The sequence below is a fragment of the Oryx dammah genome, unplaced genomic scaffold (genome assembly GCF_014754425.2).
Source record: "Oryx dammah isolate SB20612 unplaced genomic scaffold, SCBI_Odam_1.1 HiC_scaffold_4, whole genome shotgun sequence".
Taxonomy (NCBI): domain Eukaryota; kingdom Metazoa; phylum Chordata; class Mammalia; order Artiodactyla; family Bovidae; genus Oryx; species Oryx dammah.
This window is the reverse complement of record NW_024070188.1, coordinates 42,464,641-42,752,998: the sequence shown is the minus strand read 5'-3', so window position 1 is coordinate 42,752,998 and position 288,358 is coordinate 42,464,641. Positions and strand designations below refer to the sequence as shown.

At 36.2% G+C, this 288,358-nt stretch overlaps 1 non-coding gene and 1 pseudogene across 1 annotated transcript; both read right to left on the bottom strand.

The window, feature by feature from the left end:
* Positions 1-163,674: 163,674 nt before the first annotated feature.
* LOC120863127 lies at positions 163,675-163,781 on the bottom strand. The gene has a single exon (XR_005720930.1). It is a non-coding gene; the product is annotated as a U6 spliceosomal RNA (small nuclear RNA).
* Positions 163,782-164,457: 676 nt separating this feature from the next.
* On the bottom strand, positions 164,458-164,825 carry LOC120862978 (annotated as a pseudogene).
* Positions 164,826-288,358: the final 123,533 nt, after the last annotated feature.

Genomic DNA, 288,358 nt, shown 5'->3' with positions numbered 1-288,358 from the left:
CAGTAAAATTTCAAAACAAACCAGTCTGTTAAGTATGCTTTTTTCTCAATTTACTCTACCCCAGTTCTATTCTCCACCCTTTTCTATAATATTCTCAGTCCAGGATGCTGATCCCTGGACGTTGTATTTCTAAGATTCCTTTGAGGTGACACCTCATTGCAGATTTAATTTGCACTATTCTAATAATTAGTGATGTTGAACAACTTTTCATGTGATTTTTAGCCATCTGTATGTCTTTGGAGTCAGCCCAGTTTTTGACTGGGTTGTTTGTTTTTTGAGCTGCATGAGCTGTTTGTATATATATAACTTATATGTGGAATCTAAAAAAAGGTACAAATTAATTATTTACAAAACAGAAACAGAGTTATAGATGTAGAAATAGTCATATGGTTATCAGGGGGAAATGGGAGATTGGGATTGACATATACACACTGCTGCTGCTGCTGCTGCTGCTGCTAAGTCGCTTCAGTCATGTCCGGCTCTGTATGATCCCATAGACGGCAGCCCACCAGGCTCCCCTGTCCCTGGGATTCTCCAGGCAAGAACATTGGAGTGGGTTGCCATTTCCTTCTCCAATGCATGAAAGTGAAAAGTAAAAGTGAAGTCGCTCAGTCGTGTCCGACTCAGCACCCCATGGACTGCAGCCCACCAGGCTCCCCCATCCATGGGATTTTCCAGGCAAGAATATTGGAGTGGGGTCCCATTGCCTTCTCTGGACATATATACACTACTCTATATAAAATAGCCCCAGTGCTGATCAAGAATTTCCAGCTCCCTCCTTACTAACTGTAAGGTAAGGCTACATTTCTCTATGTTACTGAAGTTAGATCTAGTCACATGACTCTCTTTACTCAAAGAAATGTGCAGAAGCTGTTTCTTTCTGTTTTCCATTTTGTAATTGATGTTCTATAAGTGGCTTTCATAATTAAACACAATGATAGTTAGTGTTGGTCAGTCTCACATGTAATGATAAATAACATATATCATCACTTAGTCACAATGCCTCCTGAGTTCATTAGTTTAATAAAGTTTTTCTTTTATGCCTATCCTAAAATTTCAAGTTATTAAAAACAAAGTTAGTCTCTTGTCAATTCATCATTCATGATGAAGGTGTAAATAAAACACTGCATACAGTTATAAACATCTTAGATTAGATTTAATAGTATATTAATTCACAGGGAAATATATTTAATCACTTAAATGAAAAGCTAATATCTGTATCATGTAACTCTTAGTACTTTAAGAAGGGTAAACTATTTTGCAATTAATTCTCTCTAAAATAATAAAATAATCTTAATTCTTAGCTCATCTACTCTCAACTCGAGAATTATGGAAATTGAATATCTGCTGGCTGTAGCATATCTGAATTTTAAACTGATCTGTTAAATCCTCATCTAGTGATTTTTCTACTATACTCTTTTTTCCTTTCCTAAGCTATTACTTTCTAGATCATACGGTATGATAAACCAATGTGAAGTGCCACATAATATAATTCATTAATTTTTAGATCTCAATATTATCAGCAAATGTAGACCACAACATAATGTGTTCTGTGGCTGGTAGAAGTAATAAAAGCAACACACTAATATTTAAGTGTGTGTACAAGGCGCTGGCAGCTGTGAAGGGGGGCATTCCAAAGGCAAATTCATTTGATCTTCACAACTATGCTAGAAATGTCTATTGACATTGTTGTTTGTGTGATACTTAAAAGATAGATGAACAACTCAATTATATTACTTTATTTTTCAAATTACAAGTCTAGTGTGTAAGCAGCAGCTGCTCTTAAAGCAGCTTTTCCTCCATTGAAAGACTATTGAAGTAGCAAAAACCAGTCTCTTGAAATAGTTATCAGAATCTCAAAATTTAAGAAGCTGTTAGCTAGCAAAGAGGCTTCCCTCATGGCTCAAAGGTGAATAATTCACCTGCAATGCAGGAAGCACAGGAGACACAGGTTTGACCCCTGGGTCAGGAAGATCCCCTGGAGGAGGTCATGACTACTCACTCCTGTATTCTTTCCTGGAGAATCCCCGTTGACAGACGAGCCTGGCAGGCTACAGTCCATAGGATTGCACAGAGTCAGGCATAACTGAAATGACTTAGCATGCCTGCACTCAGAGACACATGGCTTACAGAAGTGTAGACAAGTCTTCCCTGGTGGCTCAGTGGTAAGGAATCTGCCTGCTAAGGGAGAAGAAACGGGATTGATCCCTAATCCGGGAAGGTTTCACGTCTTGCAGCAACTAAACCCATGCACCACCACCACAACTTGGCTAGCAAAAAGGAAAGATTAGGTTGTCTTTTGGCCATAGCTTTTCAAGATCAAGGACATTTATGTGTAATACCAATCAGTCTGGTTCTAGTTTAGTGAGTCTTCATTGTGTTTGCCTATCATTGGAAGGGAGAATGGTTGCATGCCTCACAAGGATATTTACAGTAGAATATAAGCTCTATGAAAGAAGTTTGCAGCTGTAGGATATGCTTGGATAAATTTGCATTTGTTTTGTTCAATGCTTCATCCCCAAAATATTGGCTGCAATTTAACATATAGTAGATACTTCACAAAATTTGCATTGTTGAAGACATCAATAAATAATCAGAGCATCATTTGGATAGTAAAATGAGGGTTTGAAACATAAAGTCAGAGGAAATATATTGAAAGATAAAGTTTTTATTATTATGAACTTACCTGAATAGTAGCCTATAGTTTTGTCTAGTAAACATTATTTTCATAGTGTTCCCATAAAGATGATAGCTTAAGGACTTAATGTACATTTAGTGAGAGAAACATGTACAGGTCTATTTTAGATTCTATTGTATCATAATACAGCTGTCTTTGTATAAAATGTACATTTTAATAATAACTATGATGCCAATTTTCATGCTAGCAGCAGTACAGAGGTCCTGTTGTGAATACAGCTAAGATTCAGCACACTAAAGCTCAGAATATTAGGTTTCTAGAGTGTGATTTGTGAATCTTACTTCTTTCCTCATTTGTGTATTGTGTGTGTGTGTGGTATGTATGTGTATAATTATACCAGATGCTAAAGTTTTTTAAACTTCAAAATGGATATTTGGCTTATTATTATTGATTCTCTTCTGAGCCTTACTATTTATACTCATCTGAATTGTTACATCACGTTACAAGTTTGAAAATTAGCCAGAATTGGAGAAGGATCTTGCTTATTTTTGAAAATTAATTAATATGTTTCACTTTCACTATTGTTTTTACTCTTCAACCTCCTTTACCCTTTTCCTCAATTGACTTCAGTCACAAACGAGTTTTTTTAAATACTCTGCAAAACTATAGGAAAATAGCCTGGTGGGTGGAGAGCCAGGAGCAGTACCAGAAAGCATTAAACCTTGTACAAATTATGCCAGTAAGGTTTACCACAGCAGCAGTGGTGAACTCAATTATAAATAATAACACAACTACAAGTGCATGGCCTGGGCTTTCAGCTGATTAAATATCATAACTACACAGGCCCTAGTAGAGGCATGAAAGAAAGATTCTTAGTTTTTACCTAGAAACTGAAACTCTATCACTTAAGTGTTAATTGGTGTTACATTGAATAACTGAAAAGGCAAGACAAGGGCTCCCTGCTGTAATGTTAAAATGGTATGCATCTATTCTCAGCTCCCTAAATTACCGGTAGTGTGCACACCACCTCATCTAGTTGAAATAATGCAACAGAACAGTAGGGGGTGAATGGGGCAAACCTGCCAATTGATAAATAGATTCAGTTCAGGGATATCTGAATTATATCTCACTCTCACACATCCTAAATCATATAAATGATTAAAAATGAAGCTACTTAAATGAGCTTTGGTCATGTATTTTAGAAGTAATACCATGTAGATGTATATGCATATTTAATATTTTGTACTATGCACATAAATAGACACATAAATGCAAACATTTAACATTGTTAATGTTTATATTCAGTTGTAATGTCAGAACCCTGGGATCTGTTCTGAGCAAAGCTACAAAAAGATTATAATCCTTGAAATATGTGTGGCTTCTCTGCACTGTCAACTGCACAAATATATATGTGCTTCCAATTTACATGGAAGGTAAATGACACTTAAAGCATTGATGCACAATCAATCAGCCAAGATGACCATTTCTAATTCCTAATTTTGATCTCTATTCTGGGCTATAAAGTTATTTATAGATTTGTTAAAATTTTGTGCTATGACAACAAAAAGTTTTTCCCTTTATTTCAAGTATCACATTTTGCTAAATTCATATAACAGAACAAGTCCCTTAAAACCCTAGGGAGTCCTGGGATCTCTTAATACAGGAATAATAAACTAAAATATTTGGTTTGAACTTTTATATAATCCATATTTCTTGAGAAATATATTTAATTTTTTGGTAGTTGTTAGTGCTTTTAGATATAGACATGGAAGATTGTAGTTCATGCTTGATAACTTCTTAGTTATGAATTAACTCTTCACATAATAGATGACTAAGGACTTTATATTATTTTCTTTATACGTATTTCAGTGTATACTGGAGCAATTTGTGGTAAATTAGATTCTTTAAATTGAAAATAGAAAGTCTATGCTTAGATTTGATAAAGTCTACAATTGTGCTGATATGGTAGCCTCTAGCTTGATGTGTCAACTCAAATTTAAGTAAAATGCAGTATAGTATAATATTCACTTCCTCAGTCACACTAGCCATATTTCACATGCTTTCTTGATATAAGTGGCTAGTATTCCAAAATCACTGCAGATGGTGATTGCAGCCATGAAATTAAAAGACGCTTACTACTTAGAAGGAAAGTTATGACCAACCTAGATAGTATATTGAAAAGCAGAGATATTACTTTGCCAACAAAGGTCCATCTAGTCAGGGCTATGATTTTTCCAGTGGTCAAGTACGGATGTGAGAGTTAGACTGTGAAGAAAGCTAAGCACTGAAGAATTAATGTTTTTGAAGTGTGGTGTTGGAGAAGACTCTTAAGAGTCCCTTGGACTGCAAGGAGATCCAACCAGTCCATCCTAAAGGAGATCAGTCCTGGGTTTTCATTGGAAGGACTGATGCTAAAGCTGAAACTCCAATACTTTGGCCACCTGATGTGAAGAGTTGACTCATTGGAAAAGACCCTGATGTTGGGAGGGGTTGGGGGCAGGAGGAGAAGGGGACGACAGAGGATAAGATGGCTGGATGGCATCACCAACTGGATGGATATGAGTTTGAGTGAACTCCAGGAGTTGGTGATGGACAGGGAGGCCTGGCGTGCTGTTATTCATGGGGTCGCAAAGAGTTGGACACAACTGAGCAGCTGAACTAAACTGAACTGAGCTACTAAACTAAGAACTTTCAATGCTGCAGAAATCCTGTTTGACATGGCATTTTAAAACAGAGTTGTATACATTTGAGTTTAGTTTTTCACGTCAATTATACAAGAAATTCTGAATATATCATAATATTCATTTAATATATATACTATGTGTGACACAAATGTTGAAGATATCATACAGGACCATTAAAATAAATATAGTTAACATTCTAAACAACTAAATGGTAAAAACAAAAAGCATTTAAGATGTACACAAGAAATTCCTTTGATAGGCTACTGGAAGTAAGAATGAAGCCGTGCAATGAAACTGAACGTACAGATAGGTCCTTATGTGTTATTCACACTGAAATAAAGGAGGAAAAAGGAGTGAAAATCAGCATCAGTCACTATCATGCAGCAGACAGAGGGCAATATCTAGCAGTCTAATATATGTATTTGGAATACCAGAAGGGGACTAGAATGAGTCAGCAGAAATATTTGAAGAAATAGCTGAGAACTTCCAAAAGTAATAAAAGACAACAATCCATAGTTCCAAAGATGTCTAGGAGGCAAACAAAATGAATGTACAAATAAATAAAGTAGGACACAGCTTTGCAAGAAAGAACTCTGGAGGTCTACAGAGGAAACTCGAGTATTTAGAAGAATACTGAACAATGTATGCATTTGTTTCCCAAGGCTAGGGAAACAATCATCTGCAAATTTAAAGACAAAAGAGCACAATATTTGCAAAGGGCTGGAAATAGTGCCTGTTCTCAGTACCGAAAAAAAATCTAATTCATGGGTAATGAGCAGAGCATATAGAAAGCTTTTCTGTCAGTAGTAGGATATATTCTATCTTAAACATTACATCAATTCTGATGAACCTTAAAAACAAGACATGAAAGGAATACTTACTTCAAAATAAATTAACTGCATTAGAGAATATTCAGCATCCAAAAGCATAAAATTCACAATATATGCTGACCAATCAAAAATTACCATGCACAGAAAGAAAGGAGTAAATAAAACCTAAGAATAGGAGAGAGAAAAATCAACCAAATCTACCCATGACTGATATAGATGTTAGGAAAAAAGACATTAAAACTATATTCCATATTTCAGAGAGACGGTGGCTGCAGCCACTAAATTAAAAGACTCCTTGGAAGAATAGCTATAACAAACCTAGACTGCATATTAAAAAGCAGAGACATCAATTTGCCAACAAAGGTCTGTATAGTCCAAGCTATGATTTTTCCAATAGTCATGTATGGATGTGAGAGTTGTAACATAAAGAAGGCTGAGTGCTGAAGAATTGATGCTTTTGAACTATGGTGTTGGAGAAGACTCTTGAGAGTCCCTTGGACTGCAAGGAGATCAAATCAGTCCATTCTGAAGGAAATCTACCCTGACTATTCATTGGAAGGGTTGATAATGAAGCTGAAGCTCCAATACTTTGGTCACTTGATCAAAGAACTGATTCATTGGAAAAGACCCTGATACAGGGAGAGAGTGACTGACAGAGAAGCCTGGCACGCTGCAGTTCATGGGGTCACAGAGTTGAACACAACTTAATGACTCAACAACAACAACAAACAACAGAAATGTGAAAAAGATATATATATCTTGTATGTATATATCTTTTATATATATATGTCTTTTTCACATTTCTGTTGTTTGTTGTTGTTTTATATATATATATATATATATATATATATAACTTCTAGAAATGACTGCAATATCTGAGATGAAACATAGACTAGTTAGACATTGCAGGAAGAAAAATAGAAAACCTGAATACTTAATTATAGAAATTCTTCAAAATAAAACATAGACACTATTAAAGTAAAACACAGAATAAAAATTAATGAAAAGTGAAACAGTGAGCTGAGACAACTTGAAGTTTGCTAATATATGTGTAACTGAACTTTGCAAAGTGGGAATGTGTAACTGAACTTTGCAAAGTGGGGAAGCCAGAAAAATATCTGAAAAATAATGACTGAAAATTTTCCAGTTATGAAGGTACCCAGATCCAAGATTTTCAATGATTTTCAAGTATTAGAATTGTGAAGAAAATGACATCAAAACACATTATAATATCCAACCATTCAAAACTGATAAAGGAAAAATCTCAAAAACTAGAAGAGAAAACAGACTACATACATAGGGGGGAAAGAAAAATGTAAGATTAACAGTAGATTGTCTGGTGAAAGAAAATGAGCAAAACCCTACTCAGAATTCCATATCAAATGAAAACACCTATAACAAATATGCAATGTAAAGACTTCTTCAGATATGTAAAGGCTGAAAAAAATTCTTCCCCAATAAAACAGTATTAAAAAATTTTTTTTAAATAAAATCTTCAGCAAGAACAGAAATGATAGTGGACAGAAACTTGGACCTACAGAAAGAAACAAAGTACACCAGAAAAGGTAACAATATGCAAAAATAAACCTTGCTCCATACTTTACACCACATAAGAAAAAAAAAAAAAACTTGATATGGATCAGTGATTTGAGTGAAGAGCAAAATGATAAGGCCTCGTAGAAGAAAATATTTATATCAAGAACTTTAACAAGGTAGTCCTGGATATGACATGGAATAAAACATAATTGCTTGAGGTCTATTAAAATTTTTCTAAAGCTCTGAAAAGAAGCTAAGAGGAGAATAATGATAATAATGTCTAATAAAATTTTTCAAATACCATATCTAATTAAAAAAATGTTTGTGTGTAGTGAGAAAATCTCTTACAACTCAAAAAAGACAAACTCGGTGGTGGAGGAGAAGGCAGTGGAGTAGGATTTCTAGTTTCAGTTCCAACATTAAAGACCTTTGAAGTTAGCACTCCCATACTTATGATAAGAAAATGAATGAATTTTCTTAGATGTTTTAGACAGCTAGTATTTCAGAAAAAATCACCAACCTGAAATCTGTAGAGATAACTGCAGCCTCAGAGTCACAGCTTAAAATCTGTTTCCCAGTAGAAGAAACCTCTGGCGCCATAAACTCATAACACTTAAAAGGTAATTTCAATGAATAGCTGGACACTGTCTGTGAAATAGTGTAAAAATGAGAGCCTCCTGAGGTTTAAATTCTCAGAGAGGCCACTCACTTTGGGGGTTTAGCTCCAGAAACCCCACCATGTTTCTAAGTTGAAGAGCTAAGTAAGAAAACATCATGGTTCTTCTCCACACACACAGATACACACATACACACATAGAGAACCTACTGCTGGTGCTGCTGCTGCTAAGTCGCTTCAGTCGTGTTCGACTCTGTGCGACCTCATAGACAGCAGCCCACCAGGCTCCCCTGTCCCTGGGATTCTCCAGGCAAGAACACTGGAGTGGGTTGCCATTTCCTTCTCAATGCATGAAAGTGAAAAGTGAAAGTGAAGTCACTCAGTCATATCCGACTCTTAGCGACCCCATGGACTGCAGCCCACCAGGCTGCTCTGTCCATGGGATTCTCCAGGCAAAAGTACTGGAGTGGAGTGCCATCACCTTCTCTGAGAGAACCTACTACTCCCCTACTATTTTTGCCTGAAACTTATCTCAGCTGGGTTAAGATCATTCCTCCCACTTCATTCCAACCCTTCTGGAATTTTTGTCTTACTAAGAGGAAAAGAGTAAACATAATTAATAGGAATCAGGGTTTCAGTGAAATAGGTTGGGGGAATCCTCAAACAGGGAAGAGATGAAAGGGTGGAGGAAAAAGGTACATGACTAGACATACACAAGTGAAGAACATAACCTGAAGACACAGATGCATTAAAAGCTAAGATGTTGTCTTAAGATTATAGAACATTCTCAATCCTCTCCATTTCACAGCATGCCAACAGTGAAGTATAACAGTAGATTACAGCTGAAAATAACCTATAGGTACATTCTCTTTCTCTAGAAATACTCATAGTAGATCAAAGTCAAGAAAGATAACACAAATAAGAATACCAGAGGAACTTGAAAGTTCTGGAACATACTACAAAGAATAAATTGCAACTACAATCAACATCAAACACATCCCCAAAATACATATAGCCATATTATGTTCAAACTACAGAAAACCAAGGTAAGAAAAATCTTGAATCAAGAAGGAAGAAATACACCTTGCCCATAGATGAATATGGGCTTCCTATGTGGTGATCATGATAAAGAAACTGCCTACATATGCAGGCGATGTAAGAGTTCAATTCCGTTCAGTTCAATCACTCAGTCATGTCCGACTCTTTGCGACCCCGTAGACTGCAGCATGCCAGGCCTCCCTGTCCATCACCAAATCCCGGAGTTTACTCAAACTCATGTCCATTGAGTCAGTGATGCCATCCAGCCATCTCATCCTCTATTGTCCCCTTCTCCTCCCACCTGCAATATTTCCCAGCATCAGGGTCTTCTCCAATGAGTCAGTTCTTTGCATCAGGTGGCCGAAGTATTGGTGTTTCAGCTTCAGCATCAGTCTTTCCAATGAATATTCAGGACTGATTTCCTTTAGGATGGACTGGTTGGATCTCCCTGCAGTCCAAGGGACTCTCAAGAGTCTTCTCCAACACCACAGTTCAAAAGCATCAATTCTTGGGCACTCAGCTTTCTTTATAGTCCAACTCTGACATCCATACATGACTACTGAAAAATTATAGCCTTGACTTGACAGATCTTTGTCGGCAAAGTAATGTCTTTGCTTTTTAATATGCTGTCTAGGTTGGTCATAAATTTTCTTTGAAGGAGTAAGCATCTTTTAATTTCATGGCTGCAATCACCATCTACAGTGATTTTGGAGTCAAAAAAAATAAAGTCTGTCACTGTTTCCCCAGCTATTTGCCATGAAGTGATGGGACCAGATGCCATGATCTTAGTTTCCTGAATGTTGAGCCTTAAACCAACTTTTTCACTCTCCTCTTTCACTTTCATTAAGAGGTTCTTTAGTTCTTCTTCACTTTCTGCAATAAGGGTGGTGTCATCTGCATATCTGAGGCCATTGACATTTCTCCCGGCAATCTCGATTCCAGCTTATGCTTCATCCGGCCCAGCATTTCTCATGATGTACTCTGCATATAAGTTAAATAAGCAGGGTGACAATATACAGCCTTGACGTACTCCTTTTCCTATTTGGAACCAGTCTGTTCCATGTCCAGTTCTAACTGTTGCTTCCTGACCTGCATACAGGTTTCTCAAGAGGCAGGTCAGGTGGTCTGGTATTCCCATTTCTTGAAGAATTTTCCACAGTTTGTGGTGATCCACATGGTCAAAGGCTTTGGCATAGTCAATAAAGCAGAAAGAGATGTTTTTCTGGAACTCTCTTGCTTTTCAATAGTCCAACAGATGTTGGCCATTTGATCTCTGGTTCCCCTGCCTTTTCTAAAATATGACTAGAAATTCATGGTTCACATACTGTTGAATCCTGGTTTGGAGAATTTTGAGGATTACTTTGCTAGGGTGTGAGATGAGTGCAATTGTGTGGTAGTTTGAGCATTCTTTGGCATTGCCTTTCTTTGGGATTGAAATGGAAACTGACCTTTTCCAGTCCTGTGGCCACTGCTGAGTTTTCCAAATTTGGTGGCATATTGAGTGCAGCACTTTTATAGCATCATCTTTTAGGATCTGAAATAGTTCAACTAGAATTCCATAACCTCCACTGGTTTTGTTGGAAGTGATGCTTCCTAAGGCCACTTGACTTCACACTCCAGGATGTCTGGCTCTAGGTGAGTGATCATACCATTGTGGTTATTGTGAAGATCTTTTTTGTACAGTTCTTCTGTGTATTCTTGCCACCTCTTCTCAATATCTTCTGCATCTGTTAGGTCCATACCATTTCTGTCCTTTACTGACTCTAGACATGTGTAGAGAAAACTCTACACATGGACATCACCAGATGGTCAATACAAAAATCAAATTGATTGTATTTTTGTAGTCAAAGATGGAGAAGTCTATACATTCAGCAAAATAAGACTGAGAGCTGACTGTGGCTCAGATCATGAACTCCTTATTGCCAAATTCAGACTTTAATTGAAGAAAGTAGGCAAAACCACTAGACCATTCATTTATGACCTAAATTAAATCTTCTATGATTATACAGTGGAAGTGAGAAATAGATCCAATGGTCTAGATCTGATAGACAGAGTGCCTGATGAACTATGCATGGAGGTTTGTGACATTGTACAGGAGACAGGGATCAAGTCTATCCCCAAGAAAAAGAAATGCAAAAAAGCAAAATGACTGTCTGAGGAGGCCTTAAAAATAGCTGTGAAAAGAAGAGAAGTGAAAAGAAAAAAAGAAAAGGAAAGATACACCCATCTGAATGCAGAGGTAAGAGATGTGGCTTCAATTCCTGGGTCAGAAAGATCCTCTGGAGAAGAAAATGGCCACTCACTCCATTATTCTTACCTGGAGAATCCCATGGACAGACGAGTCTGGTGTGGCACATTTTCTGGAGTCACAAAGACTTGGACATAACTGAAGCAATTTAGAATGAATACATGTATGCATAGATGAATACAGATAAGAATTGGAATGGATTTATCAGAATCCAGATGAGCAGAAATAGAGTAGAATGAAATATTTAAAAGGATGGAAGAGGAGTGCCAACCTAGAACTTCATTCCCAGCAAAATCATACTTCAAAAATGAACAAATAGTTTTTCAAAGAGATAAAAACTGAGAGAAATTATCAACAGTATACCTACCTTACAAAAAAAATGTTAGAAGAAGTCTAGGCAAAAGAAATTTGAGTTTACATCATAATCTTTGTTCTACATAAAAAAGAAATGAAGCATTTGAAAACATACAAATGAGTAAATTAAAGTTTTTTTAATTTTTCTTGTATTTAATTAATCAAATGATAACATTTTGTTTAAAAATATTAACCTAATTATAGCATATGGATAAGTTAACTGAATAACAGCAATGACACAAGTGATATGAGAGACAATTGGGAATACACTTCATAGGTACTTATACTACATGTGATATTATATGTATTATTTGATGGCAGATGGAAAATGTATATAGGAAACTTTAAGGCAACCGCTAAAAACATTTTTAAGAGCCTTCATATATCTATGATTACAGTAAGATACAACTTAAAAAATAAAAAGGAATGCAAAGCATGCAAAGTTTATTCTCAGAACCACAGTGAAATTAAACTAGAAATCAATAGCAGAAGTATATCTAGAAACTCCCAAACATTTAGAAATTAAGCAACACACTTTTAAATAATTGGGTCATATTAGGAGTCTCAAGAGAATTTAAGGGATATTTTGAACTTAATAAAAATGAAATACATCTTTTGGAAATATGTAGGGTATAGTGAAAGCAGCATTTAGAGGGAGATTTTTAGCATTAAAAACTTGTGTTAGAGAGGAAGAAAATTTTAAATATGTAACATAAGCTTACACATTTATAAACTACCTTTAAAACTACCTTTAAAACATTTTAAGTCTCAGGCAAGCAAAAGAAAATAAATAATTAAAAATTACAGTGGAAATCAAGGAAATTTAAATCAGGTCAACAATAAGGGGAAAAATCAATGAAATCAAAAGGGGTTTCTTCTAGAAATTAATAAAATTTATAAATCTTTAGATCCACAAATGATATCATAAGTGAAACACACAAACTCATTGAAAGACATAAACATTATTATATAGAAAATGCATGGAATCTGCATAAGTACTAGAAATAATAAACAAATATAGCAAAGTGGCAAGGATACAAGGTCAATATGTAAAAGTCAAATGCATTCCTATATCCCAGTAATGGATAATTGGAATTTGAAATTTAAAACTCTACCAGTTATAATTATATTCCTTACCCACCCAAAAAATTTAGGTGCAAATCTAAAAGTAGTACGTATTGGGTCTATATGCAGATAACTACAAAAGCTGATGAAGACAATAGAAGATGATATAAATAAACAGAGAAATATTTCATGAACGTGGATTGGAAGATTCAATATGTTAAAGCTGTTAGTTATTCCTAACTTGATCTGTTGAGTCAATGAAATCCCAATCAAAACCTTAGGAAGCTATTTACCCAGTTATTTTGAACAATTCTGTAAGCAATTTGTGGAACCCACAAATAAATATATAAAAGTTTTAAAAATTCACAAGTGCCCCAAACTGGAGGCAATCAATATATCTTTCCATTAGTTAACTAGTTAGTTAGTTCAGTTGCTCAGGCATGTCCAACTCTTTGTTGACCCCATGGACTACAGCACGCCAGGCCTCCCTGTCCATTGCCACCTCCCGGAGTTTACTCAAACTCATGTCCATTGAGTCGGTGATGCCATCCAGCCATCTCATCCTCTGTCGTCCCTTCTCCTCCTGCCCTCAATACCTCCCAGCATCAGGGTCTTTTCCAACGAGTCAACTCTTCGCATGAGGTGGCCAAAGTATTGGAGTATTTCAGCTTCAGCATCAGTCTTTCCAATGAATATTCAGGACTGATTTCCTTTAGAATGGACTGGTTGCATCTCCTTGCAGTTCAAGATACTCTCAAGACTCTTCTCCAACACCACAGTTCAAAAGCATCAATTTTGGGGTGCTCAGCTTTCTTTATAGTCCAACTCTCACATCCATTCATGATGGTTGGAAAAACCATAGCCTTGACTAGATGGATGTCTCTGCTTTTTAATATGTTGTCTAGGTTGGTCATAGATGAATGATTAAACAAACTTAGTTACATCTATATAATAGAACATTCATTGATCAGCAACAATTAAGCCATGCAAAGGAATGTGAGAATTTTAAATGCTTATCAGAAAGTCAGAAAGGGCTGTGTTCCTTTTTTTTTTTTTGGAAAAGGCAAACCTGGAGACTGAATGGATATTTCAGGATATTTGTAAGAGTTGAATAGCTGATGCACAGGGAATATTTTGGGACAAACCAAGGTTTTCTTTAGATATATGAAGCATTTGTCAAAAACATAGACATTTATAACACAATGACATTAGCACAGGCAAATTTTAAAATAAGTCAGTTAGATTTGGAAAACTCAGCAGTGGTCACAGGACTGGAAAAGGTAAATTTTCATTCCAATCTCAAAGAGTAATGCCAAAGAATGTCCAAACTACCATACAATTGTGCTCATTTCTCATGCTAGTAAGGTTGCTTTAAGCTAAGCTTCAGCAGTATTTGAAGGGAGAATTTCCAGATGTAAAGTTTGGGTTTAGAAAAGGCAGAGGAAGGATATATCAAATTGCCCAACATTCGTTGAATCATAGAGAAAGCAAGGGAATACAGAAAAGAAAAAAATCTTCTTCTGTTTCATTGACTATACTTTAAAGCCTTTGTCTGTGTGGATCGAAACAAAATGTAGAAAATTCTTAAAAGAGATGGAAATTAAGAAATGTGTATGTGTATCAAGAAGCAACAATTAGAATGAACAATGGACTGGTTCACAATTGAGAAAGAAGTATTTTGTCACCTGTGCAGAGTATATCATGCAAAATGCCAGGATAGATGAATCACAAGCTGGAATCAAGAATGCTGGGAGAAATATCAACAACAATGATACTTCTTTAATGACAGAAAGTGAAGAAGAAAAGAGCCTCTGGAAGGTGAAAGAGGAGCATGAAAAATCTGGCTTAAGGCTCAACATTCAACTAAGATCATGGCATCTGGTCCCATGAGAAATGGGGAAAAATTGGAACAAGTATCAGAATTTATTTTGGGGGGCTCCAAAATCACTGTGGATGGTGACTGCAGCCATGAAATTAAAAGATGCTTGCCCCTGGAACAAAAGCTATGACAAAACTAGACTGCATATTAAAAAGCAGAGACATCACTCTGCCAACAAAAGTCCATATAGTCCATAAGGTCCGTAGAGTCAAAGCTGATTTTTCCAGTAGTCATATATGGTTTTGAGAGTTGGATCATAAAGAAGGATGAGTACCAAGACTTTCAATCCAGCAATTCTTCTTGGTATTTAATCAATATAAATAATAATATATGACCACACACCAAAAACTTTGTATAAATATACCCCTAAAGTCCATAATAGATTAATTCATAACTTCAAAATACTGGAAGTAAATAAACCGTTCATCTCATAATTAGATAATACTTGTTGCATCTATCCATATAATGGAATACTATTCAGAGATAAAAGGGAATGAATTAATGATGCATTTAACAACATGGATGAAATATAGTTGCATTATATTATGTGAAATATTGATAAATCAGACAGCTACATATTGAATGCTGTTTATATAGCTTTCTGTAGAATTATAATTATGGCAGAAAACAGATCAGTGATTTCCAGGGGCCTAGAGATGAGAGTGGGGACTTGTTGGAAGGGTATAGGAGGAAAATTTGGAGGTGAAGCAAACGTTCTGGAGCTTAACTGAAACGATGCTTGCAGGGCAATATACTGTTTTGTTTTGTTTTCAAATAAAACACTCTAAACAAAAATTTCTGTAAGGAACAATTGGGGTAATGTATATAAAAGGAACTTTTATACTTCTGACAGCACTCCTGACATCAAATGTGTGGGATTTTCTTTACATGAATCAATTATCTAGACACCAACTGGATGTCCTACAATTACCTTCAATTCTGACACTATCTGGAGTTAGTGCAGCTCCCACAGGTGAAAGGCTCAGTCTTAAAAAGCTGTCTTCACTTTAGATGCCAATTACATATCTAGGCTTCCCATTCATTTTACCAGCTGGTTGTAAATCAATGGTTCCCATGATCCCTTTCTCAAGTTCTATAATTTTCTAGAATGGCTCGCAGAATTTAGGAAGAGACTTTACTTACTATTGTTAGTTTTTTATAAAGGATACAACTCAGAAACAGCCAAGTTAAGCAATTCACAGGGCACAGTATAAGCAATGGGGTGTACTCACTTTGTTCATCAATTCCTAAGCTCTCTGGAGTCCTTCATTTAGCATTTTTTTATGATTGTTCCATGATGTGAGCATGATTAAATGAGTAAATCATTTGCCATTTGTGACTGAACTCAATTTCAGCCCCTGTCTCCTCTTTGAAGTTCTCGAATGGGGTGGGATAAAAGTCTGAGTGTTCTCTAATCACATGGTTGGTTCCTCTGGTAGTCAGCTCCCATGCTGAAATATCTAAGAGACCACCAAGGGTCATTTCTCTAACATAAGTTCAGATATGGTCTTGAATGGTTCATATATTGTTTCCACTTCCATGTTACATAAGTTTGTGTAACAATCAAAAGAGGTGATGCTTAAATGAAGAGAGTAGCATGGAAACATATACACTACCATATGTAAAATAAATAGCCAGTAGAAATTTGCTGTATCACTCAGGGTACTCAAACTGGGGCTCTATGACCACCTAGAAGGATGGGATGGGGTAGGAGGTGGGAGGGAGGTTCAAGAGGGAGAACATATGTATACCTATGGTTGATTCATGTTGATGTATGGCAGAAACCAACACAATATTGTAAAGGAATTATCCTTCAATTAAAAATAAATACATTAAAAAAAAAAAGAGAGAGAGATGATATTTGCATATAGTCAAGATGTACCTGGGAAACAGTGCTCCAATGTATGACACATACTGTAGCTTTCTTGAATGCTACCCCTAGTATTTTTGTTGCTGCAGTTAAGTCTGCCACTAACATTTGTAAAACATTATACATGATTAAACTTCATAGTAGACTCAAGGCTTAAAGACTTTTTAAACATAAAGAGTGAAAATATTAATATGTAAAATGCAAGCTAGTTTGAAGAATTTGGGAAAAAGTAGGTCAGGACGAGGTTATGTATTTGAACAAGACAAATGTCTTTGCTAATTTCCATGAGAGGCTTTAATATGTGCTTCTATGCCATTTTATATTTACCTCCTTTAAACCATTTAATACTCAGTTTGGGGATTTTCACTTCTGCATCTGAGTTTAGATTATCAATGATTTATAGAGAGAAAAAGTGTTTGGTTTTCTTTATTGTTTATATTCACAGAGTAAACTCAGATTCTACTACTTAGCTGGTTCTCAAGAAATACAAGTTGAGCAAATAAGAATCCATTTCTAAGGTGTTTTTTTTTTTTTTTACAGATATACAGCTGTTTAAATAAATTTTGACCATGTCACTAAGACACAACAATACTGTGTGTAGGTATCTAAAATTGTATTTGATCTTGCTAAGATATAATACTACAAATCACAACAGAAATTCAATGCACAAATTTATGGGCTAGAAAACCCCTATTTATTTTATTTCATGTTTATATTTGTATAAATATTCCTCTCCAATTTTGTTGATTTGTTAATGTTCATGTTTTTAAAATTTATTTTGCTATATACAAAATATTTATTAAGTTGTCCTAATATCTGATATAATTTTTAAATGTAGTAAATTTCTAATTTGTTATCTTCTAATTAACCTCTTGCCAGAAAATTAATTTTCTTGGCAACTGATCATAATAGACAGTCATTATATATATAATGGCAGTCATAATCAGTAAATCATAACCTAAAATAAAACTTTCACATTAGTAAAGGATGTATTAGTTGATAAATCAAAATTAATTACATGTTGAAGTTGAAAACAATTTAAAATGAACTACATATTGTAACAAAAGAAAGATACTTCAAAAATATTTAGGCTATTCAACCTATACATATTCCTGTTACCCTTAGAATATATCCTAAGTGTCTCTGTTTAAAAGCTATATTTCTATTAATCCACTTTATAGATAACAAATGAAATATGTTTACTGAAGAAATAATATTTATAAATAAAATTATGGGAGGGGAGATAGGCTGTAATTCCATGCCCCTTCCCCAACCACTGCTAACATATTATATTGCTTTCCAGTATAATATATGTATTTGTAAAAAGAAAAGTGGACTCTCCAAAAACACAGTAAGCAAGATACTATCATTAAATGAGGAAAATCAAATCTTTGTGCCTATTCACATTGGGAACTTCCCAAGCACCTGAGAACTTTACCTTCAGTTCACTACATATGAGCTTGTTGCCATATCTTAGCTGCTATTTTACATTATAATAGCATGGTAAAAAGAGACAAAACTGTTGTTTCCCTGCTGACGATGTAATCAACACACACCTGTTTTCTGCTGGGAAAACTGCAGCAGTAGATGTGGTGGCATTTTAACCTGTAAGACGGTGACAAAAGAGCATGCTGGAAACACATGAATTTGACAAAATTTCACATACTGTTTGCAAATTGAACACAAGCAGTGGGATGCTGGCATATGTTACTATTTCCATGATGACAGATTATGAAGCTTCAGGTAAAAAAGTTAGAATCATTCTTGAAAAAAAGAGGAAACCCAGTCATGAGCCAAAGCTATAAGGTGTATATATACTTCATATTTTCTAATATCTTCCAAATATATTTATTTTAATATGAAGTTTCTTCTAAAAGCAAAAAAAGTTGTCTTTTATAGTATCTTTTATAATATCTATAAAAATATCCATTAAAGTCTTTTATAATATCTATAAAAGTGGGGGGATGTAAAATACTTTTACCCGTGGTGGATTCATGTCAATGTATGGCAAAACCAATACAGAATTGTAAAGTAAAAATAAATTTAAAAAAAAATTAAAAGGTCTAAATATGATATTTTGAATAATTGTTTTAATTTTTTTATTTTTTAAATTAATTAATTAATTTTTTATTTTACTTTACAATTCTGTATTGGTTTTGCCATAGTTATTTAAGCAATGTGTATGTAAAGAGATGCCTCATCAGAATGTAATTACATCATCAGTTACTCTTCCTGCAAATTAGGATTATTATCTACATTATTAGTCTATTTCATACAAAATTGGACAAATTGGCCATGTGATCAAATAGTTTCTTATTTAGAACAAAAATAAATTATTATTGAGTTTTTGCTCAATTATTCCTCATCATTTGCTGAGGATGCTTTTAAAGAATGTTATCATTTTAATTTTATGATGAAGGGAAATCCAATAGCATTTTACAAGCTATTAAAACTATTATTTTATTGCCAATTTTTGTAAATATTCTTCTTCATTAATAATAACAAATAAAATTTCAAGTTTGTGTTTATTTATCAATACATTTATTGATTTATGTCAGTAACTTTTCTTCATATATTATCATACAAAAATAATGCCTCTTTGTTTTCTAGCTCTAATTAAGTTGATCCGAAGACAATGCTGCTACTGTTAAGTCACTTCAGTCGTGTCCGACTGTGTGCTACCCCATAGACAGCAGCCCACCAGGCTCCCCTGTCCCTAGGATTCTCCAGGCAAGAACACTGGAGTGGGTTGCCATCTCCTTCTCCAGTGCATGAAAGTGAAAACTGAAAGTGAAGTCGCTCAGTCGTGTCCGACTCTTAGCGACCCCATGGACTGCAGCCCACCAGGCTCCTCCATCCATGGAATTTTCCAGGCAAGAGTACTGGAGTAGGGTGCCATTGCCTACAATATCCAACCAAAACTATGGTATTTTGAAAGAATTACCTTGGTACTGGGAATCATATAAAATTATGACTAACCTTAATTTTTTCTGGGAAAAGAGCACAAATTTTATAGTTACTTTTTGTTATCTTGTAGGTTATATTACAATATTTAATTCAGTTTTTATTTATACAGCTTGTATAATGCCATTTTTATCCAGTACTAAATAATAAAGTGATTTAGAAAGTGAAGCTAAAAATTCTAATTGCTCATGATTCTGTTTACAGCAGGAAGTCATCAATGCTTCTGTAAGAAAAAAGAGAAGGAAAACATGAAATAACAAAAAGCATTTTTATCTTTCCCTTTTGCAAGTTTGTTTTGTATATCATAAAAACAACCAATCACCCAAGTGGAGATTACAGGAGATAGAGCCCCAAACATTTCTCTTATTCCAATTAGCCAATTGACTTGTCCATCATTTACAATTTATAATCTGCTATTTACAGAGAGGCTAAATAATAATGCTGTTGGGTTGCCACTTATATCTCATAAATCTAGCTCCTTGGATGATGGCTTCCCTGACTCATTCCTATTTTTCAAGCATTTTGCTCACATGAAATTGTTCTTGCTCATTTATTTGCCCTTGGTTTTGTTGTACTTGTTGTCTAACATCCTAAAATAGAATGTAAAAATTCTTAAAGTAAGTAGCGTTTTTGGTCTGTGCATGGGTGCTGCAGTCCATGGGGTCACAAAGAGTTGGATATGACTGAGCGACTGGACTGGACTGAACTGAATGTTAAAAATTTAAAACGTATTTTAGAACTTGACCCACATTGACTGTACTATGTAACTTTATTTTGACCAACCTGTGGTCATTTAATTCTTTGTCAATAAGAATACTATCAAAATCCAGGCTAAATCTCTAGGGCCACTAAGAGTTCTAGTCAGTCTTGTTGACAAGACTAATATGTATCTTCTCTATTATTTTTTCCCACTGTGCTTGTTTAGAGATGAATAATAAAGCCATAATTTTAGACTTAGATATTTACCTATTTGTATTTATGCTTACTTTCCTTGAATACCTTATAGTAAAATAATTTAGAGTAGAAATTCTAAATTCTTAATACTGTATGGAAAGAAAATATCATCTAAAGAAAATTATTCTTGAAACAACTTTAGGAATCCATGATTGCACTCTTACATATCATCCTACGACAAATCCAAACCAGCTAGTTTTCCTTCCAGTTTGAAAAAAACTACCATTTCCTGTTTCTTCAGTTAAGAGTTAGAAGATACAGTTGGTTTGTGTTTAAGGGTCATTTTGGTTAAAATATGAATATTAAACATAGGAATTGCACTTACTATTTTATCATATGCTACCAGAGGACATATTGGTATTCATTACAGTCTCAAGTCTTACTTCTAGGCACACATGTCAATTGAGTGGAAAAGTGGGAATAAATGCTTGTACAACCAAACTGATTGTCTCTCAAGAGTAGAATTTAACTTCACTCTAATATATCAGGGTCCTTTAAGACTTGATCAAAAAAAAAAGAGAAAATATACTTTTCTTGCCTTGAATCAGGTAATTATTATGAGATTGAACAAAGCAGTAATAGCAGCTTACACAGAACTACCCTTAGTGGCCCTCGTCTGTGTTCATTTTGATACATTCAGCTGGTCAGCTTATATCTGACTTGTGTTCAGTCCATCTCTACATTCTTAAATCCAACTGTCTTGGGATCTAACTCTGCCAAGGCTTGGTCTTCACCATCTGCTCTGACTGACTGCCAGGATTCCCGGCTGCCCCAACAAGCCTACAGAGACATTCTGGTCTTTGTGTCTTCTGAGAATATTTGAGGTTTCCAAGTAGATGACTCTCAGATAAGTGAAGTATTGCAGTGTTCCAATTATAGAACATAATGCTTCTCTTCCATTGATTATGAAGTGATACCTAACTATAAAAATCTCTGTCAGCTAAAGTATGTCACTTTGTTTATGTGACAAAATTGAAAATAAACATTGACAAACTGAAGCATATATAGAGTAGACCAGCAGAGCAATGATAATTCTTGTAACTATAAGAAACAGTATCTAAGGAAACTGACATGTGGGGCCTGGAAAACAGAATAGCAATGAGTAATAGCCTATAATAATAACAATAGAAGGTGACTTCATCTTCAAATGAAAAACACAGTTCAAAGAATGAGGGGATTCTTTTAAAGAGTCTACACTCTTACTGAGTGTTCATCAATGAAAAACTGTAACTGTTGTCAGTTCAGTTTAGCAAATATTTTCAAATCTTCAAACACTTGATGGTTTTATGGACTAGAGCTTCTTCTTGCTAAAACAAGTTTGGGAGAGGGGAAGTGAGAGACCCAAAGATAAAACTACAAAAAGGAAGCTCAAAAATATTAAGAATATTACAAGAATACTACCAAAATACAGTATTTATTAGAGCACATACAGCAAACTAGGTTTCATACTCTGCAGTGATTATGTAAAAGAGAAGTATTATGGTTAAAAAAAAGGGAAATATGATAGTTGAAATTCATAATGTACTAATCATTAATAACCAGTGAATTTCTGAGTATTTTTCTGCACCAAATAAAGGATGGTTTAATGCTTTTCATGTAAATATATATAGGACAAATTATAACTCTCAAAATAAAAGATTATTTTTAGTAACAATAATAAAGAACATTATATACCTTAAACATAACATAATTGATTTCAGTCTTTTGTCTCCTAACTTCTTTCATGAAAGATCTTATCTACATCATCAGAGAGATGTTCTATAGCTGAAAGTTTAAATCTAATTTATCCAGTTTCTAAAAGTGCTATAAATTATCACTTAATAATAAACATTTAATTAGAGAAGACTGCTATTTATTTTTAAAAACCTGATTGTTAGCCAGTATACAACCCAAAGATGGTATAATTTTACCTCCTGTCCCCCCAAAACCAAAAATCCCCAGTATATTTTTCTACTTAGATTATTTATTCTTCAAATATATATTAATTAAGCATGAATTTTGAGACAGATTCAATCATCTGTAAGTATGATATTCTGTGAATGCTTGCTTAATGGAAATCAAGTAAGGATCAATTCTATCCATTTCTGCAGAAGGAAGATTGATTATTGCTCAGAATTAGTGAATGCTAGGCACTTTCATTTTTCACTTTAATAACTCAGAGTTTTTTGAGGTTATTCTCATCTCCTATTATGGAATGAGTGTGTTACAAGGAGATAAATGGAACTTTAGTTTCTGGATTGCAAATATGAGGTGGCACATTTATATCTCATATCACGGTCTATCCAGCACCAGGTTTAAAGGACATTGTGCTTTATTGAGTAACAAGATATGACCTTGTACTTGTTCCACTTTGAGAGGGGTGAATACAACTAATATGACATGATTTTAGCAGTTAACAAATAATATTTTACATCTTCCTTTCCAGGGGAGATGAGTAAATGAATGGAAGGAAAACTGAGTGAACTAGCTATATAAGAGGGATTATCAAAGTTGAGAGATTATTTTTGCCTTTTACATACAATGCTTATTATTTTTCCTTTTATATACAATCCTTATTTTCCCTTAAAACATGTAATCTGATGCTGAAAATGGAAACCACTCACTAAGGAAGGCAGATAAGGGGTTGAAAAACAAACTAACAGCAAATAACAGGAAGATGCTGGATCCTGATATCACTGGAGCTTCCATTAACAGCCTCAGTTTTCAACCTCCAGAATCCTTTTAGCTAAAGAGAAACTAAATCTGTATCTTGAATTTTCACTATTATTTTGTATTTTAAAAAATATATATTCTAAATGATAGAGTATCAGAAGGACAGCAGGACTAAAGAAACAGTTTGTGTTAACATTTTTAAAGGAAAAATTAAGAATTTTTCCCTTAAAAATCTTAAGTGAATTTTTTTTATTTTTATTTTTTAAATTTAAATTTATTTATTTTAATTGGAGGCTAATTACTTTTAAACATTGTATTAGTTTTGCCATACATCAACATGAATCCACCACGGCTGTACACGTGTTCCCAATCCTGAAGCCCCCTCCCACCTCCCTCCCCATACAATCCCTCTGGGTCATCCCAGTGCACTAGCCCCAAGCATCCTGTATCCTGCATCGAACTTAGACTGGCAATTTGTTTCTTATATGATATTATACATGTTTCAATGCCGTTCTCCCAAATCATCCCACCCTCTCCCTCTCCCTCACCCACAGAGTCCAAAAGACTGTTCTATACATCTGTGTCTCTTTTGCTGTCTCACATACAAGATTATTGTTACCATCTTTCTAAATTCCATATACATGTGTTAGTATACTGTATTGGTGTTTTTCTTTCTGGCTTACTTCACTCTGTATAATTGGCTCCAGTTTCATCCACCTCATTAGAACTGATTCAAATGTATTCTTTTTAATGGCTGAGTAATACTCCATTGTGTGTATGTACCACAGCTTTCTTATTCATTCATCTGCTGATGGACATCTAGGCTGCTCCCATGTCCTGGCTATTATAAACAGTGCTGCAATGAACATTGGGGCCCACGTGTCTCTTTCAATTCTGGTTTCCTCGGTGTGTATGCCCAGCAGTGGGATTGCTGGGTCATAAGGCAGTTCTATTTGCAGTTTTTTTAAGGAATCTCCACACTGTTCTCCATAGTAGCTGTACTAGTTTGCATTCCCACCAACAGTGTAAGAGGGTTCCCTTTTCTCCACAGCCTCTCCAGCATTTATTGCTTGTAGACGTTTGGATTGCAGCCATTCTGACTGGCATGAAATAGTAGGTGAATTTTTAAACAAGGACAGATATTACCATCTCATTAACAATGATATACTTTTTTGGGAGTTAATTATTATAGAAAAATGATAAATAATCGGTGGATACACCTAGATAGCATATTCAAAAGCAGAGACATTACTTTGCTGACTAAGGTCCATCTAGTCAAGGCTATGGTTTTTCCTGTGGTCATGTATGGATGTGAGAGTTGGACTGTGAAGAAGGCTGAGCACCGAAAAATTGATGCTTTTGAACTGTGGTGTTGGAGAAGACTCTTGAGAGTCCCTTGGACTGCAAGAAGATCCAACCGGTCCATTCTGAAGGAGATCTACCCTGAGATTTCTTTGGAAGGAATGATGCTAAAGCTGAAGCTCCAGTACTTTGGCCACCTCATGTGAAGAATTGTCTCACTGGAAAAGACTCATGCTGGGAGGCATTGGGGTTGAGCTATTCTAAATAATAATAATAAAAAAAACCTATGCCTCTTGAGACATCTGTATGCAGGTCAGGAAGCAACAGTTAGAACTGGACATGGAACAACAGACTGGTTCCAAATAGGAAAAGGAGTACGTCAAGGCTGGATATTGTCACCCTGCTTATTGAACTTATATGCAGAGTACATCATGAGAAACGCTGGACTGGAAGAAACACAAGCTGGAATCAGGATTGCCGGGAAAAATATCCATAACCTCGGATATGCAGATGACACCACTTTTATGGCAGAAAGTGAAGAGGAGCTAAAAAGCCTTTTGATGAAAGTGAAAGAGGAGAGTGAAAAAGTTGGCTTAAAGCTCAACATTCAGAAAACGAAGATCATGGCATCTGGTCCCATCACTTCATGGGAAATAGATGGGGAAACAATGGAAACAGTGTCAGACTTTATTTTTTTGGGCTCCAAAATCACTGCAGATGGTGACTGCAACCATGAAATTAAAAGACGCTTACTCCTTGGAAGAAAAGTTATGACCAACCTAGATAGTATATTCAAAAGCAGAGACATTACTTTGCCGACTAAAGTCCGTCTAGTCAAGGCTATGGTTTTTCCTGTGGTCATGTATGAATGTGAGAGTTGGACTGTGAAGAAGGCTGAGCCCCGAAGAATTGATGCCTTTGAACTGTGGTGTTGGAGAAGACTCTTGAGAGTCCCTTGGACTGCAAGGAGATCCAATCAGTCCATTCTGAAGGAGATCAACCCTGGGATTTCTTTGGAAGGAATGATGCTAAAGCTGAAGCTCCAGTACTTTGGCCACCTCATGAGAAAAGTTGACTCATTGGAAAAGACCGACGCTGGGAGAGATTGGGGGCAGGAGGAGAAGGGGACGACCGAAGATGAGATGGCTGGATGGCATCACGGACTCGATGGACGTGAGTGTGAGTGAACTTCGGGAGTTGGTGATGGACAGGGAGGCCTGGCATGCTGCGATTCATGGGGTCATAAAGAGTCGGACACTAGTGAGCGACTGAACTGAACTGAACTGAAATGCTGTTGAAATGCTGTACTCAATATGCCGCAAATTTGGAAACTCAGCAGTGGCCCCAGGACTGGAAAAGATGTCCTTTCATTCCAATTGCCAAGAAGGGCAATGCCAAAGGATGTTCAAACTACCAGACAATTGCAGTCATTTCTCAAGCTAGTAAGGTAATGCTCAAAATCCTTCAAGCTAGACTTCAGCAGCCTATGAACCAAGAACTTCCAGATATTCAAGCTGGATTTAGAAAAGGCAGAGGAACCAGAGGCTAAATGGTCAACATCCATTGGATCACAGAAAAAGCAAGGGAATTAAAGAAAAAAAAAATCAACTTCTGCTTCACTGACTACACTAAAGCCTTTGACTGTGTGGATTACAACAAACTGTGAAAAATTCTTGAAGAGATGGGAATACTGGACCACCTTACCAGCCCCCTGAGAAACCTGTATCAGATCAAGAAGCAACAGTTAGAACTGGACATGAAACAACTGACTGGTTCAAAATTGGGAAAGCAGTATGTCAAGACTGTTTCTGGTTACCCTGCTTATTTAATTTATATGTAGAGTATATCATGTGAAATGCTGGGATGGATGAATCATAAGCTGAAATCAGGAATGTCAGGAAAAATATCAACAATCTCAGATATGCAGATGAAACTACCCTAATGGCAGAAAGTGAATAGAAAGTAAAGAGTCTCTTGATGAAGGTGAGAGAGTGAAAAAGCTGGCTTAAAACTCAACATTCAAAAAACTAAGATCATGACATCTGATTCCATCATTTCATGGCAAATAGATTGGGGGGGAAATGGAAACAGTGACAGACTTTATTTTCTTGGGCTCCACAATCACTGCAGATGGTGACTGCAGCCATGAAATTAAAAGATACTTGCTCATTGGAAGAAAAGCTATGACAAAAGTAGACAGAGTATTAAAAATAAGGGACATCACTTTGCTGACAAAGGTCCATGAAGTCAAAACTATGGTTTTTCCAGTAGTCATGTACAGATGTGAGAGATGGACAGAAAAGGCTGAGCACCAAGGAATTGATGCTTTTAAACTGTGGTGTGGACAAGATTCTTGGGGAGTACCTTGGACAGCAAGAGGATCAAACCAGTCGATGCTAATGGAAATCAACCTTGAATATCCATTGGAAGGACTGTTGCTGAGATTGTAGCTCTAATAATTTAGCTACTTGATGGAAAGAGTCAACTTATTGAAAAAGACTATGATGCTGGAAAAGATTAATGGCAGAAGGAGAAGGGGACCACAGAGGATGAGATGGTTGGATGGCATCATCAACTCAATGGACATGAGTTTGAGCAAACTCTGGGATATGATGAAGGACAAGAAATCCGTTCTTGCTTCAGTCCACAGGGTTGCAAAGAGTTGGACATGACTTAATGACTAAACAACAATCCAAGTCTACTTGAGTATTTAAATACCACAGTACTGGATATAAGATATGTATTATATCAAAAAAATAACAGCTTTTTTTCCCCCCTACATTAAGAAAATTCTTATAGCTTGCAGTTTAAAGTATAATAACTGCAAATTTTCTTTTGGGATAATTTCTCATTCTTTATAGGAAATGAAGTTTCACTGTGGCTCACACTAGTCTGTTCATTTTGACATCTAATTTAAAATAATAGTTACACAGTTATTATTGCTACTAACATGAGTAGTTAAAATCATTAGAATATACATGTTTCAATGCCATTCTCCCAAATCATCCCACCCTCTCCCTCTCCCACAGAGTCCAAAAGTCTGTTCTATACATCTGTGTCTCTTTTGCTATCTCGCATACAGGGTTATTGTTATCATCTTTCTAAATTCCATATATATGCGTTAGTATACTGTATTGGTGTTTTTCTTTCTGGCTTACTTCACTCTGGATAATAGGCTCCAGTTTCATCCACCTCATTAGAACTGATTCAAATGTATTGTTTTTAATGGCTGAGTAATACTCCATTGTGTATATGTACCACAGCTTTCTTATCCATTCATCTTCTGATGGACATCTAGGTTGCTTCCATGTCCTGGCTATTATAAACAGTGCTTCGATGAACATTGGGGTACACGTGTCTCTTTCAATTCTGGTTTCCTTAGTGTGTATGCCGAGCAGTGGTATTGCTGGGTCATAAGGCAGTTCTATTTGCAGTTTTTTAAAGGAATCTCCACACTGTTCCCCATAGTGGCTCTACTAGTTTGCATTCCCAAACATGTATAATATCATATAAGAAATGAATCACCAGTCTAGGTTCGATGCAGTATACAGCATGCTTGGGGCTGCTGCACTGGGATGATCCAGAGGGATGATATGGGGAGGGAGGTGGGAGGGGGGTTCAGGATTGGGAGCACATGTACAGCTGTGGCAGATTCATGTTGATGTATGGCAAAACCAATACAATATTGTAAAGTAAAAATAATAAATAAATAAATAAAATCATTAGAATAATTATAAAATAAGTTTTTTTATTTTATTTTTTTATTTTTTTAATTAATTAATTTTTTATTTTACTTTACAATTCTGTATTGGTTTTGCCATACATTGACATGAATCCACCATGGGTGTACATGCGCTCCCAAACCTGAATAAAGTTCCTGCTAGTTTCCAGGCATAAAAATTATTTTAATCTTAAAAAAAAATTTGATGATCGGCATTGAAAAGTGAAAGCTACTTAGTCATGCCTTGAGTCTTTGTGATCCCATATACTGATAGCCTTCTAGGTTCCTCTATCCGTGGATTCTCCAGGCAAGAATACTGGCATGGGTAGCCATTTCCTCCTCCAGCTATCTTCCCAACCCAGAGATCAAACTCAGGTCTTTTGCATTGTAGGCAGATTCTTTACCATCTGAGCCACCAGGGAAGCCCCAGAAATCTTAGTAACCTTTCATAAAGGTCAAAGACACACACAGAGGTGTCTCTTCCACCACAGTCAAGATAAGCAACAAGTCTACTACCCCTAGGAAATTTGCTTGTGTTGCAATTTTATAATCAATCCCTCTCACACTCCCAATCACAAGCAACTACTGTATTTATATAAATGGAATCATTCAATATTTAGCTTTTTGAATGAGGCCACTTTCATTAAAATGCCATGTAGATTCATCTATCCAATTATATGTATTAACAGTTTATTCCTTTTAACAGTTAAATAGTATTCTATTATATAGATATGCCACTGTTTTTTTATCCAATCACCAGTTAAACTAAAAAAAAAAAAGCAATTATAAAGAAAGCTACTATAAATATTTGTATAGAAGTTTTTGCATGAGCAAAAACTTTTTAAAATCATACAATAGACATCAGTTTAACCTTATAAGAAATTCCCAAATTGTTTTCCAAAGTGGCCAAAGTTTTGTAATCCCACAAAGAATGAAAGCTCTGAGAGCTAGGCATCTATGTCAGAACATTTTTTTCACCTAAGTTTCATTTTAACTCTGCTTTCTGTCATAAACCATTTTGTAGTGCAAGTAACACAATCAGGCATAGAGTTTTAATTTCCTCATTCAAAGACTATCTCAGCCACAAACTATGTGATCAGGTGCATGAAATTGATATTTTTTCTTATAAAATGTAATATTTACCCTTCATATCATTGACAATATCTGCAAACAAGGCAAACATTTTCTCAAAGTGTCTGTTATATACTCATATGACTTTTGAGGCTTTGAGAGGACTGTGTTTTTCTTTAATTTCAGTTATCATATAATCTTTCAAGAACTGCAGTCTGTTTATAATCAGTATAAACAGAATACCAATTGTTATATAAGCAAACTTGCATTTGATATTCACACGTAGTGATTCAAAGACAAGTCTAAAGATGGTTAAAATAAATGATTAAACATTTTACTAGATCAATCCTGGTTATCCAAATATATATACACACTCATGATTTGAGTTTACATGCATATATACATACGTACATCTTTAATACATGCATGTAAACACAGATTTATACATACATTTATTTTTTTATTTCTGTTTTAATGATGTCAACAATAAAAATTTTAATGTTTTCTTTTTACATTTAAATGCATTACTCATTAATTTCTATCTAATAATATTGAAAGAACATATTAAGTTGAAAAATAATAAAATGGCTGTAAACTATATTATTAAATTAAATACTATGTGTATAAGCATCTTAGATCATAATTTAATTACAGATATTGTCCTATTTGCAAATATTATAACTGGATTATATTCTACAAACAGTTCTCTAATATGGATATTTGAAGTACCTGCAAATTATGGGTTAGAAGACTGCATGTCAAAAGCTAATGACAAATACCCACTAAGTGGTGATTTTTTAAAAAAAATTCATCACATTAATTCTATCAATTAAAAATTAAATATAATAAAACCTATTAACTCTTAAAGATTTAAAAATCATTAATAATTTTACAGCAGTTAACTGCATATATACACAGTGTGAAAGTAAACAGTTGTATGTAAGCATAAAATTAAACAAAAAATTATGAGTATTGTTTAAAATGTGTGTCGTGGCTCAGCTGGTAAAGAATCTGTCTGCAATGCGGGAGACCTGGATTTGATCCCTGGGTTGGGAAGATCCCTTGGAGAAGGGAAAGGCTACCCATTCCAGTATTCTGGCCTGGAGAATTCCATGCACTCTGTAGTACGTGTATAGTAGACTACTGTAGTAGTCTATAGTACTCTACATACTTCACAGTACATGAACTGTGAACTTCCAGATGTTCAAGGTGGTTTCAAAAAGGCAGAGGAACCAGAGATCAAATTGCCAGCATCCTCTGGATCATGGAAAAAGCAGGAGAGTTCCAGAAAAACATCTATTTCTGCTTTATTGACTATGCCAAAGCCTTTGACTGTGTGGATCACAATAAACTGTGGAAAATTCTCAAAGAGATGGGAATACCAGACCACCTGACCTGCCTCTTGAGAAATCTGTATGCAGGTCAGGAAGCAACAGCTAGAACTGGACATGGAACAACAGACTGGTTCCAAAAGGGAAAGGAGTACGTCAAGGCTGTATATTGTCACCATGCTTATTTAACTTGTATGCAGAGTACATCATGAGAAATGCTGGGCTGGAGGAAGCACAAGATGGAATCAAGACTGCCAGGAGAAATATCAATAACCTCAGATATGCAGATGACATCACCCTTATTGCAGAAAGTGAAGAAGAACTAAAGAGCCTCTTGATGAAAGTGAAAGAGGAGAGTGAAAAACCTGGCTTAAAGCTCAACATTCAGAAAACTAAGATCATGGCATCCGTCCTATCACTTCATGGCAAATAGATGGGGAAACAGTGGAAACAGTGTCAGACTTTTTTTGGGCTCCAAAATCACTGCAGATGGTGACTGCAGCCATGAAATTAAAAGGCACTTACTCCTTGGAAGAAAAGTTGTGAGCCACCTAGACAGCATACTAAAAAGCAGAGACATTACTTTGCCAACAAAGTCCATCTAGTCAAGGCTATGGTTTTTCCAGTAGTCATGTATGGATGAGAGAGTTGGACTATAAAGAATGTTAAGTGCCAAAAAATTGATGCTTTTGAACTATGGTGTTGGAGAAGACTCTTGAGAGTCCCTTGGACTGAAAGGAGATCTAACCGGTCAATCCTAAAGGAAATCAGTCCAGAATATTCATTGGAAGGACTGATGCTGAAGTTGAAATTCCAATACTTTGGCCACCTGATGTGAAGAACAGACTCATTGGTAAAGACCCTGACGCCGAGAAAGATTGAAGGTGGAAGAAGAAGGGGACGACAGAGGATGAGATGGTGGCATGGCATCACCGACTCAATGGACCTGAGTTTGGGTAAACCCTGGGAGCTGGTGATGGACAGGGATGCCTGGTGTGCTACAGTCCATGGGGTCACAAAGAGTTGGTCACAACTGAGTGACTTTCACTTGATTAAAGTGCGAGTGAATAGTGAAGTCCTTCAGTCATGTCTGACTCTTTGCCACCGCATGGACTGTAGCGTACCATGCTCTTCCATCCATGGGAGTTTTCAGGCAAGAGTACTGGAGTGGGTTGCCATTTTCTTCTCCAGAGGATCTTCCTGACTCAGGGATTGAACCCGGCTCTCCCATATCATAGGCAGACGCTTTATCGTCTGAGCCACCAGGGAAGTCCTGGTAGCTATTCGGGTATGCCAAACTGCCAGTTTATTTTATAATTCACTTACATGTTTATAGTTATGCAAACTAGTGGGAAAGAATTCATATCTTATGCTTCAGCACTCAAAAATTATTGATGTAAAGTAAAATCATTAATTTTTTTGTTGTTGCTTTTATAGAATTATGTCCTCAGTTCAGTCGCTCAGTCGTGTCTGACTCTTTGCGACCCCATGAATCTCAGCATGCCAGGCCTCCCTGTCCATCACCAACTCCCAGAGTTCACCCAAACCCACATCCATCGAGTCAGTGATGCCATCCAGCCATCTCATCCTCTGTCGTCCCCTTCTCCTCCTGCCCTCAATCCCTCCCAGCATCAGAGTCTTTTCCAATGAGTCAATTCTTCTCATGAGGTGGCCAAAGTACTGGAGTTTCAGCTTTAGCATCATTCCTTCTAAAGAACACCCAGGACTGATCTCCTTCAGAATGGACTGGTTGGATCTCCTTGCAGTCCAAGGGACTCTCAAGAGTCTTCTCCAACACCACAGTTCAAAAGCATCAATTCTTCGGTGCTCAGCTTTCTTCACAGTCCAACTCTCACATCCATACATACTCACTGGAAAAAACATAGCCTTGACTAGACAGACTTTTGTTGACAAAGTAATGTCTCTGATTTTGAATATGCTATCTAGGTTGGTCACAACTTTCCTTCCAAGAGGTAAGCGCCCTTTAATTTCATGGCTGCAGTCACCTTCTGCAGTGATTTTGGAGCCCCCCAAAATAAAGTCTGACAGTGTTTCCACTGTTTCCCCATATGCATATGAAAAAAAAATTTAGTTTTAAATATTGATACAAGTAAAACAAGTCTTACAAAATTAGTTTAAAATATTTGTTTCAAGATATTGTTTCACAAAAGTAAATATATATTCATAAGTAAAGATAAATTACTTTGCATAACACTGTTTTCACCATAGATTTTTTATAATAAGCCCCATAGAATTGCTTAACCATATTATTTTGCTGAATACATTAGTTTAATGTAGTCAACTAATTATTAAACCTATCTCTGAACTTTAAATGAATTTTACTTCTCTCTCTATTTCTTCCTGAATTCATGTAAATATCCCAGGGAATGCAGCAATCCTGCATTAATTCTCAAAGTTGCTCTCAATCTTCCTTTTATACTCATCTACAATTCTCCTCTAAGTCACTTTACCTGGAAGGGTCTCTGTGTCACTGTTTCATTTTGATTGGCATATTACTTTATTAATGTTTTAAAATTGTTTAAATGTCATTTTTCAAATTCTACTTTTGTTCTCTTAGGGTTTTGTAATAGAGAAGTAAAAAATAAATGATTACTTACTTTTTAATGACACCTCCACAGTAATTCACATATTTCTGTTTGTCGAACTTTTGTAAACTTTTTGTTCTCTTTTAGTGCCATAGGGTAATGTTAATTCTTGCTTTTTTGAGTCTCTTGTCCAATAACACATAAGATTTAAAATGACTACAGCATTTTATACATTCTGTTTTTGACCTCATTACTTAAGGTAGACTTCTGTTAGATGCCAAATATATTGCTTACCAAATTTTTGCCCATTGTTTTTCCTTATATCCGTGTATTACAAGAAAACTTATTTTTATATATAATACTAAAGAACACAGCTGTGTTATAGATATTCAGACACACAAATGTAATGGAGGTCCCCTCTTGTTTCTGCTACCCAGGTATTAATAGCTGAATACTTGTGAGAAAAGATTAAGTTGTTGCATTTTTGAAGTTGACATAGATACACCTAAGTATCAGATCTGTAATGCAGGCAGTCACACATGCTTGAATACTAAAATACTTTCCACAAAAGCTTCCTTCTAAGCAAAAAATACTCCTAAGATCATTTTTATTTTCTTTTATGTTTTATGTCATATGTTTCTGATGTTTACATTTCAGTTCATTTCACTATCTCAGTCATGTCCGATTCTGCCACTCCATGAACCACAGCACGCCAGGACTCCCTGTCCATCACCAACTCCTGGAGTCCACCCAAACCTATGTCCATTGAGTCGGTGATGCCATCCAACCTCTGTCATCCCCTTCTCCTGCCCTCAATCTTTCCCAGCATTTACTCTTTTCCAACGAGTCAGCCCTTTGCATCAGGTGGCCAAAGTATTGGAGTTTCTGCTTCAATATTAGTAAGAATATAAAACAAAAATAAAAATTTTCATCATTTTTGATGTAAAACTATCTCACATGTCACCATTGGTAGTTTGGGAAACACTAGCTAAAGAACTTAATTGGAATGAATTTATGGAACGTCAATCAAAGCCTAACATCCTTTCTTCTTATTGAATTACATGAATACCAAATGTAGCTTAGGCATACATGTTTTGTTAAAACAATCCATAGAAGTTAAATACTATTAGTTTACTATTTTATGAATCATGTTTATTGTTTGACAAAAATAATCAATTTATTTCTCTATTATATTACTCTTTGCATTATGGGAATATAGCCTAGTACTTGGGTCATAATAGATATGCAAGGTATACTTGAACTGAATCTTAAAATTAATTCAAATTTTAAAAAGTTTTAAATAACAAAACTATTTATAATACTATAATATGATACTTTCTTAAATATATATGTATATATATTAATACACATATATATATATTCATTATGTACATTTACTATTGTAGTACTATCACTACTGTGCAAATTTCTCAGCCCATCTATTTTATCTTTCTCATTTTCACATCTATATTTCACATTTTTCTTTTCTTTTTATCTATCTATCTAGCTTTCTTTCTTTCCTCAAACATCAGTTCAGGGAGTTCTACAAATTTCTGAGTTGTATCTGAGATTCTGAAAGAGATTCTGATGTAGTGAGTATGGAGAGGTGCTCAAGGAAATGAGTTTTTAGCAAAGACTGCTGGTAATTCTAATGCAGATGGTCTTTTGATAACACTTTGTGATTCCCAATAGTTATAAAATGAAGATAATTTGGTCAATTTGTGAAAATAAAACAAAATGTTAATGAACCATTTTGGCAAACTGTAATGTTTCATAAATAAAATGACACATCATTAACACAAGAGATTAAGAAATAGAGAAATCAACATAGACTAGAAATACAGTAGTATCTTCCCAATTAGATGTTTAGCTTATGCTGTATAGTCAGTAGAAAACTTTTGATAATAAAAGCATGAGTGAACTAAAGAACTCACTTAAAAATTTACCATGAATAAACATACCAGCAATAACCTTAATAGCAGGAATGTAAATAAAAATATCAATAATATTTTACATATGTTAAATATATAATAGTGGATTATATTTTTCCTCTCTGTTAGACACAATTCATAGTCTATCTGAATGTGAATCTTGGATTTACTAAAATCCACTGTTCAAGATAACATGTGACGTAAGAGATCTAGAGAATGGGTTCAAACATTTTAAACCCACCCTACTTCATGTGTTTTGTGGAACCACAATTACAAAACTATTTTTATAACTCTATATTCATATATTCTCTTATAGTTACTGAAATATAACAAACTAATAAAGAAATTTATTATGATAAAGAGAGCCTTCAGATTGACCACGTTTTAGACAGCTTTTTCCCCCCATCTACCTCAGACCTCCCTTTCTCAGAGCATTTACTTTAGAAAACTTGCAATTGTAAAAATTTTCTTCACCCTTTGAGATGTACATTTTCTGCCAGCCTCTAGTCAGTTTCACAACCCAAGGGTACCTTTCTTAAGGGAGTCATCCCTTTGGAATATAGTAAAAAAGAAAGAAAGATTCCCAATTCCCCGTCTCCCTTAAGCAGAAAGGAGCCTAACTTTGATAAACTTGAGGTGGCAAACAGATGACCTTATCATACCCTCCAACCTCTACCCTAATGTCATCTAGAACTTTCCCACTAGGTCACTCTTCCTGCCTTGAGTTTTAGGGGATAGGGTTCAGTCTCTCTCCATTACTTCAACAGTCTTGAGTAAAGACTTACTTTCCTATCTAACAACATCCAGTGCAATTTTTTTTGACACCATTTCTCACTTCTTTTACTTTATATTGCATTAAAATCTCTTAAATTACCAAGAAAACTTTAAAAATTCAGAAACTTTTAACATGTAATATCAGAAATCTCTTCGGTCCCAGGATATATAGACAATCAATGGCTGCTTAATTAGATTTATAATTGCTAATGACTCTCTCATTTTATATAGCAGTCAATAATGATTTGTCATTTTAACTTATGTCTGTAGTCCCAGGTTGCCATTAGTATCCTCACCAATAATCTGTTTCTACAAGCTCCATATTTGTATCAGCCTTACTTCCTAATTCAAATAAAAATATGTAAGATGAAAATAATGGGACTTTTTTTGAAAAGGTGAACAGTTATTATTATTATTCTCTCCAAGTCTTAGTTTTCTGATCTGTAAATGCTGTCTCAAAATTTGCTAGATTGAAACAATTTACCTAGTAAATTCTTCATATGTTATCTTAAAAATATAATATGAATATCCAATTAAAAATCCTGATTATTCAAAAACAAAATTGATTCATTTTACCAAAGAGATATATATTCACCATGTCCTGATTTTAAGGCACCATCAATTAAATCATTTTTAATTTTCTCTAGACTTGATCATAATTTTCTTAAAAGAAAAAAAAATGGCCAGAATGAAAATTACTTAAAATAATTTCTTTCCTAAGTATAAATCCTAATAGTATTGTTAATGAATTTGAATAGCTTTCACATCACTACAAAGCAAAGGCAACCATAAGTTGACATTAAATCATAATACAATGACATTAACAATTTTATGGGGGGAGCAATTAAATTTCAATATGTAAGGGAATACTTTGGGAAATTGAAATATCTTTTATAACCTCATTGTATTAAAATTTAGCTCTCAATTGAAGCACATATTCACAGCTAGGACTTCCTTAAACTACATTAGAAAATTGTTTAATTTTGAAAATGGATTATATAGCCACACTTTTACAAATTTTTCTCATGAGACTGTTTTTTTTCTAACTTGAAAATAATTTATCTCAAATATGCAATAATGATTAAAACATGCACTAATTGCATGCAAACACAACAAAAAAGTAAAACAAGTACCTTATATCCTGCCTCTCATAACGCATACCACTTCCATCAGGCTTCCCAGGTGGTACAATGGTAAATAATACACCTGCCGATGCAGGAGACACGGGTTTGATCCCTGGGTTGGGAAGGTCCTCTGGAGGGGGAAATGGTAACATACTCCAGTATTCTTCCTGGAAAATTCCATGGACAAGAATCTGGCAGGCTACAGTCATGGAGTCTCAAAGAGTCGGACAAGACTGAGCAACTGAGCACGCATGCACCACTTCTATCAGTTGGTCTTAACTTCCTCTCATTTCTCACAATTTAGGCACAATATGTTCAACCAGTTTTTCTTAATATTCCTCATATCTTGGCTTTAGCTATTGGCAGATATGACTTAAAGTCACAGCTATCAGACACTGTGACCTGAATTCTCTGAGTTTGGAAATGCTAAATATCTGCCCAATAGACGATTTGTTCAAGTCCCTTTTAAGTAAAATCTTTAGTCACTAAATCTTAATCTGTTAAAATTAACTTTCAACTAAAACAGGTCTATCGGATTGTTCCTGGAACCTATAATTCTCTAACATTGGGGTATTGCCAGGAAAGAATCTAAAAAACCAAATAAAAATGTCAGTCTCTCTAGTAGGAAAAACAAGAGTGAACGTGACTATTGATTTTTTTTTAACAAAGCAAATATTTGTTCTAGTAAAACTGTAGTCTTTTCCCCCCTCAAACTATAACTTGCATTTTCAAAACAATTTAGAAGCAATGTTGCTGCTGTTTAGTTGCTAAGTCATGTCTGACTCTTTGTAACACTGAAACATTAATGAATAAAATAACATCAACTGTTAATAATGTCACACTTATTAATATTAAAAATTCACATTAAATTAAAATTTCATTCAAACTTATTATGCATCCTTAATATTTGCATTAAGGAATAATTTTTAACATTCAGCTCATTTAAATAGTAATAGTTTATTTCTCAGAAGTTTGCTTTCTATAAAAGTACATGGATGCTTAAAAAACATTCTCCTTTCCAAAATATTTATATTGAAATTGATATTTTATTATTTTTTATAATTAAAATAGCACAAAATATTGTAAAGTATAAATGTAAAATTTCTGCTTACTAAATTCATTCCCACAGCTCTTCAGTGTCAAATAAGTTTTAAAATTCAAAATTTAATATAAAATATTTGATTTTATAGCTGTGCTATCAATAATTTATTGGCTGCATAAATCATGTACAGAGATGAAATTGTAAATTAGTGAAAAGAATCCAGGTCATTAGTAGGAGACAAGAAGAATGTAGGATGTATAAAGAGTGTGGTGATGATGAGGCATAGACATATCTACAGGTTCAGTAATTTTTTCCTTTTAAATAAAATTACAAATGATTCAAGAGTAATAAAAATTTAACAAACTTCTTGTCCCATTGCTAATTCTATGCATAAACTGAGAAATGAAGTAGCCATATTACTAAAACTCATGGTCATACTTTAATTACATTAGACATACATTTTGATTTTCCTCCATCTAATACGGAAAATTGCTTTGGCTAAAACTGTCCTTTCTTTTTCCTGTTTTAAAAATATAGCTCCTGTATTTTAATCTATAATCTCCTAAGTTATTGAATTACGTGGTTTGACTTTATACTGCATGAAAATTGAGTATTTCTTTTTGGTCCTTTTAAATTAACCTTCCATTATTTTGAGTGGTCTCTCCTTGTATTATGAAATAGTGTATAAAAGAGGATCTTATCAATTTTTACTATACTCTTAAAAATCTTAAATAACTCAATTATATTCACTCCATCTCTTCACATTTCCAGGCTAAATAATCTTAGCTTCCATATTTTCCTTTTGTGTATGCATAAGTTTCATTCCACTTTAACCATTTTATGTGTCCTTTTAAGAACTCTTTCATCCTTATCTTCCCCCAGGGAATGTATCCTAACTTAAGACATTGCTTCACTTTGGAAGATTCTATATATAATTATAGCATACATTAGTGCTATTAATTTGCATTTATATACCATTTCATTTATGCAAAGTGCTTTTCAGTTTATCTTTATAATATTTCTGGGAAGTTATTAGCATATGTTTTTAGAAAGAGAAAGTACAAAGAGGTTGAAACTAACCCCAAATCACTAGAGGTACATCTAAATCATCTTTTTAAAACAACAAAAAATGATCCTTTGTATTTAAATAATCTATTTAACATGCTAATTTGATTGATAGGAACATACTAAAAATTCTTGTTAATTCTCTAGCAATAGAAAGAACAGTGAACAAAATGATAATCTGGTATATTCTTTTCAAACTAGTAAAGCACTTCTATAATGTGCATGAGTGACTTAAAATAGTATAACTTTGCCACGTATTTTGAATTTAAAATAATTTTGTTCAAAGAATAATTTATGACATTTTAAAAACTAAAAGTAATTGCAATCAAAATTAATTGAAGCGATTTAAATCAGGGAAATACACATCAGGGCTATATATTTCAGTTTGATATCAACAAATGCCTCCTTTCCATTTTTATCTATGTTAAAGATAACTGTACTAATATTTTTGAGTTATGCAACCCTGTTTTGGAGTCATAGATTGGTGGAAAAATGTCATCTTAATCCCTGGACTTTCTTTTACTCATATTAAGTGTAATGTCTGACATTGTTTCAGAACTATGTGCAGCCTTGATTGGTGAAATCAAGAAAGTCCCAAATGCCCTAACTAAAAGTTTAATGTTTTCTCTCTGTTTCTGCACATAAGGTCCCCTTAGCCAAACAAACCTCCTTATCAAATGGACCAGGTGAAATTACTGCTTATCATTAAGTAGCAAATTTCATTTTCAGGCTAGCCCACAAAGTGATTCAAACGAGCCCATCACATCCTCTGGGAAGTCACTGGGTTCCTTACTAACCCTTTTGTGCATTTGCCTTCCACAGTGCCTGGTTTTTCATTCTGTCCCAGACTGCAGACCTTGTGGGGTCCTGTGTCAAGTAGCGTCCTCCCCTGAACTGTGAGTATTCATGACTCATAAATTACTGTCTATCTTATCTGTCTGTCCCCAGGATCATGTGTCTGAAAAATGAAAGTGTTAGTCACTTAGTCATGCACAACTCTTTGCAACCCCATGGATATAGCCCACCAGGCTCCTCTCTCGGCCATCCTGTAATTCCAGGGTGAGCATCCCTGTGAAAACAATGACAATTCTTGCATAACTTGATACGTTGTCCACCAATGAGGACAAGCACAGAGAGCATTTCAGTTGTTAAAATGCTCATATTCCACACTGTTATTTTAAAAATTGTAAAGTGAAGTCGCTCAGTCATTTCTGACTCTTTGCGACCCCATGAACTGTAGCCCACCAGGCTCCTCCGTCCATGGGATTCTCCAGGCGAGAATACTGGAGTGGGTTGCCATTTCCTTCTCCAGGTGGTCTTCCCGACCCAGGGATCAAACCCAGGTCTCCCACATTGCGGGCAGACGCTTTAACCTCTGAGCCGCCAGGGAAGCCCTTAAAAATTGTAAGATATGGGCATTTAAAAATAAATATAAAGGTTTTAAAAGAGAAGATTTTTCACTCTAGTGTCCCCTAGCCAGTAGTGTTTGAAAATCATTTTTTTAAATGCTAAAGCCAAATTCTTAAGGTATCAACTGGTTTTTCTAGGGCAAGCACAATTCTGCTTTTTTAAGAACCTTAGTGAAATAAGATTAATTTTAGTTTGTCACGCAGAAGCATCACAAGGAGTTAGCAAAAAATGCATCAGAGTAGAAAAAAGAAAGGCCTATTAATAAATCCTAAATTTATTGAGAAGAATGTCTGTGACAGTGGAAATGCTAAGACATTATCTCACCTAATCTTCATGATATGTCTAAATGATAAATGCTATTTTCTCATTTAAAATATAAAGAATATGGTTGTGAGAAATAGAATACAACCTTTTCAAAATATATACAGCTGGTTAACATCAGTACAACAAAAGAAGAGAAAGAGAGAGAGACAAGAAGGAAAGAAGGAAGGAAAGAAGGAAAAACACAAACTGGGGGAAATTAGTTTCTTTACTTTTTTAAAAATCATAAATAATTAAAACTGTAGAAGAAAAGTAATTTTGTTACTCACTTTAAAAATTAATTCTGTATTGGTGTTTTTCTTTCTGGCTTACTTCACTCTGTATAATAGGCTCCAGTTTCATCCACCTCATTAGAACTCATTCAAATGTATTCTTTTTAATGGCTGAGTAATACTCCATTGGATGATTTGGGAGAATGGCATTGAAACATGTATATTATCATATGTCAAACGAATCGCCAGTCCAGGTTTGATGCATGATACAGGATATTCGGGGCTGGTAGGGATGACCCAGAGGGATGGTATGGGGAAGGAGGTGGGAAGGGGGTTCAGGATCCGGAACACGTTTACATCCATGGTGGACTCATGTCAATGTATGGCAAAACCAATACAATATTGTAAAGTAATTAGCCTCCAATTAAAATAAATAAATTTATATTAGAAAAAATAATTCTTAGTTTCCTTTTCAATTAAATTACTGTGGAGACTAGTGGTCCTCCTTACCTCTTACTGTTGAAAAGCATATGAAAAGTGCTACCAAAAAAAAAAGGTAGATTTAAAATTCAAAATGGGATTAACCACAATAAAGTGCCAGAACTATTAACTACAAAAGCCATTGAAAGTGTCTAAAAGTCTCCTTTAAAACTCTTCATCATGCTTCTCTTCCTGTTTTAGTTATAATTGCTTTTCCTTAAATATGAGCATCCAACATAAAAGTAAAAACCTAGTTTATAGTCAGATTTTCAGTTTTACTTGTTTCTTATTTAAAAATAGGTTTTTCTTCTCTTTTAATATTCAATATTTTACAGGTGATATGGGATCTGTAACCTTTTATGGAGTAGCCTAGAAAGGTTTAGAAACATTAATCTATGTAAAATTATTTACATGGAAAATACATTCCTAATTCTAAATAATGGACTGACAATATTATTACTACAAGCAAAGGGAGGCAGTGGTGCTTTATTTAGGAAAAAATAAATTCAAGTTTAACATTTTTTTTTTCTTTTTATAAGAGAAAAGCACAATGTTCTTTTCAAATCTTCACAATCCTTGAGTACTTCTCAGGTAATTATCTTGTGTGTTAAAATGTTCAATGGAGATAATATTACATATATCACTGGTCTTGAGTCATATTTACATATTATGTATAATTAATAGTGAATAAGTACATTGTGACTTAAGCAAGATTGGTCAGTCTCTTCACCCACCAACTTGCAAATTATTCATTCCCTTTGCTTGGCTACAGAGGGAATAAATATAACTTTGTTGTCAAAGTGGAGAATACAAGTAATTATTAATGCTTCCTGCTATTATTTACCTTAAAAATCTGAAGTTTAGAAAATCCCATGTATTTCAAATTTTATATGACTTTTAAGGAAAGTGAAGTGATTTTTTTTTTTTTTTGATATAGAAACTACCTACATAACAAGTATAGGACAGTGATGGGTCTTTTTGTAATTGTTACTATTGTCTGGTTTCTCCAGCTTCTCTGATAATAAAATCTTACCTGGAAACTTGTTAGATGGAAGAATCAGCCTCAGAAAGGAGTCCTGCTATGTGAGATCCAACCTTCTCTAGGCACATCACTGCATCATAGCGTGTCAAATCCTTAACTGCTAAAATAGTATACCATCTGTGTTACAGTTCCAGTCATCTACACATATAGTTCCTTCAGTTTGAAATCCCTTCCTCATATTCTCTGTCTAGTAAAGTTTCATTTATCAGTTAAATTTTTACAGGTATATGATCCTCATTCATGAAGTTATATTAATTCCATTTATAGAACTGTTCTTTTCTCTTTTGTTACTCAGTTGGCATCTCTCTGTATAAATGACCTCATAGTCAGTCATAATATTATATTATTTTTATACTAGCTATGATATCACAGCATCTTTAAGTACCAGATCTTTGCTATGCGCTTTGTTTTCAGTGCTTCACTTAATCCTCATACAATATTCTATCTTCAGGTTGTAAATATAAAAACTGAGATTAAGAATAAATTAAAAATTTTCTTAATACCATACAATAAATTATGACAGAAAAAATAATCAACACTTCTTAGTCTTTTGCCTTTAGTCACCTCTAGTTGAAAGAAAAAATACGCAAAATAGCTTAAATAAGAGAAAGGGAGGTATTATTTTAAGGGCATATGGCTTATAGAATTCATGGAAAATTTTGCACCTGTGTCATATAGAGACTGGGACAATTCTAGAGATTTTAGAGATAGGTGACTACAGACCTGTACCTTGATGCTCTAATCTTAAGGTAATTCCATGATCAATGGACAATTTCTGTACTTTTTGGAATGCTAATCAAGAATAATACCAATAATTCTAAACCACCTTAAAAAGTTGAACAAAAGTATATGAAAATATCTTTTAGTTAACTGTTCAATACCTTATTATTTAATTAAAAGGTTTAATATTTATTTGGTGTCAATTTTCTTGCAAGAAACCACTCATGTGTTTTAAGTAAAAAGGGAAGTGAGTTGAAAGTTGAGAAAGTCATCTCATGGAAGCCAGGCAGAAAGAGAATCTAAAACTCAAGGAACACATATTCACCTGGGATATCAGAGCAAATCACTTTACTTATAGCATGCTTTTGTTACTATTTGCCCTCAGATTCTCTATTTGGGTTTACTTTTTTTCTAACTCTCTAGTGATAGATTTTTTTTTGTACCTCAAACATAGTCTTACATAGCTTTCAGTTAAAATTTCTATCAGAGATGTCATTGCTTGAATATTTACTTTTTGATTGAAAGAAATTGATACATGCAGTTTGGATCAGTTGTTCACTTCCTGTCTAATCAGCTAGTGATGATGGCTTGATGACTCTCATTTCATAGAGAAGGCACTGTATGCCAGAAGTCTTCCCCAAAGTCATATTGCTATTTTCCTACTACAGGTAGTGCCAATAGCATTCATACTCACTCTGATTTATAATTATATTTATGATAAACATATTTAGTAATTTGGCTTTAATAGTTTAACTGGTAGGGCTATTGTAAAGTAAAATAAAAAATAAATAAATTAAAAAAAAGAATTTTATAGCTTATAAAAAGAAAACAAACATTTCTATCTTTTGATACATCTGTCCTAGTCTATTTTAAAATATGACAAACCAATGATTTGCATCAGAATTATACTGAAGGAAAATGAGTCGAAGTTCCATAATGCTATTCTTATGTGCCTATGTAAGCCTGAAAAATCATTCCAGCATCATGACTGATGAATTTGCTGCTGTCTCAGGTTCTAAAATTAATTGGAGAGAAATGAAAATTGTAATACAACTAGCTTTGACTGCACAGCATGTCTCCTATGTAAATCACTAAATGAACACCAGAGGGAATTAAATATTTTTGAAATTTGAAACAAATGCAAAACTTGGAATAAAATATATAAATGATTTTTTAAAAGCTTCTATGATATAATTATGAAATTTTAAAATAATTAGCTATATTGTCTATAAAGATAATAGGTTTGGAATATATATGGTTAATTAGGTCAGTTTGTGCTAATTTTGTCTTATACTTAAGAATAGTGGTTTTTATTTTAATTATGATATGATAGCATACATTTTCTCAAGTCATATCTTGTCAACATTTCCAGAGGCAAAAAATCATTCTATGTCATTTTTCAGAGTGATTAGCTCCCTTTACATAGTCAAGTAGTGAACTGGTCTCCACATTCTGGGAACAGACAACTCAACTAGATGTCCAGTTGATGATCTGTTTAACTGAATTTCTGAAGGTGGCACAGAGACTTCTCTTTTGAAAGGATTATCTGTTTTGTTTTAGATCACTGATGTCAGTATTTTACTTACCTGGATTATGCTAGGGATGCCATGACTTTACATTTTGGACTCCAGGTTTGTTATTTCCCCAACCTTGGCCTGTCCTACAATATTTGTAATAGTCCAATGACCAACATGTTATATTGATTTTACCTTGGGTACTTTTTTTTTTTTTCTGAAAAAGCAGTTAACCATGAAAAACAAAATATTTTAAAAATTCAGGAATATATTTTTCCAAAGCACGGTAGAATTCCTGGTTCATATTTAGTCATTCTATATAAAATAGTTCATAATGCTTCAGGAGGATTACCTGATAGTCCATGTACTTGACATATTCCTGATAATAAATAAATTAACATTTCAATGAATGTTTCTCTGTATTGTCAATACATATTATGAAACATGAGATTAATTTCCAGTCTAATTGTCTAATCATAAGGAGCATATCAAACAAATCCCAACTGATGGACATTTTACAAAATACCTAACCAGTATTTCTCAAAATCATCAAAGTAATGAAAAACAAGGGAAGTCTAAGAAAATGCTTCAACTGAAAGTAGTATTAAGTGATGTGGAAACTAAGTGAAATGTATTCTAAATGAAATTTTGGAACAGAAAAAGGATATTAGGTAAAAAATAAGGGAATCTGTATCAAGTATGTATTTCAGTTAATAATAATGTATCAATATTGATTCATTAATTTTGAAAAGTGTAAGATTTTAATAATGGGAAACTTTGTGCTGGCTATATATGAACTCTTGGTACTATCCTTGCAAGCTTCTAAAAATCTAAAACTACTCAAACATAAAAAAGTTTATTAGAGTTATTAGCTGGCATTATTTGAATTCATCTTTAATTATAACTAAAAATGTATTTCTATATTATAGAACTTAATATTGCTTACTTAAAAGTTATGTGAGTTTTCCAAAGTATATTGATATGTAAACTAATATAAAACTCTACTTTTATATTGTTAAGGAGTAGTATATAGTAAATAATAATGTATATAATATATATAAATATTATAATAGTTTTACATAGTATATATGGATAAAATAGAATATTGATTTATATTATATTTTATTCACCTGAGACATTATTATTATTATTAACATGCTAATATACTAATTTTATTAATATGTTAACATTATTTATTACTTGAAACATTATTCACTTGAAACAAATATGTATATAATATTTCTTTAAAGAAAGGAGAAAAGAAAGAAGAATAGGAAAGAGTCATTTTAAGCTTCATAGTTCACATACATTCATTATTAAGATTCTGTTGTAGATCTTACTGGAGAGCCTATTTTATATATATATATATTTAAATTAAGATAATCATAATCACACAATAGTCAGAGATTAATTAGGACACTAAAAATAATAATAAATCACATATATAAAAAACCAACTTTCTCAAATCATAATAATAGAAATATTATTTAGATATTAAAATTTTTTAATGTGATTAATTATAATAGGGACATAATTTTTCATTGAGAAAATTTCTCCTTGTTTACTTAGATAGTCACCTAATGTAGGACATTTAGTCAGACAGTTCAGTCTCTCAGCCATGGCCAACTCATTGCAATCCCATGGACTGCAGAACACCAAGCTTCCCTCTCCATCACCACCTCCCAGAGCTTACTCAAACTCATGTCCGTTGAGTCGGTGATGCCATCCAACCATCTCATCCTCTGTCGCTCCCTTCTCCTCCCACCTTCAATCTTTCCCAGCATCAGGGTCTTTTCAAATGAGTCAGTTCTTTATGTCAGGTGACCAAAGTACTGGAGTTTCAGCTTCAGCATCAGTCCTCCCAATGAACATTCAGGACTGATTTCCTTTAGGACTGACTGGTTGGATTTCCTTGCAGTCCAAGGGACTCTCAAGAGTATTCTCCAACACCACAGTTCAAAAGCATCAATTCTTCGGCACTCAGCTTTCTTTATAGTCCAACTCTCACATCAATCTAGAGGGAAATGGCAATCCACTCCAGTGTTCTTGCCTGGAGAATACTGCGGACAAAGAGCCTGGTAGGCTGCTGTCCATGGGGTCACACAGAGTCAGACATGACCGAAGCTACATAGCATGTATTCATGAATTGGAGAAGAAAATGGCAATCCACTCCAGTGTTCTTGCCTGGAGAATCACAGTGACAGATGAGCCTGGTGGGCTGCTGTCTATAGGGTAGCACAGAGTCTAACAAGACTGAAGTGACTTAGCAGCAGCAGCAGCACATCCATACATGACTACTGGAAAAACCATAGCCTTGAATAGACAGACCTTTGTTGGCAAAGTAATGTCTCTGATTTTTGATATGCTGTCTAGGATGGTCATAACTTTCTTTCCAAGGAGAAAGTGTCTTAATTTCATGGCTACAGCCACCATCTACAGTGATTTTGAAGCCCAAGAAAATAAAGTCTCTCACTGTTTCCCCATCTATTTGCCATGAGTGATGGGACCGGATGCCATGATCTTAGTTTTCTGAATGTTGAGTTTTAAGTCAACCTTATCACTGTCCTCTTTCCTCATGATGTACTCTGCATATAAGTTAAATAAGCAGGGTGAAAATATACAGCCTTGATGTACTCCTTTCCTGATTTGGAACCAATTTCTTGTTCCATGTCCTGTTCTAGTTGTTGCTTCTTGACCTGCATACAAATTTCTCAGGAGGCAGGTCAGGTGGTCTGGTATTCCCATCACTTTAAGAACTTTCCACAGTTTGTTGTGATCTACACAGTCAAAAGCTTAGGCATAGTCAATAAAGCAGAAATATATATATTTTTGGAATTCTCTTGCTTTTTTGATGATCCAATGGATGTTGGAAATTTGATCTATTTTTCCTCTGCCTTTTTAAAATCCAATTTATACATCTGGAAGTTCATGGTTCACATACTGTTGAAGCCTGATTTGGAGACTTTTGAGCATTACTTTGCTAGTGTGTGAGATGAGTGTAATTGTGCAGTAGTTTGAGCATTCTTTTCATTGTATTTATTTGGGATTGGAATGAAAATCGACCTTTTCCAGTCTTGTGGCTACTGCTGAGTTTTCCAAATTTGCTGGCATATTGAGTTCAGGACTTTCACAGCATCATCTTTCAGGATTTGAAATAGCTCAACAGGAATTCCATCACCTCCACTAGCTTTGTTTGTAGTGATGCTTCCTAAAGACCACTTGCCTTTGCATTCAAGGATACCTGGTTCTAGGTGAGTGATCACACCATCATGATTATCTGATCATGAAGATATTTTTTTGTGTGTACTCTTGCCACCTCTTCTTAATATCTTCTGCTTTGGTTACGTCCATATTATTTCTCTCCTTTATTTTACCCATCTTTGCATGAAATATTCACTTGGTATCTCTAATTTTCTTGAAGAGATCTCTAGTCTTTTCAATTCTATTGTTTTACTCTATTTCTTTGCATCGATCACTGAGGAAATGCTTTCTTATCTCTCCTTGCTATTCTTTAGAACTCTGCATTCAAATGGGCATATATTTCCTTTCCTCCTTTGCCTTTTGCTTCTCTTCTTTTCACAGCTATTTGTGAGGGCTCCTCAGACAACCATTTTGCCTTTTTGCATTTCTTTTTCTTGGGGATGGTCTTGATCACTGCCTCCTGTACAATGTCATGAACCTCTGTCCATATTTCTTCAGGTACCCTATCAGATCTAATCCCTTGAATCTATTTATCACTTCCACTGTATAATCATAAGGGATTTGATTTAGGTCATACATGAATGGTCTAGTGGTTTTCCCTACTTTCTTCAATTTAAGCCTGAATTTGACAATAAGGAGTTCATGATCTGACCACAGTCATCTCCCAGTCTTGTTTTTGCTGACTGTATAGTTTCTCCATCTTTGGCTGCAAAGAAAATAATCAATCTGATTTCAGTATTGATCATCTTGTGATGTCCATTTGTAGAGTCTTCTCTTGTGCTACTGGAAGAGAGTGCTTGTTATGATCAGTGTGTTCTCCTAGAAAACTCTAATAGCCTTTGCTCTGCTTCATTCTGTACTCCAAGACTAAATTTGCCTGTTACTCCAGGTATTTCTTGACTTCCCACTTTTGCATTCCAGTCCCATATAATGAAAACGACATCTTTTTCGTGTGTTAGTTCTAGAAGGTCTTGTAGTTCTTCATAGAACCAGTCAACTTCAGCATTTCTGGTTAGGGCATAGACTTGGATTATTGTGATACTGAATGGTTGTTTTGGAAATAAACAGAGATCTTTCTGTAATTTTTGTGGTTGCATCCAACTACTGCATTTTGAACTCTTTTGTTGACTATGATGGCTACTCCATTTCTTCCAAGGGATTTTTGCCCACAGTAGTAGACATAATGGTCATCTGAGTTAAATTCACTCATTCCAGTCCATTTTGGTTCACTGATTCCTAAAATGTTGATGTTTACTCTTGCCATCTCCGGTTTAACCACTTCCAAACAGTAGGACATTTAGGTTATTTGAAATCATTTACAATATATTATTTATTTTGTATTGTAAGAAGTTGGAAGTTCAGGTTTATAAAGAAGAGATACACTTGAAGAAGAAAAGAGATGAGAGACAGATTGAGAGACGGAGAATGAGAGAGAGAATTTGAGTGACTCTTCTCTTTGTGCACTTGTCATTTATATTTTTCTTAAAGAATTAAGATAACTGCACTTGTCTAGGGATTAGCCTTTGACTGTGTGGATAACAATAAATTGTGGAAAATTCTGAAAGAGATGGGAGTACCAGACCACCTGACCTGCCTCTTGAGAAATCTGTATGCAGATCAGGAAGCAACAGTTAGAACTGGACATGGAACAACAGACTGGTTCCAAATAGGAAAAGGAGTACATCAAGGCTGTATATTGTCACCCTGCTTATTTAACTTATATGCAGAGTCCATCATGAGAAATGCTGGACTGGAAGAAGCACAAGCTGGAATCAAGATTGCTGAGAGAAATATCCATAAATTCAGATAGGCAGATGACACCACCCTTATGGCAGAAAGTGAAGAACTAAAAAGCCTCTTGATGAAAGTGAAAGAGGAGAGTGAAAAAGTTGGCTTAAAGCTCAAAATTCAGAACACTAAGATCATGGCATCTGGTCCCATCACTTCATGGGAAATAGATGGGGAAACAGTGGAAACAGTGTCAGACTTTATTTTTCTGGGCTCCAAAATCACTTGCAGATGGTGACTGCAGCCATGAAATTAAAAGACACTTACACCTTGGAAGGAAAGTTATGACCAACCTAGATAGCATGTTAGAAAGCAGAGACATTACCATTGCCAACAAAGGTCTGTTGCAGGGGGTGCTCTGCAGAAAGAGGCAGTGGAACTTCCTTCAGCAAAGCCAGGTCCCAAGGAGAGGTGAGCCTGCTGTCTGCCATCCCAGCCCCTCAGCGAGCGAGAGACAATCAGACGCGACAGGGCTTCCATCTGAGCAGTTCCGCTTTATTGTTGTAAGCTCTTGGTTTATAAAGGCAAGGGGGGGGGTGGTTGCGAGGGACTTTCCATAGCTGCACCAATCACATTAAAGGTCAAATCGTCATGTGCCATCATTATAAGAGGAGTCTATGGTGATCACGCGCTGTCTACGTGCACGGAAATCAAGAGAGCCAATCAAAAGTTTTGACAAACAACTTAGGCCGTGCTCTCATCTCTTCTGCCAGGCGCTATCTTAGCTCTAAACCGCAAAGCTAGCCCTTCTTTTTAAGATTTCCCATTTAGGGCCCCACATCTCCCCCTTTTTTATTTTATTTAAGCCCTCGAGACATTTGTATTGATGTTCTGTAGAGCAAGGTGTAAAGCTGTAGGCGGCCAACCTCCAGCCTCGCCAGCCCCTCTCGTGGCTGTGCCTGTCTTAGATTGCCCTCCTCTGAGGGTCTTACCTGTCATTGGCTATCCAACCACCTCTTGGGGGCTAGGCAGAATCTCTCTAGATGACGGGCATCTAGAACTCTTTTATTTATATGTCTTGGTTAATCTCTTGAAGGGCTAAATTAATCCAGGGGTTTTGTGGGTGCCCAACGTAGGGCTCCTTTTCCATGACCTGGGCAAGCATAACTATTTTTTGTTGTAAACATCTATTGCGGGCTGTGAGGTTTTTTACCTTTAACACTACAACAAGCAAAACAACAAAAACAATCAGATAGAAGGTATTTTTAAATCAGGTAAATGGACTTTGTATCCAGTCATAGGTCCATTGCTTCCTTTTCACCTGTTAGAGTCTCATTTAACACTGGAAAAACTGTCAGACAAAAGCTGGGGTATCTCACATCGCAGTCTATGCGCGCCAAGACACTCAACGTCTTGATCGCTCTGGCGTGGAGATCAAGCTGTTGTTGGAGTCCCATTATGGTGGATCTCAGGTGTTCGAGCTGGTTTGAAATCCTTGAGCAGAGGCAGTGGATATGTTGTTTATAACCTCGATGGTCTGAGCTTGTTGAACTCCCAGCACGGATGCTGACACTGTTGTACCTTCATGGTTGATGGCCTTGTGTGTCATTAAACCCAGGCTTCAAAGATTCTAAAAACTGTTGCACAGCCGTGGCAATGACGAAGGTCAGCAAGGAGAGGTTAGGCAATCCGATGATCACCAGAAGCAGTGTCCACCAGGGTCGCCACATCGATGATCTGAAAGGGAAGAAAAGATTGCCTCAGGAACTTTTTGTTCTTGGGCTCAATATGTGAGTGTCTCTTTAATCTGCATCAGATTTTGAGATTTGACCTCTATCTTGTGGTGTAAATTTAAGATTTCTTGTTGGCACCCATATAGGGCTGGGGTCCCCAATGGGGAATATGCATCCAAATCCTCTCCCCATTGTAAGGAGTGTATCAGGCCCCTTCCACTGGCCAGTGATGGGGTCTTTCCATCTCACTTGTATTTCAGGTTTTATTTCTTGGTTAGACCAATGTTTTTGAAAACATGGTATTGGTTCATTTTTTGAAAAATTAAAAATGTTTAGAGTAAAGAGTGCCATTCCAAGTTGCTGGTGAGGGCTTATTCCCCCTTTTTGTTTTTGTAATTGAGCCTTTAAATTTTGATGGTGGCACTCAATTATGGCTTGTCCCTGGGGGTTATGTGGGATTCAGGTGTTATGATGAATGTGCCACTTTTGGAAGAATTTCTGTTAGCTCTGGCTGATGAAGCAAGGGCCATTATCTGTTTTTATTTGACGGGAAAGGCCCAACATCACAAAACATTGTAAAAAATGGTTTTGCACTCTGCCTTCCAGTGATATCCCTTCCTACATCGCGGGCATGGAGTAGTGGGGGGTCTCCGACCTGTAGGTCTTCCCCCGCCTTGAGAGCACTCCTTCTTAAAGTGTTCCTCTTGTCCGCAGCCAAAGTATTGACCCGATTTTGGGGGAACTAGGGGTCCCTTAGATGTGGCCCCCCCATAGGCCATCATAGAGGAGAGGGCCTTGATCATCGCCTTGGTAAGGGCTTCAGTCTGAGCCTGAAGGGCAGTCGAAATAGAGCGGGTCTGATGGCTGTGTCCCTACGTCTTTGGTGGCTATAATCCATCACTCCATAGAGTGGTCTTTCTGTCCTGTGCAAGCCAGCTTATGGTCTGAGTTCATCCCTTCCCAGACTAGTAGCTTAACGAATTGATCTCTCAGGGGCCTTGGAGGGAATTTCCTCTGTATACTCTTTTCCACCTGATCTATGAAGGTAGAGAGGTTTTCATTATTTTTTTGAGTGATGCCCAATATAGGGGGCTCCCTGGGGCCCTCTGCAAGCTTTTTCCAGGCAGCCAGGCATATGGCCCATACCTGATCTGTATAAGGAGCAGGAATGGTGGCCTGTTGAGGTCCTGTACTCCATTGATCTACCGTCCCTGACAACATATCTACCGTCCCTGACAACATCCCAAAAGTCACCGGGATAGCAGGGTTGGCAACTTGATTTTTTTCTGCCTGAGCATGACACTCTTCCTTGAAAAAGGCACACCATTTGATATAGGTGTTGCTGGGGAACACTGCCTTACATAGCATTTTCCAGTCCTGGGCTGTACAAGGTTGATGAGCCAGGCCCTGGAGAATAGTTTCTGCCCACGGGGAGTTTGGGCCATCCTCTGCCACTGCCTTTTTGAGCTCTTTTAAATCATTGGCCTCCCAGGGGTACCAGGCTGCCGGCCTATTCCCCCCCAGGTTAATATTTACAGGAAAGGCTTGAGTTGGGCCAGTAAAGGGCAGCGGGGATCCCCAAGGGTCCCTGGGATAGATTCTCCCTTTCCAAGGTGGCCTCATTGTCTTTCCCACCCAAGGTGCTCCTGAAACTTCCTCAAATGGGGAAGGCAAGAAGGGGCACAGATCTCTCCCCTGGGCTCCCGGTCCTGACGCATCAGAGGGGTCTCTATTCTCTTCTGCCCCTTTATCATCCCTGAAAGGCTCCCATGGCCCACTATTTGCTCTAGAGTCTTTATTCCCTACAGTCTCTTTTGCTATATTTTGATCTGACATGACTCATTCCTCGTCAAACTTTTCCCATTGTTTTTCTGATTTTAAATTGGGGGCACCCGTATCAGTGACATGCTCCTGGCTCCGTGAAAAGCAGAGCTTGAGGGCCGAAATGGTCAGACAGGACCCTAAGGGGGGCTCCTCACTGTACTGAACCTCTTGCTGCCTAGCAAGGGTTTGTACTCGATCCCAAGTGTCCCAAGAGAACAGATTGGCTGAAGCAACCCAGGGGGCCAACCATACAATGGTCCCCCAGACCTTAATGGCCTGAGCGTCAGAAATCTCAAGTCCCCTGCTTATGAGCATATATCTCAGTGCCTTGAATGTAGGCTCATCAGATTTCCCAGTGTTATTTCCTATGCTGCCGAGGGTGAATAGAAAGAAAAGTCACTGAGGACAACCACCAAAAATCCTACCAGGAGTGGTGGCGGCCAGAAAGTTGGACTTATGGTATGTTTTTGGAACTGTTTATGTGCCTAAGTCATTGCACGGAAGTTTTCTTGCTGGGGGAGGGCACCCTAGAGGTTTCTAGCCCATTCCGTGACCCCCTTATCCTGTCACGGGAGTCTTCAAGTGGCAGGCGCCCTAATGGCCTTTAAGTGCCTGGCCTGTGCCCACAGGTAAGATTCTAGGCCACGTCCTCAGTTAAGAATGATTAGAGGGGAGTTTCACCCGGTCGGGCTCTAGTTACTGAGGCTTACCTGTTGCAGGGCCTTCAAAGTCTGCCAGAGTGTAGCCCTAGCTGGGAATCATCCATTACCTCCACAACCGTTCACCTGTTCACTGAAACTCCCTAAAAAGGAATCAAGGACAGATCAGAAAAGAAGAGAAGGAAAATAAGTCAGGAGAGTGTTTTGCCGCTTCCCTCAAAATGGAGGGGGGCCCACCTTGAAGTCCGGCTTACCTCGGCAATACTACTCTAAAGGGGAGCTCCGCTCTGCGACCAGCCTAGGGTTCCTCGTCGCTCCTTCTTTCAGAGCCGCGCGGTGTCACCACCTCCGTCTGACCGCTTCAAGCCGCACGTTGGGTGCCAGTTTCTGCAGGGGGCGCTCCGCAGAAAGAGAGAGGCAGTGGAACTTCCCTCAGCAAAGCCGAGGGGTCCCAAGGAGAGGTGACCCTGCTGTCCGCCAACCCAGCCCCTCGGCGAGCAAGAGACAATCAGACGCGACAGGGGTGCCGTCTAAGCAGTTCCGCTTTATTGTCGTAAGCTCTTGGTTTATAAAGGCAAGCAGGGGGGTGGGTTGCGAGGGACTTTCCATAGTTGCACCAATCACATTAAAGGTCAAATCGTCATGTGCCATCATTATAACAGGAGTCTATGGTGATCATGCACTGTCTACATGCATGGAAATCAAGAGAGCCAATCAAAAGTTTTGACAAACAACTTAGGCCATGCTCTCATCTCTTCCACCAGGCGCCATCTTAGCTCTAAACCACAAAGCTAGCCCTTCTTTTTAAGGTTTCCCATTTAGGGCCCCACAGTCCGTCTAGTCAAGGCTATGGTTTTTCCAATGGTCATATATGGATGTGAGAGTGGACTGTGAAGAAAGCTGAGCAGTGAAAAATTAATGCTTTTGAACTATCGTGCTGGAGAAGACTCTTGAGGGTCCCTTGGACTTCAAGGAGACCCAAGCAGTCCATTGTAAAGGAGATCAGTCCTGGGTGTTCATTGGAAGGACTGATGCTAAAGCTGAAACTCCAATGCTTTGGCCACCTAATGCAAAGAGTGGACTTATTGGAAAAGACTCTGATGCTGGGAGGGATTGGGGGCAGTAAGAGTAGGGGACAGCAGAGGACAAGATGGCTGGATGGGCATCACCAACTCGATGGACATTTGGATGAACTCTGGAAATTGGTGATGGACAGGGAGGCCTAGTGTGCTGCGATTCATGGGGTGCAAAGAGTCGGACACAGCTGAGTGACTGAACTGGAACTGGAGGGATTAGCTATAATGGACTATCTCCTATTAAAAAACTCAGTGAGGTGAATGGCCCTCAGAAATTTATTAAACACAATAAAATTTGATTCTGTTATATTCACATATTTTTATATTTCTGTCAGAGGCCTATGTATGTAATATTTTATTTCATATTTTATAAATATTTCCAAATATTTGACAGTTAGCAATTTAATAATTATTTAACACTAAAAATTGATGGTTGAGCTTCTAAGAATTCATTTAAGAACAAGTTACAAAATGATTTATCCTAGTTCCAAAAAAATCAAAACAAACAGCAGAACACAAGTAAAACGTAAGGTATTTTATTTCTTGCATTTAACTCATTTTGGGCTTCACTGTTTTATGGACCAGCATATAGTCATTCAAGAATAATTTCAATGTATCAACCAAGGAAGTTGCCATTTAGAGCTATACAGCCAAATTCTCCTAAAGTTTACTTCTACATGTATTAGTTTAAGACTGGCAGTGTACTCGCTTACCTTGTGATTTATTTGCAGTATACATCATTTGAGTTTGATTAACTGACAAGACTAATGCTTATCTTTGGCTCCTAAACAATCTCAGAGATCTTAACTGCTGTTTGTACTACATATCTTAACTGCTTTCATGTTGCTGAAGGTAGCAGTTATCCTAATTAAGTATCAGAAGTGAAATGCCCGTTCTTCATTGCCAAATCCAGTAAGATCTGAAGACACATCTTCTGTTCTGCCAGTCTTATCAGCAATAAAATAACATTTCTGAAATGTTGTCATAAATAATTGTGTTGCCATAACATATTAAAAATGAGGTTTTAATTTAACTAGCTAAACATTATTCAAGTTCTACAAAAAAACAATTCTCTACCAAAGAAGTACTAGTAAGAAAGAGGTGCTTATGTTTCAGGATACCCCATCTCCACTAGTTCTAACTCATGGAATTTCTGAGTTAACATGAAGAAAATAGATGCCAAATATTATATAGATTATTTTTTCTTAATAGATTCTTAGCACTCTGTTTTATATGAACAATTTGGGACTTTAATAGACAATGCAAAAATTCATTTTCAACAGATTTTGCAATATTTTATATATATATTGTGTTATTTTATGTATTGCCCCACTTTTGCTCTCTTTTAGTTTGATTCTCTTACCATCAACACAACAGAAAACAATATTCCATAATAGTTAGAAAGTATTATAAAGATAGATGGGTGAGGGTAACCCTCTTCATGGGATGAATTCCTCCAACTTGTAGTTGTCACCATCAATATTAAGTAAATCTGCATTCCCTATTATTTTCCTTAAAACCAAACATTTTGTGAGAGTGGAAGTTGCTCAGTCTTGCCCAACTCTTGGTGACTCCATGGATTATACAGTCCATGGAATTCTCCAGGCCAGAATACTGCAATGGGTAGCCATTTCCTTCTCCAGGGGATCTTCCCAACCCAGGGACCAAACCCAGGTCTCTCAAATGGCAGACGGATTCTTTACCAGCTGAGCCACCAGGGAAACATTGAACATTTTACATTTTTTAAATTGTATAGCATCTTTTGTTATATCAAATCTATTATTTCACTTGATAGAAGAGTACTGAGTTTCAGGTATGTGCCTGACTGTATTAAGTGCTGAACAAGTAATAATAGTCACAATACACATATGCAACGGATAATTGTATTAGCACTAACACTTTCCCAGATGAATTTGGGTGCTCCCAGTATTTCACTCTGAGAAAGCAATGGCACCTCACTCCAGTACTCTTGCCTGGAAAATTCCATGGACAGAGGAGCCTGGAAGGCTGCAGTCCATGGGGTCGCTGAGGGTCAGACACGACTGAGCGACTTCACTTTCACTTTTCACTTTCATGCATTGGAGAAGGAAATGGGAACTCATTCCAGTGTTCTTGCCTGTAGAATCCCAGGGACAGAGGAGCCTGGTAGGCTGCTGTCTAGGGGTTGCACAGAATCAGACACGACTGAAGTGACTTAGCAGCAGCAGTATCTTACTGCCAAGGATATTGATAAAATATGCATCCATTTATAGTAGATGAGACAATTCCAATTATTACATTAATTGTACATATGAAATGTGGGAAAGAGAAGCTTGTCAGTACCGTTATCTTCTTTATGCAAATATACCCTAAAGTGAAGTCAATCAGTCGTGTCTGACCCTTTGTGACCCTGTGGACTGTAACCTACCAGACTTCTCCGTCCATGGGATTCTCCAGGCAAGAATATACCCTAGTAAACAACAATACCAAACAGGTAACAAAAAAACCCCACCAAACACCTGTAAAGTAGTTCTAAGGAAAATAATATGGAATGTAGATTTAGTTAACATTTAGGTCAGGTACTGCCTTAGGCTGGTTATGATGTTAACTATCCTGAGGAGAAAAAGGAAAATAAAAGAACAAGCACTTCAGGATCATTTTTGATACTAATGTGTTCACCAATTGAAATAATATAAAGTGAATGACAATATCAAGTACGCTGTACAGGAGCATGCACAGCTGCTTCAGCTTGGACGGTAATACATAACCTGGGTACTATGTCATCTACATGGTTATCATGGGGGTTTTCTGTCTATTGAAGAAGAAATGCAGAAAAACAGAGAATTGTGAAAACTAATATGGGAAAGAAAACACAGTTCAAGAATGCTTAAGGTTCACTTTAACTTCTGAACAATTAAGACAGGGGTCCGACTATTTCGATTTTGTGTATGTGTATCCTTTACTGAAACAATAAGAGCAATTTATCGTCTTTAATTTCATAAGCTAATCCTAACCTTGTACTTTGACAGTTTGGCTCTAAGGACATAGATAAACTGCTTGACCTCTTGTGTCTCAGTTGGTAATATAAATTACCAACTAAAATTTTGTGCATGTGCTCAGCCGTGTCTGACTCTTTGAGACCCTATGGACTATAGCACACCAGGCTCCTCTGTCCGTGGAATTTTCCAAGCAAGAATACTGGAGTGAGTTGTCATTTCCTTCGCTCAGGGCATCTCTTGCATTGGCAGGCGGATTCTTTACAATTGCACCACCTGGAAATTGTTTATGTATATCTAAAGGATACCTGAGCTTTCCTGGTGGCTCAGTGGCAAAGAATCTGCTTGCCAAGCAGGAGATTCATGTTCAGTCCTTGAGTTGGGAAGATCCTCTGGAGAAGAAATGTCAACCCACTCCAATATTCATGCCGGGAAATCCCATGGACAGAGGAGTCTGGCAGCCTATGGTCCGTGGGGTTGCAAAGAGTCAGACATGACTAAATAACAACAAGAATGTTATCTGGCACAATGTAAAAAATACGTATCTATATTATGGGTTTAAAGTATCTTATTGTAATTAAATATGGCCAATCATATTCATTTCCTTGGGATGCCTTAAACTGAGTGATTGAAAGAATAGAAAGTTATTCTCTTAGACTTCTGGAAACTAGATACCCAAAATTAAGGTGTCAACACATCATGTTCTCTTCAAAAGCTCTAAGGGAAGATCTTTGCTTGTCTCTTCCTTGCTTCGGGTTGTAGCTGGCAATCCTTGTTCTTCCTTTGTTTGCAAACCCATCAATCCAACCTCTGCCTCTGTCTTCACATCATATGCTCCCTTTGCCTCTCATTATGTAGTATTCTACATGTGTATAGTGTTCTCCTATGCCTTGTGTCTTCTCTTCTTCACAAGGATACCAGTCATATTGGTTTAGGGCTCACTGTAACCTGATGAGATCTCACGTTACCTTGATTACATCTGCAAAAACTTACTTCTAAACTCTGTCACAGTCACAGGCACCAGGTGTTAAGGTGCCTTGAATATGTCTTTTTTTGTGCATGGGAGACAGTTCAATCCATGCCGATTTTTTTCAAAAATTCATTTGGTCATTCCAATAATATTTATTGTTTACTTTTTAATAGTCTGGTCACTTCACCAGCTACTGTTTTGAAAATAATTTTGAAGCCTTTAGGTTATAAGCTAAAAGAGATACTAATATCTGTGGGAGCTCTCCTGTGATTTTAACAAATGTTGAGAACTACGAGGTAGTGTGCCTAATGATATCATAATTTTATTGAAAATGAAACTTCAGTATTCAAAAAGTTAAGTCCCTGTTTAAGACTATACAGTAGGTATATCAGAACTGGATTCTAAAGCCGTTCTTTCTGCTGCCAAATGCTTTGTGTGGTTATCATTAATTGCATCTATTAAATAAAATTTATAAGTTTATAGTCAAAGAGACAGATTGAGTTACAATTAGGCTTGGGTCAGTAAGACACCACACCTCACTTCACTGTATACTTGAGTTTGTGTGCAATGTGTATGTGTGTGAAAACCATATGCTCAACATTGCACGTGGTAAACAAATGTGCAAAAGATTTAATTTTCTTGATGTTTTCAATGCCCTTTGAAACTGAGCAAAAAAATAATATGGTACAAGCCAACCATAGAATTATTTCTCCATAACTACTGCTGAAAATTGTATTCTCAGGAAGTGCTTATTATTCAGAGCTTTACATAACTAGAAAATTTTAAGATGATAGACAGCAAAAAAATTATTGCTGTCAGGCAACATGTCAATAAAGAGTCAATAATCTCTTTTGGAAAGATAAATGTCAAACAATTACTTATAAAAAGAAGATGACATTTAATTTGGTATTAAGTATCTTTATAAATAATATGAACCATTATTTGAAATAACCTTAATTATATTGATTATGTATAAAATATTTAATAGAATAAAATATGAATATATCCTTATTTCCATGATTGCTTATCAGTGAAATATATGGGAAAATATGTGAAGATGAAGATTGTGACTACTTTTTAAATAAATGACTCTTGGAGGCAGTTCAAGATGGTAATATAGGGCACGCCTGAACTTATCTCCTCCCACAAACACAACACATTTATGACTATATAATCCTAAAATTTGCATGGAACCAAAATAACCAAAGCAATGTTTTAAAATAAGAATAAAACAAGTTATCACAATCTCTGATTTCAAACTGAAGTACAAAGCTACAGTAGTAAAAAAACAAAAACAAAAATGTGTTTTATTGCAATAAAAACAGGTATACAGATCAATGGAACAGAATAGAGAGAGTTCATAAACTCACATATATAGAGATAGTTAATTTGTGACAAAGGAGCCAGAAACATACAATGAAGAAAGAACAAGCTATTTAATAAATGGTGTTTGGAAAATTGGATGAATGAAAATGAATGAAACTAGGCCACTATACTATACCAGACACAAAGTTAACTCAAAATGGATTAAACTCTTGCCTATAAGGCCTGAAATCATAAAAGTCCTAGGAAAAAAAGAAGAAAAGCTTAAGCAACACACCCTGACTTTAGTCTTATCAATATTTTCCTGTATATGTCTCTTCAGAAAAAGCAAAGAAAAGCAAAAATAAACAAATAGGGTTATATTAAGCCAGAAAGCTACACAGCAAAGGAATCATTAGCAAAATTGAAAGGAAACCTACCAAATTGAGATATTTGCAAACCATATACCCTATAATGGGTTAATATCCTATACACACACACACGCACACACACACATATACATGTATATATATGTATATCTATATATGAAAGTGAAAGTCACTCGGGCGTGTCTGACTCTTAGTAACTCCTATAGTTCATGGATTCTCCAGGCCAGTATCCTGGAGTGGGTAGCCTTTTGCTTCTCTAGGGGATCTTCCCAACCCAGGGATTGAGCCAGGTCTCCCACGTTGCAGGCAAACTCTTTACCAGCTGAGCCACAAGGGAAGCCCAAGAATACTACAGTGAGTAGCCTATCCCTTCTCCAGGGGATCTTCTCAACCCAGAAATTGAACCGGGGTCTCCTGCATTGCAGGCGGATTCTGTACCAACTGAGCTATCAGAGTATAAAAATTCATACAGCTCAACAACAAAAAACACAACCTGATTAAAAACAAGCACAGTATCTAAACAGACATTTTTCCAAAGAAGACATACTGGCACATGAAAAGATGTTCAACATCAGTAATTATAAGGGAAATACAAATTATTTCCCTTGTAATCACCACACAAGATATCACCACACAACTTTTAGAATAGCTTTATCTAAAAGACAACAAAGAGTCAAGTGTTAGCAAGGATGTGGAGAAAAGGGAACCCTTGGACATTGTTGTTGGGAGTGTAAATTTTCATAACCACTACAGAAACTAGTATGGAGATACTTCATAAAATTAAGAATACAATTGCTATATGATTTAGCTTCCTTTTCTGTTTTTTTTTTTTCCAAAGAATATGAAAACACTAATTAGAAAAGATATATGCAACCCTTTGTTCAATGCAGCATTACTTAGACTAACTAAGATATGGAAACAACCTTGATGCCTTTCAATGGATGACTGGATAAAGAAGATATGGTTGTCATTTGTGACAACATTAATGAAACTTGAGGGTTTATGTCTGTGACATAAGATGGATAAAGAAATATACTACATGAGTTCATTTATATGTTAAATCCTAACAGAACAAAACAAAAACAAACTCACTGATACAGAGAACAGACTGGTGGTTACCAGAGTGGAAAGCAGTGGAGGGGTGGGTTAAATGGATAAAGGGAGTCAATTGTATAGTGATGTGTGATAATAGACTTATGGTAGTTATCACTTTGTAGCATACAGAAATTGAGTTATAATGTTCTATACCCAAAACTTATGTTACATACCAAGTTTACCTCATAAATAAATAAATTCTCTGATGGACTGAGGAAAGCTTAAAAAAAAAAAAAACTCACAAAATTTAACTGTTAAAAATCCAACCAAGAACATGTTCTTTTCCTTTAAAACTATGGCTGTTAGATAAATGAGACAAATTTTAAATAACTAATTACAGATTTTTCACAGTGTTTCATTTACTTGGAGAAGAATAAAATGGTAGGAGACTCATTTCTGTGTAAGGTAATAATCTAAAAGTGCCAAAGATTTCACCAAACTCTGCCTAGATGAGAAGAGTGGCCCATTCAATAAAGTTCTGACTTAGATGAACCAGTTTCATTCTCCCTTTGTGTAGCTTGTGTATTCTAACTGAAACCAACTATCTGACTCTAAGAACAACTGGAAAATGTTTCCTTCCTGTATCTTATGAGCATCATTTCTGTTCCTCAGCTTTGGACACAGATGGAAAAGGAATATAGTTGCTTTGGTAGAAAGAATCAGGGCTGAAATTGTGAATGGTTAGTCACAATTTTTTTGTTTGTTTCAAGGAATGAATTGTTTATAGAAATATTTGATCATTGGTTTTGAAAGGAAACTAATATAATCAATCATTTCAAAAAGGTACAGCACTAAGTATCTTTCCCTGAGATGTCCATGGTATATTGAAAAAGAAAATATTTCAATAAAAAGCTTTTTTTCATTTGCTAATACTATTTTTACATTTTATATATTCCTGGAGATTCTATAATCACACCTCTTTTATAAATCACAAAAAATGAAAATAAATATACAGGGACCACTTTTATTGTAAGGAAAAAAAAGTAACTGTTTACTTTCATGAATGTCCCAATATTCTAATCATAATGTACCTTTCTTTTTATATGCCAATGAAAAGAACACCCCCTACAAGAAAAAAGTCTAAATATGTCTAAAAATTATCCACACAAGAGGGTTTTATAATATAGCTTTAAAAATATACCCATACATGAGAACAAGCCCATTACATAAAATTTTATATCATTCAAAATGATAAAGAAAAAACCTTTTACTGCTGCTTGCACTTAGGGGTATAATTTGAATACCTAGGAAATCAATATCTGCTTTACTATGTGATTACAGCCAATAATTGAAGTATCAGACAAGCAGTGAACCACAGGATTTTTCTGTTCAAACAGCAAGGAGTTCTAACTATAAAGCTCCTCTCAGTGCTAGTGGACCTCAGGTTGTAATTACATAAAACTTTTAAATGTACTATTTTTTTTTTTCCAAAAGTGCCTGTTGGGGTAACCATTCAAGGGAAGAAAAATTTCTAAAAATATCAGAATTGACACTTCATACTGAGGCAAGAAAGAAGGAACTGTTTAAAGGGAAATTGATAAGGAAGATTCTAGAGGGCTCTCATTCACAACACCTTAACAATACTGTCCTCCTGATCACCTGAAGCTTTTCATGCACAGCTTGGAGTACCTTAGAAGCATTCAGCTTCATTCTTCACCAGATCATCAGGGATTTTATGTTTCTTTACTTACTTCTAAAAGCTTAAACCTCTTTTTCTGGCCAGCTCTCATATCTTCTCCTGAAAATACTTTATATCTGATAAGAATAAATTCTTCTCAACCAGAGCCAGTGCATCATTGAAGCTTCTGAGGAACACAGTTCTTGTTATTCCCTCATCCAGTAGTGCATGGATCAAAGACACATACACCTACAGGTTAGCCAGGTGGGGTTGAAGTAAAGTTCTGTGGAGCAAACAGTTAATAAATGCAATTGACACCTAGTTTCAAAGTAGGGATGAAATGGGTGTGGCTTGGAGTGTAATCCAGAGAATTTACTGCATTTCTTACTATACATTATTGGAACTTTATTATGCAAGTATGATTACTGACCATATTGTTGATACTCCTAGAGCAATGCTGCAAAGTTAAAATATTTGACTTTACTTTCTACTGATTATTCTAACTTCCTACTGAAATAAAACAATCCATTTATCTTAAGAAAAACTAAGTTATAGGCTCTTTGACAGTTCAGTCTGTTAAAGTTACTGTGGGATAGAACGTATCCAGTAACTTTCAAATTTCCAGAAAATTTCTAATATTGATGATGTCATTAATTTAAAATCTATACTTATTAGAAAAACGTCGTGATTTTTTCCATTGCTCATTTAAAGAAAAAACAAAGACATATTGTGTGCCACATATGAAAGTCAGTTCAGTCACTCAGTCGTGTCCAACTCTTTGTGACCTCATGGACTGCAGGACACCAGGTTTCCCTGTCCATCACCAACTCCCAGAACTTGCTCAAACTCATGTCCATAGAGTCGATGATGCCACCCAATCATCTCATCCTCTATCATGCCCTTCTCCTCCTGCCTTCAATCTTTCAGCATCAGGGTCTTTAGAATGAGTCAATTCTTCCAATCAGGTGCCAAAGTATTAGAGCTTCAGCTTCAGTATCAGTTCTTACAATGACTATTTAGGACTGATTTCCTTTAAGATTGACTGGTTTGATCTCCTTGCTGTCTAAGGGACTCTCAAGAGTCTTCTCCAGTACAACAATTCAAAAGCATCAGTTCTTTGGCGCTCAGCTTTCTTTATGGTCCAACTCTCATATCCATACATGATTACTGGAAAAATCATAGTTTTGACTAGACAGACATTGTTAGCAAAGTAATGTCACTGATTTTTAATATGCTGTCTGGGTTTGTCAGAGCTTTTCTTCCAAGGAGCAAGCATCTTTTAATTTCATGGCTGCAGTCACCATCTGCAGTGATTTTGGAGCCCATGAAAATAAAGTCTCTCACTGCTTCCATTGTTTCCCCATCTATTTGCCATGAAGTGATGGGACTAGATGCCATGATCTTTTTTTTTTTTTTTTTTTTCCTGAATGTTGAGTTTTAAGTAAACTTTTTCACTCTCCTCTTTCACTTTCATCAAGAGGCTCTTTAGTTCTTCTTCACTTTCTGCCATAAGGGTGGTATAATCTGAGTATCTGAGGTTATTGATATTTCTCCCAGCAATCTTGATTCCAGCTTGTGCTTGATTCATCCTGGCATTTCTCATGATGTACTCTGCATATAAGTTAAATAAGCAGTGTGACAATAAACAGCCTTGACCTACTCCTTTCCCAATTTGGAACCTGTCTGTAGTTCCATGTCCAGTTCTAAGTTTTGCTTCTTCTCTTGCATACAGATTTCTCAGGAGGCAGTTAATGTGGTCTGAATTGCATATGAATATAATCAACAACAATAACAATAGCTACTGCCTTTTAAGCAATACCATCAAAAGTCTATATTTTAATAAATGTTTTATTTTATTCAGTCATTTATGTTGCTGCTATGATATTTTTACATATTTATTACAGATTTATTTCTCTGTAGCATGTTGACATTTTTTCAAATAAATCTCTAAGTTTCAGGATTGTAACTAGAATATTATTTACCACATACTAAAGGAAAAGAGAGGGTGGGAGAGTATTGTAAATTTTATTGTTATTAACTTTTACAATAATAAAAGTTACATAGTTCTATAGACTACGTGCACTTTTTCTTGATCTTCAAAGATAAGTATGAATAGATAATAACATAAAAACTGTCACAAAATTGGGCTAAAGTTCAATAACTTATAGTACTTAATATATAAAAACCACATTAATGGATAGCTTTCTATGAATCACATTGGTATTATCAGCAACTATTTTACACTTGCCTGGTAGTATTTGTTGGTTCCTTTGTTTATAATACTCAGCCATTTCCAGTCTCTCCTGGGTCTCTGACTTTTATACTTTCAAATAAGATTAGAAAAATCATGATTAAACAGAAGTTTTAATAATTTATTTTCTTGACATTCTAGACCTTCTTAAATTTGATTCCAAAGAGTTATTCTTGTCTTATTTTTCAGTACATTGAATATCTAGGCAATATATCGGAGAAGGCAATGGCACCCCACTCCAGTACTCTTGCCTGAAAGTCCCATGGGTGGAGGATACTGGTAGGCTGCAGTCCATGGGGTCGTGAAGAGCTGGACACGACTGAGTGACTTCATTTTCACTCTTCACTTTCATGCATTGAAGAAGAAAATGCACTTTTCACTTTCATGCATTGGAGAAGGAAATGGCAACCCACTCCAGTGTTCTTGCCTGGAGAATCCCAGGGACGGGGGAGCCTGGTGGGCTGCCGTCTATGGGGTCGCGCAGAGTCAGACACGACTGAAACGACTTAGCAGCAGCAGCAGCAGGCAATATATACCCAATGTAAATATGGAGAACATCTAAAGCATTCCATCAGATGTCTCCAAAGTGCTTTTCACTCCTAAATTGTTAGCTTTCTCTTCACTTTCTCTTCTAAAAATACCTTTTTTTCCCTACCACCATCTTTAAACACTTTACTTACTTTTAGTAGATTTTTTTTTTTTGGTTTAACATCAAAAACCTCTTCAAGCAATTGATAAATCTTGTGGATGGCATAAATCACCCCATATTATTAAAGTAAAAAAGATGTGATGTTCACAGCTCAAGACTCTTATGCATCAAAAACACAGGAGTGATCTAAACTTGAGAAGTCAGATATACCTACTTTGGATTTTGACTTGGAAGCTAAAGATGCCAAAAAGCAAGACTGATGAAGTCATGTTTGTGTTGACAGAAGTGTAACATTGATATTTATTATGTACAAACAGAAATGACAATGATAGTAGAAGTAGCGCCCATTGGTCTTTTTATGGTAAGATTATATAAGTAGTTATCTTCTTATAAGAAATTGTTGCATCTGATGTTTATTGATTGATGTAATAATATTCTAAACAAACTGACCCCATGGTCATGGTGGGATTGTGACAGTGACTCTGGATACATAGCCTTCTTTATTACTGTCTGTTTCTATAGCCTGGTTCTTCAGTTATCCCAGTATTTCTGTGAGCAATACATTTACTTTCTATTTAACTAATTATCAGTTTTTGTAGGTTGCAACTAAGAAAACTCAGAATAACACATATTGGTACTAAGCTGTGTAGTAAAGACAACTGGGATACAGATGTTGATGAAGAAAGTCCTTTACATTATCAATCTCATTAAATATAACTTTTATAGAATTTGGTTTTCTGTCTGTTAGGGACACTAAAACATCTTTTCCATTTTTTTCCTTCAGATTAAGTGAATTTTAATTTATGCACCATAATTTGAATTATAAATTTTAATCATATCTTAATTTCATAAACTCATGATTAAACAGGAAATAAGAAATTAATAGAAAACCTATACTCTTTTGAGAGTAAGAGATATATCCCACAGCATTAGATGTTTGGTCTCTGAGTAAATCATCTGATGAAAAGGAAAGCCTGGCATGTTGTGATAGCTCTCACAAAATGGAGGACAATTTTTTGTACCTTGTGTCTAATGACTCAATGTGGGGAGCTTTATTGGTAGATTTTTTTGTGTCTGAAAGGCATCATATGATGTTTAGTTGTACTGACAAGTTAACCAGGTGCCCCAAAAGGCTAACAAATTTGAATAAAACCCATTGCAACAGAATCCCTTCAGCTGTACAAGAAACTTGGTTGAAAGAAATTTGGGATCTGGAGTATGGCTTGGGAAACATGTCTTATAAAAGTGAAATAAAGTGTAACTATTTATCATTCAGTCAAATCCAACTCTGTGTGACCCCATGGACTGTAGCCCACCAGATTCCTCTATCCGTGGAATTCTCCAGGTAGCTGCTCTATTTTCCAAGGGATCTTCCCATTGCAGGCAGGTTCTTTGCCACTGAGCCACCAGAGGAGCCATGTCTTATGAAGCCAGATACTAAATATCTTAGCCTGTGTTATAGCAGCTCATATTGACATCATTTTAGCATGCAAAAAGCCATAGACAATTCTTAAACAAATAGATGTAGCTGAGTTCTAATAAAATGTATTTATAAAAAAGGCAACAGGACTACAGGCTATAGTTTGCTGATTTTTGATCAGAGAATTCAAGTAGCAGGAATATATTTGAGAAGATTTTAGTTCTCAATTCAAAATGTTATTTTGACAATTTTCTATGATAAATAAGTCAATTAAACAAAATTTATCTCAACATCTAAGTAAAATGAAAATAGCATTATTTTCATTGTATGTTTGTACAATTTCTAAAATTACAAGATTTCTGCTGAAATATTTAGAAATAAATTGGCATGAAACTTGAAACTTACTTTCCAGTAGTATGGCAAAACAATAGAGCTAAACAAAATATGGCAATTTTTTTCTTTAAATTGAAGTAAATTATATAAAAAAATGTTTTCTCTAGGATCAAAAATGTTTATTAGAGATGGGAAAATCATACTAAAATAAGAAAATTACAATATTGTCATTTATATTATTTCAGACGTCATTTAAATTATTATGAATTGTAAATCCTTAGCTATAATATTCATTAGCTTAAATTGGTATTTATAAGGGAAGTAAACTTTAATATGTAATTTACTATCTGTATTAATCATTGGAATTCTATATTCTCCAACTGGCTTGCTTCATAGGCTCATTTTATTTTATTTTTTAATTCTAATAAAGCATGCTGCTGCTGCTGCTGCTAAGTCACTTCAGTCGTGTCCAACTCTGTGCAACTCCATAGGCAGCAGCCCACCAGGCTCCTCTGTCCCTGGGATTCTCCAGGCAAGAATACTGGAGTGGGTTGCCATTTCCTTCACCAATGCATGAAAGTGAAAAGTGAAAGTGAAGTCACTCAGTCATGCCTGACTCTTAGCAACCCCATGGACTGCAGCCTACCAGGATCCTCCGTCCATGGGATTTTCCAGGCAAGAGTACTGGAGTGGGTTGCCATTGCCTTCTCCAATAAAGCATGCTAATATATACTAAATGTTTGAATGTTATAGGAAAAGCTAGAATTAAGAATTGTGACATATTTAGCACTTAATACTTTGCAGAAAAAAATAAACATAAACAATTGCTATTACATTTTAAGGTCATCTGACCCTTTCAAGTACACAAGATATGAGGAAGAAAATTAAACAGTCTACTGTAGACATGCTAATTAATTTGAAATTCTTCCTTAGATAATATTAATAGTGTTGTTAGCTCACTAGTTCCTTTTTCTGAGTTGATCACAACTTCATTTTTGTAGCCACACTAAGAAACAGATAAATGATACATGGGTTAGTCAGACTTGATTATAATTAACTAAAGATCATTCCATTCCATTCTAAAACAATCTTTCTCCAAGAGTTATGTCTAAACAGTCTGACTCAAGTAAAATAAGTGGATCATTTCCACTCTAATATATAGTAAAATAAAATGGAGTGTTTTGAATTCAGATGAGAAGTTGTTTAGATTTAATAACAAAGTAAAAAAGAATTTTAAAAAACTAAGGACATTAAGAGATAGTAACTATGATGCTATAAACTAAACATATCATATCATAATTTGATCTAATTTAAAAAGTAAATAATACATTTTTATGATTTCTTTTGAGGCTAATTTCACAAATAGAATGTATACAAAGAATCTGCCTGAAATGCAGGAGACCTGACTTTGATCCCTGGGTCAGGAAGACACCCTGGAGAAGGGAATGGCAACCTACTCCAGTATTCTTGCCTAGAGAATTCCATGCTCAGAAAAGGCTGGTGAGCTATAGTCCATGAGGTCACAAAGAGTCATACACAACTGAGTGACTAACATTCACTCACACTGAGGCTAATTTCACAAATAGCCTCACAAACAATTAATCACTATTAATTTCACAAATAGTGTGTATATATATATATATATAGTATATGTTTCAATAGATCTGGCACAGAAAATAGTAAATTTTCTACTAACTTTGCAATTTGATGTAATTTTATGTCTGTGTAACTATAAGAATATAGAAGAAGTAAAGTCTTGGAATAGATAAACAAATTACAAATATACTATATTCACTAGGCAAATATGGTTGATACAAGAAGTAAATAAGAGAAATTCAAGAAAAAGTACTAGAATGAATAGATAAGCAGTCTTGATGAATAACTTAACTTTTACAGTATACATTTTTTATAATTTACTTATTCTAATATTTGGAGAGTTAACACATATATTTTTTACATTGATGATATCCCAAGGATATGATTTCTTTCCTTCAGTAAGCCTTGCCTTTTTTGTCAACTCTGATGTTTTCCAAATTTGTTCAGTACTTCCTTTTTTAACTGGCCAAAAACTTTTCTCCCCATATATTCTCTTTTGGGTCTTCATTATATTTTTAAATTAAAATACATATATCAATCACAAGTATAGATAAAAGGCAAAAAGCTTGTGGAAGCAAAAAGAAATAATACTTCTATTAAATAATATTTTTGTATCTGTGTCATACATAGCATGGAGTGTCATATCTCAAAATTGAACATTTACAAAATAAGAATGAGAATTTTGTTCTGAAGGAAAATCAGAAAGTGGAGGAACCAGCATTTCTTGAAGGCAATACGTGCCAGAGTTTCAGTTGGACATTTTCTATTGTATTCTCACTTTTAGTCCTCACCAAATCCTAGAATATGGGAGTTTATGCCAGCAAGTACCTAAAAGATAAATCACTTTCCATTTCCTCAAATACTGAGATAAATAAATATGATGATGGTTGTATTATGTGCCCTTCACTCTGGGCAAAAGTTATCCATTTCTTCTTTACTTATATTTTGCTGAAGAATAAAAAAACTGTTCAGAGATGCAAAGACTCCACCAAAAGACCTCACAGCAATGCATTAATTTAAAATACAAAGGAAAATATCACATATGAAAAATGAAAGATTAACACTCATAAAGATGGGAGAGATACATACCAAATATTCAATATAGTACTCTATATAAAGGACATTGCAATGTGCTTGGAGAAAGAAGAAATAAGCATAGAATGAAAAAACATTCCAAGTGTTACCAAACAATTCATAATGAAATACAAGAGGTATCTACTTGTAAAATGTGATTAAAATTAATAGGTCGTAAAAGAAGAACACAGGATTTCAATGGAAGAGAAACTTCTGAGTTGAAGTAATCTAGTGATCTTTATTGAGAAGAACATATGGCAAAAACCACCACAATATTGCAAAGTAATTAACCTCCAATTAAAAGAAAATATAAAAAACTGTGGGAATCCGGATAGTTACAGAGAGAGGGAAAAACAGCAAGAAAAGCTGCAGAATGTGGTAGAGTGGGAGAAATAGCCAATTACCAAGTTCTCTTGTGAAGGAAATGTGACTAAATGTGAAGGATATTGAATTTGAGGCCAAATAAAACAGACTGGTTCCAAATAGGAAAAGGAGTACGTCAAGGCTGTATATTTTCATCCTGCTTATTTAACTTATATGCAGAGTACATCAGGAAAAACACTGGGCTGGAAGAAGCACAAGCTGGAATCAAGATTGCCGGGAGAAATATCAATAACCTCAGGTATCCAGATGACACCACCCTTATGGCAGAAACTGAAGAGGAACTAAAAAGTTTCTTGATGCTAGTGAAAGAGGAGAGTGAAAAAGTTGGCTTAAAGCTCAACATTTAGAAAAAAAAAAAGATCATGGCATCTGGTCTATTTCATGGGAAATAGATGGGGAAACAGTGGAAACAGTGTCAGACTTTATTTTGGGGAGCTCCAAAATCACGGCAGATGATGACTGCAGCCATGAAATTAAAAGACACTTACTCCTCGGAAGGAAAATTATGACCAAGCTAAATAGCATATTAAACAGCAGAGACATTACTTTGTCAACAAAGGTCCATCTAGTCAAAGCTATAGTTTTTCCAGTGGTCATGAATGGATGTGAGAGTTGGACTGTGAAGAAAGCTGAGCACTGAAGAATTGATGCTTTTGAACTGTGGTGTTGGAGAAGACACTTGTGAGTCCCTTGGACTGCAAGGAAATCCAACCAGTCCATTCTGAAGGAGACCAGCCCTGGGATTTCTTTGGAAGGAATGATGCTAAAGCTGAAACTCCAGTAATTTGGCCACCTCATGCAAAGAGTTGACTCATTGGAAAAGACTCTGATACTGGGAGGGACTGGGAGCAGGAGGAAAGGGGACGACAGAGGATGAGATGGCTGGATGGCATCACCGACTGGATGGACGTGAGTCTGAGTGAACTCCGGGAGTTGGTGATGGACGGGGAGGCCTGGCGTGCTGCAATTCATGGAGTCACAAAGAGTTGAACACGACTGAGTGACTGAACTGAACTGAACTGAAACCCTAAGTGGAGTTAAAAGTCGCATTTACTCTCTAGATTTTCATGGGAAAAGAAGCCCTGTCATTATCAAGGAAAGTAACATTTGTTTCATTATCAAAGGGAAAAACTAGTTTTGTTATTGGAATTCTTTAATGTTATTGGAATTCTTTTCCATTCACATGGTGGTGGAAAAAAAGTGGAAAAAAAAAGGGCAAGATAGTAAATATTTTCAGCTTTATGAGTAATAAAGTGTCTGTTCAAACACTCAACTCTGCTTTTATAAGGAAGAAAGTTTTGTAGGCAATGGAAATAAATTATATTTGTTCCAATAAAACTTTTTTATAAAAACAGTCAGTGAATTAGATATGGTTCAAAGGCTATGAATTGTCAGATCACATTTTAGAACACGCATTTATTAAAATGACTATTCCCAGGTGGCGCTAACGGTAAAGAATCTGACTGCCAATGCATGAGACGCAAGAGCCACAGGTTCAAGCCCCAGCTTGGAAATATCCCCAGGAGTAGGAAATGGCAACCTGCTCCAGTATTCTTGCCTGGAAGATTCTATGGGCCAAGGCGCCTGGAGGGCTTCAGTTTATGGGGCAGCAACGAGTCAGACACAGCTGAGCACTTAGGGCTTTGCTAAGACAAAGGGACACAGTCTTCTTCAAGGAATAGAAGAATGATCAGTGAATATACTCTTACAAAATCATGTGAAGACTGCAGTTATTAAAGTCTAGTATCTGTGAGGACCCTAGAAAAGATGTTATTCTTGTCCTGAAAGTCATATCCAAATAGTCTTTCATGTATGCTGTGCTTTAACTATATTATTCTCTGAACACAATGAACAATTTCATTACTCAAACCACACTGTTTCATCTTTACCTATGGCTTAAATATCATCACTACCTTTGCTCTATTTTAAATACCATCCACACATTACCAAAAAGAAACTTGCTGATCACTAATACTCAGACTAAACATTACTATCTCTCTATAATTTCCCATGAGTACTTTCTGAACATGCTCTGATATATATTTCTAGAGAAATTCAGAGCAAAAATAATAGCTAAAATTTATTTTAAAACCTTAGCTGCATAATTAATATAAGTTTTTCAAATATAAAAAGCCTGCAATCTATGTCTTTTTATATAAATTCAAAAATAAAGGCATAGTAGTTAATTTAATCTTGAGTGCTTATTTTCTCACATTTAGTAAAAACTGACACAAATATTTGTTTGAAACTAAAGCACGGCTTCTCTCCTCTATGTCAGCCTATCTCAATTATAGCTCTTGCCAGTTGCCTTTATTCTTTATACTACAGTCTCTAGCCCTGATTAAACAGTTCCTTGAAGGTATTTTTGTACTTCTGACCTTTTTACACAGCTCTTCAAATGTAATGCCCAAAAAAGTTTCATTGAAAAAAATACATTGAAAAAGTTGTCAGATATGCTTTCATCCATTACCAATCTTTTCTTCTTAAAATAGAAATATTTATCTATTCTTGTGGACCATTATACATGTATGAGAAAAAGACAACAAAATTGTACTTCCCAATTCAGAGGCATGCTGGTGTTTTTCAAAGTGACCAGCAGAAAATCCACATGCCCTTGAAAATATAATGAATTAGACTACACTAGGCTGGGAAAGGTTTCAGTTTTACTTATATTCTTGGAACTATATCTTATATTGCCAATAATAAGGCCAAAGGAGGAATTATAAGATGGATACCAAAATACCATCACCAACACTAGTCTGCTTTTGAGTTTTACCCTTTTAACACCAGGGCAATAGGTAATTTTGGATTGATAGGCTAGACTTTCCTAAATCTCACTTACCAGTGACCCTAAGTGATGGTTCTTGGCCACTGCTGCTGGTATGAAGCAAAAATAATGGCTGCTATATATAAAATGGATAACCAGCAAGGACCTAAAATATAACACATGGAACTCTGCTCAATGTTATGTGGCAGCTGGATGGGAGGGGAGTTTGGGGGAGAATGGATACATGTATATGTCTTGCTGAGCCCCTTCATTGTTCACCTAAAACTGTCAGAACATTGTAACTGACTAAACCCCAATACAAAATAATTTTAAAAAAAAGAAAAGATAGTGTACACTGAGGTAACTCAGACCCTGGTAATAGATTTGAGATTTAACAATATGGACTTGAGTAATTCTTCCTGCTTTGATTACTATAATTTCCATTTCTATTATATATTTAATATTTCATGTGGTTAATGCAACACATACATACACAGACACTGCAAAATCTATTAGTTAAGTTAATTAGTTAAGTCGCTCAGTTGTGTCCAACTCTGCGACCCCGTGGACTGTAGCCCACCAGGCTCCTCTGTCCATGGGACTCTCCAGGCAAGAATGCTGGAGTGGGTTGCCATTTCCTTCACCAGGGGATTTTCCCCACCCAGGGATCAAACCCAGGTCTTCCGCATTGCAGGCAGATGCTTTAACCTCTGAGTCACCAGGGAAGCCCTTATTTACCTGTATATAACAAGATGTCAAACACCATGACCCCAGTAGATTTTTGAGTATTTTACTAGTACTCTTCAGAAATAGCTTTGTTGCCACATCTCTTTTGTTTCATTTCTATGAAAGATTTCCATTACATGTTCTTATTTTGCCTAATTTTATGAGGAAATTTGATTTCCCCAGTGGCTTAGCAGTAAAGAATCCACCTGCAATGCAGGAGATGCAGAAGATACTGGTTCGACCCCTGGGCTAGGAAGATACCCTGGAAAAGGGCATGGCAACCTAACCTGTATTCTTCCCTGGAGAATTCAATGGACAGAGAAGTCTGGCAGTTCAGGATACAACTGAAGTTACTAAGCACTGCACTGCACTGCATGTGGAAATTATATGATGCTTGAAATAATCTTTAAACCTATTTCAAATATGACATCTTAATATTTAATTCATTCATTCAAAATGCTACTCAGTTTGATACAATGTATTGTTCATAATGCCCTTTGACAAAGCTACACTATTCTAAAGAATAAATCATCTTATTATAAATTATTCAGTATTCTGTGCTTCCAGCTACAAAATCCTTAAGTTTGTTATTATTAAGCACTTCATATTTTAATTAAAATAAATTTTATATTACTGCAATGAAATTATGATTGCTGACTATCAGAAATTCTGATTGCTGACAAATTTCAGAGGTTAAGGGCATAGTCTTCTACACCACTTGTCTCAAATCAGACAAGTGCAAAGTTGGAAACTCCCAGGCCACACACACACTCCTGACCAACTTGCCAAGTTTGGGGTTCCAGCTACCTCCTCAGATTTGATAATTAACTAAAATGACTCTCAGTAGTCAGTAAAAGACTATACTATGATTCTAGTTTTATTATAAAGCACAAAATCCAGAACATACCAACATAAGAGACACATGGTGCTGGGTCCAAGAGGATTCCAGATCCAGAGCCTTCATGTTGTTTCCCCATGGAGTCAGGATGAGTCATCCTCCGGCATTTCAATATGTAATAGCCACCAGAAAGCATACCTGAGCCTTAGATGTTCTTAGTTTTTGTTGGATTTTATTATGTGGGCATGATTGATTGAATCATTGGTCATGTGTTTAAACTGGATTTCCGCCCTCATTTCTTCCTTGGAGGTTGAACTGATACAATGTGATTCAAAACTCTATCTAATCCCACATGGCTGGCCTCTCTGGTATGCCCAGTCCCTTCCTAAAACAATCTTTGGATCCACGTGAGTCACCTCCTTAGCATAGATCCAAGTGTGATCTGAGAGTCTCACCATGGATAAAACCCTCTCCACAAATGAGGAAATATCCAGAATTTGGAGGCTTCATCCCAGGAACTGGATACAAAGACCAGCCAAATTCTTTATTACATAAGAATTACACTAAGATTGTGCTTTAATATTTTAAGAGGAATCACTGAAATAAGTCATGTACTGAAAACAAGTCAGCAGATCTTAACTATAATCTCAATTTCAATCAGACTAAATGAAAGTTCACTGGGTGTTTTAGAATATCTTATTATCGCTATCATGTTAATGGGTAGACACCACACTAAGTCGAAAGAATGTCAGTAACTTCTAACATTGAACATATTCATATGTGTGTATTCATATTCATAATTGAGCATGGTCAAAAGATTAAATCATTCTGATTAACTATGGCCCATTTTTTATAACCCTTTGACCATGAGGGAAACACAAATACCAATATCATTATTCATAGAACCATTTTAGGAAGAAGAGAAACTCAGTTATATTTATGACCTGTCTAGCTCTAGAATTTAGTTATCCAAACATTATTTAGAAAAATTTTAAAGTTCACCTCTTTGCCCACAAGTTTATCAAAATTATTTGAACAGAAGCAAATCACTGAAACTCTAACTTGATTTTTTTTTCTTTTTAAAACTAAGGTCAAGAGAGAAATTAGCTTAAATAATCTAAAAAAGTTCTTCCATGGTAACTATTATTAAATTTTCAAACATGAAAATGTATTTGTTGAGGATCTAATGGGTTGGCCAAAATGTTCTGTAACATTTTACAGAAAAAAAAAAAAAAAAAAAAAACCTCTTTGGCCAACCCAGTATATAAGGAAATATGCATGTCTTTTGTTTTCCATGCAGTTTATCTGTTTATTATTTATGGTAGTATTTTTTGAAATATATTAATCTTCTCAGGTAAGAAATCAAATTAGCCTTAAAAATAGCAATGCTGTATTGAGGATATCAGTTACTGAAAATAATTTTACAATTTTCCACATTCCTTTTAGAAGTTATATGTGCTATGGCCTACACAGCGCCGTCTCATTTAGGAAATGTCTCTGCATATCCATTTTGCTGTGAGAGGACTGAGAGTGCATCATACCCTCCCAACACATAGAGAAGCAAATGAGCCAACTTGACCAATAAGATACCATCTCTTGGTGTTTTCTATGAAGACGGGAAGAAAGAAACATCTTGATTTCCCTCCTTGAATTGAAAAACAGATATTCTCTATTCTCTTGGTTCATTTTTAAGTAGACAGTGTAATATGTGACGGCTACTGCTGCTAAGTCGCTTCAGTCGTGTCCGACTCTGTGCGACTCCCATAGACGGCAGCCCACCAAGCTCCCCCATCCCTGGGATTCTCCAGGCAAGAACACTGGAGTGGGTTGCCATTTCCTTCTCCAATGCATAAAAGTGAAAGGGAAGTCACTCAGTCGTGTCTGACTCTTGGCCATCCCATGGACTGTAGCCTACCATAGTCCTCCGTCCATGGGATTTTCCAGGCAAGAAGACTGGAGTGGGGTGCCATTGCCTTCTCCAAATATGTGACGAGGAAGTGTCATATCTTACAACATTTTGGAAGAGCCCACCTGCAGAAAAAAGAATGAGACCAGGATGCAAAGAGAAAGGAAAGACTGGACTAGGAAATAGAAAAAGAAAAGTAAGGACTCAGATGACATTTTTTTTTTTTTTAGTATTAACATATAGCTTGTCTTAAGACAGTTCTACAAATACATTTCACAGTTATGTGGCCTAATGATTTTTATGTATTACTTAATGATACCCTTTGGATTTGGGCTCAATAATAAATACTAGATTTGTGAATAGCATACCATTGTGGAAGTAAAAAAAAAGAAGAACACTTAAAGCAAGTGCTCAGAGACTCCTTGGGTTATATATTTGATACATAGCTACAAGATATAAAGATTTAATACAATGAATTTTCTATGCAAAGGAATATATTAAAATAAGTTTTATAGTATATTTAAGATTGCTTACTATGTGTCAGGCAATACTCACAGTACATACTGACATCACTAATTCTCATGACAGTCATAAGAAGGAAGCACTATTATATAGCACTTTTATAGATGAAGAAACTGAGGAACAGAGAGGCTAAATAACTTGCTCAATGAACATAGCTATAATTGTACAGGGTGAACAGTACATCTATCTTCTCAGTCCAGACTCTCTGATTTTCATATCTAATACTATCCCTGCTAGGGACACTGGGAAGTTTCTCTTGCACATGATAAAATTTTATTGCCATAAACTGATGTCAAATACTAGTAATTTACTTCACTATAATCTGAGCACCAAATAAAATTTTGTATACTCAAATGATATGTTCATGCAGGAGAATACAATTTTTACAAAAAATCTATGAACATAAGAAATGAAATAGTGTTAAAATTTATGTTATAATAATGATATTTTTCTTCAAGGTATTGGTAAAACAAATATAATATCATTGATGATAATTTTTAAATTCAGTTTTGTTTTTATACATCATTATATACCTATACAGGTTTACTGCAAATTTATGGTCATTTTAGTGTATCATATTTTTCATACAAACCATGCACTTTAGTACCATTTTTAAAATTAACTGTCACATAGCAAAGGACTATATGGGATTCTATTAATTCATTCTTAATAACAAGACATGACAATACAATCTGACACAAAATTTGGAAAGAAAATTGAGTTAAAAAAGAAAAAGAATATAAATTAAACCATTGCACTTCCAGTTTCCTTCCAAGCATGAAAGAAGCTTGGAAGTCATCACTCATCACTGCAGTTCATGTAAAATATTGAACAAACTGAAAATTAAAAATTATTAGAGAACTGAGAACTGAGATCACAAGGCAAACCTCTGCCCTCCAAATTTGAGAAATAATTGGACACATAAAACTAATAGCTTATTTGGCATAAGTACCAGAGCAGAAACCTATGCTGGGGACAACTTATCTTGCAACTGGTGAATTGCTGGAGGCTCAGTGTGGGCAAATTTGAGAGTTAAAAATGCCAGAAGGACAGGTCATATTATGGCCCCCAAATTTTCATGAGTTTTTCTATTAGGAGCCTTGCCAGGTTCTTCTTATACTAAAGACTGAAGAAAAATCATATTCCAGCAAGGGGAAAATTATCTTTAAAAAAAAACAAACTCTCAGAGCAATTTTTTTTTTTTTTTTAACTATAGTTGCTTTAAACTGCTGTGTCAGTTTCTGCTGTACTGCAAAGTGAATCAGCCATATGTGTGTGTCTGTATATATATATATATATCCTCTCTTTTCAGATATCTTTCCCATTTAGGTCACCACAAAGTACCAAGTAGAGGTCCCTGTGCTACACAGTAGGTTCTCATTAGTTATCTATTTCACATATAGTAGTGTATATATGTCAATCCCAATGTCACAATTCATCCCACCTCTACTTCTTCCTTGATATTCAATAGTTTTTGTTCTCTACATCTGTGTCTCTCTTTCTGTTTTGCAAATAAGATCTTTACCATTTTTTTAGAGTCCACATATATCATTAATATAAAATAAAATATTTGTTCTTCTCTTTGTGACTTACTTCACTCTGTAAGACAGTCTCTAGGTTCATCCATGTCTCTGCAAAGGACAAAATTTCATTTTTATGGCTGAGTAATATTCCATTGCTTATGTGTACCATATCTTCTTTATCCATTCCTGTGTTAATGGCTATTTAGGTTGCTTTCATGTCCTGGCTCTTGTAAATATTGAGATGCATATATCTTTTTGAATTATAATTTTCTCTGGGCATATGGCCAGTAGTGGCATTGCTGGGTCATGGCTTCCCAGTGGTAGAGAATCTGATTGTCAGTACAGCTGGATTCATTGGTAAAGAATCTGACTGTCAATACAGGCAATACAAGAGATGTGGGTTTGATTCCTGGTTGTAGAAGATCCCCTGCAGAAGAAAATGACAACCCACTCTAGTACTCTTGTCTGGGAAGTCCCATGGACTGAGGAGCTTGGCGGACTTCAGTCCATGGGGTTGGAAAAGTGGCAGATGTGACTCAGCAACTAAACACACACATGGTAGTTTTACTTTTAGTTTTTTATGGAAGCTTTTTCCTTAACAGGATTTGCCATCAATGGAAACTATTTTACCAGAGCCTAATAGACTGCGGTTTTACAAGAGCCTAAATGACCTGGGGAAAGAAAATATCTGAGTTAAACTATGATATGTTAATAGAAAGTTTGAGTTATATTAAGGCCAGCAGAAGAGGAGATGATTGCCTTAAAAATAGTTTGTTACTTAACAATTTCCAAGTAGAGGGAGCACACCTTGACACATGGGTTCACATGGAAAAGCACCAAGTCAAGCAGGCAGCTAAGGGGAAAGAGAGCAACTTTGGACAGGAGCCTTAACTGTAGCTTTCATGGAAAGGAGGGGCCAGGCAGGGTAAGCAGGCTAGCTTGAACAATTTCAATGGGCTCTGGGACATAAAGCTTCTTCCTAGAGCAGGTTCTTAAGTGGCTTGGAGTGTAACAGCCTGAAAAAGAAGGTGGTTGAAGGGTAGCTCTTGATTAATTGCCTTGAATTTGAAAAGCATGATCTTATGCAAGGTGTTTACTATCCCTAGGTAGTGACTCAAATCCTGGGACATGAAGTCTCTGGAGGGTCAACAAGACCCCAGTTATCAAAGCATCAGGATACAAAAAATAAGACATTGTTAAAACAACACCTAACAGTAGCCTCCTCTCATTTCTTAATAGCCCAAAGGTGAAAACAACCCAAATGGCCATCACCTTATGAGTGGATAAACAAAAGTCCATATATTATACAATGAAACATTATTCAGCAATAAAAATAATGAAGCAACAATCCTAAAACATAGAGGAATCTTGGAAATATTTGTTAAGTGAAAGAAATGAGGCACATGTAATTAGGTAGTGGCAATATTTGTATAACATGTGAATATACTAAAAAACAACTTAGGTTGATGAACTTATGATAAGTGACATATTTCTTTAATGTTTTTACAATGTGACATACAAACAGTAAATTAATATTGCAAGGAAAATAAGAACATCACTAGCTATCTTACATTTCAGTGGAATGATATGAAAAATATTGCTGGATTTGTTAACTTCAAATAATCTAAAATGTTGTGGGATATTAATACCATAATGAGAAAGACCATGTGAAGCAAATTATGAAGCTAATTAAGGGTCATGAAAGGAGTTATTTTTAAAAAGGGAAAGTTCATTGTCATAGTCATAGTGTCAATATTACAAAGAAATCAATTTTCTTAAAATGAAACATAAACATGATTTTATCAGAATAGAATACTGGTGAGTTTGGAAAGGTTTGGGCTCTACATTTTTTCTAACGGTACTGCCAATTTATATAATTTTGAGACCAGCAAGAGCTTTTCAAAAATTAAAACAGTTCTGGGATCAAATTAGATGGACCAGTGAGGCATAACCATTATCATTTTAAAGTTACTTGTAATAATAAAGTAGCCATTATATTTAGTGGAAAATAAACTTTCTTAGGACAAGATACTAACAATTTGGAAAGTAATAAGGCTGTATTTATTGTCTTATACCTCATTTCTATATGAATTAAAATTTAAATAAAACACTGCAAATTTTAGGAGTACTTTAGAAATGACTTAGGTCATTACAGAATGAATATAGGAAAGACAATATTTATAATATCAAACAAAATTATGAACACAAAAATAGTTTATAATTTTTGCACATGTATACATATATATATCATAATATAGTGTGACATGTGTGTTAGTCGTTCAGTCATGTTCGACTCTTTGTCACCTCATGGACTGTAGCCCAGCAGGCTCCTCTGTCAATGGATTCTTCAGGCAATATTTCTGGAGTGGGTAGCCATTCTCTTCTCCAGGGGATCTACCCAAACGAGGGATCAAATTCACATCTCCTGCATGTCTCTGCAGGCAGATTCTTTACCGTTTGAGCCAAAAGGGTAATATAACGTGATATACAATAATACAATTCAAATATAATTCATTGATTTTATATATACTGATCTATTAATATATGATTATGTAGTATATTAGTATTAGTTATATATTAGTGTATATATACACTATATCTATGTCCATCTATCTATCCATATAGCTTTATAATTTAAAAAAGGTTCTGGAGTGGCATTTTGACCAGTTACAGTTTCTGTTACCAAACTTTTCTCATCTGAAAATCATTATAAAAATAGCATTTACCTCTTGAAATGTTTACCACAATTAAATGAAATTATACATGCAACATACGTTAATATTGTATGCTGCTGCTGCCACAAAGTTGCTCAGTTGTGTCTGACTCTGTGCGACTGCATAGACGGCAGCCCACCAGGCTCTGCTGTCCCCGGGATTCTCCAGGCAAGAACACTGGAGTGGGTTGCCATTTCCTTCTCCAATGCATAAAAAGTGAAAAGTGAAAGTGAAGTTGCTCAGCCATGTCTTGTCAGGAAGCATTTAACAGGAGGCTTCCTGTGTGCTGTTTTGGATCTTTCAGGAATGCTCTGTTCCTTATTAATTCCTGAATATTCAGGAATTGAGAGGAGAGGCAAGCCTCATCCCGGGGCTGAGGAATCCAGGCATTTCCTTCGTTAGTTTTTCAATACGGTGATAAGTACACTCTTCCTTCTTATGAACCATACGGTAAAAGTGATTTTTTACAACTCTCTCTCTCTTTAATATGGATCGCCTATGTTTTGTAACTCTGGAATTTTAATCTTTATCTTTGCTGAGAATAACTACCTTGTAAGACAGTATATATGCCCACACCTGTTGATTAAAAAACCTCTGCTCCATCAGAACTTTGGTCCCCGTGTCTTCTCTCTCTCTCTTTCTCTCTCTTTGTTTCAGGCTAATTCTCTGGAGCACAGAGGCCCTCTGGGTTCACTTTCCTGGCCAGGCTTCTAAGACCCTCTCAAGAAAGTGCTCTGTGTCTTCACCCCTTCAAGAGGGTGCCTGAGGCCTTTGTAAACACAGCAAGCCCCGTTTTAGGGACTTTATTGGTTTTCTGCGTAAACCAAAGAATATCAGCCCCTTTCTCTCTCCTTCACTTTCTTATCATCGACTCCAGACCACCAGGTTCCAGTCCATTAAAGGATATCAACAGTGTCTGACTCTTAGTGACCCCATGGACTGCAGCCCACCAGGCTCCTCCATCCATGGGATTTTCCAGGCAAGAGTATTGGAGTGGGTTGCCATTGCCTTCTCTGTAACATTGTATAAAATGTAGTAAAATTTTAATATATATAGCCTGTTAACTGTATAAAAGATTGAGGCATTCTCCAGTGGCTCAGCAGTAAAGAATCCTCCAGCAGTGCAGGAGACTCTTGAGTCAGAAAGATCCCCTGGAGGAAGGCATGGAAACCTACTGCAGTATTCTTACCTGGAAAATCCCATGGACGTAGGGGCCTGTCAGGCTAAGGTCCATTGAGTCACACTGAAGCAACTGAGCAAGGACATAATAGATTGTACATTCAGAAATATATTAAGTAATAAAACAGATCTCATTCAGATCCAGCCCTTCTCCATAGGTAAGGAATCCTGACAGTTGGTGTATTGTTAAACACTTTTTATATTTGTTTTCATACATGAATATTTTAAGATAATCTTCTTTTTAACTTTTTATGGAAAGATATATAATTTATATAGTTCTGTGAATCGTATTGTTTTTACCTAACAGTTTAGTTCATTTTGGTATATCATTGGGCTTCCATCATCCATTCTTCCTAACCTTTTAACATAACCATATTTTGAGCCATCACCTCAGTCCAAGTGGATTGGATATGCCAACTCCATCCCTGACTGCAAATGTGGTCACCTGACTTGAGCCTGGCTAAATAGGTTATGGAATCTTCCTGGGCACAATGCCTTATTTAGAGATGAACAAATGATATGATTTGCATAGTGTAAGATTGTACAAAAGTACAACAAAAAGTAGAAACATTTATATTTCTGCTGGATGCAAAAACTGAGCCTCAAGTAAGTGGCAGCAATTGCCACTAACTAGTGAGAATCACCTTAGAACCAACACAAATAATGAGGTATTAGAAAGAAAGAAAATGATGGTATGATTTGAATATATCGCTGGAACCCCTGACTAAAGCTAGAGCTATCTCTGAATATTTCCATTGCATGTAGAATGCATTTCTTTTTCCTTAATTTTGTTTGAGTTAGGTTCTGTCATTTGTAACCAAAATTAATAAATATGTCAAACTCTCTCCCTCTTTTTCTGTATATTTTTAATTATCACAGTAGTGCTAAAACAAATATAAATGTCCCTCTGTATCTGAGGGGGATTAGTACCACACCCCTTCAGACACCAAAATCCTTAGATACTCAGATCCTCTATGCAAAATGCTGAGGTATTTACATATAACCTGTGCACATTCTCCTGCATTCTTTAAATCATGTCTAGATTACTTATAATACCTAACACAATGCAAATACTATGTAAATGGTTGTAATTGCCATATCAATGTCTTCTAAAAAGTTATTGGAACATGGTGAATTCCAGTTTTGCTTTTTCACACTTGAATTTTTTAATTTATATTTTTGACTTGTTGTTGGTTGATTTCATAGAAGCAGATTCCAGAAATAAGGAATGCTGACTGTGCATTCATCTATTGTTTTTCTTATTGTTTAGTTGCTCAGTTGTGTTAACTCTTTGTGACCCCATCGACTATAGCCCATCCAGTCCCTCTGTACATGGGATTTTCCAGGCAAGAATACTGGAGTAGATCACCATTTCATTCTCCCAGGGATCTTCCCAACCCCAGGATCAAATCTGCATCTCCTGCATTGACAAGCAGATTCTTTACCACTGAGCCACCTGGGAAGCCCCAGAATCAGCTATAGGTGATATATATCACCTTATTTTTGGATTTTCTTCCCATTTGGTCAACACAGAGCGTTGAGTAGAGTTCCCGGTGCCATACAGTAAGTTTTCATTAGTTATCTGTTTTATACATAGTATCAGTAGTGTATATGTGTCAATCTCAATATCCCAATTCACCCCATCCCATCTTTTCCCTCTTGGTGTCCACATATTTGCTCTCTACTTCTGTTTCACAAATCAAATCATCTACATCACTTTTCTAGATTCCACATATGTGGATTAATATATGATATTTGCTCTTCTCTGACTTACTAACTCTGTCTTTAGGTCTATGCACATCTCTACAAATGATCCAATTTCATCCTTTTTTATGGCTGAGTAATACTGCTCTGTATATATGTACCACATCTTCTTTATCCATTCCTCTGTTGGTGGACATTTAGGTTGTGGCCCTGTCCTGGCTATTATAAATAGTGATGCAATGAACATTGGAGTGCATGTATTCTTTCAGACCATATTTTTCTCTGAGAATATGCCCAGGAGTGAGGATTATAGGGTCGTATGGTAGTTCTATTTTTAATAGTTTACTTTTTTTTTTTTAAGAAATTCGATCCTGCTCTTCACAGTGACTGTATCAGTTTACATTCCCACCAACAGTGCAAAAGCATTCTTTTCTCCACACACTCTCCAACATGTATTGTTTGTAGATATTTCTAATGATCGCCATTCTGACAGGTTTTGATTTGCACATCTCTGATAATTAGTGATGTTGAGCATCTTTTTATGTGTTTATTGCCCATCTATGTATTTTCTTGGAGAAATGTCTATTTAGGTCTTTGCCCTTTTTTTTTTTTTTAACTTTGCTCTTTGTTTAATTGATACTGAGGTCCATGAGCTGTTTGTACATTTTGGAGATTAATCCTTTGACTGTTGCTTCATTTGTGAATTCTTTCTCCCATTCTGAAGGTTGTCTTTTTGCCTTGTTTACGGTTTCCTTTACTGTGCAAAAGTGTTCAATTTAAACTTTAATGAAATAAGGCACACATTTATTAGCAGGTGCTTCTTTGCCAACACTGTTACCAATATTTTATATTTTGAGTAATCTGATGGATGAATAATGACATATTAGTTAACAGCAAAATCTATAAAGTATATATAAATATGCATATGTGTGTGTATCTGATGTAGGGCATAGCAACCCACTCCAGTATTCTTGCCTGGAGAGTACCATGGACAGAGACGCTTGGCAGGCTACAGCCCATGGAGGGTCAAAGAATCAGACACAACTCAGCAACTAACACACACACACACATATATACCTATACCATTTGGTTTTGTGAAATTTACCAGCAATAACATTAGAATATTTAGAACAAATTTGTATTACCTTTCTCAAACATTTTAGAGCTATATTAGAGTTAATAATTTGTCATACATAAAGATTTCTACTTCTCTTACAACATTTTTTTCCTGGTATCTTCTTTTTATAAATGATTATTTTGTTTTATGTCAATCTTGATGGTTTTTGATTGTGTGTCTAAATTAGGAATGCAGGGAAGACATCCTAACCATAATACCAAAGCAATTATCAAAAAAGAATTACTTGGAGCTTTCCAAGTAGTGTTAGTGGTAAAAAAGTGTTACTTGATAATTTAATAATGTAAAAATTAAAGAACTTCTTAACAGGATAAAGAATTCAAATAAAATAAAGGACAAATTTTAAAAATAAGAAAAAATATTCATAATATATATGGTAGAGGGTTCGTGTCCATCATATACAAAATTCTTTTACAAAACTTTGCAAAATATTATGAAAGATAAGAAATTTTAAATATAAATATGAAAACTTCCATTGTCCAGGAAGTTAGGAAATGGATTATCTAACACACTGTAAGAAAGGAATCTGGTATAAAATTTCTGGAAGGGAATTAGTAAATATGTATAAAGTTATGGAAAAAAATATATAACTATTGATCCAGAAATTCTACTTCTGAGAATCAATTCAAAAGGAAGAATTGAATAACTATATGATACATTCATATATTAATTTCAATATTGTTAATATTGGCAGAAATTTTTAATACAACTCTCAGGAGAGTGTGTAATTTCCTTGGCTCTGTCTTGTCCTCAAAAAAATTTCAAGCAAAATATCAGTGTTATAGCCCTCGGATGGATCAGTGTTCCAGCTCTGTGTTACAGCTCAGTTTTATTTAGAAAATAAAGGAAAATACATCCTCAAGGCATGAGGGCATGAAGACCTAAAAGACTCAGAGAAAAGAGAGAGACCCCTGGCCCTTTGGCTCCTCTTTATATATATATATATATTTTCCTCCCCTCCCCTCAGGCCTGTCCTAGGTAAACTAGCCAGGAGTGCTGTTTGTTTTACCTGAGGTCCTCAAACTGGTCCTTGGACCTTCCTTTGTTCTATTTTTGCAGGCTTTTCCTTTCCTTGCCTTTTAGCCACTGCCATTCTGGTCTTATTTTTCCTATTCTAACTACCAAACACAACTCAAAATGGATTAAATATGTATATATCCATAAAAGGGAAAATTGCCACAGATAAATTCAATTTAAGTAAAAATAGATACAGAAAGTTTCACTTGAAAATATATTAAGCACATATTACCTCTTGAAGAAAGTGAAAGAGGAGAGCAGAAAAGTTGGCTTAAAACTCAACATTCAGAAAACGAAGATCATGGCATCCGGTCCCATCACTTCATGAGAAATAGATGGGGAAACAGTAAAAACAGTGTCAGAATTTATTTGGGGGGGCTCCAAAATCACTGCAGATGGTGACTGCAGCCATGAAATTAAAAGACGCTTACTCCCTGGAAGAAAAGTTATAATCAACCTAGATAGTATATTCAAAAGCAGAAACATTACTTTGCCGACTAAGGTCCGTCTAGTCAAGGCTATGGTTTTTCCAGTAGTCAAGTATGGATGTGAGAGTTGGACTGTGAAGAAGGCTGAGCACCAAAGAATTGATACTTTTGAATTGTGGTTTTGGGGAAGACTCTTGAGTGTCCCTTGGACTGCAAGGAGATCCAACCAGTCCATTCTGCAGGAGATCAACCCTGGGATTTCTTTGGAAGGACTGATGCTAAAGCTGAAGCTCCAGTACTTTGGCCACCTCATGCAAAGAGTTGACTCATTGGAAAGGACTCTGATGATGGGAGGGATTGAGGGCAGGAGGAGAAGGGGATGACCATCACGGACTGGATGGCATCACTGACTCGATGGACGTGAGTCTGAGTGAACTCCGGGAGTTGGTGATGGACAGGGAGGCCTGGCGTGCTGCGATTCATGGGGTAGCAAAGAGTCGGACATGACTGAGCGACTGAACTGAACTGAACCTGTATTTTAAATGTATTCAGTTCAGTTTAGTGGTTCAGTCGTGTCCGACACTTTGCAACCCCATGAGTCGCAGCACACCAGGCATCCCTGTCCATCACCAACTCCCGGAGTTCACTCAGACTCATGTCCATCGAACAGTGGTGCCATCCAGCCATCTCATCCTCTGTCGTCCCCTTCGCCTCCTGCCCCCAATCCCTCCCAGCATCAAAGTCTTTTCCAATGAGTCAACTCTTTGAATGAGGTAGCCAAAGTATTGGAGTTTCAGCTTCAGCATCATCCCTTCCAAAGAAATCCCAGGGTTGATCTCCTTCAAAATGGACTGGTTGGATCTCCTTGTAGTCCAGGGGACTCTCAAGTGTCTCCTCCAACACCACAATTCAAAAGCATCAATTCTTCGGTGCTCAGCCTTCTTCAGTCCAACTCTCACATCCATTCATGACCACTGGAAAAACCATAGCCTTGACTAGATGGACCTTTGTTGGCAAAGTAATGTCTCTGCTTTTGAATATGCTATCTAGGTTGGTCATAACTTTTCTTCCAAGGAGTAAGCATTTTTAATTTCATGTCTGCAGTCACCATCTGCAGTGATTTTGGAGCCCCCCAAAATAAAATCTGACACTGTTTCCACTGTTTCCCCATCTATTTCCCATGAAGTGATGGGACCGGATGCCATGATCTTCGTTTTCTGAATGTTGAGCTTTAAGCCAACTTTCCGCTCTCCTCTTTCACTTTCATCGAGAGGCTTTTTAATTCTTCTTCACTTTCTGCCATAAGGGTGGTGTCATCTGCATATCTGAGGTTATTGGTATTTCTCCCAGCAATTTTGATTCCAGTGTGTGCTTCTTCCAGGTCAAATGTATAGATTTAACATATTTTTATACAAAAATACATATCTATGCAGATTAAAAATACTTAGAAAAATTAGTAGATATAGTTTGAATGCTAAAATCAATTTTCTCTGGATGGTATCATAAAAATAAATTTTTATTTTTATCTTTATGTATTTTGGAGATTTTTAATCAAAGTTTTACTTTGATAGCAAATAATTACAAAAACTTTTTTTTATGATAAAGATATTATGAGAGAGACTATGACTAATTTAGAGAAATGCATAAAAGAAGAAAGCTCTGAAGGAATAATCATCAATTTAGAGTTTTAAAGTAATCAAAATATTTAAATTAAAGAATAAAATTCTTTCTTCACTTTTATGACAATTTTTTTCATGTCATTTTCTCCTTTTCAGTATATCTTGGTGTGTAATTGCTTTGTCATTTTGTGATTGCCACCACCATATACATTTCTCTGTTTGTTTGTTTTTTTCCTTTCCATTACAATATGCTGTTTCTCAGCCATTCCTATTACTTCTTGTTTGCCTCTCAAGCTAATTTGCATTTCAATTTCTTTCCAAAACCACCCTGTTGTCATTTCTTTTCTGTTAAAGACATTGCATAAATTTTCCTTTAGTTCTCATTCCTTTCTCTCATTTTAACTCAGAATCAATTTTATTTAGCCAGGAAATTTAGAAAAGTGTTTAAATGGTCACTCATTTTGTTAAAACTCAAGAGTATGTGTTTAAAGTTCGTGCTCCCATGGGGCTATTTTCACCAATATATCTGGTGAATTCTGACAACACTGTATTTATACAGAAGTTAAACTTTAGAAATGAAGTATTGGAAGATCAATAGTCTGAAATAGTTGTATTTGTACTATCCACTTCTCTTTGGCCTGGATGCTTCAGTCTTGGCCCATTCTCAGATACATGTCTGCCAGGGGCCTCACTTCCTCCTGGGCAGGGGTGTCATATATTATAAAAATATTACAAAAATTATTTTATAAAGTGATTATAATATGATTCATAAAATGACTTTTAATGACATAAAATCATTTATAAAATGATTTAGGGGCTACAAAAGACCATCCTTTATTTTTTGGGCTCCAAAATCACTGCAGATGGTGATTGCAGCCGTGAAATTAAAAGACACTTAATCCTTGGAAGAAAAGTTATGACCAACCTAGACAGCATATTAAAAAGCAGAGATATTACTTTGCCAACAAAGGTCTGTCTGGTCAAGGCTATGGTTTTTCCAGTGGTCATGTATGGATGTGAGAGTTGGACTATAAAGAAAGCTGAACACTGAAGAATTGATGCTTTTGAACTGTGGTGTTGGAGAAGACTCTTGAGAGTCCCTTGGACTGCAAGGAGATCCAACCAGTCCATCCTAAAGGAGATCAGTCCTGGGTGTTCATTGGAAGGACAGATGTTGTAGCTGAAACTCCAATATTTTGGCCACCTGATGTGAAGAGCTGACTCATTTGTAAAGACCCTGATTCTGGTAAAGATTGAGGGCAAGAGCAGAAGGGATGACAGAGGATGAGATGGTTGATTGCATCACTGACTCGATGGACATGAGTCTGGGTAAACTTCGGGAGTTGGTGATGGACAGGGAGGCATGGCGTGCTGTGATTCATGGTGTTGTGGAGGTTGGACATGACTGAGCGACTGAACTAAACTGAACTGAAAGGCCATCCATTTTGCTGTCCATGATGCATTATTCTAATTTCAGGGGCCTGTTTCAGATAACTTTCCATGTGGCTGGGCATCCTGAGCTGTGTAGTAGCCACATCACAGCACATGCTGTCCACTTTTAGCCATCCCCCAACTATAAGCCCCTGGAGAAGGAAATGGCAACCCACTCCAGTATTCTTGCTCAGGAAAATCCCATGGACAAAGGAGCTTGGTGGGCTATAGTCTATGGGGTCGCAAAGAGTCACAAATGACTGAACACTTAAGCACACTTCTCTTTAGAGAAAAAGAGATTTTCTGTCCTTTTGACCTTGCAATTCAGAAAAGTTCATAACAAAATATTTTTAAAAAGATGTCCAGAATTAAAATATCAAAAAAAATGAAGCATGTATGAATTTTAATTTCTTGACATGTGATAAGATTACAACAGTCTATAACTGTGTAGAGCAGAGTTTTAAATTTTTTAAGTTTTAATATCAGTTCAATAATCTATCTGTCTAGCCCAGGATGCATGAATATGCTATATGCAGATGACACCACCCTTATGGCAGAAAGTGAAGAACTAAAGAGCCTATTGATGAAAGTGAAAAAAGATAGTGAAAAGTTGGCTTAAAACTCAACATTCAAAAAACTAAGATCATGGTGTTCAGTCCCATCACTTCATGGCAAATAGATGGGGAAACAGTGGAAACATTAGCTGATTTTAATTTTCTGGGCTCCAGTATCACTGTAGATGGTGATTGCAGCCATGAAATTAAATTAAAAGGTGCTTACTACTTGGAAGGAAGGTTATGACCATCCTAGACAGTATATTAAAATGCAGAGACATTATTTTGTCAACAAAGGTCCATCTGGTCAAGGCTATGGTTTTTCTAGAGGTCATGTATGGATGTGAGGGTTTGACTATAAAGAAAGCTGAGTGCCGAAGAATTGATGCTTTTGAAGTGTGGTGTTGGAGAAGACTCTTGAGAGTCCCTTGGACTGCAAGGAGATCCAACCAGTCCATCCTAAAGGAAATCAGTCCTGGATGTTCATTGGAAGGACTGATGTTGAAGCTGAAACTTCAATACTTTGGTAACCTGATGTGAAGAGCTGACTCATTGGAAAAGACCCTGATATTGGGAAAGATTGAGAGCAGGAGGAGAAGGGGACAACAGAGGATAAGATGGTTGGATGGCATCACCGATTCAATGGACATGGGTTTGAGTGGATTCCAGGAATTGGTGACGGATAAGGAGGCCTGGCGTGCTGCAGTTCATGGGGTTGCAAAGAGTCAGACACGACTGAGCGAATGAACTGAACTGAACTGAACTGATGGCATCAAATTACAGATACAGGTTTCTCTCCTAGATTTTCAATGATAAAAAAATCCTGTAGTACTCTAGAGGTCTAGGTGCAAGATCTTCAAGCTGAACAATGGTTCCATTATTTTTAAAGTTATAGAGAAGGTTATTATACTAGAGCTTTTCATGATTATATTCAACTTGCAGAATATCATGCCATGGGTTCTTTCTTGTGGTACATTGATCTTCCCTAAACCACCAAACTCCTAAGAGACCTCAACCAAAATGCAAAGTCTTAGATCTAGGGTCATCCTCTACTTTCAACAACATTTACAGTTGATTACTGTTCACATTTTCACTACCCTTTATAATTGAAAGCTATAAATCTAATCTTTTTTAAAAAATCATGTATAATGACCATATAGTCATGTAAACTGAATTTAAAAATCAGAGTATGAGAGCTGTGAGTTTTAGTTTTATTGAGGACCTTAGTTCAGTTCAGTTCAGTCGCTAAGTCATGTCCGACTATTCGCGACCCCATGAATTACAGCACGCCAGGCCTCCCTGTCATTCAACAACTCCCAGAGTTCACTCAGACTCACATCCATTGAGTCAGTGATGCCATCCAGCCATCTCATCCTCTGTCGTCCCCTTCTCCTCCTGCCCCCAATCCCTCCCAGTATCAGAGTCTTTTCCAATGAGTCAACTCTTTGCATGAGGTGGCCAAAGTACTGGAGTTTCAGCTTTAGCATCATTCCTTCCAAAGAAATCCCAGGGCTGATCTCCTTCAGAATGGACTGGTTGGATCTCCTTGCAATCCAAGGGACTCTCAAGAGTCTTCTCCAACATCACAGTTCAAAAGCATCAATTCTTTGGCACTCAGCCTTCTTCACAGTCCAACTCTCACATCCATATATGACCACTGGGAAAACCATAGCCTTGACTAGATGGACCTTAGTTGGCAAAGTAATATCTCTGCTTTTGAATATACTATCTAGGTTGGTCATAACTTTTCTTCCAAGGAGTAAGCGTCTTTTAATTTCATGGCTGCAATCACCATCTGCAGTGATTTTGGAGCCCCCAAAAATAAAGTTTGACACTGTTTCTGCTGTTTCCCCATCTATTTCCCATAAAGTGATGGGACCGGATGCCATGATCTTCGTTTTCTGAATGTTGAGCTTTAAGCCAACTTTTTCACTCTCCACTTTCACTTTCATCAAGAGGCTTTTTAGTTCCTCTTCACTTTCTGCCATGAAGGTGGTGTCATCTGCATATCTGAGGTGATTGATATTTCTCCCGGCAATCTTGATTCCAGCTTGTGTTTCTTCCAGCCCAGGGTTTCTCATGATGTACTCTGCATATAAGTTAAATAAGCAGGGTGACAATATACAGCCTTGACGTACTTATTTTCCTATTTGGAACCAGTCTGTTGTCCCATGTCCATTTCTTGTTGCTTCCTAACCTGCATACAGATTTCTCAAGAGGCAGGTTAGATGGTCTGGTATTCCCATCTCTTTCAGAATTTTCCACAGTTTATTGTGATCCACACAGTCAAAGGCTTTGGCATAGTCAAGAAAGCAGAAATAGATGTTTTTCTGGAACTCTCTTGCTTTTTCCATCATCCAGCGGATGTTGGCAATTTGATCTCTGGTTCCTCTGCCTTTTCTAAAATTTGAGGATTATATCCTGGGAAACATTCTCTCAGTAGCTCTGAGATCACTGATCTGAAGAGGTAGGAGGAAAGTCCAGTAAATATATATGATTTTGGCTAAGGAATATGTGCAATCAAAATTTATCTTGGTAAAGGGTTACTTGCTAGTTATGAGGAACAGGTATCTAAGTGATGTTAGAGCTTCTCTATGTTTGGAAAATGAAGATGCAAGAATCTGCATTCATATTTTTTTGCGCAGAGATATTTTTATGTAACTAAGGGGCTAGTTTTGCCAAAGCACAGAGTCCTTCATTCTGGTTTTTGTCATGAATCCCTTTTAAGTACTGTTGGTCAATAGCTTTAGTTATTTAGCAAATGACTTAATCTTTGTGGAACTGAGAGTTGAGCAACATTCTTTGCTTTATAACTGAAAGAGCTAGTGATCTTAGAACAGAACTCCAAAGTTTAGCATCTCAAATATATTTAGCATGCACTTAAAAATATCCTGTATCTATTTCCTTGAAAGAAATGATATATGCTTTTATTTCTTCATGATCCATTTTTCTTCCTCTAGATTTGTTTGGACATTGCTTTCACATCATATCAACAATGAAGCAATGGAAAAAAAAAAAAGAAAGAAAGAACAATCAAACAAAACACAATTTGAAAACTAAAAATATGATGCTATAATTAATTAGAAAATGTGAAATAATGAGATGTTGAATAACCACAATTATCAGAATAATATGAAAATAGAGTCAGTTGAAACAGATCATATATTTATTCATAGCTTGCTTCAACTATTCATCCTGTTTGTTTTTATAAATCCAAAATCATTAAAAATTAGCTCAAATATATGACTATTTTACTGTCACTAAAAGTAACCTTAAATTATTCATATAAATTTAGTGGTTTGGATAGTTAATTGTTTTATTATTTTCTTCTAATTTGTATCATGTTGTATTGCAAAAATCATAGCTAAAAGGAAAAACTAAATAGAAATAAGAATTGAAAATGTAGTATACAAGAAACATAATGAAACCATCATTTTTCTTCTACTAAAAATGATAAAATATCCAGAATGCTTATCTTTCCATTCCCTCCTCTCACAATAAAAGGAAGCAAATGTTTTCAATGACTATTACCATAGCATTATATTTAGAAATAATTAAAGAAGCAATCAGTTTTACCTTTGTCTACAAACTATGTCCTGCTAAAAATGTGTTATATAGAACATAAATAGATGTTCTTTGAATATATGCTATTATAAAATAATTTTTGGAAATTCTGATATAAACAAAAGTTAAGTCACTTACTGTAGAAATTCTTAGATGCTTAAAATTTTTATTGGTAAGAATTATCCAAAGCAATGCCTTATTTTTATACACTTTAATTGATCATAAATTCTTCCACCAAACATTGAAAAAATTTCTCTTATATTTCTTGAAGCATCAGGAGGCTAATCTAATAAATTTTAAATTGCATGCTATCTCTTCTTAAAAATGTATCATTTTTTCTAAGTGACTTAAGGATTATCTTAGATAATGTATTCATAGTTTGTCCAAAGACATACAGTAATAAAATATAATTAAACTCAGTGTTACACAATTGTCATTTATCTAACTTTACAATACAAAACAATAAATTTGGGGAGATATAAGAGAACAACTCTGAAACTCATCCTTTTTTCATATTTTTGCTCTATTGATTGTTAACATTTATTAATAATATTCTTCCTTTCATAGGTGAGAACTAAAACAGTACAATAAACTCTGTTAATGGTTTAGAATCTGATTTCAAAGATGAGAGTTAAACTTGGATATACTTGTTAAGATCTGTATACAGCAGCAAAGCATGCCTGCTCTCCATTGGACTACATATTGATAAAGTTTGCCTTAAAACTTTGGGAATCTTAAACATGCAGCAAACAAATTAAAATCATTCTATAAAATATGTCAAGCTTGAGACTTTATTAGAATTACTAATTATCTGTATCATTTGATTGAGAAGACATATGATTCTGAGCACAGCAAGGGGTATGTAAAACCATTAACTGTCACTCCCGCTAGATATTACAAGTGATGTGTAGTCCTAAACTCAGCAGGGACTATCTTTATAACCATGCCCTGAGGGGGAGTGGAACATGCTTGAATGGAATACTGTTAAATGAGCTTAATATGACCCTTCTTTCTCTCTTTCTCCATGTTCTTATTCTCTGTAGGCCTTGAATTTTGAAATATAGACATTAACTTCCATTTCATATATGTAAGATGTAACATGCTATATTACTATTTTTAGACATTGAACCACAAAGAATGTCAATAATGTAACTCATATTTTGAACTTTATAAAGAACACTGGTATTCTGAAAAATTATTTCATAGCATAAACTATGATTTTAGCAGGATCATAGGTTTGGGCTACCCAAGAGAGCAATACAATATTTGCTCAATGCCTTCTCTCAGAATGTGCCCTATGTCAATTGTCTCAGAGTAAAGAAGGAAGTTAAATTGGCCTTCACCCCTGGTAACTCTGCTTCTATTCACATGACATTATGAGAAGTTTCCTGGACTGTTCACTTTTGTAATAAAATAAACTCTTCTCACTCTGTAGCTCTACTGTTCCTCAAAAGAAAACTTTGGTTAGAAAACAGAAAATCTTCCAAATTGAAATAACTTTCAGTACCATTTTTAGCTAATTTAATAGGTCTGTAGGGGAAAAAACAGAAAGAAGGCAGGGAATGATAAGTCACACCTTGGAAGAATTTCCTCTTTTACACACAGTGTATAGGGGAAGCCTCACATGATTTTTGAAAGAAATGAATTAAACAAGAGTATGGACCAGATAATCATCTGGAAGAAAATCATTTCAAGCATATGTGGTCAAGAAGTCCAATGTGGTTGAAGTAGAAGAATAGGGTATTGCAGAAGGGAAATATAGGCCAGATTATGTAGCTCATTTTAGGCCATATTAAAGGTGGTGAATTTCAAGCTTTTACCCTGGTGGCTCAGATGGTAAAGAATCTGCCTGTAATGCAGGAGACCTGAGTTAGATCTATAGGTCAGGAAGATCCCCTGGAGATGGGTATGGCAACCCATTCCAGTATTCTTGCCTGGACAATTCCATGGATGGAGGAGCCTCGTGGGCTACAGTCCATGGGGTCTCAATGAGTCAGACACAAATGAGGACCTAACACCTTCACATTCACTTTTTGAATAAGATGGAAGGCAATTATAGCATATGCAATGGAGGAGTGACTTAATCTGACATATTTGTATATTATTGCTTTCAATGTCAACTAAAGCTGTATAAGTTAAAGATGGAAGCAGAAATACCAGTGTAAGGCTGTTGCAATTATTCAAGAAATATATAACAACAGTTAGTATTTGGATGATATCAATGGCAAATAGATGGGGAAATAATGGATACAGTGACAGGCTTTATTTTTTTGGGGGGGCTCCAAAATCACTGCAGATGGTGACTGAAGCCATGAAATTAAAAGATGCTTGCTCCTTGGAAGAAAAATTATGACCAACCTAGATAGCATATTAAAAAGCAGAGACATTACTATGCCAACAAAGATCCATCTAATCAAAGCTATGGTTTTTCCAGTAGTCATGTATGGATGTGAGAGTTGGACTATAAATAAAGTTGAGCACTGAAGAACTGATGCTTTTTTTTTTTTATTTTTTTTAATTAATTTATTTATTTTTAATTTTTACTTTACAATTCTGTATTGGTTTTGGCATAGATTGACATGAATCCACCATTTTAAACTGTGGTGTTGGAGAAGACTCTTGAGAGTTTCTTGGACTGCAAGGAGATCCAACCAGTCCATCAAGGAAATCAGTCCTGGATATTCATTGAAGGACTGATGCTGAGCTGAAACTCTAATATTTGGCCACCTGATGAAAAGAACTGATTCTTTGGAAAAGACCCTGATGCTGGGAAAGATTGAAGGTGGGAAGAGAAGGGGACAACAGAGGATGAGATGGCCAGATGCCATCACTGATTCGATACACATAAGTGTGAGCAAGCTTCGGGAGTTGATGATTGACAGAGAAGCCTGGAGTGCTGCAGTCCATGGGGATGCAAAGAGTCGAACACAATTGAGTGACTGAATTGAGCTGAACCCATGGAGCTGTAAATAGTGGTTTATTTCAAGTGTGTAATGAATGAAGCCATGATAGCTTTTGCAGATGGATTAAGTGTGGTTTATGAAAGAAAGCAAATAGTTGACTCATTGGAAAAGAATCTGATGTTGGGAGGGATTGGGGGCAGGAGGAAAAGGGGACGACAGAGGATGAGGCTGGATAGCATCACTGACTCGATGGACATGAGTTTGAGTGAACTCCGGGAGTTGGTGATGGACAGGGAGGCCTGGCGTGCTGCAATTCATGGGGTCGCAAAGAGTCGGACACGACTGAGTGACTGAAATGAACTGAACTGAACAGACTGATGGAAGAATGATGGTTTTGGTCACTGTCTGCTGTACAATGTAATGAATCTCTGTCCATAGTTCCTTAGGCAGTCTATCTAATCCCTTAAATCTATTCACCACCTCTACCTTAAAATCTTAAGGGATTTGATTTAGGTCATACCAGAATGACATAGTGGTTTTTTGTACTGTCTTCGATTTAAGCTTGAATTTTGGAGTAAAGAGCTCATGATCTGAGCCACAGTCAGTGCCAGGTCTTGTTTCTGCTGACTGTGCATTTGATTTCTGTATTGACCATTAGGTCATATCCATATGTAGAATCATCTCTTCTGTTGTTGGAAAAGGGTGTTTACTATAACCAGTGTGTTCTCTTGACAAAAATCTGCTAGCCTTCACCCTGGTTCATTTTGTACTCCAAGGCCAAACTTGCCTGTTACTCTAGATATCTCTCAACTTCCTACTTTTGCATTCTGGTCTCCTATGATAAAAAGGACATCTTTTTTTTTTTTTTTTGTATGTATTAGTTCTAGTAGGTCTCTAGGTCTTCACAGAATTGTTCAACTTCAGCTTCTTCTGCACTAGTGGTTGGGGCATAGACTTGGGTTACTGGTGATATTGAATGGTTTGCCTTGAAAATGAACCAAGATCATCCTGTCGTTTTTGAGATTGTACCCAAGTATTGCATTTCTGACTTTTGAATACTCTGATGGCTATTCCATTCATTCTAAGGGATTCTTGTCCACAGTAGATTGAAATCATCAGAATTAAATTTACCTATCCCCATACGTTTTAGTTTATTGATTTCTAAGATGTGGATGTTCAATCTTGCCACCTCCTGCTTGACCACATCCAATTTACCCTGATTCATGGACTTAACATTCCAGGTTGCTATGCAATATTGTTCTTTACAGTATTGGACTTTAATTTCACTACCAGATATATCCTCAACTGTCATTTCCTCTTTGACCCAGCGACTTCATTTTTTCTGGCACTGTTAGTAATTGCCTTCCACTCTTCTCCAGTAGTACATCAAACACCTTCCAACCTGGGGAGCTCATCTTCTGGTGTCATATCTTTTTGCCTTTTCATAGTGTATGGGATTATCTAGACAAGAATACTGGAGTAGGTTGCCATTTCCTCCTGCAGTGGACCATGTTTTGTCAGAATTCTTCACTATGACCTGTCTTTCTTGGGTGGTCCTGCATGGCATGATTTCATTGAGTTATGCAAGCCCCTTCATCTCCACATGCAGTGTACCATGAAAGGGACATATCAATGGACAGGAATTTGAGCAAACTCTGGGAAATAGTGGAGGACAGGTAGTCTGGCGTGCTACAGTCCATGAAGTCACAAAGAGTCAGACATAACTTAGTAACTGAACAGCAACAAATGAATGATGGTAACTAATGATGTGTTCTTGGGTTTTTGTCCTGAGCAAGTGGTAGAATAGTATTGTGATTTACTAATATGGGAAAAAAATCAGTAGGAGCAGGTATGATGAGGGTGAAGAAATGTTTGATCTTGGACATATTATTCTGAAATGCTTTTTACATGTAATAAGAGAGTTAGGCAGTTGGCTGTATAAATTGGATGTTTAAAAAAACCATTAGGTTCGCAATTAAATTCTCAAGACATCAGTGAAGAAGAATTATTTAAAAGTAAAGGACTTGATGACAGCCTTTAAGAAGATGAGCATATAGAGAAGAAAAAATGTCAGAGATAGAGACCTCAATTGTGCTAACCACAGTGATTGGGAAGATGAAGAGAAAGCAACAAAACTGACTAAGGAACTGGGATAGCTGGCATGCAGGGATTAGGTGGTCGGTTCTTGAAAAAAGAGAATAAACATCTGGGTTAAATGTTGTTGACTGATAAGAATTAAGAACTGTTAGTGGATGAGGCTACATGAATCTTCTATTAAAAAGATTTTAAAAATTGAAACATCTTTCTAATTGTGGGGATAAAAATCAAGTGAAAGAACATTTATAGAAAATCAAAGGATAATTATTATTATGTTTTTTAATTTGGAGACTGCACATAGAGTTTTGCCTACAAAAAGAACTCAACATTTTGTACTTATAGGTCACAGAATGATTTTTTTTTTAATGCCAGAGGAGCAGAAAATAAACATAAGATGTTCTATATGATACAATTGTCTACTAGAAATTGAAAGCAACCAACCAACTAATGAAATCAGTTCAGTTAAGTCTCTCAGTCATGTCTGACTCTTTGTGACCCCATGAATTGCAGCTCACCGAGCCTCCCTATCCATCACCAACTCCCGGAGACCACCCAAACCCATGTCCATTGAGTTGATGATGCCATCCAACCATCTCACCGTCTGTCGTCCCCTTCTCCTCTTGCCCTCAATCTTTCCCAGCATCAGGATCTTTTCAAATGAGTCAACTTTTCGCATCAGGTGGCCAAAGTATTGGAGTTTCAGCTTCAACATCAGTCCCTCCAATGAACACCGAGGACTGGTCCCCTTTGGAATGGATTGGTTGGATCCCCTTGCAGTCCAAGGGACTCTCAAGAGTCTTCTAAACACCACAGTTCAAAAACATCAATTCTTCAGCACTCAGCTTTCTTTATAGTCCAACTCTCACATCCATACATGACGACTGGAAAAACCGCAGCCTTGACTAGACAAACCTTTGTTGACAAAGTAATGCCTCTGCTTTTTAACATGCCGTCTATGTTGGTCATAACTTTTCTTCCAAGTAGCAAGCATCTTTTAATTTCATGGCTGCAATCACCATCTGCAGTGATTTGGGCCCCCCAAAATAAAGTCTGATACTGTTTCCACTGTTTCCCCATCTATTTCCCATGAAATGATTGGACCAGTTGCCATGATCTTAGTTTTCTGAATGTTGAGTTCTAGACCAACTTTTTCACTCTCCTCTTTCACTTTCATCAGGAGGCCCTTTAGTTCCTCTTCACTTTCTGCCATAAGGGTGGTGTCATCTGCATAAATGAGGTTATGGATATTTCTCCCGGCAATCTTGATTCCAGCTTGTGTTTCTTCCAGCCCAGCATTTCTCATTATGTACTCTGCATAGAAGTTAAATAAGCAGGGTGACAATATACAGCCTTGACGTACTCCTTTTCCTATTTGGAACCAGTCTGTTGTTCCATGTCCAGTTCTAACTGTTGCTTCCTGACCTGCATACAAGTTTCTCAAGAGCCAGGTCAAGTGGTCCAGTATTCCCATCTCTTTCAGAATTTTCCACAGTTTATTGTGATCGACACAGTCAAAGACTTTGGCATAGTCAATAAAGCAGAAATAGATGTGTTTCTGGAACTCTTTTGCTTTTTCCATGATCCAGCGGATGTTGGCAATTTGACCTCTGGTTCCTCTGCTTTTTCTAAAACCAGCTTGAACATCTGGAAGTTCACGGTTCATGTATTGCTGAAGCCTGCCTTGGAGAATTTTGAGCATTACTTTACTAGTGTGTGAGATGAGTGCAATTGTGCGGTAGTTTGAGCATTCTTTGGCATTGCCTTTCTTTGGAATTGGAATGAAGACTGATTTTTTCCAGTCCTGTGGCCACTGCTGAGTTTTCCACATTTGCTGGCATGTTGAGTGAAGCACTTTCACAGCATCATCCTTCAGGATTTGAAATAGCTCCACTGGAATTCCATCACCTCCACTTGCTTTGTTCGTAGTGATGCTTCCTAAGGACCACTTGACTTCACATTCCAGGATGTCTGGCTCTAGGTGAGTGTGAGTGATCACACTATCATGACAGAATTAATAACATAACTTGGAGTAGATTGATTTAATATTTTTAGAACCTGAATATGATTTAACCATGGTCCATATTGATTGTTGAGCCTGAACGTAGAGAAAGCTGAGAGACCATATTTTCAGAGATATAATTTTTCTTGTCTGACATAAAATGATACATAAAAATGAAAATATTAGAAATTATTCATAGGACCCATGCCATGTGCCCCCAGAGGCAAAATTACATCCCACTACACAATTTGGCTACTCAGTTTAAAATGTCAATGTGATAACCATTAAAGATAGAATTGTCCAAATTTGAGAGTACAGAAAATATAATACAGAAGAGATATCCTAATAGGAGAGAGAGAAAACACCAAACATCAATAAATAATATCCAATACCATAATCTTAAGAGTTCAACTAATTAATATTATTATAATTCAGAGAAGACAGTAAAATTTATATAATTAACATGATTATTTTAAGATTTTGCATTGTCAAAAACAATCATTCTATCAATCCAAAACTAGCTCTTTGAGAAGCAGAATTCATATGAGAAATACTTTCAAGTTGAGTCATTACTGAGATAACTAAATTTGACAAAGGGAAAACTAGCTCTCTTTTTTAGGGCATATTCCATTCAGAGGCTTGAACACATTTCTAAGTCCTGAATTAAAACAATGCACGAGACATTAAAGTAAACTCTAAAAGGAGATAAATTCAATTACTCGAAATCTTGACAGACATGCCACTCCTGCTAATTTTAATATTTTTTGACCATCCAGTATGGAAGATAATACTTTTTCACTACTGGTAAATTTTTTAAAAACCTTAAAACAAACTCAGAATATTGATTTTAAAAAGCTAGCAAAAGTAATCTTATCATTGTATTTATGAAAGATTTATTTCTGTGAGGTTTGTTATCACAGAGATAAAACTGTGTTCCATGTAATCAATAAAATATTATTAAAAATATAATCAGAAAAAAATGAACTGCCACCAGATAATCTCTTATAACATTTTTCAGTGAACAGGATTTAGTTAAACTAATTAAAACAATGTGCTATTAAAATGATGGTGTAAAGCTCACATATATAACCATGTGTTTAATGTACCACACTAAATAATAATGCAATTTCAAGTCTGTGAAGAATTTCTGAGGTTTTTTGTTTTAAGATTTCATAGAAATGCTTTTATATATTGAAAGTTTAAATGCAAAAGGTGTTCCATTTTCTGGACTCAAATTCAAAGGTGCTTCAAAGTGATTAGGTGATCTATCATTGCTTTTTAAAAAGAAAGGAAACTTATATAATGACCCAAAATTAAAACCTCAATTGATACCCATTTTGGAGAGTCAGTGATTCCATCCAACCAGCTCATCCTCTGTCATCCCTTTCTCCTCCCACCTTCAATCTTTCCCAGCATCAAGGTCTTTTCCAATGAGTCAGCTCTTCACATCAGGTGACCAAAGTATTGGAGTTTCAGCTTCAACGTCAGTCCTTCTAATGAACATTCAGGACTGGTTTCTTTTAGTATGGACTGGTTGGATCTCCCTGCAGTCCAAGGGACTCTCAAGAGTCTTCTCCAACACCACAGTTTAAGAGTATTAATTCTTCAGCACTCAGCTTTCTTTACAGTCCAATTCTCACAGCCATACATGACTACTAGAAAAATCATATCCTTAAGTAGAGGGACTTTTGTTGGTAAAGTAATGTCTCTGCTTTATAATATGCTGTCTAGATTGGTCATAACTTTACTTCCAAGGAGTAAGCATCTTTTACTTTCATGGCTGGAGTCACCATCTGCCATCTGTGATTTTGGAGCCCCCCAAAATAAAGTCTGCCACTGTTTCCACTGTTTCTCCATGTGTCTGCCATGAAGTGATGGGACTGGATGACATGAACTCTGTTTTCTGAATGTTGAGCTTTAAGCCAACTTTTTCACTCTCCTCTTTCACTTTCATCAAGAGACTCTTTAGTTCTTCACTTTCTGCTATAAGGGTGGTGTCATGTACATATCTGAGGTTATTAATATTTCTCCTGGCAGTCTTGATTCTAGCTTGTGCTTCATCCAGCCCAGCATTTCTCATGATGTACTCTGCATATAAGTTAAACAAACATGGTGACAATATATGGTGCTGGAGTGGCAAGCAGCCAAGAGGAGATACCCCAGATCCAAGGTCAGGAGCAGCGGCTGTGCTTTGCTGGAGCAGCCATGAAGAAATACCCCACAGCCAAGGTCAGAGAAATCCCAGGAAGATGTTAGGTGCTTTAGCAGCTGTGAGGAGATACCCCACATCCAAGGGCCAAGGAGAAGCCCCAGCAAGATGGTAGGAGGGGCAAACTCGCATTTAGAAACAAACCCCATTCCTGCCAGAGACACCCAGAGGGCTCAAACAAACCTTGTGTGCACCAGGGTCCAGGGACCCCACAGAGATTGAGACCGAAGTGTGTTTGAGTGTCTCCTGTGGAGGTATGGGTCGGCAGTGGTCTGCTGCAGGGACAGGAGCTCTGGGTGCAGCAGACTTGCCTATGGCTGGCATAAGCTCTCTTGGAGGAGGTCACCATTAACCCCACAATCAGTTCAGTTCAGTCGGTCAGTCGTATCTGACTTTTTGTGACCCCATGGGCTGCAGCTTCCCAGGCTTACCTGTCCATCACCCTGTCCAATTCCCAGAGTTTACTCAAACTCATGTCCATTGAGTCGGTGATGCCATCCAACCATCTCATCCTCTGTAGTCCCTTTCTTCTCTCACCTTCAATCTCTCCTAGCATCAGAGTCTTTTGAAATGAGTCAGCTCTTCCCATCAGGTGGCCAAAATATTGGAGTTTCAGCCTCAACATCAGTCTTTCCAATGAACATTTGATGAATGTTCATGCTCCAATGAACATTCAGTGAACATAACTGCACCACAGAGCTGCCGGAATTTACACCGAACTGGGAAATAGACTCTTGGAGGGCACAACAGAAGCTTGTGCACCAGGATCCAGGAGAAAGGAGCAGTGACTCAACAAGAGACTGTCCCAGACTTGCCTGTGGGTGTCTGGAAGGCTCCTGCAGAGGCATGGGTGGATGGTGGCCTGAGGCAGGGTTGGGGGCACTGAGAGTAGCAGTACATGAATGGGATCTTTTGAGGGAGTCACCATTATCTTCATTACCTTCACCATAGTTTACCGACCAACCGAAAGTCGCTCAGTCGTGTCTGACTCTTTGCGACCCATAGACTGTAGCCCACCAGGCTCCTCCATCCATGGGATTCTCTAGGGAAGAATACTGGGGTGGGTTGCCATTTCCTTCTCCAGGGGATTTTCCTGACCCCGGGATCGAACCCAGGTTTCCTGCCTTATAGGCAGATGCTTTAACCTCTGAGTCACCAAGAAAATCCCCCACCATAGTTTCACTTCAGTTCAGTTCAGTTCAGTTCAGTCGCTCAGTCGTGTCCGACTCTTTGCAACCCCATGAATTGAAGCATGCCAGGCCTCCCTATCCATCACCATCTCCCGGAGATCACTCAGACTCACGTACATCGAGTCAGTGATGCCATCCAGCCATCTCATCCTCGGTCGTCCCCGTCTCCTCCTGCCCCCAATCCCTCCCAGCATCAGAGTCTTTTCCAATGAGTCAACTGTTCGCATGAGGTGGCCAAAGTACTGGAGCTTCAGCTTTAGCATCATTCCTTCCAAAGAAATCCCAGGGTTGATCTCCTTCAGAATGGACTGGTTGGATCTCCTTGCAGTCCAAGCGATTCTCAAGAATCTTCCCCAAACCACAGTTCAAAAGCATCAATTCTTCATCACTCAGCCTTCTTCACAGTCCAACTCTCACATTCATACATGACCACAGGAAAAATCATAGCCTTGACTAGATGGACATTTGTTGGTAAAGTAATGTCTCTGCTTTTGAATATGATATCTAGGTTGGTCATAACTTTTCTTCCAAGGAGTAAGCGTCTTTTAATTTCATGGCTGCAGTCACCATCCACAGTGATTTTGGAGCCCAAAAAAATAAAGTCTGACACTGTTTCTACTGTTTCCCCAGCTATTTCCCATAAAGTGATGGGACCAGATGCCATGATCTTTGTTTTTTGAATGTTGAGGTTTAAGCCAACTTTTTTGCTCTCCTCTTTCACTTTCATCAAGAGGCTTTTTAATTCCTCTTCACTTTCTGCCATAAGGGTGGTGTCATCTGCATATCTGAGGTTATGGATATTTCTCCCGGAAATCTTGATTCCAGCTTGCGTTTCTTCCAGCCCAGCGTTTCTCATGACATACTCTGCATATAAGTTAAATAAGCAGGGTGACAATATACAGCCTTGACACACTCCTTTTCCTATTTGGAACCAGTCTGTTGTTCCATGTCCAGTTCTAACTGTTGCTTCCTGACCTGCATACAGATTTCTCAAGAGGCAGGTTAGGTGGTCTGGAATTCCCATCTCTTTCAGAATTTTCCACAGTTTATTGTGATCCACACAATGAAAGGCTTTGGCATAGTCAATAAAGCAGAAATAGATGTGTTTCTGGAACTCTTTTGCTTTTTCCATGATCCAGCGGATGTTGGCAATTTGATCTCTGGTTCCTCTGCCTTTCTAAAACCAGCTTGAACATCAAGAAGTTCACAGTTCACATATTGCTGAAGCCTGGCTTGGAGAATTTTGAGCATTACTTTACTACCATGTGAGATGAGTGCAACTGTGTGGTAGTTTGAGCATTCTTTGGCATTACCTTTCTTTGGAATTGGAATGAAAACTGACCTTTTCCAGTCCTGTGGCCACTGCTGAGTTTTCCACATTTGCTGGCATATTGAGTGCAGCACTTTCACAACATCATCTTTCAGGATTTGAAAGAGCTCAACTGGAATTCCATTCCCTCCACTAGCTTTGTTCGTAGTGATGCTTTCTAAGGCCCATTTGACTTCACATTCCAAGATGTCTGGCTCTAGATTAGTGATGACATCATCATGATTATCTGGGTCGTGAAGATCTCTTTTGTACAGTTCTTCCGTGTATTCTTGCCACCTCTTCTTAATATCTTCTGCTTCTGTTAGGTCCATACCATTTCTGTCCTTTATCGAGCCCAGCTTTGCATGAAATGTTCCCTTGGTATCTCTAATTTTCTTAAAGAGATCTCTAGCCTTTCCCATTCTGTTGTTTTCCTCTAGTTCTTTGCATTGATTGCTGAAGAAGGCTTTCTTATCTCTTCTTGCTATTCTTTGGAACTCTGCATTCAGATGCTTATATCTTTCCTTTTCTTCTTGGCTTTTCACCTCTCTTCTTTTCACAGCTATTTGTAAGGCCTCCCCAGACAGCCATTTTGCTTTTTTGTATTTCTTTTCCATGGGGATGGTCTTGATCCCTGTCTCCTGTACAATGTCACAAACCTCATTCCGTAGTTCATCAGGCACTCTGTCTATCAGATCTAGACCCTTAAATCTATTTCTCACTTCCACTGTATAATCATAAGGGATTTGATTTAGGTAATACCTGAATGGTCTAGCAGTTTTCCCTACTTTCTTCAATTTAAGTCTGAATTTGGCAATAAGGAGTTCATGATCTGAGCCACAGTAAACTCCTGGTCTTGTTTTTGTTGACTGTATAGAGCTTCTCCATCTTTGGCTGCAAAGAATATAATCAATCTGATTTCGGTGATGGCCATCTGGTGATGTCCATGTGTAGAGTCTTCTCTTGTGTTGTTGGAAGAGGGTGTTTGCTATGACCAGTGCATTTTCTTGGCAAAACTCTTATTAGTCTTTGCCCTGCTAGTCATTCCGCATTCCAAGGCCAAATTTGCCTGTTACTCCAGGTGTTTCTTGACTTCCTACTTTTGCATTCCAGTCCCCTATAATGAAAAGGACATCTTTTTGGGGTGTTAGTGCCCCAGGTAAATAGCAGAGAGGGAACACAACTCCACCCATCAACAGAAAATTGGATTAAAGATTTACTGAGCATGGCCCTGCCCATCAGAAGGAGACCCAGTTTCCCCCTCAGTCAGTCTATGGCATCAGAAAGCTTCCATAGGCCTCTTATCCTTCTCCCTCAGAGGGCAGACAGTCTGAAAACCACAACCACAGAAAACTAACCAATATAATCACATGGACCACAGCCTAGTCTAATTCAATGAAACTATGAGCCATGCCGTGTAGGGCCGACCAAGACAGAGGGGTCATGGTGGAGAGTTCCAACAAAATGTAGTCCACTGAAGAAGGGAATGGCAAACCACTTCAGTATTCTTGCCTTGAGAACCCCATGAACAGTATGAAAAGACAAAAAGATAAGACACTGAAAGATGAACTCCCCAGGTCGATAAGTGCCCAATATGCTACTGGAGATAAGCTAAAAGTATAAAAAGAATAATATAATTAGAATATTGCTTCTTACTAGATTGGTGATTTAGTAAATGATCACTAGTGCATGCAAAAAATGTGAGTGAAGGATTATTGTGGATAAGATATTTTAAGTGTCAAAAGTATTTCACAGATTTCTTGCTAATTAAAAAAGAAAACATCTTTACAGAAGAGAAATATGATCTGTTACATTATGAAAAAAGAAGATGAAAATTAGCATCATTTATTTTAGGACTACCTGATACTGTGTGCTAACCAATGGGGTACAACTTATAGTGCATGGCATTACTGGAACCATATTGTTAACAATAAAATAGTTTATCAGAATCATATTAAGTTTGTGGATTTAATTTCCAGTTTAGAGGTAATATGGACTTTGAGGTAAAGGTTAAATTCTAAAAAAAAAAAAAAATATATATTGTCTTTAAAAAGTATATTATTAGAGAATAAAATTTGTGGGTTTAAAATAGATTTTTAAAAGAATAAAAGACATAACCACAAATGCAATGTGTGGAACATTTTGGATCATGGTTGAAAATAAAATAGCTATAAAAGATACACTGGCAGGTACTTGGGGAATTTTGAATATGGACTGTATGTTAAGGTATTAGAAAATAACTACTCTTTTTTAGGTAAGATACAGGTATTGTGGTTGTATTAAGAGTATCTCCTGTTTCAGCAATGCATGCTGATTTACATATATATATATATATATATATATTTTTTTTTTTGCACATATTTATAAACATAATTTGTGAGTAATAATCAGTTCAGAAAAACATGTATAAACAAATTTTGATAGATAAAGAAATAAGAGAAAATGTAAGATAATTTTTAATCTAAGTAATGAATACACTAGTGTTTGGTAAAGATTTGGTCATTTTTCTACATATTCATATTTTTCATTATAATAAGATGAAATTGAACCAGAATATTTTTAGAATAAGCAAAGTGGGATTTTGATACTAAGTACTTTTCTACCTTAATATGCATATTGTCCTTGGGCGAGTAAATCAGAATTTACAACATTGTTTAAATGATGCCTTCAATTTGAAACACAAAAAGTCTAAATCTCAAAGAAGGTCTAAAATTATCAAAAGAATATTAATTACATATTTACTAGATTGGTCTCCATTGTCCTTTGAGCACTTCTAAATTTGTTATACTCTTCTCTAATTTATAAAACTGCCAAGACTATTTTAATGTTGAGATTTTACACATAAACTTTGTTTCATCAAGTTGAAGCAAAGGTTTTTTTTTCCTGGGGCTTAAAGAGAGTTACTTCTGTTTTGCATTTAGTTCACTCTTGCCTAATAAATCTCACTGAAAATCAGCCTGTGGGCTATTGATACAAACTTTGTTAGATAATAAATAAGTAAAAGATTTAAAAAATTAAACAAAAGGAAATCATGAATTATGGATAGTACTTTTGTGAGCAGCAATAATCAACTAACTGCTTCTTTGAAACCTAAGTCTAACTCTTTGCAGTAGTCACATTCTATTTTAATTTGGTATTCTGTAGTATAGATCTTCTTGAAAACAAAATATTTTTGATAAAAAAAAAAAAAGTCAACAGAGTGTCCTAAGAGTATTTGGGGCTATTTTAAACCATCCACTGTACTGTTTTTGAAAAATGAATGGACAAATGTTTGTTGTCATTTTTAATTATTTGTTACTCTATTGGGAGATAATAGTGTAATGTATATAAAGTGGATATAGGAAGCAATATGCCAAGTGCCAGAATTCTAAATAGCCTCAAATAGCTGACTTCACAATAGCTCAGATTCAGGTGGATCTGAATAAACTGTGGAAAATTCTGAAAGAGATGGGAATACCAGACCACCTGACCTGTCTCTTGAGAAACCTATATGCAGGTCAGGAAACAACAGTTAGAAATGGACATGGAACAACAGACTGGTTCCAAAAGGAAAAGGAGTACATCAAGGCTGTATATTATCATCCTGCTTATTTAACTTATATGCAGAGTACATCATGAGAAACACTGGGCTGGAAGAAGCACAAGTTGGAATCAAGATTGCTGGGAGAAATAATAACCTCAGATATGCAAATGACACCACCCTTATGGCAGAAAATGAAGAGGAACTAAAGAGCCTCTTGATGAAAGTGAAAGAGGAGAGTGAAAAAAAAAAAGTTGGCTTAAAGCTCAACATTCAGAAAACGAAGATCATGGCAACTGGTCCCATCACTTCATGGGAAATAGATGGGGAAACAGTGGAAACAGTGTCAGACTTTATTTTCAGGGACTCCAAAATCACTGCAGATGGTGACTGCAGCCATGAAATTAAGACGCTTACTCCTTGGAAGGAAAGCTTTGACCAACCTAGATAGCATATTCAAAATCAGAGACATTACTTTGCCTACAAAGGTCCATCTAGTCAAGGCTATGGTTTTTCCTGTGGTCGTGTATGGATGTGAGAGTTGGACTGTGAAGAAGGCTAAGCGCCGAAAAATTGATGCTTTTGAACTGTGGTGTTGAAGAAGACGCTTGAGAGTCCCTTGGACTGCAAGGAGATCCAACAAGCCCATTTTAAAGGAGATCAGTTCTAGGTGTTCTTTGGAAGGTTTGATGCTGAAGCTGAAACTCCAGTACTTTGACCACCTCATGCAAAGAGTTGACTCATTGGAAAAGACTCTAATGCTGGGAGGGATTGGGGGCAGGAGGAGAAGGGGATGACAGAGGATGAGATGGCTGGATGGCATCACTGACTCAATGGACGTGAGTCTGAGTGAACTCTGGGAGTTGGTGATGGACAGGGAGGCCTGGCATGCTATGGTTCATGGGGTCGCAAAGAGCTGGACATGACTGAACGACTGAACTGAACTGAACTGAACTGAACTGAACTGAGATATTGTTGAAAGCTGTGATATCTATTTAATGTTTAATCACATATTTAGAAGAATGGAGTGAGCACAGTTGACATGTTGACATATTTCCAAAATCATAGCTTTGGATATCAAATATTTCTAATAAAAATATCTATTATATGCCTTACTGGATTTTGCATTAGTGATATCAATTTTTTTTAAAGTTTACCTAATTGAAGAAACAAAATCTGTTTATGTAAGGGTGCTTGAGAAGGCTTGAGTATTTTACCAGTTCTCACAGTCGTCTACACTGCTACAGTGAGGCAGCTGCTTACTCTGTTCTTTCTCTAACGCCCTTAATGTATTTTATTTAAATGGCTGATTTTCACATATGACTCTCTATGAAGAATATAATCTCTTTAGGTGATGGATCATGCCTTTTTAATCTTTGACTGACTGGACCCAACCACAGGACCCAACACACACTGATTCTTAATATATTTATGTTAAATGAAGTTGCAGACTTGATGCTAGGAGAGACCTGTCTTGTGTACCAGCTCACTTGGTCTACCACTTTAGGTTTCTCAGTAAACTTGAGAAAATATTATAACTTGGCATTAAAGATTCTTAATATGTCGTATTCAAATTGTCAATAAGATCATCTACTCACAGGATTGTCACAAAGTTCAGTTGCAATGATACTAGTAATAGGTAATCTTTACTGAGTAATTTTGTTAAGTGCCTACTATGTAGCAAGATTGGTCCTTGGTATGGTATGCCCAATTCTCTCAGAAAAATTTTATTTATTTATTTATTTATTTTTATTTTTAAAAATCATTTTTATTACAGTATAGTTGACTTACAATGTTGTGTTAGTTTTTGTTGTACAGCAAAGTGAATCACTTATGCATTTATTTACTCTTTTTTAGATTCTTTTCCCTTATAGGTTATCACAGAGTATTGAGCAGAGTTCCCTGTGCTATATACTAGTGTGTGTATATATTAATCCAAATCTCCCAATTTATCCCTCCTCACCATTCCCCCTTGGTAACCACAAGTTTTTTTTTTCTACATCTGTGATTCTATTTGTTTTGGAAATAAGTTCATTTGTACTATTTTTTAAATTCCACATGTAAGCAACATCATGATACTTGTTTTTTACTTCACTCAGTATGACAGTTTCTAGGTCTGTTTATGCTGCTGCAAATGGCATTATTTTGTTCTTTTTTATGACTGAGTAATATTCCATTGTGTATATGTACCACATCTTTATCCATTCATCTGTCAGTAGACATTTAGGTTGCTTCCATGTCCTGGATATTGTAAATAGTGGTGTAATGAATACTGGGGTGCATGTATCTTTTTGAATTATGGTTTTCTCTGGATATCTACCTAGGGGTGGGATTGTTGGGTCATATGGTAGCTCTATTTTTAGTTCTGTAAGAAACCTCCATACTGTTCTCCATAGTGTCTGTACCAATTTACATTCCCAACCAACATTGTAGGAGGTTACCCTTTTCTCCAGCATTTACTCTTTGTAAAGTTTTTGATGATGGCCATTATGACCTATGTAAGGTGATACATCATTATAGTTTTTTTTTTTTTTGGTTTCCACCCAGTTTCTTTTTCTTTTTTTTTTTTTAAAAAACCACAGCAGGATCCTCTATGATCCACCTCCCAGAATTCTGGAAATAAAAGCAAAAATAAACAATTGGGACCTAATTAAAATTAAAAGCTTCTGCACAACAAAGGAAAATATAAGCAAAGCGAAAAGACAACATTCTGAATGGGAGAAAATAATAGCAAATGAAGCAACTGACAAACAACTAATCTCAAAAATATATAAGCAACTCCTGCAGCTCAATTCCAGAAAAATAAATGACCCAATCAAAAAATGGGCCAAAGAACTAAATAGACATTTCTCCAAAGAAGACATATGGATGGCTAACAAACACATGAAAAGATGCTCAAAATCACTCATTATTAGAGAAATGCAAATCAAAACCACAATGAGGTACCACTTCACACCAGTCAGAATGTCTGCAATCCAAAAATCTGCACGCAATAAATGCTGGAGAGGGTGTGGAGAGAAGGGAATCCTCCTACACTGTTGGTGGGAATGCAAACTAGTACAGCCCCTATGGAGAACAGTGTGGAGATTCCTTAAAAAAATTGCAAATAAAACTGCCTTATGACCCAGCAATCGCACTGCTGGGCATACACACTGAGGAAACCAGAATTAAAAGAGACACATGTACCCCAATGTTCATCGCAGCACTGTTTATAATAGCCAGGACATGGAAACAACCTAGATGTCCCTCATCAGATGAATGGATAAGAAAGCTGTGGTATATATACATAATGGAGTATTATTCAGCCATTAAAAAGAATACATTTGAATCAGTTCTGATGAGATGGATGAAACTGGAGCCAATTATACAGAGTGAAGTAAGCCAGAAAGAAAAACACCAATACAGTGTACTAACACATATACATGGAATTTAGAAAGATGGCAATGATGACCCTGTATGCAGGACAGCAAAAAAGACACTGATGTGTATAGCGGACTTTTGGACTCAGAGGGAGAGGGAGAGGGTGATTTGGGGAATGGCATTGAAACATGTATAATATCATGTAAGAATCGAATCGCCAGTGTAAGTCTGATGCAGGATACGGCATGCTTGGGGCTGGTACACGGGGATGACCCAGAGAGATGTTGTGGGGAGGGGAGTGGGAGGGGTTTCATGTTTGGGAACGCATGTACACCCGTGGTGGATTCATGTCAATGTATTGCAAAACCAATACAGAATTGTAAAGTAAAATTTTAAAAAAAGTCAGAAAAATTTTAGATAAATTGTTTTATTTAATCCTCACCAGCTCCATAAATTAGTATCACTACCTCAATTTTACAGATTGAGAAAAAAGACAAATGGAGTTTAAATAACTTGCTTGTGATCAAACAGAAGTTGAATTGAGAACCCAGGTGATTTGCTTCCAGGACCTTGTGCTCTGTAAAGAGTTTGCAAATCATCAGTTCAGTTCAGTACAGTCGCTCAGTCAAGTCCAACTCTTTGCAACCCCATGGACCACAGCATGCCAGGCTTCCCTATCTATCACCGACTCCCGGAGCTTGCTCAAACGCATGCCCAATGAGTCAGTGATACCATCCAACTATCTCATCCTCTGTTGTCCCCTTCTCCTCCCACCTGCAATCTTTCCCAGCATCAGGGTCTTTTCCAATGAGTCAGTTTTTCACATCAGGTGACCAAAATTTTGGAGTTTCAGCTTCAGCATCAGTCCTTCCAAAGAATATTCAGGACTGATTTCCTTTAGGATGGACTGGTTGGATCTCCTTGCTGCCCAAGGGACTCTCAAGAGTCTTCTCCAACACCACAGTTCAAAAGCATAAATTCTTTAGCACTCAACATATAATACACAATCAATAAAGATTAGATTTAAAAACAAAACAAAACAAACACTTCAGTTGTTATTCATTTGGTTCGTCTTTTTTTTTTTTATGCAGAGTTTCCTTTGGTTCAATAAATGCTAATGAATATGTCATTTTTATGAATGCATGAATATACTTAAGCCTTCAAAGACCCTCATTTCTGCAAGAAGTTGAACACTAAATGGATGTGAATAGCTGCAGGGAAATACTTTCTACATAACAGGATGGTCCTTTATTTTAAAGAAAACCACATGTGAGTTGGGTAGGATGTGGCACTTCTGTCATATGATTTACAATATATCTATTCCTTTAACTCCTCCTTGCAACTTCAAGCCAAGTTATGCATTTCTTTTTTTTTTTTTTTTTTTGCTTCAATTGCCCTTGCCTTTCTGCAGAGATTTGACATTTGAAAATATGAAATAACAAGTGTTATTTCCATTTAATTCTAAAAAAAATTTGGCTTCCAACTAGACAAGCACCTGATTTGGACAAAGTGGAGGCACCAGCCAGCTGGAAAGAAGGAAAATAAAAAAGAGTCAAGGTTTTCAAGAATGTAGATCTCTCCCCATTTAAATTGTTCCAAAATACACTCATTTAAAATCATAGCCCAAAAAAGTCTTGACTCTTTCACCACAGAACCTTTTTAATCATCTATGGCAGGCCAAGGCCTATAGCTTGAGGCACCCACATGGCCAGAATCTCTGTTCTCACATCTTTGGCTATAAGTCTGTAAACCAATTTCCAGACTATGTTAAAAGTAGTTTAACTGTCAGAAGAAAAAGAAAATGCTTTGATGTTCAGTGTTTGAAATTAAACATTTGGTTTATATATGTGGCCTTTTTAGATCATTAAACCTGTAGCCAGTCACTTATACTTGAGACTCACATTGCTATACCTAACAATTATACCACTTTTCAGCTGCATCCAGTATTAAGTTCACAAGGCTTGTTATGATTAAAAACAATATTTAAAGAAAATTCACTCTACAGTTTATTCACAATAGTGCATGTGTTTATTTTGTTGAGTTCCCCATAGATAAGCTAAGCTAAACAGGTAGAGTTCATCTAAAAACTGCCATCCAATTTTTTCTCAAATATTGATAGCTTCCAAAAAAAAAGATATTTTCCATGATAACTGTTATGATATAGGAAAAACAGTTCCTATGAGGAGTAACTCACTTCTGCTGCTGCTGCTGCTGCTGAGTCACTTCAGTCATGTCTGACTGTGCGACCCCATAGATGGCAACCCAGCAGGCTTCCCCGTCCCTGGGATTCTCCAGGCAAGAACGCTGGAGTGGGTTGACATTTCCTCTCCAATGCAAGAAAGTGAAAAGTAAAAGTGAAGTCGCTCAGTCATGTCCAACTCTTCAGGACCCCATGGACTGCAGCTTACCAGGCTCCTCCGCCCATGGGATTTTCCAGGCAAGAGTACTGGAGTGGGGTGCAATTGCCTTCTCCAAACTCAGTTCTAAGAGAATGCATATTTATTTTCCACAGTATAGGGATATATATATATATTTTTTTACCATTGTGATTATTTCCTCCATTAATACTCGAGTTGGCACAAATTCCAAGAGATAGAAATAAAACTTTAATATCTGAATGAAACTGAGACTAGTTAACTTGGTACATCCCAGCACAGCAGATGAGTTCTTAATGATAACAGTCTATTCTCTGCATTGCAAACCAGCTCCTAGAGAACATTCAGTTCAGTTCAGTTCTGTTCAGTTGCTCAGCAGGCGGCGGGAGCGGGCCATTGCACTAAGCGCAGGCAGCGGCGGCAGGCCAGCGCACTAAATTAAGTGTGGCCAAGAGCTACCCCACATCTGAAGTCAGGGACAGTGGCCCAGAGTGCCAGGCTGTGACGGTGCAGGAACGGCCAGGAGGAGCCACCCTGCTTCTGAGGTCAGGGCGGCGGCTGGGAGGAGATACCCAGCATCCGAGGCCAGTGGAGGCCAGAAGGAGATACCCAACATCCAAGGCCAGGGGTGGCCGGGAGAAGCCACCTCGCACCCGAGGCCAGAGGTGGTGACCATGAGGAGCCACCCCGAGCCTGAGGCCAGGGCTGGCAGCTGGGAGGAGCAAACGGAGGAGCAGTGGCTGAGCAGCCACAGGAGGACCTAGAGCAGCTATCCCACGTTGAAGGTCAGGAACGTGGCAGTAGGGAGATACCCCTCTTCCAAGGTAAGGAGCAGTGGCTGTGCTTTGCTGGAGCAGCTGTGAAGAGATACCCCACGCCCAAGGTAAGAGAAACCAAAGTAAGATGGTAGGTGTTGCAAGAGGGCATCAGAGGGCAGACACACTGAAAGCATACTCACAGAAAACTAGTCCATCTAATCACACTAGGACCACAGCCTTGTCTAACTCAATGAAACCAAGCCATGCCTGCGGGGCAACTCAAGACGGGTGGGTCATGGTGGAGAGATCTGACAGAATGTGGTCCACTGGAGAAGGGAATGGCAAGCCACTTCAGTATTCTTGCCTTGAGAACCCCATGAACAGTAGGAAAGGGCAAAATGATAGGATACCAAAAGAGGAACTCCCCAGGTCATTAGGTGCCCAATATGCTACTGGAGATCAGTGGAGAAATAACTCCAGAAAGAATGAAGGGATGGAGCCAAAGCAAAAACAATACCCACTTGTGGATGTGACTGGTGATAGAAGCAAGATCCGATGTTGTAAAGAACAATACTTCATAGGAACCTGGAATGTCAGGTCCATGAATCAAGGCAAATTGGAAGTGGTCAAACAAGAGATGGCAATGGTAAACGTCGACATTCTAGGAATCAGCGAACTAAAATGGACTGGAATGGTGAATTTAACTCAGATGACCATTATATCTACTACTGTGGGCAGAAAACATTCATTAGTCTCTAAAGAGAAGTTCTATTTCCACAGGGCTATTTATACAGAACACTATTAACTGGCAGTGATAAGATATTTGGTGCAGTGATAGCTTTTTCCATCTTCATCAACTCTTCTTGGTCTTCCCACATAAATACAATATTGAAATACACTGTGTTTGCTATTCAAAGGTTACCTTCAATAGTACTAACCTACCATCCCATTCCAGCCAGATTTCTCTCCTAAGCCGCACTTAAATACACATTCTGAAGCTGCTTCTGGTGTTATTCCTTCTGTTTTGAAACAGCTTAATCAAAATATATTTTGAGTACAGTAGTTGTATTTTTCTCATGTTTTAAAGGTTTGCCAGCTTCACAGAGTCCTATTATGTTGCCTAAGTACAGAATGTGGTCCACTGGAGAAGGGAATGGTAAGCCACTTCAGTATTCTTGCCTTGAGAACCCCATGAACAGTATGAAAAGGCAAAATGATAGGATACCAAAAGAGGAACTCCCCATGTCATTAGGTGCCCAATTAGCTACTGGAGATCAGTGGAGAAATAACTCCAGAAAGAATGAATGGATGGAGCCAAAGCAAAAACAATACCCAGTTGTGGATGTGACTGGTGATAGAAGAAAGATCCGATGCTGTAAAGAGCAATATTGCATAGGAACCTGGAATGTCAGGTCCATAAATCAAGGCAAATTGGAAGTGATCAAACAAGAGATGGCAAGGGTGAATGTTGACATTCTAGGAATCAGCAAACTAAAATGGACTGGAATGGGTGAATTTAACTCAGATGACCATTACATCTACTACTGCAGGCAGGAATCCCTCAGAAGAAATGGAGTAGCCATCATGGTCAACAAAAGATTCCGAAATGCAGTACTTGGATGCAATCTCAAAAACGACAGAATTATCTCTGTTCATCTCCAAGGCAAACCATTCAATATCACAGTTGTCCATTCTATGCCCCAACCAGTAACACTGAAGAAACTGAAGTTGAATGGTTTTATGAAGACCTACAAGATCTTTTAGAACTAAGACCCAAAAAAGATGTCCTTTTCATTATAGGGGACTGGAATGCAAAAGTAGGAAGTCAAGAAACACCTGGAGTAACAGGCAAATTTGGCCTCGGAATGTGGAATGAAGCAGGGCAAAGACTAATAGAGTTTTGCCAAGAGAATGCACTAGTCATAGCAAACACCCTCTTCCAACAACACAAGAGAAGACTCTACACATGGACATCACCAGATGGTCAACACCGAAATCAGATTGATTATATTCTTTGCAGCCAAAGATGGAGAAGCTCTATACAATCAACAAAAACAAGACCGGGAGCTGACTGTGGCTCAGATCATGAACTCCTTATTGCCAAATTCAGACTCACATTGAAGAAAGTAGGGAAAACCGCTAGACCATTCAGATATGACCTAAATCAAACCCCTTATGATTATACAGTGGAAGTGAGAAATAGATTTAAGGGTCTAGAGCTGATAGATAGAATGCCTGATGAACTATGGAATGAGGTTTGTGACATTGTACAGGAGACAGGGATCAAGACCATCCCCATGGAAAAGAAATACAAAAAAGCAAAATGGCTGTCTGGGGAGGCCTTACAAATAGCTGTGAAAAGAAGAAAGGCGAAAAGCCAAGGAGAAAAGGAAAGATATAAGCATCTGAATGCAGAGTTCCAAAGAAGAGCAAGAAGAGATAAGAAAGCCTTCTTCAGTGATCAATGCAAAGAAATAGAGGAAAACAACAGAATGGGAAAGACTAGAGATCTCTTTAAGAAAATTAGAGATACCAAGGGAACATTTCATGCAAAGATGGGCTCAATAAAGGACAGAAATGGTATGGACCTAACAGAAGCAGAAAATATTAAGAAGAGGTGGCAGGAATACACAGAAAAACTACAAAAAAGATCTTCACGATCCAGATAATCATGATGATGTCATCACTAATCTAGAGCCAGACATCTTGGAATGTGAAGTCAAGTGGGCCTTAGAAAGCATCACTATGAACAAAGCTAGTGGAGGGGCTGGAATTCCAGTTGAGCTGTTTCAAATTCTGAAAGATGATGTTGTGAAAGTGCTGCACTCAATATGCCAGCAAATGTGGAAAACTCAGCAGTGGCCACAGGACTGGAAAAGTTCCGTTTTCATTCCAATTCCAAAGAAAGGCAATGCCAAAGAATGCTCAAACTACCACACAGTTGCACTCATCTCACATGGTAGTAAAGTAAAGCTCAAAATTCTCCAAGCCAGGCTTCAGCAATACGTGAACCGTGAACTTCCAGATGTTCAGGCTGGTTTTAGAAAAGGCAGAGGAACCAGAGGTCAAATTGCCAACATCCGCTGGATCATGGAAAAAGCAAAAGAGTTCCAGAAACACATCTATTTCTGCTTTATTGACTATGCCAAAGCCTTTGACTGTGTTGATCACAATAAACTGTGGAGAATTCTGAAAGAGATGGGAATACAAGACCACCTAACCTGCCTCTTGAGAAACCTATATGCAGGTCAGGAAGCAACAGTTAGAACTGGACGTGGAACAACAGACTGGATCCAAATAGGAAAAGGAGTACGTCAAGGCTGTATATTGTCACCCTGCTTATTTAACTTATATGCAGAGTACATCATGAGAAACCCTGGACTGGAAGAAACACAAGCTGGAATCAAGATTTCCGGGAGAAATATCCATAACCTCAGCTATGCAGATGACATCACCCTTATGGCAGAGAGTGAAGAGGAGCTAAAAAGCCTCTTGATGAAAGTGGAAGAGGAGAGTGAAAAAGTTGGCTTAAAGCTCAACATTCAGAAAACGAAGATCATGGCATCTAGTCCCATCACTTCATGGGAAATAGCTGGGGAAACAGTAGAAACAGTGTCAGACTTATATTTTTGGGCTCCAAAATCTCTGCAGATGGTGATTGCAGCTATGAAATTAAAAGACGCTTACTCCTTGGAAGAAAAGTTATGACCAACCTAGATAGTATATTCAAAAGCAGAGACATTACTTTGCCGACTAAGGTCCGTCTAGTCAAGGCCATGGTTTTTCCTCTGGTTATGTATGGATGTGAGAGTTGGACTGTGAAGAAGGCTGAGCCCCAAAGAATTGATGCCTTTGAACTGTGGTTTTGGAGAAGACTCTTGAGAGTCCGTTGGACTGTAAGGAGATCCAACCAGTCCATTCTGAAGGAGATCAACCCTGGGATTTCTTTGGAAGGAATGATGCTAAAGCTGAAACTCTAGTACTTTGGCCACCTCATGAGAAGAGTTGACTCATTGGAAAAGACTCTGATGATGGGAGGGATTGGGGGCAGGAGGAGAAGGGAACGACAGAGGATGAGATGGCTGGATGGCATCACGGACTCGATGGACGTGAGTCTGAGTGAACTCCTGGAGTTGGTGATGGACAGGGAGGCCTGGCGTGCTGTGATTCATGGGGTCGCAAAGAGTTAGACACGACTGAGTGACTGATCTGAACTGAAGTAAGAACAGTTAACTTTTTTTATCTTCTATGCAATTAGGGAAAAGGGCTCTAATCTTATGTAATTCTTATAAACTTTGGGTATAAAACAAAAACTTACTTTCAGTATTCATCTTGACAGGATCATGTCTAAGTTGTTCAAAATATTCCAAACTGATATAGAGATTTTATTAATAACCAGACCCCTTATCAAGCCCAAATTTATTAACAATTAAAAAGATTAATTTTATAAAAATATGTGTTTAAAGTAACCCCTAATGATATCAGCATATTTGTTGAATCTTTGTATCTTGATGAATTAGAAGGGAAATAATGGAGAATAGTCCAGTTATTCAGGAACAAATTGGTTACATATTTCTAGAGAACAATTCATACTTTCATACTTCCATCCTTTACAGGAATATGATATTTATTTTGGCTTGTAGATTTTTCCTTTGTAATTCAATTATACAAAACTTTTTTCTTGGAACATAAATATAAGAAAAGTGTTTTGGCCAATACAGTTTATAAATTCACAAATATTAATATACCCACTATTTGATTTATTGGGGAGATATGCATATTGCTAACTTCCCTTAACTATGTTATTATTAGACTATAAATTAGATGAGATCCAACAAGATATTTTCAAAATTTTTTTAGTAATTTCATGAATTTAATATAAACAATTTGGAGAGTCATAACAATAACAATATTGGTCTTCCAGGTGAGATGTTTTGTTTATTTACATCTTCTTTAGCTTCAAATAATAATGTTTTATAGTTTACAGTGTACAAGTCTTGCATTTCTATTACATTTATTCCTAAGTATCTATTCTTTTTGATGCTATTGGAAATGAAACTGTTAATTTTGGAATTGTTCATTGCTAAATTGTTAAAACATGATTTTTTAAATAAAGAGCTTATGTCCTACCAATTTGATAAACTTATTGATTAGATCTGATACAATTTTGTTTATTTCTTGTTTTTCTAAGTAAAATATCATGTAATATGTATATAGAGATAGTTTAATTTCTTTTTTTTTGAATCTAGATATTTTAAGTTTTTTATTGCCCATATGTAATAAAACATACAATGACTATATCCTTCATTTTAATGTTCAATAAAATGATATTGTGGACTTCTTTTGTTGGTTATGCCCTTGGATGAAATCTTTCTTCTTTTCCCATTCAGTGTGAAGTTAGCTTTGGGTTTTTCAAGTATATGTCTTTTATCTGCTTCAGCAAGTTCTCTTCTATTTTTAGTTTGTTGAGTGTTTTCATCATTAAAAAATGTGCTTATTTTGTAATTCTTTTTTCCACTGTGCCATTGAAATAATAATAAAGTTTTGTTATTTTTTATCACTGTAGGGTATTACATTAATTAATTTTGATATATTAAACCAACTTTATCATTTTGAGCTAAATCTACACAGCTTATATTGCTGAATGAAGTCTGGTAGTATTTTTAGGGAAATTTTGTGTCTATATTCAAAAGGAATATTATTTTGCATTTTTCACTTCTTGTGATACTAAACCTGGTTTTAATATCAGCATAATCCTGGAATGAGTTTGGAAATATTTCTCCCTCTTTTACTTTTTGAAAGAATCTGAGTATTGGTGTTGCATCTTTAAATGTTTCTTAGAATTAAAAAATGAATTATTATGATTGGGAATTTTATTTTGAAGTTTTTTGACCAATAATTCAATTACCTTACTTGTTACAAATCCATTCAGATTTCTATTTCTCCTTGAATCCTTTCTGTAGCCTGCATCTTTCTAGGCATTTGTCCATTTCATCTAGGTTATCTAATTTATTGATGTACAATTGTTCATAAAATTTTCTTATAATTATTTTTTAAATTTCTGTAAGATCAGAATTAATATCCCCTTTTATATTCCTTACTTCAGCAATTTGATTTTCTTGTAAAATCTAGAAAAAAAATTTTTTTCTTTAATTTTGTGGATCTTATAAAACAACAGACTGGTTTCAATAATTTTCTCTATTTTTCTATTGCTTATTTTATTTACTGCTCTAATTTTGTTCTTTTCTTTCTGCTTACTTTGAGCTTAGTTTACTCTTCTACTGCAGTTTAGTAATTTGAAATATTCATTTTTAATATAGCATTGTTTATGAATTTTCTTTCAAACACCATTTTAGCTACATTACAAAAGTGTGAGTGTGCTATGTTTTTATATTGATTCATCTCAAGCAAGTTTTAAAATATTTCTTATGATTTCTTGTTTTAATCTTCATATTAACTTAGGAATGCTGTTTAATTTGCACATATTTCCTCCTGTTGTTTGTTCCCTCTGAATCCCTCAAATTTCTTTTTGGTGTTGTTATGGAACTGCCTTCCATTGAAGTCAAAGAACAAATTTTGATGATGAGTACTTTTAATTTTTTTCAGGCTCATTTTAGAACCTGACATATGATCTATCCTGAAGACACACTCTTTTTTTTCATTAATTTTTCTTACTATTACTCCAGAAAATATCAAATGTTCCACCTCCAAGTGTGCTGATTCTTTCTCTCTTTGGCTTGAGCCCTTTTAGTCAATTTTCATTTCAGTTATCACACTATTCATCTCCTATATCTTTATTGATAGTCTCTGTTTGATGGTTATTTCTGTTTTCCATACACTGTATAATTATCTGGACATCATTTGTTTGTTTGTATTAGTTTCTGAAGGTATTTAAAAAAGCTGATCTAAAATCTTTGTCTCTTAATCCAGTGTCTGTGTTTCCTCACGGGCTGTTTCATTCATTTGCTTAAGTTCTCACGTATTGGCCATATTTTCTACTTTTTGTACATCTTTAAATATTTTTGTTGATAATGTATGCTTCAAATCAAATAATGTGGCAACTGTGTTAATTAGATTCTTTTCCCTCCCCATAGTTCGTTGTTGTTACTAGTTAGTATAGTTGTTCTTTGTTTGCTTAATAACTTTTCTAAATTAATTCTGTAAATTCTGTCTTCACTGTCATGTATATGTACTTACTGAAATCTCTGCTGAGATAACTTGCTGCTGCTGCTGCTAAGTCGCTTCAGTCGTGTCCGACTCTGTGTGACCCCATAGACGGCAGCCCACCAGGCTCCCCCGTCCCTGGGATTCTCCAGGCAAGAACACTGGAGTGGGTTGCCATTTCCTTCTCCAATGCATGAAAGTGAAAAGTGAAAGGGAAGTCGCTCAGTCGTGTCTGACTCTTCGCAACCCCATGGACTGCAGCCTACCAGGCTCCTCCATCCATGGGATTTTCCAGGCAAGAGTGCTGGAGTGGAGTGCCATTGCCTTCTCCATGAGATAACTTAGTAGTCAGCTAATGATTGGACAGAGACTTCTTTAAATGCCTTCTTTTGAGAACTCCTCCAGGCTTTGCTGAGGTGTTCTGGTGTATATTTTCAAGAAAATAGTTTACAACAATCTATTCTTCACTTTTTGTTTGTTCAGACCTTAAGATTAGCCACACTTGAGCATGCAAAAACTCAGTATGCCTATCATTCTGTGCATGAGTGCAGTCTTCTAAATTCTCAGGGGCATATCAAAGCTCTTCAAAGTTCTCTATGAAGAACCATTTACTAGATTTCTTAAGTTTTTTGGACATATTTAAGAATCCCAGGGACAGAGGAGCCTAGTGGGCTGCCGTCTATGGGGTCGCACAGAGTCAGACATGACTGAAGCGACTTAGCAGCAGCAGCAGCAGCATGACAATGTTATCGCAGCCTCACAATGTTAGGCAGCTGAGATGTTGAGCAGTTTCTGCAAATTCTCACAAACACTCTGGGAAAGGGCTACACTGAATGGATTCTGAGAGAACTCACTGAGTGAATTCAGGTCAAACATATACAACCTCTGCAAATGAGAATCTTCAGTAGACCCATAAGACCAGGTAAAATAGTGACTATCAAGTAGCTGCAGGGGAACAAGGATGGCACAGGGCAAAATAAAATTCCCACACAAATTTTTGTTCTTGCTGAGATCATTCATTTTTTTAAAATAAATATTCCTTAGGTGGCCACAGACCTTTGGATATACAGAACTCTGAAAAAAGGAATCTGATATGTTTTGTTAATTTATTCATTACTCAGAGACAACAAATTCACTAGCACTTACTCCACAATTTTTGAAGATGTCATTCTCTATCATTTTTCTGAAAACTGGATATACAAATTATAGGTTGAAATTTTTCTTTTTGCATTTTAAATATATCATTTTCTTGTCTTCTCACATGATTTCAACAAATGACTTCTTTATTTTCCTCATTTCTAATCAGGCAATCTCTATTTTTTTCTCTAGTTATATTTCTCTATTTGTGTTTAGTTTTCAGTAGTTTGAAGGATATCCTTTTGTATATACTTTTTATTGTTGTTTCATTATTTTCCCCTATTTATCTTTTATTTATTTATTTTTATATTCTTGCTTATTTTTTTTAATTTATTTATTTTTTATTTTACTTTATCCCCTATTTATCTTATTGGTTTTCTCTGAGGTTCTTAGTTCTGTGCTTGGTGTCAGTTCATTAACATTAGGAATGTCTTGGCCATTATTTGTTGAATATTTATTCTGTCTTTTTTCTCTCTCCTTTTTCCAAGATGTCAATCATGCAAACATTAGTTTGATATTGCCCCACATATTGGATGCTCTTTTATGCATTTTTCATTTTTTTCTCCTTGTATTTCAGTTTGATCTGTGTATTGATTGTAATTGGAAAATAGGGCTTCCTTGGTGGCTAAGATGGTAAAGAATCCACCTGCAGTGCAGAAGACCTGTGTTTGATCACTGGATTGGGAAGATCCCCTGGAGTAGGGCATGACAACCCACTCCAGTATTCTTGCTTGGAGAATCCACATGGAGAAAGGACCCTGGTGGTTTACAGTCCATGGAGTCACAAAGGGTCAGATACAACTGAGCAACTAAACATACATACCTACTAGAGTAAGACACATTTGTGTTGTGATGGAGAACAGTAATAATCTCATCATCTGAGAAGGCAACACTCCAGACAATGGGAAGGAGGTATGATAAGTTTGTTTTTTAGACTCACACCTAGAACATTCTTCACAAGGGACACTTCCCATGTGACTCTCTTGAACTGTTGCAAATATTTTTAATGGTAAAGTGCAGTGTGAAAATTTTAAAATAAAAGGTTTTTTATTAATATCCACAGTAAAAACTTACTACTAGTCACAGACAGACAACCAAGATTTTACTGAAATTTTCTTAATTTTCACTCATACATATATTGGAACAGAGGAGAGTCCCCAAGCAACTTCATCTCCAACACAAAACACTTCTAGAGGTCTTTGGATGTTTTGCTCACCTGCATTCCAGAACTTTCACTCACTTATTATGTGGGGCAGACAGATGCCATTTTGTTGCAATTCCTTTTGAAACAAGAATTAAATCAATTATTCAAATTGAACTTGGAAACAAAGTTTATTAGTTTTTAGGAAGATTACATTGCAGGCATTCTCAATCTTGCAGGACCCCACATTTTTGCAAATAATTTATTTTTATGGACATTACATCTGCCTCTGGCTTTGTGCTTTTTATATGGAAACAGTGCAATAATTCACCCTTTTTCCCAAATCAGAGAGACATAGGTTAGGAGTAGATATATGAAACCTTCAGTTATTTTATGAAACACTAACAGTAGGTCATGCAGCTTACATTTAACTGTGGATATCTTTTCAAAATGAGGCAACTCTTGGTTGCTTGGAGCTGCTTCCCAGAGGACTAACTGACTCATTATTTATATGCTCCTTGGAGGCATTTATCTGTACAATGTGTCAACAAATTAGAAATCATGGTATAAAATTTATCCCTGACTTTAACTGAAGTGATCAATTACATTGCAATGGTCCTGGAAGGCATTTAGCCTGGACTCACTGGTCATAGTAGTTATGGATGATTGCTTGAATCTTGTTCCTTACAGACCAAGGCAGAATCTGTACAATCACTAATGCATCTGCTGTGCCTGGACTAATTCCTTGAGCCAAGTGGAAAGGTCAGTGCTAAAACTTACAGAGTAAGACACCAGGCTTTCTGAGTTAAAACCTGACTTGTTCAGCAGTGTCTGCTACCTTGGACAGCATATTTTAGTCAACAACTCAGGTTGATTTCATTAGGCTCCTTGGAATTTTATTGAGTAGAGTCTTAATAAAATATTGTATGAAACAGTTGAATTGATTTTTTTTTAACTAACGTCTCTAGATCAGATTAATCAGATTGGCATCATATTTACTTGAAAGTTCTTCAGAACTCAAGACAATGTAGAAATGAAGGATGAAAATTTGGGGGGGGGGGTCAATACTCCACAAATCTCTCATGTTTCTGCATGCTTTGTGAGTGAAGAACTGATGGCTCTTTCCAATGACATTCACACAGAGCATTTCTTTGGCAGACAGAAATAGTATCACCCTCAAAATCAAAGTGCAGATATGTTTAGTGTCCAGTACAATAAAAGTTATGACTCCCTACAGAGCAATGAGTAAGTATAATTACAGACTATTATAAAAACCAAAATTTCCTAAGCTTAGATTTAATTTCCTGAAACACAACCCACTTCATATGGCACGTGTTTCTGCATGCTAATTTGAAGTCACCTCAGTCATGGCTGACTCTTGATGATCCTATGGGTTGTAGCCTGCCAGGCTCTTCTTTCCAGCTGTTTCTTGCCCAGCTGCTGGTTTCCTCTTTCCATGGAATTCTCCAGGCAGGAATACTGAAGTGGATTGCCCGTGCCCTCCTCCAAGGGATCTTCCCCACCCAGAAATCAAATCACCTTCTCTTATGTTTCCTGCATTGGCAGGAGGGTTCTTTACCAATGGTACCTCCTGGGAAGCCCCTCCACATGGCACACCTTACCAATGTGAAATTCTACAGGACAAATTAACCCATTTACTCAAATAATGAATAGCCTGGAAAAACAATGAACAAGGATGGATGATGCCCTAGAATTAAAAAAAAAAAAAAATCAAATGCAATATATATATATATATATCTTTTTGATCTTATTGTATAGAATCAATAATGAAATACATTTTTGAAATGATGATATTAAATATCAGCTTTCTATTTAATAAGATCAAAGAATTATTATCAATTGTGCTGATTGGGTTACTCAATTAAGGTTGCACATGAAAAGAAAGTTATGTTAGAAATATATACCAAGTATTAACACATGAAAGGATATTTGGGGGCATTTTGTATTGTTAAAAATTTAATGAAATTCTTTGAAAAGTTAAGGTTTAGTAAAGAAAACAAAGTATACACTGTGAATATAATCATGTACAAAATTTTAAGTAGTCAAATGCCTAAATTTTATGGTTATAGTGATCCATAACCACTTTCAAAATGTGGGTAAGCCTGGTCTAATGGTCCAAAACTTGACCAGTGGTTTCCCATGTGAAGCAATTTTATTCCTCAGACAACACTTGGCAATGTCTGGAGACATTTCTGGTTGTCACAACTGGGGAGTTACTACTGGCATCAGATGGGTAGGAGCCAGGAATGCTGATAAATATCCTAAAATGCACAGGCCATCCCTCAAAGAACTATGTAGTTCAAAATATCACTAGTGCCAAGTTTGATAAATCTTGTCCTAGACAATTAAATAACAGAATTATCCACTGTTGTGATGTTTAAATGAACACCAAGAGTAAGAGTAGGAAAAATCTGGGTATGCCAGTGTATGGTAAGGACACGCATGATGACTTTTCTCTTGCTTTTGTATGTCTCCTGCTCCACTAGCCCTGCTTCATCTATAGCTTCTCACACAAACCTGCCTGCCCCGGCCCCTTAAGTCAGATTGGCTCCACATACTAGCTTATTTAAGGAAAACTTTTGCCCTCTTAATGATCCTTAACCTGAGTGGCTGTGAGGGATGTGCCCAGCTGCTGGTATACCTAGTAGTTGATGAGTTACCCTGATGTCAATTTCTCTTATAAAGTGTAGCCTCCTTTTCCTCTGAGTAGCAGAGGTGGCTGCCATGTGTTGTCTGCCGTCTGCAGCACGTGGTGCAGTGTTGATCTAGGACTTTGCTGTACATGAGTAAGATTCCCCTTCTATTATATTAATGATGTCTCTGGAGCCATCTTAGGACCCTTTCTTCAGTTGTGAGGCTGGGCAGCTACAAGGCTTGCAGGCCTGCAAAAGGCTTCCAAAGAGCCAAAAGTTTCATAATCAAGTTCTGGACACCTGCACATATCCCAGCCACACCACTGTCACAATTGGCTGATTCAAGAGAAGAGTGTGATTCTGCAAGTGGTAGTAGAGACAAGCAGCATTTAGTGTCAACATGTGCTTATCTTCAGTGAATGTGAGCATGTCTGAAGTAGCATGTAAGAAGAACCTGCCAGCTTGCCTGGATCCACAGTGGACTTAAATTTTCTGACAACTTCCCTCCAGAGGAACAACAAACCAGTACTCCGTTGCTTCCTTCCTTTGTCATACTCCCAGATCATAGCTGCAGTGTGAGTAGCAAGTAATTTTCTCATAGATTTTCCCTCTTTAATGTACAGAAACATGGGTGGAATCTTTTCTTTGGAAGGAAGCATATTTTCATGGTACCTGAGTTATCGGTAATAGCCATAATTGAATTTCAGACTTATTATTCATGTGCACCTCTGGAGATGATATCTGGAGTAGATACCAAAGAGGAATCTAGAGACACTTACTCAGATCTTCTTTTGTTAAAGAGCTTTCACTCAGGTTTTATCTAGCTCTTAATTGCCCTCAGTTGAGGGAGGGATCTCACACCTTTAGAAAAGAACTGCTAGGAGTGATGCCTTTCCCACTAATTCAATAATTTTACCATCATTTAATCTATTTTCTGCAAGTTTTCAGATATCTGTGACCATCCTTTGTTCTTTTTAAGGCAATATTCAATGAGTTTAACTTTTTATCTTCATGTATATTTTCCACTTAGCTTTCTGGGAAACCAAATTGTCTGTTCACCTCTCGCATTATATCATGATTCTCATGGGGTTCTAAATCTAGTGCCCTCTCAGTTCAGCACCGCAGTCTGTTCCCCTAAATTTCAAGGTTGGGTATACCTGAATTTCTGTAGATTATTTGTGACTTAGCCTACCTTAGCTCCTCACAGTCCAGAGAAAGCGGTTCTTTTGAGGCATCTCTTCTGTTCATTCTACTATCAGTTTGAGAAGAAAGTTCTTCCAAGTAAGCAAAGTCATCATCTTCCCCTAAAAAGGGGTTTTCTTTGGCAATAGATTCAAATGCAACATAAAAGTCAGATGTTTTTGCTGACCTTACTCACTTAGTTACACCTAATGCTAAAATAAGAATATATTGAAAAGGATATAGTTAAAACAAAATCAGACATATATTTCTAGTTGAAACTGGGTAATGACTGTGAGGATTTATTATGCTATTATCTCTCACAACCAAACAGATGTGAAACTTAGAGTATAACTTTGCTGATTCAAATCCCAGTCATAGTTGTATGACTTTAATGTTATTTCTTCAAATTTGCCTCAGCGGAGAGTAGGAAAATATTAGCACCTATTTTATAGAGTTGTAATAAGTTTTAAATGTGCAAATATTTTTAGATGCTTAAGAATAGTGCCTTACATACTAAAATATAAATATTTCTGGATTATAGTAATTATAAAGAATTTTGCCTCATATTATTTTAAGGTTAATTAATGCATATGATGGAATAAATACATCTAATATTAAGCACACAAATGGTAATCCTTTGTAGAGAACCAATTAACATAATTTATAACTGTTCATAATTTGTAACTGTATTTTTACCCTAGAATGATAATGGGAGGCTTTTAGAGAATTTGATTCTAATTCAAAATCTCCCAGTATTTTCATGACTCCCATTGTATACACTAAGTCTAGGAATTAGATTAAAATTTCCTTTTTGCTTATATTCAAGTTGAAAATTTTCACTTCTCCTCCAGGTCTGAATAGATATAGATCATTTTATGAGAAAAAAAATCCCCAGAAAGCAAAGAAGATATTTTCTTCACTGAAATATAGATTCAGAATTGTAGCTCTAATGCTTGGCAGATAGATGACATTCCATTAATCAAACAAATCAATCAACCAATCGATCAATATTTAAATGAATTACTTAACAGAATTCAAATATTTCCTGATTCAAAGTAGCACTAGTAAAACTGCCTGCTTCATAAAATGCCCCTGTTAATTCATAATAGAGAGTAAAATTCACAGCAAGAAAATCATATTAGCTACTTTCTCTTCCCCCAGTAAGTTAAAAGTGGTTCTTATATCTCCTTCTGCCAGAGAACTGCGTTTCCTACTCACTGCTAAATGCCCTTGCCTCTAATATACTTCACAGAGGAGTGATAATTTACTTTTCTCACTAAGAAATAAATGTTCAATGGTTTAGAGGAGAAAAATGTCTCATCTACTTATTCATTTCAAATGTTTTCCCACAAATTCACACCAGTTATATTGAAATTTCTCTGAACATGAGGATGTAAAGTATTGGAACAGAGATTCCATTTCCCAAGTTAAAAGCTATGGCAGCTTTACAACTCAAGTGGCTATGTTACTTCACTTCAATTTTTTTCAGTGAGATAATAAACCCTAGAACAAGTGAATGGTTAAGAATTTCTAGAGAAATTTATATAAAAACTGAAATATATTCTTAGGAAGAAGAGGTCTACTCATGTTATGTAACAAACAGTGAAACAATTCTGGGAAGATTTTGCATGACAAATTTTCCATGATTAAAATATCTGTTCAATTAATTATCTAAAAATAACTAAATTTCTACCATAGAATTAAATAAAAAAAATTTTTGAGTATAGTTCACATACAACAGTATGTTGGTTTCAAGTGTTCAGTTCAGTCACTCAGTCGTGTCCGACTCTTTGTGATCCCATGGAATGCAGCATGGCAGGCTTCCCTGTCTATCACCAACTCCTGGAGCTTGCTCAAACTCATGTCCATCAAGTCAGTGATGCCATCCAGCCATCTCATTCTCTATCATCCCCTTCTCCCATTTTCAGTCTTTCCCAGGATCAGGGTCTTTTCCAGTGAGTCAGTCCTTCACATCAGGTGGCCAAAGTATTGGAGCTTCAGCTTCAATATCAGTTCTTCCAAAGAATATTCAAGACTGATTTCATTTAGGATGGACTGGTTGTATCTCCTAGCAGTTGCAGGGACTCTCAAGATTTTTCTCCAACATTGCAGTTCCAAAGTATCAATTCTTTGGCGATCAGCTTTATTTAGAGTCCAACTCTCACATCATAAATGACTACTGGAAAAAGCATAGCATTGACTAGACAGACCTTTATTGACAAAGTAATGTCTCTGCTTTTTAATATGCTGTCTAGTTTGGTCATAGCTTTTCTCCAAGGAGCAAGCATCTTTTAATTTCATGGCTGCAGTCACCAGCTGCAGTGCTTTTGGAGCCCAAGAAAATAGTCTCTCACTGTATCCATTGTTTCCCCATACATTTGCCATGAAGTGATGGGATCGGATGCTATGATCTTAGTTTTTTGAATGTGAGTTTTAAGAGAGGTTTTTCACGCTCCTCTTTCATTTTCATCATAATATTCTTTAGCTCCTCTTCACTTTCTCAAATAAGGGTGGTGTCATCTGCATATCTGAGGTTGTAGATATTTCTCCCTGCAGTCCTGATCCCAGCTTCTGCTTTATCCAGACTGGCATTTCACTTCTCATGATGTACACTGCATATAAGTTAAATAAGCAGGGTGACAATATACAGCCTTGATGTACTCCTTTCCCAATTTTCAACCAATCTGTTGTTTCTTGTCCAGTTCTAACTATTGCTTCTTGACCTGCATACAGGTTGCTGAGGAGGCAGGTAAGGTGGTCTGGTATTCTCATCTCTTGAAGAATTTTCCACAGTTTTTAGTGATCAATGGCTTTAGCATAGTCAATGAAACAGAAGTAGATATTTTTCTGGAATTCTCTTTCTTTTTCTGTGATCCAACGGGTGTTGGCAATTTAATATCTAGTTCCTCAGTTCAGTTCAGTGGCTCAGTCACGTTCAACTCTTTGCGACTCCATGGACTGCAGCACACCAGGTCTCCTTGTCCAAAACCAACTCCCAGAGTTTACTCAAACTCATGTCCATTGAGTCGGTGATACCATACCACCGTATCATCCTCTCTCATCTCCCTCTCCTCCCACCTTCAATCTTTCCCCAAATCAGAGTCTTTTTTATATGAGTCAGTTATTCAAATCAGGTGACCAAAGTACTGGAGTTTCAGCTTCAGCATCAGTTCCTTCCAATGAATATTCAGAACTGATTTCCTTTAGGATGGACTGGCTGAATCTCCTTGCTGTCCAGGGGACTCTCAAGAGACTTCTCCAACACCACAGTTCAAAAGCATCAATTCTTTGGCACTCAGCTTTCTTTATGGTCCAACTCTCACATCCATACATGAATTCTGGAAAACCCATAGCTTTTACTAGATGGACATTATTTGATAAAGCAATGTCTCTGCTTTTAATATGCTGTCTAGATTTGTCATAACTTTTCTTACAAGGAGCAAGCATCTTTTAATTTCATGGCTACAGTCACCATCCGTAGTGATTGATTTTTTTCTTTTTCTTTTTTTTTATTAGATGCAAAAGTTTATTAAATTATAGTCTGATGGTACGTATTTGTGAAATTCTTACTACTTTTTTCCTTGTTTTACTATTATTATATTTAACCAAACAACATATAAGTACTTTATAGTCATTCTGACATTAAACCTTTCATACAGCATGGATCTGATCAGTCCAGGTACATGCTGAATCAGTGGCTAGGTATTTATGATACCCTTTCCAATTTTAAAGGGTACTGAAGAGATGACATATATATATATGTATATATGTATATATGTATATAGTGCAATCCCTACCATAAAAAACACTAAAATATTTAATGAAAAAAACTTTATCCACACTTGTGTGTACATACATATACACACATATAAATACATGAATGTATATGTATACATATATGTTTATATGTTTTTTTTTATATAATTTATTTTTTTTACTTTACAATTCTGTATTGGTTTTGGCATACATTGACATGAATCCACCACGGGTGTACATGTGTTCCCAAACATGAACCCCCCTCCCACCCCCCTCCCCACAACATCTCTCTGGGTCATCCCCGCATACCAGCCCCAAGCGTGCCATATCCTGCATCAGACATAGACTGGCAATTCGATTCTTACATGATATTATACATGTTTCAATGTCATTCTCCCAAATCATATAAATTTATTTATTTCAATTGGAGGTTAATTACTTTATAATATTGTATTGGTTTTGCCATACATCAACATGAATCTGCCACAGGTATACACGTGTTCCCCATCCTGCACCCCCCTCCGTCTTCCCTCCCCGTACCATCCCTCTGGGTCGTCTCAGTGCACCAGCCCCAAGCATCCTGTATACTGCATTGAACCTGGACTGGCCATTCATTTCATATATGATATTTTACATGTTTCAATGCCATTCTACCAAATCATCCCACCCTCTCCCTCTCCCACAGAGTCCAAAAAACTCTTCTATACATCTGTGTCTCTTTTGCTGTCTCTCATACAGGGTTATCATTACCATCTTTCTAAATTCCATATATATGCATTAATATACTGTACTGGTGTTTTTCTTTCTGACTTACTTCACTCTGGATAATAGGTTCCAGTTTCATCCACCTCATTAGAACGGATTCAAATGTATTCTTTTTAATGGCTGAGTAATACTCCATTGTGTATATGTACCACTGCTTTCTTACCCATTCATCTGCTGATGGACATCTAGGTTGTTTCCATGTCCTGGCTATTATAAACAGTGCTGTGATGAACATTGGGGTACACATGTCTCTTTCAATTCTGGTTTCCTCCATGTGTATGCCCAGCAGTGGGATTGCTGGGTCATAAGGCAGTTCTATTTGCAGTTTTTTTAAGGAATTTCCACACTGTTCTCCATAGTGGCTGTACTAGTTTGCATTGCCACCAACAGTGTAAGAGGGTTCCCTTTTCTCCACACCCTCTCCAGCATTTATTGCTTGTAGACTTTTGGATCACAGCCATTCTCACTGGTGTGAAATGGTACCTCATTGTGGTCTTAATTTGCATTTCTCTGATAATGAGTGATGTTGAGCATTTTTTCATGTGTTTGTTAGCCATCCATATGTCTTCTTTGGAGAAATGTCTATTTAGTTCTTTGGCCCATTGTTTTATTGGGTCATTTATTTTTCTGGAATTGATCTGCATAAGTTGCTTGTATATTTTTGAGGTTAGTTGTTTGTCAGTTGCTTCATTTGCTATTATTTTCTCCTGTTCCGAAGGCTGTCTGTTCACCTTGCTTATAGTTTCCTTTGTTGTGCAGAAGCTTTTAATTTTAATTAGGTCCCACTTGTTTATTTTTGCTTTTATTTCCAGTATTCTGGGAGGTGGGTCATAGAGGATCCTGCTGTGATGTATGTCAGAGAGTGTTTTGCCTATGTTCTCCTCTAGGAGTTTTATAGTTTCTGGTCTTACGTTTAGATCTTTAATCCATTTTGAGTTTATTTTCATGTATGGTGTTAGAAAGTGATCTAGTTTCATTCTTTTACAAGTGGTTGACCAGCTTTCCCAGCACCACTTGTTAAAGAGATTGTCTTTACTCCATTGTATATTCTTGCCTCCTTTGTCAAAGATAAGGTGTCCATAGGTGCGTGGATTTATCTCTGGACTTTTTATTTTGTTCTATTGATCTATATTTCTGTCTTTGTGCCAGTACCATACTGTCTTGATGACTGTGGCTTTGTAGTAGAGTCTGAAGTCAGGCAGGTTGATTCCTCCAGTTCCATTCTTCTTTCTCAAGATTGCTTTGTAGTGATTTTGGAGTTCAGAAAAATAAACTCTGTCACTGTTTCTGTTGTTTCCCATTGGTTTACCATGAAGGGATGGGACAAGATGTCATGATCTTTATTTTCTGAATGTTGAGTTTTTTTTTTTTTTTTTGAATGTTGAGTTTTAAGCCGAATTTTTCACTCTTCTCTTTCATCAAGAGGCTCTTTAGTTCTCCTTTGCTTTCTTCCATAAGTGTGGTGTCATCTGCATATTTGAGGTTATTGATATTTCTCCCAGCAGTGTTGATTGCAGCTTGTGCTTCATCCAGTCCAGCATTTTTCATGATGTACTCTGCATATAAGTGAAATAAGCAGGTGACAATATACAGCCTTGACATATTCCTTTCCCAGTTTGGAACCAGTCTGTTGTTTCATGTCCAGTTCTAAGTGTTGTTTCTTGACCTACATACAGACTTCTCAGGCAGCAGATCAGGTGGTCTGGTATTCCCATCACTTGAAGAATTTTTCACAGTTTGTTGTCATCCACAAAGTCAAGGCTTTGGTGTAGTAAATAAAGAAGAAGTAGATGTCTTTCTGGAACTCTCTTGCTTTTTTGATGATCCAACAGATGTTGACAATTTGATCTCTGGTTCCTCTGCCATTTCTAAATCCAGTTTAAACATCTGGAAGTTCATGTTTTACATACTGTAGAAGACTGGCTTTGACAATTTTGTGCTTTTCTTTGCTAGCATGTGAGATGAGTGCAATTGTGTATCACTTTGAGTATTTTTTGGCATTGCCTTTCTTTGGGATTGGAAACAAAACAAACCGTTTTTAGTCCTGTGGCCACTGCTTAGTTTTCCAAATTTACTGGAATATTGTGTGCAGCACTTTCACAGCATCATTTCAAGTTACAGATATTTTAGGGTAACTAAAATTTTTTGGTAAGTTTGTTCGCTTAAAATTAATGCTGAACTTATGCTAGTAAAACTTCTCTCTAGAAATATATACAAACATTTTTATAGGTATATTCAGTTCAGTTCAGTTCAGTCGCTCAGTCGTGTCCGACTCTTTGCGCCCCATGAATCGCAGCACGCCAGGCCTCCCTGTTAAAAACCAACTTCCGGAGTTCACTCAAACTCAAGTCCATCGAGTCAGTGATGCCATCCAGCCATCTCATCCTCTGTCGTCCCCTTCTCCTCCTGCCCCCAATCCCTCCCAGCATCAGAGTGTTTTCCAATGAGTCAACTCTTCACATGAGGTGGCCAAAGTACTGGAGTTTTAGCTTTAGCATCATTCCTTCCAAAGAAATTCCAGGGCTGATCTCCTTCAGAATGGACTGGTTGGATCTCCTTGCAGTCCAAGGGACTCTCAAGAGTTATCTCCAACATCACAGTTCAAAAGCATCAATTCTTCGGCATTCAGCCTTCTTCATAGTCCAACTCTCACATCCATACATGACCACTGGAAAAACCATAGCCTTGACTAGACAGACCTTAGTCGGCAAAGTAGTGTCTCTGCTTTTGAATATACTATCTAGGTTGCTCATAACTCTTCTTCCAAGGAGTAGGCGTCTTTAAATTTCATGGCTGCAGTCACCATCTGCAGTGATTTTGGAGCCCGAAAAAATAAAGTCTGACACTGTTTCTACTGTTTCCCCAGCTATTTCCCGTGAAATGATGGGACCAGATGCCATGATCTTCGTTTTCTGATGTTGAGCTTTAAGCCAACTTTTTCACTCTCCTCTTTTACTTTCATCAAGAGGCTTTTTAGTTCCTCTTCACTTTCTGCCATAAAGGTGGTGTCATCTGCATATCTGACGTTATTGATATTTCTCCCGGCAATCTCGATTCCAGCTTGTACTTCTTCCAGTCCGGCGTTTCTAATGATGTATTCTGCGTATAAATTAAATAAGCAGGGTGACAATATACAGCCTTGACGTACTCCTTTTCCTATTTGGAACCAGTCTGTTGTTCCATGTCCACTTCTAACATTACCTTCCTGGCCTGCATACAGATTTCTCAAGAGGCAGGTTAGGTGGTCTGTTATTCCCATCTCTTTCAGAATTTTCCACAGTTTATTGTGATCCACAGAGTCAAAGGCTTTGGCATAGTCAATAAAGCAGAAATAGATGTGTTTCTGGAACTCTCTTGATTTTCCATGATCCAGTGGATGTTGGCAATTTGATATCTGGTTCCTCTGCCTTTCTAAAACCAGCTTGAACATCTGGAAATTCAAGGTTCACATATTGCTGAAGCCTGGCTTGGAGAATTTTGAGCATTCCTTTACTAGCATGTGAGATGAGTGAAACTGTGCGGTAGTTTGAGCATTCTTTGGCATTGTGTTTCTTTGGGATTGGAATGAAAACTTACTTTTTGCAGTCCTGTGTCCACTGCTGAGTTTTCCGAATTTGCTGGCATATTGAGTGCAGCACTTTTACAGCATTATCTTTCAGGATTTGAAACAGCTCTACTGGAATTCCATCCCTTCCACTAGCTTTGTTTGTAGTGATCCTTTCTAAGGCCCACTTGACTTCACATTCCAGGATGTCTGGCTCTGGATGAGTGATCACACCATTGTGATTATCTTGGTCATGAAGATCTTTTTTGTGCAGTTATTCTGTGTATTCTTGCCACCTCTTCTTAAAATCTTCTGCTTCTGTTAGGTCCAGACAATGTCCGTCCTATATCAAGCCTATCTTTGCTTGAAATGTTCCCTTGGTATCTCTAATTTTCTTAAAGAGATCTCTAGTCTTTCCCATATTGTTGTTTTCCTCTATTTCTTTGCATTGATCACTGAAGAAGGCTTTCTTATCTCTTCTTGCTATTCTTTGGAACTCTGCATTCAGATGCTTATATCTTTCCTTTTCTCCTTGGCTTTTCGCCTCTCTTCTTTTCACAGCTATTTGTAAGGCCTCCCCAGACAGCAATTTTGCTTTTCTGCATTTCTTTTTCTTGGGGATGGTCTTGATTCCTGTCTCCTGTGCAATTTCACGAACCTCATTCCATAGTTCATCAGGCACTCTATCAGATCTAGGCCCTTAAATCTATTTCTCCCTTCCACTATATAATCATAAGGGATTTGATTTAGGTCATACCTGAATGGTCTAGCAGTTTTCCCTGCTTTCTTCAATTTCAGTCTGAATTTGGTAATAAGGAGTTTTTGATCTGAGCCACAGTCAGCTCCTGGTCTTGTTTTTGTTGACTGTATAGAGCTTCTCCACCTTTGGCTGCAGATAATATAATCAATCTGATTTCAGTGTTCACCATCTGGTGATGTCCATGTGTAGAGTCTTCTCTTGTGTTGTTGGAAGACGGTGTTTGCTAGGACCAGTGCGTTCTCTTGGCACAACTCTTAGTCTTTGCCCTGCTTCATTCTGTACTCCAAGGCCAAATTTGCCTGTTACTCTAGGTGTTTCTTGACTTCTTACTTTTGCATTCCAGTCCCCTATAATGAAAAGGACATCTTTTTCGGGTGTTAGTTCTAAAAGGTCTTGTAGGTCTTCATAGAACCATTCAACTTCAGCTTCTTCAGCATTACTGGTTGGGGCATAGACTTGGATTACTGTGATATTGAATAGTTTTCCTTGGAAACGAACAGAGATCAATCTGTCGTTTTTAAGATTGCATCCAAGTACTGCATTTCGGACTCTTTTGTTGACCATGATGGCTACTCCATTTCTTCTGAGGGATTCCTGCCCGCAGTAGTAGATATAATGGTCATCTGAGTTAAATTCACCATTCCAGTCCATTTTAGTTTGCTGATTCCTAGAAAGTAGACTTTCACTCTTGCAATCTCCTGTTTGACCACTTCCAATTTGCCTTGATTCATGGACCTGACATTCCAGGTTCCTATGCAATATTTCTCTTTACAGCATTGGACCTTGCTTCTCTCACCAGTCACATCCACAAGTGGTATTGTTTTTGCTTTGGTCCATCCCTTCATTCTTTCTGGAGTTATTTCTCCACTGACCTCCAGTAGCACATTGGGCACCTACTGATCTGGGGAGTACCTCTTTCAGTATCCTACCATTTTGCTTTTTCATACTGTTCATGGGGTTCTCAAGGCAAGAATACTGAAGTGGCTTGCCATTCCCTTCTCTAGTGGACCACATTCTGTCAGACCTCTCCACCATGACCCACCCGTCTTGGGTTGCCCCATGGGCATGGCTTAGTTTCATTGAGTTAGACAAGTCTGTGGTCCTAGTGTGATTAGAATGTCTAGTTTTCTGTGAGTATGGTTTCAGTGTGTCTGCCCTCTGATGCCCTCTTGCAACACCTACCATCTTACTTGGGTTTCTCTTACCTTGGGCATGGGGTATCTCTTCACGGCTGTTTCAGCAAAGCACAGCTGCTGCTCCTTACCTTGGATGAGGGGTATTTCCTCCCTCCACCTCTCCTCACCTTCAATGTGGGATGGCTCCTCTAGGTCCTCCTGCGCCCACACAGCCACCACTCCTTGGGCATGGGGTTGTTCTTCCTGGCCGCCGCCCCTGGCCTCAGGTGCCGCCCCTGGCCTCGGCCCCTGGTTCCTCCTCTTGGCCACTGCCCCTGGCTTCGGACGCGGGGTACCTCCTCTCGGCCGTCGCCCCTGGCCTCGGACGTGGGGTAGCTGCTCTTGGCTGCCGCCCCTGACCTCAGATGTGGGGTAGCTCTTGGCCACGCGGTAGCTCTTGGCCACGCTTAGAGCGCTGGCCTGCCACCACGGCCTGCGCTTAGATATATTACTTGCCTTGAATTTGAAAGAAAAATTAGATAATGGTGTTGCTGGACAAAATAAAGAAAACAAGATTAGAAAATGATAATTTCTGCAGTGCTACATGAGGGTTCATTTTAATATTTTCTCTTCTGGGTACATTTGGAATTTACGTAATGAAAAAGTGTTCTTTTTTTTTTTTTTTTTTCTAGTTTGATGTCAACAGAAAGTTTAGCCACCATAGAATTTCAAATTTCTCTCATGATTTATTTTTGTTAAATCCTTTCTAAAAAAATATAATTTTTCATCAGTGCATTATTGTAGAGCAAGTAGAAAATACACATAAGCCAGAGGAAGAGTATAAACATGCATGATCAAACTACTTAGAGATAAGAACATTAATTATTTCACTTAAATATGTATTATTGGAAGAAAAAAAAACAGTCTCTAAGGGTATCTTTGAATATTAAAGGCTATGGTATATAATGCTATGAAGAACATTGATTATCTTTGCTTAATTACATGGTTTGTTGAAGTATATGTGTGTTTGTGTCTGTCATGGGTGTGAATGCCGAAGAGTTTATGCAGAAGGGTAAGGCAAACCTTGTTATTTTTTTTTTTATGATTCAGTTCAGATACCATCCATTTATATTTTTATATAAATATAACTAACTTTTTATATAATAAAATAGTTTCATATTCATCTTTTATGATTTTTTTATAAATGAATGTTAAAGTTTGTGAAATGCAATTTTGGTGTATATTAAAGTGATAGTAAGTTATTTTAATTGAATTGAATAATCAACCAAGATAGAGAAAACATTAACAAACAAAAAAGGAGTAAGAGAAATTAATAATAAAAATGTTTACTGTTAATTAAAATAAGTATAATTATTTAAAAAACATGAAACACCATTATAATTATTTTGAAAGTATTGAAACAGGGAATGTTGGAAGGTAATTTTTTAAAAATTAGCTAGCCATACATCAACATGTATGGCAAAACCAATACAATATTGTCAAGTAATTAATATCCAATTAAAATAAATAAATTTATATTAAAAAAATAGCTAACATAATTGTACTATATATTACAACAGAGAAATTGAGGATGGTAGACAAAATTTAGACAAATCAATAGATATAGTTAACTCTGTAGCACTGTATTTTTTTAAACAAATCAAATGCCTAGATAAGGAAGTGGCTTTTTTTTCAATATTTTAGTCTGTGTGAGTGTGTATATAGTCAAAATACGTACAGAGATTATGACTCATAAAATGGAGATTGTCTTTGAATAAACCTTTTGTAAATATTTTATTGATGTAAAAACTTCAATTATAAAGAATTTACACAAATAATACAAAATGTATCATCCCTTCAATAAACTAACCATATTATTTACACCATTAAAAAAACACTATTTTTGTATATGTTTTACACAGTTGATTTGCTAAAGATGGGGAAGGACAAAGAAAGGAAATAACTGCTTCTCTAATTCTGTCTACCTATATTTGCATTGCCTGACTGTTTTACACAAAGTATTTTTATGACTGGAAACATTTTCATTATAATCATATTTTGATCATGAATCTCTCCATTTCATTAAAGTATAATTTAATATTCATTATCTTAAGTTCTATTTTATGTAGTATTAATATGGGGTTGGGTATTCTTTTTATTTACATCAGTTAGACATAACTTTTATTAGTCTTTTGTTTTTAATATTTTGTTTTTAACATTTATAATATTCAATCTTAAATATTTAAATAATATTTACATTAGTTATACATAATTTTCATCAATCTTTTGTTTTTAATGTTCTGTATTTTTCTTGCAGTATACCTTAACTCTACGGCATAGACTATATTGTATGTTGGAAAACAGGAAATAACGTATTTAAGCAGGAAATTTTAATGCATTTATTTGTTTTTAATTTGTTTTTAATTTTTCATCTTGTTAATTTCTATACTTTATACCCTTGTAGACTTCTTGCTTTTATTTTTTATTTTATTATTTTATATTTAGTGTGCTTTTGTTGTTGTTGAAGTAAAGATTTAATAGTATCTTTAAGACTGAGGCCCTCTATTTTTAAAAGAGCTTAAATAAGCTCTTTCCTAGTTCTCCCCCAATCTACTTCACTTTTCAGCAATTATTGATATTATTTTGATTACCATTTTGCTAATAATTAGTGATGTGGAGCATCCTTCGATGTGCTTGTCTGTCATCAGTATGGCTTCTTTAGAGAAATGTCTATTTAGGTGTTCTGCCTATTTTTTGATTGGATTGGTTGGTTTCCTTGTTGTTACTGTGTTGTATGAGCAGTTTGTATGTTTTGGATGCATATATATAATTTGTATGTATATAATTATTGGTCCTATCATTTGGAAAAAAATTTCTCTTAGGTTTTTGTTGTTGTTGTTGTTTATGGTTTCCTTGTTGGGAAAAACCTTATAAGTTTGATTAGATCTCATTTGTCTATTTTTGCTTTTATTGTATTGCCTTGGGAGACTGACCTAAGAAAACATTACTAAGATTTATGTCAGAGAATATTTTGCTTAAGTTCTCTTTTAAGAGTTTTATGGTTCAATTCAGTTCAGTTCAGTCACTGAGTTGTGCCCGACTCTTTGCGACCCTATGAATTGCAGCACGCCAGGCCTCCCTGTCCATCACCAACTAATGAAGTTTACCCATACTCATGTCCATCGAGTCAGTGATACTATCAAGCCATCTCAACCTCTGTTGTCCCCTACTCATCCTGCCCCCAATCCTTCCCAGAATCAAGGTCTTGTCCAATGAGTCAACACTTTGCATCAAGTGGCCAAAGTATTGGAGTTTCAACTTCAGAATCAGGCCTCCAATGAACACCCAGGACTGATCTCTTTTAGGATGGACTGGTTGGATCTCCTTGTGGTCTAAGGGACTCTTAGGCACCTTCTCCAACACCATAGTTCAAAAGCATCAATTCTTTAACGCTCAGCTTTCTTCACAGTCCAACTCTCACATGCATACATGACCACAGGAAAAACCATAGCCTTGACAAGATGGACCTTTGTTGGCAATGGCAAAACACTTCAGTATTCTTGCCTTGAGAACCACATAGTAAACTAAATGTCACTCAGTCGTGTCTGACTCTTTGAAACCCCATGGACTGTAGCCTACCAGGTTAGTCCATCCATGGGATTTTCCAGGCAAGAATACTGGAGTAGGTTGCCATTTCCTTGTCCAGGAGATCTTCCCAACCCAGGGATCGAACCCAGGTCTCCTGCGTTGTAGGCAGACACTTTACCGTCTGAGCTGCAGGAACAGTATGAAAAAGCAAAATGATAGGATACTGAAAGAGGAACTCCCCAGGTCAGTAGGTGCCCAATATGCTACAGGACATCAGTGGAGAAATAACTCCAGAAAGAATGAAGGGATGGAGCTAAGGCAAAAACAATACCTAGTTATGGATGGGGCTGGTTATAGAAGCAAGGTCTAATGCTGTAAAGAGCAATATTGCATAGGAACCTGGAATGTTAGGTCCATGAATCAAGGCAAATTGGAAGTGGTCAAACAGGAGATGGCAAGAGTGAACGTCAACATTCTAGTAATCAGCAAACTAAAATGGACTGGAATGGGTGAATTTAACTCAGATGACCATTATATCTACTACTGTGGGCAGGAATCCCTTAGAAGAATTGGAATAGCCTTCATGGTCAACCAAAGAGTCCAAAATGCAGTACTTGAATGCAATCTCAAAAACGACAGAATGATCTCTGTTCATTTCCAAGGCAAACCATTCAATAACAGTAATCCAAACCTATGCCCCAACCAGTAACACTGAATAAACTGAAGTTGAATGGGTCTATGAAGACCTACAAGGCCTTTTAGAACTAACACCCAAAAAACATATCCTTTTCATTACCGGGAACTGGAATGCAAAAGTAGGAAGTTAAGAAACAAATTCGCTCAGTCGTGTCCGACTCTTTGCAACCCCATCCTTCATCCATGGGAATTTCCTGGCAAGAAACACTTGGAGTAACAGGCAAATTTGGCCTTGGTGTATGGAATGAAGCAGGGCAAAGGCTAATAGAGTTTTGCCAAGAGAATGCACTGGTCATAGCAAACACCCTCTTCCAACAACACAAGAGAAGACTCTACACATGGACATCACCAGATGGTCAACAGAAAAATCAGATTGATTATAATCTTTGCAGCCAAAGATGAAGAAGCTCTAAACAGTCAGCAAAATCAAGACTGGGAGCTGACTGTGCCTCAGATCATGAACTCCTTATTGCCAAATTTAGACTTAAATTGAAGAAAGTAGGGAAAACCACTAAATCATTTAGGTATGACTTAAATAAAATTCCTTATGTTTATACAGTGGCAGTGACAAATATATTTAAGGGACTAGATCTGATAGACAATGCCTGGTGAACTACGGACAGAGGTTCATGACATTGTACAGGAGACAGGGATCAAAACCATCCCCAAGAAAAAAAAATGCAGAAAAGCAAAATGGCTATCAGGGGAGGTTTTACAAATAGCTGTGAAAAGAAGAGAAGCCAAAAGCATAGGAGAAAAGGAAAGATACAAGCGTCTGAATGCAGAGTTCCAAAGAATAGCAAGAAGAGATAAGAAAGCCTTCTTCAGCAATCAATGCAAAGAAATAGAGGAAAACAACAGAATGGGAAAGACTAGAGATATTTTTAAGAAAATTAGAGATACCAAGGGAACATTTCATGCAAAGATGTGCTCGATAAAAGACAGAAATGGTATGGACCTAACAGAAGCAGAAGATATTAAGAAGAGGTGACAAGAATACACAGAAGAACTGTACAGAAAATAGCTTCATGACCCAGATAATCACAATGGTGTGATCACTCACCTAGAGCCAGACATCCTGGAATGTGAAGTCAACTGGGCCTTAGAAAGCATCACTATGAACAAAGCTAGTGGAGGTGATGGAATTCCAGTGGAGCTATTTCAAATCCTGAAAGATGATGCTGTGAAAGTGCTGCACTCAATATGCCAGCAAATTTGGAAAACTCAGCAGTGGCCATAAGATTGAAAAAGATCAGTTTTCATTCCAATCCCAAAGAAAGGCAATGCCAAAGAATGTTCAAACTACCACACAATTCCACACATCTCACATGCTAGTAAAGTAACGCTCAAAATTCTCCAAGGTAGGCTTCAGCAATACATGAACCGTGAACTTCCAGATGTTCAAGCTGGTTTTAGAAAAGGCAGAGGAACCAGAGATCAAGTGGCCAACATCCACTGGATCATCAAAAAAGCAAGAGAGTTCCAGAAAAATATCTATTTCTGCTTTATTGACTATTCCAAAGCCTTTGACTGTGTGGATCACAATAAACTGTGGAAAATTCTGAAAGAGACAGGAATACCAGGCCACCTGACCTGCCTCTTCAGAAACCTATATGCGGGTCTGGAAGGAACAGTTAGAACTGGAGTAGAACAGAAGACTGGTTCCAAATAGGAAAAGGAGTATGTCAAGGCTGTATATTGTCACCGTGCTTATTTTGCTTATTTAACTTTTATGCAGAGTACATCATGAGAGACGCTGGGCTGGAGGAAGCACAAGCTGGAATCAAGATTGCCAGGAGAAATATCAATAACTTCAGATATACAGATGACACCACCCTTATAGCAGAAAGTGAAGAGGAACTAAAAAGCCTCTTGATGAAAGTGAAAGAGGAGAGTGAAACAGTTGGCTTAAAGTTCAACATTCAGAAAACAAAGATCGTGGCATCTGGTCCCATCACTTCATGGGAAATAGATGTGGAAACCATGTCAGACTTTATTTTTCTGGGCTCCAAAATCACTGCAGATGGTGACTGCAGCCATGAAATTAAAAGACACTTACTCTTTGGAAGGAAAGTTATGACCAACGTAGATAGCATATTCAAAAGCAGAAATATTACTTTGCCAACAACAGTCTGTCCAGTCAAGGCTATGGTTTTTCCAGTGGTCCTGTATGGATGTGAGAGTTGGACTGTGAAGAAGGCTGAGTGCCAAAGAACTGATGCTTTTGAACTGTGGTGTTGGAGAAGACTCTTGAGAGTCCCTTGGACTGCAAGGAGATCCAACCAGTCCAACCTAAAGGAAATCAGTCCTGGGTGTTCATTGGAAGGATTGATGCTAAAGGTGAAACTCCAGTACTTCGGCCACCTCATGCGAAGAGTTGACTCATTGGAAAACACCCTGATGCTGGGAGAGATTGGGGGCAGGAGGAGAAGGGGACAACAGAGGAAGAGATGGCTGGATGGCATCACCGACTCAATGGACATGAATTTGAGTAAACTCCAGGAGTTGATGATGGACAGGGAGGTCTAGAGTGCTGTGATTCATGGGGTCGCAAAGAGTCATACAGGACTGAGTGACTGAAATGACTGACTGACTAGGTTGGTCATAACTTTCCCTCCAAGGAGTAAACGTCTTTTTATTTCATGGCTGCAATCACCATCTGCAGTGATTTTTGAGTCCCCCAAAATAAAGCCTGACACTGTTTCCACTGTTTGCCCATCTATTTCCTATGAAGTGATGGGACCAGATGTCATGATCTTTGTTTTCTGAATGTTGAGCTTTAAGCCAACTTTTTTCACTCTCCTCTTTCACTTTCATCCAGAGTCTCTTTAGTTCCTCTTCACTTTCTGCTATAAGGGTGGTGTCATCTGTATATCTGAAATTATTGATATTTCTCCTGGCAATCTTGATTCCAGCTTGTGCTTCCTCCAGCCCAGTGTTTCTCATGATGTACTCTGCATATAATTTAAATAAGCAAAATAAGCAGAGTGACAATATACAGACTTGACGTACTTCTTTTCCTATTTGGAACCAGTCTGTTGCTCCATGTCCAGTTCTAACTGTTGCTTACTGACCTGCATATTGGTTTCTGAAGAGACAAGTCAGGTGATCTGGTATTCTGATCTCTTTCAGAATTTTCCAGTTGTTTTATGGTTAATATGTGTTTAAATCTTTAAGCCATTTTGACGTTATTTTCTTGTGTGGTGTGAGGTAACTTTATTGATTTACATGTTATCGTCCAATATCCCTAATTCCACTAGCTGAAGAGACCATATTTTTCACTTTTAATTTGTAATCTTTCCAACAGTTCTCATTATATGGTTTTCTTTTTTGTTATTAATGTTCAAGTTTTCTTTGCTAGTTGGAAACTACCCTATTTATTTATTTATTAATGATTACTTTTTTTTTTTTCCTCCTTCACTTTAATTCTATTTTTTTCCTTTACTTATTTTAATTGATAGGCTAATTACTTTACAATATTGTTGTGGACTCATTCCAGTTTGAGTGGCTGCTATCCAAAAGTCTACAAACAATAAACGCTGGAGAGGGTGCAGAGAAAAAGGAACCCTCTTACATTGTTGGTGAAAATGCAACTAGTACAGCCACTATGGAGAACAGGGTAGAGATTCCGTAAAAAACTGAAAATAGAACTCCCATACAACCCAGCAATCCTACCGCTGGGCATACACACCGAGAAAACCAGAATTGAAAGAGACATGTGTACCCCAATGTTCATCACAGCACTGTGTATAACAGCCAGGACATGGAAGCAACCTAGATATCCACTGGCAGACGAATGGATAAGAAAGCTGTGGTACACATACATAATGGAATATTACTCATTTAATAAAAAGAATGCATTTGAATCAGTTCTAATGAGGTGGATGAAACTGGAGTTTACTATACAGAGTGATGTAAGTAAAAAAGAAATACACCAATACAGTATATTAACACATATATATGGAATTTAGAAAGATGGTAACAATGACCCTATATATGAGACAGCAAAAGAGACACAGATGTATAGAACAGTCTTTTGGACTCTGTGGGAGAAGGAGAGAGCAGGATGATTTGAGAGGAAACTACTTTAAAATCATTTTTAGAGGAGTAAATGTGTCAAATGTTTTTGAAATTGTATTCATCTGATGTTCTTTCTGTGACATTTGTAGATGAAAATAACTTAGCTTGGTATAAGAATATCTCTGATACACATTTGTTCATTCTGTGTTGTCATTGTAAATTTTTCTATTTAAATTTGTAGAAGAGGTTTTGGTCACTTCTGAATTTTGTTTCTTTACATATATATTTAATAAGATTTGTCTTTATAATACCATCACAGTATGCATGGGAGTGTGCATTTTTAAAAATATCACTTGGCGTTTTCCTATTTTATCTTTCTACTTTGTTACATTTATTTTATTTGCCTGGTTTATTCTTCAGGAATACCAATAAATAATTTATTATATATCCATTTCCTGAGCTCCACATAACTTTCCTCACTGACTTTTTCAACTCTTGAATTTATTTCATTTTTGGATGTTTTCAAATCTGTTTCTACCTCATTGATTTAATTTTCTTTATCAATTTGACTTCTGACTTCAGGATTTAACTATTTGATTGTACTATTTTCATTTATTATATGCACTCTTATGTTTTCTTTTCTTTTAACCTTATTCTTGTTTCATTCTACTGCCATTTCATCTTTCCCAGTTTTACTTTTTAATTTTTTTTTACTAATGATATTTTCTTGTGTTCTTAATTTACAAAAAGCATATCTTTTTCATGATTGTCACAGTGGCAAAGATTTTTTTCTGAAATTTGAAAAGTGAAGATCCTAAATTGTCTTTATTTCAGATCTTGCCACTTTTGGTATTTCCTTTTCCTTCTGTTATACTTTTAGTGTAAACACGTTCAGGGTTGGTTTGTTTGTTTGTTTTTACTTTATAAGGAGGCTTTGGCTTATATTTTACAGTTATGAACTTATGCCCTCTTGGAAGTATTATTTTTGAGAAATAAAGATAAATCATTTTCTTATATATGAAGCTAGTTAATACATTTTTCATACCATATTTTAGATATTTATAAGTGTTCTCTAGAAACTTCCTTGTACTCCACTACTCTGTTCTCTAATAATTTTAAATAATGTGCAAATGAAAGTTTTCCAGAATGCATAATTAATAGCATGCTTTTGTCTTCAACTCTTTCTCTAGTGGTGTAATTGATAGACTATTTCTCCAACAATAGAATCAAGGGTTTCCCCAATTCATTTTTAGAACTTATTCTTTATTCCTCTCTTTATGCATAAATATATCCTGTGATTTCTCACTCTAAAATGATGATAAAAGATGATATCCAAGATGTACTGAAGGTTCATGGAGGCCACCAGAACAAAATCCTAAGAGGAGGCTGAGAGTTGTCCAGTTTTTTAACTGTTATATGCTCTGAGTCTCTAACACAGAAAACAAATGGTGTAGGGGACTGCTTAATTCTTGTAATTAAATGTATTTTCTATATTATATTTTTAAATGGGTATTTTACTCAAAGAGTTAAAGCTTAAATGTGCTTTAAAAAAATCTGGCCCCATCTGTCTCTAATTAGCATTAATAGTGTTGATCCACAAATCAGGCATTAAATTGTCTGAGTCTAGTTTGGAGAGTACACCAATGATTCTATGGTTATCTTAGTGAAAGTTTTGTATAGACAATATTGTGAGTTTCTAACCATATTATTTTTTAATGTATTACTTATTTAATAGAGAAAAATTCATTTGTCCTAGTCTTCTCATAATCTGTTAGAGTAATCAGAAATTAGTTGGAACTTTTAGATGGCAATTTGGCAGTATCTATTTGCCAATTTGAAATTGAAATAATAAACCTGAAAAGTTGAAATATTTCAGTGGAGGACTGTTTCAACATTAAGCATACCTTGAAAATAGAATGAGGTCTATTTAATTGAACTTTATATGCATTAAATCAAGTTTTTGAAGGATATGAATAATATTTTCCATTTATGCACATAGTGGTAGTAAGATGATACATAGCTTAGTATGTTTATAGTCTTTATAAAACATTTATTTCTATGCTAATTGGTTTAACTCTAGAATGTATAAATGGAGGATTGTGAAGAACTGAGGAGAAATGTTACACTTTTGAGTGTATATATTTTTAAGCAGATTTATTTACATAAATTAAAAAACATTCAGTGACGGAATAAAGCAAAATAAAATGTTTAAATAAAGTAATAAATCCTATTTCAAAGTATAAAAAATGTGACATGAATGATTAGAGCCTTGTAATCTGTCACATCCTATTGAAAAGTTGGCTTCCCTGGTGGCTTAACAGTAAAGAATCTGCCTACAATGTGGGGGTCCTGGGTTTGATCCCTGGGTCAGGAAGAACCCATGGAGTAGGAAATGGAAACTCATTCTAGTATGCTTGCCTGGAGAATTCTGTGGACAGAGGTTTTTCTTGTGATCCTTACAGGACAGCATTTATGCATATGGTTGTTCACATATAAAAGATAGTGTGCTTCGGTAATATATGCATCTGTGGTGTAAATTTATGCTCTTTCTTTTATAATTGCTTAACTCTAACTTATTTTGAATACTTATTTATAGCCAGAGGAATTTTTCTTGAAACATATCATTGTACTTGTGCTTCAGTTGCTCTTTTACTCTTAAAAATTAATGTATTACTTTTTGAAAAAAATATGTAAAAGAATGTTCTTTGCATAATCTTAATAGGAAACAACTATATTTTAGCTAAATATCAAACAGTTCTAATTTTTATGTCATTGCATGTACTGTTCTGAATCAAAATAATGCTTTAAAATATCATAATGATGAGTAGATAGATTTATGATTTTAACAATATAAAATCTGACTTCATTTCCTTTATTTTCATTTATCATTGTTATATTGACTTACTGAAGTCTTGTGGGAGAATGCAGATAACTATCTATATTAGCATTGACATGTCCAAACCAGAAGGCATATATGTTCATAAAGACTTTTGCAACCTTTAAATAACAAAAAGTAAGGCTATTGCTATGTAGCACAAAATTCATGTATATGCAGTGTTCATAGGCAAATTGAAAGTACAGCATGCTTTATTAAGTGGACAACTTCATCTCTGGGAATTGGTTGAGAACTTGCAGTATAATACTGCAAATACCTCATCTCCCTACATTGACAAACAAAAGGTCTTATGAGCTACAATTGCTGACTAGAAACAGATCTGTTGAACAAACAAACATCTTGGTCTTTCCATTAGCCTCTTCCTGCCCTGCATCCTCTGGAAGCCATCTGAAGGTTGACCATCATTTCCTTTATGTCCCCCAACTCTTCCCCTGTTGCTCCAGTGGGCTTCACTGATAGCACTCTTGAAAAGACACATCACTCAGTGCCTGAATGGTTTGATTAGAGGATTTTATCTCTGAAAAAAATCTCTCTAAATTTTTCTTTTTTAGTGAAACAGAACTGGCACAGTGGTTTTTATGGCAAATATTATTACAAATATAATGAAGTACAAAATTCATTAAGTGGTTCTTATTTAAAGTTCAAGTTCTACTAGGTAAGAGATTTTCACCAAGCAAAGTTGAGACACCATTTGAGGCCTTGGATTCCATTCAAGGTACATGAATCTGATTTCCTGGGCAATCTTTGGCAGTTACTTGCATGGCCTTAACCAAATCTAGTGGGTGTTCCCCCATCTGTAAAAAAAAAATGGTTAATAATATATGTTTATTTTTAAAGTGCTTTGGTATGCTAGGAGTAAAAATGTCACAAGTGCAAATATTGTTAGTCATCTAGTCTAGTCAAGGCTATGGTTTTTCCAGTGGTCATGTATGGATGTGAGAGTTAGACTGTGAAGAAAGCTGAGTGCTGAAGAATTGATGCTTTTGAACTGTGGTGTTGGAGTAGACTCTTGAGAGTCCCTTGGACTGAAAGGAGATCCAACCAGTCCATTCTAAAGGAGATCAGTCCTGGGTGTTCTTTGGAAGGAATGATGCTGAAGCTGAAACTCTACCGAGGTCCAGCCTCAGCAGAGTCCAGGGATATCCTCATGATGGACGACATTGGCGAATGAAGAAAGATAGAGAAAGAGATAAGGAAAGAATGACACGGGGTGACCAAACTTCAGTGAGCAAGGCCCCTCACTTTATTTTCAGAGAGGGCTTTTATACCCTGAGTTGTACCTACAGCAAGGTGAAAAATGCAGAGTCAAGTCAACATTCCATCAGTATTAACTTTTATCGATACCAGGTTCCTTCCTGCAAGAGTCTTATTTTTTGTACATTATCTTCTGGCTCGGAGGCCTGTTGCTATTTTATGACCTCTTTTTGATAAAGATTGGTCAGGTGGAACAATAATTTTCCCTTGAAGTGTTTCTTCTTAAATTCCTAGCCTGCATCACCATGGCATCAGGTCCCATCACTTCATGGCAAATAGGTGGGAAAACAGTGGAAACAGTGCCAGACTTTATTTTGGGGGGCTCCAAAATCACTGCAGATGGTGACTGCAGCCATGAAATTAAAAGACACTTACTTTTTGGAAGGAAAGTTATGATCATCCTACACAGCATATTAAAAAGCAGAGACATTGCTTTGCCAACAAAGGTCCATCTAATCAAAGCTATGGTTTTTCCAGTGGTTATGTATGGATGTGAGAGTTGGACTATAAAGAAATCTGAGAGCTGAAAAACTGATGCTTTTGAGCTGTGGTGTTGGAGAAGACTCTTGAGAGTCCCTTGGACAGCAAGGAGATCCAACCAGTCTCCTAAAGGAGACCAGTCCTGAGTGTTCATTGGAAGGACTGATGCTGAAGCTGAAACTCTAATACTTTGGCCTCCTGATGCGAGGAGCTGACTCATTTGAAAAGACCCTGATACTGGGAAAGATTGAAGGTGGGAGGAGAAGGGGATGACAGAGGATGAGATGGTTGGATGGCATCACCAACCCAATGGACATGAGTTTGGATAAACTCTGGGAGTTGGTGATGGATAGGGAGGCCTTGTGTGCTGTGGTCCACAGGGTTGCAAAGAGTTGGACACGATTGAGAGATTGAACTTAACTGAACTAAATGGAGAAACAGACATACAGAATAGACTTGTGAATATGGGGAGAGAGGAGGAGAGGGTGAGATGTGTGGAAAGAGTAAATGGAAACTTAAATTACCATAACTAAAATAGATAGCCAATGGGAATTTACTGTATGGTTAAGGAAACTCAAACATGGGCTCTGTATCAACCTAGAGGGGTTGGATGGGTAGGGAGATAGGAGGGAAGTTCAAAAGGGAGCAACTATATGTATATCAATGGCTGATTCATGTTGAGGTTTGACAGAAAACAACAAAATTCTGTAAATCAATTATCCTTAAATAAAACAATAAATTAATTTTTAGCAAAAGTCTAAACCCAATGGCATATATGATAATGAAGATGGACACTGAATTAAAAATTTTCCAATCTTTCAAACAAAGAAGTGTAGCATATGTTTATATATTGATATTAAAATGGCCATACTACCCAAAGTAATCTACAGATTTAGTGTAATCCCTAACACAATATCCAGGACATTTTTAACAGAGCTAGAATAAATAATCCTAAAATTTATATGGAACTACAAAACATCCCGAAATGCCAAAGCATTCCTGAGGAAAAAGAACAAGGCTGGATGTACAATACTCCCAAGTATACATATATACCAAACAATCCTGTATCTATGATCAAAGAAGGAAAAGACTGTGGGACTTTTCTTTTGTTTTGTTACTGTCAAATCTTGCCTTCACCACCTTCCCCTAGGCCCATCAATTCCTGTCTCTTCCACAGAGTTTGCTTTTATGTAAAATGCATTACTGCATTTTTGTTTCTCAATAAAGATAGACATATTAAAATGTAAAATAAGAAATAAAAAGCAACTATGAGAAATACAGATCTTTGTAAAACTGCATCTTCTAATTGATCTCTTCAAGGTCAATAGCATTTGCTTAGTTTGGCACCAGAAGAATTAAAAGAATGTGTTTTTCTTCACCTACATATTTTTATTTTGCTGATCTTCTCTGTCTCTGTGTTATCTTATTTAGTACATCCAAACTTACCTGTGTATGTGTGTGTGTGTGCGTGCATTAGTCAGTCTGTCATGTTTGACTATTTGCAATCCCATAGATTGTAGTCCACCAAGAATTTTCCAGGCAAGAACACTGAAGTGGGTTGCCATTTCCTTCTCCATGAAATTCATTTATAGTCACAAACACTTATTGCCAATCTTTCAAAGATGGTGTATGTAGATCCTTTGTGTCTTGAACCATCAGCAGTAGTATTGTTACTTATAGAGATATGTGAGTTAACAGAGGATAAGACCCTGTGTCAGGGGAAGAGAAGGTAACTAAAGCCCTTCCTTGGCTACCTGTTTCCTGCTCTTCACCATCTAGCTGAATTAAAACTTCTCTATACAATTTATTTTTGAGGAAACAAAGTAAGGATTTATATTCAGGGAAGATAATATTAGTAAAACATTGCTTACTTACCAAAGGTGAGACAGAGGAAAAGAGAGCCCTAAAAGGGGTGGATTTACAATGTCCAGCTTTTTTTTTTTTTTCACTTTTCTCCTGCTGCTGCTTTCAGTGGACTACTTCATCTCTGATTTTTCCTTCTTGTTTTTCATTTTTCCCTTTTATTTTCCTTCTCTGCTTTCTTCACTCTCTAGATTGTGAAATTTTACTTCTGACCACTTAACTGATCAAAAAAGAGTCACCTAAAGACTGTGTCTCACTTCCATTGTATAATAATAAGGATTTTATTTAGGTCATACCTGAATGGTCTAGTGGTTTTCCCTACTTTCTTCAATTTAAGTCTGAATTTGAATTTAGCAATAAAGAGTCCATGATCTGAGCCATAGTCAGCTCCCAGTCTTGTTTTTCCTGACTGTACAGAGGTTCTCCATTTTGGCTACAAAGAATATAATCAATCTGATTTTAGTGTTGACCATCTGGTGATGTCCATGTGTAGAGTCTTCTCTTGTGTTGTTGGAAGAGGGTGTTTGCCAGGACCCGTGCATTCTCTTGGCAAAACTCTATTACTCTTTGCCCTGTTTCATTCTGTACTCCAAGGCCAAATTTGCCTGTTACTCCAGGTGTTTCTTGACTTCTTACTTTTGCATTCCAGTCCCCTATAATGAAAAGGACATCTTTTTTGGGTGTTAGTTCTAAAAGATCTCGTAGGTCTTCATAGAACCGTTTAACTTCATCTTCTTCAGCATTACTGGTTGGGACATAGACTTGGATTACCATGATATTGAATGGTTTGTCTTGGAAATGAACAGAGTTTATTTTGTCGTTTTTGAGATTGCATCCAAGTACTGCATTTTGGACTCTTTTGTTGACCATGATGGCTACTCCATTTCTTTTAAGGGATTCCTGCCCACAGTAGTAGATATAATGGTCATCTGAGTTAAATTCACCCATTCCAATCCATTTTAGTTTGCTGATTCCTAGAATGTTTGTTGACTATGCCAAAGCCTTTGACAGTGTGGGTCACAATAAACTGTGGAGAATTCTGAAAGAGATGGGAATACCAGACCACCTCACCTGCCTCTTGAGAAACATATATGCAGGTCAGGAAGCAACAGTTAGAACTAGAGATGGAACAATAGACTGGTTGCAAATAGGAAAAGGAGTACTTCCAGGCTGTATATTGTCACTCTGCTTATTTAACTTATATGCAGAGTACATCATGAGAAACACTGGGCTGGAAGAGGCACAAGCTTGAATCAAGATTGCTGGGAAAAATATCAATAACCTGAGATATGCAGATGACACCACTCTTATGGCAGAAAGTGAAAAGGAACTAAAAAGCCTCTTGATGAGAGATGGGGAAATAGATGGGGAAAGAGTGGAAACAGAGTCAACTTTTTTTTTTTTTTGTGATGCCAAAATCACTGCAGATGGTGACTGCAGCCATGAAATTAAAAGATGCTTACTCCTTGGAAGGAAAGTTATGACCAACCTAGATAGCATATTGAAAAGCCCTGACATTACTTTGCCAACAAAGGTCTGTCTAGTCAAGGCTATGGTTTTTCCAGTGGTCATGTATGGATGTGAGAGTTGGACTGTGAAGAAAGCTGAGCACCAAATAATTGATGCTTTTGAACTGTGGTGTTGGAGTAGACACTTGAGAGTCCCTTGGACCACAAGGAGATCCAACCAGTCCATTCTAAAGATCAGTCCTGGGTGTTCTTTGGAAGGACTGATGCTAAACTGAAACTCCAGTACTTTGGCCACCTCATGCGAAGAGTTGACTCATTGGAAAAGACCCTGATGCTGGGAGGGACTGAGGGCAGGAGGAGAAGGGGACAACAGAGGATGGATGCCATCACCAACTCGATGGACATGAGTTTGGGTGAATTCTGGGAGTTGGTGATGGACAGGGAGGCCTGGCGTGCTGCGATTCATGGAGTCTCAAAGAGTTGGACACAGCTGAGCGACTGAACTGAACTGAAAGACTGTGTTAGCTAGTAAGCCACAATGAAACCAGAACAAACTGAAGTGACTATACAGATTATTCAGGCAAATTAAAAACAAGTCAATATGCAATGGAAATGACACACACTGTTTTACATTAACCAAATTAAATACTCTTAACTACATGCTTTGCTTAGGTTTTATAGGCCTTAGATAATAGATATTATCTAGATGTATATTTTTACCTCATTTGGAGAGGATTGGGTTAATAATATGCTTTTATTAGTGTCATTCTTTTCTCTTATTTCATTTATTTCTTTTCATTCGCCAATCCAATCTCCTCTCTACTAATTTCCACTCTGCTACAATCTTTCTATACTTTTTTTTAAATTTTTGTTTGTTTCGACATGTTCTTATAATGGTGTACTACTGTATTATGTTATTAAACTTACATTAAGTTTGGTTCACTGAACACTATGATAACACTTTATTGACCAGGGAATTTTTGCAGAAACTAATGTCTGTGGCCCACAATTTGCTATGGAAGTGAATATTGAAATGCCTCCAGTCAATAAGTTGATCCATTTGCGGAAATTATTTTTTAATCTAGTGCTCCTAAGAGTGGCATCCTTTAAAGTGGAGTGAGTTTTGCTTTGGGAGTCAGTAAAACTACTTGGGGGTTAGTTTAATACTTTAAAATTTTCTTAGGGTAGGCTTGTCTAAACTTTACCTTGAATAGTTAAGCTTTACTACAAAGTGAGACCCTGCTAATATCTCTACTGCCTATCATAGTTGTTCAGTTAATTCTCTCTGGTATGGCTAGTTGGATCTTGAATATCTTCTCTGTTTAAATTTAAAGAACTTTTCATCTTAAATTACCCTCTATTTTTCCATTGAATTTGTTCTTTGATAGGTCTTATGGATACTTATCCTATGCTTTATACTCCTAGGTATTTACTCAGACTCAAGATTACTCCTACTTAGATGTATGAAGTCCTTTTGGAGAATGAGGAGCCTCCTTCTCTCCAATAATCTTCACAAATTCCAGGTGCTAAACCCCCTAAATAATTCTGTCTCTTTGGAACTGCTTATTTTCCCATATATGAGAAGTGGTTATATATGTATATATTTTCAGTTATCTATTATGAGAAGATAATTTCAGTACTGTTTTGTCCATTCTGGCCACAAGGAGAAGTAAGAAAGTTTGGAATCTCACATCTTTTCTGCTTAGTATCACATGATTATCAAAGCATGAACTTTGCAACACAAAAGAAAAAGCTTCAAGTTATAAATGTAAAATGCTTGATAGATGCTGAAAAATGCCAAGTATAAATTAAAGGCAGATTAATTCATCTAGGACTAATCATATAATATGAATTAAATAAATTTGTATTAGTTCATATCCTAAGTGACATGGTTGCCTTGGAAGAAGCTGAGATACTAGATTACCAGTAAATTAATCAAAAATTATTCTTCCTTGGAGAAGGAAATGGCAACCCACTCAAGTATTCTTGCCTGGAGAATTCCATGGACAGAGGAGCCTGGCAAACTAGAGTCCATGGGGTTGCAAAGAGTTGGGCATTACTGAGCAACTATCACTCACACTCACTCTTATTAGTGCCCTTCCTAAATACCATGGGGAATGCAACAGTTTCTAGAGAAGCACTTTGAGCACTCAAAGCTTTGTTTTCTAATTGGTATTCCTCAGTCACTTGTCTACCAATACTCCTATGGTTCTATGATGTATCTTCTGAGAATTAATAGTGACCAATATTTTGAAGCAAGGTTTCACACTTAACTGTGATTAACATAGTTTATGCCAGCATATGCTGTAGATTTGGAGGATGATGATACATTTGATAGGAGATAACATTTGGATTAGCCATTGTTATGTGCATTTTAATACCTTTTTAGCTTCTCAATACAAAGTGATTTCATGCTTCAGTGAATTCTTCACAGATTTTAAAAATAATCTATATGTGTAAATATAAGTATTTTACTAGAAAGCAAATATCTTTAAGGAATTTCAAGTGTATAACATGGCCCTATAACTCTCTTCATAAGTAGGGAGGCTGGATAAATGGTACTTGGTGATAATACACTCCACATTCCATTGGGAGATTAACATTATTTACCAAGAAGGAACTAGGGGAATAGGGGGCAGAGAGTTGCACTGGTGAAGAGCCAGAAAACCACTGAAAATATTTTCTACATGTGAGAAGGAAACATATGTATTGAAAGCAAAGAGAAGAACAAGTGAAAGTGCATGATAAAGCTTTTTTTAAAAAATGGTGAAAATTTAAGGATTCATTACTGTTTCTGAAGTTTAACTTCTAACGGGCAAACTGGGGATTTTAGGTACAACGATTCAATTTAGTTTCTCAATGCCTAGCTGCTATAGCCATAGTATAGGATCTCTTTTAGACTGCTACTCCATTGAAAGTTTGCAGCTACCTAAAGACTCTTTTTTAAGAACAAATTATGGTTATTTTTAAGTTGTTGCTGTGAGGGAACTGAAGAACCTAATATAGCCTCTTGCCAGGTATCACTCTGAGGCCTCAAGTATTATTTCTCTGGGAAACTTTGTATAGGAGCTTAAGAGTAGCATTGTCTTCTTGCTTTAATTCCTAGAAATTCTGTATTGGGAACCTCAGGAAATAAACTATGATAGGAGGAACTCAAACATATGGCCTGTCTTACTTTCATTTAATTATTTTGAACAATTGAAATATTTCTAGAAGCTGGTTTTTCTGACTGTCTTTATAGCCAACTGCTTCTTACTCGGTCACCTTTTCAGTAAGGGTTTCTCAAAAACCAACTTAAATCCTTGATTCTTGAGGCAGCATTCTTTCTCTATTTAGATTTCAATTCCATCTTTAAATCCTGACTGGATGTCTCTCTGTTCTCACATTCTCTAGGCTTTTATTCTTTGATCCACTTGTCACTTTTATCACTTGACCTCCTCATAATTTCCTATAAAAGCAGAGTCATGATTTTCTATAAAAGCAGAGTCAAGATTTCCTATAAAAGCAGAGGGAGTTAAGTAGTCGGTGACCAACAACTCCTGCCTCTGTATCACGTTTTATTAAATTTTGGTTTTGCTGGGGGCATACTTAAATCTCAACCAAAACATTTTAAGTTGGGATAAGAATGGGTTGGTTTATCAAGTAGGACAGTGAAACTCTTTTTTAGGAAGAAATACTCAGAGAGTAGTGGAGAAAATGAATGGGAACTTCACTTTACATGACTTAAGACAACATGGCTGTTTCAATAAATGAGGCTAACGTTTTCCCTGGATCCCAAAATTCAGACCATATTTATAAATATATAATTCAACTACTGTATGGTTTAAATGGGCTTATTAGGCTAGCCTGGGGAAAATATCATTTTTACCATTTTCTACAGAGAAAGTATTTTCCAATTTGTGTCTCAGAAAACTCAATGAACATTTTATTTATTTATTTATTTATTTAATTTTACTTTACAATTCTGTATTGGTTTTGCCATACATTGACATGAATCCACCACGGGTGTACATGCGTTCCCAAACATGGATCCCCCTCCCCCCCTCCTCCCCACAACATCTCTCTGGGTCATCCCCGTGTACCAGCCCCAAGCGTGCCGTATCCTGCATCAGACATAGACTGGCAATTCGATTCTTACATGATATTATACATGTTTCAATGCCATTCTCCCAAATCATCTCACCCTCTCCCTCTCCCTCTGAGTCCAAAAGTCCGCTATACACATCTGTGTCTTTTTTGCTGTCCTGCATACAGGGTCATCATTGCCATCTTTCTAAATTCCATATATATGTGTTAGTATACTGTATTGGTGTTTTTCTTTCTGGCTTACTTCACTCTGTATAATCAGCTCCAGTTTCATCCATCTCATCAGAACTGATTCAAATGTATTCTTTTTAATGGCTGAGTAATACTCCATTGTGTATATGTACCACTGCTTTCTTAACCATTCATCTGATGAGGGACATCTAGGTTTTTTCCATGTCTTGGCTATTATAAACAGTGCTGTGATGAACATTGGGGTACATGTGTCTCTTTTAATTCTGGTTTCCTCAGTGTGTATGCCCAGCAGTGCGATTGCTGGGTCATAAGGCAGTTCTATTCGCAATTTTTTAAGGAATCTCCACACTGTTCTCCATAGAGGCTGTACTAGTTTGCATTCCCACCAACAGTGTAGGAGGGTTCCCTTCTCTCCACACCCTCTCCAGCATTTATTGCTTGCAGATTTTTGGATCGCAGACATTCTGACTGGTGTGAAGTGGTACCTCATTGTGGTTTTGATTTGCATTTCTCTAATAATGAGTGATGTTGAGCATCTTTTCATGTGTTTGTTAGCCATCTGTATGTCTTCTTTGGAGAAATGTCTATTTAGTTCTTTGGCCCATTTTTTGATTGGGTCGTTTATTTTTCTGGAATTGAGCTGCAGGAGTTGCTTGTATATTTTTGAGATTAGTTGTTTGTCAGTTGCTTCATTTGCTATTATTTTCTCCCATTTGGAAGTCTGTCTTTTCACTTTGCTTATATTTTCCTTTGTTGTGCAGAAGCTTTTAACTTTAATTAGATCCCATTTGTTTATTTTTGCTTTTATTTCCAGAATTCTGGGAGGTGGATCATAGAGGATCCTGCTGTGGTTTATGTCGGAGAGTGTTTTGCCTATGTTCTCCTCTAGGAGTTTTATAGTTTCTGGTCTTACATTTAGATCTTTAATCCATTTTGAGTTTATTTTCATGTATGGTGTTAGAAAGTGATCTAGTTTCATTCTTTTACAAGTGGTTGACCAGCTTTCCCAGCACCACTTGTTAAAGAGATTGTCTTTACTCCATTGTATATCTTGCCTCCTTTGTCAAAGATAAGGTGTCCATATGTGTGTGGATTTATCTCTGGGCTTTCTATTTTGTTCCATTGATCTATATGTCTGTCTTTGTGCCAATACCATACTGTCTTGATGACTGTGGCTTTGTAGTAGAGCCTGAAGTCAGGCTAGTTGATTCCTCCAGTTCCATTCTTGTTTCTCAAGATTGCTTTGGCTATTCTAGGTTTTTTGTATTTCCATACAAATCTTGAAATTATTTGTTCTAGTTCTGTGAAAAATATTGCTGGTAGCTTGATAGGGATTGCATTGAATTTTAAATTGCTTTGGGTAGTATACTCATTTTCACTATATTGACTCTTCTGATCCATGAACATGGTATATTTCTCCATCTGTTAGTGTCCTCTTTGATTTCTTTCATCAGTGTTTTATAGTTTGCTATATATAGGTCTTTAGTTTCTTTAGGTAGATATATTCCTAAGTATTTTATTCTTTTTGTTGCAATGGTGAATGGAATTGTTTCCTGAATTTCTTTTTCTACTTTCTCATTATTAGTGAATAGGAATGCAAGGGATTTCTGTGTGTTGATTTTATACCCTGCAACTTTACTATATTCATTAATTAGCTCTAGTAATTTTCTGGTAGAGTCTTTAGGGTTTTCTATGTAGAGGATCATGTCATCTGCAAACAGTGAGAGTTTTACTTCTTCTTTTCCAATTTGGATTCCTTTTATTTCTTTTTCTGCTCTGATTGCTGTGGCCAAAACTTCCAGAACTATGTTGAATAGTAGTGGTGAAAGTGGGCACCCTTGTCTTGTTCCTGACTTTAGGGGAAATGCTTTCAATTTTTCACCATTGAGGATAATGTTTGCTGTGGCTTTGTCATATATAGCTTTTATTATGTTGAGGTATGTTCCTTCTATTCCTGCTTTCTGGAGAGTTTTTATCATAAATGGATGTTGAATTTTGTCAAAGGCCTTCTCTGCATCTATTGAGATAATCATATGGCTTTAATTTTCAATTTGTTAATGTGGTGAATTACATTGATTGATTTGCAGATATTGAAGAAGCCTTGCATCCCTGGGATAAAGCCCACTTGGTCATGGTGTAAGATCTTCTTAATGTGTTGTTGGATTCTGATTGCTAGAATTTTGTTGAGGATTTTTGCATCTATGTTCATCAGTGATATTGGCCTGTAGTTTTCTTTTTTTGTAGTATCTTTGTCAGGTTTTTGTATTAGGGTGATGGTGGCCTCATAGAATGAGTTTGGCAGTTTACCTTCCTCTGTAATTTTCTGGAAGAGTTTGAGTAGGATAGGTGTTAACTCTTCTCTAAATTTTTGGTAGAATTCAGCTGTGAAGCCGTCTGGACCTGGGCTTTTGTTTGCTGGAAGATTTCTGATTACAGTTTCAATTTCCGTGCTTGTGATGGGTCTGTTAAGATTTTCTATTTCTTCCTGGTTCAGTTTTGGAAAATTGTACTTTTCTAAGAATTTGTCCATTTCTTCCACGTTGTCCATTTTATTGGCATATAATTGCTGATAGTAGTCTCTTATGATCCTTTGTATTGCTGTGTTGTCTGTTGTGATCTCTCCATTTTCACTTCTAATTTTATTGATTTGATTTTTCTCTCTTTGCTTCTTGATGAGTCTGGCTAATGGTCTGTCAATTTTATTTATCCTTTCAAAGAACCAGCTTTTGGCTTTGTTGATTTTTGCTATGGTCTCTTTTGTTTCTTTTGCATTTATTTCTGCCCTAATTTTTAAGATTTCTTTCCTTCTGCTAACTCTGGGGTTCTCCAATTCTTCCTTTTCTACTTCCTTTAGGTGTAGAATTAGGTTATTTATTTGACTTTTTTCTTGTTTCTTGAGGTATGCCTGTATTGCTATGAACTTTCCTCCTAGCTCTGCTTTTATAGTGTCCCACAGGTTTTGGGTTGTTGTGTTTTCATTTTCATTAGTTTCTATGCATATTTTTATTTCTTTTTTTATTTATTCTGTGATTTGTTGGTTATTCAGAAGCGTGTTGTTCAGCCTCCATATGTTGGAATTTTTTAATAGTTTTCCTCCTGTAATTGAGATCTAATCTTAATGCATTATGGTCAGAAAAGATGCTTGGAATGATTTCGATTTTTTTGAATTTATCAAGGTTATATTTATGGCCCAGGATGTGATCTATCCTGGAGAAGGTTCCGTGAGCACTTGAGAAAAAGGGGAAATTCATTGTTTTGGAGTGAAATGTCCTATAGATATCAATTAGGTCTAACTGGTCTAATGTATCATTTAAAGTTTGTGTTTCTTTGTTAATTTTCTGTTTAGTTGATCTGAAAAATATGGAACGCTTCACGAATTTGCGTTCCATCCTTGCACAGGGGCCATGCTAATCTTCTCTGTATCGTTCCAATTTTAGTATATGTGCTGCCAAAGCGAGCACTCAATGAACATTTTATTTTATTTTATTTTATTTTATTATTTTTTTTTATTTTCCACAGTCAGTCACTTTTATTGGTATGTATTTGATCAAGGTCATCAGGTCTCATATCAAGCTTATCCCTCAGACTGAATATGCCTCTGAAGTTTTCCTGAATGATTTGATGGTTTGGTTTCTACTAGAAGCACCTCTCGGAGAAGGCAATGGCACCCCACTCCAGTACTCTTGCCTGGAAAATCCCATGGACAGAGGAGCCTGGCAGGCTATAGTCCATGGGTTTCCAAAGAGTTGGACATGACTGAAACAACTTAGCATACATAAAACATGTAACTAAAAAACTGCTGTATGGCACGGGGAACTGGACTCAATACTGTGTAATGGTCTATATGACAAAAGAACAAGTGGATATATGTATAACTCATTCATTCTGCTATACACCTGAAACTAATACAATATTGTAAATTAACTATACTGCAATAAAAATATAAGAAAGTATTAAAGGAAGGCCAGTACCATAGAAACAGCATATCTTTAAATAAAAAGATGAATGTTTAACATACAATGTTTTTTTTTTTTTTTTTCCCACTGATAAGCTAAAGGTCCATTTCAAGATGCTTCTTTCTTTAGTATGGTTAATTTGTTTTATTAGCAAGCAAAACCCTATAAATGATGGCATCATCTAATCCTTAGACTCAGATTCATCTTCATCTTGACTAATCTGGAAGTAAGGAAGCTCATAAGTCTCCTTGTCAGATGCAACCACAGGAAGCCGATCACGAAGATTGTTCTTTTTAAGGTATTTCTTGGTAAAGTACTTCAATACCTTTTAGAGAACTGTTTCTCATAAACGACTATGATTTTATTCTCGAAGTGTTCAATGTGAATGACATTCCCAAGATTTCCAGTCTTTCCATTCACTTTAACCTTCTCCTGCAGAAACTGTTCAACATTTCCAGAATAAAAAATTCTATCTTCTACTGGATGAGTAAACTCCAAATTAAACTTCCAGGTTGACTTTTTAGGCTTCTTGTCTTTCTTCTGCGCCATTTGTTTATTCATTTAATAAAAGTAATTGCCTAAATATTTAATTCAATGAACATTTTAAAAACAAGTTTTTATGTGCAGCAGTTTCTTTACAGTTGTATATAAAGTGTTTTTATATTAAAATTGAGTTAATGTATAAAAACACACCTTTATTCCATAATAAAGTTACTAGTTCTTAGTAAACAAAAACTTCTCTTTATGAAAGGAATTGCTGAAATGTTACTGTAATCCCAGAAAAGGGTGAGCATTGGCAAATGTATATAGGCTATATATTAGATTAATTAATGATATCCATAAGTTATTTATTACCAATTTACCTAAAGCAAAAGTTTAAAAATAGCTCTTGTTCTTAGAAACTTAGTCCACATCTGGAAGAGAAGGAAAGAAATTGATGCCGGAAGAGAAAAAAGGGGGAGTAACAAAATTTTCATGAGCCAAAGCATAATGGTGAAGAATAAACTATTGCGAAGATCATTGCAGGAGTTTAAGTCAGAGTTAAGTCAGAGTTGTGTTGTAGGATGTCACAAAAGATAAAGATAAAGAAGAAAGATGTAGAATGTACTACAACAATGAAATTTATAGTGAAATTTAAATTCAGAGTTTAAGTTTTTTTCTTTTTTTTCCAGTATGTACATGGCAAACAAATTTCAAGAAAATACATTTTGTAAAGACTCAATATCTTCATCTATAAAAAAAATCTATGCATAAAACACTGCAAGGTTATTTTTTTTCTAAGCAAATGAAGTAATGTTAGTGCAAACTCTTGGATGTAGAATATATTTGGGAAAGTCAATGTATTTGGAATTTTTTTAGTTTTGAATAATCTAGCAGTTTGAAAATTATATATTTTGGTAAAGGAAGGCAACAGTAATATAATGAAATCTCTTGAAAGACTCCCCCTATTAGACAAGAAGCTATGGCTGTTTGTTTATTTTTATTTATTTTTGTGATGCCATGCAGCATGAGGGACCTTAGTTCTCCAACCACAGATTAAACTCAAACTCCCTGCAGTAATAGCTGAGAGTCTTAACTACTGAATCTCCAGGGAAGTCCCAGGTATGACTGTCTATTTTTTAAAAACAAAAATAGTTAGGAAGTATTATCCAAGGTTTAGATACTGAGCTTAGAAGATGATGGAGAGAGTAATTGTTCTACTGTGATTTTAAGTGGTTTCAAGGAAGTTTGATGGATTAATAGATTATATTTAACTCTAAATATACTGAAATAGCTTATGACTTCTCAATCTATCAAGTATGAGTCAAATTATCAAAATTAAAAATAATAGATTACCTAGAAATATGATGTTTTCTTATTCCCTTTTTGTTTTCCTAGATCTTAGAAAAAGTTAGTTCTTGTAGACAGTATTTTTAAAAATGTTAAAGACAACTGTTTTAAGTGTAAATTTTTTTAAAGAATAAGGGAGGACAAAAATAAAAACTGCAACATCTGAAGAGTGTTAACTAAGACAGAGCTTGCTATCAAGGAGCTTAGACTTTAAAATCTTTACAAAAAGTACAGACCTCATATCAACTACTTTTAAAAATCAATTTCCTATGAGTTAAGTCTGTGTTGTTGTTTTTTCAGACTATAAAATTCCTTGATTTTTATCCCCTATTTTCTTTGAATAATCACTTTTATCTCAAATTATCATAGAATTCAATCTAATTTAAAGCTAAATGTCATGTTTTGGCAGAGTCAGATATGACTGAGCAACTAAACACAGCACAGCACATATAATGAAATGGGCATAAGACTAATTTTAAACAAGTAAAGGTGTTCTGTTCATATTTATACCTGTTTTTTTCTTCTTTAAAATTGACCTTAGAATTTATCATTGCTACCTTATGTATTTTTATTGTTCCTATCTTCAAGTAATTTTGCCCAAATTGAATACATAACCAAGCTTGCAAAAATCATGAGTATACTAGTAAATTTTAGCTAGTTTGTGGGTGCTTGAATTTCTCTTCTAAATATGGCCTAACACCTGCAGAATGATCCTATATACACCTATAAGTCAAAGGGAGAAATGAACAAATAATATAGAAAGGATATTTACAGATGTCATACAATAAGTGATGATGCTCAGAAAGAAACAGATGTCAAAATCATCAGCAATCACAGAAATGCAAATTACATGGATAAGATATCATTACACATCTATAAGAATGACAAAAATTACAGAGTCAGATGATAAAAATATAATTTTGGGGGGAGAATAAATCTCTGGCATTGCTAGGAGATGGTTATTGAGGAAGTCTTTCCAGAGACCAATTTAATACTACTGAGATGAACTGAAGATAAAATTACTTAGAATCCAGAAATAACATTCCTGGGGACCTTTTCCTGATAAATTTTCACAGTGATTCATGAGCAAAATATATTTAAGAGCTCATTTCAGTGTTGTTGTGGTGGGAAGAAGATGGAGGTAAACTTGAGTTCATTCCAAACCCAACATAGTGAGTAGGTAGGCAAAGTATGAAGGACACTCAGCTGTGTAGCAATCACAATTTCTGGCATCTAATCAGATGTATGAGTCATGTGAGAGAGGAAGCGAGAAAGAAAATACATATCACCCATAACATGGAGGATGGCCAATGAATATAAACAAACTTGAAAATAAGAAAGATTTCAAATCACTGATTTTAAACATGTTGGAATAATTAAAGAAAATTTGAACACAATGAATAGAAAAAGGAAAATGTTAAGAAAAATGAAAAAAATAAGATTAAAATATACGTCATTTTTGAAGTACAGTTGATGGCACTAAGCACAGGCAGCTGCTAGCTGGCGCATTAAGTGCGGCCAAGACGAGCTACCCCACGTCCGAGGTCAGGGGCAGCAGCCTAGAGTGCCAGGCTGCAATGGTGTAGGAACGGCGAGAGGAGCTACCCTGTGTCCGAGGTCAATGGCGGCCAGGAGGAGCTACCCCGCGTCCGAGGTCAGGGCGGCAGCCGGGAGGAGCCACCTCACGTCTGAGGCCAGTGGCAGCCTGGAGGAGACACCCCACGTCCGATGTCAGGGGCAGCCAGGAGAAGCCACCTCCGGCCTGAGGCCAGGGGCAGTGACAATGAGGAGCCACCCATGCCCGAGGCCAGGGCTGTAGGCCAGGAGGAGCAACCCGAGGAGCAGTGGCTGCGCAGGAGCAGTAGGGCCCAGAGGAGCTATCCCATGCTGAAGGTCAGGAACAGTAGCGGTAAGGAGATACCCCTCATCCAAGGTAAGGAGCAGCGGCTGTACCTTGCTGGAGAAGCTGTGAAGAGATACCCCACGCCCAAGGTAAGAGAAACCAAAGTAAGATGGTAGGTGTTGCAAGAGGGCATCAGAGGGCAGACACACTGAAACCATACTCACAGAAAACTAGTCAATCTAATCACACTAGTACGACAGCTTTGTCTAACTCAATGAAACCAAGCCATGCTGGTGGGGCAACCCAAGAGGGGCAGGTCATGGTGGAGAGGTCTGAGAGAATGTGGTCCACTGGAGAAGGGAATGGCAGGCCACTTCAGTATTCTTCCCTTGAGAACCCCATGAACAGTATGAAAAGGCTAAATGGTAGGTACCAAAAGAGGAACTCCCCAGGTCATTCAGTTCAGTTCAGTTCAGTTCAGTTGCTCAGTCGTGTCCGACTCTTTGCAACCCCATGAATCGCAGCACGCCAGGCCTCCCTGTCCATCACCATCTCCCGGAGTTCACTCAGACTCACGTCCATCGAGTCAGTGATGCCATCCAGCCATCTCATCCTCTGTCGTCCCCTTCTCCTCCTGCCCACAATCCTTCCCAACATCAGAGTCTTTTCCAATGAGTCAACTCTTTGCATGAGGTGGCCAAAGTACTGGAGTTTCAGCTTTAGCATCATTCCTTCCAAAGAAATCCCAGGGCTGATCTCCTTTAGGATGGACTGGTTGGATCTCCTTGCAGTCCAAGGGACTCTCAAGAGTCTTCTCCAACACCACAGTTGAAAAGCATCAATTCTTCGGCACTCAGCCTTCTTCACAGTCCAACTCTCACATCCATACATGACCACAGAAAAAACCATAGCCTTGACTAGACGGACCTTAGTCGGCAAAGTAATGTCTCTGCTTTTGAATATTCTATCTAGGTTGGTCATAACTTTCCTTCTAAGGAGTAAGCGTCTTTTAATTTCATATCTGCAGTCACCATGTGCAGTGATTTTGGAGCCCCCCAAAATAAATTCTGACACTGTTTCCACTGTTTCCCCATCTATTTCCCATGAAGTGATGGGACCAGATGCCATGATCTTCGTTTTCTGAATGTTGAGCTTTAAGCCAACTTTTCCACTCTCCTCTTTCACTTTCATCAAGAGGCATTTTAGTTCCTCTTCGTTTTCTGCCATAAGGGTCGTGTCATCTGCATATGTTAGGTTATTGATATTTCTCCCAGCAGTCTTGATTGCAGATTGTGTTTCTTCCAGTCCAGTGTTTCTCATGATGTACTCTGCCGAATTCAGATGGTAAAGCGTCTGTCTACAATGCGGGAGACCTGGGTTCAATCCCTGGGTGGGGAAGATCCACTGGAGAAGGAAATGGCCATCCACTCCAGTACTATTGTCTGGAAAATTCCATGGACAGCGGAGCCTGGTAGGCTACAATCCATGGGGTCACAAAGAGTTCGACATGACTGAGCGACATTCCTGTATGCTGCTGGAGATCCGGGAGAAATAACTCCAAAAAGACTGAAGGGATGGAGCCAAAGCAAAAACAATACCCAGTTGTGGATGTGACTGGTGACAGAAGCAAGGTCCGATGCTATAAGAGCAATATTGCATAGGAACCTGGAATGTCAGGTCCATGAATCAAGGCAAATTGGAAGTGATCAAACAAGAGATGGCAAGGGTGAACGTTGACATTCTAGGAATCAGCGAACTAAAATGGACTGGAATGGGTGAATTTAACTCAGATGACCATTATATCTACTACTGCGGGCAGGAATCCCTCAGGATAAATGGACTAGCCATCATGGTCAACAAAAGAGTCCGAAATGCAGTACTTGGATGCAGTCTCAAAAACGACAGAATGATCTCTCTTCGTCTCCAAGGCAAACCATTCAATATCACAGTAATCCAAGTCTATGCCCCAACCAGTAATGCTGAAGAAGCTGAAGTTGAACGGTTTTATGAAGACCTACAACACCCAAAAAAGATGTCCTTTTCATTATAGGGGACTGGAATGCAAAAGTAGGAAGTCAAGAAACACCTGGAGTAACAGGCAAATTTGGCCTTGGATTGCAGAATGAAGCAGGGCAAAGACTAACAGAGTTTTGCCAAGAAAATGCACTGGTCCTAGCAAAAACCCTCTTCCAACAACATAAGAGAAGACTCTACACATGGACATCACCAGATGGTCAACACCAAAATCAGATTGATTATATTCTTTGCAGCCAAAGATGGAGAAACTCTATACAGTCAACATAAATAAGACCAGGAGCTGACTGAGGCTCAGATCATGAACTCCTTATTACCAAATTCAGACTGAAATTGAAGAAAGCAGGGAAAACTGCTAGACCATTCAGGTATGACCTAAATCAAATCCCTTTTGATTATAGAGTGGAAGTGAGAAATAGATTTAAGGGCCTAGATCTGATAGAGTGCCTGATGAACTACGGAATGAGGTTTGCGGCATTGTATAGGAGACAGGGATCAAGACCATCCCCATGGAAAAAAAAATGCAAAGAAGTAAAATCGCTGTCTGGGGAGGCCTTACAAATAGCTGTGAAAAGAAGAGAGGTGAAAAGCCAAGGAGAAAAGGAAAGATATAAGCATGTGATGCAGAGTTCCAAAGAATAGCAAGAAGAGATAAGAAAGCCTTCTTCAGCGATCAATGCAAAGAAATAGAGGAAAACAACAGAATGGGAAAGACTAGAGATCTCTTCAAGAAAATTAGAGATACCAAGGGAACATTTCATGCAAAGATGGGCTCGATAAAGGACAGAAATGGTCTGGACCTAACAGAAGCAGAAGATATTAAGAAGAGGTGGCAAGAATACACAGAAGAACTGTACAAAAAGGATAATCATATTGATGTGATCACTAATCTAGAGCCAGACATCTTGGAGTGTGAAGTCAAGTGGGCCTTAGAAAGCATCACTACGAACAAAGCTGGGAGAGGTGATGAAATTCCAGTTGAGCTGTTTCAAATCCTGAAAGATGATGCTGTGAAAGTGCTGCACTCAATATGCCAGCAAATGTGGAAAACTCAGCAGTGGCCACAGGACTGCAAAAAATCAGTCTTCATTCCAATTCCAAAGAAAGGCAATGCCAAAGAATGCTCAAACTAAAACACAATCGCACTCATCTCACACGCTAGTAAAGTAATGCTCAAAATTCTCCAAGCCAGACTTCAGTAATACGTGAATCGTGAACTCCCTGATGTTCAAGCTGGTTTTAGAAAAGGCAGAGGAACCAGAGATCAAATTGCCAACATCCACTGGATCATAGAAAAAGCAAGAGAGTTCCAGAAAAACATCTATTTCTGCCTTATTGACTATGCCAAAGCCTTGGACTGTGTGGATCACAATAAACTGTGGAAAATTCTGAAAGAGTTGGGAGTACCAGACCACCTGACCTGCCTCTTGAGAAACCTATATGCAGGTCAGGAAGCAACAGTTAGAACTGGACATGGAACAACAGACTGGTTCCAAATAGGAAAAGGAGTACATCAAGGCTATATACTGTCACCCTGCTTATTTTACTTCTATGCAGAGTACATCATGAGAAATGCTTGACTGGAAGAAACACAAGCTGGTTCAAGATTGCTGGGCGAAATATCCATAACCTCAGATATGCAGATGACACCACCCTTATGGCAGAAAGTGAAGAGGAGCTAAAAAGCCTCTTGATGAAAATGAAAGAGAAGATTGAATAAGTTGGCTTCAAGCTTAACATTCAGAAAACGAAGATCATGGCATCCAGTCCCATCACTTCATTGTAAATAGGTGGGGAAACAGTAGAAACAGTGTCAGACTGTTTTTTGGGGCTCCAAAGTCACTGCAGATGGTAACTGCAGACATGAAATTAAAAGATGCTTACTCCTTGGAAGAAAAGTTATGACCAACCTAGATAGAATATTCAAAAGCAGAGACATTACTTTGCTGACTAAGGTCCGTCTAGTCAAGGCTATGATTTTTCCAGTGGTCATGTATGGATGTGAGAGTTGGACTGTGAAGAAGGCTGAGTGCCGAAGAATTGACGCTTTTCAACTGTGGTGTTGGAGAAGACTCTTGAGAGTCCCTTGGACTGCAAGGAGATCCAACCAGTCCATTCAGAAGGAGATCAGCCCTGGGATTTCTTTGGAAGGAATGATGCTAAAGCTGAAGCTCCAGTACTTTGGCTACCTTATGTGAACAGTTGACTCATTGGAAAAGACTCTGATGCTGGGAAAGATTGGAGGCAGAAGGAGAAGGGGACACCAGAGGATGAGATGGCTGGATGGCATCACTGACTCGATGGACGTGAGTCTGAGTGAACTCCGGGAGATGATGATGGACAGGGAGGCCTGGCATGCTGTGATTCATGGGATTGCAAAGAGTCGGACACGATTGAGCGACTGAAATGAACTGAACTGAACTGATTTACAATATTGTATTAATTTCAAGTGTTTAGCTTATTGATCCCTATGCTATACAGTAATCCCTTGTTTATCTATTTTATATATACTGATGTGCATCTATTAATACGAGATGCCTAATTTCTCCCTTCTGCTCCCTTCCCTTTGGTACCCACAAGTCTACTTTCTATGTCTGTGAGTCTCTTTCTGTTTTGTAAATAAGTACATCATACTATTTTTTTATATTCCACATATAGGTAATAACGTGATATTTGTCTTTTCTGACTTATTTCATTCACTGTGATAATCTCTAGGCCTATCCATGTTGCTACAATTGACATATCATTCTTTTCATGGCTGAGTAATACTTCGTTGTGTATAATATTTCACATATTCTTTAGCCACTTATCTGTTGATGGACATTTAAGTTGCTTCCATTTTTGGCTGTTGTAAATAATGCTGCCATGAATATTGGGATGCATGTATCTTTTAAAAGTAGAGCTTTATTTCTTTTTTTCAGACATGCTGGATCATATGGTAACTCTAATTTTGTTTTTCTTTTAAGGAATCTCCATAGTGTTCTCCATAATGGCTGTACCAGTTATATATTCTCACCAACAGTGTAGGAGGGTTTTTTTCTTTCTAGCATTTACTAGTAGACTTTTTGATGATGTCCATTCTGACAGGTTTGAGGTGACACATCATTGTAGTTTTGATTTGCAATTCTCTAATAACTTCATGGCAGGTAGATGGGGAAACAATGGAAACAGTGACAGACTTTATTTTTTGAGAGCCCAAGATCACTGTAGATGGTGAATGCAGCCATGAAATTAAAAGGCACTTTATCCTTGGAAGAAAAGTTATGACCAACCTAGACAGCATATTAAGAAGCAGAGACATTACTTGGCCAACAAAGGTCCATCTAGTCAAAACTATGTTTTTTTCCAGTAGTCATGTATGGATGTGAGAGTTGGACTATAAAGAAAGCTGAGTGCTGGAGAATTGATGCTTTTCAACTGTGGTGTGGAGAAGATGCTTGAGAGGCCCTTGGACAGCAAGGAGATCCAACCAGTCCATCCTAAATGAAATCAGTCCTGACTGTTCATTGGATGGACTGATGCTGAAACTGAAACTCCAATACTTTGGCCACCTTATGCGAAGAGCTGACTCACTGGAAAAGACCCTGATACTGGGAAAGATTGAAGGTGGGAGGAGAAGGGGAAGACAGAGAATGAGATGGTTGAATGGCATCACTGACTCAATGGACATGAGTTTGAGTAGACTCCAGGAGTTGGTGATGGACAGGGAATCGTGGCATGCTGTAGTCCTTGGCATCGCAAAGAGCTGGACATGACTGAATGACTGAACTAAACTGAACTGAACTGAATAATTAGCAGTGTGAAGCATCTTTTCATGTGCTTCTTGATCATCACATGACTTCCGTAGGAATGGAGATAGAGATATTAGAAATAGAGAAATGTCTGTTAAGATATTCTGCCCATATATTGATTGAGTTGCTTGTTTTTTGTTAAAGTTTTATGAGCTGCTTATATATTTTGGAAATTAAGCCCTTTTTTTGCATCATTTGCACATATTTTCTCTCAGTTCTTAGGTTAATTTTAAAATTTTGTTTGTGGTTTCCTTTGCTGTGCAAAACCTTATAAGTTTGATTGTTTATTTTTGCTTTTATTTCTTTGCGTTAGGAGACTGACCTAAGAAACAAGGCAAGGTTTGTGTCAGAGAATGTGTTGCCTATGTTCTCTTCTAGGATTTTCATGGTATCTTATCTTATATTTAAGTCTTTAAACCATTTCGAGTCTACTTTTGTTTATGGTGTAGGGGACTGTTCTAACTTAATTGATTTACATGCAGCTTTCCCCATACCAATTGATGAAGAAACTGTATTTTCTCTATTGTATAGTCTTGTATCCTTCATTTAAAATTAATTGACAAAAAGTATGTGTGTATATTTCTGAGCTGTATTCTGTTCAATTGATCTACATGTCTGTTTCTGTGCCAATACTATGCTGTTTTGATCACTGTGGTTTTGTAGTAATGTCTGAGGTTTAGAATGGTTATGTCTCCAGCTTTGTTCTTTTACCTGAGCATTGCACTGGCAATTCTGGATCTTTTGTGCTTCCACATTAATTCTAGGGTTATTTGTTCTAGTTGTATAAAATATGTCATGGGTAATTTAATATGGACCACACTAAATCTGTAGATTGCTATGGGTAGTATGGCTATTTTAACTATATTAATCCTTCCACTCCAAGAGCATGGAATAGTATTCCATTTTGTGAATCACCTTCAATTTCCTTTTTTGAATATTTTTATAGTTTTCAGAGTATGCCTTTCACTTCCTTGATTAGGTTTATTCCAAAGTATTTTTTGATGCAATTTTAGACTTTTTTTTTAAACTTTCTCTTTCTGATGTTCTATTTATGTAAAGAAATGCAATATATTTCTATATATTAATATTTATCCTGATACCTTGCTGAATTGACCAGTTCTAGTATTTTTTGTGTGGAGTCTTTAGGATTTTCTATATAGAATATATTGTCATATGCATATAATGACATTTTTATCTCTTCTCTTCTTATTTGTATACCTTTTATTTATTTTTATTTATTTATTTATTTAGGTCTGTTTGCTGTGCCTAAGACTTCCAATGATATGTTAATTAGAAGGGGCTGGAGTGGACTTTTCTTGTTCCAGATTTTTATTGAGAAGGCTTTTTACAATTTAGTATTATTTGTTGTGGGTTTGTCATAAATGGCTTTTATTATAGTGAGAAATGTTCAGTCTATATACACTTTGGCAAGAATTTTTACCATGAATTAATTTCAAATTTTGTCAAATCCTCTTTTCTACATCTATTGTGATGATCATGTAGATTTTATCTTTTATTTTGTTGATGTGGTGAATTACATTGATTTTTTATTTTTTTAATTTTATTTTTAATTGGAGGATATTTTACAATATTGACATGGTTTCTGCCATACATCAATATGAATCAGTCATAGATATACATATGTCCCCTCCTTTTTGAACTTCCTTCCCAACTCCCACCCAAGCTCACCCCTCTAGGTTGTCACAGAAGATTGGATTTGAACTCCATGCATCATAAAGCAAATCCCCACTGGCTATTTTACATATGGTAATGTGTATGTTTCAATACTACTCTCTTAATTCATCACACCCTCTCATTATCCTACTGTTCCCACAAGTCTGTTCTTATGTCTGTCTCTCCTTTGCTTCCCTGCAAATAGATTCATCAGTATCATCTTTCTAGATTGCATATGTATGTGTTAATATACAGTATTTGTTTTTCTCTTTATGACTAACTTCACACTGTATAATAGGCTCTAGGTTCATCCACCTTATTAGAACTGGCTCAAATGTGTTCCTTTTTATAGCTGAGTAGTATTTCATTGTGTATATGTACCAGAGCTTCTTTATCCATTCATCTGTTAATGATATCTAGTTTCCATTTCCTAGCTATTATAAATAGTGCTGTGATGAACATTGATGTACATGTGTCTTTTCCAATTATGATTTCCTCAGGGTATATGCCCAGTTGTGGGATCCCCAGGATATATGCCCAGTAGTGGGGTTGTTGGGTCATATGGTGTTTTTATTCCTAGTTTTTTAAGGCATCTCCATACTGTTCTCCATAGTGACTATATCAATTTACATTTCCACCAAGAGTGCAAGTGGGTTCACTTTCTCCACACCCTCTCCAGTATTTATTGTTTGTAGAATTTTTGATGATGGCCATTCTGACCGGTGTGAGGTGATACCTTATTTTAGTTTTGATTTCTCTAACAATGAGCAATTTTGAACATCTTGTGCTTATTTACCATCTGTATGTCTCCTTTGGAGAAATGTCTGTTTAGGTCTTCAGCTCACTTTTTGATTGGGTTATTTTTCTGGTATTGAGCTACATGAACTTCTTGTATATTTTGGAGATTATCCTTTGTTAGTTGTTTCATTTGCTACTATTTTCTCCCATTCTGAGAGTTGCCTTTTCATCTTTTTAATGGACTCCTTCACTGTGCAAAAGCTTATAAGTTTAATTAAGTCCCATTTGTTTATTTTCCTTTTTATCTCCTTTATTCTAGGAGATGGCTCATAAAGGATCTTGCTGTGATTTAGGTCAAAAAATGTTCTGCGTATGTTTTCCAATAAGAGCTTTATAGTTTCTGGTCTAATTTACATCTTTAATCCATTTTGAGTTTATTTTGTGAATAGAGTTAGGAATTTTTTTAATGTCATATTTACAAGTAGCTTTCCAGGTTTCCCAGCACTGGTTATTGAAGAGATCATCTTTTCCATTGTATGTTCTAGTCTCCTTTGTCAAAGATAAGGTGCCCACAGGTGTATGGGTTTATCTCTCAGTTTTCTATCTTTCTCCATTTGTCTATATTTTTGTTTTGGTGCCAGTACCATACTGTCTTGATAACTATAGCTTTGTAGTATAGTCTGAAGTCAGGGCATCTGATTCCTTCAGCTCTATTTTTTTTCTCAAGATAGCTTGCCTATTTGGGGTCTTTTGTGTTTCCATACAAATTGTGAAATTATTTTTTCTAGTTCTGAAAAATATCATTGGTAGATTGATAGGGATTGTATTGAATTTATTGATTACTTTGTATAGTATAGTCATTTTCACAATATTGATTCTTCTAATCCAGGAACATGGTATATCTTTCCATTGTTTTTGTCATTTTTGATTTCTTTCATCAGTGTTTTATAGTTTTCTTCATATAGGTCTTTTGTCTCCTTAGATATTTTTGTTGTTGTTGTTGCAATGGTGAATGTGATTATTTCCTTAATTTCTCATTCTGATTTTTCATTGGTAGTGTATAGGAATGCTGAGGATTTCTGTGTGTTAATTTTACATCCTGTGATTTTGTTATATTCATTGATTACCTCTAGTGATTTTCTGGTGGTATCCTTAGGGTTTTATATGTATAGTATCATGTCATCTGCAGGGAGAGTTTTACTTCTTCTTTTCCAGTCAGAATTTATTTTATTTCTTTTTCTTCTCTAATTCCTGTGGCTAGGATTTCCAAAAGTATGTTAAATAATAGTGGGCGCCTTGTCTTGTTCCTGATCTTAGAAGAAATACTTGTGGGTTTTCACCATTGAGAATAATGTTTGCTGTGGGTTTGTCATATATAGCCTTTATTATGTTGAGGGACTTCCTTGGTGGCTCAGAGGTTAAAGCGTCTGCCTGCAATATGGGAGACCCAGGTTCAATCCCTGGGTCAGGAAGAACCCCTGGAGAAGGAAATGGCAACCCACTCCAGTACTCTCCGCTGGAAAATTTCATGGACAGAGGAGCCTTGTAGGCTACAGTCCATGGGGTTGTGAAGAGTTGGACACGACTGAGCAACTTCCCTCACTCCCTCACATGCTGAGGTATGTTTCTTCTATGCCTACTTTCTGGAGAGCTTTATTATAAGTGGGTGTTGAATTTTGTCAAAAGTTTTCTCTGCATCTATTGAGATGATCAATATGGTTTGTATCTCTCAGTTTGTTACTATGGTATATCGCATTGATTTGTGTATATTGAAGAATCCATGCATCCTTGATAAAAAGCCTACTTGATCACATCATATGTCTTTTTAATATGTGAAAGTGAAGTGAAAGTGAAGTCGTTCAGTCATGTCTGACTCTTCGTGGCCCCATGGACTGTAGCCTACCAGGCTCCTCTGTCCACAGGATTTTCCAGGCAATAGTACTGGAGTGGATTGCCATTTCCTTCTCCAGAGAGAACGTGTAGTTGGATTCTATTTACTGGAATTTTGTTCAGGATCTTTACATCTATGTTCATCAATGATATTGGCCTGTAATTTTCTTTCTTCTTCTTCTTCTTCTTCTTTTTTTTTTTTTTTTTGTGACGTCTTTGTCTGGTTTTGTTATCAAGGTGATGGTGGCCTTGTAGAATGAGTTTGGGAGTTTTGCTTCCTCTACAGTTTTATGGAGGATTTTCAGGAGGATAGGTGTTAGCTCTTCTCTAAACTTTTGGTAGAATTCATCTGTGAAACCACCTGGCCTTTGGCTTTTGTTTATTGGATGATTTTTTTTTAATTACAGTTTTGATTTCTGTACTTGTGATCTGTCTGTTCATATTTTCTATTTCTTCCTGGTTCAGTTTTGGAGGGTTATACTTTTCTAAAAATTTGTTCATTTCTTTGAGATTGTTCACTTTATTGGCATGTTGTTGCCCACTTTATTGGCATATTGTTGCCCAGAGTAGTCTCTTATGAGCATTTGTATTTCTGTGTTTTCTGTTGTAACTTCTTTTTCTTTTCTAATTTTATTGATTTCTTCTTCTTTTTTTTTTTTTTTCTTGATGCATCTGTCTAATGGCTAATGGTCTGTCAATTTTGTTTGTCTTCTTAAAGAACTAGCTTTCAGTATTATTGATCTTTGCTATTGTCTCCTTCATTTCTTTGCCACTTATTTCTGTTCTGATCTTTGTGATTTCTTTCCTTCTACTAACTTTGGGCTGTTCTTGTTCTTCCTTTTCTAGTTGCTTTAGGTGTAAAGTTAGGTTGTTTGTTCAATGTTTTCTCTTATTTTTTGAGTTAGCCTTGTATTGTTATAAACTTCCCTCTTAGCACTGCTTTTACTGCATGCCATAGGTTTTGAGTTGTCATGTTTTCATTGTCATTTGTTTTTAGGTATATTTTTATTTCCTTTCTGATTTCTTTAGTGATCTGTTGGTTATTCAGAAGCATAGAGTTTAACTTTCATGTGTTTGTTTACTTTATAATTTTTTTCCCCTATAGTTGGTCTCTAATCTTATAGCTTTGTGGTCAGGAATGATGTTTGAAATGATCTCATTTTTCTTTCTTTTTTTTTTTTTTTTAATTTACCAAGGCTTGATTTGTGACCCAAGTGCGATCTCTCATGGGAAATGTTCCATGTGCACTTGAGAAAAAAGTGAAACCTACTATTTATGGATGACATGCTCTGTAAATATAATTTAGGTCCAACTGGTCCAATGTATCATTTAAAGCTTGTATTTCTTTATTAATTTTATGTCTGGGTGATTTTTCCATTGGTATAAGTGGAATATTAAAGTCCCCCAATATTACTGTGTTACTGTCGATTTCCCCTTCAATAGTTGCTAGCATTTGCATTATGTATCGAGGTCCTCCTATGTTGGGTGCATAGATATTTATAGTTGTTATGTCTTCTTCTTGGATTGATCCCTTGATCATTATGTAGTGTCCCTCCTTGTAACGTTCCTTGTCTTTTGTAATGGTCTTCATTTTAAAGTCTATTTTATCTGATATGAGTATTGCTACTCCTGCTTTCTTTTAATTTCTGTTTGCATGGACTATCTTTTTGCAGCCACTCATTTTCAGGGTATGTCCCTATGTCTGAGATGAGTCTCTTTTAGACAGCATATGTAGGGGTCTTTCACACTGACTTTGTATGTGTTGAAACATCTTTGTGATCCTGCAATGAATCCAGCTTGATAATGGTATATGATCTTTTCTAATATGTGATTGGATTTGCCTTGTTAATATTTTTGAGGACTTAATCAAAGATAGTAGCATGTAATTTTCATTGTTGGGTAGAGTCTTTGTTGGTTTTGGTATATTAGGATGATGGGACTTCCTAGAATGACTTTGGAATAGTCCCTCCTCTTCAATATTTTGGAACAGTTTGAGAAGGATGGTGTGAATTCTTCTTTGTATGTTTGACAAAATTTCTCAGTGAACCCATTTAGTCCTAGATTTGTATGCAGGGAATTTTTTTTTTTAATTGCAAATTCTATTTCACTTCTAGTGATCAGCATATTCAAATCATCTGTTTCTTCTTGACTTAGTTTTGCAAGCTATATGGTTCTAGGAGCTTGATCATTTATTTTAGGTTGTCAAATTTATTGGCATGTAATTATTTATAATATTTTTACAGTATTTATTCCTGTCATTTTTTTTATTTTTATTTTTTCTGTTCTGATTGGTGATTTTTGGTACTCTGTCTCCATCTTCCAGGTCACTTACTCATTCCTCCATATTATCTAATTTGCTATTTGTTGCCTTTAGGTCATTTTCATCTTGGCAATTGAGTTGTCTAATTTTGATTGATTCCTGTTTATTACTTTTAGGTCCTTGTTACAATGATACACATGTCTATGTTCTTTCTTAATTCCTTCAGCATTTTTATTTTGTCTTTTTTGATCTCAGGATATGACAGACTGGAGAGATCTGCTTTATTTTTCTTTCAGGAGATTTATCTTGTTCTTTTAATTGAAAATAGCTCTGGTTTTCATTTTTTTAAATTTATCTTGCTGTATGAATTTAGGAGAAGGCAATGGCAACCCACTCCAGTACTCTTGCCTGGAAAATCCCATGGAGGAGAAGCCTGGTAGGCTGCAGTCCGTGGGGTCGCAGAGTCGGACATGACTGAGCGACTTCACTTTCACTTTTCATTTTCATGCATTGGAGAAGGAAATGGCAACCCACCCCAGTGTTCTTGCCTGGAGAATCCCAAGGACAGCGGAGCCTGGTGGGCTGCCATCTATGGGGTCACACAGAGTCAGATATGACTGAAGCGACTTAGCAGCAGCAGCAGCAGCAGTATGAATTTAGGAGAAATAGTAATCCACTGTGATCTCAAAGGTCTTGCGGTCTTAATGGCTGTGTTTATGTGGGAATGATCCTGTTTAGCCAGGACACAAGACATCAATTGTTAGCAATAAATAATTGAAAATTAATTTTAAAAGATTACAATTTACAAAAGCATCAACAAATATGAATTGTAAGAACAAATTTAAATATGAGCAATATATCCATTTGGAGAAGGCGATGGCACCCAACTCCAGTACTCTTGCCTGGAAAATCCCATGGATGAAGGAGCCTGGTAGGCTGTAGTCTATGGGGTTGCGAAGGTTCAGACATGACTAAGCGACTTTACTTCCACTTTTCACTTTCATGCATTGGAGAAGAAAATGGCAACCCACTCCAGTGTTCTTACCTGGCGAATCCCAGGGACGGCAGAGCCTGGTGAGCTGCCGTCTATGGGGTCTCACAGAGTCAGACACGACTAAAGCGATTTAGCAGCAGCAGCAGCAATATATATATTCTGAAAATAAAATATTCAAGGTTGAAGAATCAGTTTGTTTGCCAATTGATTCTCTCCAAAGTTACCTGTAGATTCAATATAATTCTAATCACATCCTCAGAAGTTTTCCTCAGAAATAGAGATGATTTTATAACATACTTGAATATCTAAAGAATTTTTTTTAATTTATTTTTTATTTTACTTTACAATTCTGTATTGGTTTTGCCATACAGTAACTGATTTTTTTTTTTTTTTGGAAAATTAAGAAAACATTAAGATTTATTTTTTAAGTGTTACTTTAAAGCACTGAAATCAAGATTATGTGAAATACATGTTAAGATAGACATGTGTACCAATGAAATAAAAAGGAGATTGTATAAACAGACCTTTAGAGGATAGTTAATTTTCAGTGAAATTCAAGATTAAATTCAAAGAAAAAATACTTTTTTTTTTCAACAAATTGTACTAGTCTAACCAAATCTACACTTGAAAGCTGAAAGTAAAGAATTTACCCTTTACTTCTCAGCATAGAAAAACATTACTATGGTAATTTTTATAGCAAAGGTAAAAGTTCAAAATATGAAATATAAAGATAAATGCAGAAGAAAGATTTTTGTGAGCTTGATAGGCAAATAATTCTCTGACAAGCCACAAAATAATAATAGCTATAGAATAAACAAATTGAACTTGAAAAAATTAAAGCAAATATACAGAGTACAAAGGACTACAGTCCAGAATGTATAAAAGCAAAGATTTGTAATCTAGAAGATATTTTTTTAAAATACTTTTACAATTAGGTAATAAAATGTATTAAAATGGGCAGTAGATAGAAGTGGACACAACGAATGACACATATTAATGCACATATCCTATATATAAATGAAAATAAACATACTTAAAGGTCTAGTTATCAATAAACTGCAGTTCAGAACCACAAAAGATCCACTAAAGACCCTCTAAAATGGCTACAAGTAAAAAGATGAGCACCACGAGGTGCTGGAGAAAATGAGGAGCAACTGGAACACTCATATCTTGCTAGTATTAGTAGAAAATGTTAAATACACTTTTGAAAACCATTTAATACTTTAAAAAAATTAGGTTATATAATGTTTTTGTTTAACAATTTTAGTCCTAGGTAGTTATCCCAAGGAAATGAAAATGTGATTACACACGAAGAACTGTATACAAGTCATATTCATAATAATTTAATTCACAATAATCAAAAGTGGGAAAAAAGTTCTAAAAAAGGTGAATATTTTATGACCAATGGAATACTATTCACACTTTTTGGAAAACAAATGGTTAATAATTCTAAAAAGATTCCTACTAAAAGTGCCTTCATAATATACAAAAATATAGACATAAAAATACATAGAAAATAAATTTTTTAAATCCCATGGCCAAAAGCATAACAGAACAAGCCAAACAACAAAACCAAATACATATCTATAGGAAACTCTAGTTGAGGATCAACTAATATATGTTGTCAGAAAATAGTTATGTGGTTCACTGTTGATTGGGGCAAAGTTAGGAAAAGTGAGGAAAAAAATGACATCAAAGTTACATGAGTTGATATTTTGTGGTGATGGAAATATTCTGTATCTTAATTGTAGTGATAGTAAATGGGGATATGCATTTGTTGAAATCATCACATTGTCCAGTTAAAATGTATAAATTTTATTTATTACAAATTATAATTCAATAAAATGGAATTTGATGCAAATGGGATCTGACTGGGATGTTTATGTTTCTGCAGATTGCCAGAAAAAAGAACATTCCTTCATTTCTTAAAAATGTATATGCACATGTTAGACTTTGGTTCTTATAGTTTAAATTACTTTTGTAATATAAATTTTTTTATCAAACATGAGAAATAGTTCTATCTTATAAATGTGAATAAATAAGACATTGAGTTTTACACATTTGAATCACTTACACATAAAATTAGAATAATAAATGTCATTTGGTTAAATACTTATTTCTTGAAAATGTATGAAAGAAATAAATATTTGAAATTTTTATATAATATAGCTTAGGAAGGCTTGTCATTTATACATAAATGAAAAAAGGTTAATTTCCTTTTATGCACTGAAATCCTCTTTAAAATAAAACTTCTTATAATTAGAACAAGATTGTAATTAATTGATATAATTTTGGTCATCATAATCAAAATCAAACCATCTTGATAGCAATCTGGGATGTCTTAACCAGTGCTCTAAAACAGAGAGATTCCTACATGACTAAAATAGGCTAAGGTAAAAATTTTAAAAGTTCATACTTAGAAGTTAACACTAAATCTTATCTCATTGGTAGGAAAATTCCAAAAACAATAGGCAATATCTTAACCCCTCTAAAGAATGGCATATTATTTTTAATAAATAATCATAATTCTGTTACTAAAGTTGGGACATTTGATATCTATTTGATGAAATTGTATAAAAATGATTTTGTAGCACATTATCAAGACTTTTTCTGCATTTAGCAATATAATCAAAGGATAATTAGAGAAAGATTTCAATATCATATAGTTAGATGTCTAGTTTTATTTAGTTTTATGTTGCACATATTATTCCAACCTGTATAGCCTTTGTTGAATTACCATAAGAGGTGTGCACTACAGATGAAAGACCTTCCATCCACCTACAGCTACGGATTTCTGTTGTGTCAGTTTGTTCTTTTAGTTTGCAGAAACCACATTTTTGCAGGGGGGGTTGTAGGCAGCTGGTAACATATAGATATTTTACTTAAAACAGAATTTATTGTACAAAGACTGAGTAAATGCTTTACATGAGAGATAAGAATACAAATAAGAGGAATTGAAAAAAAAATTGACTGTTTGTATGGTATAAATTTCTCAAAATAGCTAAGGAACATTTAAATAAATTTTAGTCAAATAAGGTGATTCACAAACTTGGCATTTTTTTTCTATTTTGGTGAAGAGAATTATGAAGAAGTTTGTTTGGGGTTGTTTCTAACAAGATTCACATTTGCATGACTAGTGGCCAAATGCAATCCAGATTTTCCTGTTGCAGATTACTTAGAAGAGTAATTCCACAAATATCATATGTAGTGTTAGCAACACTTCATAACAATGCAAAGTTGGGCTTTTTATTATTTTGTTTGCAGATTGAAAAATTGAGCTTCATCTTAACAAATGTAGTCAATGATGTCATTCTTATAAGGTAATATGTGTGTTAGTCACTCAGTTGGGTTCAACTTTTTGCTACCCCACGGCCAGTGACACTCCTGTGCACATGAAAGTCTCAGGTAAGAATAGTGGAGTGGGTTGCCATTTCCTTTTCCAAAGGTAATAATACTTTGAGTTCAAAGAAAGCAATACACCCTTGATAATCTAGATAGTCTGCATGTTTGTGGTTCTCTTCCTTTTGTCCAGAATATTATTTATATATAATTTTCTTCTAAACTAATTAGTAGCTGAGCTTTTGTGCACACCAACATAAAGTCATCTCAAATATACAACCTGTACTCAAGCCAAGAGTGACAGTGGAACATGTGCTGGAGTGATCAACTGAAGGCAGGGACATGCAGCTCCCATACTGCCATTAGGGGCTTCTTAGCAAGACACTGAATGAGAGGGCAGTCTTTACAGAAAAGAAAAAAAATAAAATAAAGTTTTTTCTCCTTAGAGAAAAAATTCTCTTCTGATGATACAAGTCATAGATACATAACTAGGTAACATTTGGAAAATACAGAAAAATAAATTAATAATTGCTGGTAATCTAAAAATTGAAGATAATGTGATTCAATAATTAATATAGTGCTTCATAGCTATGCTATACAAATATAAAAACTAAACAATGGATAGATTTTATTTTATATATTAGAAATTAAGTACAAAAATTTACTTGTGCTCTCTCTCTCTCTCTCTCTTTTTCTATCTATATCTAATTATATATATATATATATATATATATATATATATAATTTGTATTGGCGCCTATGCAGAATTACTAGAAAATAACATCCCGTACCTAATGATTGTCAATATATAGTAACTGTATAAATAATTGCTCTGAAATTAAATTGTGGTTTCTTACAACACTTAAAGACTTTAATCAATAAGCTTAGCAGTTTCGGCTTCTAAATGTTGTGTGCATTTGATCAAACAAGTGTGACACTGTAAAAAGGTGATTTTCTTTAATTTCAAGTACTCATTGAGAAATACATTTAAAATGTTAGCTGTGTTTTTCACATTTTAAAGGTGTATATATAATTTACTAGCTTTCTAACTCATAAGTCATTCTTTGTATATAAACAACCATGAGAAAAATGACAAAATTAGAAATTTTATATGTATGTACATAAAGATTTAATAGGCTTCCCTGGTGGCTCAGTTGTAAAGAATCCTCCTGCCAATTCAGGAGATTCGAGTTCGATCCCTGGGTAGGGAAGATACCGTGGAGAAGGAATGGCAACCCACTCCAGTATTCTTGCCTGGGAAATCCCATGGAGAGAGGAGCCTAGTACTGTACAGTAGAGGGGACTGTACAGTCAGACATGACTCAGTGACTAAGCAACAGCAAGGTTTTAATATTAGAAGTGTTGTATATACATATACTAATCTTCCCAACCCAGGGATCAAACCCAGGTCTCCTGCATTGCAGGCAGATTCTTTACTGTCTGAAGCATGACTTTACCATCTATAGATATATATTCATGCATATATGCATGTTCAATATCTTAAAAATTCTCAGCTATAATAACAATTTAAATAAAATCAGTCAGAAGTGAGGGAAATATTAGAATGAGGCATCTATGATGCAGAGAACAAAGAAAGAATTACAAAGTTAAAAGAAATGACAGCTATGCAAAGTCAGTTGATTTTCTCTATTCCTAACTTTATAGTGTTTTGAAAGTTCTTATTAAGAAATTCTTACATTTTAGTATAGTACCTGGTTGTTATATACTACCACATCTATTCATTACTATAAATTATGCCCCTTTTTGTAGATATTTCTGGTCAGTGCTGTACTTTAGGCTTTTCTGAGATATAGTGGGGTAACATAGCTTTGGAAGGTCAAGAAGTTGAGGAAAAAAATGTTAATTATATAACTGACACTAGGATTCATTTATGCCTTTTGAAGAACAATCTATTAAGTGATATAATTTTGAATGGATAAATAATAAATTCTACAGGAACACTGTGTTCCTCCTTTCTTATTGCTGTCAAAACACCCAAAATTAAACCTTTTAATAGAATTATACAGTGGAATTTATTACTTAATGATGCTTAGTGACATCTATATTCAGTTCAGTTCAGTTCAGTCACTCAGTAATGTAAGACTCTTTGCGACCCCATGAATCACAGCACGCCAGGACTCCCTGTCCATCACCAACTCCCGGAGTTCACTCAGACTCATGTCCGTCGAGTCAGTGATGCCATTCAGCCATCTCATCCTCTGTCGTCCCCTTCTCCTCCTGCCCACAATCCTTCCCAGCATCAGAGTCTTTTCCAGTGAGTCAACTCTTCACATGAGGTGGCCAAAGTACTGGAGTTTCAGCTTCAGCATCATTCCCTCTAAAGAAATCCCAGGGCTGATCTCCTTCAGAATGGACTTGTTGGATCTCCTTGCAGTCCAAGGGACTCTCAAGAGTCTTCTCCAACACCATAGTTCAAAAGCATCAATTCCTTGGTGCTCAGCTTTCTTCACAGTCCACCTCTCACATCCATACATGACCACTGGAAAAACCATAGCCTTGACTAGATGGACCTTTGTTGACAAAGTAATGTCTGGGCTTTTCAATATGCTATCTAGGTTGGTCATAACTTTTCTTCCAAAAAGTAAGCGTCTTTTAATTTCATGGCTGCAGTCACCATCTGCAGTGATTTTGGAGCCCAAAAAAATAAAGTTTGACACTGTTTCTACTGTTTCCCCATCTATTTCCCATGAAATGATGGGACCAGTTGCCATGATCTTTGTTTTTTGAATGTTAAGCTTTAAGCCAACTATTTCACTCTCCTCTTTCACTTTCATCAAGAGGCTTTTTAGTTCCTCTTCACTTTCTGCCGTAAGGGTGGTGTCATCTGCATATCTGAGGTTATAGATATTTCTCCTGACAATCTTGATTCCAGCTTGTGTTTCTTCCATCCCAGCGTTTCTCATGATGTACTCTGCATATAAGTTCAATAAGCAGGGTGACAATATACAGCCTTGACATACTCCTTTTCCTATTTGGAACCAGTCTGTTATTCCATGTCCAGTTCTAACTGTTGCTTCCTGACCTGCATACAGATTTCTCAAGAGGCAGGTTAGGTGGTCTGGTATTCCCATCTCTTTCAGAATTTTCCACATTGTTGACTATTGGTTCATATCTAATTGATCCTGTGAAAATAAATGTATTCCTGATTGCAGAGAAATAACTTCTGTGTTCAAAAGATAAAGAGACAAGACAAATTCATAAACAAGGTAACCTGTTCTACTGGAGTATTTTTATTTTAAAACACCTAAATTTAACCCATTGAGGAGATAAGTTTCCACTCTATAATAAAGTTATTACAAATGATCATTATTTGCTTTCTTGTGAAATTCCTCAGGCATGATTAAACTTTCATACACTCAAGTAGTAACATAGCATGTAACATGTAAGGAAGTACAGAATCTGATATAATTGAAGGAAATTATCTTTCATCTAAGCAAACAAATGCTAAATTATACATTAAAGTAAATAGATACTGAGATCTGATCTAATGCTTCCTCATATTTTCCTATATAGTAAGCCAACTATTTTAACATTAAGGACATTAAAGCTTCTATTCTCTCCCTTTCAGTTTTGGATGTTCCAATTACATTTTTGGCTGTCAATGACCTAAGATTAAAGTCAAATCAAACATATCTTTTCTTTCTCCCTGTTACTTCAGATGTATTAACATTGAAGCGAAAATTTAAGATAGTAGTGAAACTTGAAGAATTTACTTTCTAATATAAAGCATATAGATTTTTTTCTTATAAGTATTAAAATATAAAGCTTAATCATTATTATATGTGACTCCAAGGATAAATTTCCCCGTTTAGAGTCTTAGGAATTATACTTGCCTCTCAGAAGCTTTATATATGAGTTACAGTGAAAGTTACACCCAGAATTTGTTGACAATTGAATTTTAATTTATTAGCAATATATTGGCTATGGTATTGAAATTAAATTAATGCTTTGAAAAAACTGAATGTAGACATAAATAAAATTTTATGCAAAGTAGACAAATTGAGCAATATGCTTTGAAAACTTGAAGGCTAAATTAAATGTAAACATATACAAATTATTAAACTTTTTTTGTCAAAGATGAAATGTTTTGTCACTACAAGGGCATATTTTCTAGCTATATATTGAGGAAATAAATTAAACCTGATTCTAACTAATCAGATATACAGCATTATGTAGACATGGCATAACACTCATTTCAGTAGGGTTAATTCTTCTGTAATATTTAATTATTTTAACTCATGAATGTTTACTGAACAATAAATTCCTCTTGTATACAAGACTGAATTCAACATAACATACAGCACTCCAGGAGCAAGTCCTCTTGAAAGGGACACATATATAACTGAAAGTAATATTCAAGGAAAGGCAAATACTATAAAAGAGGTAAAAGTGACATGTAAAAAGTAGTTAAAGATGTGATTCACTCCACCAGGAGGACTAGAAATTTCTAAGAAGAGTTATCAAAAAAGGTAGCAGTATATCAAAGAATAGAGGTTTTTAACAGAGGATTTTGAGTACCTAAAGAGAGGAAATAAAAGTGGAATATTTTTGGTTGGTTATCAGGTCGTTAAGCACTGTGGTTCAGTGCTTTACATACACTGTAATTTAATTGCTTCAAAAATTATTTGAGATAAACAGCATTTGAGGGCTGAGTTACAACATTTATAACTGTTTTTCAGTTGTATCAGAGCCCATTTTTATAACAATCAAAGCAACTTATCTTTTTGAACAGAAGAAAGCAGTATTTCTGAATCTTATGCTGATAGGCTACCTTTGGGGATCATTTCAGAGTCAGCCAGTCTTTTTCTTAATCTAGGTCTGCAATCATACATGCAAATCTAATTTTTCACTTTAATTGGGATATTTGCCATCATATTTATAACTTTGGGGAATTCATTTTCATATGAACTTAGGTGACTTTTCACCAAATAGAAGAGAATAAAAGTAAACTTTTGTGGAGAAAACCAGTTCAATATAATAAAATATTTCTAGTTCAAAATGTCACACATGTGTTTATGCCATAAGGACTTTATGTGGCATATTTAGCTTATATTCAAGTCTGAGGGGAAAAAAAAAAAAGAAACACAAGAAAGTATTTTAAAATGAACCCCCTAAAAAGACAACAATTGATTCAAATAAGAATGCTTAAACCTGATCCTATAATTTCAGTAGAAATAGTAGAAAGGCTTCTGGTGTCCATTTGTTTTATGGAACCTGTATCTTTAAGCACTACTGTGAAATAATGATGGTACTTTCCATAAGGAATTAAAAGAACATCTTAAATGTTTCTCTTTACCCAATGTCAATTTGTAAACCAAATTATAAAATATTTAAAAGATTTGTCAAAAAGTAAAGGAGATGAAATTTTAAAGCATGTGACAGAATAAGAATATTCAATTTTTTTCCCTCACTGGTATAAATGTTACATTTCCTTCAGGCTGAACACAAAAAATTCTGCTTCAATTTCAGCAATTTTTTTTAAGGTAATCAAGTCAGCTTGTAACTAGATACATCACCGTGGGAAAATAATTCAAATTCTCAGATACTCAGTTCTTTCATGTGTAAACTGCTAGGATTGAAATATATGTTCCATATGTCCCAATCAACTTTAAAAATTCCGCTGGAAGTAGATGTTTTCTTGAATTACAGCTGCTATAGCATGGAATGGAGAAGGAAATGGCAACCCACTCCAGTATTCTTGCCTGGAGAATCCCAGGGACAGAGGAGACTGGTGGGCTACCATCTATGGGGTCGCACAGAGTCGGACACAACTGACATGACTTAGCAACTGACGTGACTTAGCAGCAGCAGCAGCGTAGCATGGAAAGAAAGATGCACAGCTATGGTAGACTGATTAGAATATAAGTAGTTCAGCAGGAACACATACAATTTGAAACCAAATGTACAAATGTTGCAAATACTTTCTGGAAATTGGAAAACATATTTAAAAGTTGTTTTCCTCAATGGGCCAAAATCAAGAAAATCTATGGATTTATTGTTCAACTTTTCTGAAACACAAAAGATTTTTTTCTATTCCCTCATTTTGCTGCCTTTTTTTTTTCTTTTTGCTACTCAGTATGATCAGAATGATAGACTAGGCTTAAAGTCTCAAACAGTATAATTTAATGTAGATTCTGATGGTTATATATAAATAAATTTATGTTTCTCTGTACTGAAATCCTTTCATTGTTCACGTTTATTTTTCATTATTTATCACATATATAAAACTTTTGTTACTTTTATTCTTTCCCATTTAATATTTGCAATCCATTCTATTATAACTACAGTTAAGATAAATTATATTTAGAAGGGGATCAACTCTATGATGATGGATAGAAACTAGACTTGTTGGTAGTGAATTTGTATTTCAAACAAATGTAAAACTATAACTGTACTCCTGAAATTTATATAATGAAAAAGAGCGTCTATGACTTAAATTGCATAAACATTTTATTCAAAGCAATCTATTAGGCAGGGCTTCCCAGGTGGCTTAGTGATTAAAAAAAAAAAAATCTATCTGCCAATGCATGAGGCGTGGCTTCGATTCCTGGTTTGGGGAAATCTGCTAAAGAAGGAAATTGCAATCCACTCCAGTATTCTTGCCTGGAAAATGCCACGGCCAGAGGAATCTGGCAGGCTGCAGTCCATGGGGTTACAAAAGAGATGGACGAGACTTATCAACTAAACAACAACATGAATTAGACAATGCATAGTGAATAATTACTTCTAATTTTGAGCATCTTTCCTATACCTCATGGTTATCTGTATGTCTTCTTTGGAAAAATATCTCTTTAGGTCTTTAATTGGGTTGCTAACTTTATTGAGTTTTAAGAGTTCTTTGTATATTTTGAATAGCAGTTCTTTATCAGATATTTCTTTTGAAATCATTTGTTCCAGTATTTAGCTTTTCTTCTCATTCTTTTGACAATGTCTGTGCAGGATAGACGGAGAAGGCAATGGCAACCCACTCCAGTACTCTTGCCTGGAAAATCCCATGGATAGAGGAGCCTGGTAGGCTGCAGTCCATGAGGTCTCTAAGAGTCAGACACGACTGAGCGACTTCCCTTTCACTTTTCACTTTCATGCATTGGAGAAGGAAATGACAACCCACTCCAGTGTTCTTGCCTGGAGAATCCCAGGGACAGGGGAGCCTGGTGGGCTGCTGAATATGGGGTCGCACAGAGTCAGACACAACTGAAGCAACTTAGCAGCAGCAGCAGTGCAGAATAGAAGTTCTTTTTTTTTTTTTTTTGCCTGAATGAAGTTCAATTTACCATTTGTTTCTTTAATGGACAGTCTCTTTGGCATTGTCTTTAAAAATTCCTTGCAAAACCCAACATCATCTGATTTTCTCTGATGCTATTTTCTAGGAGTTTTATAGTTTTTGACTTTAACATTTTTATCTATGGTCCATTTTGAGGTAATTTTTTGAAAGGTATGAGATCTGTGTCTAAATTTGTTTTTTCCTCTTATATATAGATTTTTTTTTAGAGCAGCTTTTGTTTAACATCAAAATTGAGAGAAACATACAGAGAGTTCCACACTGCCTCACAATGCATAGCTTCTCCCATTATCAACATTCCCCCACTAGAGTGCTGGATTTGTTGCAATTGATGAATCTATATTGACAAAATCATAATCACCCAAGACCATAGTTTACATTAGGGTTTACTCTTGGTACTGCACTTTCTATAGGTTCAGACAAATGTATAAAGACATATATCCATCATAGTATCATACAGAGCATTTTCACAGCACGGTAGGTACTCTGCCTATTCATGCATCATTTCATCCCAACCAATTCCTGGCAACTACTGTCCAGAATGCCATATATTTAGGATCATACAGTATATAGGCTTTTCAAATTGGCTTTTTTTCACTTAGTTATATGTATATGCATATGTGTATATATATTGTTTGCTTATTTTTGCACAAGGGTGTTCAGTTGTTCTAGCACTGTTTGTTAAAAAATGAAACAAAACTATCCTTTCTCCATTGGAAAATCTTTGCCCCTTTGTCAAAGATCAACTGACTATATATTGTATGGGTATATTTTGAGGTTCTATATAATGTCCCATTGATCTATCTATTCTTTCCCTCATTTAACTTTATTGTTTTTTAGAAGGTTATTTTATAAAGTATCATTTATATTATCAATTTCTAGAATAGCAATAGTCTAAAGCTAATACATCCATGGAATGCATTTAATGCACACATTTTCATTTTTAATTTCTTCACTCAGAACTTAAACATAATTGAATACTAAAATAATTTTTTATTTTACACATCTTTATTTTATACATTTGAGAATTAAGAATTGTATTATTTGCAATAAGTCCAAATGATGAAAATTGTTGCTTAGTTTTAGTTTTACAAGATAAATATTATATCATTAAACTCATGCAGATTGGTTATCTATTTAGATAAAAGTTATTTTCGCCTTGTGCCATGTTCTAAAATAAATTTCAGATACAGTAAATATGACAAATGAAAGTAACTTTTAAAAAGCATGGGAAAATATATGTCTGAACTCAAGCTGAGGGAGTTCTTACAAAGTATTTCACTAAAGAAAAGATTGATGTCTTGACTATAAAAAATTTAATTATCCTGAAGTAAAAAAAAAAAGATATCATAAGCAAATGTCAAATGTTTGCCATATATGTAAATCAAAGACTTTATATTCTAATCTATAAAACTTTCAAGAAATCAATAAGCAAAAGATTAACACTCTATTAGGAAAATAAAAACAAAACCCATGCAAGGCATAAAAGAAATACTAATGGCCAATAAACCTATGGAAAAAAGGTTTAATAACAAAAAATGTATATTAAAACAATAAAATAACTTTTTTTGCTTTCACATTGGATTTTTTAAAAATCTTAATACCAAGTATTGGCAAGAATAGGAAGCAAGTTAATGAAAGGGATTGATATTTATTGAGGATTGCATAGAAGCAAGTTAATGAAAGGGACTGATATTTATTGAGGATTAACTCTGAGCCAAGAAAACTCACATATGTCTGATAAGATTGTACATTGTACCAAACTAACGCTAAAACAAAAATGTGTACTTTAGAGATTGATCTCTGCTGGGCTGGCTCCTCCCCTCAGTTTCAGTTTCGATTTCCTTCTCTGCAGAGCCCAGCAGCATTTGGGCTGAGCCGGCAAGGCTGCAGGCGAGACAGACCCTGTCAGCATAGCTGGGGCTGGCGTGGTCTGCTCAAAATTAAAAAAAAAAAAAAAAAAAAAAAGTGTACTTTATAATTATTTTCTCACCTCATTTTGTTTTATAAAGTTAATAGTTGTTTTCTTTTTAAGAATGTGCTTGCATTTTTTTTTTTTTTTGGCCTCCTAGATGTAAGGTTTTTTGATTAAGGCATGAATAGTATGATTTGCTTATCATATATTTGTCCTAAAATTTATTAATATAACTTATTTTGTCAATAATAACTTTAAATTTTATTTATTTGCTGCTATGTAACTCATGGTGATTGCAGCCATGAAATTAAAAGACGCTTACTCCTTGGTAGAAAAGTTATGACCAACCTAGATAGCATATTCAAAAGCAGAGACGTTACTTTGCCGACTAAGGTCCGTCTAGTCAAGGCTATGGTTTTTCCTGTGGTCATGTATGGATGTGAGAGTTGGACTGTGAAGAAGGCTGAGCGCCGAAGAATTGATGCTTTTGAACTGTGGTGTTGGAGAAGACTCTTGAGAGTCCCTTGGACTGCAAGGAGATCCAACCAGTCCATTCAGAAGGAGATCAGCCCTGGGATTTCTTTGGAAGGAATGATGCTAAAGCTGAAACTCCAGTACTCTGGCCACCTCATGTGAAGAGTTGACTCATTGGAAAAGACTTTGATGCTGGGAGGGATTGAGGGCAGGAGGAGAAGGGGACGACAGAGGATGAGATGGCTGGATGGTATCACTGACTCAATGGACCTGAGTCTGAGTGATCTCCGGGAGTTGGTGATGGACAGGGAGGCCTGGTGTGCTGCGATTCATGGGGTCGCAAAGAGTCGGACACGACTCAGCTACTGAACTGAACTGAACCGAATTCATCTATTAGCAGAACTGAATAGGACAATGAAGAACTCATCATGTTTCTATATTTTCCCTGATGTTTACTGCCTTAGTTAAATCACTTTGTGTTTCCTTCCAATCTAAATAATTGCACTTTTTGTAATTGCTCAAATTTGTGCCAGAATTTTTGTAGTAGAAGCATATAGAGCACTATGATATAATCACATCATTAAAACTGAGACAAGGTTTCTTAAGAGAAAAATAGAAAGCTGTAACCTGAAACTTGCAAAATATTTTTCTAAGAGAAGCATGAAAATGAGCAGGAAACAGTGAATGCACATTTACTGTAAATTCCAGAGGGGCCCCATATTTTCTGTCTTCAGTAAGAAAACATTGTTAATCAGTCCCAACAATTTTTAGGACTAAGATTAACTTCTATCTGAGAACCTAAATAAGTCTAAGTCATGACTAACAGTATATTCAAAACTTACATCATACCCCAAGGGGTTTTATCCTAGTGAAATACTCTGGGATATTGTTAAAATTGCCTCCATCAAGAAAAACATAGGAACAACAACATTATGACTATGAATTATGTATGAATATAAGTATGTTTTATCTTCTTCCACAGAAACTTTGAGGAGAGACATTTCATCCTTTCATCCTTCATCTTTTATTAAGCTATTATTTGTTGAGCATGGATTATGTGGGTAGCACTGCTCTATGTGGCCTTCCCAGGTGGCACTAGCAGTGAAGAATCCACCTGCCAATACAGGAGACGTGAGTTTGATCCCTGGGTTGGGAAGATCCCCTGGAGGAGGACATGACAACTCATTCCAGCATTCTTGCATAGAGAATCCCATGGACAGAGGAGCCTGGTGGGTCCCAATCCATTGGATCACAAACAGTCTGACACTACTGAAGTGACTTAGCATGCATGCATTCACCGCGCTATGTGCTTGGAAACATCATTGAAAACATATATAAAAATATATTCTGTTGACTTCTAATTATACCAAAAAAATGTGTGTTTTTTGTCACTCAGTCATGTCTGACTCTTTGTGACCCCTTGGACTGTAGCCCATCAGGTTCCTCTGTCCATGGGTTTCTCCAGACAGCAATACTGGAGTGGGTGGCTGTTTCCTTCTCCAGGGGATCTTCAGGGATTGAACCTGGATTCCCTGTATTGCAAACAGACTCTTTACTGCCTGAGCCACTAGGGAAGTCCCAATAAAGACTGCCTATATAGTAAATTTTAGAGCAAGTTAGAAGGTGATGAGTAATGTGGAAATAAAAAAGAAACATGAAATGATAAGGGCTAGGGTGGGAGTGAAGGAAGGTTGTAAATTTACAGATGGTCAGGAGTTGAAAAATGAACAAATACTTTCAGAAAGGTAAGGAAGTTAGCCGTGGCATAGCTAGAGGAGGAACACTTTCAGGAAGAAGAAGCAGAAAATACAGAGGCTGAAAGGATCAAGTATGGTGGGCATGCTTGTCTAGGTACTTTATGATTAACATGGGAAGCAGAGTGGGTGGAACAGAATGAAAGGAGAGGAGGATAATAAAGAGTCAGATCAGAGAAGTAATGAGGATGGGAGGGTGTGACTCACGTTGGACTTGGTGGGCCTTTCTAAAGACTTCGGACTTTACTCATTGAAACAGTGAGCCATGGGAGAATTTTAAGTGGAAGATATAAATTATACATCTTTTAAAGTACCAATTTCATTCTGTGTTGCAAATAAACTGTGGAGGAGTGAATGGGTAAGGTAGAAGCAGGAAAATGGTAGCAACCCAGGCAAAAGATGTTGAAGCCTAGTGTCAACTTAGAAACATAGAGAAAGCATTAGATTCTGGATATGTTTTTAACACAGAGCTAACATTTTCTGGTGGATTGGAACTGGAATGTGAGAGAGAGAGAGGTGCTGAGGACAACCTTCTCTTTGCCCAGGAGAGAGACATTCATTTGTATCTTTCAAGGTTGTTCACTGTATAACCATCCTTGACAAGATACTTTGGAAGTAAGGCAGTGTCTTTCTCTCAAGATGTGCAATATGTGAGGTGCATGGAGAATTTATCCCTTATGCAAATTTATAAGGTGAAACAATGGTGCTGCACACTTGACCATACATTGGACTTTGATGACATGTTCAAAATCAAGCCTCACCTGACGCCACGCCAGTCTTTAAACATTTTAGTTCCTATAATGTTTGTGGATTTGAGTTGGATTTTTAGTTACCTATAATCAGAAATGTATTCTTTTATTCTTTATGGTTAAACTTAAACTCTATAGCTTTCTAATTATTACAAGGTACTTTGGTCTATTTTATCACATAATTACTGTTTATAGCATTTAAAAACTTTGATCTACTTTCATTCCAATTTTCTAAAATTTTAGTAATTTTTTAGTTTACCTTCGAGTTTTTTATAAATTCCATGAGAATGTCATGATTCATTCAACATTTCTTTTTATAGGTAGAAAATATATCTGTGCTCCAGAATGGTATGAGAACTGATAGCTCATAATAACATTGAGTAATCATAGATATGCTCTTTCCAGTAATACTAATATTTAAAAATTAAATCTGGATGAGTGACATTATCAAAATGGCAGAGTATGAAACCTCTTGCCAGGCCACTTTCCCCTCAACGATCAACAACTAGACAGCTATCCATAAACAAAAGCAGCTCTTAGATTGCTCAGGAGTCTATGGGGTATGAAACTTCAGGAAACACGATAGAAAAAAAAAAAAAAAAACCTGAGAAGAACCACACAAAAGGGAAAGGAGAAGAGCTTTTTTTTGCCTGCATTATCCCACCCACAGGCAGGCACAGCTCACATCTAAGAGGGAAAACTCTTTCACCTAGAAAGAGTTCCCCGCAACTGGGAAGGGGAGAAGGAAATGAGTGACCAGCTTCCCCAGCTATTTGGGGTGCTACATGAAGAATCTTGCTTTAGTTTCACCCCATCAAGAGACTGAAGAGCTGAGATGACCAGGAACAAAAAACAACAGGGGCTATGGGTATTAGCCACACAATGGGAATGACCAGGGTTCCCAGTGACCTATTCCACAGAGGACCCCAGAAGCTTTTACTACGGAAGACCCCAATGGTCAGCACAACTACCATAGACCCCTACAGAGCTGACCTTTTTTTTTGCCCCACAGATACAGTTTGCAGGTGCTATCTGCCTGAGTCCTTCCCTGCTCTCTCTCCCTCCTACCCTGCCAGAACAAGGATCTGCACACGCCTCCAGTCTGTGCCTTTGTGTCTGCATGAGTGCAAGACAGTAGCCTAGATCTGGGTGACTGACCCTTATGGCTGTGGGAGCCTTGGGGGTAGACCGTGTGTACATGCACACCAGTTCTGCTATGTGCATGCTTCTGGTGAGTTACAGTGACTGTGAAATGTACACTCAGATCAGGCCCTATTTCCTCTCATTGGTCTGCACAACCAGTCTCACCTACACGTATGTCCACCAGCTCTGCACCTACACACCTCTAGTCTAAATCCTTTCACTAGCCTCCACTCTCATGAACTCATCCATAGGAAGACCCTGCAGTGGCAAGAGTGCAGTAGAATGCTGATAGCCAGGGCCCCCACAGCTGCTTATGAGCCCAACTCTGGACCTGTCTCTTCTAGATGGCCTGCTCTGCTGGCCTTGCTTGCTACTAGACCCTCTGACTGTGTATCTGCATCCTACTGGCCTGACTTCCCTCAGCAGTCTTCACTGCTATGCTCATGTTTCTGGCAAGTTCCCGAAACCACAGAAGTGCATGCTGACCCCAGAACCCCTGTAGTTGCCGGAGCAGCTGCAGCTGGCCTTGGCTTTTGCTGCTGGTCCTGGCCTCCACCAAAACATGTGTATTTGCAACCTGCCCCAACCCAGGTTGTGCATAGGACAGACTCCAACTACCACCACTGCCTGCCACTGGACCTGCAGGCACTCCTGAGAGCCCCAGCATTACTATCCTAATCCTCCCCTGGAGGAGGTCATGGCAACCTATTCCATTATTCTAGCCTGGAGAATCCCATGAATAGAGGAGCCTGGCAGGCAATGGTCCATAGGGTCACAAAGAGTTGGACACAACTGAAGTAACTTAGCACACACAAAAGGATTATAAACCATCATCAAGTATGATTTATCCCTAGGACACAATCATGATTTAAATCAATAAATGTGAAACGACACTAATGGCATGAAAGAAAAATATCATGAGATTATCTCAATAGATGAAGAAAAAGCATTTGACAAAACTAACATTTTTTTTGAAGGGGATGGTGGAGAAACAGTGGAAGATCAGTTGAGTTCAGTTCAGTCGCTCAGTCATGTCTGATTCTTTCTGACTCCATGAATCGCAGCACACCAGGCATCCCTGTCCATCACCAACCCCCGGAGTTCACTCAAACTCATGTCCATCAAGTCAGTGATGCCATCTAGCCATCTCATCCTCTGTCATCCCCTTCTCCTCCTGCCCCCAATCCCTCCCAGCATCATAGCCTTTTCCAATGAGTCACCTTTTCGCATGAGGTAGCCAAAGTACTGGAGTTTCAGCCTCAGCATCAGTCCTTCCAACAAACACCCAGGACTGATCTCTTTTAGGATGGACTGGTTGGATCTCCTTGCAGTCCAAGGGACTCTCAAGAGTCTTCTCCAACACCACAGTTCAAAAGCATCAATTCTTTGAAACTCAGCTTTCTTCTGTGAAGAAACTCTGTGTCCAACTCACATCCATACATGACCACAGGAGAAACCATAGCCTTAACTAGATGGGCCTTTGGTGACAAAGTAATATCTCTGCTTTTCAATATGCTATCTAGGTTGGTCATAACTTTCCTTCCAAGGAGTAAGTGTATTTTAATTTCATGGCTGCAGTCACCATCTGCAGTGATTTTGGAAGCCAAAATAAATAAATAAATAAATTCTGACACTGTTTCCACTGTTTCCCCATCTATTTCCCATAAGGTGATGGGACCAGATACCATGATCTTTGTTTTCTGAGTGTTGAGCTTTAAGCCAACTTTTTCACTCTCCTCTTTCACTTTCATCAAAAGGCTCTTTAGTTCTTCTTCCCTTTCTGCCATAAAGGTGGTGTCATTTGCATATCTGAGGTTATTGATATTTCTCCCAGCAATCTTGATTCCAGCTTGTGCTTCTTCCAGCCCAGCGTTTCTCATGATATACTCTGCATATAAGTTAAATAGACAGGGTTGACAATATACAGCCTTGACATACTCCTTTTCCTATTTGGAACCAGTCTGTTGTTCCATGTCCAGTTCTAACTATTGCTTCCTCACTTGCATATAGGTTTCTCAAGAGGCAGGTCAGGTGGTCTGGTATTCCCATAGTGGAAGATAAGTTACTATATTACCTTTAAGAAAGGAAAGATTAAATTATAAGCTTAAAGCCCCAAAACTATCCAGTACACTCATGCTCAGTTGCTTCAATCATTTCCAACTCTTTGTGACCCCATGGACTATAGCCTGCTAAGCTCCTCATCCATGGGGATACTCTAGGCAAGAATACTGGATTGGGTTGCTATGCCCTCTTCCAAGGGATCTTCCAGACCCTATCTCTTATGTCTCCTGCATTGGCAGGTAGGTTCGTTAGCACTAGAGCCAGCTGGGAAGCCTGAAAACTGTCAAGTAATGTTTCAGTTCAGTTCAGTCGCTCAGTCATGTCTGACTCTTTGCAAGCCCGTGAATTGCAGCATGCCAGGCATCCCTGTCCATCACCAACTCCCAGAGTTCACTCAGACTCACGTCCATCGAGTCAGTGATGCCGTCCAGCCATCTCATCCTGTCGTCCCCTTCTCCTCCTGCCCCCAATCCCTCCCAGCATCAGCAAGTAATGGTAGTTAATTTTAATAGTATGTTTCCAAAGGCCTGCTATTGTCCTTTGTAACACACATTAACTGATTTAATTAATCCTTAACACAGCACCAGGAATTATGCATGTTTGTTATCATCAGGCCACTAAGACACAAAGAGTAACTTAGCCAAAATTGTACAGGACTCTTCCCCAGAATCCCTGCCTCAGCTACTCCATTTATTGTTTGTTGCCCATCATAGGTCTTTATGCTTCTAATTTTGTATACTCTAACCTATACTTCTAATACTCTAACCTAGCTTGAGAATATTGTGTGTGCACTCAGTCACTCAGTCATGTCCAACTCTGTGACCCTATGGACTACAGACCCCAGGCTCCTCTGTCCATGGGATTCTCCAGGTAAGAATACTGGAATGGGCTGCCATTTCCTCCCCTAAAGGATCTTCCAGATCCAGGAATTGAACCGGTGTCTCTAGCATCTCCTGCATTGTCAGGTAGATTCTTTTTTTTTTTTTTTTTTTGGTAGATTCTTTACCACTAACACCACCAACCACCTGGGAAGTCCCAGACTGAGAGTATTATATCATTTCATTTGGTTGTTACCCATTACTTACATTTAGTTTGCCATATATTATACATATCTTTCATGTGAGATTCATTTATAAGGGATGGAACATAAGTTTTCATGTTAAAGAGAAGCTTATAGTTTGCCAGATTTGAGCTTGAAGTTTTGATGCTCTCAGAGGTATTTTGCAAGTAAGTCCTTATAATATGAAAATAAGTACAAGGATGGTGATGAGATTCACAGAATTGGTTTCATAGGATCTCTTCACCATCTGGTTATTCTATCAGTAGAGTAACATTGAAAATCCTCACAAGAAACACACATGTTTGTGTCTATCAAAAGAAGGGCACCTAAGAAACCAACAAGAAAATTCTGACAGTCTATGTTTATCATTGGTGTGAATTTATGACTGTATAAAGCAATAGTATCCTCTTATCCATACATAATATCAGCTGTATTACTATAAGAAATATATATTAGTGATCAAAAATATCTGAGGATAAACTAAAACATGATAGGTGATACTGTGTAGACAGATCTTGGTACAGCCCGGAGTTAACAGTGAGCACATATACCTTATTCATGTCTTTCTAGCACCTCCCACCTAAGAGAAATAATAGCACATTTCAGGTTACAGCTCTATTTATCTCTTAAACTACCCTGTTTCAACTTAGAGATATCATTATAACATAATATTGTATCTACCATAACTACATAGTTCCTGGCATTACTTGGAGAAACAGAAATGTATAATTATTTGGTTTGGAAGACAGAAGCCCTCAAGGGAACATTTTTTTAAGGAATTTAAAGTCAAAGAAGTAGAGAAATATGATTATCTCATCATAAAAGAGTTAGTTAAGTTGTGGTAAAAGAGCAACACAAAACAATTCTACTAATGCAGGCAAAACAGTAAAATCACTACACAAAAGCTGACAGAGCAAATGCAGTGCTCATACTGAATAACCTGAGCTCTGGGGCCAGTCATTTTCCTTTACTCTGTGTATGTCCAGGCTGGCTGAGGCTGCATTCAGCTGAATTCAGATACTAGAGTTTGGGACCTGTAGGCCTATACGCATGTGTATAAAATGGAACTCAGGAATGGAGACCTCTAATAGTATAAGCTTCTAAATTTTACTATATTTTTAAAATATCATAAAAAGTTTTGATATTTGGGAAAAAAAAACAACAATAGTGTAACTTTCCTTAATCTCACTGCCTCCATATACTGCACATTTTTTGAGGGAGAGATGATGACTACGTAGCAAAATAACTTGAATAATTGGCACAAGAGCTATTTATTTGATTCCAGAATATAAATACAGCTTCTGGTTAGAAGGGCAGCAATTTGGAGGAGCTACAGACAGACTCCTTTGACTCTCAGAAATGAGGTTTACTACAGCAGGCTTAATTCAATGAAAAGACACAGTTTTTCTGAACCTCCCTTCAGTTTCTTTTGTATCTCTAAAAGTAGAAAGCAGAGGGGATAAAGGGTAGGGTGCTTTCTTTCAAGTGGGGAGCCTCTGGATTCTTATTGCAACAACCAGTCCCCTATAGAAAAATTCGAGAGGTCAATTCCCTGTATCATGTTTTTACATTGAAAGCATACAGTTCTCACTAAATCATGTGAATCATCTCACTAAATCCTGTAAACTAACAGCATTACCCCAAATGACAAAACATACTTGAAGTGACAAATTTAGGAAATTATATTACATTTATTATCACAGAAGAATTTGCTTTGATATGCAAATTTTAAAATGCATGAATATATGGGTCTAAGCCAAAAATAATCAATAAAATACAATAGGGTGCAATTTTCGTAATTACAAGCTGCACTAAACAATATAGCAAGATTTAAAGTACAGTCTTAATTGTTACTTTATGATAAAGGCATGCCCTTCGGTTGTCTTCTAGGGAGTAGAAATGTCAGTTACTGCAGGTTACATTTCTTTAGGATTTTCTTCAGAGACAGTAAAACTGGACATTTTGCTCCTCAGACAACATTTCAGAAAGGATTTAAGAAAATTATTTTCTTGCCATAAAGTCATAATTGTCTTGTGTTTTTTGTTAGATCATTCTAGCAGGAAAGAGAGAAGGTGGATTAGAGTGAAGAGTGGTGCTGGTCTGGAGATTTTTGAGAAAGTTTAGGGGAGGAGTGGACAAAGCCTGGACCAAAACATTGACAGTGAGTGTCACTGGGATGGTTTTGGATTAGAGAAACCTCCCTGAGGTGGAACTGTGGTTCACTGGCGAGCAGGAGGTGAGGGGTAGGAGCAGGAGGAGCCGAGGACCATGCCCTATCCAAGCAGAAATGCAATGACTTCCCCTGTGAACTTTTCAGAGGAATAAAAGTTTGTCTAATTTTTCCATACAACAGTTTAAGAGTGATCTCAACACATAATAATGTATAAACTTTTACCCAGCCTTTTGACTTTTAGCATTCAAAAGATTCCCCCTAATACTCTTTAACAGACAAAACAACAACAACAAAAACAGAAAATGGGTAGGTGGAGAAAATTTAACTACAGATTTCATTCAGTTCAGTTCAGTTCAGTCACTCAGTCGTGTCCGACTCGTTGCGACCCCATGAATCGCAGCACGCCAGGCCTCCCTGTCCAGCACCAACTCCCGGAGTTTACCCAAAATCATGTCCATTGAATCAGTGATATCATCCAACCATCTCACCCTCTGTCGTCCCCTTCTCCTCCTGCCTTCAATCTTTCCCAGCATCACGGTCTTTTCAAATGAGTCAGCTCTTCACATCAGGTGGCCAAAGTATTGGAGTCTCAGCTTCAATATTAGTCCTTCCAAAGAACATCAAGGACTGATCTCCTTCAGGATGGACTAGTTGGATCTCCTTGCTGTCCAAGGGACTCTTAAGAGTCTTCTCCAACACCACAGTTTAAAAGCATTAATTCTGTGCTCAACTTTCTTTATAGTCCAACTCTCACAACCATACATGACTACTGGGAAAACCATAGCCTTGACTAGATGGACCTTTGTTGACAAAGTAATATCTCTGCTTTTTAATATGCTGTCTAGGTTGGTTAAAACTTTCCTTTCAATGACTAAGCATCTTTTTATTTCATGGCTGCAATCACCATATGCAGTGATTTTGGAGCCCCAAAATATAAATTCAGCCACAGTTTCCACCATTTCCCCATCTATTTGCCATAAAATATGCAGTGATTTTGGAGACCCAAAATATAAATTCAGCCACAGTTTCCACCGTTTCCCCATCTATTTGCCGTGAAATGATGGGACAAGATGCCATGATTTTCGTTTTCTGAATGTTGAGCTTTAAGCCAACTTTTTCACTCTCCTCTTTCACTTTCAAGAGGCTTTTTAGTTCTTCTTCACTTTCTGCCATAAGGGTGGTGTCATCTGCATGTCTGAGGTTACTGACATTTCTCCCAGCAGTCTTGATTCCAGCTTGTACTTCATCCAGTCCAGTGTTTCTCATGATATACTCTGCATATAAGTTAAATAAGCAAGGTGACAATAGAGTACATTATTAAATACAAAATTAAATCAATTAACCAAAAATATCCCTTTCTTTAAGTTTTTAACTAATGAAAATTTTGCCACAGAGAACATAGCTAATGTGGATAATAAATGTAAACAAAGCCACTTCCTTCATTTCCCACACCATCATTCATAAGTCCTCCAAGCCACATCATTTGCTCTAGGTCTCTGTGTGTGTTAAGTCACTTCAGGCATGTCTGGCTCCATTATCTGTAGCCCAACATGGTCCTGTGTCCATAGGATTGGATTCTCCAGATGAGAATACTGGAGTGGGGTTGCCATTTCCTTCTCCAGGGAATCTTCCTGACCCAGGGGTCAAACCTGTATCCATTACATCTCCTGCATTGGCAGGTAAGTTCTTTACCACCAGCGTTGCCTGGGAAGCGATCTGCTGTATAGTGGCAATACTTATCTGGGGTGGTGTCTGGAACTTGGAACTCTTCCTCTAGTTGCCCCAGGGGAATATCTTTCAGAGGCATCTAAGGTGAGTTCAGAATACAATAAGACTTTCATCAAGGGCTAACCAGTGGAGAAGGAAATAAAAACATATCTCTGAATGCCTACTGCTTTCAGTTTCTCCAGACTTCATTGTATCCTGTGTGTTTCTCTTCTTAGCATAAACTACAAGGTCTCTTCTCTAAACCATATGGATTTATTATTCTTTGAGAAACTTTAAGGACAATGACATCAATTTTGTTGTTTATTTGTTTGTTTTGGATTTTGGATAGGTGCCAATGTCTTTCAGCAATTCCCCTTTTGGAATTTATTCAAAGAAATAAATTGGGAGAGTATTAAACAAGCAAAGAGGACAGAAACTAGTGTTGTGACAGGTCCAACCCAAAACCTAGTTACTTCCTCCCATCTTGTAGAATAGAAATAGTTCTCATAGTTATATATCTGCAGCCTGATCATCATTTCATGACTGTTATCTAACTGTGCATGTGTGATGCCTGGTTATTTCTTTTTATACACTGTAGGAAAGTAAGTAAGCTTTCCAGTGGCATAGTAGGAAATTATATTAAGAACCTCAATTTTAGTGCCAGGCAACATGGGTTGCTAAAGGTATTATAAAAGGTTACTGTAAAAGGCAATTATCACAGAGTTTCAGCATTACCTGGTTGGAGATTTAGATTTTGAAAAGCCACATTCAGAGGTTCCTACAACCTCACAGAAATTCAATCTAGACAACTTCAAACTAATCACTACTGACCTGAGCTGCTCTCTCATTAGGATCTTAAACAACAGAAGTAGTCCTGATTCATTACCCCAGCCTGTTGTATTTTTACTACAATGAATCATTCTAGCTCTTGCAGATAACTGTTACTTATAAAAGACTTAATTGTTGGTGTTTATTTTTCCCAAGGGACATAAGCACAGTCTTCTATGGAACTGTATCAGGTATACATGGAAATATTAAAGATAAAAAACTAAACATTTAAATGACAGCAACTAGTTATGTTTAGAATACACAGAAGAACTGTATAAAAAAGATCTTCAAGACCAAGATAATCACGATGGTGTGATCACTCACCTAGAGCCAGACATCCTGGAATGTGAAGTCAAGTGGGCCTTAGAAAGCGTCACTAGAAACAAAGCTAGTGGAGGTGATGGAATTCCAGTTGAGCTATTTCAAATCCTGAAAGATGATGCTGTGAAAGTGCTGCACTCAATGTGCCAGCAAATTTGGAAAACTCAGCAGTGGCCACAGGACTGGAAAAGGTAAGTTTTCATTCCAATCCCAATGAAAGGCAATGCCAAAGGATGCTCAAACTACTGCACAATTGCACTCATTTCACACGCTAGTAAAGTAATGCTCAAAATTCTCCAAGGCAGGCTTCAGCAATATGTGAACTGTGAACTTCCAGATGTTTAAGTTGGTTTTAGAAAAGGCAGTGGAACCAGAGATCAAATTGCTAACATCCACTGGATGATGGAAAAAGCAAGAGAATTCCAGAGAAACATCTATTTCTGCTTTATTGACTATGCCAAAGCCTTTGTCTGTGTGGATCAAAATAAACTGTGGAAAATTCTGAAAGAGATGGGAATCTCAGATCATCTGACCTGCATCTTGAGAAACCTATGTACAGGTCAGGAAGCAAGAGTTAGAACGGGACACGGAACAACAGACTGGTTCCAAATAGGAAAAGGAGTACGTCAAGGCTGTATATTGTCACCCTGCTTATTTAACTTATATGCAGAGTACATCATGAGAAAAACTGGGCTGGAAGAAACACAAGCTGGAATCAAGATTTCCAGGAGAAATATCAGTAACCTCAGATATGCAGATGACACCACCCTTATGGCAGAAAGTGAAGAGGAACTAAAAAGCCTCTTGATGTAAGTGAAAGTGGAGAGTGAAAAAGTTGGCTTAAAGCTCAACATTCAAAAAAAAAAGATCATAGCATCTGGTCCCATCACTTCATGGGAAATAGATGGGGAAACAGTGGAAACAGTGTCAGACTTTATTTTTGGGGGCGCCAAAATCACTGCAGATGGTGATTGCAGCCATGAAATTAAAAGACGCTTACTCTTTGGAAGAAGAGTTATGACCAACTTAGATAGCATATTGAAAAGTGGAGACATTACTTTGCCAACAAAGGTCCATCTAGTCAAGGCTATGGTTTTTCCAGTGGTCATGTATAGATGTGAGGGTTGGACTGTGAAGAAGGCTGAGTGTCAAAGAATTGATGCTTTTGAACTGTGGTGTTGGAGAAGACTCTTGAGAGTTCCTTGGACTGCAAGGAGATCCAACCAGTCCATTCTGAAGGAGATCAGCCCTAGGATTTCTTTGGAAGGAATGATGCTAAAGCTGAAACTCCAGTACTTTGGCCACCTCATGCGAAGAGTTGGCTCATTGGAAAAGACTGATGCTGGGAAGGATTGGGGGCACGAGGAGAAGGGGATGACAGAGGATGAGATGGCTGGATGGCATCACTGATTCTATGGACGTGAGTCTGAGTGAACTCCGGTTGTTGGTAATGGACAGGGAAGCCTGGCGTACTGCAATTCATGGCATGGCAAAGAGTCAGCCACGACTGAGTGACTGAACTGAACTGAACTGCGTGTTGTTTAAAAATGACAATGATAGACATTAAAACAACGATAATGACAGTAATAATAGCAATTAATTTTTTCTGTTTTTAATTTTAAATTTATATATTTTTTAATTGAAGGATAATTGCTTTACAATATTGTGTTGGTTTCTGCCAAACATCAACATGAATCAGCCATAAGTACACATATGTCTGCTCCATCTTGAATCTCCTTCCCACTTCCCTCTTTCCCTTTCCCACCCCTCTTGGTTGTTACAGAGCCCCAGTTTCAGTTTACTGAGTCATACAGCAAATTCCCATTGTCTATCTCTTTTACATATGGTAATGTAAGTTTCCATGTTACTCTCTCCATAAATCCCAACTTCTCCTTCCCCCCAACTCCCCTCTCCAGGTCCACAAGTCTGTCCTCTATGTCTGTGTCTCTGTTGCTATCATGCATATAATTTCATCAGTGTCATCTTTCTAGATTCCATATGTACGCATTCAGTTCAGTTCAGTCGCTCAGTCGTGTCTGACTCTGCGACCCCATGAATCACAGCACACCAGGCCTCCGTCCATCACCAACTCCCGGAGTTACTCAAACTCATGTCCGTCAAGTCAGTGATGCCATCCAGCCATCTCATCCTCTGTCGTCCCCTTTTCCTCCTGCCCCCAATCCCTCCCAGCATCAGAGTCTTTTCCAATAAGTCAACTCTTCATGAGGTGGCCAAAGTACTGGAGTTTCAGCTTCAGCATCATTCCTTCCAGTGAACACTGATGCACTGCTGTTGATGCTGCTGCTAAGTCGCTTCAGTCGTGTCCGACTCTGTGCGACCCCATAGACGGCAGCCCACCAGGCTCCCCCATCTCCGGGATTCTCCAGGCAAGAACACTGGAGTGGGTTGTCATTTCCTTCTCCAATGCATGAAAGTGAAAAGTGAAAGTGAAGTCACTCAGTCATATCTGACTCTTAGCGACCCCATGGACCACAGCTCACCAGGCTCCTCCATCCATGGGATTTTCCAGGCAAGAGTACTGGAGTGGGGTGCCATTGCCTTCTCCTACTGATGCACTAATATATGATATTTATTTTTCTCTCTCAGGCTTACTTCACTCTCTATAACAGTCTCTAGGTTCATCTACCTTATTAAAATGGACTCAAATTCACTCCTTTTTATTATTAGTTAATGTTGATTGGACACCCATTTTTATGACAATGCAAAGGTAGTCTTTTAAGGGTTTTACATACAAGAACATATTGGATTATTGTAACAAAATCCTTTATAATCATTCCTATTTTACAATGTTTGACTCCATGGAAACTGTCTTTAAAACCAAGACTTTACTTCATGTAACTCCATTCATTACCAAATTTCATGGGTGTGTGTGTGTTTTCCCTTTTCATTCTTTATTCATTTTATATACACATTCACATTGAAAATCAGAAGTTATCTGTTTAAATGTTAACTGTTTACTTCTAATAGAAGATTCAAGGGATTTTTGGTCTTTATTATACACACCTTTCTGCATTATTTGAGATTTTATTGAGAAGATATCATTTTTAATAAAAATATTTGAAACTAAAATATATGGTTATATGGCAAATGTTTTAAATTCATTGTTTAAAATAAGTAAGTTTCCAAATTCTTATGCATTTATGATGACAATGTTGTACTCCTAAACCTACGCATATGCCCACACACATGTTCATAGTCACAGGTAAAATGTTGGAAGTACATCAAAATCTTAGTTATAATTATCTATGAAAGATAAAATTAGGCAGAGTTTCAATTTTCTTCTTTTTGGCTAAAATGGACTTTTTCATTCTACTTTGCATTAACATATGTTATTTTGTAATAGGCATAAAGCCAAAAAAAAAAAAAAAAAAACCTTAAAGCAAGTGAAAGAGGAATAAAAAGGGAAGTGACATTGGAAGCACCTGGGATGTAAAAACCATTTCTGGTGCCATCATTTACTGACTGTCACTGCACCTATTTAAACCTCAAATTCTTTATTTGCTAAGAAGTTTATAGTAATAATACCTCGTAGGATTACTGTTTGAAGCAAGTTAAATAGTTTATGCAAAATGTAATTATAAAAATGAATTCAAATTCTAGGAATGATCTTCTGTTTGAACTAAAGCTAAAAAACAAAATAATGCAATTCCTAGCAGGAAAAAGAAGTATGGCTTCAGGCTAATCTGAAAAAATTATAGTTCTTTCTAAATTAGATCCACTTATCTATTTATCTAATCATATGTACTTTGCCTTTTTGGTGGTATTCCCATTCTCTGTCTTAGACTTTTACAACTTCAAGCAATCAGATTCACAGAAAAATGACATACTCAATTTTTGCCCTTTCCATTCAATGCCAAAAGCAAAATAACAGTTTCTGAATTCCATGCCTACTCCACAAACAACAGAGCTTGAGTTTAAAGCACATTCTTGTTACCCCATGGTAATTTCTACCTCACATTTTTCAGAATGAATCCTTTCCCAAACTTCATGTCACTGACTTTAGCCATAGTATCCAGATTAACCCTTAGCAGTCAACTTCCAAATATTAGCATTATTTCTCCTACTTGTCTCCAAAGTGTTGAAAAGGTCTAGGGTTTAGTGCTCTGGAACACTGCCTCTCTGCTTGTGCCTCACCCCAGAAGAGAGCCCCACAGGTGGTGGAAAATATGATGACTCTGGACTGCCTTACCTGGTTCCATAACTACATGTTCTTTAAAGTATTTGGGCCAGGCTGCCCTGTGCAATTGTCTTTTGGAGAGTCTCATATAACTCCATCCATTATTCTATGTTTAAAGAATGTTTACTGATCTCTAGAATGGGTAATATGAAAATCCTGTCTAGTTGTTGTATTTTTAGATAATCAATTGCCCAATTAACCAAACAACAAACAATTTTGAATTCCTTTATTACTAATTTGTTTAATTCTTAACAAATTAAAATTTCCTTTCTTACTAGTGTGTTCCTACTACTGATCCATGTCAGCACAATGGACATGAAGCTTTTTAAAGTACTGCTTTGAACCTATATTAGAGCATTTATTATATCTGTATATGATTTTTTATATTGGGATATATTTGATTTACAATGTGGTGTTAGTTTCAGGTGACAGCAAAGTGAATTAGTTATACACACACATATCTGTTCTTTTTCAGATTCTTTTCCCATATAGATTATTATAGAATACTGAAAATAGTTTTCACTGTGCTATACAATAGGTGCTTGTTGATTCTTTTACATATAGTGTGTGTGTATGTGTATATGTTAATCCCAACCTCAAAATTTATTCCTCCCCCTTTGGTAACCATAAGTTTGTTTTCTATATCTGTGAATCTGTTTCTGTTTTGTTAATAAGATCTTTTTCTTTAAACATATGATAATGTATATTTCCATGTTACTCTCTCCATATATCACACCCTCTTCTTCCTCCCCAATCCCCAGCCATGTCCATAAGTCTTTTCTTAAAGTCTAAGTCTCTACTGCTGCTCAACAAATAGGTTCATCAGTACCATCTTTCTAGATTTTATATATATACACCAGTATACAATATTTGTTTTTCTCTTTCTGACTTACTTCACTCTGTATAATAGACTCTAGGTTCATCCACCTCATTAGGACTGACTCAGATGTGTTCCTTTTTAAGGCTGAGTAATATTCCATTTTATATACATGAGAAATGATGGGCTGGAAGAAGCACAAGCTGGAATCAAGATTGCCGGGAGAAATATCAATAACCTCAGATATGCAGATGACACCACCCTTATGGCAGAAAGTGAAGAGGAACTCAAAAGCCTCTTGATGAAAGTGAAAGAGGAGAGTGAAATAGTTGGCTTAAAGCTCAACATTCAGGAAACTAAGATCATGGCATCTGGTCCCATCACTTCATGGGAAATAGATGGGGAAACAGTGGAAACAGTATCATACTTTATTTTGGAGGGCTTCAAGATCACTGCAGATGGTGACTGCAGCCATGAAATTAAAAGACGCTTACTCCTTGGAAGGAAAGTCATGACCAACCTAGACAGCGTATTGAAAAGCAGAGATATTACTTTGCCAACAAAGGTCTGTCTAGTCAAGGCTATGGTTTTTCCAGTGGTCATGTATGGATGTGAGAGTTGGACTGTGAAGAAAGCTGAGCACCGAAGAATTGATGCTTTTGAACTGTGGTGTTGGAGAAGACTCTTGAGAGTCCCTTGGACTGCAAGGAGATCCAACCAGTCCATTCTAAAGGAGATCAGCCCTGGGTGTTCTTTGGAAGGAATGATGCTAAAGCTGAAACTCCAGTACTTTGGGCACCTCATGCAAAGAGTTGACTCATTGGAAGAGACTCTGATGCTGGGAGGGATTGGGGGCAGGAGGAGAAGGGGACGACAGAGGATGAGATGGCTGGATGGCATCACGGACTCGATGGATGTGAGTTTGAGTGAAATCCAGGAGATGGTAATGGACAGGGAGGCCTGGTGTGCTGCGATTCTTGGAGTCACAAAGAGTCAGACATGACTGAGCAACTGGTCTGATCTGATATATATATATATAAAGAGAAGGTTCTTTATCCATTCATCTGTCAATGGACATCTAGGTTGCATCCTTGTCCTAGCTATTGTAAATAGAGCTGCAGTGAACATTGGGATACATGTGTCTTTTTCAATTTTGGTTTCCTTAGGGTATATGCATAGTAGTGGCAAATAAGTTCTTTGTATCATTTTTTTTTTTTAGATTCTACCCTATATAAGTGATGTCATATTTGTTTTCTTCTGTCTGACTAACTTCACTTAATATGATAATTTAACATATTATATTTCTGCAAATGGCATATTTCATTATTTTATGACTGAATAATACTTCATCTTCTTTTTCCATTCATCTGTTGGTGCATATTTAGGTTGCTTCCATGTCTTGGCTATTGTATATAGTATTGCTCTCAACATGGGGTTGTATGTATATTTTTGAACTATGTTTTTCTGCAGATATATGCCCAGGAGTGGGATTGCTAAATCATATGGTAGCTCTTATTTGGTTTTTAAGGAACCTCCATACTGTTCTCCATAGTGGCTATACCAATTTACATTCTCATCAACAGTGTAGGAAGATTCCCTTTTCTCCACACCCTCTCCAGAATTTATTGTTTGTAGATTTCTCAATGGCTATTCTGACATGTATGAGGTGATACCTCACTGTAGTTTTGATTTACATTTCTCTAATAATTATCATTGAGCATCTTTTCATGTGCTGGAGGAAACCATAAATAAAACAAAAAGACAACGCACAGAATGGGAAAAAATACTTGTAAACAATGCAGTCAACAAGGAATTCATCTCGAAAATACACAGCTCATGTAGCTCAATACCAAAACAAAACAAATAACCCAATCAAAACATGGAATCATACATTACCATAAGTAAAATGGATAGCCAATGGGAATTTGCTGTATGACTCAGGGAACTGAAACTGGGGCTTTGTAACATCCCGAAGTTGTGGGATGAGGAGGGAGGTGGGAGGGAAGTTCAAGAAGGAGAGGATACACGTATACCTATGGCTGATTCATATTGATGTTGGCAGAAACCAACATAATACTGTAAAGCAATTATTCTTCAATTAAAAATAAATAAATTTTAGAAATGGGCAGAAGATCTAAATAAACTTTTACCCTGTTCTATTTTTAAATGTTCACTTTTCCATTTTTCCCTTGGATTATACTCTGCTCTGAGGGCAATCACATCATCCAAAGTTGCTCCCATTTCTTTCTGGCCCCAAGATCCAAAGGCCTCATCAGGTTGTTTATTCAATCTATCCTAGGTGAAAATAAATTTACTTCAGCACTGAATCTGTTTGGCAACATCATTTATAATGATTTTCTTGTGCATCATGTATATAATACTTGGCTTTAGACAAACAAAAAATAGTGATTTATATTGTTTAATAAAATTATATAATTAAGTTTGGTGGTTCAGTTTTATTCTCAATGATATATTTGTACTAAGTACTAAAAATATTTCTTGAGGAAATACTGAGATAAAAGGAAAATAACATAGGAACAGAATGACAGTGTTGGCTATAAGAAAGTGAAAATGTTAGTTGTGTTTGGCTCTTTGTGACCCCATCAACTATAGAGCCCACCAGTTCCTCTGTTCGTGGAGGCAAGAATACTGGAGTGGGTTGCCTCCCCTCTCCACAGGATCTTCCTGACCCAGGGATCAAACTCAGGTCTCCCATACTGCAGGCAGATTTTTTACCATCTGAGCCAGCAGGGAAACCCATTAGCTATGAGATATCAGTATTAGACTCCTTGTTAGTCACTCAGTAGTGCCCAACTCTCCAACTACAGGACTGTAGCCTGCCAGGAGCTCGCCAGGTTCCTCTGTCCATGGAATTCTCCAGGCAAGAATACTGGAGTGGGTTGCCATTCCCCTCTCCACAGGATCATCCCAACCTAGAGATTTAACCCAGGTCTCTCACACTGCAGGCAGATTCTTAACCATCTGAAACACCAGAGAAACCCACTGGCTATGAGACATCAGTATTAGACTCTGCGCTAGTTGCTCAGTCGTATCCAACTCTTTTTAACTCCATGGACTGTAGCCTGTCAGGCTCCTCTACCGATGGAATTCTCCAGGCAAGAATACTGGAGTGGGTTGCCATTTCCTTCTCTAGGGGATCTTCCTGACCCAGGGATCAAATGTGGGTCTTCTGCACTGTAAGGAGATTCTTTACTGCCTACTATGTTTCCTGCACTGGCAGGAGGGTTCTTGGGAAGCCCTTTCATTCCTGAATGGGAGATAAACTTGGGGATCAAATGAGATGGTATATTTGAAAATGTTTTCCCCAAAGTAAAAGTTTCAGTACATTCAGTTAATTTTAGACTTATTATGCTTAAAGCACACACACACACACACACACACACACACACACACACAAACCAGTTAAGATATTCTATATGTTAAATGAGTTGAGCTTTGGAAATCAGTTATCATTATCACTGTCATCATCCTTATCATCCTAATGATAAAATAGCAACTATATGTATTTAGTGAGAATTTATTGTGTGCTAGAAATAATTTTTGTTATTTTTATAAATCTCCAATTGTTATGACTTGCAAGGTAGTTATTATTCTCTCAATCTGACAAGATGAGAAAACTGAAACTCGAAGAGGGTGGCTTGAGTAGCAGCACACAGCCAGTACACGACAAAGACTAACATAAAATTCTGGCCCTAGATTCTCATCTGGAATCACAAGGTGAATGGAATGATAATGACACAGATTAGTTGTCTTTTTCTTACAGATGGTTTGTTCAAAACATATGCAGATAAAGGATAGGCAATTAGAGAGTACTTGTAGATCTACTCTTTGTGATTCTGCATCCACAAGCTGTCCACCTATTCTCTGAAGCATCATTATTCATTCCTCTGCCAGGGTCTCAGCATGTGTACTTGGGATATGAGTTACTTGGCTCTAGAGTGACCCAGTTGCACTTAAAAGGAGCTTCAGAATGTCATTGCTTCAGAATATAATTTACTCAAGAATTAACTTCTCCACTCTCTCACAGCTTGTTTTTAGCAATGGTGTTATATTCAAATCAGTTTTTGTTATTTAACTTCTGAAGCTATCAATACAACAAGACTTCTTTAATGTTTTAACCATTAATATTTAGCTTTGCTAAAGTCAACATTGACAACTGTACCTAGTGTAGATCTATGTAAACATTCTTCGGCCTTTTATGTGATAATTATTATGGAAAATTGCCTTCACACTCTCCAGGAAAATCCCCATTGCTTTCTATCACCATTATTTCAGAAACAATGCCATCTTCCAGAATTTTATTCCTGACTCACCAGAAATGTTAATTTCTCTAGATTCAAGGTTTACATGTATAAAATTTAGATTATGCTATTGTCCTGAAATTTTCTTTAAATGAGATAATATATATGCAGAACACTTCAAACATACACACCAGCTCATTAAATTATAATTCCTTTCCTATTTTCAACCTCTTAGAATGAATCAACATTTGGAAAAGATAAGGCAATAAAAGAATTTGTGTCCGATTATACATATGTATGATTTCTTCCCTGGTAGCTGAGCTGATAAAGAATCTGCCTGCAATACAGGAAACCCCAGTTCAATTCCTGGTTCAGGAAGATCCCCTGGGGAAGGGATAGGCTACCCACTCCAGTAATCATGAGCTACCTTGGTGGCTCAATCGGTAAAGAATCTGCCAGCAATGTGGGAGATCAGGGTTTGATGCTTGCATTGGGAAGATTCCCCTGGAGGAGGGCATGGCAACCCACTCCACTGTTTTTGGTTGGAGAATCCTTATGAACAGAGGAGCCTGGCAGGCTGCAGTCCCTGGGGCGCAAAGAATTGGCCATGACTGAGTAACTAAACACAGTATAAATTTCTATAAAGTACAGTAATTTTGTGTGTGCATCTGTCCTAAGTCACTTCAGTTGCATCAGACTGTGTAACCCTATGGACTGTAGTCTGCCAGGCTCCTCTGTCCATGGGATTATCCAGGCAATAATATTGCAGTGAGTTGCTATTTCCTCCTCCAAGAGATCTTCCTGACCTAGAATCAAACCTGAGTCTCTTGTGTCTCCTTCGGGAGGCAGGTTCTTTACCACATAGTGCCACCCAAGAAGCCCAACTTTATGTGTGTAACACATCAGTCTTATACAACCACATTTTTTCTTATGGAAAAAAATTTTTTAAAAAAGAAACAGTTCAAGTATAACTTGTAGTGAGGATATGCATAAAGCAATGTCCCTAAGAGTAAAGACTTATTAAATCTACCTCTCGCCTGAGCCCTCTCTGGAGGTTTGAGGATCAAGAATAGCTTCACTTTATCCCTTTTAACTACATCCACTTAATTTCTCTGTTAAGTAGTTCTGCTTCATTTGACCCAGGTACTCTTAACCCTTGTTTCAATTCTCTCCATTTTAAGTAAAGAATAATAACATCTGGTTATTTCTCAGAGGATTGTTGTGGGGAGCAAAATGATGATGAATGAAAGTGAAAGGAGGTTCATAAGTTAAAATTTTTGAAATAAATATGTTGGAATTATTCTATTAGGAGCTACCTTGAGTGGATAGATCCTTTAATCACAGATTTCGGAGTCTAAAATACTGAGGTAGATATTGCTATAAACATCACACAAAGCTACTTTGCCTGAGTGCACAGTTAAGATACTTTTTCTAGATCTTCTGTTTTGTGTGACCCTGTGACTCAGCTGCATTCAGAAGACTATGAGCAGAATGATGTATTTGACTCCCAGACCTGCCCCATAAAAACCTCCTATGTAGACTTGTTTACAGTCCTTTTTTCACTTCAAACTGCTGGAATGGAGACAAGTTGCAAGGTGACCTTGGGCACACATTGTTCAAAGTGGCAAAGTCCTTGTTTCCATGGTCAATAAATAACTATCAAGAGAGGGAAATGCATTGTTGACCTGTAAGGGAAAAATAATCTATGATGCAGATTTGGGTCAATTTGTTATAGCAGTCCAATAAACCTAGGCAAGACAGAAATCTACTCTAATTATGCTGAGCAGAATAAGTTACTTTCATATATTTTGATTCAATTAAATCCTTCTAATAAAAACTTGAAAAGTAAAACGTGCTGAAATCAAAATAGGACATTTATTGCCAAATACAATGCTATACAAGTATTTCTCAGTACTCATATATGGAAACTATATATCTGAATAATGCCTCTAATGCTCATAAAGTTTTAAAGTGTTGTCCTGATGATTATTTTTTATGTTTTATGTAATGTTATCATTATGTTATCAGGATTGTAGTTAATATTCTTTAAATAGTATCTTAATATAATTGGGAATCACTGAGTTTTTCAACTTTTCAAATGAGATACTACTACTAACAATGTATTACTAATAAAAATTATTATGTGCTTGGGATATTCTTAGAACTTTACATGCATTTTATCATTTAATGTGCAAAATAGCACTTAGAATAAATACCATTATGACTGTACAAGGAAACTGAGGAGTAAGAGGTAAGCAACTCCCATGGTCTTTCATAATCCCAAATCCTACCATATTCACAAGTTTTAAAGGTGTGGAGAAAATAATTTGTAGGGTATCAGCAAGAAAATTTTCATCATTTGTCCTATTGTCCTGTATAGAATTTCTCACCAAGAGATAGGTTATAGTGTTCTAGTCCTTGCTGATATAGAGGAAATTAACTGTTTTGTCATTTAAAAACTTTCTTTTGGAATACAATTTTATTTGGGATTGTTATATAATGGAGTCTCAGTTTAAAATGAAATAAACTATAAACTAAACATAAATGATGCCTCTGGTTAATTATGACTGAATATATATGTTTATCTCAGCTTAGCTTTCCCCACTCCCTCAAGTAAAACTTTAAAAAACAGAATTTTGAAAGGCATAACCCTATAAAGAAAAAATAAACAATAGAGAAAATATATTTTTCTTACTTTTCATTGACCTGGTTATATTATTTGTAAAATTTAAAACTTTTTCAACATTTGTACAAAATTAAGATTCATCGTCACAATCTAGATAATACATTTACCCATCATCCAGAAGAGTCCCTGTATGGCTTTGTAATCCTACTCATTTTGATCTCTCTCTTACCATAACCACTGCCCATTTTTAGGCAACTGCTGATCTGCTTCTGTCCCTAGGTTAGTTTTCCATTTTCTAGAAATCTATATAAATTAAAATTTACATTGTTTTTTCACTCAGCATAAGAAATTCACCCATGTTGTTGCTGTATCAGTAGTTAAATCTTTTAATCATTAAGTAGTATTCCAATGTATTTATCCATTAACTACTTGGTCAATATCTCAGTTGCTTTCAAATTTGGATTTTTCTAAATTAAACAGCTATGAACACTGATGAGTGAGTTTTCATATGGACATGTGCTTTCATTTTTCTTGAATATGTTCCTAGGAATAGAATAACTGGTTTATCTGGTTGATGAATGTATGACAATTTAAGAAAATCCAAAATTGTTTTCTAAAGTGGTGGGACCAAATTCATTCTCTTCAGTAGTATGAGAGCTCAAGTTGTTTCCTATCCTTGACAAGACAAAGAATAATCAGACTTTTATATTTTATCCATTTTAATAGGTATATAGTGGTATCTAATTATGATTTTAGTTTGCATTTTCTTGACTAATTATGACTAAATTTCATAACTAGCTTGACAAATTATGTCAGTTGGGCTTCCCTGTTGGCTTAGCAGTAAAGAATCCACCTGCCAATGCAGGAAACATGGGTTCGATCCCTGGGTCAGGAAGATTCCCTGGAGAATGAAATGGCAACCCACTCCTGTATTCTTACCTGAGAAATCCCATGGACAGAGGAGACTGGTGGCTAAAGTCCATCGGGGTCACAGGAGAGTTGGAAAACAACTTAGCCATTAAACAATAAATGATGTCAAGTAGCATTTTCTGTGTTTATTTGTCTTTCATATGTCTTTCTTGGTGAAGCTATGACTCAGAAATTTCCCAAGTCTTTAAAAATCAGATTGCTTCTTATATCATTACCGAATTATAAGATCCACTATATATTTTGTTGTTCAGTTGCTAAGTCGTGTCCAACTCTTTGAGACTACATGGACTGCAACATACCAGGCTCCTCTATTCTTCACTATCTCTCAGAGTTTGCTCAGATTCATGTCCACTGAGTTGATGACACTATCTAATTCTCTTATCCTCTGCTGCCCCACTTCTTCTTCCTTCAGTCTTTCCCAGCATCAGTGTCTTTTCCATTGAGTTGACTCCTTGCATCAGGTAGCTAAAGTATTTGAACTTTAGCTTCAGCATTAGTCCCTCCAAATAATATTTAGGGTTCATTCCCTTTAGGACTGACTGGTTTGATCTCCTTGCTGTCCAGGAGTCTTCTCCAGCACCACAATTCAAAAGTATCAATTCTTTAGTGCTCAGTCTTTTTTATGGTCGAACTCTCACATCCATACATGACTACTGGAAAAACCATAGCTTTGACTATGCATAGCTTTGACTTAGACCTTTGTCAGCAAAGTGATGTCTCAAAGCTTTTTATTATGCTGTCTAGGTTTGTCATAGCTTTCCTTCCAAGGAGCAAATGTTTTTTAATTTCATGGGTGCAGTCACCATCCACAATGATTTTGGAACCCAAGAAAATAAAATCTGTCATGGCTACCAATTTTTTCCCTTCTATTTGCCATGAACTGATGGTATCAGATGTCATAACTTTAGTTTTCTGAATGTTGAGTTTTAAGCTAGCTTTTCCACTCTCCTCTTTTACCCTACTCAGGAGGCATTTCAGTTCCTATTCACTCTCTGCCATTAGAGTGATTATCACCAGCATTATCTGAGGCTGTTGATGTTTTTCCTGGCAATTTTGATTCCAGCTTGTGAGTCATCCAGCTTGTCATTTTACATGATGTAAGACTTCCCTTATAGCTCAGTTGGTAAAGAATCTGCCTGCAATACAGGAGACTCTGGTTCAATTCCTGGGTTGGGAAGATCACCTCGAGAAGGCAAAGGCTACCCACTCCAGTATTCTGGCCTGGAGATTTCCATGGACTATATAGTCCATGGGGTCACAAAGAGTTGGACATGACTGAGCGACTTTCACTTTCACTCTGCTTAAAAGCTAAATAAGCAGGATGACAATATAGAGCCTTGAAATACTCCTTTCCCAATTTGGAACCAGTCCTATTGTTCCATGTCCAGTTCTAACTATTGCTTCTTGACCTTCATGCAGGTTTCTCAGGAGGTGGATAAGGTGGTCTGGTATTCCCATCTCTTTAAGAATTTTCCACAGTTGCCATGATGCTTACAGTCAAAGGCTTTAGCATGGTCAATGAAGCAGAAATAGATTTTTTTTTAAATTCCCTTGCTTTTTTTTATGATCCAATAGATATTGGCAATTTGATTTCTAATTTCACTGCCTTTTCTAAATCCAGCTTGTATCTACTGCTGAAACCTAAATTGAAGGATTTTGAGCATAAACTTACTAGCATGTGAAATGAGGGAAATCATTTGGTAGTTTGAGCATTCTTTGGCATTGCCATTTCATTGGGGTTGGAATGAAAACTGACATTTCCAGTCCTGTGGCCACTGATGAGTTTTCCAAATTTGCTGACATAGTGAGTGCAGTACTTTAACAGCATCTTTCTATATATATATGTAAATATTTCATTTTTATTTGATTCTATGTATATATATATATATATAATGTTTTTAATTTTTACAGAGTTCATCTGATCAATTTATTACTTGCTGATGTCATATCTAAGTCCTGTTTGTTTAACCTAAGCCTTTTATGTTATCTTTCATAATTTTACATTTTACTTTTAGATCTGTTATCCATGCTGTAGATAAAAGAATTATAAGTAAATTATGTATATCCTGTAAGGTAGGCATAAAATTAATCTTTCATATATATATTTAAATTTATCAATGTCATGGTAAAAATATCTTCTGTTCTGTTATTATCTTTGCAGATGTTTCAAAAATCTGTTGTTTATATGTGTACGGGTATATTCCTAACTCTCTATTCTGTTCCACCAACTTACATGTTTATACTTTTGTCAGTTCCATGAAGTTTTTGTTGCCTTATCTTCATAATAAGACTTGAAATCAGTTGTTATTAGCCTTTCATCTCTGTGTTCTTATTTTAAAGATGTTTGGCTACTCTAGATTCTTTGTTTTTCTGTATGAGTTTTAGAATCAGCTTGCCAATTTCCTCCAAAACAAACACAAAACATAAAAGCTTCTTGGAGTTTAATTTAGGTTATACATTTAACATATAAATCAATTTGGGAGGCATCACATCACATCTTCTGTTTATGTAAAGCTCTCCATTTATTTAGGACTTTTTTAATCTGGTAGTTTTTCTGTCTTTTGTCAAATATACCTGTATTTCATGTTTTGATACTATGATACAATTATATGTATATCAATATTATCATTTTATTTTCAATTTTTGTTTGATTGCTCATAATATAGCAAAACATGACTGATTTTCATACTAATCACACATTTTTGTATAGCTTTCTCCCTTCTTCTTCTCTGTGAATTCTGACCCTTCTCTTAAAAAATTATGTTGGAGTATATTTGCTTTAAAATGTTGTATTAGTTCCTGCTGTATAGCCAAGTGAATCAGCTATACATATACACAAAGCATTGAGCAGAGTTTCCTGTGCTATACATTAGGTTCTCATAAGTTATCTGTTTTATACATAGCAGAATATATATGCCACTTCTCTTTGGTCTCCTCAGGCCCATCTCTGTCTCCTTAACTCAGCGATCCACCAGGGTCATCTGATTTCAACCTCCCTGAAATAAATAAATAAATATTTAGTAGAAGAAGAGAGAAAGCTGGAGAGTTATGCTTATGAGAACGGGAGTAGGTGGTGGTTCAGTCAGTTAAAAAAAAAAAAAATCTGCCTGCAGTAACAGGAGACCCAGGTTTCATCCCTGGTTTGGGAAGATCCCACAGAGAAGGGAATGGCAACCCACTCCAGTGTTCTTGCCTGGAGAAATCCAGAGACAGAGGCAACTGGCAAACTATAGGCGATGGGGTCAAAAGAGTCAGACACAGCTGAGTGACTAACACTCTCTCAAACACGTATGTGAGAGAGGAGGTAGAATAAACGCTATCATCATTTGTGTACATTATTTCTAGAACGGCTGGGGATTTGGTGATATCAGATGCTTGTGAATGTGGGTTGCTTTTGAGGGTGGATTTGAAAACTGGAGAATTAATTGAAAATCTTTTTAAGGAACAATGGGCAAACCTAGACAAGTAGGAGACAACTTTTCAGAATCATAAGGAAAGGATTTCCTGGGGCTCTCCAGTACCGGGGCCATTCTGTTCAGGTCAATACAGGGAGTCAGAGGACTCCAAGAAAGCATGGTCAGCTGACACAGGAAAAGAAAGCGCTTGACAGATTAACTATGCTTTTTACTGTGCTGAAAGAAAACTTATACTTAGTCAGGATACTTGGGAATGAATTAACGGTAGGTACCTAGAAATCTAAGTGAATGAAATGAGGCAATTAACAACTTCATGGAAAATGAAAAGCTGAGCAGGAATGAAAATGTAACTTCTGTGATTATTTAGCCAGGCCCAAGTTTAGATAGCATGATGCCACTTTGAATATTTAAGAAAAAGATTTAAGATAAAGAAATACCTTTGGTAAGAAGGTAGGAGTAGATGCATGAATATGTGTCTATGGTGATTCTAATCTCTTTGTAGCTGGTAAAAAGTATAAGGCACTTAAAAATCAAGAAAGAATAGTATGAACATACTTTGTTTTATTTTTAGAATTAAGTAAACAAATTACAAAGAAAGAAAATTAAAAATATTTTTTTGAGGCAGTAGGAATTAGATCAGAAGACTGCTATTGATTATTAATGTTTGTATATCTTTGTGTATATATTATTTTGATTGAAATAAATATAAATTAAAACATCTCAGTATTACAACTTACACTTAGAAGCTTCAATGTGTCTGTTTAAAAGCTAAGAATCTGCATCCAGATTTAGAATCTCTGCTCCACTGTGTGATTAAGTTATACTGAAAATGTTGCTTCACCACTGACTTAATGCTCTAGTCTGCTAAATGGAATGGTAGCTGTATCTACCTTAATATGGCTATTAAGGAGCTCCAATGGGGTAATATTTGTGAAGTGCTTAGTATTGGGATGGGCCCATAGTGAGTGCTCATTTCCAGTGTATTATAATAAAAACAAAGAAAATGATACTAATAAAATGTTGTAGGAATGTTACTTTGGCTTCATTTAAAAATCTATAGTGAAAATCAGTGCCAAAAACGCAGAAGTATCACTTTACCTTAAGCTTTTTCATTGATTTAAAATATTCAAAAACTTTAAAAAGTAAGTCGTTTTTGATGCTCCTAAATCTGTTTAAAGGACTTCCCAGATTGGACATGACTGAGAGACAGCAGATACAGACATATCTGCTTAGAGAAATGCTTCTGAGCACGTTAGTCAGATTCTGATTCCCCATTTTGTTCAAAACATGTCCATTCAATAAATTTTTTCAAAGCCACAAAACCCTGCAATATGATTTTTCAAAACGAGAAGTGTGGAAAAACAGCTGGCCTGGCCAAGCTTCCTGGCCTAGTTGTGAGCCTGAGTCTGAGATGGATTACCAGAAGAAAAGTTGGCCTCCTTTGAATTTTTAGATAGAAGGAGTTTGTTAAAGCAAAAATGACCCTGAAGGACGTTGTTAGTGTAAAGAATAGTTCACTCCAGGTTCTACTTATTTATTAGACACTAAGGAAAATATAAACTATATTGGCCTCAAGGCAGCAGCTTATCCTGTGGAACCACTGCAAAATCATTCCAAACTATGTATTAAAATCAGCAACAAAACAAAATCAACCTTTTTCCTATCTTTTCCTTATTTTAGTAAACTTCTTGGGATTTGTTGCATGATAACATATTACTATGAGGAATTCAGTATTGTAAAAGGAACATAATTATCCTGAGGAAAATATGTCCCATTTTATTTTGAAAAAAAAAAAAAAAAAAACAACACTTAAAGAGCAAGCTAACTCTGAAAATTTTAGACTACATCTTTTTAAAAAATATTTGATATATCACGACCTCCTCAAGGGCATGGCCTTTGGCTTTTTTGTGTGACACTTTCATTCTGTGCAATGTCCAGGACATATCCGATGTTCAGTGAATATTTATTTCATTGAGTTTATTCCTGGTTAAGATATTTTTCTGGGGGACATTTTATTTCCACTGTGACTTTGAGGCTGTCTTGATGAATATGCAGTTTATTCACAGTATTGTACCATAAAGGTCACTATGACAGGGCAATGGAAATATGAATATAGAAGCTTGAAGATGAGTTGATTCATTTTACAAAGGTAAACATCAAATGCTGCATAACTGTCTGCTTTTAATTAGCTTGTCAAAAGATTTTGACAAAGTCCTCCAGTGGATTACTGAACAAACCTGGATGCAGATTACTTCTATTGAATCATTTATTGTCTTTCATAGCTTTTAATAGAATTGATCTAATCATGCTCATTCTATTCTCTTATCAATTTTACACTCTTCTTTTGTTTGCATTTGTAACTATAAGGTTTTGTAGAGATAATTTTGTCTTCCCTGTGTTTGTTATAGCTGCTCTCAGCTTGAACACATACTTTAGATCTCTCCGGATATTTTTATTTGGGTCTCAGTATGATGTTTCTAGTAATGTTTATACTTTTATTTGTTTCCCTTGGTTTTTGATAACAGTTTTTTTATAGCTATCATTTCCTTCTCCCATTTACTATTATAACAAAATAAAAATATGGTCATTTTTTTAAAAGAAACTCAGGAAATTAATGCCTTTAGTATAATATCCAATTTCCTTGATCTTCTCATTCTAATGAATATTTTTCAGCCCTCTTTTCCTCATTACATATAGGAATGAGATGTTTCTGAAATTAGCAACTTATCTATAAAGTGAGATGATCTGATACAAATCAATTTTCATCTTCACAGTATTAAATGAATTAATTCACCAAAGTAGCTTGCAAGATAATGAAAGCAAAATGCAAGCAAAGAAATTGAGTGACCTTTAACAAGCCTCAAATAGAATTAAATGTCAATGTCCTAAAGAGGAGTTCCTTCTGTTTATTTCTGGCAGCTACAGATTTTAGCCGAGACACAGGGTGATGGGGAGTTGCTGGCTGATTCTTAAAACTTGGATTTTATTACTGGTGAAACTACTATTCCCAGCAGGAAAATGGCTTTTTTTTTTTTAATGATTCCTTTCTCTTGCACCACTCAAAATATTGTATTTTTTTTCTGAAAGAGAAACTATTTCATTTGGTATTTGCCTTTCACTTGGCATGTATAAAAACTACACATTTAAGTCAAAGTTGGCAATAGTATTTAATATAGGTATATTACAAGTGTCTCAAAAGTTAGAGGCAGTTTTCTGATCAAAACTCAGACAGAGTAGAAAAACTGTTAAAGTGCTGAGCAAATTACCTGAAATTGTTCACTGTAAAATGAGAAATCTCAAAATACTCAAACTCTTAAGAAGTATATCAATAGGATGGGAAAAAACAAAAACAAATAAAAGTAAAAGTAGTAATAATAAGCCTAGATATTATGTTTGAATAAAATGGAACCCTATTCTAATATCATGTTATTAATACTCCTCCAGCAGGTTATAGTTGATTACATACTACATAGTATATAAACAGTTACTTATAACGCCATCAATCAATTTTATTCTGCATTTGGAAATGTATCTATCACTCTTTGCTGGTGCTTCATTCTCAATTATTGAGAAATAAGAGACAAAAAGTAGAAGAGACTCAAGCTAGTGCCTCACTAAATTGTAGTAATGTAAAAAGGCTTTCTTGTATACTGTTGAGCTGGTTACAGAGACATATAACAACTTCCTCTAGGTAACTTAGATCATCAAATGAAGGGACTTGAACCAGTGTCTTGATCTCCATTTCACAGTACTAGCTATGTGTTATGCACAAAACTGGAAGAACCAACAGTTGTCAGTATAAAAGATAAGAAGAGAAACATAGAGAATCATGCTTTGAGTCACTGGATATCAAGAACCCAATATTGTGCCTATTAGTGTGAGGACAGTTTCATTAGTTTTTTCCAGAATCTAAAGCATCTCTCCTTACACAATTATAGAAGGAAAAAAAAGTCATTGATAAATACTAAAAGTAAATGCATTAACAGAGAAATTTATTTTTTCTTATCTACCTTGGTAACTGAATTTCAGAAACTCAGTCAGCTAATTATGTTTAAAATATATTATCATGGATGATATGCAAAGTGAAATCCCACAGGAAACACTGCTAATGGACAATGTGGGCATATGTAAGCAAATGTTTGTGCTTTTTTGTTTATTTATTATTTTTCTAATTTAGCAATGTGTGTATGTGTGTGTGTGTTAGCTGCTCAGGTGTACATGACTCTTTGGAACCCCAAAGACTGTAGCTTTCCAGGCTCCTCTGTCCACAGAATTCTCCAGGCAAGAATACTGGAGTGGGTTGCCATTCCCTCTTCCAGTGGATCTTCCAGACCCAGAGATTGAACCCAGGTCTCCCACATTGCTGGCAGAGTCCTCACCATCTAAGCCACGAGGGAAGCCCAATTTAGCAATATATCTACTTAAATTCACTCTACAGAGCTCCTTGATAGAAAAAAAAAAAAAGAAAAAATATATATGTCAAGAACCAGTTACATGAAAATCACTGAGCAAGTACATAAAAGATACAGAGAAATGTAGAACATATTATTCCTCTTTAAGAATATTACAAACATATTTGATCAATTAGCCTATGCACAGAGGAAGCAAAAAAAAGTATAGTGAAAAATAGGGTATGTAATTGTATATGCATATTAATTTAGCAAATATTTATTGATCATCTGCTCTTCCATATTGTATAAGAAAATTGTGGTGAATATTGCCTCTAAAGTTTCTACCCTTGTTTTCTTTATAGAGTTTGGGGTAATTAGGTAAGTGAGCATTATATGTTGGAATGACTATTGTTACAATGATCCAAGAAAAAAACACAATTTTCCATTCAGTTCAATTCAGTTGCTCAGTTGTATCCGACTGTTTGTAACCCCATGAACTGCAGCACGCCAGGCATCCCTGTCCATCACCAACTCCCAGAGTTCACTCAAACTCATGTCCATCAAGTCGGTGATGCCGTCCTGCCATCTCATCGTCTGTCGTCCCCTTCTCCTCCTTCCCCCAGTCCCTCCCAGCATCAGGGTCCTTTCCAATGAGTCAAATTTCACATCAGGTGGCCAAAGTATTGGAGTTTCAGCTTTAGCATCAGGCCTTCCAATGAACACCCAGGACTGATTTCCTTTAGGATGGACTGGTTGGATCTCCTTTCAGTCCAAGGGACTCTCAAGAGTCTTCTCCAACACCACAGTTCAAAAGCATCAATTCTTTGGCTCTCAGTTTTCTTCACAGTCCAACTCTCACATCCATACATGACCACTGGAAAAACCATAGGCTTGACTAGATGGACCTTTGTTGGCAAAGTAATATGTCTGCTTTTGAATATGCTATCTAGGTTGGTCATAAGTTTCCTTCCAAGGAATAAGTGTCTTTTAATTTCATAGCTGCAATCACCATCATTGCTGTGGTTCAAAAGGCTGAATTTATTCTACATGATAGAAGTTAGTTATAGTAAATGAGTTGATAGATAAAAAGAGAACAATCCAGAAAAGAAGCAAGCATAAACACACAAACCTCCTCTGATTGTCATAGTACTATGGGCATGTTATCTTTCTGGTCTTGGTAAAGCACAAGCAGTTTGAGTTCTAATACTTCAGTGGATTTATTGATTTAAAAAATTGTATTTGTAAATTCTCCCTCACCTAATGCCAGGCCTTGGAAAAATAGGTGTGCCACAAAACTCTAACAATTGAGCTATGTTTTTCTCATCTATGTATCTATCCTTAAAGCTATTTTTCCTCCACAGAACTAATATCAAAACACAAATTTTCATGAGTGAAATGCTTTTGAGCATGATATTTGCCTTATATGAGCTTTAAAATTAAAAGATTAAAGTACAATTTTAATTTTTAATGTGTACATGTTAAAATATTTAATTAGAAATGCATGTAACAGCTCCCAAACTGTTCCTGGAACATAGATAACCTAAAACCCTCTCCTCCTCAACTTCTTACTTAAAGCTTAAACCACTATCACATTCTAAGAGCTGATGGCATTGTATGAGAAGAATATATGCTTCAGTTTGAAATTTGATATCTGTATTAACATCTTGGAAGATTTAGTAAAATTAATTATCCCATCTATTTTAGTTAAGCAAGTTCTAACATTTGTATATCAGTATTATTTGCACATGTACAAATATGCATATACTGCCAAGACATGCCTTAGAATATAAAAGGATTTGAGAGGGAAAATACCCTGTCAAGAAAGATTTGAAATAAATCCAATATATATTAGCATTCTTTCTACTTCTAAAAGTGTATCTCTTCTACTCAGGGATGATTTTTGAAGATAGGAAAATACATTTTGTAGTTCTCAGGGCTGAGAGCAAATATAACTTTCCTTTGCTAAACTCAATAATTTCAGGAATAGGCACCTAATCTGGATATTACATTTTTGTGCGAAGGTGACTTTTCTCCATCTCATGCACTAGGCATTTACTCCTAATGGATGCTATTTGCAGACATTGCCTCACCATAAATAACTGTTTCAATGAGGCCAGGACCTTTTGTGTTCAACCTGTAGGCAGTGTTCCAACTGAATGGCATTTGTGCTTATATCCTGCTTCAGGGGAAAACACACATACACATATACAAAATCTCAGCTGTTTCACAAACCACATCTCCATTCTGCACATCATTATTTGTGTCAAGAAAGTTTTGGTCAGAATGAAGCAAGGTAAATTGAAGATGACAAAATTTCCCATGTTTTCTAGTCAACAATCAAAATGTGTTGTGCTCTGCTGTATATCTGCTTACATCCATCCTACATATATTATTTATTTTCTCATTTATTTCTAAACAACTAGACCTACATTTAAATTTACAGATATAGAGCATGGAGCCTCTGGGCACATTTAAAATACAAGGAAATAAATAAGCATTTTTACAAAAATGCTCTAAAAATCACAGTGGAGCCCAATTTTCCATCTATACCAGGGAGAAGGAGAAACAAGAAACCTGAACCTGAGAGACCAAGTAAAGATTCTACCATGGTGAAATAAAATTGAGATTTCATGAGACACCTTGTCTTACAGAGGAGGGGAATATCTGTGTAGTAGGACTATGGAGAAAAGCATCGAAGCGTGGTTTGATAATGAGAGCAAACTTGTTAGTTTAGCACAGAGTAAATGTGCCTATTATTATCATCATTTTATTATTACTGCTACTATAATTATTTTAATTGCTAAGTAGATTCATTTAAATTACTATAAAGTTAATAATCTTTGAAGGAGCAACTAATATATCTTGAATCAATTTCATAGTATAATTGTGAGATAATATTTTCATAATTAAACAATAATTAAACATCATAACTGACAACAGAAAAGTAATAGATCTTCATGTTCCAAGGTAACATACTATTCAAATTCATGACTATGAATATTGTACTTCAGAATGTTTCTGGAAAAAAAAAGAATTTTAAGAAAATCATTTACCCAGGTAAATTATTTTACTCTGTAGCAGACTAGTGTGGAAGAAACAACAATATTAAACTGGTTGTGAAGAGTATGATAGAATAGTTTGGTACACAGTAACTGTTCCTTTGATTATTATTATTATTATTATTGATATTATTCTCTTTGTTACTCTGATTCTTTAAAATCATTGAAGAGATTAATAATTATTCTAGCAAGAGTAATATATCTTTTAATCCATTACACCTAATAATTTTAAACAATCTTTCCATATTTGAAAAACAAATAGTATAATGCTAACTTTTACCAATGATTATAAGTAATGGACTTCTGGATGTCCCCCAGTAAAAAGAGAATTTTACAAAGAGACTTGTCCCAGGCTAATTTATTGTAATGTGAGCAGAAGTAAGGAGGAATTTAAGTATGAAAAAACTTTTCCTGTGATTGTTTTTTTAAGTATGGGATTCTCTGACTCAGTTCAAATGGAATGGGGAAAAAAGCCTATAAAAGTTTTCCTTTATAACTAAGATTATATTCATGTGATTAATTTTAAATTGAATCTTTATGAGAAATAAACTACAGCCAACTAAATGTAAGAAAATCATAAATCTTATTCTCACAAAGTGGTCACTGTAAATATATTCATTGAGGTACTTTAGAAACTGTATTCTTCATTAAAAAGCACTAACATTCTAACTAAAGTTTAAGTAATTTGTGATTTCATAGTTATTCTAGGTATAAATTATTAAATATTTACACTGCAGTACTTATGAATGTCTTGATTTGAGTAATAGTTGTCACGTGTGATCTTCTTGATATCAGTAATTACATTTTCTCACATAAGAGAAAAGTGCATAAGAGAAGATGGAAAAATCTTTCCTATGGTTTAAATGTTTCAAATGTCAGAATCCTTTGGAAGCTAATTATCAGTATTTCAAACTTTTTCAGCTCCAAAGAAAAAGAGCAGCCTGGAAACCAATAAATAGAGAAAAATGATAAAAGCCAGACAATCTTTAATAGTAATTTAGAAAACAAAGTTTTATGCTAATAACTGTAGGTATTTATTTTCAATTACCCCAGATAATTTGCTTTTCTTAACTGCAGGAAGCTAGTTCTCTGTAATTAATATTGCCTTAAACTTTATCTGGAGCTCCTTCTTAAAGAGTTCTTCCTAAATGGCATAGATTTTTAAAATTAATGAACCAATTTAGGAAAAATAGCACATTCAAATCCCTGGTTTAGATTATTGTTGACATTAATCTAGAGGAAATACACAGAGCAAACAAGTAAACATGACAATAAGGATGAAGTCAAACCATTTTGAGTATATTCATTTGTGTGTGTGTGTGTGTGTGTATGTGTATAGCTAGATATCCTTTGATTCTCTGCATTAAAAATGTGTGGTCCATTCTTTTTATTTTACTAGAGAATTTAACTATCTTCAAAAGGAACTGGCATTTTATAAAGAAAAGGTTTACAAGACAGAAAAAAGCAATCCATAATACACATAGTTTCAGTTCTGGATTTGTCATTTCTCTGCCTTGATTGTTTAAAAAGCCTCCTCGTAGTAATCTAGTTCCTTCTTAACCAAAGTGTGATTTATGGACTGGTAGCATTGCTAACCTCGGAGAAGGCAAAGGCACCCCACTCCAGTACTATTGCCTGGGAAATCCCATGGATGGAGGAGCCTGGTGGGTTGCAGTCCATGGGGTCGCACAGAGTGGGACACTACTGAGCGACTTCACTTTCACTTTTCACTTTCATGCATTGGAGAAGGAAATGGCAACCCACTCCAGTGTTCTTGCCTGGAGAATCACCTGGTGGGCTTCCGCCTATGGGGTCGCACAGAGTCAGACACGACTGAAGCGACTTAACAGCAGCAGCATTGTATAACCTAGAAGGCAGAATCCCAAACACTATCTGAAACCTACTAAATCAGAGTCTGCCTTCTAACAAGTTTCCAAATGATTTTTATGCACCCCTTGACTTTGCTGGTGGCTCAGATGATAGAGTCTGCCTGCAATACAAAGACCTGGGTTCAATCCCTGGGTCAGGAAGATCTCCTGGTGAAGGGCATGGCAACCCAGTTCTGTATTCTTGCCTGGAAAAATCCCATGGATGGAGGAGCCTGGCAGGCTGAAGTCCATGGCTCACAAAAATTTGGACATGACTGAGCAACTAACACTTGATGTTTCAACCCAGTGTAGCTAAAACTGTAATTCCAAATGTTGGCGGTACAAGAGCTAAGGTTGAAAAACAAGGGCAGATCATAGAAGGTTTTTATCTGGCATGCATAAAAATGTGTGTAAAAGAAATCTTCACTCAGTGGACTTTAAAAAGAAAGAGATTTGTTTAATGTCCAGAGTCAAGGTGGCCCCAAGGATAGTAACTTAGAAAGGTGAGTTAAATATCATTACAGTTCATGTTGACTTAATTCTCACACTAGCAGCATAATGGGTGCAGGTCTTCTGGAGGCTACATCAAGTGGCGTCATTTCTTTCTGTTAGGTAGTTAGAATAGGGGAAAGGAGTCCAAAATGGCAGTGGCTAAAAGACAAAGAAGGGAAAAGTCTGCAAAAATAAAATAAAGGAAGGCCAAAGAAATGTCCGAGGACCAGAGTCAGGACTTCAGGTAGAACAGCACTCCTGACTGAGCCCAATTTGCATAGGGCAGGCCCAGGGGGAGGAAAAAATATATATAAAAGGAGGAGCCGAAGCACTTTCTCTTTCTCCCGTGTGCCTACGCTCTTTCTCTCTCTCTCTCTCCCCTCACCCCCACCCCCACCATGCACTGGCGCGCTCCTCCAGTCTCTTCTCTTCTTAGAGGATGGATTCTTCTGCTATTTTCTAAATAAAATAGAGCTGTAACACTGATTTGTCTAAGAGCTATGACATGATTTGTTCAAGACCCGAGAGCTGTGATGCACAGAGGGCTTTAATGTCCATCGCCCCAAATCATTGTTGTGACGAGACAAGAACCGAGAAACATACACTTGCCTGACATTTCCATATATGTTTTATAGGAGAAAAGAGAAATTCCAAGAATTCCCTCAGAGGACATTTATTGTTTCTTATTGTCCAAAAATGGACCATGCTTATCCTTAAGACAGTTAGTGGCCCTGGAAAAAGAGATCACCATGATTAGCTTAGATAATCAACATCAGTCTCAGAAGCTCAACTTGGGGTCACTTTCCAATGATTCATATAAAGTTAGCTATAAAATTTGAAAAATAGGTGTTGTGTTGGGTTAAATAAAGGGGAAAAAGAGTTTTTGTTTTTGTTTTTGTTTTTTTTTTGTAGCCAACTTCCTCCAGAGTCAATGTGGAAAGACTGAAAGATTTTTAAGTGGGATAGTAATGATTAAATCTATTTATAAGAAAAAATATTTTGTTTATCTTCTCAAAGAACTAGCTTTTAGTTTTATTGAGCTTTGCTATAGTTTCTTTAATTTCTTTTTCAATTATTTATTCTCTGATTTTATGATTTCTTTCCTTCTACTAACTTTTGGGGTGTTGTTCTTTTTTTTTAAAGATGCTTTACAAGTAAAGTTAGGTTATTTATTTGATGTTTCTCTAGTTTCTTGAGATAGGCTTGTATTGTTATGAACTTCCATCTAAGCCCTGCTTTTACTGAATCCCATAGGTTTGGGGTTGTTGTGTTTTCATTATCATTTGTTTCTATGCATATTTTGATTTCCTTTTTGAGTTCTTCAATGATCTATTGGTTATTCAGAAATGTGTGGTTTAGCCTCTGTATGTTTGTGTCTTTAATAGTTTTTTTCCACCCCCCACCACCCTGTGGTTCATATCTAATCTTACAACATTGTGATCAGAAAATATGCTTAAAATAACTTCAATTTTTTAAAAAAAATTACCAAGGCTAGATTTTTGGCACAGGATGTGATCCATTGTGGAGAATGTTCTTTGTGCACTTGAGGAAAAGGTATAATCCATTGCTTCTGGCTGTAGATATCAATAGATCCTATAGATATCAATTAGGTCTAACTGGCCTAATGTATTATTTAAAGCTTGTGTTTCCTTGTTTTTCAGTCTGGATGATCTATCTGTCCATTGATGTGAGTGGGGTATTCAAGTCCCCCACTATTATTGTGTTACTAACAATTTCCCCTTTAATAGTTGTTAGCATTTGTCTTATATATTGAGTTGCTTCTATGTTGGGTGTATATATACTTATAATTGTTATATCTTCTTCTTGGATTGATCCTTAATTATTATATAGTGCCCTTCTTTGTCTCTTATAACAGTCTTTAAAGTCTATTTTATCTGATATGAGTATTACTATTCTTACTTTCTTTTGGTCTCCATTTGCATGAAATATCTTTTTCCAGCCCCCTGTTTTCAGTATGTATGTGTCCCTAGGCTTGAGTTAGGTTTCCTGTAGACAGCATATATAGGGATCTTGTTTTTATATCCATTCAACCACTCTTTGTCTTTTTATGGGAGCATTTAACCCATTTATGTTTAATGTAGTTATTGATAAGTATGATCCCATTACCATTTACTTTATTGTTATGAGTGCATTTTTATAAACCTCTTCATCTGGTTCTCTGAGAAGATAAACAAAATAGACAAACAGTTAGTCAGACTCAACAACAACAAATAAAAAGGTAAAGATTCAAATCAATAATATTAGAAATGAAAATGGAGAAACTACAACAGACAGCACAGAAATACAAGCAATCACAAGAGCAACTATATGCCGTTAAAATGAACAACTTGAAAGAAATGGACACATTCTTAGAAAAGTATAGTCTAAAACTGTACCAGGAAGAAATAGGAAATTTGAACAGACCAGTCACAAGCATGAAAATCAAAAGTGTATCAAAAATTTACCCCAAAACAAAAGCCCAGCTCCAGATGATTTCACAGGTGAATTTATTTAGAGAAATTTAGAGAATTTAGAGAAGAGCTAACACCTATCCTACTCAAGATCTTGCAGAAAATTGCAGAGGAAGATAAACTCCCAAACTCATTCTATGAGGCCACCATCACCCTTTATGAAAACCAGACAAAGATGCCACAAAATAAGAAAACTACAGGCCAGCATCATTGGTGAACATAGATGAAAAAAATCTTCAAGAAAATTCTAGTATACAGAATCCAATAACATATTTAAAAGATTATACATCATGATCAAGTGGACTTTATTCCAGGGAAGCCAGGATTCTTCAATATTCACAAATCTATCAATGTGATACACCATATTAACAAATTGAAAGATAAAAATCATATGATTATTTCAATAGCTGCAAAGAAAGCCTTTGAAAAAATTCAACACTGATTTATGGTAAAAACTTTCCAGAAAGTAGGCATGAAAGAACAGACCTTAATATAATAAAAGCCATGTATGACAAACCCACAGGCAATCTAAGAAAATTAAATTAAAAAAAAAAAAGAAAAGAAGTAAAACTCTCACTGTTTGCAGATATGATCCTCTACATAGAAAACTCTAAAGATGCCACCAGAAAATTACTAGAGGTAATCAATGAATATGGGAAAGTTTCAGGATATGAAATTAATACAGAAAATTAATACAGAAATCCTTTGCATTCCTATTTACTAAAAGTGAAAAATCAGGAAGAGAAATTAAGGACACATTCCCATTAACCATTGTAATGAAAAAAATAGAATACTTAGTAATAAATTTACCTAAAGAAACAAAAGACCTGTAAACAGAAAGCTATAAAACACTGATGAAAGAAATCAAAGATGACACAAATAGAGGAAGATATATATCATATTCTTGGATTGGAAGATTCAATATAGTGAAAATGAGTATATTACCCAAAGCAATCTATAGATTCAATGCAATCCCTATCGAACTACCAATATTATTTTTCAAAGAACTAGCACAAATAATTTCACAGTTTTGTATGGAAGCACATAAGACCCTGAATAGTCACAGCAATCTTAAGAAGGAAGAATGGAGTTGGAGGAATCAACCTTCCTGACTTCAGATTATACTACAAAGCTACAGTCATCAAGACAGTATGGTGCTGGCACAAAGCCATAAATATAGATCAATGGAACAAAATAGAAAGTCCAGAGACAATTCCACACTCACTGGATACCATATCTTTGAGAAAGGAGGCAAAAATATGCAATGGAGAAAAGACAGTCTCTTCCACAAGTGGTGCTGGGAAAACTGGTCAAATACATGTAAAAGAATAAAACTAGAACATTTTCTAATACCATACATAGAAATAAACTCAAAATGGGTTAAATACCTAAATGTAAGAGCAGAAACTATAAAACTCTTAGAAGAAAATATAGGCAGAACACTTGATGACATAAATCAGAGCAAGATCTTCTATGACCCACTTCCCAGAGTAATGGAAATAAAAATGAAAATAAACAAATAGAACCTAATTAAACTTAAAAGCTTTTGCCCCACAAAGAAAACTATAAGCAAGGTGAAAAGACAGCCCTCAGAATGGGAGAAAATAAAATCAAATGAAACAACTGACAAAGAATTGATCTCCAAACTATACAAGCAGCACATGCAGCTTGAAACCAGAAAAAAAAAAAAAAACTAATAAAATATAAGGCAAAATACCTAGACAAGCATTTCTCCAAAGAAGCCGTACAGATGGCTAATAAACATGAAAAGATGCTCAACTTCACTCATTATTAGAGAACTGCAAATCAAAACTGCAATGAAGTATCATCTCACACCAGTCAGAATGACCATCATCAAAAAGTCTAAAAACAATAAATATTGGAAAAAGTATGGAGAAAAGAGAATCATTGCACAATGTTGGTGGGAATGCAAACTGATATATGCAGCATAGGGAACAGTGTGGAGATTCCTTAAAAAACTGAAGATAAAACTGCCATACAACCCAGCAGTCCCACTGGTGGGCAGACACCCTGAGTAAACCAGAATTTAAAGAGACACATGTACCCCAATTTTCATTGCAGTGCTGTTTACAACAGCTTGACATGGAAACAATCTAGATATCCATTGTCAGATAAATGGATAAAGAATCTGTGGTATATATTTTAAAATGGAGTATTACTCAGCTATAAAAAGAAATGCATTTCCGTGAGTTCTAATGAGGTGGATGAACCTGGAGCCTATTGTACTGAGTGAAGTAAGTTTGAAAGAGAAAGTCAAATACTGTATATTAATGCATATATAAGGAATTTAGAAAGATGGTACTGACAGTCCTACATGCAGGGCAACAAAGGAGACATAGATGTAAAGAACAGATTTTTGGACTCAGTGGGAGAAGGTGAGGGTGGTATGATCTGAGAGAATAGCACTGAAGCATGTATATTACCATATATGAAATAGATCACCAGTCCAAGTTCAATACATGAGACAGAGCACCCAAAGCTGGTGCTCTGGGACAACCCAGAGGGATGAGGTGGGGAGGGAGGTGGCAAGAGGGTTCATGATAGGGGGGACACATGTATACTTGTGGCCAATTCATGTTGATATATGGCCAAAACCATCATAATTGTAAAGTAATTATCCTCCAATTAAAATAATCAGTTGTAAAAAAGTAATAGTAGAAAAAAAAAAGAAAAAATATTGTGGAAGATACATGTTAAGTACAAGGCAGGGAAATTATTCTTAAGAAGCTATTAAAATTCTAGTGCAAGTAGTCTAAGAATCCAAATTTAATTAATTATAGAAATAGAGAAGAGATAGACTTGAGAGACATTGTATTCGGTTGGCCAAAATGCTCCTTCAAGTTTTTCCATGAGAGGTCACAGGAAAACTAAAATTAGCTTTTTGGTCAGCCCAGTAATAAGGAAATAGACTAAAGGTCTGGTGACCAAATAATTGAGAGGCTATGGAAAATGCAAGGAAAAGAAGAGGCCTGGCAGGCTACAGTCCATGGGATTTCAAAGAGTCAGACACCTCTGAAGTGACTGAGTGTGCATGCAAGCGGGATTATCAGCTACACAGATGGAATATTTCCTCAAATGTAGAAACTAAGTGTATTTTGTTCACTGGAATATACCAAACTTTTAATAAAGTAAAAGATACAATCTAGCTGATTAATAATTATTTGTGAATGTAATAAATAAGCATGTCATTAATTGAAGGCATTAATGCAGGTAGAGGAAAAGATTTGAGGATGAACAAAAATGCTTGTGAATCTGTGGAATGATGCTATTCAGGTCACAATTAAAAATTTAGATCTTGGGGAAAATATTTAAGCTCAAGATTTTACTTGTATTCTCTGGGATTTTTTTTTCATCCTTTATGTTTTCTTTCTGTTCTAGTCTCTTGATCAGGCTCATTTTGCCACATGGATGACAGGAGAAATCAGCATATTGAAGATCATTAAGGGGGAAGTCATGGTCTCTGAATTTCATTATCCCAGACTTACAAACTTTACACATTTTTATTTAGTGTAACTATGTTGTCTTATATGCAGATAAGATAATAAATTAGGCAAATTCCTAGAATTAAATCCATTTCTGAGTCATATTATAGGATTAGCTAATACCATATTTTCCCACACATTTACGTTTTTCAAATTTTCTTTCTTCTTCCTGGAATCTTTTACTAAATTATTTGCCAGCTTAATTTTTATTCATCCTTGAAGTTCCAAGAGTCACCTAAGTTCAATTTTGAAACTTCTATTTGATACCTATTATGTTAGCTTAAACTGTGTTAGGTGCTAGAGTTATAAAGATAATGAGATATAATATTTGTGATCAAGAAGCTTACTACTTAGTGAGGAAATACATAGTACATGAACAAATTTATGATATGCATTGAATTTTCTTAGAGCTAATTTCTTCTTCCAATTTTATTGGGATATAACTGACATACATCACTCCAAGTTTAAGGTGTATGGCATAATGATTTGACTTACATAAATCATGAAATGATTTTATAATAAGTTTAGTGAATATCCATCATCTCATATAGATACAAAATTTAAAAAATAGATAAAAAATTTTCCTTGTATGAGAACCCTTAGGGTTAACTCTCATAAGAACTTTCATACATTACATATTGTGTGTGTGTGTGTGTGCTCAGTCATGTCCGACTCTTTTTGACCACATTGTAGCCCACCAGGCTCCTCTGTCCATGGAATTTTCTAGATAAGAACACTGGAGTGGGTTGCCATTTCCTCCTCCAGGGGATCTTCCCAACCCAGAGATTGAACCCACATCTCTTCCATCTTCTGATTGGCAGGCGGATTCTTTACCACTGTGCCACCTGCATAGCCTACACATTATATACAGCAGTGTTAGTTATGTTAATCATGTTGTACATTATATCCCTAGTCCTTATTTATCTTATAGTTAGAAGTTTGTACCCATTGATCAGCTGCATGAAATTCCCCTTCCCTTGACTCCCCACATCTAGTCACCAACAGAACTGATCTCTTTTTCTATGAGTTTTTTTATTTGTTTGCTTGTTTTTTAAGGTACAGTTGACTCACAAAACTGTGTTAGTTTCTAGTATACCACATAGTAATTTGATATTTCTATATATAGTAAAGCAATCACCAGGAAAAGTCTAGTTACCATCTAACACCATTAAAAAAAATACAATGATTATACTCCCCAGATTGTACATTTCATTAATGTGACGCACTTGTTTTGTAATTGAAAGTTTGTTCATCTTAATTTTCCTCACCCATCTCACTCATTTCTCAACCTTCCTCCCCTCTGGCAACCAGCTGTTTGTTATCTGGGATACTACTGATTTTTCGAGTAGGGACCATTCAATACAGTTCAGTCACTCAGTCGTGTCCAACTCTTTTGATCACATGGACTGCAGCACGTTAGGCTTCCCTGTCCATCACTAACTCCTGGAGCTTACTCAAACTCATGTCCATTGAGTCGGTGATGCCTTTTTCTCTGCCGTCCCCCTCTCCTCCTGCCTTCAATCTTTCCCAGCATCAGGGTCTTTTCCAAGAAGTTAGTTCTGCACATGAGGTGGCCAAAGTATTGGAGTTTCAGCTTCAGCATCAGTCCTTCCAATGAATATTCAGAACTAATTTCCTTTAGGATTGACTGGTTTGATCTCCTTGCAGTCGAAGGGACTCTCAAGAGTCTTCTCCAACACCACTGTTCAAAAGCATCAATTCTTCAGTGCTCAGCTTTCTTTATAGTACAACTCTCATATCTATACATGACTACTGGAAAAACCATAACATTGACTAGATAGACCTTTCTCAGACCATAAATGGAGTCTCTGCTTCTTGTTACAACTAGGGGGTCTTTGAGAAAGTCACTTAATTTCTTACTAACTTTGGTTTCTATGTGGAATATTGAAAAGCAAAAACTAGAGAAAAATAGGTTTTCTCAAAGTTACTTACTAGTTTTTGTTGTTACCTTTATGGTTAAACAGCTCAGTAATAACAATAGCAAAATCCCATGCAGTTTATTATATATTAATCACTCACAGTTCTAAGTATTTTATAATTGATTCATGTAATCCTCAAAAAGACTATGAGAGAGTTTGTTATTATTTTTATAGTTATCATTATTCCTATCTTGGATTGGGGAAACCGAACCATGAAGCTAAATAACTGGCCAAGGTCACCCAATTAGTAAGTTGTATAACCAGCGTTCATTGTCAGTCCAAAGTCTAAGCTTTAACCATTATCCTGCACTTTCAATTGAATTTTGTTTCTATAAGAAATTTTACAGTCAATGTATATGGGTCTTTTATAATATAAATTTCCAAACTTGCAATTATAATTCCTGTCAATCGAGTCATATTTTTAAAAATTTTTATATACATTATGTTTGAGAGTGTTTACCAGTGTAATTGCATCATTTATGTCATTCATTCAACTTATTTGCAAAAGTATTAAATAAATAATCTTAGATTGAATTTCAACATGAATACACAATCTCATACTTTTAAATTTGATTCCCTAATAACTTTAAATATTTAGATATTTTAGGAAATGGATTATTTTTTTAGGAAATGGATTCTTAATAATTGGGAATACATTCACAGTGTTGACATAGGTATCATTTATGGAGCAACATATTTCAGAGATTGTTCTAGACCAGCAAAACTGTTTTTTATATAATAGACATCTAACTTTGGGCTTAGGTATGAAAGTAAATACTTACTTATAAACCATAAGCAATGGGATCATATTTTTGGCAATTTTATTTATTAAAATTGTTCATCATCTCAGTGAACAGCATTGCAATTGAAATCTTTTGTACTTACAATGATCAGACCATCAAATAAAATTCATTTTGTAGTAAATTATAAGATGGTTCTATTTTAAAAGCACCAAACCTTTAAAATAGTAATATGGTAATAAAAATGCTAACATTTAGTAACTAGAGAAGGGAACAGCTACCCACTCCAGTATTCTGGCCTGGAACATTTAATGAACTATATTTTGATCTGCCCACCATCCTCCATACTTCTTTGGATGTGCTCATTCTTCTCTAATTACTTTTGGCTTTAATCACTTAAAGTGAAACAGACAGTTTTGAAATATAGGCAGTTACATCTGCTGGTGAAATGATGTCATCAGTCCATGGGCTCACTCACTCAGGACTAGAGCAGTCAGAGTCATCACCTTCTTAATCATGGTCTAGATTTGGTCAGAATTCCAATAGGTATAAGACAAACTCTAAACTTGTGTTCTCCCAGACTCCAGTCTTCCTTAACTCTTGACATTCTGCTACGAGGGAACACTCTTTCTTTTTTTCACATATGCCCTGTTCCCAAAGATGAATTCTAAGTTTTCTGAAGTCCTGTTTACTTTGCCATCCAACTTCTAAGAAGCTAAAACCAATGTTATAAAACATCTTTATAGCAATCTAGTGGAATTAAAGGTCTTATTCTAAACAACTTAATGACAAAAAATGAATGAAGTTCCATCCACTGAATTCTCAAATCAGTCACTTAATGCCTAGAACATTGTGCTCCCATGATTCACTAACATACTAGATTCCCTGAAAGACCGCAATGCACTATTTTAAACTATGTCTCTGACCCATCCAGATAGAGAACCTACCTAAATTCTCATTATTCAGTGGAACAGTGTTCTCAGTATGCTTCAAATCCAACCAGATTTAGCTGTGGTAGGGCATACACCATCAGTTCAGTTCAGTTCAGTCGCTCAGTCGTGTCTGACTCTTTGCGACCCCATGAATCACAGCATGCCAGGCCTCCCTGTCCATCACCAACTCCCAGAGTTCACTCAGACTCCCGTCCATCGAGTCAGTGATGCCATCCAGCCATCTCATCCTCGGTTGTCCTCTTCTTCTCCTGCCCTCAATCAGAGTCTTTTCCAATGAGTCAACTCTTCACATGAGGTGGCCAAAATACTGGAGTTTCAGCTTCAGCATCATTCCTTCCAAAGAAATCCCAGGGCTGATCTCCTTCTGAATGGACTGGTTGGATCTCCTTGCAGTCCAAGGGACTCTCAAGAGTCTTCTCCAACACCACAGTTCAAAAGCATCAATTCTTCAGCACTCAGCCTTCTTCACAGTCCAACTCTCACATCCATACATGACCACTGGAAAAACCATAGCCTCGACTAGACGGACTTAGTCGGCAAAGTAATGTCTCTGCTTTTGAATATGCTATCTAGGTTGGTCATAACTTTTCTTTAAAGGAGTAAGCATCTTTTAATTTCATGGCTGCAGTCACCATCTGCAGTGACTTTGGAGCCCGAAAAAATAAAGTCTGACACTGTTTCCACTGTTTCTCCATCTATTTTCCATGAAGTGATGGGACCGGATGCCATGATCTTCATTTCCTGAATGTTGAGCTTTAAGCCAACTTTTTCACTCTCCACTTTCACTTTCATCAAGAGGCTTTTGAGTTCCTCTTCACTTTCTGCCATAAGGGTGGTGTCATCTGCATATCTCAGGTTATTGATATTTCTCCTGGCAATCTTGATTCCAGCTTGTGTTTCTTCCAGTCCAGCATTTCTCAAGATGTACTCTGCATAGAAGTTAAATAAGCAGGGTGACAGTATACAGCCTTGACGTACTCCTTTTCCTGTTTGGGACCAGTCTGTTGTTCCAAGTCCACTTCTAACTGTTGCTTCCTGGCCTGCATACAGATTTCTCAAGAGGCAGGTCAGGTGGTCTGGTATTTCCACCTCTTTCAGAATTTTCCACAGTTTATTGTGATCCACACAGTCAAAGGCTTTGGCATAGTCAATAAAGCAGAAATAGATGTTTTTGTGGAACTCTCTTGCTTTTTCCATCATCCAGTGGATGTTGGCAATTTGATCTCTGGTTCCTCTGCCTTTTCTAAAACCAGCTTGAACATCAGGAAGTTCATGGGTCACATATTGCTGAAGCCTAGCTTGGAGAATTTTGAGCATTACTTTACTAGTGTATGAGATGAGTGCAATTGTATGGTAGTTTGAGCATTCTTTGCCATTGCCTTTCTTTGGGATTGGAATGAAAACTGACCTTTTCCAGTCCTGTGGACACTGCTGAGTTTTCCAAATGTGCTGGCATATTGAGTGCAGCACTTTCACAGCATCATCTTTCAGGATTTAAGATAGCTTTACTGGAATTCCATCACTTCCACTAGCTTTGTTCATAGTAATGCTTTCTAAGGCCCACTTGACTTCACATTCCAAGATGTCTGGTTCTAGATGTGTGATCACATCATCATGATTATCCGGGTCATGAAGATCCTTTTTGTACAGTTCTTCTGTGTATTCTTTCCATCTCTTCTTAATATCTTCTGCTTCTGTTAGGTCCATACCATTTCTGCCCTTTATTGAGCCCATCTTTGCATGAAATGTTCCCTTGCCATACCAATAAATAATTAAGTTTCAGGAATGTGACAGAAGCATCTACTTCTTAATCATTCTTACAAACTATGGGTACTAGTCAGGACATTAAAATATACACATAAAATTTAAATCTGGAAAGATAAAGAATCTGTAAACTCTCAGTTTTACATTAAAACATAGAAATTATCTCTTTCTTACAATTTCAACAACATTGTAGTTATTTTTCAAAATTTTATTCTTTTAATATATTTTTGCCCAGTATATTTAACATATTTTAAAATAGATTTTTTAAAAAATCAATTGTTGCATGTGTGTTTTATTGAGGTAAATATACATGTTTTGAGGCATCTCAGAGAAACCAGCATGGGCTTGTTCAAAACAGCAATCATAGAAAAATCATTAAGAAATGGCATAAAAGGGTTTATATAATAAATCTGTATGCATGAGAAATTAAATGAAAATACACACAACAATAAAATGTGAATACTGCAAAGATAATTCATTCTAAGAAAGTGAAAATGTGTACAATAAATGGAAAAAACCACATGAATGGTGTAAGAGGACTGTCTTTGATTATATTTCCCTAAGAATAAAACTGTCCTTTTAATATATTATCTATCTTTGATTTAATTTCTGATACTACCAAAGTATGGCAAATATTGATTTAAGGCATAAAGTAATATATTTCAACAGATAATAATCTGTCACTTAAAGTAAGTTTGTCTTCCATCTCACTTTATATTTTAGCTCAGAGAATATATTTTCCCTCAAATTCCAAAGAAGGAAGACACTTATGTTTCTGAATTTCAAATTTGCAGTATTATATACCATAAAATATAAAAAATGAGAAATTTGCCTGGATGTGTAACTTTTCCAACCCACGTTCAGATGAAATGAAGGCCATGTCAGGAGTAGAACATGTTCTACTTGCCATGATGAATAACTGGTACTAACAGCAGCTATAGAGGCAGAGCCATTAGAGAGATGGATGAATAGATCAGTAAGGAGAGGCACACAGATCTGCTGATGGGAAGGTCACAAAGCAAACATTAACAATTAAGGACATTAATACATTCTCCCACACCAGTGCTTTTTCAATAGTGACTTTTGACAGGTACAATCTGGCTCCTATATGTCTCTGCCTAAACCTCAGGGACAGTTTTAGTTCAATTCACAAACATGTTCATGAATTTGCCTTTCAAGATAGAAACAACTGAAAACAAGGTTTAGCTTTTTATACATTGTATACATTGGAACTTGTCTCTTTCCTGAGCAGACAAACGAAGAGAATAGTCTATGAAGTCACAAACATGTGTAAAGGAATTACAGTTTTTGTGGTTTTTGTTTTTTGTTTTCTTTGGAATTACATGTGTAGTTCCTCATTGGCATGAATACAGATATGCATGTGTGTGTGTATGTATTCTCAAATTTATTTTTAAATTGGCCAGTTCAGTTCAGTTCAGTTGCTCAGTCGTGTCCAACTCTTTGCAACCCCATGAATCACAGCACACCAGGCCTCCCTGTCCATCACCAACTCCCGGAGTTCATTCAGACTCACGTCCATTGAGTCAGTGATGCCATCCAGCCATCTTATCCTCTGTCATCCCCTTCTCCTCCTGCCCCCAATCCCTCCCAGCATCAGAGTCTTTTCTAATGAGTCAATCCTTCACATAAGGTGGCCAAATTACTGGAGTTTCAGCTTTAGCATCATTCCTTCCAAAGAACACCCAGGGCTGATCTCCTTCAGAATGGACTGGTTGGATCTCCTTGCAGTCCAAGGGACTCAAGAGTCTTCTCCAACACCACAGTTCAAAAGCATCAATTCTTCGGTGCTCAGCCTTCTTCACAGTCCAACTATCACACCCATACATGACCACAGGAAAAACCATAGCCTTGACTAGATGGAACTTAGTCAGCAAAGTAATGTCTCTGCATTTGAATATGCTAAATTGGCCAAGGTGATGGTTAATATGGAAGCTACTCTTACCATTTGGAAGAGTGGGCAAAAGAAACAAATAAATGCCTAAATAGATAAGATGGCTGAATGACATCACCAACTTGATGGAGATGAGCTTAAGCAAGCTCCAGGAGTTGGTGATGGATAGGGAAGCTTGGAGTGCTACAGTCCATGGAGTCACAAAGAGTTGGACACGATTAAGCAACTGAACTAAATTGAAAGAGGATGAAGAAGTTACAGATCATTTTCCCAGATGGCATATTGCTTGTCTTATTTTATTGAGGTGCTCTGAACAGCCCTCACACTAGGGATGGTCAGGACAAACAACACATAGGCATCAATTGGTATGAATAAAAAAGTTATTTCTTATACAGAAAACAACAAAAAGAATTTCCAAAGAGAAGGGCTCAGGTTGGGTCTGGAGTGAAACAAGAAGTGTGGGAGTGGGTGACTGATTTTTATTTTGGCCAAGATGTACTGCTGATTTCTTGAAGGCTTGCTCAGATGTGGAGTAAAGGTGAAGAGGAAAGCATGAGTCTTGAAAGCTGTCAAGAGTCAAACATCAAAAGTTAAATTTTCATCCTTATCATACTAGTTTTAATATAAAATAATACCATAATATCAACATTTGAAATGCTGAGAGAGAATAGCTTTTGTGGAATTTTCTCCTAATGAACAATTATAATTTCTTAATTAGAATAATTACACTTCAATCATTCATAGCATTTCCAGGAGATTTTTCCTGTCTAACATTATTTAATTATTGCATGTAAGAAGGACATAGATCCAAAATTATCTTCCTCATTAATGTTTCCCTCCTCAAGTTAGTTGTTATATCACTATGTAACTTCCAGCTAAAAAATAGATTATAGCAAGTATATACCCTTGAATAAGAATTTATTTTAATGGAACTCTGCTATCCTTAAAGGACTGTGAGTTGAAATTATTTGTATTTATAGAAACTGGGATCACACCTTACAATAAACAATTTTTACAGGAATTTTCAGAGGTATTTTGCAGAATATGTGCCAAACATAACACAGTAGCACTATAAAAACTAGGTATGTTGGCATTTTTAGTGCAGGATGAGGGGCACAGAGAAAAAATAAATCTGACATTCATTAAGCTCTGTTATGTGTCAAACACCATGTCAGGTGTTTTACATATTTTTCATACCTCTTTCATATATGGAGAGCATAATTTTTTACAATTTATTTTTGAGAATATTGAGATGCAGTGAGATTCAGAAATGTTCTCAAGGCTGCTCAACTATGAAGTTAAAACTGGGATCAATAACTTCAAAAAAGGCATGTTCTTTGTATTTCTGTGTTTATTAGGCCAAACTGTATTAACATGCCAATCTGTGAAGTGATATTTCAATAAAAGCTATAGGACAATTTCATATGTAATCATATATCATTTTGTTTAATTACTAAGATCCTATATAGACTGTTTTAATCTTGGCTTATTTACAAGCACCTAAATTTCCATAGCAAGCACTTTTCTGCTGTTATTTAGTCGCTAAGTTGTGTCTTACTTTTTGTGACCCCATGGACTGTAGTCTGCCAGGCTTCTGTCCATGGATTTCCCAGGCAAGAATACTGGAGTTCATTTCCATTTCTTTCTCCAGAGTATCTTCCTGACCCAGTGATAGAACCCATGTTTCCTGCTTTGCACATGGATTCTTTTCTGCTGAGCCACCAGGGGAGCCTTAATGTGTTCCATGATACTGTCATATTTCTTCCAAATCATGTTCTGTGTATTATGTTATTCTAAACTAAAACTTTATTTTATTCTAGGTGATAACAAACTCACTTAAATTATGATACTCAGTTTCTTCCTTTCAATATTATATTAAATCACATCGACAATATTATCAGTGCCTATTTCTTAAAGTCTATGAAATTCACAAAATTATCCAATAGTTTTTGTTTATATCAGTGTTGAACACATGTTGTATTAATATCCTACTTTTGTTGTAACAAATTACTGCAAATAGTATCTTAACACAAATTTATTATTTTACATTTCATCTAGTTATAAATATGAAATATATAGTCTAAATAAAAATGTTCACATGACTGTGTTTCTTCTGGAAGACCTAGGAAGGAGCCTTTTTCTGTTTTTTTTTTTTTTTTTTTTTTTGTCATTCTCTTTTTCTAGAACTCACCACTCACCTCCATTCCTTCCTTCATCTGTAAAACCCGCAGTTATGTCATTGTCTCCTCATCTTCCATCATCACATACTCTCTGATTCTGGTTCTCCTTCCTTCTGACATTTATAAGGATTCTTCTGATTACATTGGGCCCACCCACACAATTCAAGATGCTCTCTGGATCTCAAAATCCTTGCCTTAATCACATCAGCAAAGTCCTTTTTGTCATGTAAGTCAATCTGTTTATTGATTCTGGGAATTAGAAAGTGGACATCTTTGGGTGGGGGAGAGGACATTATTCCATATACTACACAAGATAAGTATTAAAGATTTTTTGATGTATTCATTTTTCAACATTTAAAATCTAAGTATTGTCTATGATGTTAGTATAATTAACCAGTCCATTGCATGGTATTGAAGAAGTTTTTAAATCTTTACTGACCAAAGAAGTCATATGAGTCTGTAGAAAGTGTGCTGGATGAAGTGGGGGATGGTGTGGATTCTCAAGTTGTCATCCAAGAGTTGCTACTGACCCCTCTTGCCTAGATTAGTCTATATCAGAGAAGTGTACTTTACCCATAAACTAAAATAGACAGGAAACCCTTTTAAGCTAACATGTTTAAAATCTACAGTGTTTTCTGTTTATCATTTTCCTGACACCAAGATCATAAAATAGGTTACTGCATATGCTTTGCACTTATGGTTTGCCTTTAAGCTGGCTTAGTAAAAATTGTACTTAGAATTCATGGTCTTTCATTCAGGGTCCATTTTTTTTGTTTCCTTTTTTTTTTTTTTTTTTTTTTGAAGTTTGTTAAAATCTTTGTCTTAGTTCAGGCTACTATAAAAATTACCACAGACAGGGTGGCCTAAACATCAAACATTTATTTCCCACAGTGCTGAAGGCCAGAAAATTTAAGGTTAAGGTGCCAACAGGTGCTGTGCCTGATGAGAGCCCTTTTTCTAGTTTGCAGTTGGCCATCTTCTCATGTTATCCTCATGTGGTAAGAAGTACAGAGAAAGGAAGCAAATATTGTCTCTGTCCTTATAAAGGTACAAATCCTATTCATGAGAGCTTCATTCTCAGGACCTAACTACTTACTAGATACCCATCACAATGGGTGTTAGGATTTCATTATATGAATGATGGGAGGGGGTGGTCCACAACATTCACTACATAACATCTTGTTAAACAAATACTTACTATTTTGTCAAAAAGACATTTTAAAATGCCCCTCTTAAAACCTTTTATCTCATGCATTTCTATTCAAATTTCATTATGGAATATAAAATTATTTCTCAGACCTACAAATTTAGCAACAGAGGAAATAGAAATAAAAGCATCTGGTTCTTATAACTAACATAATTTTGGATAGACTTAGTTGTACTTTATAAACAAATACCCCAACATCTTAGCTTCCTTTAAGAAGAAATACTCACATTACGTTTCCATCATTGATATGCTTTGGCTTAACATTGCTATAACACTGAGACCCTGCCTGATCAAGAAGAACCTAACTGGATCCTTCCTGTACGGTGAGAGGGAGAAGAGAATGTTGAGATGAACCAGTAGTTGAAGTGAGAACTTATATTCAGAAGCAACACTTACATTACTTCTTATTTTTCATCTGGCAGAGCAAGTCACTGGGATCAATATAGATACCTCCTGTATCATCAAGGAGACTGTGCCTTATTTGAGAGGAACATTTTGAGGTTCAGAGTCAAGCTTGACTCTGAAGTGATAGGACAAAGGTATATATTTTTCCCTTGGGAAAGAACAGCAAAGTTTTAGAAAAATATTTCATCGTTCTTGTTCAGTCACTAAGTTGTGTTCAAGTCTTTGTGTCCCCATGGACTATAGAATGCCAACCTTTCCTATCCTTCACTATCTCCCAGAGTTTGCTCAAATAATTAGCCATTGAGTCAGTGGTGCTATCTAACTCTCTCATCTTCTGCCACCCTCTTCTCCTTTTGCCTTCAATTTGTCCAGCATCAGGCATTTCCAATAAGTCCACACTTACTATCAGGTATCCAAAGTATTGGAGGTTCAGCTTCAGCATCATTCCTTCCAAAGAATCTGCAGCATTGAGTTGTTTTAAGAAGACTGGTTTGATCTTCCTGTTAAACAAGGGACTCTCAAGAGTTTTCTCCAACACGGCAATTCAAAAGCATCAATTATTTGGCACTCGGCCTTCTTTATGGTCCAGTTCTCACATCCATACATGACTACTGGAAAAACAATCATTTTGACTACACAGACCTTTGTTGGAAAAGCAATATCTCTGCTTTTTAATACAGTGTCTATGTGTGTAATAGCTTTCCTTCCAAGGGCAAGTGTCTTTCAATTTCATGGCTGTGGTCACCATCCACAAAGATTTTGGAGCCCCCCAAAATAAAGTCTGTCACTGCTTACATGTAAATGTAGCCATCTATTTGCCATGAAGTGATGGGACAAGATGCCATGATCTTTATTTTCTGAATATTGAGTTTTAAGCCAGCATTTTTACTCTCCTCTTTTACTTTCATCAAGAGGCTTCTTATTTCTTCTTCACTTTCTGTCATAAAGGTGGTGTCATCTGCATATCTGAGGTCATTGATATTTCTCCCAGCAATCTTGATTCCAGTTGTGCTGAATCCAGCCCAACATTTCACCTAAGTTAAATAAGCAGGGTGGCAATATACAGTTTTGATACACTGCTTTCTCAATTTGGAACCAATCTGTTGTTCCATGTCCGAAATTAACTGTTGCTTCTTGACCTGCATAGAGATTTCTCAAGTGGCAGGTAAGGTGGTCTGATATCCCCATCTCTTTAGAAATTTTTGACAGTTTGTTTTGATCCACACAGTCAAAGGCTTTGATGTAATCAATAAAGCAGAAATAGATGTTTTTCTGGAACTCTCTTGCTTTATCGATGATCCAACGGATGTTGGCAATTTGATCTCTGGTTCCTCTGCCTTTTCTAAATTCAGCTTGAACATCTGCAAGTTCTTGGTTCATGTACTGTTGAAGCCTGGCTTGGAGAATTTTGAGCATTACTTTGCTAGCATGTTGGATGAGTACAATTGTGTAATAGTTTGAACATTCTTTGGATAGCTTAGTTGGAATCCTGTCACCTCCACTAGCTTTGTTTTAGTAATGCTTCCTAAGGCCCACTTGATTTTACTCCCAGAATGTGTCTCTAGTTGAATGACCACACTATTGTGGTTATCCAGGTCATTAAGACTTTTTCTTTGTATAGTTCTTCTGTGTATTCTTGCCACTTCTTAATCTCTTTTGCTTCTTTTATGTTCTTAGTGTTTCTGTCCTTTATTGTACTTATCCTTGCATGAATTATTCCCTTGATATCTCCTGTTTTCTTGAAGAGTTCTCTAGTTTTTTGCCATTGTTTTGTTTTCCTCTACTTTGCACTGGTCATTGAAGAAGATATTCTTATCTCTTCCTGCTGTTCTCTGAAACTTTGCATTAAGTTCAGTTCAGTTCATTTCAGTCACTCAGTTGTGTCTGATCTTTGCAACTCCATGGACTGCAGCTTACCAGACTTCCCTGTCCATCACCAACTCCTGAAGCTTGCTCAAACTCATGCCCTTCCAGTCAGTGATGCCATCCAACCATCTCATCCACTGTCATCCCCTTCTCCTGTTGCCTTCAATCTTTCCAACATCAGGGTCTTTTCCAAGGAGTCAGTTCTTCCCATCAGGTGGCCAAAGTATTGGAGTTTTAGCTTCAGCATCAGTCCTTCCAATGAATATTCAGGACTGATTTCCTTTAGGATCGACTTGTTGTGATCTCCTTGCAGTCCAAGGGACTCTCAAGAGTCTTTTCCAACACCTCAGTTCAAAAGCATCAATTCCTCGGCACTCAATTTCTTCACAGTCCAACTCTCACATCCATACATGACCACTGGAAAAACCATAGTCTTGACTAGATGGACCTTTGTCGGGCAAAGTAATGTCTCTTTTATATATACTGCCTAGGTTGGTCATAGTTTTTCTTTCAAGGAGCAAGCATCTTTTAATTTCATGGCTGCAATCACCATCTGCAGTGATTTTGGAGGCCAAGAAAATAAAGTCTGTCACTGTTTCCGTCGTTTCCCATATAGTTGCCATGAAGTGATGGGACCAAATGCCATGATCTTAGTTTTTTGACTGTTGAGTTTTAAGCCAGCTTTTTCACTCTCTTCTTTCGCTTTCATCAAGAGGCTCTTTAATTCTTCTTCACTTTCTGACATAATGGTGGTGTTATCTGCATATCTGAGGTTACTTATATTTCTTCCAGCAATCTTGATTTCAGCTTGTCCTTTATCCATTCTGGCATTTGCGTGATGTACAATGCATATAAGTTAAATAAGCAGGGTGGTGATATACAGCATTTATGTACTCCTTCCCCAATTTGGAACCAGTCCATTTTTCCATGTCTTGTTCTAACTGTTGCTTTTTGACCTGTGTTCAGTTGGGTGGGTCTTTTCCTTTCTCCCTTGCTTTTCCCTTCTCTTATTTCTTCAGCTATTTATAAAGTGTCCTCAGACAACCACTTTGCCTTCTTCCATTTATTTTTCTTTGGGATGAGTTTGGTCACTGCTGCCTGTATACTGTTACAAACCTCTACCATATCATCAAAAGTTTTTTCTCCATTGATTATTTATGAAAACTTCTTCTCTACTTGGTTTGTAGGTTTATATTAATTTTTATCATATAGATCTTATAAATTTGTGCTAGATCATGCCATCTTTTGCTACAGATTAGAATTTTAAGCAAGATGATTGGTGGAGTAACAACTATATAATAGCATATTAATCCCACTTTTGTCTTCCTATCACTTTCTTAGTATAATTTTACCTTGGTAGAAATTCTTTCCAGTTTAAAAATTGATATATGATTTATAAACAGTAAAATTTACCACATTTAAGGTACAAATGTACACACTTGTGTAAATTCTGGCACAATAATCATGATTATGATAGAACGTTTCTCCAAAATTCTTCTTGTGTCCCTCTGTAATTTCCTCTCCTGAGTCCCAGCTCTTTACAATCATTAATCTACTTCCTATAAGATAGTTTTACATTATAAATCCTACTCTATATAATCTTTTGTGTCTGACTTGTATTTATTAGTAGTCACTTATTTTATATTACTGAGTAGCATTTCATCATAGAGGAAAAAGCAATTTGTTCTTAAGCTTAAGAAAAAACAATTTGTTCTGTTCTTAAGCTCATGAACAATTGGGTTGGCTCCAGTTTGAGAATATTATAAAGGTTATATAAATGTCATCATGCAGCTCCTTATGTGGACATGTATTTTATTTCTTTTCAGTGCAGTTCAGTCCAGTCACTCAGTCGTATCCAACTCTTTGCGACCCTATTGACTGCAGCATGTCAGGCTTCCCTGTCCATCACCAACTCCCAGAGCTTTAATTTTATATATACCTAAATGTGGGATTGTTGGGACAAATAGGAAGAAATCATAAGAAATCACAGAATTGTTTGTTTCAGTTTTTTGCTTCATGTATATTGATGCTCTGTTTATTAATTACAGAATTTATTACTTTAGAATTGTTATATTGCCATGTTATAATGATTCATTACCATTATAAAGTTACTCTTACAGTATTTCTTGATTTTATTTTTCCTGACATTTTTGGAACAACGCAAGCTAACTTATGGCTATTTTCTATATAGCATATTTTTTCCTGTTTCTTGCTATTATTCTCTTTGTGCTGTGTATTTAAAATGTGTCTGTTGCAACAGATAGGTGGTTTTTCTTTTTTATTTAATATGACAGTCCTGCCTATTTCTTGGGACCATCAGTTTGCATTTAGTTCAATTGTAGATATTTTTGTGTTTACTCTGAAAATTTGCTATTTTATTATCTCTAATATTTTCTCTATTTATTTTTCTTTTACATTAATCATCTTTAACATTTCATTTTCATTTATCTGATAATTTCTAGATATCGTCATTATTTTACCTATAGTAATTTACTTAGTGTAAGTGTTTAATTACTTCAGGTAAAATATAAGAACATTAAAATGGTATATGTTTATTTATCATGAATTCTCTTCTTGCCCATAAATAAACATAAGTAGGGTTTACCTTCTCTTTGATTTCTTTGTTGTTAGAGATACTCAGAGTTTCTGATTTTTATATGGCTTTGAACACCATGTTAAATTTGTTTATTAATTCCAATAGTTTTTTAAGTGGAGTCTCTATTGTTTTGTTTTCTATATACAGTTTCAGGCCATCTGCAAGTAAAGACAATTTTGCCTTTGTTTTTCTACTTGGATGCCTTATATTTCTTTTTATTGCCTAATTAGTCCTAACTCTAGTTAGGACTTCCAGTGCTATATTGAATAACACTCCTCCAGTGGGCATCCTTGTCCTGAACTTAGAGAAAATATTTTCCACTTCTAATGTCTAAATATGAATCTAGCTCTGCTGCTGCTGCTGCTAAGTCACTTCAGTCATGTCTGACTCTGTGGGACCCCTTAGACGGCAGCCCACCGGGCTCCCCCGTTCCTGGGATTCTCCAGGCAAGAATACTGGAGTGGGTTGCCATATCCTTCTCCAATGCATGAAAGTGAAAAGTGAAAGTGAAGTCGCTCAGTCGTGTCCTACTCTTAGATACTCCATGGACTGCAGCCCACCAGGCTCCTCCGTCCATTGGATTTTCCAGGCAAGAGTACTGGAGTGGGGTGCCATCGCCTTCCCCAGAATCTAGCTGTAGGCCAGTCTTTATCATGTTGAGGTATATTAGACTTTGTATCATGAAAGAATGTTGAATTTTATCAAATGTTCTTTATGCATCTATTTTGATGATGATGTGATTTTATTTTTCATACTGTTAATGTAGTTTATCACATTTGTTTGTTTGCATATGTTGGACCATCCTTGCATCTCAGTAAGAACTCCCATTCATTTATAATACATGATCCTTTTATGGTGTTTTAACATTTAGTCTGCTAATATTTTGAGAATTTTTATACTTGTGTAATCAGGTTTCTTGACTTAAAATTTTCTTCCCTTTTTACATACTGGTTCTTATCCTTAGTTTGCATGTTACACTACTACATTTTCCTTTTATGTTACCACTTGCTTTTCTATCCATCAACTTTTATCTTCAACACTTATAACAGTGAGCGCTGAAATTTCCAGCTTGTAATTTCTGTAGCCATAACTCTGGGGGTTTGTTAGTGTCCTGGATAAAGGAAAATTCAATTCTTATTCTTACCATTTTCAGCTGTTTGGGATAAAACTCTCCTCCTGTGTTTGTCTACTCTTGGATACTTCTCAAATTTTTTTTAAGGTGTTAGTCAGAGTCTTTTTATTTTATTTTTTTTACTTTACAATATTGTATTGATTTTGCCATACATCAACATGAATCTGCCACGGGTGTACAAGTGTTCCCCATCCTGAACCCCCCTCCCACCTCCCTTCCTCTACCATCCCTCTGGGTCATCCCAGTGCACCAGCCCCGAGCACTCTGTATCCTGCATCGAACCTAGACTGGCGATTCATTTCTTATATGATATTGTACATGTTTCAGTGCCAAACATACCTTTGAATAGCCTGTTCCAGGCACCACTTGCTGGGGTCCAGCCCCAGTGGATCCAGGATAATTCTAAGTGGGGATGGTGTGGTGAAGAAAAGCTTATTTATTTAGAAATAGAAAAGAGAGATTAGGAAAGAATAGTGTAGTGGGAAATTTAGTGGAGAAAAGAGGCTGAATAACTTGGTTTACGTGGAGAACAAATAAAGTTCCAGACAAGGAACTTGCACCATCAACATTAGACCACCGGCGCCCATTTGAATAGCGGAGGGTGCCCCCCCTTGGGCTCTCTCTCTCAGGGATCTTAGAAGCCGGGGCAAGTAAGTAGACATGGCGAGCCTCCACACCCCAGATGGAAATTCAGCCTGAAAATAGAGTAAAGAAGACACAGGGGAAACCAGTCCAGTGACTGGCCCATCCTCTATTGTCTGGAAAGGCCTTATTTACTCCTGATTTTACATAGAGATCAATGGATAATACAAAATTATGCACCGTCAGCAGCCCTGACTCTTATCGAGACCAGGCTTTCTCTCTGCATACCTAGTTGTATACACAAGTCTTAGGTGATTTACATCATCTTCTGGCCAGAAGGCCAATTAACATTTTACAGCCCTTTTCTGATAAGGGTAATAGTGTTGTTCTTCCCAAAGTCTGGTGCCACTCTCAGAAAGCACTAAATAAAGTTACATTCTTACATAGCAAGGATACAACAATTTATAACAAGAAAGTGGAGTACAGTGATTTATAACAAAGAGAAAACTAATTAACTCAAAAGTCTAGTATTGCTAACATCAAAACTACTATATTCCTATTTCTGCATCATGTTTACATTGATTAATATCCTCCCAGGTGCCTAAAAGATAAAGGATAAGGAGGCCTGGCAGCAAACATTAACTCAACCAACTCTTCACCAAACTAATTCTTAACTCTAAAAGGCTCTATATCTTTAAGATGTTTTGAGCTTCGTGCCTCTCATGGTTGGGGGCTGTAAACAATCCACAAGTCGTAAAGTCCGGGCAGACCGGTCAAATAAGTTAGAAAGCCGTCAAAGGGGTTTAAACCAAGACATTCTTTTTATATGCCGGAGACTGTTAACTGGAGCTCTGAATTAACTCTTTCCAGAAAAAAGGTGGTAATGTCAGAAGAGTATAGTATAGCAGACAGTAAACAGACAGATTTTGGTTTCAGGGTAGATGCTCAGACAGAGGACCCCTTGAGACCTGACTCGCCTTGTCCATCAGGCCTCTCTGCATGACCTTGTCATGGGTGGGATCTCCCGTTCTGGCTCCAGGCAATCCCACCCTCTCCCTCTCCCACAGAGTCCAAAAGACTGTTCTATACCTCTGTATTCTCAGATTTTTTAAAGTTTTTTTTTAACTTTTAACTTTGCTTTACTTTTATAATTTTCTCATTGGGTAATATAGGACCACTGTCTCACATTTACATTTTTTTTCCTGTTTTTTTTTTTTTTATTCATTTTTACTTGTCTTTATCTTTCTCATCTTTTGTAGCCACTGTAAAAAATTGGAGGCCATTGGCAATATATAAATAAATATTATAAATAATTTTTATATGTTCAACACATCTTAAAATTTGATTTATAATTTAAAAATTAATAAAATTAAGGATAGTTCATATAATCTAGTGGAGATATTCTGTGTTAAAAAGCAATGTGGATACTCTATAGGTATCAATATAGAAGAATTTATTCCATTATGTCTCTTTGGAAAATTGTGACATAATTTGAAATATGAGATGTTGACACTTCTGGGTACCACCATTATATTAATAACTTCCACCTGGAATTCCAAAGATTCATCCCTTTGAGCCCAGCATGCCACCCAGTCTTACTATCCTGCTGTGTAGATTCAACTCCTTCCATATCCTCATGTATACCAGCTTTGAATCTGACATATTCTGAAATCCTTATTAAATGCATTCCTGTCTTAACTCTCAACCTCCTAGTTGTTCTAATACTGTTCAGTATTGTTATCAAATAGATTCATGTAATAAAGGGCATGATGCTGGTTATTAAGGGATCCTAGAGGATATTTCCCAAAGTACGCTAATAAGTAGTGAGTGTATAATGATAATGATTTTTATGACCTTTGGGAATGTGTTGGGCACGGTTACTCACTATTCACTATTTGGCACTATAGTTTTCCACTATTTGTTAATTAGTGCCAATGAAACACAAAAGTTTATGACTCCTGTGACCTACTTATAATGAGATTGTCCTTCTTGTTCATATATTTAAGACTCAAAACAATCTCATATGGCCTCGGAGCAGTTTATCCTTCTCTCCTTAGTCATTATGTTACCACCTCTATCACTCTTCTTGTGAAGTACTGGTTAGAAAGACAGAAGCTATATTAAAGCATGTTGTATAAAAAGTTTCAAGAATGAAAAGAGATTTGAAAAAAGATGGTGAGATGAAAACAGATCAATATGAAATTTGGTAGAGCTTGTTGACAGAGAGACATTCAAAGAGTCTCAACACAAGCAAAAGATCGTTTCCTTGCTGAGAGTGTTAAAGAAACATAAAATGCATGACCAGTGAAATAAGAAATTCAGACCATTAGGGAAATATTAAAAATATAAGAGTCAGTGAATGTAAAATGGAGATGAAACCAAGAGATTTCATTAAAAGATGCTGGAAGAGAGCTCAGTAGAAAGAAGATGTTTAAGACTGGTGTGAGTCTAGGAGGTAAGCATATTAGTCATGAGGAAAATCATCCAGCCAAGAAGTAGGCAATATTGAACATTTCTGAAATTACAATCTGTAAAATAGAAATTTTCTATATATCATTTAAAATTTTTATTTTATATTGGAGTATAGTTGATTTACAATGTGTTAGTTTCAGGTATACAGCAAAGTGACTCAGTTTTACATACGCAAATATCCATTCTTTTTCAGGTTCTTTTCCCATATAGATATTACAGAATATTGAGTAGAGTTCTCTGTGCTATACAGTAGGTCCTTGCTGATGGTCTATTTCATAGATAGTAGTGCATAAATGTTAATCCCAAACTCCTAAATTTTTTAGGAATAAAAATACTGAATATAAAACTAAAACATAGAAAGCTCTTTCACTGAGTTCATTATCATATTTTCTATATTATTTAATTTACCTTCATGACAAGATGCTTTATTCTGATCATTATTCCTTCTGCTAACACAGCACTAATGTTTATATTTAATCACACTAACAACTTCTGAGGAACATTTTTCCTCCCCTAGAAGTCAATAGCCTCCACATAGAGTCACTTGTTAAATTCTCCTTTATGTAGAATGTACAGAGATATTGGCCTATTAATGGTTTATATTTAATGGCCTATGGGATTTCCAGCTGGTGCATTGGTAAAGAATCTGCCTGCCAGTGCAGGAATCACAAGAGATGCAGGGTCAGGAAGTACCCCTGAAGTAGGAAATGGCAACCCATTCTATTATACTTGCCTGGAAAAATTGCATGGACAGAGGAGTCTGGCAGTCTATAGTCTATGGAGTCTCAAAGAGTCAGATATGACTGAGCAACTGAGTGCACGTGTGCACACACACAGGCACACATGCACATTTAATGACCTATATTTACTTGTTTTCAAACTGTTTCATTAATGAGATAGTAATGAAGAGTTCATTTTTTGAAGTAATGGAAACCATAGTAAATTTTAAAGAGATCCAGTTTTCAAGCCCTCATCCAAGAAAAACTTTCACTGGAAAAAATAAAACAGGTCAATATATTAATACCTTAAGAAAATTATAGGATTAGAAAATAAATATGTATTGTGAAAAATACATGAAAAGAAATTGATTGTTACTCCTTTCTTTTTCTTTTTTATATTATGTATTCATTTACTTATTAGTATCTTTAGAAGATAAGAATGGATTTGTAACTCTTAATGGAGGAACTTGGATTCTGCTTGAAGTGTTTCTAGTTTCTATATTTAGTGATTTAGCATCCTTTTAGACCTGATTGCAGTGTTACCCTTGTTTACTCCATCAAATATTGATCTTCCTGTAGTGTCTGTTAATAGTGACACTACCCATTCTGTTATCTAACACAAGCATTTGATGATTTCATATATTTCTTATTCTCATTTATTAAATGCAAGAAAGTCAATTTCTGAAGATAGAAGTTTAAAATCTTATGGAAATTAGAAATTGGTAATAAAAGAGGTCATCCAGATCGAGGCTACCAATTTAAAAATGGCATAGCATAAGTCAGGAAAGCTAAGTGCAAAGCCAGTAGTCCATGTTCAAAGGTAGACAGTGTTCAATGGGAATAGAACTCTGAGCTATTGAACAAAATATTCACCAATGTAAAAAAATATTTTGTGTTAGTTTTAGGAATATTTAATTCACAGTATAGTCAAAGGAAGTCCACTTCTTTTGCTCAACACCTTGTTAACTAAGTGGCACTAGAAGTTCTTAGAATTAATCAGATTTAAAATATTTATTTGCTTTTGTATTTCTAAGTTTGGGGTTATGTTTTCACTGTTATGCTATCTAACACAGACTCCAGAATTTTAGATTCTTGAGCACAACTTAGTGTATCAAAATGTGAAGCAAAAATTTCTTCAGCATAGATTCTTTGACCTTATATGGAGCTGCTGCTGCAGCCAAGTCACTTCAGTTGTGTCCGACTCTGTGCGATCCCATAGACGGCAGCCCACCAGGCTCTCCCATCCCTGGGATTCTCCAGGCAAGAACATTGGAGTGGGTTACCATTTCCTTCTCCAATACATGAAACTGAAAAGTGAAAGCGAAGTCGCTCAGTCGTGTCCAACTCTTCACGACCCCATGGACTGCAGCCTACCAGGCGCCTCCGCCCATGGGATTTTCCAGGCAAGAGTACTGGAGTGGGGTGCCATTAAGTTAGAAAGTTTATGATGTATTTTTTATAATTATGATATTTTGTTGAGCCAGATTTAAGTTCAGTTCAGTTTCTCAGTCATGTCCGAGTCTTTGAGACCTTATGAATTGCAGCACGCCAGGCCTCCCTGTCCATCACCAACTCCTGGAGTTCACTCACACTCACGTCCATCGAGTCAGTGATGCCATCCAGCCATCTCATCCTCTGTCATCCCCTTTTCCTCTTGCTCTCAATCCCTCCCAGCATCAGGTCTTTTCAAATGAGTCAACTCTTCGCATTAGGGGGCCAAAGTACTGGAGTTTCAGCCTCAGCATCAATCCTTCCAGTGATCACCTAGGACTGGTTTCCTTTAGGATGGACTGGTTGGATCTCCTTGCAGTCCAAGGGACTCTCAAGAGTCTTCTCCAACACCACAGTTCAAAAGCATCAATTCTTCAGTGCTCAGCTTTCTTCACAGTCCAACTCTCACAACCATACATGACCACAGGAAAAACCATAGCCTTGACTAGACGGACCTTTGTTGGCAAAGTAATGCCTCTGCTTTTCAATATGCTATCTAGGTTGGTCATAACTTTCCTTCCAAGGAGTAAGCATCTTTTAATTTCATGGCTGCAATCACCATCTGCAGTGATTGGAGCCCCCAAAATAAAGTCTGACACTGTTTACACTGTTTCTCCATCTGTTTCCCATGAAGTGTTGGGACCAGATGCCATGATCTTCGTTTTATGAATGTTGAGCTTTAAGCCAACTTTTTCACTCTCCTCTTTCACTTTCATCAAGAGGCTTTTTAGTTCCTCTTCACCTTCTGCCATAAGGGTGGTGTCATCTGCATATCTGAGGTGATTGATATTTCTCCTGGCAATCTTGGTTCCAGCTGTGCTTCTTCCAGCCCAGCATTTTTCATGATGTACTCTGCATAGAAGTTAAATAAGCAGGGTGACAATATCCAGCCTTGACGTAGTCCTTTTCCTATTTGGAACCAGTCTGTTGTTCCATGTCCAGTTCTAACTGTTGCTTCCTGACCTGCATACAGATTTCTCAAGAGGCAGGTCAGGTGGTCTGGTATTCCCATCTCTTTCAGACTTTTCCACAGTTTCTTGTGATCCACAGAGTCAAGGCTTTGGCATAGTCAACAAAGCAGAAATAGATTTTTTTTTTTTTTCTGGAACGCTCTTGCTTTTTTGAATGTTCCAGTTTAGGACAGTGCAAATTCTTTCAGTAGGCTTTTATGTGCCTTTGATGTATATTTATTATTGTTTATTTTATCTATTTCCTTTTTTGTTTCTTATTTTTTAGTTTCTTAATTTGGGTCATACAAGATGCTTCAAGATCCTCTTATGTATTGCCTGTCCTTGAATTATCCATTTCTCTAAGGAGCCATTATTCCTTTTATTGGAGGGCAGTATTGGAAACCAGGATTTGGGTGCTAGTATACTCATTGTTATCAGTAGTAAATATTTACATTAAAAAATCTGGAAAATAATTTCTTTTCTGCAGGCATCTATATCTATATGGATATAGAATATCTGTCATAGTTTGTTTCTTCATTGCATTAGGTGTAACCTAATTACAAATCTTATATGCCCTATGCAAAAACTCTAAGCTGGAGTTAGTTTTTCTTTGAGTGTGTGAAGAACAGAGAGTTCTATCTAACTATGATATTGAAAAGGCAATTGGAAGGAAGGTGAAGAATGGGCATTTAGCTCAGTCTTCGGAAGGAGGGAGATAAGATCCTTTCAGAAATTATATTGAAATGCGTATTTATTAAATATTGTTTTATTTAAAAAAGTACCACAAATTTAGTGGTTTTACCATTCATTTATTATTTCACAGTGTCTCCAGAACAAAAGTCATCGCAGTTGAACTGATTCTCTGTTCAGGGTCTCACGATACGAACATACAGATATGAGCCAGGTTGTGTTTGCTTCTAGAATGTTGAGACTAGTTCTAAGCTCATGTGGTTTGGCAAAATTCCATTCTTTGCAGTTGTGGAACTGACTTCCCATTGCATTGCCAGCTGTCACTCAGGTACCACTCTGAGCTTTTAGAGATCTCTCATATTCCATGCCATTTGCCCCCTGATCAAGTTCAATGTCAGCTCAGCAGAATCTCCCTCAGTTTGAGTCCTTCTCATGGTTTTAATCTCTTTGCAGAAAGAGGCTAGTATTTTTTAAGGCTTTACCTAATTAGATCCTACCCACTGAAGATAATCTTGTTTTATTAAAGTCAGGAGTGCTTTATCACAAAACTTGATCTGGGAATGAAATCCATCATACTCATAAGTTCCATGGATTATATAAGGTATGTGGACTCAGGACAGAAATATTGATGACCATCATAGAATTTTGCCTATGGCAAATTTGTGTTTGGAAAGTTTAATAGTACATTTTCCAGTTGCAGATACAGAGGAGGTGGGCACTAGGCAGCGAGGAGAGATAAGCTACAGCAAGATATGTAAAGTAAATTTACAAATGACTCAGGATTAATACAGTAAGAGACTTACTGTCAGGATATCTGGGACATGAAACTGTACACATGATTTGGCCCAAATTGCAGAGACTTCAATCCATGGGTTTGCAAAGAGTCAAGACACGACTGAAGGACTGAACTGAACTGAACTGAACTGACGGGGACTTCGTTTTATAAGAAGTCTGTAATTTTTCTGTAGTTGGTAGAGGATTTTAATCAAAGGAGCAACAGGTAAAATTTGTTCTTCTGATAAAACACCTAGGCAATAGCAGATGTGATCATCCTGCATAATACCAAGCTGGAGTCAGAATCAATAAATAAGTCCGAGCAAGAGATGACAAAGGCCCACAATATGAAAATGATAGTAGGAAAGAGGACAGTTGAATAAGACTCCCTCATACCTTCCATTGTGAGGCCAGGCAAAGATTCCTCAGGGGAAAGCAAGATCAAAGACACAGAAGAGGGGAAACTTGGAGTCTGTCAGCAGAATTTAGTTATTGATATGAATCACAGGAAAGATGTGAAGGTCTGCTGGAAATAAGACTATAAAGATGGAATCATTCTTAAATTATCTTGAATGGACACATGCTGGAGAAAGTAATCATTCATGTGTATTTGAGATTATTGAAGTATTCCAGTGCAAGGTTTTTTCTTTTTTTTTTTTTTTTAAGTATAAATACTGAAAACACAGGGATACCCAAGACTGAAAGTCAAAAATAAACACATCAACAATTACACAATTGAAAAGTTAACTTTACTTATGCCTCGGGTGACCAGAATTTAAATATTTAATCATCTGCTTAGTAAATAAGTTATCTTATTCAAATTATTTAAAAAATAGTAATTTAACAATTTTATCATGTTTTTGAATTCATTATCTTTACTTTTGCCACAAAATGATATTAAACAGGTACTATTTTATTTTTGAAACTTACTACATCTCCGTTTCCCACAATCTGACACACTCTTCTTTGGTGCCTAACCTGGGAGAAAACGACTGGGGACCTAAAAAGAAAAGCCATGAATAAGAAGTGACATAGAGGGAAAAAGGGCACTGCCCTCCTCCATCTCTTCTTTTTCTGTTCCTTGACTCTGGATCTAGCTAGGAATTATGCATAGGGTTGCAAGAAAGATTTCTCAGTTTCTTAAATGACAGCTTTCTATTTGACAACCATCATTTCAAAACCAAAACAAACTTTGTCACTTATTAAAATGGAATATACATCCACATAAAAATAAATTTCTATTTTTATTTCTGGAACTAAAATTTCTGAGTGTACAAGCATCTTTAAGTCATATGCAGGGCTACTGAGATGATTACACATTGCAGTGTCACTGGCAATTAGTTTGACACACACAGTGGAAAGAGAAGTGAGCATATGGCAACTATCCATTTTCTTTTCTGAGTCTAGGAAATTTGATTTTCTTTGTTCTGACATTGTTTGGTTATCTCAATGGATCTATTTATTTGATAATAGTCAAATTCCTATGTCATTTATGTTTAGATTTAGCTTGAGCCAAGGAAATGTTTTGTCATCTTTGCTTTTTAGATATCTATTTAAGAATCTAGATTGAGAGAGAATTGCCTTGGAAAGGCACAGCAAGGTAAACAGCGAGAAAGGAAGATGTACAGATATTTCTAAGAATATTTTACAAAGTACCAACAACAAAAAAGAAATCACCACCAGAAATATAGAATATATAACAACTAGTGAGGACCTATGATCTGCTGAAACCACAAGACTATATATAAAGAAGCATTTTATCAGTGTGTAACTCTTTCATTGCCCAATCTACTTGCCTAAGTATTTGAGATGATACAAGGGTAAAACTCCTCATATTTCCCTCTTGTTTTGCTCACGCCTTATTAAATACTGAATATAAATAAATATTTTATGTAATATTTTGATAAATTAATGTAATGAGTTATGGGTATAAAAATGATTTGAAATTAAGTCATCATCTCTTGATCTTCAAGATTTCAAGATCATGTGAAAAATTCCCTTATATGTTGCAGTTCATAAAGCAGGTTCACCATCCTGATTTGATCCTAAAAATATCATGGAAATAAAGAGAACACACACTGCCATTACTTATTGGGTGAGAATTTTGTAAGACTCTGGAAGGAAATCTTAAGGATCTTGCTTTTGCTCAAAATAAATAATTTTCTAACTGAGCACTTGTTCCTTAATTTCTGATTATCAAGCTTCCAGAACCTTCTATTATCTTTCCATTGTAATTTGGCCCTGGTAACAGAGTGGATGGAGGCAGTTTTTGGAGATCCACACATCTGTACCTCCTTCACCTTTTCTTCAAATTGTAAACATAAATTTTTCATGACTTAGCTTTAGGTTATAAACACATTCTCTACTTCATAAACCTCACTGTTACAAAATAAAATATTTGCTTTAAAGATTCTTGTGCCATGATTTCAAAATTCTGTCAGATAGATAAGATATATTATTAATTAAAAAAAAACTGATCAATCTTAGTCTTACCTGACTAAATGAATTTATTTGACTGAACTGGTGGAGGGTTGCATAGAAGGAAGGAAACAGAGATTAATATGATATTATCCCAATTTAATAATTTTACAATGAGGAAAGTTATAGAAAAAGATGGGCAAAGAGCACTTGTATTTACAGGTAATGTGTTTGCTCAGTCGTGTCTGACTCCTTTGCAACCCCATGGACTGACTGTAGGCTGACAGGGTCCTCTCTGTCCATGGAATTTTCCAGGCAAGAATACTGGAGTCGGTTGCCATTTCCTACTTCAGAGAATCTTCCTGACTCAGGGATCAAAACCATGTCTCTCATGGCTCCTGAATTGGCAGGTGGATTCTTTACCACTAGCACTGGGAATCCTTTGAGGAAAGTTAAGTCTATAGTAATTTAGAATCTTGTATACGATTATAGAGATTAAAAAATTGAATGAATAGCTTAATATTTCCATGGATCTCATGGAAAAATCTTTTGATGAAATAATCTGATTCATCTTTCAGAGAAATTGGAAAAATATGGAATTTGTATTTTTATTTTAAAGGCTAAATTTGCTTAGATAGAGATTCAAAGATCTCTGTAGGGCAGTGATTAGTATTGACTAGGTGCTCTGAGAATATTGAGGAGAGTGTAACTCACAACTTGAATGGCTGAGAAAGTTGTGAAGGGCAAGTGGCAGAAATGTCAGAGAAAGATGAATTAGGAAACAGAATAAATGGAACTTATAAACCAGAAGTTGTGATTAATTAGACCACTAGATGCATTTGGGTTGGAAAAGAGAAAAGGAAAAGTAGAATTAGTAAACATTATGGAAAATGGGAACTGTGAGTAGGTCAGGAATAATCTATGTCATTTCTTCCATAGGCAAATGACTTAGGATTTCGAGAGACACATGAAAACAGGGTTAAATCTGTAATTTGGAAAGAGAATTACTAATAGTGGAGTCTTGAAATAAAGCTTTTTGGCAAGAAGAGTAGTTACAAAATAATAGGAGTATCCCAAGAAAGAGTGATGATTTGTACCTGAAATAATTCAAAGCCAGGTAGTGTTATGAAGAAAAAAAGGGTAGATCAAGATATATTTAGTAGGAAGAACAAATAGGGTGTAATGATTGATGGTAGGAGAGACTGTGTGTGAAAACATCTGATATCTGGCACATACAGCTATTCAATAAATGTCCAATCTCCACTTTCCTGAAACCTTTGTTAGATTGTCCTTAACATGATTATAACTCAGACCTGTCTGCCTTAGAAGTTATGTCAACAAGCACCTAAAGCAACTGGAGTATGATTTGAAGATCTCTATACACAAAGCCAGGAAAAAGGAAATGATGTTCTTATTCACATTTGCCTGCAAGAGCATCCCTTTACATTCAAACATACAATTCCATACACTTCCCAAAATCAGTATGGCTGATATATTTGATTGCCCAAAATGTGGATGTTATATCTATAAATTTAAAATGTCAGAAAACCATTATGGTATCAAACAAGTGTGCAATCAATGTTTGTAAGACAAAAGATGTAAATCTTGGTACTTTCATAAGTTAAAAACAAAATAGGATTTATAGTAGTAAAGCCCGATAATATCCAATAAGCAACATCAGTCAAGTTCTTATTTGCTACCTCAACTCTGCATTTTGTGCATTTATTTTTTTCATCTTTATGTATAATAGTTTTAACAAATGAAGATGATAAGTAGGATCAAAAAGGTTAAGGCAATTTAAATAAGAAAGGAAATATGTAAGTAACAAGAGAAAAGATGAAGTGTATCCAAAGAAAGTACATCTGGAAGTCTCATTATTTCCATTGCTTAACTGTATTTCTTTAACTGTTGAACTATATCCTTTGTCTTTATTAACTCTTAAGATTCTTCTGTAGTATCTTATGAGTCCATCTATACCAAAAAGAAAACAAACAAACAACAATACATAGAGATCATGTTCCTCTTGGTCAGAATATTTTATTCTCCATTTTTTACCCTACGGACTCTTTAATAACAGATATACTTCAGGTACAAATATGTATATCTCACCTGACCTCCAAATTTGTAAAGAGTTTTAGCAGAAAATTGTGGTAAATATAGCTAGGGTATTTGTGACACTGGGGAAGGGAAGTGCAGTATAAATGTTTTGTGTCTTTTATCATTAAGATTAAGGTTGGTTTTAACAGAAAAAAATAATGAGCTAATAGCATTTATATATATCACTCATCATTCTAGGAACTGAAACACAATCTATAGATGAAATAGACATGCTCAGACTTTCATAGATATTAATATTATATAAATATGAGTAAAAAAATATATTGGTGAAAGGATACTCATTGAATAAATGTTGGGTTTGTTGTCTGATCATGTAAAAAATAAGAATCTTGATATCTGCTTCAAACTTTATCCTAATATTAATGCCATCTATTTCATGTATATAACTGTGAAAAGAAAACTAAACAAAACTTTCTAAATTATAATATAGAATTACGTTTTTTATAATCTTTAAGAGTGAAAAGGGAAAAAAATATTTAGCAACATATGTAACTGAGAAAGAGATTATAAACATAAAAGTGAACTTTCATCAATAAGAAATTGACAAACCTAATTATAAATTATCAAGAGACTTAGATAGGAACTTTATTTAAGCAATCCAACCAATGCATCTGGGCAGAGAGGTGAATTCTTAATTATCTCTGAGAAAATTAAAATTAAGACACAATTAAACAGCACTAAGCAAAATCATAATGCATAAAAATGAATGCAAACAAGTCCAAATATTTCAAAGGAAGTGAAGCAACTGGGACTCTTCACAAATTACAGATAGGAGTGAAAAACTGTTATGACTTTTGGAAAACTTTTAAGTTTCAAACTAAACTTAAATATATTTCTATGACCATGTATGTACTCCTAAGTACATAAAGAAGAGAAATGCATTTGTATGTACAATAAAAGATATCAACAATAATATTCATAGAAATATTATTATCTCTGTTAGAAACAAATCAAATGACTATCATCAGTATGTTGGATAAATAAATAATTGTGTATTACATGATTGGATAGCATGCAGTAATAAAAATGAATAAACTGTAACTACACACAAACAGTATGGAATAATATCATAAACGTTAGACTGGATAAAAGAAGTCAGTTATAAAATAATACCTAACATGTTATTCCATTTATGTAAATAATAGTCAATAGTTTTAGAAATCAAAGTTATGGTCATATATAAGTAAAAGAGAGCAAGGCCTAATTCACAGAGGCAAGAATGGAGATCTAATGTGATAACAGTGTGTTATTCCTTAATCTAGGTGGTGGTTATAGAGATGAATTTAAGATAAATCGCCAAACTGTACAATTCAGATTTGTGCATTTTTATGTTAATCTACTTGGTGGCTGAGATGGTAAAGCATCTGCCTGCCATGTGGGAGACCTGAGTTCGATCCCTGGGTGGGGAAGATCCCCTGGAGAAGGATATGGCAACCCACTCCAGCACTCTTGCCTGGAAATTTCCATGGACAGAGGAGCCTCGTAGGCTACAGTCCATGGAGTTGCAAAGAGTCGGACGTGACTGAGCAACTTCACTTAACCATATATATGTCACAGTGCTCTGCACAGTAGATGAATTAAAGAATTATTGTCAATTTTACTAAGTACAAAAATGACATTGTGGTTATATAAAAATAAATGCCCTTAGTTTTAAAAATGCATACTGTTTACTAAAGCATGACCTAAAACAGATATGCTTGCCACTTGCTTTAAAAGAGGTTCAAGATGAAAAACAAATAAAAAGAGATAAATAAAATAAATGTGACAAATCTTGCTGAAATTGCATGATAAGTCTATGTCAATAAATTGTACTATTCTATTTATGAGAATACATAGTACTGTGGTACTGTTCTATCTGCTTTCAAATATATTTGAAGTTTTTATGACATATATTTTTTTAAAAATCAGTGGCACAATCATCTAACTCTAAAAATGACTCAAAATTTATTTCTATCCCTGTTTCTTAGCACAGTATATGACACCCCTCACACAATCAGTAGCTTAGGAATTAACTTAGATGTAATACTTGGTTTTCTTTCCTTCTTCAACCTCTTTACTTCAACCATGCATCTAATCACCCTTAAAGTCCTACTGCTCCAGGCTCTTTATCACTGAGGGAATCCATCTATTTCACATCTTTGCCCTGACCACTGTCTTATTTCAGGTCCCAATCATTCCTATACTGTGTTGCTTCAATAACCTTCTTAACCGATCTTCTCATCTCCAGCATTTGTTAGTTTCAATCAGTTCTCCACACTGGATCCAGAGGTCTTTTTAAAGCACAGATTTAATCACACTATTTTCATCATTAGAATAACTCAGTGACTCCATGACAAGACATGGGATAGTATCCTGGCAAGTATTTAGTGCTCAACTGATATTTATTGAACATATCAACACATTTATTAAGATTTGTCCTTATCAAAATGAGGACTCACAAGAGTCGCTCACAGACTTGAAGAACATTTAATAAACTCCAAAATTACAATTGCCTGTTTGAATAGCCTATGCACTCTTGTGTTTTCAGTCATGTATGTGTGTGTTTGGGGCTTCCTGTGTAGTTCAGCTGGTAAAGAATCCACCTTCATTGAAGGAGACCCCAGATCGACTCCTGGGTCAGGAATTTCCCCTGGAGAAGGGATAGGCTACCCACACCCGTATTCATGGGCTTCCCTGGTGGCTCAGATGGTGAAGAATCTGCCTGCAATGCAGAAGACCTGATTTCAATCCCTAGGTTGGGAAGATCCCCTGGAGGAGGGCATGCCTACCCACTCCAGTATTCTTTTTTTTTTTTTTTTCTTATTTTACTTTACAATACTGTATTGGTTTTGCCATACATCAGTATGAATCCACCACGGGTGTACATGAGTTCCCAATCCTGAACCCCTCTCCCACCTCCTTCCCCATGCCATCTCTCTGGGTCATCCCAGTGCACCAGCCCCAAGCATCCTGTATCCTACAACGAACCTAGACTGGCGATTCATTTCTTACATGATATTATACATGTTTCAATGCCATTCTCCCAGTATTCTTGCCTGCAGAATCCCCATGGACAAAGGAGCCTGGCAGGCCACAGTCCATGGGGTCACAAAGAGTCAGACACAACTGAGTAACTAAGCACAGCACAGCATGTATGTGTTTAATTAAAAAGCATATTTCCATGTGCCCTAGATCAGTTTCAAAGTTCTGAAACTAACACAAGTTGCCCAGTTGTTGCTCTCTGGTTCCATACACACACACACACACACACACACACATATTGGCCAATAAAGAAGCTTCAGAGAAGCTCTTTTCAGAATGAAGAAAATAGTCAAGGATGAGAGAACCAAGAAATTGAGGTTCTGCAAATCTTCATGCAGGGTGTCCCTGATAAAAAATCTGCTTTCAACTGCAGGAAATGTAGGTTTGATCCCTGGCTTAGGAAGATCCCCTGGAAGAGGATCTTGCCTGAAGAATCCCCATGGACAGAAGAGCCTGGCTGGTTACATTTCATGGGGTCACAAAGAGTTGAGCTCAACTTAGTGACTAACAACAAGGTCATCATGTACAGTAATTCAGGGAAATACTGAAATGGTAATGATTTCCACACTCAGCAAGGTATGCATACATTTCCAACATACTCAACAGTAGAGGGAGTTATTTAGTCCTTCCTGTCCATTTTATGAGTCCTAACTGGGCAGAAAGGTATATTGTTGTGATAAAGTTGCAGATGACAGAAAGGGATTTAAATTGGGTGACTGATATTTGTTGAATCTTTAGGTGGATAATGAAGCAGGATCAATACTAAGGACCTGGTATGTGTATGTATATAAAGATTTGTCTCATCATGAGCTTCTAGTCTGGCCACACTGAGTCATGAAATCTGGAAGCTAACATATAGACTAAGCTAACAATTCACTCCATCAAAATGGATGCCCATGTATTCTTTCATAATCCTATTAAAAATTCTGCTATAGCTTCTACAAAAAAGTGAGTGGCATCCACAATAATACTCACCAACAGAGTTAGGAAAAGCAAAAAAATTGCAGCTACCTCATTGCTATTCTATATATGTCTTCCAAATCATGGAAAGAAGAATATGATTGGAAAACCCAATATCTGGATTGGAATAGTGTCTGTAAATAAATCCAAATGATAGAGATAGATATATATTTAAAATATGAGTTAAGGAGGATATACTACTAGGTATATCCTGAATGTATGAATGAATGAATGAATGAATGTCATTCAAGAAAATCCAAAAAAATCCTTCACAAGGACCAGGAAGATATTAGTAGGACATTTCAATCAATAGCTGCCAAAGATAGAAAATCATAAATCTGAGAGGAGCTAAGTGAGTAGATAAGACTCTACTGGTTTTCTGATGAAACCAGTGTCATTCTTCATGATTTGTTTAGGTGAATTACTTAATGGATAGAAATTCAGAATTTTATATAATTTCATACAAGGATTTTATAAAATGTGAAGGAATATGTACAGTTAATACCATGTAATTCTGGAAGAAGTATTCTAGGAAAAGAAATAATAGATTTCATTTATTTTTACACATTTACACTTAATGAGAGTTACTATTTTCCTAAATCAATTTTAAAGAGATTTTGGGAAATGTGTAAATTAGAAAAGAAAATCAGTACATGTTTATTTTTATGTATTATCTTCTTTGCCATATGGTTAACAAACATATATCCAAGTTACATTATTTACTGCTTTTTATTTTACTGGCACATTTTTTTTTTTTTTTTTGCCTTACTGTCCCAATTAATTTTTCCTTTCTTGCTAATCACAGAGTACTTTTCTAAAGTACTAAGAAACAAAGGTTGAACAATCAAAGCAACTTAAAGTTTGTTATTCTATCAACCATTGAGGCAAATGTATTCATAAAATGTGTTCTAAAATGTACTTCTAAACTTTACTTATTTTTTAAGATGTCACTGATTAGACCAACAAAAGCATTATAGAAAGAATATTTCTAAATGTGGATAGTTAGGTATGTTTTGCTTGCTGTTCTCTTCTATGTGATTTTACTGGATTACTATAACTTGGAAAATATTCAATTATACAGAAATTGAGTCAACATAATAATACTCAAGCTTTTAGAAATATATAGTTTCACAATAATGAAAGATAACTTAGTAAAGATATTTGAACACAGGGAGTATGTGAATTTTTTCAATTAGTGTTTATAATTTCCTAGATATGACTAAAATCAAAAAATTACAAATATTAGATGACATTCAAGTTTAAGACATGGCCTCTATCATTATAATGACATTTACTTCAGAAATTTTAAAACAAACTGTTGTAGCAGCCACGATGAGTCAAAGCAAAAGCATTCTGATGTTCCACATGAAAAATAGATTTTTAAAAAAACTGACTGAATTGAATCATTTCAGATTGCCCACCACCTGTCATTGCTTTTTTTTATAAACTAAAAGCATTCCATTGCTTTATATGTGAAACTTCTGCTATTGCAAATCAAGTTTCTTTTCCAAATGGCTGAGGCCCATTAGCCCATAGGGTAGTGGTTTATGTGTAAGAGCACATAAAGTTCATAAAGAAAGTGATTTTATGTTAAGGTTTAGTTAAAGTGTGGGAAACACGTAGATTGAAGATAGATGGCTTATTATAGGTCATTACAGGAGTGTCATTGCTCCATTTATATTGTTTCAACCTAGTTCTAAATAACATAACAGGAAGACAAATACAATAGGAAATAGAAAGAGCATTTAATCACTGTATTAACTTTCGATGAGTATCAATCCCTGCTTTGTACTCTAAGATGAATGGAGATCAAAAAGTGAACTTTTTTGGTAATCATTTTAGATCAACACATGGCTTCTTTGGTATCTGCTGCAATCACTTCTGATTAAAGGCCCAGAAGGGAATTAACATCAATTTTCTGGTTTCCCTGGGGGCAGCAAGATTGTTGACTAGCCTTTCGTTTTCATACATTTATTTCACTAAACAATTCAGCCGAGTTCAAGTGTGATTTTCTCCACATTTACTTGTATGTTTTTGTCTTCAAGTATCATAATCTGCTTCTAACATAACACTTTGTGTGAATTTTTAAAACTTGAGGTTTTCAGTTTGTAATATTAAAATGCATGCTTGTCTACATTTTTCATAGTATAAAATCAGTTTGAGGGTTCCACTCTTCTTTGATCATCTATTTGTCCAGAGGTAATGACTACTAACAGTTTAATGGGCATCTTTTCTCATTAATTGTTTTCCCTGAGAATATATAAATCTAGATGATAGGCAATTAAACTTTATTTGTTGTGTGTCTAGGAAAGAAAAGTTAAGCACCTTCATGTAACCAGTGTCCTGGTAGGCTACAGTCCACAGGGTCGCAAAGAGTCGGACACGACTGAGTGACTTCAACTTCACCTTCACCTTCTGGCTAAATAAGCTATATTAAAACCCAATTTTCTTAGAAATTCTAGAAGAGATACTTGTAGAGACATTAGATATGGTAAATAAGACAGCCATAGGTGCAGGCTTCTACAGTTATAAGTGGGTTTTATGTTATTGTTGCTTTGTTTTGTTTTTTGGTAGAGGATGAAGTAAGCCGACAAGGATCACTTACCTCTCAGCATGAGGTTCAAAATAATACTGACTTTTTTTCTTTAATATAAAATGACACTTAACTCTTGGATCAAACTCCTAAGAGTAAGCTGTTGTTTTTATCCTGATAAATGAGGAATATCCTTTCTGGAGAAAATTCTAAATGAATACATATATCTTGCACACTGATACACAGCCCGGGGAAACACACACTGAGGCCAAAGCTTTTCTTCTCATGTCTGCAGTACACATGTCACAAGAAACACTAAAATTTTTTCAGAATGCTTTCTGACCAAATCATTTTTCAAAAAGTGATATTAAGCCTCCCTGTCTCTTAGGTTATTCTCTCAGATTACATAATCTTTCTTTCATTCCTGGCTTGTCAAACAAAACAACAACAAAAAAAAACACCCAACATTTACAACTAAGAGATGCTATTGTTACTGTATATTTTCAGAATACTGGTAACAGAATCCACCTTTTTGTTATAGGATAGGTGAGTGGGCAAACTCAATCAGAACCAATCGAATACTGGCTGGGGAATACCTTAGCCCTCAGATGGTGGTTTGGTTCATGAAAATCAGATGGAGCAAATAACAAATTGTCTGGTAGAAATAAAGCATCCAGAAGTGCTGAATCATTTTGAAATGAATACATAATTAGGATTCTTGAGACTGTTCTAAGAAACTCTCCCCATAAAGAATGTCTAAAATTCTGAATAAAATATGTACTTAAAACCAACTTTTAAAATTCAAGGCTGATTGGCAAAAGAAGTAACAATGATCCTTGGATTACAGATTTTTTTTTTTTTTCCCAAAAGCGTTCACCTAAGTTTTAAGGCAATGGAAGCCAACTAGCTCTTATTTATTTTTATACTCAACACACAAGGCACCCAGGACTTTTAGCACAGCCATCTCCTGGAATTCGTTCCTTTAAGCCTTTATATCCTCAGTTCTAATCAATTTTGTACCCTTTTACAACTTCTGAAATACTCCTCCTGTACTTTTGTTGTTAGTTGCTCAGTCATGTCAGACTGTTTGCAACCCCCTGGACTGTAGCTCACCAGGCTCCTCTGTCCATGGAATTCTCTAGGCAAGAATACTGGAGTGGGTAGCCAGTCCCTTTTTCAGGGTATCTTCCTGACCCAGGGATGGAAGATTCTTTACCATATGAGTCACCCTGTACTTTTGGAAATAGTCATTTTTCTAAGCTCTCTAAATATTTTTTTATTTGCTCTGATCATTTCTTTACCACCAGGCTGAACACACTGACCACCTCAATCCTCTTAAGCAGTGGATATTTTTAATTTCTCACTCCCCATTCCACTAGCCTGGAATGGTACCTTCCATTCCAGGCTGGGTAGTACCTTCCTTTGTTCCTCATCGCCACACTTCTGAATTAGTAACGCTCTCTTCTCCCTAAAACTCATGTCACCACACCATCCTAATGCTGCCTGTCTGTCGACCTCCACCTGTATTATACATCTCTTGTCATGATCCATCATTGTTTAAGTTGTCAACTAGCTGTTGCTTCTTTCCTCTCTCCATACACCCTTGGCAATATCCCATCCTGGCTCAATCCAACCTCTTGATGACTCTCTGCTAAAACCATGAATCAGGATGTGTTCAAGGAAAAAAGGGAAAGACCTGCTGCTAGGTGTTAGTCTCGTTTATTTTATAGTTACTGTCTGTTAGTTACACTATATTTTTATATCCCATTCATTCTCCCATTGCTTTGTATAATTATTTCATACTTTTTCTCAAACTTCTCTCATAGCTTTATCTTGGATTTTGCTTCTTCTTTTACTTAAACAAGTAAAACAATGTACCCAAGACCCCATCTACCATCTACCTGCATGCTGTCCTAAACCTTGGTTACTATGGATGGATTATCTCTGGTCTCACATAAGGTTAATCTCTGGACTTGTGTTTTCTACCCTTCTTTATCTTTATTATTCATGGATGTAGCACTAGAAATTTCCCCTTTCTCCTATATTATTATTTTTCTTCTTACTAAATCTCCATAAATAATTCATTATTTACTTCTCTATTAATTATATTTCTTTAATACTTTTCATTCATAATATTAAAAAAGACTTGCATACAGATTGTTATACTTAACAGTAGAAACTCATATTTTATATTGCAAAAAATGAGATTAATCTTTATGAAACTGCATTTTTCATATCTTTGTTGGTATTTGTAAATGTAATTATATTAGTATACTGATATTTTTATCATCATATTGATAAATTTTAATATTTCTCATAATTTTAAAATTGATTAACAGTATTTCTTAGAAAACCATGTTGTTTCTATATTATAACATTTATTTCCAGTATTTATAATTCTATTCATTTATTTTATGTTTTGATTTCAATAGCTGGGGACTTTAGAAAATAATGAGTTGAAGACATATTAGTGGGTGTGCTATTTTTATTTCTGATGTAAAAGAAAATGTTTTAATATTCTCTTGTATTTTTATTTACAAGAGACTTTAAAATCATGAAATGGCATTATATTTTATTGTTTTTTCTAATATATTGCAATTATCCTATCATTTTTCTTCTATAAAAACATCTGTCATTATGTTGAATTATATTAGATAATGTTCTAGTTTTGAATTATTTCTGCTATCCAAAGATAAAGCTAAATTTTTCATAGTGTATCAATATTATGTTTTTAATATATTCCTATCTTAATTTGCTAAATTTTTATTTCAAACATTTGTACTTACAATTTTGATTTACTTGTAATATAATTTTTCTCTCCTTGTCTAATTTTAGTATCATGATTTATAAACTTTGTAAAATTGGTTGCAAGTGATTTGATTTCAAACATTTTTGTGGAAATATGAAATAGCTTTGGATTTCTATTATTAAATAGATGTATTGTTTTTTGATCTATTCATCTATTAACTATCTTTATTTTCTTAAATTATATTATAACAGAGAACAAACATGACTCCATATCTATTGCTTTAGCTCTAAACCTTGTGCTTTGTTGTCTGTGCTTATCAATGCTACAACTACAGCTTTGTAAAGGAATGTTGCCTATAGCCTGAAATATACATTTTAAAGGCTCTGCTCCTAGACTGGATCTTTAAAGGCATAGCACTTTTAATTCATATAGAGATAAGTTGTAGGACAGAAAATAGCATTTGTCTTGTTGGAAGTTTATTAGAACATCTTGACCAGACCTATGTTGACACTCCCACTCCCCCTGCTCTCACCCTCCCACCCCAATGGGGCTAGCTGTCAATATGAAGTTTGCAATGGCCATCCACACCATTTCCCATTTTAGAGTAAAAGAAGCCTGAATTCTAACTTGGGTAAGATGGTTCTTTGGGGCAGTAGTCTGTCAGCTTCTGGCTTCCCTAATGGCTCAGTGGTATAGAATCTGTCTGCTAAGCAGGAAACAAAGTTTCTATGCCTGGGTTGGGAAGATCCTCTGGAGAAGGAAATGGCAACCGGTTCCAGAATTCTTGCCTGGGAAATCTCATTGACAGAGGATCCTGGCACACTACAGACCATGGGGTCATAAAGAGTCAGACACGACTTAGTGACTAAAAAACTGCCATGTTCTAGGTCTGCTGCCTTCTCGATGAAATTGCTATTCCTCGCTCTGACACCATCTCTCTGCATTTATTGTATGTCACAGGGAACAATACAAACTTGGAATCAGTAACAATATTATTTTAGGATATTGTCCATTTAATAAAAATATTATTTTTTACATTATTTATATCAGTCATTACTGATATAAAAATATTCTATTTTTTTAATTTCTAATATTTTTATTTGTGTTTTTCCTGATTCCCTTATCCTTCATGGCTAATCTTGAATGATACTCACCCTTCTTTAATTTTCTATTTTTGTGGATAGATTCTATCTTATTCACATGATCAGATGCTCAGTGGTGTCTGACTCTTTGTGACCCCATGGATTATACTCCGCCAGTCTCCTCTATCCATGGGATCCTCCAATTCTTAACACAATTGGAAGACTGTATTTATATGCATAGCATCACCATGTATAAGGGTTTCTGTGTGTATAAATAATATAATATATAATATTTGTATATGAATATATTTGATTTTTGTAGCAAACAAGTTAGATTGTTACATTTTCCTTATGAACTGTTTTATTATTAGTTACCACCTTTATTTGATATATTTTATCTGATATTGATAAAGAAGGTGGAGGAAAAGTGGGGCAAGAGAGGATGAGATGGTTGGAAGGCATCACTGACTCAACAGACATATGAGTTTGAGCAAGCTCTGGGAGTTGGTGATGGACGGGAAGCCTGGCATTCTGCAGTTGATGGGGTCACAAAGAGTCGGACACAAATGAGTGACTGAATTGAACTGATCTGATATTAAGATACAAATACTTTTATTTTTATTCCTCTTTTTTTACCTGATGTATCCTTTTCTTTACTTAATTTCAATGCTTCCAGCTTGGATGCAATCTTATTAACTGGATTATAGCTTTATAGTAAATGAAAAAAGTGCAAGCATTAGTTAATCAGTCATGTCCAACTCTTTGGGACCTAATGAACTGTAGCCAGCCAGGCTCCTCTCTCCATGGAATTCTCCAGGCAAGAATACTGGAGTGGGTTATCATTCCATTCTCTAGGGACTCTTCCCAATCCAGGTATTTAACCCGGGTCTTTGCATTGCAGGCAGATTCTTTACCAACTGAACCATTAGGGAAGCTTCTCTATAGTAAATATTTAACCAACATTTCAATACTATATTTTTATAATATGTAATTTATACCTGCTGTAAATATGATTTATTTCAATGAAGATATCTTTTTATAATACATTATCTCTTCTTATCCTGATATTTTATCTTCATATTCATCTACTTTATTAAGTCAAAGGTATTTGGTGTATTCAAATAACTATGCAACTATTGCCATGATCAATTTTAGAATATTTTAGAATATCACATCCGCCGAGTCGGTGATGCCATCCAGCTATCTCTTCCTCTGTTGTCCTTTCTTCCTCCTGCCCCCAATCCCTCCCAGCATCAGAGTCTTTTCCAATGAGTCAACTCTTCGCATGAGGTGGCCAAAGTACTGGAGTTTCAGCTTTAGCATCATTCCTTCCAAAGAAATCCCAAAGGGCTGATCTCCTTCAGAATGGACTGGTTGGATCTTCTTGCAGTCCAAGGGACTCTCAAGAGTCTTCTCTGACACCACAGTTCAAAACCATTAATTCTTCAGTGCTCAGCCTTCTTCACAGTCCAACTCTCACATCCATACATGACTACTGGAAAAACCATAGCCTTGACTAGATGGACTTTTGTTGGCAAAGTAATGTCTCTGCTTTTCAATATGCTATCTATATAATATGTAGTTTGTCTGCCTTTATATAATGTTTTAAAGTTTTATTCATGTTATACATACTTATCCCTTTTTATTATTGAAATGTATTTCATTGTATGGTTAGAACAAATTTATTTATCCATTCATAGTTGATGGACATTTAGTTGTTTTCAATTTTTGAGTGATCTCAATAATACCACTATGAACATTCATATAAAAATTTCTGTATTAACGTGTATTGTCATTTCTCTCCCCAGATAAGAAAAAAGAATTGAAATTCATGGATCTGATAAAGTTTTGGATCTTAAATATATAAATAGCACTTACAATAAGTATGATAATAGATTATTATTTCAATATTAAAAGAGTCCAATTTATAAGTAGGTAAAGGTGAGAATAGACATTTCTCAGAGAAAATAAATACAATAATACTTAAAAAAAATGCTCAGCATCTTTAGTCATGAGGGAAATGCAAATCAAAACCACAATGAAACACTACTTCAAACCCATTAGGATAAATATAATAAAAAAGACAATGATAATGAGTATTGACTAGAATGTGGAGAAATTATAACTTTCATATGTTGCTGAAGCCACTTTGGAAAACAGTCTGGTGGTTTTTCTTTGAAATTTCAGACCACTTTCACTCTATACATTTGGTAAATATTTTCTCTATTATTTAGTGATTTAAAGTTTTAAATTCAGGCTTATATCTTCTTGGCTCCCAAAATTATGCCTTAGATTTAACTCCAAGTAAGTGTTTTCCTATCTCACCTGTCAAGCCAATCCAATAGGTTTATTTTTAAATTACAAACTTCATTATTATTGGCTTATAAATCTGTTACTTTAGATTTTTGTTCTTATTCATCAATATAATTGCTCATCATTCTTCTTGTGTATTCACATTTTTGAAGTGATTTTATTTTATTTTAGTACATCTTTAGAATTTCCTTTAGTAAATACATATTGATTTCACACCCTCTCAAATTTTTGTTTCCTCAAATATTTATATATAGCTTTTGAACTATGAATGGTCATTTAGTTGGGTATTTAATTCTAGGTTGATGATTATCTTCTCTAAAAACTTAGAACTTACAATTCCACTGACTTTTGGCTTTCATTTTTGCTATTAAAAGTTGCTGTGTTTAAAGTTTAATTATTTTCATGTATCTGAAAATCTGCCTTTCAGAATCTCTTGGTGATTTTAACACTTTGTTATTTCACTACAGAATATCTGGATTATTATTATTTTTCTTTTTTATGATTAGTAGTTTGTTGTGCTCATCATATCTGAAACCTCCTAACTTCTAAAAAATTTACCACTACCTTTTGACTCTTTCTCCAATTCACTTTCTTTTCACCTTCTAGAACACTACATGTAACGGGGAAGTTATGGATCAATGAGAGCTGATGAGAGAAGAAAAACTGATACAGCTAGTTAAAATACCAATTTTCTGTTTTAAAATCTGGAAATTCTAATGCCAGCTATATAATCTAGTTAAACTTTAAAAAATTAACACCAGGCATCAGATAAAGCCATTTTCAGATGTAAGACAGATCTGACTGTGACATCTGTCATGCCATTGATTACCAGGATTATTTGGCTGATTTGACTGGCTAGGAAGGTGTTACCTTCCTTCCTCCCAGCTCTATGTGTATCCTTCCTGTAGCTGCATGCTTGCTCAAAGAGGATGACATTCCTTGATAAAGGAAAAGACTGTTCTTTGGTCAAAGATATACAAGTAGCTGCCCTCCCCTGCAAGAATTTCCAAACAAGTTCTCAAGGCATTCTTAGTATTCTTAACAGTGTTCTACTCAATGGCAAAAACAAACAAACAAACAAACAAAACCCCAAAACTTTGCTTTTGGAAAGATTACAAATATACATTGACAGGAAAATGAAAGAATAGATTGTAGCATATTGATACATTGAAATTGTTCAACTCTAAAGCCATGGATATACCTTGGATGCATAACATTGTTTAAAAAACATAGGTATCATCAAGTTCTATTTTAATTTCTTATTGCTTTTGTAGTAAATTACCATAACACTAATGGCTTGAAATAGCACAAATTAATTATATTACAAGTCTGGAGATCATAAGTATATAAGATGTATAAATGATCTCACTGGGCTAAAATCATTCAATGGGCCTAAATTTCTTATAGAGTTTCTAAGAAGGAAGACATTGTCTTCCCCTTTCTAGCTTTGAGGCTGCTACATCCCTTGGCTCATACTCCTCTTCCATTTTCCGTGTCAGTTTTTGTATCACCCCAACCTCTGGTGCCCCCATCACATCTTCTCTGTCTCCCTCTTTTACGTGGCTTTTTCATTTTGATGACCCTTCTAATTGCATTGGATTAGCTGGCCAACCCAGGATAACCTCCCCATCTCAAAATCATTCAACTATTCATATCTGCAAACTCTCTTTTTCCATGTAACATAAAGTAGTCACATGTTTCAGGGGTTAGAATGGGGATGTTTTCTGTGGATGTTTAGAACGAGTATTGTAATATTTTTATAAAGCTCAGAAACAAGCAAAACAGGACAGTGTATTTTTTCAGGTGAAATCTTCTGTGGTAATATATATATATTTTTTTAAATAATGAAGACAAAATCTAACATGGTGTTTTTTTTGGTAGGTATTGGGAAAGGCTGAGGAATTAGATAGCACAGAAGCAGTTAGCTAGTTGCAACAGATTGGCAATGTAGAAATCTTTAAGTTCAGCAGTATGGTATGAGTATGTTCATGGGTTTTAAATTATACTTAATAATTTAGCATATTGTTACATGTCTTACTTTGCTTGGTAAAAAACCCATTGCACTATACTGTATTATCTATCATATTATATATACTACCTATTACAATGACATAGTTTAACAAAAACCAATATATTAAATATGGAAACAGAAACACACACATTATTTTCAGAGTCTACAGATTTGTTTCTAGCACCGCAGGTATGATGAATTATGTATTTGAGCTTGTATAAACACAGGGAAGTAAATTATGAAGAAAGCAATATGGCACTTCATTGAATCACTACATTATTATGAGTCACGAGAGCCTAATATTTTTAAATTCATAATTTATTTATGTAACTCATCTCAAATATTAAATGTCAAAAACACCTAACACAGTTTACTAAACAATGTTGTTTTATCACTTGTGGGTACATATGTAGTCAAAGAGTATATTAATCAGCTTGGGCTGCCATAACTAAATACCGTGAGCTAGGTGGTTAAAACAACAAAAATGTTTTCCTCGTAGTCCTAGAGGCTGGAAGTCTGAGATCAGAGTGCCAGCATAGTTGGATTTCTGGTGAGAAGTATCTTTCTGGCTTCTTGAAGTCTACCTTCTCTGTGTGTGCTTACAGGTTGAAGAGAGAGAAAAAGCTCTTTGGTGTTTCTTCTTACAGAGGCACTGATCCAATCATGAAAAGAAAGAAAGAAAGTGAAGTCGCTCAGTCCTCAGTCATGTCCAACTCTTTGTGACCCCGTGGACTGTAGCCCACCAGGCTCCTCCATCCATGGGATTCTCCAGGCAAGAATACTGGAGTGGGTTGCCACTTCCTTCTCCAGGGGATCTTCCTGACCCAGGGATAGAACCCAGGTCTCCCACGTTGCAGGCAGATGCTTTAACCTCTAAGCCACCAGATAAAGAAACTGAAGTTGCTCAGTCTGTCCAACTCTTTGCGACCCCGTGGACTGTAGCCCAATCATGAAATCCCCATCTAAATCTAGTTACCTCCCCAAAGCCTAATATACAAAACCTCATCTATGGGGTTTAGGTCTTCAACATTGGATTTTGGAGGAACATAATTCAGTCCATAGCATACAGTTTCATTTTTAAAGCATCCACTTCAAATAACACATCTTAATCTATTTGGGCTGTCAAATAACACATCTTAATCTATTTGGGCTGCTGTTACGGAAGTATTAATTTCCCAGGTAGTGCTAGTGGTAAAGAATCTGCCCACTAGTGCAGGAAATGTAAGTGATTCAGGTTCGATCTCTGGGTCAAGAAGATCCCCTGGAGGAAGAAATGGCACCCCACACTAGTATTCTCGCCTGGGAAATCTCATGGACAGAAGAGTCTGGCGGTTTGTAGTCCATGGGGTCTCAGAGAGTTAGACATGACTGAGCATCTGAGCACACAGCACATACCAGAAATACTAAAGTTTGGATGTCTCACAAACAACGGAAATTTATTTCTCACAGTTGTGGAGGCTGGAAGTCCAACATTAAAGTACAGCACGGTTGAGTTCTGATGAAGCCCCTCTTGCAGCCTGTATAATGATACTGCTCATCATATCCTCACAAGGCAAAGAGCAGAGGGAGAAAGCAAGCTCTTTTGTGACTTAAAAGAGCTCTGATCTCATTCACCCCCATGATCTCATCTGATCCTAGTTACCTCCCAAAGACCCTCCCTCCTAATACCATCACATGAGGGTAAGGATAGGCTTTCAACATATTAATTGGGGAGGGGAAAACAAGCATTCAGTTCACAACATAAAATATTCTCTACAAAGTCCTCTAGAGTAATGAATGAAGTGAAAATCTTTTTTCCTAGAGGTTACCTTCAGAATCCCCAGAATGTGTATGCTATGTTTATTGATTATTATGAATGAAAACTGAAACCAGCTTTATCATTTGTATTTTATTTGTTCTAGCAATATGATGCATATTAAAGAAATAAGTCTATTTATAGTACTGATTATTTTTTTCAGCTTATCTAACTTTGGAGGAAGGTGAAGAAAGCAGAAAAAAATAGGACAGACAACATGCCAGAGAGCAATTAAGAACATAGAGGCAATATATTGATTGATAATAATCAGTAAAGTTATGTTTTTAAAACAATGGTCTTCTTTAACGAATCTCTTACTTCAATTTAAAAGTTTAAGTGGTATTTTCCAAATTTGAATCTCATATCAATCTTGTATTTTAAGAAATATGCTTACATTGAAATCAAGCTATTAATATTTCAAATTTTAATTCTTAAAATTATTAACCAAAAACATGTCTGAATGTGAACTATCCTGCTGCAGCACTAAATTATTTAACGAGCAATAGCAAGATCAAATTGCTATTTGACCCACATAGACAGAGACAAATCTAGATTTACTCACAGTGGATCAATTTAACAGTCTCATTCCATGACCCATACCCTATTTTATGCACATCTGCACCCAGGCAGACTCATCTCCATACTAGTTCCCAAATCTGATTTGTTTTAATCATGCCAGAAGGAAGGAGATTAAAAGCATCTACTCAGATAGCTGAGAATTTTCATTTAAAATAAGAGTGCCTAGCAATCCTCCCTCCACAATAAATTCAAGTAACTATCAGTGTCTGCATTTATTGCTTCTGTGTGCCATTTACTTATCAATCTCTTAAATCCTTTCCATTTGGAATATTTAAACAATCCACATGGAAACAAAACATAAAAAGCCTGATCACCATGAAAATAGGCATCTAGAAAAATGTGCATGTATGTCAAATTATTATGAGTTTGATGCACACTGATCAAATGCAGAAAGAATTCCACTAAGTGTTAAAACAGTTGGAAAAGTTCTCCCCCACCCCCAAGTCCTACTTTTAAGTTCCTTTGATATGAGGTGGCACAAAGTCAAGAGAGAACTTAAAACAAGCTTCACATTAATATTTGAGAAAGGGCACCCACTGTGTTTGATGTGGTGCCCTTCATGCAAATCATGTAGTCCAAGAGAAATCCCAGTAGGAAAGATGTTGCTTTCTTCTTCGCTTGCTCCCTTTTTTTACTTCTGGATAATAATGAACTTCTCACACTCCCTTTGCAACCACCCTGAGCTATACAGAAATTAAGTTATTACTTGCTAGCAGAAGACTCTTCTGGCAGATTATTGAGACATCTTTTTTATTATTATTATTGATTTTTGGTTAGGAGTAAAAGACAAATTCCAAACTTCATTGGGAGGAAAAATAACTGATTTTTCTGGTAATGAGAAACATAAGGTCTGAACAAATGTGATCAAAATAAGATATTGTAGTTTAAATTTTTTCAATACATGATTGGTATTTATAAAAAGTATTCCTTTATATATGACCAGCATACAAGGACCTTGATTTAGCTAGAGACGGGGAGTTATTAACAAAGATAGACTGTGCATGGGAAATATGCCACTAGCTGACTATGGACTCCTGCTTTGGCAGAGGGGTGAGGGGTGTGGTATATAATGTAGCAATTGTAGAAACTAAAACCAAATGTCAGAATTGCTACTATATTGACAGCCCTCACTTTTGTTGCACATTTGGGAGCTTTATATTTTTGGTGAAAAAGTACTTATCTTTAGGAATATTTTGAGAACTAGAATAAAAACAGCCCTAAACTTTTCCTCTTTAATAATGACACATACTGATTTAATGCTATCCCCCACCAGAAATGGCAACCCACTCCAGGATTCTCACCTAGGAAATCCCACAGACAGAGAAGCCAAGCTATTTTTTAAGATAGACCTGGTGGCTCAGATGTTAAAGAATCTGCCTGCAATGCAGGAGACCTAGGTTCAATCCCTGAATCAGGAAGATCCCCTGAAGAAGGGAATGGCTACCCACATCAGTGTTATTGCCTGGAGAATTCCATGGTTAGAGGAGCCTGCCAGGCTACAGTCCCTGGAGTCACAAAGAGTTGGACATGTCTGAGTGACTAACACACTTTCCCACCATTATACTGAAGTGAAATTCATCTCTGGAAACCCTGGTAACTTTTTCTTGGCCTCTTTAAAATGGAGAGCACTTTTGATACAGCCTAACCCCAAGGTTTCAAGTTTGTGTTATTAAATATATGAAAGAAAACATTAATATTGATAACAAAGTTTGACAAACACTTTTACACACTAAGTTTTCATTTGGGCCTCACCACAGTTGATGAGAAAATTACTCTGACTGTCCCTACTCTGCTAATAAGAAAACTGATTCTTTAACAGATATTACCTCTATGCTTATAAACAAGTGATGCAGTACCTTTGCCTCTGATTACAGATTGCTTGAATTTTTACCAATAACATAATTTCTTCAGAGGTAAATAGTATCAAAGAATTAAAATCAACTCCTTAGCCTGAAAGGAATTTGGTCTGAACTCTCCTTAGGAGATACAGTAAGTGGATTTCTCTGTATATACTATTCACATCAGTTCCAGCATGTGAATGGGAACATTTATGGAAATACAAACTGTATGACTTGGTCCAGTGTTTTGGAGGATGAAATGATGCATCTTAACTTAGTTCACTTTAGATCGCCTGGACATTTTTATCATGAGGCTCCTTAGAAAGGTCCCTCCAAGTCCCTTCATCATTTTCCTTTTCCTCAAACCTCTACACTTCTACTCTAATGAATACTGAATATTAGATAGGACTGTGAAATTGATCACACTAGGCTTCAGATTCTTATTTTTTCTCTCCCATGTGTTTGCTTAAGAATTCTGTTAATAATGTGTTTTCCAATTTCTATATCATTTTTAAGTATATACAGTGTTGGTTAACGTGTAGGCTTTACAACTGGCTTATTTGCAAACCTGTCTGAACCAATAGGTGTATGGTCAGGCCACAGGAGAAGAGGGAGGCAGAGGATAAGATAGTTAGATAGCATCACTGATTCAATGGACATGAATTCAAGCAAACTCTGGGTGACAGTGGAGGATAGAGGAGACTGGTGTGCTGCAGTCCACGGGATCGCAAAGAGTTAGGCATGACTTAGCTACTGAACAACACAATAGCCACTCAATAGGACTGTTCTCTCTCTCTATGATGACATCCCCTTCCAGACCAAAGCCTGCTTCACCTGCAGCCTACTCACTTGACTGACCTTCCTATCTATTGCCCCAGGCCTCAGCTAATGATAGCTTATCAAAGTGGGTGATGAGAGGCCTGCCCCTCTGCTGGTTTCCATTGTAACCTATAAGCCTCAGTTCAGTTCAGTCCAGTGGCTCAGTCCTGTCCGACTCTTTGCAACCCCATGGATCACGGCACACCAGGCCTCCCTGTCCATCACCAACTCCCAGAGTTCACTCAAACTCGTGTCTATTGAGTCGATAATGCCATCCAGCCATCTCATCCTCTGTCATCCCCTTCTCCTCCTGCCCCTAATATCTCCCAGCATAAGGGTCTTTTCCAGCAAATCAACTCTTCGCATGAAGTGGCCAAAGTACTGGAGTTTCAGCTTCAGCATCAGTCCTTCCAATGAACACCCAGGACTGATATCCTTTAGAATGGACTGGTTGGATCTCCTTGCAGTCTAAGGGACTCTCAAGAGTCTTCTCCAACACCACAGTTCAAAAGCATCAATTCTTTGGCACTCAGCTTTCTTCACAGTCCAACTCTCCCATCCATACATGACCACTGGAAAAATCATAGCCTTGACTAGATGGACCTTTGTTGGCAAAGTAATGTCTCTGCTTTTCAACATGCTATCTAGGTTGGTCATAACTTTTCTTCCAAGAAGTAAACGTCTTTTACTTTCATGGCTGCAATCACCATCTGCAGTTATTTTTGGAGCCCCCCAAAATAAAGTCTGACACTGTTTCCACTGTTTCCCCATCTATTTCCCATGAAGTGGTGGGACCAGATGCCATGATCTTCGTTTTCTGAATGTTGAGCTTTAAGCCAACTTTTTCACTCTCCTCTTTCACTTTCATCAAGAGGCTTTTTAGTTCCTCTTCACTTTCTGCCATAAGGGTGGTGTCATCTGCATATCTGAGGTGATTGATATTTCTCCTGGCAATCTTGATTCCAGCTTGTGTTTCTTCCAGCCCAGTGTTTCTCATGATGTACTCTGCATATAAGTAAAATAAGCAGGGTGACAATAGAAGCCTACCCAGGTAGACCAATTGGTCTATACCTGGTAGACCAATAAGCCTACCTGGTGTCAAATCTCCCTATAATTGGAAATCTCCCATTACCCCTGGGAGTGAAAACTGTCAACAAGTTTTGCTGGAAGTAGCCCTACAAGCTTCAGTGTTACTCTAGGATCTTGCTTCAGACGTATTAATAGTCCCCTATCCAGTAAACCACTGATATTTATGTTACTAACTTGAGGCTATTTCTTTGATATTGAAGCTGAGCAAGCACAGACTTTGTAGGACTTTCCTGGAGTTTTTTGTTAAATTTTTAAAAATAAAAATTAAGTTCTTAATAAATACAGTACCCTGATAACAAAAACTACAATAGTTATTTCTTTTGCAATCTACACACACAATTGCTTGTGTGTTCCTGATTTAGATAACTTTGTTACTTTTCTTATATATCTTATTGATACTGCTTCTAATATGTTATATTAGAAATTATTTTGCCTCTTAAACCATTGCCTGTGTAGAATAAAATCATACC